The sequence below is a fragment of the Ambystoma mexicanum genome, chromosome 5q, assembly GCF_040938575.1.
Source record: "Ambystoma mexicanum isolate Mex_15411 chromosome 5q, UKY_AmexF1_1, whole genome shotgun sequence".
NCBI lineage: Eukaryota > Metazoa > Chordata > Amphibia > Caudata > Ambystomatidae > Ambystoma > Ambystoma mexicanum.
This window is the reverse complement of record NC_090933.1, coordinates 241,166,537-241,454,894: the sequence shown is the minus strand read 5'-3', so window position 1 is coordinate 241,454,894 and position 288,358 is coordinate 241,166,537.

Here is a 288,358-nt window from a genome sequence, read left to right as displayed (position 1 = left end):
GGGCTTAGGGATGTACAGGGGGAATGTGGCTGGGCAGTGGGCCTTTCCTCATCAATGACCTCGATGCTGTCTGCCTCACTGTCGGAGGTTGCCGCTATGGCAGCGATTTCACCCAGGGTGCTGCTTGCAGCAGAGCCTGTCCCTCCAGTGGGCACGACTAGTGACATGTGCGGTGCTGCTGCTGGGTCTGTGTTTGCTGTTGTGGGGGCTGGCACTTGCCTGTCCTCTTCCCCAGGCAGGGTTTGTGGCTGCTGGTGTGTTTCCTTTAGGACGGCTGAGGTGGATGCCTGTGGCCTGGCCCTCTTGGTGGATCTGGATGCAGTGTTGTCCTCTTCCTGGAGGTCTGTGTCAGATCCTGTGGTGGAGCAAAGGAGGGATAGTGTTATTGATGGGTCCGCGGACATTGGCCCTGCATTGTGAGGGATGACATCTATACAGTGGGTACATGCAGCACATTTCAGGCAGGGGCATACAGGTTTTGTGCCTTTTGTGTGGAGGTAGCATGGTGGTATGTGTGTGCCAGCAGTTAGGGTGTGCATGCTGCATGTGTACAGGGTGGAGTCTGGATGTGTCTGTGGACATTCACCTGCCGATGTGTTGCATATGCACTATGGGGCTACATGGTACTTCACATGATAGGACTTTGTTGAGTTTAGCATGGCTTGCTCTGGCCACCTACCTGCATCTCCTGAGGTCGGCGCTCCTCTCTCCATCCCTCCGACACCTTGGATGTTCTCCATCCCGATGGTTGATGCACATATTTCCTCCCATGCTTGCAGCTTTATGGGCGATTCGGATCCACCCCCAGTTGACGTGGCTAGGTTCCGGTTAGCTGAGAGGATGCTTCGGACACGGAGCCTCAAGTCGTCCCAGCGCTTTCTGCACTGCTGGGCAGTGCGGGGTATGGCCCCCACTGCACTCACACGATGTGCCACTAGGGCCCATATGGCCTTCTTTTTCGCTATTGCCGGCCTTGTCATCTGCGCGGAGAATACAGCTGCAGCATTTTCTTGCAGGGTCTCTGCAAGCATGGTTAGTTCCTCCTTTGAGAAACGGTCTTGGCGCTGCCGGTCACATGCTTTTTTGACTACTTTGGGCATTTTTACTTGGCTAATTGGGTGGGTGATGGGTGTGGATAGGTGTCAGGGTTGGATCAGGTATGTTTGTGGAGGATGGCAATGGATTGTGTTTTTCAAGATGGCCGTCGTGCAGTTTCCCGTTCCGCCGCGATGACGCTATTTCTGGTTCCGCCTATTTACGGTGACCGCTAATTATGGTGACCGCTAATTGCGGTCGCCGCTATGGTGTGTGTGGCGGTAGTGCTCCTTGCGCGGCGTGCGATGGCGGTAAGGGCCGTTTTTGGCCCATTTACGCCATGCCGTACTTTACATTAACGCCATGGCGTAATGCACGTGCCCGATGGGTCGGAATATGCCGCACTTTACGCCATCGACCCACGGCGTAAACGTTCATTACGCCATGGCGGTAATGTTCGGTACTTACCGCCAGGGTCGTAATGAGGCCCAATGTCTCTCTGATCTTAATATTAAAATCATGGCGAATTACTAAACTAACAAACACCTGCATGGTTGTATTGCCACACGTTCTGTCCGTGATTGGGATTTCCTCAGGGTAACTAAACATAGTAAAATGTACAGCTTCACTTAATAAAGTTTTGAATGCAGGCCCTTCCCGTTCACTGATCTATATCATGTGACATTTCAGTTAACTAAGCCACTGAATGTGATAAGGTACCGACAGCTTGATCTGATCTGCACATCTATACAATTAAGGTTAAACATGACTCTGTAATAGCTAAATTCATGTCTATTCATGTTCTAACAGCATGTGCTGTGATCGAACAATCAGTGCCCATTCAAAATTACAGTAATATACAATTTGAAGCCAAAAGTGCAAGTGCAATTTAAATTCGAGCTGGATTCTCTAATCTGAATCCATTGATCCCAATCCCAGCTGCTGCGAACGCCAAATACGAGTGCATAAGTGAGAGCAATAACAAAAGACAGCCGCAAGAGAATCTACCATGCATCTTCTACAATATTACTCTTAGGCAAGTGCCCATGCATTTCTAACATCATTAGCCAAAGATATTGTTCACCAGTTCATTGAGACCCACAATCTAATATTAGCGCAAGCAGATTTAGGTTAAAGTTCATAGTCTACTAAAGTGCAAGTGCAAAATGTCATACCCTACTAAAGTGCAATTGCAACCTTTTATGAATTAATTCTCATTCAATTGTTGAATGTATACTGGGGCTTTTTCAGCATCTAATATATAAACTAGTAGCCAGTGCAAAATTAGATAGCTGTACAACTAACCCACAAGCAGTATGGATGATTACCATGTAAAGTAACATGACACAAGGTTGCATACCCTTGCAAATTGCAAGTGCAAAATATGCTCAACTGTGCAAAAGGCAATATACAGCACAGATTGAGTAGTTTAGAAAACGTTTTTGGCTTTGGAGGTCTGGTCTATCAAGGCGACATGAATAGGTTGAGCAGCAAAAGTTGTTAGGATTTGGACATAGTAAACTGTATGTCGCATTTTACTGAGTTGTGGTTGAAAAAGCCAAATAAACGACTAGCTAAATTAGTTACTCCAAAAATACTCAGATAGAAGACAGCACCAAGTCAAAGTTTCAATAGCAAATGTTCATTATAATTTTGAAAAAGTTGCCCTTCGTGATGACACGTGTTTCGGCTAAACTTACAGCCTTTATCAAATCAGGGCCTTATTGCTATATATTATGGAATCTGTTGTCACAAATTAGAATTAGACATCAGTTCAAAAACATAATCCATACAAAACAAACATTGTAAAATGCAATGATCCATATTAATGGGTTAAGCCATATGTAAAGTAAATAGGGAGGTGTGAAATGTTAATTCACATTCATATAGAACATTGTTTAAGGCATTTTTCAATGTATAGCCACAGAAAAGCAAGGGTTTGTGAAGAGGAGGATTCATAGGATTGAGAGAACACAATATAAAAGAAAACCAAAATAAAAGCCAAAATGAAAAAGGGGGGGAAAAGTAAAAAAGGCAACATTAGTCCATGTATTCAGTGCGTGCAAGTTTATGTTTTTTTTTTATTTTATTTTGTAAACTTTTATTTTTGTTGGCAGAGGCATACAGCGTACGCAGAAATCAGAGCAACCACTACTTTCAATATAACAGAAATGAGCACCATGGCACACAAAAATGAACAGCACATCAGTAGGTGAGGCATAAGACCACATGGGGGATCCGACATTTAAACACTCAACAGAGAAGTCTGGGAGGAATCATCAACAGAAGAATGCTCGTCCAATCTATTCAGGTAACTGTTAAAGGCAGACCATATATTTCGGGGGCGGGAACGAGCAGGAATTGTATTAAGAAACTCTTCTTCGCAACTACGGGACCAAGTAAGTAAGTTTAGCCATTTCTGGAATGAGGGGGGGGAGGAGCACTTCCAATTTTGTAAAATGCATTTTTTAGCAACTATACAGCTCACATTCAGGAATTTAGCCATGGTTTTAGCCCCCTCCGACTGCCACACTCCAAACAGAACTCCCATCGGGTCGGGGTCAACAATAGCGTCACTGATTTCGGATAGTGTTTCCAGGACCTTTTCCCAGAACGTGGCTAGCCTAGGACAGTGTTTCCAGGAACGTGGCTAGCCTAGGATAGTGTTTCCAGGACCTTTTCCCAGAACGTGGCTAGCCTAGGACAATCCCAGAACATGTGTAAGTGATCTGCGCCCTCCGCGCCACAGCGTGGGCAGGGCCGTGGGCCAGATCGCGCAAATCCAGAGATCCTGCGCGGGGTGTAATACAGCCTGTTCAATAGTTTGTACTGTATGGTGCGATACCGGAAGTTTAGGGAGACTCTGTTAGTGTGGGAGCACATCTTTACCCATAGATGGTCGGTAAGTTCCAGTCCCAGTTCGGTCGCCCAGTCATCGCGAGCCCTGATGGGTTGGGGTGAAGGAGCAGCCTGCAGGAGTTTGTAGAGTGAGGACACAACGCCGCGGGCGCCACCAGAATTGGCTATGTATGCAATCCCAGGGGAATCTGGGGGTTCAACGGGGAAGTCGGGCCAGGCATTCCGGAAGGCGGCACGGAGTCTATAGAATTGGAATAATTCCAGTGCTGAGCCAGAGTGGCCCGGTCTCCACGTCTGTGGTGTTATGAACTGTCTGGGTAAAAGTCGGTTAGGGCAAGATATCCCAAGGTCTCCCAGTGCTGTCTCAGGGCTAAGTCGTGCGTGGGTTCCAGTCCGGGAAATCGCCAGGCGGGGAGCCACTTGTAGTATGGATGTTGATCGGCGCATGTTTCAAACAACCTACCCCAGGTTTGCACGGTAGTTTGAACCGGGCCAATGGGCGAGTCCGGCACGTACCGCTGGTGTAATATTAATGACATAGTGTTGATACCTGCTGTAGCCAGGGTTTCCAGTTTGACGTGGGGGCGTGCGGAGGGCCCAGGGTACCAGTAGGAGGCGAACTGTGCCTGTGCCGAGACCCAGTACCGTAGCATATGAGGCGCGGTAAACCCACCTTTGTCATAGGGTAGTGTCATATCGGACCATTTCTTGCGCACAGCGCCAGAGCGCCACAGGAACTGGGCGCACAGCTTGTGTAAGTTTGTGAAGTATCTCCTACCGGGCCAAATAGGTACGTTGGTAAATATGTACAATAGTTTGGGGAGCAGTATCATCTTTACAAGTGAAAGTCTCCCAGCTAGGGATAGTGGGAGTGAGCGCCAGCGCATCATTTTGGTTTCGGCTAGCTCAGCTGCGGCCAAGTAGTTATCTTTCAACATCGTGTCTTTGGTCAGGGACACCTGAACGCCTAGGTACTTGATACCGTTAGGGGACCAGCGCAGCGGGTATTCTGTAGTCGGTTGTGAAGTGGAGCTAGTAAGGGGGAAAAGCTCGGATTTAGTGTAGTTTATAGTGAATCCAGAGTATGTGCCTATATGGGTGATATCACGCAGGATTGGGTCAAGGTGAGCCTCGGGGTCTCTAACGAACAATAACACGTCATCAGCGTAAAGGGAAATAATTTCCGGAGCGCCCTGCAGCCGAATTCCTTTACGCGAGTGGTGCTCCCTGACATGGTCAGCCATTGGTTCGATAGCCAGGGCAAACAGGATCGGGGAGAATGGACAACCCTGTCGGGTACCTCGGAAAAGGGGGATCAAACCGGACGTCTGAGAGTTGACCCGGACCCTAGCCACAGGGGAAGTGTATAAGAGCTTGATATAAGCCATCATGTTTGGCCCTATGCCCATAGCTTCCAATACTAGCTACATATACTTCCAGGACACCATGTCAAAAGCCTTCTGGGCATCCAGTGTGACAGCGACCGCGCTCGTACCCTGGTCAATTCGTGACATAACATTAAGCAGCCTTCTAATATTGTGGGACGTGGACCTCCCGGGCACGAAACCTGACTGGTCATCGTGGACCATATACGACATTACTGGAAGGAAGCGGTTGGCAATTACTTTGGCAAAGATTTTTGTGTCCAAATTCATCAGCGAGAGGGGCCTGTAGGAGCCACACTCATCGCTGGGCTTACCTGGCTTGAGCAGAACCGTTATGACGGCCTTGCGTAATGTTGGGGGTAGAGACCCTGTATGGAGCGATTCGTTCCATACTTCCAATAGCCTGGGGGCCAAAATAGCCACGTGCTCCTGGTAAAATTCTGCCGTGAGCCCATCGGGGCCTGGCGCCTTTCCTTTAGGGAAACTGGATATGGCCTCAACTATTTCGTCCAAAGTAATTGGGTAATCAAGCTGGTCTCTGGTTGTGGAGGAGATGAAGGTGGTAGGGCTCTGTTCAAGTAAATCCCGCATGCGGGAATCACTATGCTCGGGGGGTTGAGAATATAGATCCGAGTAGAAGTCCGTAAAGACCTCCAATATCTGCTGGTCGGACCACTGTACTTCACCCCGGCAGTCCTTGACACAAGTAATCTGGGATTGGCCCCACTCACCCCTCGCCAAGGCGGCCAAGGTTCTACCGGGTCTGTCCCCCTCTCCGTACTCCGCGCGACCTGTGGACGGCTGAAGTACTGCACTTCCCTGATGGCCTGGTCATTAAAAAATTGAAGTTCTTTGCTAATTTGTGAGAGGACCGCAGGGTCAGCTGACGTCGGGTGTGCTCGCTCTAGGTCTCGTAGTTTGGCTTCGGAGCGGGTGAGAGCTGCTCTTATGGTCTTAAGGACTCCCGCCTCTCTGGAAATGGACATTCCCCTGATAAAGGCTTTAAAGGCATCCCAGCGGACTCCCAGAGTGGTGGACTGGGGTGTATTATACTCGAAGTAGGACTGGATATCAGCAAGGATGTCCGCCCTGAAGATAATGTCCTGCAGGGCGGACGACTTAAATCTCCATGCATGGGCAGTAGGGGCTGGCATGCCCAGTTCCAGGGATATCAAGATTGGTGAATGATCTGACAGGGTGCGCGCAAGTATCTGAGTTTCGGTTACACTGCCCAGCATTGTACTTGACAGTAGAAACATGTCAATCCTAGAGGAGCTGTCGTGAACAGAGGAGTAGTGAGTGTACTCACGTGCCTGTGGATGCAATGCCCTCCACACGTCACGAATGTCAAGTGTTTCGCAATGTGCCAAAAGCCTGCAAGCCGCGCCGGACAGGGACCTGGGGGCCACACCCGTTCTGTCTAGCATAGTGTCCAGAATTAAGTTCATGTCCCCCACCCCATATGATCTGTACCCCCACATATCCGAGCAATATGGATACCACCCGGTCTACAAAGTCAGGGGAGTCTACATTGGGGCCATAGGTGTTTACTAGCAGGTATTCACTGTTAGCTATCGCGCAGTGCAATATAATATATCTCCCTTCCGGGTCTACATAGCTTTTGCGGAGGACAAACTTAAGCGATTTGTGAACCATTCTCAACACCCCTCTGGCACGAGTGGAGTACGAAGTGGAGTATCGGTGGGGTCCCCAGCTGGTGCCATACTTCTAGTCAGGGGGCCCATGGAATGTGTCTCCTGCAGGAGCAGTATTTTGCAGCCGTGTCTGTTGGCATAGGACATGATCTTACGAGCCTTGGTGTAGTTGCTCAAACCCCGTATATTCCAAGGCATCAATGCAACGGGCATTCTAGGAGTCTAGTGAATATCCCACCACTGTTGTCGTAAAGTATATTTACGGCGGAATCCGCCAGCGTGATGGACCTCCGACGCCCTGTGATCAGCCAGTCTGCCTCTGCCTTTTCCAATAACGATACCCAAACCAGCCCACACCCCCTCCGCACCGCCCCCTCCTGGCAGGCAGTGTGTCCCACCTTCCCCCTCCCCTCTAAACTGAAACCCCCATGGGACAGGGGAAAACAGGCGGAGCAGAACGTGGGCCCGCTTCAGTTGCGGCCCAGCCGGGGCCAAAACCCAACATCAAGTCAACAAGACCAAACCTTGCAATTGCAGTGTGGAGCGCTGTTGCTGTGTGGGACACTCAGGCAGATAGTGATGACATGTAAAGGCCTGCGGTGCATTAAACAGACATTGGCAAAGTAGCGAGTCCTGACCCACAACCCCTGAGACAGAGTAAAGAGGGTATAGCCAATTGGCCGGAATCCCAGGGCCCAGGGAGGCAGTGATCAGGCGTGTGGGTGCAGGCAAGTAAATCAGCAGTCCCAGGACGAGGCAGTAAGGGCAAATAAGGAAAGGAGGGCAGGGAACCGCCCATAGGCACCAGTTGTAGGCTCGCCAAGTCCGTTAATCTCAGGCGACAGATGCCTGCGTGTAGGTGGACCAATATGGTACATTGCTATCAACACATGGAAGGATCAAATAATAATGAACATATCAATGAGGTACAAGGTAATTAGAGAGAGGGACAGGAAGCACAGACAGTATAGGAAGACATTCGTGAAACAAACTCCCTGCAAGGCGGACGATGGGTATGCATCCTGTCTCCATAGCCAAGAGTTCTAGTGTAAGACATTGCTATTTGCACATCAATAAGCCAAGGACCTCAGACAGAGCAAACAAAGGAAAAGGGTGGATCCGGATCAGTCATCCTCTGCGGGGGCCTCCCAAGCGTTGGGAAGAGGGATTTGTGATTCAATAAACTTCACTGCCTCGTCCGGGAAAGTGAAAAAATATGGTTTGCCATTATGAGTGATCTTGAGGCGGGCCCGGAACACTATAGCATAGGGTACATTGCGTTCTCTGAGCAGTTTTTTGACGCCTAGAAATTGGCGCCTCTCTTGTTGTACTCCCACCGAGAAATCAGGGAAGATCCGGATGGTGTGGCCCTCCAGACGTAGTTCTCCCCTTTCACGTGCCAGGCGCAGAATGAGGTCTCTGTCGCGATAATTCAGGATCCGAGCAATGATGGGCCTGGGGAAGTCTCCTGGCTTTGGTCGCGGAGATAGGGCCCGATGGGCACGCTCAACCGTAAAATATGGCGACAGGGCCGGGTTACCAAGTAAATTCTCGACCGCGTCCTCCATTCGGCCTTTAAGGGCGGTTTCGGGAACACCGATCAGGCGGAGGTTGTTCCGGCGCGAGCAGGACTCCAAATCATCACACTTTGCCATTACGGTCTTCATATCCCGAGAGAGAGTGGTAACTGTGGTCTGTAATGTATTTATTTCGTCCTCATTTGCAGAGATCCTGTTCTCAGCAATCAGTGATTCTGGTCCCGGCCTGGCCTGGTCGACTCTGGTTTTCAGCGAGGCGACATTGGCGTTTATGTCATCTAGTTTCTCGTGAAAGGAGGCAAAGTTCTTGGCCATTGATTCCATCATAGTGGTTAAGTCCGGTGCTATAGAGTTGGAGTGTGGGACGGCCTCGGGCTCCTCCTGCGTGGGCGATGTGTGGGCCACTACAGCCCTGGCAGCAGATGTGGTGAATTTGTCCATGACACCCCCCTTGCCCACTCCACGGGACCTGTTAGACATCGCCGATGAGGGGAAGAGTACTGCAGCAGTATGTACAATGGGGTCAGTGGTAGGCGGGAGGCACCAGTACCGCCAGTGACAACTTGAAGGGGTGGAGGCCGCAGTGGGTATGAGCAGTCAGGCAGTTTTAGCAGGGGATGGCCGTGACGGAGCAAGCGTCGAGCTAGAGGAGCAAGGCACAGGGGCCCCTGGAAGGGGGAACTGCATCAGAGAAGTGCTGGAGAAGTGATGGAGTGGCAGATCAGGGCAACGGTCCTCACGCTCCCTAATTAGAGGTGGTAGTTAGCCAGATCCCCCTGCTGGTGCGTCCCGGCAGTCCGCCACCGCCAGCAACCCGAAGGAGGAGTGGAAGGACACTGCCCAGTGATCTAAAGGGCCAGCGAAGTACTAGATTTCCGTTGCAGAGATAGGCCACAGCCTCGCGAGTGGCCTGCGGTGATCCTGCCAGAAAAGGCCTCCCCCAGCCAGGATCAGGGTGTAAATGCAGGCGGATGAGTGGGCCAGAGCCAAAAAAGTCAGCGGGCACTGCACGGGACGCAGGGCCCCCCCCGCAAGTGGATTGGCAAGGTGAGGAGGGTCTATCCAGCAGCAAGGCCCACAGGCATGGGGAACGGCACCAGGGGTGATCCTGCCAGAAAAGGCCTCCACCAGCCAGGATCAGGGTGTAAATGCAGGTGGATGAGTGGGCCAGAAGCAAAAAAGTCAGCGGGCACCGCACGGGACCCAGGGCCCCCCCGCAAGTGGACTGGCAAGGTGAGGAGGGTCTATCCAGCAGCAAGGCCCACAGGCATGGGGAACAGCACCAGGCCACCGATCGTATCCCCCACTCCTCACCTGAAACTCGGCCTCTCCGGCGCTGCAACGGGCAGGAAAACAGCGGGGCCAGGTCCGCCCTCAGGTGCCTTCAGGCGATCGGGGAAGTGCACCCCCTGGCCTCCGTGTCAGTCCCCCCCGAGGAGTCCGGGCAGATGGGAGGTCCCCCCACCAGGGCCGCAGCAGTGGAAGGGCGGGCATCCACCCCGCGAGTCCAGTATTGGCCGTCTCCACAGGAGGCACTTGCCAGGAAGCAGTCGGGCTCCAGCACGGAGTCTACGCCGTCCCCCACCGGGCAGCACCTCGCCCAGGCGGTACGCGGTCCAAGCGGGGGCAGAGGCACAGCCGTAACAGTGCGGGAGGAGCAAGGGCGGGTGATGCGTCTGTGGCTGCAGCAACGCCAGGCACGGGGCGGCCAGGCTCGAGGGAGGGCTGCCGCACTTGTAGAGCCGGTAGGGCGTATCAATCGCCGTAGTATGGTCCCCGGTCTCCGAAAACAGACCAAACTCGGAGCGCCCGATTGCAAGGGTATCAGCTGTCGCCCATCAAGCAGTCAGTGGATTAGGATGATGTACACCACAGATGCGAGCAGATTTCCTTCATGTCATCACGGAGCCCAAAGACCAGGCAGCCATCTTGGGCTGCTCCACAGCCCCCCCCCCCAGTGCGTGCAAGTTTCAATTCATCCTTTGGTTGCAATTTCAAATGGATAATGTTACCTTAAATTGCATGTCCCCGTTCAATTATTTAGATGATGCTCTGCAATAGCTGAGTTAAGCATACATATATATGATATAGTCATATTGTCATGGGACGATAATTCTTGTGTATCGTCTTTAAATGCATAAAAATGCCAATTCATTTCACTGTATTGACACTATTAGATTTTCAGTCTCCAAAATGTACTTGCGTTGGCCTTCCGAGTTCTCTAAGCACTTGGTGACTTATAAATTGCATTCAAACATTCCCAAATGTTTCGTTTCTTGCCCTGGTTGTGTGCTCTGTTGGTTAAGATATTGCGCTTTGTGCGAATATAGGTTATACTTTTGTATTGTACGCTAACCGGATAAGTGCGCTGAGTTACACGGTCCTACATTAGCACACTAGAGAGATCGTTCTATCTTAATTTGATCATACTGAATATTTCAAAGTCAGCGCTTGCTGCGCGTATATTTTAGGTCCAAATATACACTTACTGCAAAAGATACCTTCAGTGTTCGGTGCTACCATTTTCTGCCATGCGTCGGCTGCAACAAGGGGCGCCGAATGGCGTCCGCGTTTAGTATTTGTTGTCGCTGAGTCGTCATGGATACGGACTCACCAGAGTCCTTTTTTTGTTTTTACTCATGAAAGCAAAAGTCGTGCTCCATCTTTTGGGACTATTGTGCCATGTTCCAATGTTAGCAAAGCTATCGTTGCCCAATCTAATTATATGTTATGTATGGGTAATATGCTTATCACGGTATGTCTTCGTGAGGAGTAGACATACATTACACACTGTTGTTTTAAAATAACAAGTCTTTTTATCCTTTTTCTGAATAAATCTTGGAAAGTTATATTTATTAGTCAAGTTAACGAGTTATTCGTAATTGAAAACGTAAAGACAGATCACGTGTGTTTGTAAAACATGCCATTGATTTTAAATGATCTCGGGGGCCAGAAATGTAATAATTGGTTAATGGCTGATCCCATTATTTACGCTGAATGTTGGAATTTGCATATTTGATGTGCAATAATCTAATAGATTCAATGTTCATTCTACTGTTGCACTTGCTAAATTAGAAATAGTCTGTTGTAAATATTAAGAACAGTTTATACGTTACAGGGAGTCTTTTTTTGTGAAGGTCATCTTACACAGTGCTATCATGATTGGAGTAATACTCATTTCAGCCATGCGCTGTTTGTGTATCGGGTTTGCATAAACAAATGAGCTGGTTAAGCTTAAGCAAACGTGCATGTATGACCCCACTAGGCTGAGTCTTGTATTTGTCAATAATGTTTGTCAATATTTTGGATAGCACAAGGTTATTCAATTCTTATTTTGGAAAGCACAGGGTTATTCTATTCTTACTGCTATGAAGGATGTGAGAGCCAGATAATGATGAGAAATGAAACAATAGTTGTATATCAACATGTACAGTTAAATATTGGAAATAAGTTACATAATTAAACTTATCAGAGGAAATAGGTTATTAGAGAAAATACACCATTTCTTTGTCTGAGTTGAGGCCTAGAACCGTTGAATTGAGTTTGCAGATCAACCCTTTGGCTGCGCCAGGTATAGAGAGTAATAATCCAGCTGGGATAGCACCATAGCTGCCACCACTGGCAGACGAAGAAGGGCAGGAATCATAGAGAGCACCTTCTTTAAGACTTTCAGCTGAAAGGGACCTGATTGACAGACAGCAGTTACTTGATTGTCCATCGACAAAGATGCGGATAGAACTACACCCAGGTTTTTCACCTTCTCCGTCGGAACCAGGAGGGGACCGAGAGAAGCTGGCCAGAAGGAGTACACCCAGAGTGAGGGATCAGGAGGACAGCCAACCACCAGAACCTCTGTCTTGTGTCCGTTCAACTTTAGCCATTTGTGGTTCATCTAACCACAAATATGCTCCAGCTAACAACCCATAACAAGGCCAGTAGGCAATAATGCCTAAAAAAAAAAAAACTCTTTTCACTCCTCTTTAAACAATACAGAAATAACAATCAAGACTAGACAGATAAACAAACTGCGAGTAACGCACTCTGTTTATTATAGTTTGCGGCATGAATAGAAATCAACATAACATAAGGTACTGTGTCCATTATCTTGGTCAGATCGCACATTAGCACGTCACTGATTTAGTTCTAACTCCGCGTCCCTCCTCTATTCACTCTGATTCTATTTTTTTTGTTGCTAATTTTCAATCCCCTTCGCAGTTGCAATATTACTGCCAATGCCATTATGTCAGCCTATTGCCTCACGTCTGGCATGCCTCAGCAAGCATTATCGCTGCTCAACAAACAACCGAGGCTCCAGTCCGCTCTCACTACTAACTCCCCTAGTACTTTTGAACCATGCGCACATAGTTCAAAGCGCGTACACATTGGGCGAGCAGACATCAGGCAATTTTGCCTGGAGACTAAAAGCAACTCTCCCAAACCAGCACCCACCAACAACACAAATGCCACCTCTTTCGCGATGGCTTCAATCTGACGCTCTAGTCCTCTGATTTGACTATAGTGAGTTATACCCTCAGGACTGGTGTATCTGACACCACAATCCCAACATGCCTGACCCGTTTAACAGTGGATCAGGAACATGATTCCTATTCTACACCTACTGCAATTATAGAGAATCGTCCAAGACCCCAGGCGGTTGTTACTGTTCACAATCTAGATTCATCACAAATCCCTCCAATGTACTCGCAAGTAGTACAAGGAACTTGCCTTGGAAAGTCTCCTAAAAATATACTCTCCTCCCAAGCCCTATTTTCAAGTACATCATTTGAATTCCCCTCTCACTGCTCAACACAAGCTCTGCCTACTCCTTCTGTCCATGCTAGAATGTGAAATGATACAAATACTCCACCAAACCTCTATGGTCACATCTTTCTCCAAACCTACACCAACCATCTTTTGGCTTTCCGCCTCCTGTTTTTGTCACACTCACCTGTGTCTCTGCAGGAGCATTGGATTAGCCTCCTTTGACCCGAAGTTCTCACTTCCCCTGTTTCACCAGGAGGAACACCTGTCAAATATAAGATGCGCACTCAGACCTGGGTTCACCTGATTCCCCTGGACCCCTTCCCTTCACTCTACTGTGTGCTGTGATGTCTCCTAAGGGCTTACCTTGGTTTTTAGTGGGGTGTGCACTCCATCCTGCATTCGCAGGGGCGCGATTCTATGGGAGGTTCACAGCCCTACACTCGTAGGGATGATGCAAATGTCTGTTTGCCGAGTTCTGATGCCACACGCTGTTATATGTCTTCACAGCAAGGCAGAGTGTTCCATTTGCTAGTTCCTTCACTAGCAAGAAAGTCCTTTCCACACGGCGAACGTTGTGTGGTGGATTTTGAGACTCCGGTATTGTCCGAATTGTCTTTATTTTGCCAAAGGTATCTTGGGTGAGTAGCGCTGCGTGTAGAACTCAGAACCGCCGGTAGATGTGCGCAGCGTTATAGGTTCGAGCACACCATGTAATGTCTCTCTTTTCCTTTGCAGGAGTGGATTATGGAGTGCCTGCACCACAAGCCTGTGTTCAGCGCTACTGGAGAGCCTTGGAGGTCTGCTAAGTATGCACAGAGGCTTCGGTAAGTATGCACAGCGTTACTGGAGCGAGCACAGTAAGTAATGTCTCTCCTTTCTTTTGTAGGAATTTGGGCGCTTGGGCTACGAACCTGGATTCCAGCGTAGCGGGAAGATTCGGTGAGTATGCGTATGCGCAGCCTTACTGGAGCAAGCGCACTAATGAAAGTTCTTCTTTGTGCTTACAGGTGCCGGTGTAGGTTTCACCTCGTGTCCGGGGAAAGCTGCGACGTGGAGAAAGCACAGCGGATGATCCGGAGCAGGTAAGCAGAAGCAGGATGATTCAGAGCAGGTAAGCAAAAGCAGGATGATCTAGAGCAGGTAAGCAGAAGCAGGATGATCCGGAGCAGGTAAGCTGAAGCAGGATGATCCAGAGTAGGAGCACGGTGAGTGTGTTGCTGATGCAGCTTACAGCAAGCAACACAAAGCACTGGAAGAATCTAGGGTGTGGCTTATATAGCCAGCCACACCCAAACACTAGAGAGCTCATGCACTTTCATGCACTTCCTGTTTGGCAACAGGAAAACAGGAAATGGTAACCAGGCAGTTACTACAAACACCAGGAAAGAATTAAAAGAAGGTATCTGCTATGGGTTTTTTGTGTGCCTATGCCAGGCCTGCCAAGCCTCCACCCAGCTTGCCCCGACTACATGCCTGGTACCCGTGATAGTCTTCCCCCTCAAGACCCCTCCCAATGGTGTGAGTGTGGGTTTTGGCTTATCAGGATTGTCGCAATGGAATTTTCGCACCAATCGGGGGGCATGCACGTGTGTGCTGGGTTCCCATGATCTTTCCTGGGGTCCGTACCCCTTCCAGTTAATCAAGTATACAGACTCTTTCATATTAGTTTGGAATCTAATATGTTCTTTACCTCATATTCTGGTGCTTCTTTACCCACTTGTATGGGTGCGGGAGGTATGGAGGTTCGGGTTCCTGGGTGTACTGGTTTTAATAGCGACACATGAAATACGGGATGTATACGCATATGTTGAGGTAACGCCAGTCTCATGGCTGCTAGATTAATCACTGTCTCTATCGTATATGGGCCGATGTATCTACGCTGACATTTTTTGGGACCTTTTAAAGCAATGTGTCTAGATGCCAGCCAGATCGAGTCTCCCACTTGATAATCTGGGGTTTTTCGTCTGCTATCAACACTAGTGTACTCACTCTATCTAAACTTTATGAGACAATTGAAATCAAGATTGTAGACCACAACTCTATACTACAATTTCTTGTAACCAAAATTGACTGGCTCGCTTGGGAAATAATACATCAGTCAAACACAATGAACTTAGCTTGCACCAGCTCCCAAATAGATCCTCTATCCTCGTGCCAAGCTAACTCGAACCTGCCAGTGACCCAGATGGAGAGCTTTCTGCCATCTCCCAGCCCCTCTAGAGAACTGCCGATAGCAGCATTTCCATCACCAACCCATCGACCAGACTTATCCCCACTCCGTAGTGACAACCCAGAAATTATCTCAGTTGACACTATTGAGACCCCAATTTTTGAACTATTTCAACCAAATTACCAGAGGAGGAGGAAATCCAGAAAGCAAAATGGCCCGAAGATCAAGCAAGCGCAAAAGAAACCAAAGAACAAACCTGCGCAAAACAAAAAAACCACCAAACAAAAATAATAAAAATGTATTGTGGGCTAACCATACCTAATAAATTGAACCAATCCGATATACATACTATTAGCACTCCTGAAGAAACAAATATGAGCATTCAGCAACCCCAAAAGCCACAAAAACCAGCAATCCCTCTGACGAGTCCACTGGCAGAAGTTCAAGGTAACTTAAACAACTGTTTATTGAATGTTAATGTATCCAATGTTAATCCAATACTTGTGAATGATGATATTACAACTGTAAGTTCCTACGGTGATCTTATGAATCTCTCAGTCTATTCAATGACCTCTCTCACCCAAAAGTAGACATTCTACACCAAAGTCTCCATTATCCCCAAACACTAGCAAACAAATCTTGCCAAACAATATATGTCAACTTAGATGTTGACCTCCCAAACATTAGAACGCTTGAACAAAAAAGATTACATGCATCGTCAAAAATACCTGCAGAAGCGAATCAATCGCAAACTAACGAAGATTTTACTATATGTTGAAGCCTAACGCACCTACCCATGATGAACAAAGAAGTCCTAAATCTGTTACCTAGTGTGAATACAAACATCCCCAACCCTGCGAAACCTGTCTTGCTAGATTCTGATAAACTCATTTGTACAATAATGGATAGACTCCAACTAGATCCTTTCCCCAACCCAACCACCCTACTCACAGCCTTTCATTCTGTCTCAGATCTTGAACTCATCTGCTCAGACATCAAAGCCATTAGTTTTACTGATGACCGAAATTTCGACACAGTGGAACTAAATATACCATCACAAATTGTAAAGAATTTAATATGGCAAACCAAAGACAGTTTAAAGGTCTGTGGCTTTGATCTGCAAGTACGAACGCAACCACCAACTTCACAAACAAACCCCATAAACCAAGAACCATACACCAAGAACATCCAATGAAATTATCTCATCAAGATAATAAGAATAATTGTCAATCCAATTCACAATCATTTCAAGAGTATTCTAAAAATTAATTTTATTCTAGTACCCTCCATCCTTGCTGTAAATGTAATTTCAATCAAAACCCTTCCGCACATATCCCACGTAAACCACACCCTCTTTCTTATCCGAAATCCAAATGGACATGGTTATCTAAAGCCATGCTCTGTAACAATCAACCAGATAATCACTAGGTTAATTTCGAACAGTACCTTCATACCTGCACCATGGGGGTTTGGAACACAAGAGGATTCTCCCATCTTATGACCTCCAAAGCCAAAATCCTATCAATCTACACACAACATCATTCTTTTGCAAGAAACCTGGATTACTATGCAACCTGTCTGGCCAAACTTCCAAATCGCCTGGGTGCCTGCAATAAAAGCTGCTATAGGTAGTCCGGCAGCTGGTTTATTTGTAGCAATCAAAATCCAGTCACAAATTCATCTTGAAAATTGGGCCTCTCCTCATCCTGGTATACAACCAGTAAGGTTAACACTAACAAATCCACATCACCCGTTATATCTCCACAAAGCACCTTTAAATGTATTCTGGAGCCCAGTTGCATCCGAGGTAAATGTGCTTGTGTCTCATATTGAATCCATGCTAGATCTCATTCTTCTTGATCCCCAAATCTGAACAACCCTAATAGCTTTAGATCTGAACACCAATTGCATTATAATAAATACTAAACAACATCCGACTACAACTGACAAATGGATGGCATTAATGGAAGCACGTAATTTCACCATGCTCAACGGTACATCAGATGAAGATACTCCTCTTGCCACCACATGGTCGAAAGGCACGGCTCAATTGATCCTCGATTATGTTTTCATCTCCTCCCACACTATGAATCAGATCACAGCATTTAGAGTAGTACCTAACTCGGCAAGTGATCACAACATTTTAGAAGTAGGTTGGGCACTGTGTATGATACCATCTTCTGAGAAATATAAGACACCACTAGTGCTCAATCAAAGTAGAAACCGTCTAATATGTCCAGCTTACAAACTAGAACTATTAAAGATCCACTTAAATTCACCTGCACAAGTGAAGCATTTCCAAGTTGATCAGCAATATACTGATTCTTTAAAATTAATTAATCAATCATCTTCCATCTCAAGTCGTCCAATCTTTAAACATAAATACAAATTTGACGCTCGCATTCAATCTCTCAAGTCAACCTTGCGTCAAGCCCCATCGCCTCTCACACATTCGCAACAAAGATGCAGCCTAAAAACTACTACAGAAATACTATTAAACAATTTAATGCTAACACAGTCCAAGAAAATGCAGAGAAAATGATGGTAGTTATAACTAACAAATCTGCCTCTCAAATCTGGAATCTTTTACAAAAAAAAATGAATCTGCTACATCATCATTACTATTAAATCTTATAAGCGAACAAACTTGGACTGCACATTTTTCTTCCTCAATCAATAAATCTCCAATTAAAACAACATCCACCCTATTCTAGATCTTAAACAGTTATTTTTGATCAACTAAACATTGTACTTCTTATGAAGAAACCTAGCTCATCTAGAGCCCCAGGTCCAGACAGTTTAACTAACACTACCTTTATGGCACATACAACTGAATGGCTGCTATTTTAGAGATCATATACAAAAAAGTGATTAGTACAAGCCTCATCCCTCCCTCCTGGAAAGTCTCAGTTATAAAACTCATATTTTAAAAAGGCAATGGAAGTGAACCCTTAAATTACAGACCCATTGCGCTTTTCAATGTACCAGGAAAGCATTTTGCGGGACTTCTCCTACGCAATCTAACTCTCTTGCTGAACTCTGCTAAACTTCTTGATGACCATCAATCAGGATTCATAAAAGGAGTTGGAACCTTTTTAATTCTAACTATTCTTGCGGCTATAAGAAAACAGGCTATTTCAATTAAACAACCAGTATTTTTAGCATTTATTGATTTTAAGCAAGCGTTTGATTCCGTGTCGCGTGATATTTTATGGGAGAAACTTTTTTATGCAAATTGTCCTAATTTTATTTTTATTCTAATTCGCCAGTTTTATACTGATACCTTTATAAAGGTAAAACTGACAAATGATGGCCTGCTTACAAATAACATTTCAACCAGCTCAGGACTAAAACAAGGCTGTATATTAGCCTCGATTTAATTACATTTTTATATCAATGATGTCAACAAAGCTTTTGAGTCTGTGCGTTCATTTCCACCTAAGCTTGGATGACAGAGATGTCATGGCTTTTATACGCTGATGATCTTGTTATACTCGATAGAACACACATAGGTTTGCAAAGGAAACTTGCAGCTCTAGAAAAATATGCTCTTAACAATCATCTAACTATAAATGCTCAAAAATCGAATGCCATGATCTTCCATCATAAAACATCAAAACATAAATATAAATTTAACTGGATTCTTGCAAAGGTCTCCCTTAGTCAAGTCACTCAATACAAATATCTTAGGATAAATGTCAACACCCCCACAACTGATCGCTTCTTCTGCCGTCTTCTTGAACCTGCCAATACATATCTTTATTCCACACAGAGATGCTGCTCCGAGTGCTAGTGCTCCAACTATCACCTTCAGTCCATCAGCTAGCAAGGACGGCATCCATGACCAGAGATATGCTAACCAGCTCTTGTCTTTCCCTGTTCCACGTGCTTCGTCTCTACCATCTTTGCGTGCATCTAGGCCAATTGTTTAACTGCGTCTGAGAGAGTTCCGTTATCTTCATCATTGGCAGGTATGAGTGTGCAACAGGAACTTCCTATCTTTGCACAAACTCCTCCTTCCATAGCTGTGAGGAGATCCAGAACGTATCTATTCTGGAGCGCCATCAACCATATTTTCTCTGAGCTCTTCTTTAATGGCGTTGAACCCGTTCACCGTTGAGTTTATAGTTACCATCAACTCCCAGCGAGTGATCTTTAACCATTTGGCATTTGCATATGTCTGTACTCCTGGGATTAGTAATGTGAACAACATGTGTGTTCTGCTAAACAGTCTGTGTGATGCTGGTATTTCGTCCAGTGCTGCTTCTGATTTCCCTGAGAAGTAATTCTCCCCTCTCTTCACTCTTCTCAGTCCCTTCTGTTGGTCAGTGTTGTCTGTTTGGACAGATGGTGCAGTGTGCAGTGATCTTTTCTTTCTTTTGTTGTTTTCCATTTTTGAAAATTCATCAAGCTTCACATCCTTCTTCAGTGCCACTAATGAGGGCATGTTGACTTGTGCTGGGGAGCATATTCCTCCCATTTGGTGGCAGCTTGTCATATGCTTTGGATCCACAAGCCCAATAGTGGTCCATCAGCACTGCTGTTCCTGCTCCCATTTCCGGTATTTTCTCTATCCTTTTGCATCCTACGTTTTCTCCTTCTTCTTGATCGCTGTTGTGTTGGTAATACAAAGCTGGTGTTTTCAGGGGGATTATAGGCAATGGTCCAGCTTCATTATCCACCCATGTGTTAGGCAAGATTTGGAGCAGTACCCTTTGGGTGCACTACAACAACCTTGTCCTTTTGGCAATAGGAACCCAACCTTTGGTATAAGTCTGTACTACACAGGTTGGTAGTGTGGCTGAGCAGCCAGGCTTATCTCAAGAGGGGTCAATGTGAACAGTAGAGTGGTTACACAGAGATCCACAGTGACAAGTATCCAAATAAACACTTCCACTCAAGGTTTCTTGATTAAACAATTATTAATTTATTTAACAGTCAGTTTGAATAAGCCTTCGTCAGAGGGGGCAATTTATAAGTAACACACAAATACACTCCAAAATACACACTCTTAGTTTCTCTAAACCGGCAAATACCCATTGGGCAAACCCTCCAGTTTATAGCGAATTTTTGATCCTGCAAAATGCTGCGAAAACGGCCGTTTAGCACAAAATGCCGCAAAAACTACTGTTTTGCGCAAAAACTCTCGTTTTTGCAAATAAAACCTGCAAAAACTACAATTTAAAAAAAATCCTCAGGGTTCCAGATTCTCAAAACCTATAAATGCAAGAAATGAAATGCGCAAACACATCTCATCATTTGCGCCCAAACAAAGTGCAGCCCAATCCACAAGGGACACTTGAATGGGCACATTTTATTGAAATGTGCCCATTCTGGTGTCCCTTGTGGATTTATTATGTGCTCCCATTCAGACCGCCTTTTTCACCTCTAAGTAAATCAGGGGGCGTTTCTGCCAATTTAAAAGCACATCCTAAATTTCCACGCAAGATGCACTTTTAAAATGTGCAGAAATTGTAGGCAAACCTACGCGCACGGGAGCTGGGGGTGCCACTGCATGATAGGGGGCCTCATTACAAGTCCAGCGGTAGCAGTGCCGGTTAAAATGGCACAGCTGGCACCGGAGTCATTTATTTTCTGGCAGTCCCTCCGGCCAGATGCTGTAAAAAAGAAAATCCCCATTCCCATCGAGTCCATTTGGACTCGATGGGAATGGGGAGGACGGATGCACCGGCACTGTGTGCAACAGTGCTGGTGCATCCGTCAAGGTCTGCTAGTGGGTGCCGTTCCGCCAACTAGGTCAGACCGGCAGGCTGAAAGGCACCCGCTCGCAGAACTCATAGTTTGCCGGTCTGGAAACAACTGTAGCAGCAAGTTTACCGGTACTGTTGTTTCCGGACCGGCAACCACATAATGACCCCCAGGATCTTTCTTGACCCGGCCATGCATTTTTTTAAGATATATGAACCGCTGCTATGTTGCTTGCATTTCTGTTCCTCAAACAGGATAGAAATGCATTTTTTGGGTCGCATTTTACATTGGACGTGCTGGGAGCTTGCAGAACACTGTCGGGAGAGCGCTTCCATTCAAGGTACTACCCATTTTGACTGCCAAAAATCGATTGAATGGTACAATTTGATCTATTTCGACAGTACCATTCAACTGATTTTTATAAATACTGAATATGTGGAGTTGGGGTGTCATTCCGCTCCTTATGTTCAGTATTTTTGCCTGGGGGGTTGCAGGGGTGTCCCCCGCTTTCTCAAAATTGGAGGTGGGCGACTGAAAACAAAAACAAAAAAAACCCAAAAAGGGACCCTGCGGCGGCATATCCATCCTGCGTTAGAGGGACTGACAGGATTGGAGGGGAAGCGGCACTGACCAAGCCGTTAACTAGGGGAGGGAGTGGGTTGGTGGTGAAAGGTACGTTTTGGGTTGTTTGGCTGAAGTGCAAATCTATTCGCAGCAAAATTGAAAAACTGTTCTGCCAAGCCAGAGACATCCGGGATTCTTCCTATTAAATTAATACAAAATTCTGCCTCTTTCCTACAATGTGGCAACCCTCCAGATAATACAAAATGTCCTGCAAAAATGCTGCAATAAATAAAGGTTTGTGCAGCAAAATTTACCATTTCATGCCACAAAATCCTGGAAGGTCTGGTTGGGGATGGCACGCAGACACTTCCTACACCCTCAGGTGACTTAAATAGCTAGGATACTGTGGACATTAATATATCACTGTTGCATTTAGAGCAATACTGAAATGCATGTCAAAGAAAAGGGATTATAGAATAATACAAGAGATCACACAATTATTCTGAAGCAGTTAAGTACTTTTGTCAGAGGAAAGAAATGTTATTCAGGTAGCCAGGCCAGCCAATGTCAATTGAACAAAAGTCTAGGTGAGCTGAAGCACTTCTTGCAGGTAAGTAAACGTCTTGCACAATGTTTTAGAAGTCTTTGTAGAAAAAGTAGAATCAATGTAGGGCCACAAGCTGTTTAGGCTTGTGAGGTAAAGAAGCTGTAAGCAACTCTACAGAAGCAACCAAAACCAGTCTCAACTGAGATCAAGTAAGGCTATAACAACAAGAGGTAAGTCCTCTCAAACTTGATAGTACCTTTGGTTAGAAGAAATAGTTCCAGCTGGCTTCTGTTCCTGTGCAGCTCTGATTCTTTTGTTCTTCGGCCTCAGTCGTGGGTACAAGAGGGAGGACGTCTGGGGACTTGTGCACTGCAATGGGACGGTCAGCAGCAGAAAAGGACAAACTTCAATTCAGCGGCACTTCGCGGTTTCAGCTCCTCGTGTCTCAGCAAATAGCACCACCGGGGTCTCACAGATACCACTCTGGACTTTCCTCGCATCTGGGGTCCAGCACTCTGTTTAGGTGGCTCAGGCTTGGTCAGTCCTGCTTCAAGGGAGTCGGGGGATCTTCCATCAGCATGGGTCAGTCTTAACAGTGATGCACTCCAATCTGGTGTTCCTCTCCCTGGCACTTCGGTTCCTGCAGCAGCAAGGAAGTACAGCCAGCTCTGAGAGGAGGTCCAGACGAGTTCAATTTGGAGTTAATTGGTCCCGCCAACTCAAGGGGAGAAGTCGTCCTTGCAGGGCTTCTCTAGTCAAGACTTATTGGGAGCTTCAGCACAGCAGCAGGGCTTCACCGGGCAAACCAACGGTCCAGGAGTTGCAGCAGGCTTCTCTTCCAAGTTCTTCTTCGGATTCCTTCGTCCAGTGGTCGATTCTGCCTTCCAAGCCAAAACGCCTTGCCTTTTATGCAGTTTCTCCCATTCATTCCAGCCTAGCTCTCAATCAAGCAGCAGGGTGGCTGTCCTTGCCGGACAGACAGCTGGCCAATCTCCTTTGGGTGCATTCCTGTAACCAAGGGGATTAAGCACATGGAGTTTCGGGCACCTCCCTCACTTCCTGCCCTTGCCAGACATACTAGAGCCAGAGTCGGGCTTCACACGTGGATCCCGCCAAAGACAAAACGAACAAAGGGACGAAACCTGGTTTGGTGTGCATAATAAATCTCAAGAAACACCTTTCCAGCAAGAAATGGTGAAAAACAGAAGACTGGGGCCATTTTGACAACTCAAGGGGAGAAGTCGTCCTTGCAGGGCTTCTCTAGTCAAGACTTATTGGGAGCTTCAGCACAGCAGCAGGGCTTCACCGGGCAAACCAATGGTCCAGGAGTTGCAGCAGGCTTCTCTTCCAAGTTCTTCTTTGGATTCCTTCGTCCAGTGGTCGATTCTGCCTTCCAAGCCAAAACGCCTTGCCTTTTATGCAGTTTCTCCCATTCACTCCAGCCTAGCTCTCAATCACGCAGCAGGGTGGCTGTCCTTGCCGGACAGCCAGCTGGCCAATCACCTTTGGGTGCATTCCTGTAACCAAGGGGATTAAGCACATGGAGTTTCGGGCACCTCCCTCACTTCCTGCCCCTGCCAGACATACTGGAGCCAGAGTCGGGCTTCACACGTGGATCCCGCCAAAGACAAAACGAACAAAGGGACGAAACCTGGTTTGGTGTGCATAATAAATCTCAAGAAACACCTTTCCAGCAAGAAAAGGTGAAAAAAAGAAGACTGGGGCCATTTTGACAAAATGGGCACCCATGGGTGCCTTACTGCAGCTGCGAACCCAGCCCGCGGTGAAAACACAATGGTAGTAAAAGGTAAACCACTGCCACCAGCCATTAATTGTAGAAAGGGTAACATAAAATTGTTACATGAGAAACTAGACAAAGGAGGTACTAAGTGACCCCTCCAGAACCCTATGGTAAAATAGTGTTTGCTGGGTCTAGAAAGTTACAAATGTAAGTAATTTCAATTTCACTTCACTTTTCTTGGAAACAGTAGTTTATCCAATAAAAGGTATTTAAACCTCTGGGAAATATAGTAGACTTCCCTGTGCCACTGCACTGAAGGTGCTGTGTGACACAATGTAAAGATAATGCCTATGGAGTTTGTCAGACTCCATAACCAAAAAGAAACACAGAGTTCAAATCACAGACAAACACATGAGAGGGCGGGTAAAAGGGCCTCACTCTCTCCAGGTTAAAAATTAAAAGTCCTAGAGTCCAGCAAAAGTGCTGGGGGTCTCTAAGGTAGAGAGAAATTAGCACAATTCTGAGAATTCTCTCTAACACTATGTCACTAGGTTTGCGCTTCTGTTCCATTCCTTGAAGCATTTGTCATTTTCTTGTACCTTATTCACTGCAGATTTTCCTAAAGTTAGTGCCTTGCTTCCCACTACTCCGTCTTCCCATCCATCATTAGTATTTACTCTTCCATGGATCATTATCTGTGGTCTTTCCCAGCACCCAGGCTCTGCTCCTATCTCTTTTACTCTTGTCCATGGGCATGGCAAGTACTTCAGTGTGATAGTCTTTGTTTCTCCTTTCTCTGGCCCTTCTGTTATGTATTACAACCCCTCACTGAGCTGCCAGTAATTGTTCAACATCGGTAAAGTCTTAATACATTTGTCTTCGTATGGAAAAGTCCCCTTGGGTATCCATCTTAACGTTGCTGTTTTCCCCTGAAATCTTCCTCACGTTTGGAACATTGTGAAATACATCAAGCATTGTGCTCTTGCTGCGGGTGCCTCTGTTGCCACAAAGGTTCTGGAGGTGCGAATTGCATAAGGTATTAAAGAGCAGACATAACAGCTCTCCCTGGTCGTATCTTTGCCAATTTTAGACATGTGCTTGTACCACATGTTATTTGTTATGTGTGCTGTGTCTGTGAGATACATGTCAACTCCCTTAATCTCTTTGCCAACACTGCGCTTACCTCTCCTTACCTTATCAGCAGTGTCTTCTATTCCACCTGACATGGTTGTCCTTGCTGCTCGGGTCGGGGGAGTGTTAGTAAGGGACACAGCAGTGGCATGCATAGCAAAGTACAGCTGCCAGAAAGCAGTATCCAAGGGCCCAGTGGATAATAGGAACCACACACAGTCATAACAATCTTTATTTTTTTGGCATGCATAGCAAAGTACAGCTGCCAGAAAGCAGTATCCAAGGGCGCAGTGGATAATAGGAACCACACACAGTCATTACAATCTTTATTTTATTCATCATAACCACTTACGCTGCTTTTTTTGAGCAGCTGAAGAGATGCTAAAGTTGCCCGCCTGAAATGTGTTAGTTATTTGTTTAGTAATTGTGAGTATTATTCATGCTCCGCCAACTAAGTAATCACTAAGAGCTCATGCAAAGATTTCCTCCCAAATTTTCTGTATGGATGTGTTTCGTAATGTGGGCAGAACGGGGTATGAGCTGTGTTCTAGTTGTGTGTACGCTTGGGTCAAGTACTCAATGAATACCAGGAAGTATATCTCAGGGGTTCGTGCTCTGAAGTGTCTGGGTCTTCTTATGGAGTGGACAAATTGGTTGGAGAATGCCTCGGGTCGATCAATGGAAGGTAACATCAAGCTGCTAATTCTATGAACAGTCGCAGAACCCTGTATGTGCGAGAGAGAAAAAGTGTTCAATCGTGTTACAGCTGTCAAATGTACATGGTTTGCGTGTTCGAGAGAAGAGAAAGGTTATATCGTGTTACTGCTGTCAATGTGTATGCGTATCCAAGTTGTAGGTTTGACAATGGGCATGTGCTCTGGGCCGGGAAGGGAACAGTGTCTCTCACCGATCAATTTGCACCAATGTTTCTGTGGGTATTTCAGTGATTTGGGAACGCCTGTCCATAGGGTGGCCAGTAGTCTCTAGCTCAGGGGTATTTGTGATAATTGTGCTGTCTTGTGGATTGTCGGTAGTTGCAGTGTTGGCCCTGTCGATCTCTGCAGTTATGCTTCTGGGCGAGGTCGATGCTTTGTGGGGCTTGATGACTTGCAGGTAATTCCACACTGTTTTCCCCTGTAGGTGCACTGCATGGTCCGTTATTGCCTCAACAACGTGAGGTCCGGTAAACTGTGGTGCATTCCAGCGCCTTGTAACTTTTTTCAGTAATACTAAGTTACTGATTTGTACTACATGTTCCTTAGGTGTTTCCTGCTCTGTGTCGTCAGTATTCTGTTGCACGTTGTCTTCTGGCCTGCCCTCCGTTCGCTGTATCTGGCAAGAGATAAAAGAAGCACTAGAAACCAGTGAAGTGACATACTCAAACATTTCTTGACCCAAAATGTCTGCAAGATTTTCACAGTCCTTTGATGCTTGAGTGGGAGGAGCCAGTGGGAGGTGCATGGCCGTCCTGTCACCACCTCGTGGGGCGTTAAATGGTGTTAGGAACGTGGCTTGTTGTGCAACTCGAACAATGCCAATGTCAAACAGTGAAACGATTTTTTTCTTGGTGCTCTGCTGAGTTTTGGCAATGCGCTACTTCAGGAGGCCATGGAGGCATTCACACACCCCATTTGCTTGCGCGTGGTACACACATGCAAATTTGTGTTTTATTCCTAGCAGGGTAGTGATGTGTTGGAACATTTCATTGGCGAATTGAGGGCCATTGTTAGACCTCAGGACCTCACAAACGCCCAATCTTGGGGAATACTTCCCGGACCAGAAATTTAGCAGCTCAGAGAGCGTCGGCATTGGGAACAGGGCCCAGTCTCTATCCATCTTGAAAATGGGCAGACAACCACTATCATGTAACAGTATCCTTGGCATACCTGGATCATGTCCACGTAGTCAACATGGAGATGCAGAAATGGGCCTTCGGGTCTAGGTATGGCTCCTCTCACTACTGTCAGGGTGTGCCGAGCAGTGAACTGCTGGCACGTTAAACAGTTACTGATATCATTTGCCACATGCTCATTTAAATCAGGACAGAACCATGATTCACAAATGCATGCTGCAATGACCTCTTTCCCTGTGTGTGTTGGATGGTGCAACTGTGCCAATGCTGTCTTTGGTAACGCAAGTGGCATGACCACTTTCCCAGTGTGGTTGTGTCGCCATAGGGCATTTCTAGGGGACATTAGGCACCCTGTCTTCACCCAGAGTACCTTCTCATCGCTGGGTGCAGCTCCCTGCAGTTCCATGATTTGAGTTTCTGGTAGGTTATTGTACCCTTCTTTCAACACCATTTGCCTCACCCCTCCCGTGGCCTGTGTCATCTCCTTCAATTCCCACAATCCTCCAAAATATGATGCACATTTTCCTTCTTAATGAGCTGCTTCGTTCCCTTTTGAGATGGCTTCTTCACCTTTAGTGTGTGCCTAGCACTTCACCAATGCTAGTTCCTGTGGGTATGTTATTACTTCAATAAGTTCACCCTACAATAGGGCATACTGCACTGGAGTCCCATCTGCCCTCCTGTATCCTCTCCTGAGCCATCATGCCAATCCAGAATGTACTGTGGATGTGACATAAGCAGTGTCCGGATATATTGTCATTCTTTTTACTACGCTGTTTTGTACAGCTAATATGAGAGCCACTAATTCTGCTGCCTGTGCCGAGTAGTGAGGTGACAATCGCGCACTTACAACTACCTCACTTGTCCAATTCTCCTTTAATCTCACTACGGCAGCTCCTGTTCTCCTGACCCCAGCACTTTGATTGATAGTTGAAGACCCATCAATGTAGAGTGCATCTGCCTCCACATTGCATGTCTCAGTGAATTGCTCTATGTTTTTGGTACAGTCATGAGCTCAATCACCTGGTTGATAGACATCTGCCATGAATAATGCCGGGTTTACAGTCTTGCATCTTACTATCCTCAATTCTGCTTTTGATAGTATTATCTCATATCCTGACTCTCTTTGTGTTGTCAACGTGCTCTTTGGCTTGTATAGTACTGCAAACAGGGCGTGTTCCACATAAAGGGTGGCTGTGCACCCCATTGTTATGGTTGATGCCCGCTGCACTGCGAAGGCTGCAGCAGCCAATGATTGTTTGCACAGATAGTGTCCTTTCATCACTAGATCAAGTTGTCCACTCTAGTAAGCAATTGGCTTATGGCTCAGGCTTGTCTTTTGTGTCAGTACTGCCTTCATAACCACACCGTCGGTGTGTGAAAACAGGAAGAATTCCCTTTTGTAGTCTGGGGTCCCTAACACTGAAGCCATGCATATTGCTTCCTTCAGCTCATTGAACGCTTCAGTCATTTCTTGTGTCTAGACCAGTGTCTTTGCTCCTCTCTGAGCTTCTTTCAATGCAGTTAGGAGCGGCTTGGTGTATGTGCTGTAATAGAAAGCCCATGCTCTACAATAATTGCACAACACCAGGAATTGTTGCATCTCCCTCACTGTTTTAGGTTGTGGCGTGTTGTATATTGTCTGTGCTCTCTTTGGGGCAAAATGCACGTTGTCCTTGGATATCAGCTGTCTCATGTACAGTACTTCATTTTGACAGTACTGGAGTTTGGCCATGTCTACCTTGTACCCCTTGTCTACTACTACAATCAGCATGTCTACTGAGTCCGTCTTGCATTCTTCGTCTGTCTTGCTACAAATTAGGATGTCGTCTACGTACTGTAGTACTGTGCTCTCTTTGGGAATGTTGCCTAAATCCATCTGATTCATCCTATTGACTATAGATGGTGACTCGAAGTACCATTGGGGCAGCCTAGTGTGCTTCCACTTCCGGTTGCGGTACCTACATTTGGTCAAATCTTGTGAGTCTGGGTTTAGTGGTACTGAGAAAAATTAATGTTTTAGATTAATCACTGTGAAATAGGTGGCTTCCGCTGGAATGCCACACAGAATCGTTGCAGGGTTTGCTGCTACTGGATACTCTGCCTCTACAATGTGGTTAAGAGGGCGTAAATCTTGTATAAAACGCCATGACCCTCATTCAGGGTACATGGAGATTCTGATGGTACCAAAATGCCTCTCTCAATGAGGGCGCTGATGGTTTCATAAATGCCCTCATCTGCCTGTTTGGTTAGGGGCTATTGTTTATCTCGTGGCAAAATTGCTTCAGGTTTCAATTTAATCTTTACTCCCCCTATGCTTTTTATGCACCCCACATCATAGGGACTTGTAGTCCATAAACTGTCGGGTACTTTGGCCAAATCCTCCTCCCAGAATGGTGGTGACGCTTCCAGTGCCATTGCCCTTTTCTGTGCAACCTCTCTGTAGGTAATCTGTAACCAAAACCTCACACTCATTTCCAACATCATCTCTGGCTCCACTCTTTCTTCCGAAAACAACTCCTCATCTGTTACCGTTGTCAGCCTGCATCCCTCTGCCACTGCGATTATTGCCCTCCATTGGTCATCTGTTGCATGTACTGCAACCCAGTCCTTTCTTGCTACAACTGCCTCAATGTCAATGAACACAATTATTCCCTCCTTCTCATCCAATGGTGTCTCTGGTCTGAACAGGCATCGCCTGGCATCCTCCATACTTTCCCTGCTATGCCTGGCATCCATGCAAGGGCCTCGTCTGTCCCGTACTGGAACATCTCTTGGTCTGATGGCACCCCCCTCTGTACCGTGTTCCCAAGGTATGCTTCGACAATCTGCCTTGCAGTTAGCATGCGTCTTCCTTGTCTGTGAACGAGATGGTCATGTTTAGTCTAGTCATTATGTCACATCCCAGTATGTTTACAGGTGCTTGTCGGGAATGGAGCAAGGGTAAAGATAATTCATGATCTCCTATAGATAAGGAGATGTTATCAGTAAAAGTAACCACTTCTCGAGCCCCCGAGAATCCTTCAGTGTTCATGCCATCGCATGACAACGCAAATGTCCCTTCCCGAATACATGACTTAGTCGCTGTAGTGTCAACAAGAAAGGAAAACGTTTTGTCACCTATTGCCACCCTTATGCGAGGTTCCTCTGCAGGATTGGGTGTGACCGACAGGATGGGACACAACAAGTTCGTCTCTGGGCTGTCCTATTGAGGGTACAATGATAATCCGTTCCCTGTGTAAGGGTTGTTCCCGACCATGGTTACTCCTCCCAACCTTCTGACCGGTACTGTTGCCACTGTGTCCATGGGTTCTGGGGAGTGACAGTCCTGTATTTGTGCTAAATGCTGTGCTGCTTGCAAATATTGGGGTAGTGGTGCTGCCATTTGAGGTGCTGTCATTTGGGGTGCTGTCATTGGTGCAGCGGAGGCTGTGTCTGTACTGGATGTGGTACCTGTTGTTGGGTGTTCTGTACCTGTCCTTGTTGCTGTGTGTCTTGGGCATAATAATCGTCCTGCCCTCTTTGGTATCTCTGCTGCCCCTGATCTCCCCACCCTTGTTGCACCCCCCTAGTTCTGCGTGCTCTGGAAATGTGTCCTAGCTGCCTACGGGTCCAGCACTTGGGTGATTCCCTCCATTGTCCTGGGAACCCTCCTGTAAAATGTCCTGGTCCCTGTGGCATCTGTTGATTGTATCCCCGACACCCCTCTGGGTGTGATTGCAGTCCGAAACCACACCCCCTCTGAAATCCTCCCCTTTCTCTATAACCCTGTTGGTAAACACCCCTTCCCATATACCCTCCTCCCATGGGCGGTGCATATTGTTGCATGGGGTGGTACGGTAGCTGTGGTTGGTAGTATGGCTGTGGTGTCGGTGCTTGTGGCTGTGGTGTGGAGCTTGTTATTACCGTCCTTTCCAGTTCATATTTTGACAATTTCCTTTGAACTAACTTCGCCTCATCTGCTTTTCTCTCTTCTACTTTTTGTTTTGCTTTCTCCTGCCATAGCCTGCAATGATGCACTATTGTGAGTTGTATTTCTGGCCACCACTTTGCTTCCATCCCCACCAATTTTTTTTCTGCACGGGTTCTGGGAACCCTTGCACCAAGATGTGATAAAAGATCGCTATAATTTTGTCCCAAGGCTCACAAGTTTCAAGGCGCTAAACCTCTTGAATATAGTTAACGGGATCGCCGTCGTCACGCATCTTGCGTGACGTAATAGCCCGATGTCTGACATGTCTGGGTATTGTGTCCGTAATGCTTTCCATACTGTTGCTCTACAATTCGCAAATGGTGACCCATCATGGGCAGTGTTATGGATGGTCACCCATGGGAACCCCGGCCTCTTTCAAGTGCCGTCAGCTGTGTCACCCAATATGGAGACCAGCCACCCCTTGACTTCAACCACTGCCAACCTGTGCCCTGCTGTCACCTTCTCCATTTCATATATCAATTTTCCCGCCCCCGCGCTCAATGATGGTAATCAGCATTTAACATTTTCCTTGTCTGTGTGTTTCCAGGGCACGTGCTGTGGCCTGGTCCCTCCTCTCTCTAGCAGGGGCATCTGAGAATATGCTGCTCTTTCTTCCGGTGTCTGTCTATATTGTCTCATCTGAATAGGCCCTCTTTCATCCTCAATGTCTGTGCATGTGTCCATAGGTTGTAGTGTAGGTGTCCGCTGTAGTAGGTCGTGTGCTCTAGACAGTCGTCCTCTGGATTGTGCTAGCATTGCCTCATTTCTCCTGCACTCTGGAATATCCCTTAGTCTGTCAGCCAATGTATGATGTGGTGCCCCCACCCCCATTTGTAGTGTGTTGCGTTAGTTTGTCTGAGTCCTGCACTCCTCCCCTTTGTCCCTGTGACCTGCACTCCCATGATGTCCCATCACCTGTCCTTGTGAGATAGAGGTTGTTTTCCCCCCTCGCTCGTCATCACTGTGTTTGTCGTCACTGTCATACCCTTCGTCCATGTTGCTGCAGAACCCTTGTGAGAAATTAAATGTTTGCGTAATTGGGCTGGAGTTATGCTCCACATTGAGATCGATTTCTGTCAATTTACACTTCTCCCCTTCTCGTACCCCCAGGCGTGCTGCGCCACTTCCTGCCGAACCTTCCCAAGGTATATCAGTGCGGCCTGGCACTGTTGGCCTCCCTTCATCCTGTCTTTTCCTGTCCAACTCTAGTGCCATTTGTTCACTTACCGCCCTTATTGCTCCCACATCCTCATCCTCCCGTGTCTGTTCCCTTACCAGCCTCTCCAACTGCAACTTCCTCAGCCTTCTCTCCTCATACTTGCATGTTTCCTGCTCTAATATTTTCTTCCTCCATACTGCCATCTCTGCCTGTTTCTCGCCTTTCCCCTTCTTCTCTCACTCTTCCCTCTCTTTCTCCTTCCGCTCCCTTTCTAGTTTCTCTTTTCGCTCCCTCTCGATTATCTCCAACTCCTTCTCCCTTCTCATTCCCTGTCCTCACATTCCAGCCTTGCTCCTTTGTCCCTTTGTTGTTGCTCCTCCTCCTCTACCTGCGCTGCCCAGTCATGCCTTGCCTGTTCCAATTCCAAGCCCTCTAATGCTTTTGTTGCCCCTCCTGCTACCCCTGTTGTCTTTTCCTTCAACTTCAAGAGTATCTGTGCGGCTATCCATTCCTCCGCCCCTATCCCCTCGAATTCTGCTTCTGCACACCGCAGCCCTTCTTCACTTTGTTCGGTGCTGCTGGCTGTCTGTCCTGTACTTCGCTGTTGTTCGTATTTGGTATATGGTGGTGGTTTATACATTGGGTTTGAATACCCCTCAGCTGCCCTTAATTCCCTCAATGGATATGTTCCCTGTTCATCATCTTTGTCATCGGATATTACACTAGGCGGGGCTGAAGAGGCACGGAAGGGTCAGATCCCTCAGCCTTTACCTCCTGCTGGTTCATCATCCATACCCTTTCTCCCGTCCCCTCCTGGAACATATGTCAAAGCTTGAATATGGACATGCGGATTGCTAATTTCTCCCCCTTGTATGTTCTCTGTAAGTGTGTCAGTAGTTATTGCAGCATGTCCTTGGAGAAATGGCCGTTAGGTGGCCATGGGATCATGCTTTTGCCTGCAGTGTCTTTTGACCACTGTATACTGTATTTAACAATTTGATTCTTGTATGGCGGCATCGTCTTGCACAGATGTTGTATTGTCGTTACTCCCCCCACCATCCCGCTATACATCGGATACATTATTACTTTTACCTGACCTCTAATCGAGGGTTTCAATACTCTGCTGTCAAAGGAGAAAAATTAAACTGAAATAGTTATCACCTTTAATTGCTACGAGCACCAGTGGTTCTGCACCATACACAGCGTACTCCACGTACAGCCCCTCCTTCACCAGCGCTGCCGTTTTCCGGCATACCACCTCAATCCAGCGAATGTGCCTTCCGCGCTGTAACGCTCACCTGATTCCCGTAGGGGCGCCGGTCTTGACTGGGCGAATACCGTATCTTCAAAGGTGATGTGTAACACACGGTTGGCTCTTTGGGCTGGACCTCTGTGCACTGTATGTCTGACTCGAAGGGTAAGATGTCTTAGGTAAGTGAACGCTGTGCTCTCCATCTGCCTCGGGGCAGGGTGCTGTAACCAGTTTCTTCACTGGATAAGGGGTGCAGGCCTCTTGACTTCAGAAGACTGCTGTCCGTCGTTACTGCACGAACGGTAAGTTTCGAGTAGTTCAAATGTCTTTAAAAGTCTTTTGTAATGATGTCTCTTGTTTTGCAGGGTCCCGGCGATGGCGGATGGCGGGCTGAAGCGTGTTGAAGATGGAACCCTTGTGATGAATAGAAGCGCCTGGAAGCACGTAAGTAAGCACTTGTTGCCCGCTTCACGATGCGCTCTAACTGTCTTTTTATCTTGCAGGTACAAGTTCGGAGCGGCTGCAGGGTGCCGGAATACCCAATGGGTTAGGTGTGGAAAGGAGTAATGGCACGTGAGTATTAAAGCTACCCAATGTCCTTAAATGCACCTTGTTTTGTCTTTCAGATGCGGAATGCAGCGCCGAAGGCCTCCGGAGCGTGCGAAGAGTTGGTAAGCTTTTGTCTTTCAGATGCCGGAATGCAGTGCGAAGACCTCCGGAGCGCACGAAGAGTAGGTAAACCTTTGTCTTTCAGATGCCAGAATGCAGCGCAAGGCGTTGGTGACAGCCGATGGACCAGGTAAGTGAAGCGCTGTCACTGAAGACCGTAATGCTAACCTGTTCTTTCTTGTCTTTATAGGTGTTGCTGAAGACTGGATTCAGGATGGTAAGCCTTTTTTCCTTAGGCCAAGGATCAGATGCAGAAGACACGATGAGCGTTCTGCTGCAGAGGATGCAGAATAACGCAAAGCAAGATTCATCCATCGGGTGTGGTTTAAATAGCCTCCTGTAGTGCTTGGGTGTCTCCTTCCACAGCCACGCCTAGGTAAGAAAAGAGTTCCTGCTTTCCAGAAGAGTTCCAGTGTTCTGAACCTAGGGAGTGGCTCCTGCCCCACCCAACAGGAAAAGTAGTCCCAAACAGAAGAGGATCAGAGGCTCAACTGGCAGGTAAGTAAGCAGCATGGTCTGCTGCAGGTAAGTCCACCCAAGCATTATGAGCCCGGCGCTTCCAGCGCTGGGACTGGGCATATTTATGAGCCTGGTGCCACTGGCGCCAGGACAGGGTCCAAAAGGTCCCAATTGGGACTGGTTGGCACTCGGAACCTGGGTTATGGATCTGCTTCCAAGGGAGTTGGGAAAACCCTGACCTTTTGGAAGCAGAGATCATGACACGCGCACCATCACTCGTTCACCTCTCTACCAATCCCAAGTCCATAAGGCTACCTCCTCACCGTCACAACACTCCACCCTACGCACCGACCTATGGGTGACGTCACCAAGCTAAATTTTAAACATATAGGCAGACAATGCATACACACATAGAACCCCACAACCCCCACAAAACCCCACAGCTGTCTTCCCACCTCTCCAGGATTTATTTATTTTGACTAACTGCACCTGTTGCGTCACCTAACGTGTGAAACACCTCTCTCCAAGAGACTTAACCAGCTAATTCACCTTCCGCAATCTAGAATAGCTCCAGCTAACCCTTACGGAGATACCGTCATCTATGCTCCGAACTATAACGCCCAACTCCTAGGAATACTTTATTTACAAACTTCTATAGTCCAAGCCTATCAAGACTATAGCCCCAGTTTACCACCAGAATCTTTGACCTCGAAGACCGAAGGTTCCCTAGACATAGAAAAGGGACTTCTACCTCTGCTCCGGTCCCTACATGACACGCACCTGCTACCAATGTTCTTAAAATACTACACAATAATCTATGTTACAATCAACACCTCCCTCCTCCCGCACATAGAATGCCCACCCTCACCCCTTCTGTTTGCTGGTTGTCTGGACCAATACTTACGTTCTGTGTTCATGGTCACTGCTCGGCTCCTGGCTCCCCATCAACCACTTGCCTCGCCCTTCCGCTCTGCCTTGGACCCTACGCCGATCGCGGACGTGATCATTTCCCGACGACCTATCTCAGGTTGCGCTTTTCCCATTTTTTCTCGCAATACCCGTGAGGGTCCCACAGCCATTCCGGTTCGTCGGGGAAGGAGGCAGCTTCTTGCTGGGCTGGTTGTACGAACCATCACCTCTGCTACCAACTTGTTAGGGTGGTCTCCTAGGCAAGCAGGGTGGGTTTCTAGGAGTCTGCAGATGCCAAACTCATTGAAGGTTTAACTCCTTCCCTTATCCCAAAGGAACGCAAGTCCAGAGAAGTAGCAAGTTCAACTGCAGTTTATTACAGCCAACAAACCAACAGGGATCACGTGCGCAGAGGCAAATCCAGGCACATCCCGAAGAACTCTGGCTCGCAGGCCAGTTTTGATGGAATATTACATCACAAGTAAGTCATACTCTGGACCCCTCTCCAGATACCTATCACCAACTCCGGATTGGCTATTGAGTGGTAGTTCCTCTATAGTTTCCCCTGTAGAGGTTAGTGGATTGGATGTTACTGTTTTAGGTGTCAGGCCTGGTCCATCCCCGAAAACTGTTACTTACTGATTGTTACAGTATGTGGACCTAATGATTGGTCGATGGACCCAGCTACCCACCCATAGGGCCATGAATTGTGATTGGCTGAGCTGTCAGCCCTCATGCCTGGGACAAAAATCAATTTCCAGCTCGGAATACACCTGTTGATGGTGCTATGTGCAACTATGTGTCTGCGATTGGCAACTATGCGTCTGCGTTATAACCGTGTGTAGACCATTATTGATGTGAGAGTGCTCCTTTCCCAGTGCATAACTTTTGCTTGAGGGTAACAACTTTGTTGCGACCATTGTCTGGTCCGTGAGACGGTTGCTCTTCCCAGCTGCCAATTATTGGCCCAATATCAGTTTGGCCGGGTCACGTGTCCAGACACCGTTTTTGTTAACTCTGGAGCTCTTAATTATTCTGCATTTTGTAGAGAATTATGTACCTCTGCCTCCGGTGTTACTTTGGTTCAGGGAAAATAATGTTCCTTGCGACATTTCGACCTTGGCAGTGGGCTCGTTCCACACACGCACAGTATTCAGCATGGCTTCAGGTTTTCTTAGACGGTTGTGGCCTACTACGATTTCATAAACCATGGTCTGGTTTCTACTGTATGCACTTCCCTTAGTATCCATAGGTTAGTGGTTTATGGCTTAGTCAGGTCTCTCTAGTGCTCCTGCCAATCCATAGGGTTATTTGCCTGTAAGCATCTGCGTGATCTTCTTGCTTTTTGCGATTTCTGCGTTTCTGCGACAAGCTAATGACAAAATAATAAACATGCAGACAGTATGTGCATCTCACTGTCCTCTAACTCATATAACTGTATGCATGTGTTCTTTGTGTATTTGGGTGTCCCAAATGTGCGGATGGAACATGTGCTTCTTGTCTGACGCTGTTATGTCGTGTGGTCTCTAATGATTTAGGAATGGCTTCTCAGTGCTTTAGTTGATTCTGTCCATATAGTTGTTTTCTCTGGTTCCGACTTGTGAGTCTTCATCTACTTTGGGTAATGTTTGCACTGCTCCTGGGTTGTAGGGTCGACTGAGAGGGTATTTCTCGTGGTACTTGTCCATCGTGGGAGCAGTGGGGATTGGTGCGAGCTTGTACGATCGGCGGCCATATTGTCTTTGGTTTTTCTTCCGGTTGGAGTGTCTTTCAGGACGGGCGGCATAATTCGACCTCCCCTCTTCAACCATCTCATTGTCCGAAATGGAGTCTACTAGGAGGAATTTATTGGAAAAAGATCTTATCCCTTCCTTTGAATACACCAATCGCGATCATTAGATACAAACTTGGTCTGATATCATTATCAATGATAGTTGCATGGCAAATCCTTTCATCTTACAGAAAATGCATTTCCAATGCATCTGTCAACAACACTCTCCTCCAAGTTGTAAAATCGATTTTAAACATTACGAGTAACAGTCCACTAAAATCATGCGAAGCCTATTGTGCTATTATCCTCGGGAGGATAGCTCAACGGCAACGTGCTTGCCTTGGAAGCAAGATGACACGGAGCCACATGGGTTCGATCCCCGGGTCCGTGCTTAGAAACCTCTGGGTATTAAGCGCGTTATAAATAACCTATCATATCATATCATATCCTAAAAGATGCTGACATATCCATACAACTGCTACTTGAGTTTCCTGACAAAGCCAAGTTAAATCTCTGGCACTGGGATTGGCGAACTACCTGGGAAACTTGCAATTCATGTTCCGCCTGGGTGCTTTCCTCCTCAAACCACTCCATGAAATGCCAAAATACCTGATTAAATTTTCAGACCCTAAATATGTACAATAAATTCTAAGGCTTCGCTTAAATAAATGGCCTACCAAAACCCAAATAGCTTGCTAGAACAAATCATTAAATCTAGACAAAACATGCTTGTAACTGAATGCATTGCTCTATCACAATTGAGAAAATACTGTTTTTTAAACATTTAAGTGATTTCAGAATGATGACCAAAGAATACATGTGGTTAGCTATCTTCAATGCAACAAGAGTGTCTTTAAATATTGAAAGAGTCTGATTTTTACTAGCACTAAAATGATCTAACAATTCTGCTGTTAGCTAACCATCCCGCAGCATCAGTAAATCTCCTTAATGCATTTTATGAATGATATTTGGCTACTAGAAACAACACCATCTTTTAATACGATCATCTTTTAATAATATCTTGCTTTTAACATCTATAAATTATTATTGAGAAAGTCGTATTTAGATTATACCGACACTGTGCTTTTAGATTATTACTCCTTGCTCTTAACACCACTTTTTATTCACTGAATGGTTTTAAATCTGATCTTATACCGTTTAAATCGCAAAATGTTTACTAAATTGTGTAAAAGTGTTTTACTTGTTAATGACATGTTTCTAATATGTATAAATCGCATTCATGGTAAAAGTTGTAATTCAACTAAAACAATAAAGATTTGGAAACTTAAAAAAATAATAATAACTTTAGAAGAGAAGGGCAGTCCTCAATACACGATCATCCTTAGAAAATGGGATGATTTTGAGGTTGGCACTATGTGCCCTTACAAATGTGTCACACAGACAAATCTTAAAGGGCACATACGGCCAGGTTAGGCATAAGGCTAACTAGATTGAACAGAAGTAGGGCTTCAGAGCTATAAGCCTTCCAAGAGTTTTCCCTGAATTTTCAAGCTGCCAGTCCATCACTGGTTAGGATTCTCATATAGCACCACAGTGCTTGTATACCATATTTGCCATTGTAGGGGCTGGCTAGGTTTATTGTGGGGGCATAACAGAGTGAAAGAAGATTGAGCAGAGAGAAAAAGATCGTAGAGCATGTATACAGCTTTGAAGCTGCTATGATGTATGCAAGGGGAGGAGAGAGAGAAGGTGTGGCGGAAGAAGTGGCCCATGAGAGACGAAACAAGGAATCAGAAGAGGGAAGGAAGCAAACATGCTTAAAGTGTTGTGTTTGTCGTATTACAGGTATGCCCGCCTGCATCCTCTTCAAAACTCTAAGGGGGTAAAAGGAGAGAGTGTTCGGGAGTCAGAAGAGGCAGTAGAGAAATGGATGAACTAAGGCAGAAAACATATTATGTTATTTTTGTTTGCTGAATAGCACTTCAGGGTGCTGAGAGGAAGAGGAGAGTCAAGGGGGACAGGCGGGGGGAATTCATCAAAAGTGGGAGAGGAAAGGAGACACTAACATTATGTTATGTTGATAGCTTATACATCACTTATTCAGCCATACGCACCTCGAAAAGCACCAAGGAGGAAAGTGTGAGAAGGAGAAAAAGGAGACATTAGAAGTGGAAAGGAGGTAAATATTGTATTGTATTATTTCACTAAATGGTTATATGATGGCATTTCCCAGTCCTGTACTTGCAGAACCTGAGCGTACAATGATATTTTCCTACCATAGGGTGGAAGTACCCAGATATGCAAATAGTAAATGCTCATATAAAGGCAGTTATTTGAAATGTATTGGTAGGAGTACCTTGGCATAGAATGCCAGCACTTAGGCATATTATTGTAGAACCTGGCAACGTAATAGCAGTATGTGGTATATGATCAAATATATTTGCACACAGCGGCAGTGCCAGGAAATGTAATGCCTTTACCTCAATGTAGGAAGTCAGTACCAGGGCATATGATGGCAGGGCCTAGGCATTGAATGGCAGTACCAGGCATATGGCCATATCCTGGCATTGAATGGCAGTTTTTAGGCACAAAATGACTATAGCTGGACATGTGTGAAATGTGGAGGGTCATGTTTACAGTACTTAAGAAGCAGCAAGATTCCTACTTGAAGTGCAGTATAAAAATGGCATGAACCTGATATTTTGATGGTAGTATTTAGGAATGAAATGGTAGGACTGGACATATGTTGACAGTACTTGGGTTTACTGTGCCAGTACTGAAAAATATAATGACTGTGCCATAGCACAGGATGACAGCACATCGATTTGCCTCATTTAAATTACTTTTGATATGGCCCACATGATCTACACTTTCTCCCCTCATTTCCAGTGGTATGCAGATGACACACAGCTCGCCTTCAATCTGCCACCCTCTACCTCCTTCTCCCCCCTCATACCTGACTGCTATTTAGGAAGAGGGCTCTGCCAATGATCTCTGCCTTATTGCCAATAAGACAGAGATCCTTCTCATTGGGATGCCTGCTCCTTACTTACCCCTCACTCTCTGACCAGACTCCTTGGGTCTCCTCCCTTCACCCACCTGTGAGGCAAAAAACCTTGGGCTCATCTTTGACTCCTCTCTTTCTTTCTCTCCACACATCATGGACCTTGCCAATGAGTCCAACTTTCAGCTCGACCTTCTCTGGGGCATTCTACCTTTACTCAACATCTCCAGCGCCCTGGTTATCCCTTGGCTAGACTACTGCAGTGGCCTCTTACTCAATATGCTTCTTTCCTCCATTTTCCCCTCAACTAATCCAGAATAGGGCTGCAAGACTTATCCTTGGCCTCAAGCCCAGGGACTGCATCTCTCCAGGCCTAAAATACCTCCACTGGCTCCCGGTGACTGCAAGGATCAAATTCAAGACCCTTTGCACCGTCCACAAGGCTGTCTGGGGCCTGGGACATCTTTACACGCAGCTTTCCCTCCCTAAATACCTCCTAGCCCGAGTCCTTCGATCCTCTGGCTCCATCACTCTGCAGGTCAAACGCTTCTCCAAGCAGAGAGTGGGAGGTAGATCCCTTTCCTCAGCTGGCTTCTCCCTCTGAAACGGCTCCTGATCACCCCCTCAGATTTGAGCTGGATCTTCTTAAATTCCGGAAACTTCTCAAGACTTTCTTTTTCTCCTCTTCCTTCCCTATCACCCTCCTGTGCTAACTGTCCTCCTGCTGCTGCGACTGGGGCCTGGTCTGGTCCCTTCAGAGTCATACAGGGCCCAGACCACCCCCTACCAGTCACCCCAGCATCATTTGCCAGCACTTGCCCCTGGGCTCCTTTTCCCGGACTACCCCAACTTGGTCCTCCCTGTCCACTGCACTCATCCTCCCTTTCCCCTGACACTTGCCACCTTGGCCCGCCCAGCTCTTGCCTGCCCCTTCCCTAAGTGGCACCCCACTCTGGAGCTTCTCCCTCTACCACCTCCCCCTTGCACTTACCACCTTGTCAAGCACTCCCACAGTAGGATTGTCACAAGCCCAATATAACCGTTTCTTTCTTACTGTTACTTTTGTCATTCCCATGCCCCCCCACTAATTTGTCTTGTGTGCCTGGAAAAACTTGTATATGGGCGCCATACAAATGTCCAATAAATAAAATAAATAAATACTATGACTAAGCTAAGCAAAACGTTTTTTAACAGATTGTTCACAATCATTTCAATCATTAACCTGTGAAATAAATGCTTTTTAATCCAGTGAAATGTAAGGCATGGCAAACGCACCACATCGATGCTATGCCAGCAATCAATGGGACAAAGTCTGTCTCTACCCATAGAGTGTACATGACTTCCATGACACAGGTCTGGGGGTAAGCAAGTTGGCCCCTTGATTCTGGAAATAGGCAAGCTGCAAAATATGAAAATATCTCTTAGTCCTTGCTATCCCGCCTTCACAACTGGTTCGGACTGCCTGCATCCACAGGCGGGTCGGAAAAAGTGAACTCAAAAAGATAGCTGCTCCTTTAAGAACTTTGTTGTGATGGGACCATCATGCGTGTGTGCGACCCATCACGCACCAGTCCCTTCCCACACCCCTATGTCACCAACTGTCCACACCCACTCCCTGATTTCGCCTGCTAGCAGTTGTGATGAAGTATCTGCTTTCAGAGGGGATGGCTGGGTGGGTGTTGTGAACGAGGGAGAGCAAGGACTAAGAGAACCTGAATCACCATGAAGGTAATTCTTTAATTTCTCTCTCATCCTGCTCTTCCTCCTTCCCAACTGGTTGGGACCAGACTAAAAAGCCTCAGAAATAGTAAGGGTGGAGGAGACAGCATATATGAGAATCAACCAAACAAATTGGGAAGCACCTCTTGGTAGAACGTGGCATCTTTCCTGGAAGATGCGTCCAATGCATAATGTTTGCAACAAGCAAGAGGAGTAGCCCAAGTAGCTGACCAACACATTTCTGCATAATGAAGGCTACTGATACTGCCTTAGCTCTTGTGGAATGAGCCTGAAGTCTGTGCAGAATGAAAGACCTCTCCAGTCATAAGCTTTTGCGAAAAATGAGACAGCCCACCCTGGCAGTGGAAGCCTTAAGAGCTTTCTTACCAAGCGAAAGACCACCATATGTGACAAAAAGTTGATCTGTTTTTCTGAATGATTTGTTCTTTCTAAATAAAATGTTAGAGTACGTGACATATCCAGGCTTGTAAGACCTTTTCAGCTGGAGAAGAATGTGGTTTGGGAGGAAAAACCAGAAGGAATATCTCTTGATTTAGATGAAAATTAGATACAACTTTAGGTAAGAAGGAGGGCACCGTACAAAGGACTACCTTATCTTTATGAAAAATAAGATAAGGTTCCTCTAAAGATAGAGCCTGCAGCTCGCCTCCTCTCCTTGCTGATGTAACAGCTACTAAAATATCTATTTTCCATGTTAAGAGTTCCAAATCACAAGAAGCCATGGGTTCAAATGCCTTGTGCATTAATGTAGTAAGTACTAGATTCAAATCCCACTGAGTTGGAGGATCATAAATCAGCTGATGTAAGCAAGCAAAGGAGGTCTTCACAATTCCTCTGGATTGCCTTATTTGAAAGGGAAAAAGATTTTTTCTCTCTATTCAAATAAGGCCCTATTGCCGACAGATGGTGTTTACAAGTGTCAACTTTCACATCCGTTGAAAACATAAAGGACATCACATCATTCATTGAAGCCTTTAATCGATTCAAATCGCGATCCAAAGCCCAATGGCAAAACTGCAACCATTTGCCTCAATATTGTTTCTTTGTGGAAGCCTTCCTAGAAGCTGCCATGATCTTGTTTAGATAAATGTAGATGCGAGAAGGTCAGCTCTTCAGGAAACAAGCCTTCAAGTTCAGCAATTGAGGGGATGGGTGAAGTATCTGATCCCTCTTTTGGGTCAGAAGATCCTGCATCATCGGTAGATCCATCATCCCTGACGCTGACAGATCCAGAAGATCTGGAAACCAAATTTGACGTGGCCAGAATGTGATCGCGAGAATCATCGTCGAATTGTGAGTCATCTTGAACTTCAGCCACGGCATGTGTATCAGGGGAAGTGGAGGAAACACGTATAGCATCTGCTTTGACCAGTCCAGCTGTAGGGCATCCCCCAAGGAGTGAAGTCCCTGATCCTGCCTCAATGCAAAAAGAGAGTGCAGCGCATTGTATTGGGTTGCAAATAAATCCACTGCTAGACGACCCCCACCTCTGGAAAAGCATCCTTACAACTGATGTTTTCAGTTTCCCTTCATGTGGGACAGATTCTAACCTGTGCAGTTTGTCCGCCAAGACATTTTTCTTTCCCTCTAGATGGGACACTATCAGAAAAATGTGGTTTTCCCCAGCCCAGTACCATACACAAAGGACAGGAATTTATTTATTTATATTACATTTTTAAAGCACTCACATAGCCCGCGGGCATCAAGGCACTGTTACAGGAATCGTTTTTGTTTATTTAGTTGCATAATAGTTTTTTTTTTGTCTTAGTTGCGTATTTATAACACGCTTAAACACCCAGAGGTTTCTAAGCGCAGACCCGGGGATCGAACCTGTGTTGTTTCATGTCGTCTTGCTTCCAAGGCGCGCACTTTGCTGCTGAGCTATCCTCCCGGGACAAATGAGTCCCTCCCTGCTTGTTCACATAGAACATTGCAGTGTTATTGTCCGTAAGAATCTTTGCCACTTTTCCCTGAACCGAGGGAAGAAAAGACTTTAGAGCATAAAAGATTGCTCTCAACTCCAAAACATGTATGTGGTCTCTCTTTTCCTGTTTCAGCCAGAGATCATATGTTGTCAGAGTGGGAAAATGACCTCCCCATCTGTACTCTGATAAATCCGTCGTTACCACAATGTGATAGTGCGGATTTTTAAAAGGAAAACCAATCAAAAGATTGTCCGAAAGGTTACACCAAGACATGGATTTGTGAACATGACTCAGTATTGGAATCTCTAAGCACTGAGGGTGCGACAGTTTTTTCCAGTTGCTGGCCAGATTCCATTGAATAATTCTTCATAGTCTGGCGAAGGGAACTTGATGGATACAAAATGCCATCAGCCCCAAGAGTCTTTGGTACCACCGGGCCGACAGAGACTGGTGTGTCCTGAAAATTGAGATTACTTCTTGAATAGACGACACCCTGTCTACAGGAGGAAAAACCATCTTTAGAGTAGTATCTATTACTTCTCTGATTAACTGAATCCTTTGAGATGGGATAAGTTTTGACTTGGCCACATTTATCGAAAAACCTAGTTAGAACAATGTGTCGCATGTAAGTTGCAATTTCTGATTTGGCTTTTATCAACCAATCATCCAGGTATGGGAGGAGATTAACCTTCTTCAAACATAGGTAAGCAGTTATAGGTCAAAGTTTCGACTCAAAAGGGTCGAATGACAAAAGGGTTGAGTCAATTCGAACTGATAAAAAGGGTCAAATTTTTTTGGGGGGGGGGCCAAACCCTAGTTTTTGGTGTAAAAACACCTTTTTAACCTATTCTAAAGCAACAAAAAAAATATACATTTAAAAAAAACATTCGATCCTTTTGTTTTCGGTCGAATTGACTCGACCCTTTTGTCATTCGACCCTTTTGAGTCGAAACTTTGACCGGACACCTAGGTAAGCTGCTACAGCACCCAGAAACTTGGTGGAAATTCTGGGAGCAGAATGCAGCCTGAATGGGAGACAGGTGAATTGGTAGTGAACCTTCCTATGGTAAACCTCAGGTATGGACGGTGTTCCTTCAAAATGGGAATGTGAAAATATGCATCTTGAAGATCTAGAGATGCCATTCAGTCACTGTGCTGGAGTGCCGCTAGAACCTGAGACACAGTTATCATGTAAAAAGTTTCCACCGAGAGAAATTTGTTCAGATCTGAAAGATACATTATTGATCGAATTCCACCTGTCTTTATGGAATAATAAAATAGCAGGAGTAGAAACCCCTACCTATTTTTTCTTCTGTAAACAATTCTACCGCACTAGAGGCAGAAGCTTTTGAATCTCTTTGAAGTTCCAGAGATGATTTTTGAAACTTTGGTGGCAAAGAAGGTGGTATAGCAGGAAGGGCCAGAGAGTAACCTTGATAAACTGTGTTCAAAATCCAGTCATCTTTTGTCATGTTTTCCCATTGAAGAAGACATTTTTCAATCCTTCCTGCTACCAGGGATATATGCTCTTTGGTGTAGATCAGAGCACGTGGTTCGTACGCCCCTGGACGGAAGTCAAACAAACTTCTTTGGATCCTGAGTGGTAGAAGTTGAAAGAGTGACCCCTGACTTCACCTTTGGCTTGTATCTCCTCTTCTTGATTGAGGAATAATAAGGCTTATTAACGGTAGATTAACTGTTATTTGCCAGAGACCGTGGCTTAAAAGAGCTACAATTTTGATGGTATGGTTGCTTCACTTAGATGGATTTTGACACAGTAACACTCGCCTTGCATTTCTTATGCACTTCGTCTGTTGATCTATCAAACAAGGTTTTCACATCAAATGGTAAGCCTATTACCTTTTCCTGAATGTCCTGATGTAAAGACATAACCGACAAGTATGCATGTTGACGCATGCACACTGCTCCTGTCATAGCTCTTGCAGTAGTGTCAATCAAGTCATTAATGACCTGCAGTTGCTGTATCACAGCCCTCCTACCTTCTGAGACCCAAAAAGAAAATTCATCTGCAGCTTCTTGTGGGAAAACAATCAAGAGTCTCCAAATCCAAGATATTAAAGCCAGCCAAAACTGCAGCCGCTTTGACCTGTCTGAGCTGTAATGAAGCATTGGCATACACATTTTTACGCTGAGCCCCCCAGGCCTTAGCATTTGTGTCTAGAACCGGAGCCGTAGAAGGTGCATGACATTTGCCCTTTGAACTAGAGCTTCAGATACTACAGAAGACTGCACTGGCAGATTTCCCTTTAGAAAAAAAGGTTCCTCGTTCGAACCTTGTATTTAGCATACAGTGCTTTGGATACAATAGGATCAGAATGAGGCTTTCCTCCAGTGAGAAACAAATAACTCCTTAAGCAGTAGAGACGTGGTCTGTTGAGTGGGTAATTTCCCCAGAAGCCCTGCAGAATGTAATGGGTGTGGAAGGAGGAAACTGACACACAGGTGGCATGTTTTTGGGCAAAGAATTTTATTCTTAAAGAAATAAAGAGAAAACCCCATCTTTCCTTAACTCTAAGAGGGGTTTCCCTGCCTCAGTTAAACACTAAGGAAAATGTCAGAATGTCCAGAAATAAAGAGCCCAGTGTCAAAATCCTACTTCTATCCTTACGCTTGAAAACAAACTAAAGTGGTTTATTGTCCTCATGGTCCAGAAGAGTGACTTCCGCCTTCTGGACAGGCACAATTTCATACAATTTGCAGTTCAGTAAAGTAGGGGGAATATCTCCCTTCCCCTGGCCTTGTTCAGTCTACACTTGGCAGTACAACAAAGTAGGGGGAATGTCTCCCTTGCCCTGGGCTTTCTCAGGCTTGTTTTCACAGTTCCACAAAGTAGGAATAATGTCTCCCTTCCCCTGGCTTTTCTCAGGCTTGTCTTCACAGTTCCACAAAATAGGGGAATGCCTCCTTCCCCTGGCCTGTCTCAGGCTTGTTTGGATATGGGTTGAAAGCCTGTATCTGAAATGTTCGAGGGAGAAAAGACCAAAAGTTATTTTTCTGAAAATAACTTTCGGTCTTCTCTTCCCTAAACATTTCAGACTTTTCCCTTGTCCCCACCCCACTACGTACCGGTGAGCGGCACACCTCCTTGTGTGTCGCTGTCTCCAACATCCTTCTGCGATGCTGGTTCCCTTCACTTGCGTGTATGGGAGCTGGCTCTGCAGGGTCTGAATAAAAAAAAATGTTTATACTTTATTGAGTCGGGTTTGTGGGGGACACCCCTGCAACCCCTGCTCACATTACACTGAAGAAGGGTTCGGGGGGCACCCCCACAGCCCCTGCTGCCTTTCTTCACTTTAATGTTTCATATGGCATATTTGTTTGAATTTTTAGGCTATACAAGCTTTTGTATAGTCATAATTCAGGCAAATATGCCTTACAGTCTTTGTTTTTTGGACTTTTTGGATGATTCCGCTTGTTTTCACAGTTCCATGAAGTAGGGGGAATGTCTCCCTTCCCCTGGCCTTTCTCAGGCTAGTTGGGCCTCTACACTGGCCCAGTTGGACAGGCCTGGTATACTCGCCTGCCAGTACTGCCTTGGATTCCAGTCCCTTTCAATATACTCTCTCTTGCTCTTTATCTGAACCACTCCACTGGGTCAATGGCCCTTCCTGGTATACTTCCCTGCTAGGTACTGCCTTGGGTCCCAGACCCCCTTCAATATGGTTTCTCGTGTTTGAGTTCCCAACCCCTTTTACTTGTTTCTTGTACTAGGGTCCCAGACCCCTTCACATTGGATTTTCGTTCTCTGGTCCAAGACCCCGTTATATTGGCTTTTTTCGTTCACGGGTTCCAGGCCCTTTTATATTGGCTTTTTGTCACTTGGGTCCCAGACTCCTTCACATGGGATTTTCATACCCCCTCGAGGTTCCCAGGCCACCCCCATACCTTCTGTGTTGTCTCCGTTCACTCACCTCGACCTCAGGCTTCTCTGCGTCTTCCAACTCTCTTCTTTGGAGTTGGTTCCTGTTTGCGCGCTGTCATATGCAGTTCCCCAGCACTTCTTGGGAGCTGGGCTGCATGTACCTGCTGTACCGTTTTCCACTGCGTTTTTCTGTGCCAGGATCCTCAGCTTTTTCAGGTTTTGGTTCCTCGGTCTCTTCTGACCACTACCCTCTTCTAGGGACGCCGTAATTTATCCAGCAATGTCCGAGTCAGCAGCTGCAGAATCAGCGCCGCCGTCTGCGGTATTTGAACTTCAATCAAGGTACCCCCAGGGAGAGACTGATAACATGGTTAGCCCTCTTCCATGTTTAAGTCCCTTCTTATAAAAGAACTAGACCTTTCATTAAGGTTGTGTTGAGGGTTCTTCAGGGCTCCAAGTCTCTTCCTCGTCCCAGTATGTCGAGGTGATAGTTCAGTGGATTCAACCCTACTCTTCCTCTTTCCAGTGCTACGGGTACTTTTGGTTTGGCATAAGTACATAGGGAAGTTGGTAGGCGTAGAGGGAGATAAGGAAGGAGGTGTGAAAGAGGTAGGTGAATGGGGAAAATATTGCATCTGTCCATGATGTCCTCCCTGTATCCCAGAGGGGGAATCCCTTCCCATGATATCCTCTCGCTGAGTACCATCCCCAGGGGGACTATCGGGGAGCGGCTTCACCTCTTTGGCCTCATGGAAAGGGTGTCTGCCTCAGGAAGAAGGGACGAACAACATCATAGGATTCGTCACAAGTCTCAGGTTTGTCCTTTGGGACAATTTCCATGGCTTGCATGGCTTTTGACACAATATCAGGAAAGATTTTCATGGGTGAGACCAACAAATTCTTTATTGTCTGGGACTTTGTCTGTGTCTTTGGTCACCTTCGCTTTCTTAGTAGGAACGACAGAACCCTCTCCTTGAGTTGAAACTGGCATTAGTAACAGAGTCGACTCTGTGCGACCCGCTACTTGAGGGGCTTTAGGGGACCCAAACTTGTCATTAATACGCAGGGCCAAAACATCCAGGAATGGTTTAGACAACATCGTCTATAAAACTGTATTTGTAATGTCCTTAGTCATATTAGAAGGTTCCCCCTGGACTTCTTCTGGCAGCAAAGGGGAAGTAGAAGAGACGGCTGTTATGCAGAATTAACATTTTAAACAGGTCCCGGAACCTGTATATTGGTCAACACTAGCTGCAGTACCAAAAAGCAAACTGTAGGTTAGGGAACCTGAACAGGAGTGCGCATACACTTGTGTTTATAACGCAAAGAAAGTTCTAAGAGAAAGTTGTGACATGCTGCAGTAGCAGGGGATCTGGTGACTTCCCTGGGTCACCTATTTAAACAAGGTAAACAAAAAACTGAATGTCCTCTGCTTGCTGCACTCTACAACTGAGTTATTAATGGGGAACTCAAGAAAAGGTACAGTTACAATTGTCGGCCTGTGTGGCTGTGTTTATTTGTAAAAAGAAATCGAGAAATACTGCAATTAAACAGAAAGTACTTGTTTGGTAACATTTACTGAATTGACATCCACTGTTAACCAAGCTTTTTGCGTGCAAGGTATGTGCTATAACCTTGAAAAATTACTTTCCCAAGCAAAGCATCAATTTGAGGCATATGAAATTATATCACAAATAACTGCCAATGTTACACAAGCTTTTTGCATTCAAAACATAAACTGAAAACCTCCGAAAATGTTCAAAACAAATCATCAATTTGGGATGTGCATACTTGGATCACAGATTTGCTACCCTGGTATATGAAATATCACAAATGACTGCCAATGTTTTGTAAACTTTTTGCGTTTAAAACATAAACTGAAACCTGCGAAAAGATTTATAAGCAGATCATCAGTTTAAGATGTGCAAACTTAGGTCACAAATTGCTGCCGAAACGTGTTTCAACCTGCTATGGTCGTCATCAGGGCTGAGAAATATTTAAAGAACAAGGTTTGCCAACAAAATAAATCAACCTGTCAGGGGTAAAGTTTCTGACTGTGTAAGCAATATGCATTTAAATTTCAGCCAGAGAATCACAGATTACGAATGTTTGTCAACAGTGTCCAATGTCTTGTACCTCCAGCACGCTCGAGCTGGTATGAGTGTATACGGCTCAGAAATGCCGGAACTTGAGTATGCAGCCTCGCGGCCAGAGGCTGTCTATACTTAAATGGTAAGCACACAAAGATTAACTGCTTCCAATGCAGGCTAGCGCAGTCCAAACAGTGAAACAAGTGGCGCCCCCCTGTTTGCTAGGGGAGTAGGGGCTCCAATCAAGTAGAAAACCTGAAGATATATCAGTCAAGGGCAGTCCTAGCAGGGGTGTATGGGGCTGAAATATTGTTCAATACACCGACCATGGTTATGGGTGGGGTCAGTCTGAGAGTGCTCTAGATATTTTACTCCTATGAACAGTTTAACGCAGGGATACATTTTAGATCCTATCCTCTTTAACTTATATTTAACCGACCTCCCAAAATACACTGTTTCTGTTGACACATTTTAGTTTTGACTCACTGGCCCTTCCCTTGCATTACAACCGGACATTTGGAGCTATCATCCTAACACCTTGTTTTATTGAGATTACTGGCATCTTGACACCTTACAATTATTCTTTGAGGACTGGAGTAATAGAACCCTTTAAACCATATTACTTTCAGGGTAATTCATAGAATTCAGTGCACAAGTGGCGCACGCGGCTGGCCCACAGTGTGCTCGTGCGACTTTCTGCACCAGCCGCTTGTGCTAAAATCCATTTCCGCGCACAGCGTATTCATGGATTTTAGCTACCAAAACCAGCCGTGGCGCACAGTGGCGCAGCTACCCTGCAGCAGGACTAGTTACGCCCCCAAGAACGCCCCTTGTGCGAGGAAAAGCCATAAAAATCCCCAATCCAGCGCAAAGGGCTGCGCTAACCCTGTACCAGTATACAGGGCCGCCACACAGCACACGGCAAGCAGAGAACGTGTGTTACTGGGGTTCGCGGGAAGTTTCACACGCGATCGGAGCGTGGTACGTGTATTTCGGGTGTGGGCGGGAAGTTTCACACGCGATCGGAGCGGGGTACGTGTAATTCGGGGGTGCGCGGGAAGTTTCACACGCGATAGGCCCTGTGCGAGTGGGGTGCGTGTATTCCTGGGGTGCGCGGGAGGTTTCACACGCGATCGGAGCGGGGCACTTGTAAATCGGGGGTGCATGGGAAGTTTCACACGCGATTGGCCCTGTGCGAGTGCGGTACGTGTATTCCTGGTGTGCGCGGGAGGTTTCACACGCGATCGGAGTGGGGTACGTGTAAATCGGGGGTGCGTGGGAAGTTTCACACGCGATTGCCCCTGTGCGAGTGGAGTATGTGTATAACTGGGGTGCGCGGGAAGTTACACAAGCGATTGGCCCTGTGCGAGTGGGGTACGTGGATTACTGGGGTTCGCAGGAAGTTACACACACGATTGGCCCTGTGCGAGTGGGGTACGTGTATTCCTGCGGTGCGCGGGAGGTTTCACACACGATCAGAGCGGGGTACGTGTAAATCGGGGGTGCACGGGAAGTTTCACATGCGATTGGCCCTGTGCAAGTGGGGTACGTGTATTCCTGGTGTGCGCGGGAGGTTTCACACGCGATCGGAGCGGGGTACGTGTAAATCGGGGGTGTGCAGGAAGTTTCACACGCGATAGGCCCTGTGCGAGTGGGGTACGTGTATTCCTGGGGTGCGCGGGAAGTTTCACATGCGATTTTGCTGTCAGAGCGTGGTACGTGATTTTCGGGGGTGCGCGGGGAGTCCTACACGTGAATTGGCAGTGTGGGTCCTCCCAGGTGTTCCCTCTACACCCTCCACGGCCCCTGCAGTCAGCCCACACCACAGGGGACTACCCTGCACCCCTGGTCATGTCCCGCAGGCAGCCCATCCACCATGGGCATGCCCCCCAGCCAAGCCACATGTCAGCTTGCACTACTGATCACCAACTCATGTCCCCCAGCACCCCCACCCCCAAGCAGTCAGGGGCACCTGCCAGCAGGCCCCCACTCATGTCCCCCAGCACCGCCACCCCCAAGCAGTCAGGGGCACCTGCCAGCAGGCCCCCACTCATGTCCCACCCATGTCCCCCAGCACCCCCACCCCCAAGCAGTCAGGGGCACCTGCCAGCAGTCCCCCACTCATGTCCCACACATGTCCCCCAGCACCCCATCCCCCAGCAGTCAGGGGCACTCGCCAGCAGGCCCCCACTCATGCCCCCTAGCACCCCCACCCCCAAGCAGTCAGGGGCACCTGTTAGCAGGCCCCCACTCATGTCCCACACATGTCCCCCAGCACCCCCACCCCCAAGCAGTCAGGGGCACTTGCCAGCAGGCCCCACTCATGTCCCACACATGTCCCCCAGCACCTCCAACCCCCAGAAGTCAGGGGCACCTGCAGGCAGGCCCCACTCATGTCCCACAGCACCCCCAGCCCCCAGCAGTCAGGAGCACCTGCCAGCAGGCCCCCACACATGTCCCCCAGCACCCCCACCCCACTGCAGTCAGGGGCACCTGCCAGCAGGCCCCCACACATGTCCCCCAGCACCCACACCCCCCAGCAGTCAGGGGCACCTGCCAGCAGGCCCCCACTCATGTCCCCCAGCACCCCCAGCAGTCAGGGGCACCTGCCAGCAGACCCCCACACATGTCCCCCTGCCCCCACGTCATGACGATCCTCAATCATGGGCCTAATGGCCAGCCACATCACATCCCACGCCAGCCCAAAGACCCAACCAAGTATTGCATCCACCCACATAGAAATGCCCATTACATGATACAACCCGAATGGCAAGTATGTAAATGAACACATGTCCGTCTCACACACACACAATGGGTGCAAGTGAATGTGAAAACCCACATCATAACATGCATGAAATCAATGAGAGAATACCACACATCGAAGTATGAAACAAAAATGTATTGAACCCAAAATGAATGTAATGAAAAGAAAACACACAATAATGTGAAGAAGAAATAAAACGCAGCATGTCCAGAAAATAATCAAAAATATGAAATCAGAATTCAAAGAAATCCAAATGAAAATGTGTCCAAAGTCGCAGTCCAACAAAGCAAATCCCAGGGAAAAAAAGAAGTGAAATCCATTGCTCCATGGTGAAATGAAAAAAAATAATAATAAATCCACTGTTCAACTATATACAAATCACCTACAAAAAAGACTACCTAATAAAGAACTATATACAAAAACGTGGTGCATTGTCCAATCGCCCCAAAATAAACAAAAACAGAAAGGAAACCTAACACTATCTAACTATATACAATGGCGGCGGGTGTTCTGTAGCCTTGATGGTCGTGCAGATTATGTGATACCTCCGTCCCCAAGTACCCCACAGGCAGAATGTAACCACTGCCTGTGGAGTCTTTGCGGCTACAGGTGAGTGGTAGGTCGTCGAGGTGGAACCGGAAACTGCAACCGGGAACTGCCGAAGAGACCCCTTGAGCGCTGCAAGGCAATGGGTAAGTAATCAAGCAGTGCAAAATAGGCAAGTGAATATAAATGAATATACAGGCAATAGAAACACTGCTTACCTAAGGCTGTGTAAGCTAGCAGGAATGGGAAACGGGACTTGGCACCAGATAGGAAACGTGAAGGGGTCTTAAATGATAACCAATGGACCGGGTTATGTTGCAGTCCGGTAGAACCCAATCGAGTGGAAACACACACCAGAACCAACAAGAGTAAGTTCCTGTGGTGTCCGTTGGAGCAGAATCCGTAGGGAAAACAATAAGCAAAGACCGGATCATAATATAGAGGAAAAGCAATCCAAAAGGGTCCAAGGCGTCGTAGCAATTCAGGGGCAGAGTCCAGAAACCAATCCAAAGAAGAAATCCGTAGTCGTAAGTTCCAAAGTAACCAGTAGAATCCAAAGCGCCACGCAGTACTTGAATAAGCAGCTGAGAAGCACCATTTCCGAGTTCTCAGCGGGCTTTATACAAAACAGCAGTCACATGACAGGTCCATGAAGCCACGGTCGACGTGCACTAGAGTCACGTGATACTGGTTGCTGGTCACGTGACAACTAGTCCGTTTTGCCGTGGCGGTTGTGCGGATAGCAGCGCCAGAGGAAAGGGTACCTCCATTTCAGTTGCCAGAGGAGAGAGGGTCGATAAACGCCTGAAGTACCAAGCAAACTGGTAGGGAACTGTTGCCTTTGCCTGAGGCTTCGTGTGCGAGCCAGAGAATGATTGAGGTTCAGTTGGGTTGCGGGGTGTTCTGTGCATCAGTGTGAACCCTGGTGGACGTGACAGAGCCCCCCTCAAAGGCCCACGACCCCGTGGGCTGGAGGGATTGTCCCTGTGAAAACGGGAAACCAGCAGAGGGGCTTGGACATCACAGGAAGGGACCCAGGAGCGATCCTCAGGACCGTAACCCAACCAATCCACTAAATACATGAGCCTACCCCTGTGCAAATGGGAACCCAGAATAGCACTGATCTCGTAGACATCCGGGGAAGACACAGAGACAGGAGCAGGTGGTACAAGGAGACGGGTAGGAGCAGGGCAAGGTTTGAGTAAGGAGGTATGAAAAACAGGGTGGATACGCCAGGATGGAGGAATAGAGAGGCGATAAGCCACAGGGTTTAGAACCTTGGCGACCCGGTAAGGGCCAACAAAACGAGGCAATAGTTTGCGACAGCCGGGAATGCGAAGATGACGTGTCGACAGCCAGACACGATCGCCCACACAGTAACTAGGGGCTTCCGAGCGTTTGCTGTCAGCCTTCGTTTTCATTGTAGACTGGGCCTCACGCAGATGGACAAGGGTCTAAGCATGTATGGTGACTAGATCCCGGGCACAGGCGTTGGCAGCAGGGGTTGTGGAAGCAAAATCGGGAAGTGGCAATGTACGCGGATGTTGGCCGTATAATGAGTAGAATGGGGAAAAGCCAGTAGATGAATGCTGTGAATTGTTGTAGGCAAATTCCGCAAGATGGAGTAAACGAAGCCAAGAGTCCTGATATTGGAGGGTCAAGCATCGTAGATATTGCTCGAGGGCCTGGTTTACTCTTTCAGTCTGCCCATCGCTCTCTGGGTGGTAAGCCGAGGAGTAGTGTGAATCAATACCCAGGAGTTTAGTAAGTGTTTGCCAAAATCGGGACGTGAATTGTGTACCGCGGTCTGAGATTATGACCTGCGGTAGGCCAAATAGACAAAAAACGGACTCAAAAAACAACCAGGCTAGAGTTGGAGCAGACGGTATCCCGGTACAGGGTATAAAACGGGCCATTTTTGTAAAGGAATCAACTACAACCCAGATTGTATCATAACCTCGTCTGCGGGGCAGGTCCGTGATGAGGTCCATCGTGACTGTGTGCCAGGGCTTGGGAGGAATAGGCAAAGGATGGAGTAAGCCTAATGGACGACCCCTACGTGATTTGCTTTGTGCACATATTGAACATGTGTTTACATAGTGTTCGACGTCACGTCTCATTGACGGCCACCAACACCAACGTTGCAATAGTTCTAGGGTGCGATGTAGTCCTGGGTGACCATTGATGGCGGCGTCATGGGACCATGCAAGCGCTTGGTTTCGTACCTCACAAGAAGGGAGAAATAGTTTCCCCTGGATGAAAGGTAAACCCGCCTGTAGCACCACATCCCATCTTTCAAGGCAATCGGGTGATCGGAAACCCATTGTTTAATGATGGAGATCATGGGAGGGGACGGGGTACATACACAAATGACATGGCCCGCGTCTAGTATGGTATCAGGAAACTGAGACAGGGAATCCCCCCCAGGCGAGCGAGAGAGAGCATCCGCTTTACCATGGGTGATGCCAGGTCTGTGCTTCACCACGAAATCGTAGGTGGCAAAGAACAAGTGCCAACGGACCTGTCTACTGTTTGAACATTTTAGGCTGGCCAGATCCTGTAGGTTCTTGTGGTCGGTGTAGACCACGGTCTGATGCTTAGCCCCCATAAAATGGTGTCGCCATATTTGAAGTGCGTACTTGATGGCTAGTAGTTCTTTCTCAGTGACCGTGTAATGGGACTCTGCCGATGTCCATTTTCGTGAATGGTATGCCACCGGATGTAGATGACCGGTGGTCGGGCAAGGCTGAGACAGAACGGCCCCCATGGCAAAGGAAGATGCATCAGCTTCTAGGATAAATGGGAGGTCTGGGTTAGGGTGTTGCAGGACTGGGGCCGTGGTGAATCTGGCTTTAAGAGTTTCAAAGGCATGTTGTTGTTCATGCGACCAAGAAAACGGAACAAGAGGACTAGTCAGGGCTGTAAGCGGGGATACGATTGATGAAAAACCGGCGATAAATCGCCGGTAGAAATTGGCAAAACCAAGAAAGGTTTGTAGCTGTTTTAGAGTAGATGGGACGAGCCATTCAGTGATCGCACGGACCTTAGATCGGTTCATGGACAGGCCCCCAGGTGTTATGTGAAAGCCCAGAAAATCCACCTCATTGGTATGAAAGAGACATTTCTCGGGTTTGGCAAACAGGTGATTACTCTTTAGGCGAGACAACACTTCCTTGACATGGAGTATATGCTCCTCCAGAGATGATGAAAAGATCAAGATGTCATCCAAATAGATCACTACATAGATATCAAGAATATCTGTGAATATCTCGTTAACAAAACGCTGGAACGTAGCAGGGGCGTTACAGAGCCCGAAGGGCATTACCAGGTATTCGAATAAACCCTGTCGGGAACAGAATGCCGTCTTACACTCGTCTCCCTGACGTATACGGATCAGGTTGTAAGCCCCCCGCAGATCTAGTTTTGTAAAGATGGTAGCCCGTGCCAACCCGTCCAGTAGCGTGGAGATGAGTGGAATCGGATATCTGTTCTTGATGGTAATGTTATTCAATCGTCTGTAATCGACACAAGGGCGTAAATCCCCCTCTCTTTTAGGTACAAAGAAGATAGGGCTAGCAGCAGGGGAACAAGAGGGTCGAATATGACCCAACTTCAGTGCTTGCTGGATGTACTCCTTCAATGCCTTCTCCTCGGATTGTGACAATGAATAAACCCTACCCTTTGGAATCACAGCATTCGGTACCAAATCTATGGGGCAATCATAAGGCCTGTGTGGTGGCAAACCTTTGGACGTGGCTTTATCGAAGACCGTGAGGTATTCGTGGTAATCCGTGGGAATACTGGTTAGCACATCCCCCACGGTGTGTGCTGTGGGGATGTCAGGTGCACTGTCACTGATATGGGAAGCGGCCATAGCGCCGAGGATACTGGCGGGAGAGGTGGTTGCATCGGTTTCCGATAAACAGAAATGTTGGCAGATGTCCGATTCAAACACCACCTGTCCTGTTCCCCAATTGATTAGAGGGTTGTGTTGCCTCAACCAAGTAATCCCCAATATAATACCAAACTGTGGAGTAGTAATGAGGTCAAAGGACATGGTTTCTTTGTGGACATCTTGGATTATTACTTCTAATGGTGCGGTTTGGTGGATGATTGAACCAGAAGCAAGATTGGTCCCATCCACCGCTTGCACGGGTTCTGGATGTGTCTGCTTGACCAATGGTAGATTGAGCTGTTGTGCTAGTGAGATGTCAATGAAGCACCCAGAGGCTCCGGAGTCAATCACTATATGTACAGGATGAGTGATTTCCTTGGTGGGTTTTAACACTCCTTGCACTACTATGGGTCTAATGGGACCAAAAGTCAGTTCAACGGGGGTTGTTGTAGTGCTCGTCCGTACCCCCGATGTTAAGGGCGAGCCTTCTGAAAACCCGTAGTTTTGATCTTAGGTCGGCGGGGACACTCTTTCACATAATGCCCATTTATTCCACAGTAAAAACAGGCGTTATCCGTCCTCTTGCGTTCCCGTTTGACCTGAGTTATGGGACTCCGAATCCCGCCTATCTGCATGGGTTCTGGAGTAGAGGTTGCAGGTGTCAGGCTTAGAGAGGAGTGAGTGAAATGACCAGCCTCGATCCTGCGTTCGGTCTTACGGGCGACCACCTGAAGGGTTAGATCAACTAGGTCCGAAAAGACAGAGGGAAGGGATGGTATCACAGACAATGCGTCTTTCATGGCATTACTAAGACCTTTGTAAAATACTACCGCCTTTTTTTCCTCGGGCCATGAGGTTTCTGCGGCAAGTTGATTGAAGTGGGTGATGTATTCAATCAGTGAATGTTTACCTTGCGTAAGGTCCAGGAGTTCTAGATCCCGTGATTGGGCCTTATATTTGGTGTCGAACACCTTTGCCATCTCTGTGACTAGGAGATCGAAATCATACAAAGCGGGGTGATTATTTTCCATGAACGGATTTGCCCAGGTTGCCGCCACACCAGATAAATGGGAGAGAAGAAAGGCAGCTTTGGTCACTGAATCGGGGAAAGCCTGGGGTTTACATAGGAAGTGGAGCTTGCACTGGTTAATGAAGGTGCGATATTTCCGGGGTTCACCCTGGTATCGTTCAGAAGCCGCAAGTGGGAATGAGGTAGAAAGAAATACTGGGGTAGGTGCTATAGAAGGAGGCATGGGTGGTGGCAAGACTTGGGGTTCAGGATCACCTATTTCTTCATCTGCGGGTAACGGGTGGTGTGCGCTTTGCAGAGTGTCCAAACGATGGTGAATCGCGGCGGTGGCTGCGGACATGTCGGTCCTAAGAGCCGCAACCGCCTTCATTAAAGCGGTCACAGGGTCCCCGGCAGAGGGATCCATAATCTGGATGACCAAGCGGCTTCTCAGTCTGTTCTGTAGCCTTGATGGTCGTGCAGATTATGTGATACCTCCGTCCCCAAGTACCCCACAGGCAGAATGTAACCACTGCCTGTGGAGTCTTTGCGGCCACAGGTGAGTGGTAGGTCGTCGAGGTGGAACCGGAAACTGCAACCGGGAACTGCCGAAGAGACCCCTTGAGCGCTGCAAGGCAATGGGTAAGTAATCAAGCAGTGCAAAATAGGCAAGTGAATATAAATGAATATACAGGCAATAGAAACACTGCTTACCTAAGGCTGTGTAAGCTAGCACGAATGGGAAACGGGACTTGGCACCAGATAGGAAACGTGAAGGGGTCTTAAATGATAACCAATGGACCGGGTTATGTTGCAGTCCGGTAGAACCCAATCGAGTGGAAACACACACCAGAACCAACAAGAGTAAGTTCCTGTGGTGTCCGTTGAAGCAGAATCCGTAGGGAAAACAATAAGCAAAGTCTGGATCAAAATATAGAGGAAAAGCAATCCAAAAGGGTCCAAGGCGTCGTAGCAATTCAGGGGCAGAGTCCAGAAACCAATCCAAAGAAGAAATCCGTAGTCGTAAGTTCCAAAGTAACCAGTAGAATCCAAAGCGCCACGCAGTACTTGAATAAGCAGCTGAGAAGCACCATTTGCGAGTTCTCAGCGGGCTTTATACAAAACAGCAGTCACATGACAGGTCCATGAAGCCACGGTCGACGTGCACTAGAGTCAAGTGATACTGGTTGCTGGTCATGTGACAACTAGTACGTTTTGCCGTGGCGGTTGTGCCGATAGCGGCGCCAGAGGAAAGGGTACCTCCATTTCAGTTGCCAGAGGAGAGAGGGTCGATAAATGCCTGAAGTACCAAGCAAACTGGTAGGGAACTGTTGCCTTTGCCTGAGGCTTCGTGTGCGAGCCAAAGAATGATTGAGGTTCAGTTGGGTTGCGAGTGGATGCGGGTTGTTCTGTGCATCAGTGTGAACCCTGGTTGACGTGACAGCGGGCAAGACCTGCGGCTCACTCTGTGCTGTCCCGGGCTAGGGCATCATCAAACCCCATGTCGATGTCCCAGAGGTGGGCCTTTGCCCTGGCCCCGAGGTCTTGCAGGGAGGCACTCATGGCGTGTTCCAACTCCCTGCGAGTTGCCTAGAGGCACTCTGCCTGCCTCAATGCCCGATGCATGGAGAACTCCGCCCTGTGTCTGGTGAGCCGTGCCTCTTCCGCCCGCCGCCGCTCCGCATCTATCCGCTGGCCCAACCGCTGCCACACGGAAGAAACTCCCATTCCTGGGTCCTCCTGCCCTCTGGCCGGTGCCTGCCCCTCCGATGTTGATGGCCCCGAGCCATCATTGCTCCCACCTACAGCCTGCTCCTGCTGCTGCTGCTGCTGTCCATGTGCCCTGTCCAATGGTGCCTGCACATCCTCCATCAGCTGGTCTCCAGTTGTGGTGTCCACCCCTGCTGGACCGCCGACTCCTGACTGTGGCAGGGATGTGAGCTCCACCCAGCTGACTGTGTTGGTCGGGCCAGGTCCACAGGGGGCCCTGGTGGAATCTGGGCCGGAAGACGGCAGGTAGAACGACTGGCGCATAGTCTCCACAGAGGAGGAGAGGTCCACCAGAGTGCGCGACACATGAAGGAACCCACCGACCAGGGCCCCTCCCAACAGTGCCACGTCGCAACGCTGCTGTTCGTGATGGCGTGCGTTCTCCACCCAGGACGACCGCACATCATCACGAATGTCACGCGTGTCAGGACGGAGCCCATACGGTCATGGGACCCCTTGTCCGCATGTAGTGGAGAGGCAGATGACATGGCACTCTCCCCTACCTGGGGACGGGCCTGGGACGGGGCATCCCTGCTGGTGCATGGTGGTGCAGTCACAGGGTCAAGGACAGGGACATGCACAGGCCCCTCCGCGGTGACCTGTGCTGCCTCCTGACCCTGGACTGCACCACTTGCACCAGCGGTACTACCCCAACCAGGCTCCATGTGCGGCTCAGTAGCGGGATCCTCCTCCTCTGTGGAGAGCACCAACCTGGATGTCTCCGTACCGTCTTCCGCCATTGCAAGCCACTGTGGGGGCTCACCCGGCCCTTCCGCCACAGCCGTAGTGGCAGACGCGGCACCAGCACCCTTGCTCCCGGATGATGGCAAGTCCTGGTAGGGTGGCTGGGCCTTGCGTCGCCGCCCGGTGGAGGCATCCCCGCCTCTTGGCTCCACAGCGCCGTCTCCGCCCTCTTCTTCACTTGACGCTGCATAGAGGGAGACATAGAACACAAGCATCAGGGTACAGTACAACATTCCCCTAGACAGGAAGCAATCACACATGAGTTGCAGTATCTAACGTCACTTCCATCCTGTCCCTCCACAACACATGGGTGAATGCATGCAACACACATGCATGAACAGCACGGCGCCTGCAGTCAACACCAGCATCCATGTACAAGGGCCTCTATTAACCAAAATCTTGCCTTCAAACTCACATGCATCATGGCTCACACTGATCCCATGCACACACATCACCGGAGCATCATGCATCATGCCTTGCACACCACAGACACAGTGGATAGACACAGTGCATACAACGGTAACCGCACTGTGAATGTACACATCATGACATACATGTGTCATGAATACATGGCGTACCTAAGTCACACACACACTTCTCAGACACACACACATGTGCACCATATATGTACATGACAGCAGCACCCATCCCTCACACCCCCACCATGTGCAAGAACAGACACTGGCATGCTTTCATGTGTGCATTTGCCATACAGCTACCCATGTTGCATTGTAACTCATGCACCAACCATGTGGTTCACACATTACTGGTCTCACATGCATGACCGTGATGTTCCTGCACACACACATCCATACATGGCCTATGTCACACATATAGGCAAGTATCAGACTACCAGCACACTGCAACATGCACTGTCTCACACACCAATGCTTGGCCACTTACCGCTCAACTCCAGACGGGTCTTCCTCTGCAGGATCTGGGCGTGGAGCGCTGGGCCTACACGTTCCAGGACCCTCATCTGGATGTCACTCATGCTGACCTGCCCCCCCCCCGCGAGGTGCCGGGCCTTGTAGAGGGTCCTGGACCTCAAGTCCTCCCAGCGCTTCTTGACGTTCTTGATGTCGCGGGTTGCCACCCCCTCCGCGTTGATGGCAACCACTACGTCGTCCCAGATTCTCTCCCGTCCTTCCTTGTTGGCGCGTGATGTTCCGAAGAGGGCATCAAAATGCCCCAGGACATGCTCCACCAGGACACCAACTTCCTTCACACTGAAGCTGGTGGCCCTCTGCCTCTCTGGCTGGGGGTCGCCAGTGGTCTCAGATGGTGTTTGCCCCGACATGGCAACCCCCGAGGCAGGCGTGGGTGGGCAACTGGGTCCTGGGGCTGGGCTGTGGAGCGATGGTATCCCAGTCGGGAGTCTTCTGTTCCAGCAGGGGTGGACACAGCAACTGGAACCCTGGCTGACATGCAGGCACCAAATAGCAGGGCACGTGGGCAGCAGGCAGGCAGCGGCAGGTGGGAGCGTGCTCGGGGCTCTGGGGGGCAGTAATTAAGCTTTCTGGGCAGGAGCGTGGTCTTCCATGTGTTGTTGCGTGGCCAGCTTGATACGGGGTGATTTGGCATGTGAAAATCTTGCCCTTAGCGCGTAAGCACTTCTGTGACGTGACTCGCGCGGGCGTTTCCCTCATGACATGGGCATAGTGGTTCAGCGCACATGAAAAAACTGCACGTCCGCGTGTGGATGCGTGTAATCCGAGGAAAGGGCCTACGCGCGTAAGTGACGTGACGCGCGTGGGCGTTTCCATCAACACGGGCGCATGTTCATCGTACACGTCCAAAAACTGCTCGTGTAATTGGAGGAAAGGGCCTTAGCGCGTACACGCGTAAGTGACGCTGTACGTGTGTGCTGCTTTAAAAGGTACTTGCAGGACCCCATTCCCTTGAACGTGCTTTTCGTGCAGAGCGAGTGGGTGAATTCTGTACTTCTTGTCGGTTCACACGCGATTACTTCACAGCGTTTCAAGTTCGTACTCCCTGTTACCTCTGACAGCGTTCTTTATTCTTTTTGGGCCTGTTTCCTCAAACAGCGTTCACTTCTTCTTTTGTCCTGTCTCCTCAGACAGCGTACAATTCTTCTTTTGGCGGGGGTGTTGCCAAAGCGCACACGCGCGTCTTTTTCACGTTCTTTTTCCAGGCAGACGGTGGGTCGCGCACGTATTTACCAACTGTGCTTGCCCCGTCTGTCGCGTACCCCTTCAGAGGCCATTTTAGGCTGCATTTATTACACGTATTCTTATTTTTGTGTTTCTGTGCGCCACAGCATAGTGCGGGTTCATTTTTTCACGCACGTGGTCTACGAGGGGTTGCGTGCACGTTATATTTTGATTTTGGGATGCCTGTGCGTTGTGTGACCCGTCATCTTCCCCGAGGGGTCACAGACAGCCTTGTTAGAGCACTAGGGTACGAATTGCCCAGGACAATAGTTTACTGCTACTCCCATATGCACAACAACATCAGTGCCATGGTTGGGAGGCGACCAAGCGGTAAGGGAGGCAAAGGTGGCCGACCTTCAAAAGGTGGGCGTGGTGGGCGCGGTAGGGGACGTGGCCGGGATTTGCAGGGTGCCCCTAGACCCCCATGTGTGGAGGACCAATCAGGGACACCCATGCCCCCCCCATGGTTGAGGGAAACGTGGCTGACACCATCCCAGCTCAGCCCTTGTTGGACCAGCCCATTGTGGTACCTGACCTGGCACAGGATGACTCCCAGGCAGACTTCCAGGTCAGCAAGTTTAGGCCACGTGTGGCGGTGCAAGTTGGTGTCACCAAGCCACGTGGATCTGGGGCAGCTATGTCATCTGCTGCCCCAAGTAGGCAGGGTGGGGAGGCTGCAGGGGCAGCTGCAGCTCCATCCACCCCAGCGCTGAGTCTCCCAGCCAGGACAGTGTCGGTCCAAGTCCATCAAACAGACGTTCCCCCTGCCAACATAACACTTCTGCCAATGCCTGCACCAAGGCCTACGGTCATGGTGCATTCACACACTCCTACTACCCAGTCCACCGGTGCTTCTGCCCCTACTGACCAGAGCAGCGTAAACCACTCAGGCTCCGCTCCACCTTTGAAAAAGAGGAAGAAGGGTGCTCTGGCACAACAGGCTGAGACCTCAGACACGGCTACACACTCCGGCACGTCAAGGAAGCCTAGCTTTAATGACCCGGAATTTGATGCACTGTGACCTATTTGTCGGCACATAGCCACGAAATGTTGGTGACTGCAGGGTGCAAGACCACACCTGGTCAACGTAGGGCACACTGGCAGACCATCGCGGACCGCATAAGTGCACTTGGATTTGTGAGACGCACAGCTGATGATTGCTACAAGCGGTGGAATGACCTGAAACGCAGAGCAAAGAACAAGCTGGCCTCAAATCATGCCGCTACTCTGGTGACTGGAGGTGGGTCTCCACAAGAGGACAACGAACTCACTGAACATGAGTCTGTTGCTGGGCCCTTCGTCACAGAGGAACAGATCCAAGGTGTGGGAGGACTACCTGATTACGAGGCATTGTCCAGTGAGTGCCCATGCATGTGTGTGTAATCCATGTGTATTTTGTTTGGGTGACGGGTTCTGATTGAGTGCCAGGTGAGGGTGTGTACTCCTGAGTGTTATGGGTCACCCATTTGCTTCCTCCCATACATTCAGGTGCCTTGGATTTGGGTATGACTGTATCCTTTCTGCCCACAGTTGCCAATTACGCCCAGATTAGTGCACTTTACCTTGAACTGTCATCTTGCAACTGCATTGGTCAGATTTTGTAAGTTTTCATTCAGGATGATTGTTTCCACAATCCCATTTTTAGTACACATTATTCTGCCCTATTGCAACATATGTGATATGCTTCGGTCATTGTTTACAGCCCACACTGGGCCACTACTTTTACCTGGTTATGTTAATGATTACACCATTCATGCCGATGGAGTATTGGGCTGCAGACATTTTTTATTACGGCCTGTTTGCATGTGGTAGATGACAGGTGTTTCCTGTAATGTTAAAGTGACCAACCATTGATTAGCCCACAATGACTGTGTTATTGGACACTGGATGTGTTTCAGTGTGTGGCACATGCATATTTTGCAACACTATTCAGCATCAATCTTCGCATCATGTCGATGTGACATGGATGTGTGACAATACTCATTCATTGACATATTGCTGTAGTTTTGTAATTTACCGTGGCTATGCTACATGACATCTGTGTGGTGGCATGTGTCATGTATGTGTATTGGACATGCCACTCACAGCCTGATGTGTGATGCCAGTGCTACCCAGCATGCTGCAAATGTGTTGCATATCCATCTTGCTCTCCCCAGTGTCTGCCTTTTTGACTCCACTTCCAACTCTTTGACAGTGCATGCATGGCAGGGTTATAGTCATGTGGGACATGTGTAATTCACGTACTGGATTTCTGGCTTGTCACGGCCTATGTGTGTGCTATGGTGCGCATGCCTGTTTCCATTTGTTGTGTTTCATGTTTTTGCAGATGATGACGCACTTGGTGCTGTTGGGGTTGAGGAGATGGTGCAGACCCAGGAGGAATCTCAGGCACGACCGGGCACCAGTGGTGGACGTGGTGTGGTGGTGGGTGAAAACCCAATCTTACTGCAGACCATACTGTCCAGGGGTGCCTCTGGGTGCACCTCCCCAGACCTCTATTCAGGTGCTGAGTCGGATGATGAGACTTATGTGCAGTCGCAGGTAAGTGTTTCTGGCAGGGATTCTGTTCTGTCCAACCTACCTGGACCAGGGGTAGAACCCTCTATGGGGATGTAGGTGTTGGTAGGTCCGCCTTTGGCGGTTACGGATGCAGGGTCACACTCCACAGCATCTGATCCTGTTCCTGGGCCAGCAGATCAGAGGGGGAATGCAGTCCTGCAGCCTCAGGCTTTGCCAGCACAGCAAGGTGCAGATCGCCTTGCCCCAAACAGGTGTGGTGCCCGTCGACGTGGTGGCCGTGCCCCACCAGGCAATACTGAATGGGAAAACTCCATGTACAGTATGGCAACCCAACAGGCAGCATCAGTAGAAATGATGGCTCAGGCAATGGAGAGGGTGGCCACTTCCATTATCCCCCCTGAAAGGCAGAAGGAGCAACAACAGCAGGCAACAGACTCCATTTGCCAATCACACAGGGAAGACATATTGGCATCCAACAGGGACAGACGGGCGGCACTGGAGACTCTGCGCGAATCCATATCAATAGAGTCCCAGCGCCACAGAGAAGCCCTGAGGGTAGAACTACATAACCTCAGACAGACTCTGGTTGCACTTGAGGATTCCAGTAATTTAAGGGCAGAACAGCAGCTGGAGCAGCTCACACGTTCGCTCTCAGCTGAGCTGCATGCAACACGTGAGGAGATCTGGGCATCACGCGAGGCCATGCGTGCAGAAATGCAGGCAACCCGTGATGTGCTGCATGGGGATCTCCGCACTTTAATCCTCCAGAATCAGACCTTCCAGACCTGCATGCTTGCTGCCATGGAGGACCATACCAGGGCTTTGCATGGGCTGCCTCCCATAGTGCCACCGCCTCCGGATCCAGCAGCAGAGGATGAGCAGAGCGACAGCAGTTCTCCCACAATGGCATAGCCGTGCAGGCTATGAGCCCAAGGAGGTATTTTTCTTTCTCGCAACATCCACGCAGGTGGGTGTAGGTGTGCACCCTGTCCTCGAACCTTCTGGGTGGGCTCCCCCACCCCCCTTGGGCCCCACATGGCCATTTTTGATTTTTTTTTTTACAGTGTGTTGCCTTGTGTGGCTCCCGTGGGCATCCACTGTATTCCGGCTGGGCACATGTGCAGGCTTGTCCTGAGTTTGGGTTAGATGCTTGGGTTCGTGAGACACACACCCCTCCTGCTTCCCGTTTCCATGGGCTTGCAAAGGGTGTGACCAAGTGACAGTGAATTACACGGTGACGTTGGGCTCCCATGAGTCTGTGTGGGCAGTCTGTAGTCAATACTGTGTAGACATCCCTAGTGGATATTGTTGTTGTATTGTACACTGCATGGTGTATTGATATGTGCTTGTGCATCCATGTCTTCCTCCTAATCTGCAGGTTCCTTCTTCATGTCTTCACAAGGCCGTCTACTTTGCAGATGCAGTTCATGTTGTATGCAGTACACTGAGACATTTGCGTGGCAGCAACACTCTACAGTTGTAAGGGGTCAATGTGCTGGCGTATTCAGGTTGTAAGACTACCACTACTTGAACTTAGTACTGTCATGTTTTTGCATTTTTCCATGTTGTGTTGCAGCATTGTGTTGGTGGTACGTATTTGGTAATGTGTGGTGTTAGTTATACATTACTAGGAGCATATTGTGTGTGGGCAGTTTCCATTAGGGACAGTGTACTTTGTGACACTTGTGTCAGGTCTTGTGCATTGCTTTTTTTGTTTTCACATTGCATGACATGCCATGGTGTGTTTGGTGGTGGAGCTGGGGAGGGGTTGGGTGACATGGCGCTGTTCTCATGTTGTATTTAGCAAGGGGGTAATGAATTTAGCAGCATAGATGTATGTCTTTTGATGACACAGCATTGGTGGTGTTTGGGTAGGTAGGGATGCACACAATGTGACACTTCCAGGTGACCAATCTCAGGCTGGTATGGTTGTGACAGTTGAGTGTCCCTTATGTCATCATCATTGATTGTCAGCTGGTATGTGCCAGGGCTGTGTGCACTCCACAGGGGTGTGATTTTATGTGAAGTAATTAGCCACCAGCTGCATACGGGCTGCCTCACCACGTGCCCTTTCCCCTCCCATGCGCAGCGGGCGTGCATGTGGTTGGGGATGTGGGGGCACCACCATGTCCACCGGCAGGCCCCGGCGTGTTGCAACGTTGTGCAGGACACATGCTGCCACTATGATCCTGCACACTACTGGGGGAGCATATAACAGCTGCCCACCAGAGCGGTCAAGGGAGCGAAAGCGTGACTTGAGCACTCCGAATGTGCACTCCACTATGCCCCGGGTTGCAATATGGGCTGTGTTGTATCTTACCTCGGGTGGCGTGGTGGGGTTCCGAATTGGCGTCATCATGTGGGTGCTCAGAGGGTAGGCACTGTCCCCTGGGGAGATGGTGATGGGTATCATTAGTGGGGTTGTGACATTACTCAGTATCTGACATGCATTCATGTGCAGAGGCATTTATACTCACCAAGCAGCCATGTATCGCCATGCCGCCCAGCTTCTAGGTCCCGGTTTAGGGGGTTGAAATTCTGTAGATGAAACTGTTGTGGGTGGACTCTGGATAGTTGGCATATACTGAGGTGATGATTCCCTTGGCTTCACATATTACCTGCATGTTGATGGAATGCCAGCGCTTGCGGTTTCTGTGGATGTGCTCAGATGCCCTGGGGGGAAGTAGAGCCACATGGGTGCAATCAATGGCACCTGGCACTTTGGGGAATTGTGCCACCCCATAGAAATCCTGGACGGCATCCTGCCTTTCTGCAGGTGTTCTGGCCAGGTATATGTGCCTGCGGACTGATGGGCGTGCAGTCATGATGGCCAACACCTGGTGTAGGCAGCGTGACTGCATGGCCTGTGACACCCCCCCCCCCCCACTATAGCACTTGTCTGCTAAAATGATCCAGTGGCCAAGAAGTGCAGTACATTGAGGACCTTCTCCAGGGGGCTGAGTGCTTGGGAGCACAGGATGGGTGATGTGAGGTCATCCTACCACTCACTCACCAGGTCGAGTATTATGTGAGGTGGAAACCTGTACCTCCCATACACCTGGTCATCAGGCATTCCAAAAAGGCTGGTTCTGGGTGTAAAAATTCTGGGCCTGACTATCCTCCTCCTCCTCCTGCGGTATCCCACGACCACTGCTGCTAGGAACGGTATATTCATCTTGGCGTCTGGGCTTGTTTGTTGTTTGCGCGCACTTTTATGCTGCGCGGGTCCACGTACGCCTGCTTCCTGCTGGCGTACGTGTTTCCGGATTAGCGCGTCTTTTTTGGTGCACGCATTAGCACCATTCAATTCCATGAATACGTGTTGTAGACGCGCGTGTGGGCGTTCCGCGCATTTGGCTCCTGTACTTCCCCCGTGACAGCCACATTTTCACGCGTTGTTCACCATTCCGCGTGTTACGCCCCCTGTTCTGCCTACTTTTGTTGTGTGCGCTGCACTATTTGCGCATGCTGTTTGGAGACGTGTGCGCCAGCGTGCGCCACGCAGAATTTTAGCGCACATCCAGGGATTTACACGCGCACGGACTTCCATGAATCGCTGTGTGCGGGTTTCGCTGCGATTTTTGCACTTGCACTGCGATTCACACGCTTTTGCATGCTTGTGCCGAAGATTTCAGCGCACATTAATTCCATGAATGGGCCTCTTTATGTCTGGGTCTCAGTTCTGCAAACACTCTAACAGGCAGTCATTCTGATGGCATGTCACATAGGGTACAGTAACATGGATACATATAGAAGAGTAGACTATTAAGGATTTCGAGATAGGGGATACAGAGGGCTACAGGCCTCGGATACTGGTTAGGGAGGGAAAGACAGACCATAGAAGTCGTCTCTATTCCACAGGCAAACAAGGGTATTTATTCAGTGTACTTCCTTGTACACAAAAAGGATCTCACCATGCGCCCTGTGCTAGACTTGCGCCGAGCAAATTTGTGAAACCTCAAAAGTTTCATATGGTCACATTACTGGAAGTAATCCCCCTGCTGAAAAACAGGGGGATTACTTGGCAACATTGGATATGTAAGATGCATACTTTCATACTTCAACGTTGCCGGCGCATAGAAAATACCTAAGGTTCATGATAGAGGACAAGCACTATCAGTTCAAAGTACTCCCCTTTGGCATTGCCTCGTCTCCAAGGGTGTTTACAAAGGTACTGGCAGTGGCAGCAGCACACCTGCGCAGAGAATCCGTCCCGGTTTACCCTTACCTCGACGACTGGCTCATAAAAGGGGAGTCCTACGGAACATGCCTGTTGAACACTCAAAAGACGATAGACCTCTTCTTCAGCCTGGGATTCTCCATCAACAAGAAGAAATCCAGCCTAGACCGTAGTTAAGTCAAACAGTTTCTAGGGGCTCTAATTCGGACAGAAGATGGCCTTGTCTTCCCCGCCAACGAGAGGGTTCAGAACATGCTGTTTCAGATCCCTCAGTATGTAGCCAGTCGAGTGGTGATGGTACGCAAGGCCATGGGACAGGAATGATGGTGTCCTGCATTTACTTAGTTCCTCACACGCGTCTGCGCATGCGTCCCATGCAAGAGTGGCTAAACAGCCAGTGGTGTCAGGCCAGCAGACAATGGTAAGATCTGATAGTTGTCTCCCCAGCCCTCGTTCTCTCTCTGCAGCGTTGGTCGAGGGTAAACCTCTTGAAGGGGAAAGCCTTCACCACCCGCACAGTAGAAGCCACTCTCACGACAGACACATCTCTCACGGGGTGGGGGCCTTACCTGCTTCTCTCATCTGATGGAGATGTCCCTATCTCCTCCAGTTAAACTTTCTTGTTCATACAACATGTTATCTCAGGACAAGGGAGAAACACTTCACCCATGCCTGCAAACCCTGAACTTAGCAGCCTGGCTCCTGAGGTCATAGAGTTCTGGCACCTACAACTCCCTCAAAGATACATGGACATACTTAGGGAGGCGAGGAAACCTAACACCCAATATTGCTACTCCAGTAAATGGAAGGGCTTTGTTATCTGGTGCAACACCAAGGGCATCAATCCCATTGACTGCTCTCCTACTCACATTGTGTTGTACCTGACTCACTTAGTGGACTCAGGCTGGTTTTTAATTCCCTGAAAGTTCATCTGGCTGCCCTCTCAGCCTACACCACATCACAACAGAAGGTGTTGTGGTGGAAAGTACCAGTTATTAAGGCTTTCATGGGAGGGATTAAAATAATTCATCCCCCCATTTCTAACCCGGCTCCCAGATGGGACCTAAATGTGGTATTGACTAGACTTATGGGTCTCCCTTTGAGCCAGATCATAAAGGAAGTCTCAAGGATCTTACATATAAGACAGCCTTCCTAGTGGCCCTCACTTCTATAAGAAGAGTTAGTGAACCACAGGCCCTTTCAGTCCTAGATCCTTTCGTTACAGTCCATAGAGATAAGGTAGCTGTACGCACTCATCCTCGATTTGCGCCTACATTTATTTAATAGAGCTGCCTATTTTCTTCTAGAACCCCAGTAACGTGGCTGAAAAAAGCATACACACATTAGATGTGGGCAGGGCAGTCATGTTTTACCTGGAAAGAACTAGACCACAGAGGAAAACAAATACATTTTTTGTTTCAGTGGCAGCTGGTAGAGAAGAGGAACCTGCCTCTAAATCAGCCATCTCAAGGTGTATTGTCAATTGCATCACACTCTGTTACACTCTTGCCAAGAGAGAACTGCCCTTCAAGCCTAGAACACATTCTGCTCGAGGCACTTGAGCTTCCATAGCATTAATTGCAAATTTTCCCCTATAATCCATTAGCAAAGCAGCAACCTGGAGTTCTGGACACACCTTTACAAAACACTATTGCCTAGACACTCATTCTAGGTCTGATTATCAGGTGGGACAAGCAGTACTAAGACATCTTTTCACTACTGTTCCTTCTCACAACCCACCTCCATGGGATTCTAAGCAGATTAACAAGCATCAGAAGACATGCATTACTCACTGTAATAGCATTTCTGATGATTGGATCTGCTTAGATTCACATGCGCCCAACCGTCCTCCCCGCTCGGGTGAAAGGAACATAGACGTCTTACTGCTTTCTCTCTTTTATCTACTCACTCACTATAGTCATTAAGCTCCCTCATGGCAGAAAAAATACAATCGGAGGGACCTCGACGCTTGAGGGATTTTGGGTACACTACACGTCACATTAGGGATAGTGTTACAGGCACTCCCATGTCGACGCCCCCTTTCGATCCTCAAAAGACAAGATGCAATACTCTGTGGTTACCACTGGATGTCGCACTATATGCACAGCATGTGAATCTAAGCAGATACAATCATCACAAATGCTATTACGGTGAGTAATGCATGTCATACCACAAGGACACTTGCTTCCAACTCCCTCCAGCCAACTAGCTCCCCACTCTCAATCGTTTATGGAACAGGATGCCCAATCCCTCCTTTCTGAGATATGCAGATACCCAATATGCCTAGCCAATCTGTGCACTTGGAATTTGACACTCCTCTCCTGCTATAAGCCTGGTTTCCTGCTACAAGATAACATCCAATCCTAATCTCTGAAATTCCCTAGCCACGAGGGCCCACTTAGTGGGGGAGTTCAGGCCCTTAACATTCAGCGTACCTACTGTCCGGTAGCCCCATCTGCCTCCCCTCCTATCTCTGCCATGGCATTCACAGCAATCCCCCTATATTGAGCCACTACAGCATCACCCCTCAAAAACAACAAAAACGACACCCAAATTCTGCATCCCAACAACCCCTTATTTCCCCACCTATGCCCCCTGCCCCATCCCCAACTCTCCCAAAAGAAGAATAATTCCACCTCCCCATTGACACACCCATTCTTAAATGGGCCACCAGGAGCAATGTGCTGCCATCCCTGCCAATCCCCACACATCACATTCCCTCTCTCCCATCCCCTATCTCAAAACTCCCCCTTTGCAATGAAAGAACATTGAGTCACTGTGCCCATCTCTCTGCACTCTGTCACTTCACTGGAGAGGTGAGCCTGATCCCTTGTCTGATCGCCTCCTATTGGCAAATTCTCTCCTCCAGTCACTACCTCAGAGAAATGCTGAAGGACCTGCACCGCCTCAGACCTGTTTGTATCCGGTAGTCGACTTTGTTCACCTCAGAAGTCTGTGCAAAAGGGTAAACCGGCAGTAGCGGATCCCTTTTGCATTTAGCCACAGCGTCAATGTTCACCAGTCTCTACAACGGGCCAGTATAAAGTTGGAGAGGTCCTGGTAAATCCACACTACATCCCCTTCAAATTGGATACTCTTCAACCATTTTGCTCTTTCCAACACCACCACCTTCTCCGTATAGCGAAGGAACCTGACCACCACAAATCTTGGACCCTTTCCCGCACCACCCCCTTCTCTGTGCGCTCTCTCAATTTCCACTTCCTTTCTGTCTTCTTAGAGAAAAAGCGAGTTCACCAGCACCTTGACGTTCAACTCCACTTCCCCTGCTGTTTCCCCCCTTTGTTCCATCAGGTGAAAAATCTCAAATTGTTCCACTATTCGGTGTTCTCCAGGCCATCCATCTTTAGCCTTAGTTCCTCATCCTTACTTTCCAAATCCAAATCCAAGAGTATGGCATCATACTTCATCTCGACTAGGTCGGCATTAAGCTCGTTGTTTTCAATCCCCTCCAATTTGTTTTATAGCTCATCCACTCTGCCACGCAGGTCTGAGATAGAGGTCTGAATGTCACGGTCAGCGTTTTTATCTCCTGAAGGAAGGATCAAATTAATATCTTCCTTTGTGGCCTGAGTCTGCAAACCTCACCTTGCTCCCTCTGCAGAGGCCCACCTTTCCCTCCAATGACCATCACAGCGTCCCTCCAAGATTGCTGCAGGACCTGAATTCCAAACGATAGCTTCCCTTCCAGCCGGAAGTGTAACTCCAGAGCCCACCACACCCAGACTCCACGATTCCACCCACTTGACTGAGTATCTCAGACTCACGGTATGCTGGAATCACTCTCCTCGCTGAGGGCCACCCAGCCATGACAGTGCTCATGGGCCACACTCCAGTCCACTTGCTAAACAACCTCTACAACACCACTGCTGGATGCCTGCACCGCAAGGACAAGGTGACACCACTTTTCAGCCAGGGAATAATGAAGCAGCACTGCTCTATCCCACCTCCACCAGATACCATGTACCACCAAGGCCCCAATGTTCAGAGACCACCCGACTTCAAACAGCCTCCCAGCCTTGTGTTCCCTCTCAGGTCCCGATTGTCATCCGCTTGCTCAGCACACTTGCAGCAGGCCGGTGCAGCAGGAATGGTGGAGGCCCCTCCACCATTCCTGGGTCATTAGCTACTGCAGTCAGCTGCACCTTCACTGAGTTTCGGGGCGGCCTCCAGTCACTCCTCTCAGTGCCCCTCTACCAAATTCCTTCACAGATCCTGGCGCTCCAGGGCGTTGTTTTGCCCACCGGACCAAATTGGTTACTCTCTCTCCTGTGGGCACATCTGGCACTGCTTCCATGCCACCCGACGTCCGCCCCTGCGCTCTGAGGTCTAGGTGCTTCCAGGCCCTGTCCAAGGTGCCTATACACCATCAGGTGATGTCACCCAGCTGCTCTGATGCAAGGGGCTGTGCGTCTCCAATCCTACTCCAGCTAAACTTGCTCTCCTGCTACCACTCTCCTGGGGAACTCTGCAGGCTCGGTCCAGTTTCCCTCACTCAGATCTGCTCCGAGGCCACTACTCACCACACTCCATGCTCCGGGGCATCACCTTCAGCATTTGAGTACACCTCCTACCTTGGGCACTTCCAGCCTGCTCCCGCGCTACCCACTTGTGGTGGGGCAGAGCCTCGTCCAAGTGAGGCCTACTCACCTGGTGAAGAACGAGACAGTGCTGGTGTTCACAGAGATCCATGTGTTCACTGACTATATGACACGCGCCACCCCTATTTATTTACTTTACCTCACGACTTGGCACGTCGCAATGTGCCTCAAAGGGGCACACACCACATCACTGTCCACCACCAAACTGCACAGACCATACACCCCCCCTGCTTACACAATATATATTCTTTGTATCTTTTGATAACCTTGGTTATAAATAAGTGATTTTCTCTAATCTTGTGTTTTTAAAAAAAAATCTATTGTTTAAAAGAATACTCAAATACATCATACTTACAGAATGTTTTGTGTATTATAGACACTTGAATTACACCTGATGAAGGGACATTCAATCCCAAAACGCATTGTGCGGACGGCACTGAATACAAAGAATTTCATAATTTACTGGGCTGCTGTGCACTGAATTATTTCTATCTGTTTTACCTGTGGAATTAATGATCACAATATGTTAAATTGAATCTAATCCAAATTATTTCTAATCATATTAGCTGATTTATTCAGTACAAAGGTGTGTAGGGGACTGGAGTATCCGGTTCTCTTTCTTGTCTATACTGTATTTCTAACCTTGTGTCAAGGTTGTGCTACCTCCTCTGCACCCAAGACTAGCTTTAACTGTTGAGAATTATTGGTTTATCATTAACCTAATTCAAGTTGTGCACTCAGGGATGTAATTTGGGGGTTACCAGGGGTCACACCTGGGACCCCTGTGGTCTCCCTTGTTACCCCTGCGGCCTCCCTTGCTACCCCTAAAAGAAATGTGGCTCTTTGATTCTGGAGTGGATGGTGTGATATCAAGTGTATCGCGGGAGACTGAGGTCACGTGCTGGGGGTAGGACCGGGGAAATAAAGGAACCACCGGAACTACACCACAGGCGTCAGTTTGGATTTATGCACCATAAAAAGCAGTCTTGTGTTTCTGTGCTGCACAATCGCTGACGGCCCGAGCGGGCCCCCACCCTCATGTCCTGATCTCCCTCACCAATGGAGATCACAGGCCATCACACTGGCGACAAGGACGGCGGTTTTTCACTACATGTGCCCTGCATTTCCACGCGTATCATCTCCGGTAAGAAGCCCCCTGCGCGCACGTCACGCAGAGAACACACAGAGTGAATTCAACGTTCTATGGACATTATGAACATTCCAACTCCTTTGTGAACACACTCAAGCACCATGAACAAGCCCCTAAACATTCCTATGTGTGCGCTCAACGTTCTGTGGACATCACAAACGTTCCAGAACAAGGCCCCTCAACATTTCCAATGATTCTTTTGCACGCAGATGTACCATTCTGCCCATAAACATCACGTTAAATGCCACAGGCTGCCAGTATCACAGGGAGAAGTCAAACTTAGGAGGTCCACAGCAACAAGGACTCCCACAGGTGGCAAAGACGTGTCATCTCCATATGCACCATCTCTCACACCTGCAAATCTGCTGATCAGCACGTGCCCACACATGCGCTGGGCTACCTGCTGACGGGATACCTCGCACACTCGCCATCCACCAAGACGGAACCAAGCCAGCGCCATGTCGAGTGCAAATGCCAACCCAACAAGGGCGGGAGCGAGTGTAACTGAAAGAAGAAGCATCAATCTCAATCCAGATCGCCAGGATCCAGCACAAACCACACTCATGGGGCCATTCGACCCGTTTACCACCGGGGTGGCAGTTCGCTGGGGCATCTGGCTGCACCACTTTCAGATGCACCTGGGAGCCAGAGAAATCACAGAAGACAGGAGAAAATGCACACTGTTTCTACTCAACGTCGGGTCAGCGACCCTACGCCTCTTCAACACGCTCCCCAACAATGGCGCCGCTGACGACTACGCTGCGGTAAAAGCAGCGCTAACAGGCAAGTTTAAGCCAGACCTCAACCCGGACTACAAAAGATTCCACTTCTGCATGGCTAGACAGCGCGAAAAAACGAGACCATGGACAATTTCCATGCAAGACTATGGGAAATGGCTGTTGGATGCGAAATCCCTGATGAAGAATTTGCACTCCTCCTCCAGATCATTAACGGACTATCCTCGGAAAAGCTACGGAGAGGCATACTGTCTGAGAAAAACGTAGCACTGTCACGCATACTTGAAATGAGACACCTCCGTGAACGCACTGATGGCCAAGTGGCCATCATAGAAGCAGCCATTCAACCCCTACCTCTGGACAATCCCGTGAGAAATAAAGAGATTGCTGCCATCAAGAGTCGTCAACCCTCCAGAGTACAAGGAGGATTTAGCCCAAACTCGTCCAGACCTAACCAACCCCAATGACCAAACAACACGCACAAATGGTGCAGAGGCCCATGGCACCAAGGGGAGACATGCCCTGCATGGGGTTCGACATGCCGAAAATGCAACCGCCTCAACCACTTTGCAGCGTTCTGCCTTCACCCGCCAGGCGGGACGGAACGAGAACAAACACCACAGCAACGGGATCACAGGAAGCGGTTCGCCCCAAAAGAATCTCCTCGCCAACAAAAGGGGAGAGGAAGAGCAAGAGCAGTAGACTGCTCGCAGAGATCATTGAGCAGCACCGGAAGCGAGGAAAGTGAAGAAAGCGTCTCACCAGACCGACGTGAGAAAGATAGACTGAAGAAGGCAACCAAGAAGGTCCACCGAGTGCACCTGATTTCTGCAATAGAGCCAGGAAAGACCAAGCGAGGGAAGGTCAGGAAACAACGGAAGCGGCCCTCATGCACCGTCATCTCAGACGGCAACCCGATGAAAGTCGTCATCGACACAGGGGCAACCGTTAACGTAATGCCAGTCCAGGCTTTCCAAAAGCTCAACCTGAAACCGGCGCTCCAAAACAGGAAGGTACAACTATTCACATATGGCTGCAAGAAGCCACTGCTGGTACAAGGATCCTTCCGACCGAATCTCTCGCACAACAACATAGTATACTGAACAAGAATCTACGCCGTAAAGGCTGGGTGTGAGACTCACCTGAGCTGCAGAACAGCAGAAAAACTGTGGTTAATCCATTTCGCCTTCAGCATCCAGCCAACCGAAATTGACCAGCTCCTCAAGAAGCACCACTGCGTGTTTCAAGGTATAGGATGCCTTCCGGGCAGGTCCATCAAGCTACACATTAACCCCACCATTGAACCCAAGGCCGTACGACATTGCTGAGTCCCCTTTCACCTGAGGGAGGCCGTTGAAAAGGAATTGGACAAAAAGCTGGCTTCATAAAGAAAACATCAGGACCAGCCCCTTGGGTGTCACCCATGGTGGTGGCGCAGAAGCCAAAACAGCTGAATGCAGTAAGAATCTGCATAGATATGAGGCTTCCGAATGCAGCGATCGGCAGAGAGCGGCACATCACGCCGACCATTGACGAGCTCATTGTCGACATGACCCGAGCCAAGTTGTTCAGCAAACTCGACCTGAGGTCGGGGTACCACCAGCTGCGCCTATCAAGGGAGTCGAGGTATATCACCACATTCTCCTCCCACCTCGGACTGAGAAGATATAAATGCCTGAACTTCGGGATATCTTCTGCTGCCGAAGTATTCCAAAACTAAATACGTAAGGTCCTAAGCAGGCTAGAAGGCACAACCAACATAAGCAATGACATCATAGTCTATGGAACAAATGCCAAGGAACATCATGAGCACCTCACAGCTGTACTTCAGCAGCTGGAAGACACAGGACTTACACTGAATGGCGAGAAGTGTGAGTTTTGTAAAGAAGAACTCAGTTTCTTCGGCTACACTTTCAATTCCAGCGGGGTATCACCTGACCCCGCAAAAGTGAGCAATATCAAAAACACCAAAGCCCCAACGTCAGCCACCAAGGTGAGGAGCTTCCTGGGAATGGTAACCTACTGCGTGAGGTTCATACTTGACCTTGCCACTATCGCAAGCCCTCATCGAGAATTAACAAAGAAGGACCAGAAATGGGAATGGACGAATCCACACCAGCAGGCATTTTAGCAAATCAAGGGCTTGCTGTCCAGCTCCACGACCATGGCGTTTTTCAACATCGAGCGCACCACTGAGCTCCTAGTAGACACAAGCCCGGTAGGCCTAGGAGCAGTCCTGACTCAAATCGACAGCGACAGCAGCGTGCATCCCATTGCTTTCGCCAGCCGCGCTCTAACTAAAACAGAACAGAACTATGCACATATTGAAAAGGAAGCGCTGTCGATCCTCTGGGGGAACCGCCATTTCAAAGTCTACCTGCTAGGAAAGAGGGCGCAAGTTCTTTCTGACCATAAACCCCTTATCCCCATTTTCAAGGGCTCAGCTCCACACCCCCCAGCAAGAATCGAGAAGTGGATGCTGCAGCTACAACCATACAACATCGACGTTGAGTACCGAGCTGGAGCAGACAATCCAGCAGACTATCTTTCCCGCCATCCATGGCCAGCCACTGAGCTGGAAGAATGTCACGAGGCAGAAACCGAAAGAGCATGTGTGCCACGTGGTGGCATGCTCACGGCCCCGGTCTCTCACTTTACAAAAAATCACAGAAGAGACGAAGGCCAATACCATCCTCACACGAACCATACAAGCTGCCCATCCAGGAAACGGGACGAACTACCTAGCCACTGTGGCACAGCAGACACCATTGGCCCAGGAGAAGCTGCAGGCCATATTCGGGATCTGCCACGTACTCACGATAGCGCCCGAAGGGAGGCTCCTAAAGGGGCACAGGATCATATTACCAACAACGCTGGAGGAAAGGGCCCACAGCGGACACCAAGGCATTGTCAAGACGCTCTCATATCTAAAGCCCAGGATGTGGATGCAGTGCATGCAGCAGCGCGTAATGAGTCTCATTGATTCCTGTGCGGCCTGCCACTCCGCAAGAAGAGCAGCGGCGCCCAAGCCGATCATCAGCGCCCCAAGGAGCAACACACGGTGGGAGTCTGTCAGCATCGACTTCTGCACCATTGCAGGGGAAGGCTATCTGCTGGTATTAGTGGACGATTTCAGGCGCTATCCAGAAGTCGAACATGTACAGTCCACTAATGCAGAAACAATGATCATAGCACTGGAGAAGGTCTTCGCCATCCACGGCATACCCGCCAATATAAAAAGTGACAACAGCCCGCGTTTCACCAGCCAAGAACTGAAGCAATTCTTCCAAGACCTCAGTATAAAGCACAAGAAGATCACTCCGTATTGGCCACAAGCAAACGGCAATGCGGAACGGTTCACGGGGTCACTGAACAAAGTGATATGCATAGCCAAAGAAGAAACTGCCCCTGGCTAACCGCCATGTACTGATTTCTGCGAATGCATCGCCAAACCCCACACACCTCCACAGGTGTCAGTCCGGCAGCGCTCATGTTTGGGGTACCAATCCAAGCGAAACTCCCTATGCACCCAAACTGCATATCCCCAGAACTGGACATTTCGCTCATGGAGGCGAAACGGAGAAGACGAAATGAGCAAGAGAGCCTAACCCGCCATGCCAGACACCATGAGCTGCAACCTGGAGACACAGTGCTAGTGAGAAATCGCGCACCCTGAAAAAGATGGGTCTCAACTTTTAATCACGACCATGGAAGGTACGGGATGCAAATCAAAGCATGATCACAGCTACCAGGGACAATGAAGTAGTGACCAGAAACATCTCGCTCTTCCGGAAGGCCCCGCAACAATGTGGGAAGAAAGCGCAGAAGCCCCCAGAGAGGGGCGGGAGCCTCCAGGGCAGGCGGAGGCAATGCGACAGAGCAGGGAGGACGAGATACTGCAAGCCTCTGAGGAGCCAATCTCCACCGCGCCAGGTCCCCCGCTGAGCCCCCCGAGAGAAGAAGGTACTGCACGGGCTCACACCCGCTACCACCTGAGAGAAAAACCAAAGCTGTCATCCGGACTCCATGGGTATGTCGTGCAAGGTGTCTATAGATGATAATGAAAAGGACTAGAATATAGTTAGAGTTACATACCTGTAATATGAAAAGCATTATAAGTTTGGGAGGAACGTGACATCATGTGTATCGTGGTCGACTGAGGTCACGTGCTGGGGACGGGACCGGGGAAATGAAGGAACCACCAGAACTATGCCACAGGCGTCAATCTGGGTTTATGCACCATACAAAGCAATCTTGTGTTTCTGTGCTGTGCTATAGCTGACAGCCCGAGCGGGCCCTCACCCTCATGTCCTGATCTCCCTCACCAACGGAAGTCACAGGGCATCACAGATGGCTTTCTTGTTCAGGCCTCTTAAAAAAACAGGGGGTTCCACAGGTGTAACACTTTGAGCAGTGACCTTAAATAAGAATTCTATACAATAATTTCTAGACTCATTAAAGGTTTATTTCAAGCACACTTCAGGGAGTGAGTCACTGATTTAGGGCCTCATCACGACTTTGGCGGTAACCCTTAAATCCGGCGGTCGCGCTATTACCGCCCGATTTAAGGGTCCGCCAAATCAGGATTTTGGCGGATTTCACCCCAGCTCTTAGCTGGAGGGAAATCCGCCGAAAATTTGCGCTATTACCGCCGGCGGTAAGAGCGCACATTTTCCCCATTGAGCCCAATGGGGAATGGGGCATTCCCGAATGGGCTCAATGGGGAATGGGGAATTACATTACCGCCGAACTCGTGATCCAGCGCTATTAGCGCCAGGGAGTTTGGCGGTAGGGCTAAAACCGCTGGCGGTAATACCGCCGGCGTTACCACCAAAGTCGTGATCAGGCCCTTAGCCTGTTCTTGAACACCTCAACTCAGCCGTTTATCTTTCTGAGGTCGATAAATGAGTACCAACACAGGTTGGGTGATATTGTATGTATATAATAACACATCGTTATCATTTGGCCTTGGACGTCTGCTTGCATTTACAGTAATTTGGTAATATGGGTCTATACACACTGATATTAACGATACATGTGGTGATTCATTCTTGTATGAAATATATATCACATTACAGTGATATGGCAACCATATTTATTCGTAGTGTACTTAGGAACAATGCTATCAGAGGTGAAGGGGTCGTGTAATGTCACTTCCGCAACTCCTGGCATTGTGGTGAAATGACGTCACTGTGTGCACTTGCACTCAATTGCTCTTCTAGAATCCTCTTTATTCACAAGTACCTGCTGAAGGGTTTATGTTTTCTTTTCTTCCCCCTAGCATGAAGATGGGACAGATCATAAGTATACATCACACGATTCCACCACAGACTCCTTTTCAGTCATACAAGGATTTGCAGGTCCACTGGAACAATCTGGTAAAACAGCGTGCAGAAGTCATATTATTGACGTTTTCAGGCTGAGCTAATTGTTTGTATTTTTAGCTTGCTGTGCCACAGTGTTTTTTTTCTTTTTAGTATGGCTATGTGCTGCCCGACGATCAAGGAGACAATCCAGTGTACTGCAGTGTGTACTTCAAGCTAATAGGGGAACGGCTTTTCACGTATCCTTTCATTATAGATTTTATTGATGAAATTTTATTTTCGGTCAGTTCATTAAACACTGTTCTCGCTAGTTCCCCTCGGATCTGAGCTACTATGGTTGTTTGCTCTCTCTGATTAAATATCATACTCAGTATACAATTTCTCTTGTTTCATTTCCTCACAAGTTCACTGTTTACATAACAGATCCAAGAAATTGCAACAAGCAAATCCCAACATATTGCTCTTTAACGCCGGCGCTATTAGCTCTACCGCCAAACCCCCCGGCGCTATTAGCGCCGGATCACAGGTTTGGCGGAACGGTTAGTGCCCATTCCCCATTGGGCCCATTCGGGAATTCCTCATTCCCCATTGGGCCCAACGGGGAAAATGTGTGCTATTAACCCGCCGGCTGTAATAGCGCCGAAAATCGGCTCAGAGCTGGGGTGAAATCTGCCAAGGCCATGATCTGGCGGACCCTTAAATGCGGCGATAAAAGCGCTAGCATTTAAGGGTTGCTGCCAAACTCGTGATGAGGCCCTATGAACTTATGTATAGAGAGAGTGTGGGTATGAATACGTATATGTATATTTGTAGCGCTCATTGTGTACAAAGCCATGTCTAGTTCAGATTTGGCAGGTAAAAGGCAAGCCTTCAGGAGTCTGGCTGAAACTGAAACACCGGCTGTCCAATTAAAGTTGGTTTTCCTGGGATTTATAATGCCTCATCACGAGTTGGGCGGTAACGCCGGCGCTATTACCGCCGGCACTATTAGCCCTACTGCCAACCCCCCCGGCACTATTAGCGCCGGATCACAGGTTTGGCGGAACGGTTAGTGCCCATTCTCCATTGGGCCCATTCGGGAATTCCTCATTCCCCATTGGGCCCAATGGGGAAAATTTGCCCTATTACCGACGGCGGATTTGCCGGCAGTGGTAATACGCCAATAATCAGCAAATACGCCAAAGCCATGATCTGGCGGACCCTTAAATGCAGCGGTAATAGCGCTACCGCCACATTTAAGGGTTAACGACAAACTCGTGATGAGGCCCGCAGACTTTTGTCACAAGGGCAACAAGGGAATTGCATGCAGACACATACAAAACAAAGCAGCACATCATAGCATTAAAATGCATTCCTTTAAAACCCAAAATACAAACTCATGAACAAGAAAATAGAAAAACAGCCTCATTTTATAGTGTGACAAAGCGCAAAACGAAGACATAGAACCATTGCATAAACCGAGTATGCCTTAGTTTTAAACTCCACCTCATAAAACACACAGCAGTGTTCCCTGCTACATTATCAATAATGTGCATGAGAATCGCCTTGTGATTATGCCACAATTGTACGCCTCAAGTTAACACCTGTGAAAAATGCCTAATGCAAAATAATGCAAGTCTCTACCACTTCATTTACCACCCAATCTACAGCTTAAAATAGCATTTGTTTCTATAAAAGTGGTCTTTCACAATGGTGGGTCAAATCAGCTCAATGAGCACCCCAAATCCCACAACAGGACACACATAAATAAAACTCGCAATTAAGGGATAGGAACCGCACATAAAAGCACTCACCCCAGCCTCACTTTGCTATCACCATTGAAAGAGGAGGACCATTTGCGCTACACCTCAGTCAACTATGGATCCAGTTACAGGCACAGGTGGTACAGCTGCAACAACAGCAGCCAGCCCATCAGTTTGATCTCCTTCGACCATCACTGCAGGCAGGCATTAGCCTTTTCCTTTTTCCCCAGCCCTCCCCCTCAACCGACCCTACAAACCCAGCAGGCAGTCCATCAGCCTGCAACCCAGTCTCGACCCCATAGACAGGCCAACAGCCTGCACCCCCAATTCCTCCTCCCAGGAGGGACATAAACCTGCACCTTAGGCCCTACTCCCGCAGCAACATGGCAGGAGGAGGGGTAGGAGATCATGAAGACCCTCCACGCAGATGATGTGATGTACATTTAGGGGGGGTTAGTAAATTATGTATATGGGGTGTGGGTGTTTGGGAATACATACAAATGAAAGAAAATGGGGGGTTGTGGACGGAGCCCCCCCCCCAAAATAATGTTTAAAAAATTCGATGGGTTTTTTCGTAAAAAAAAATCATGGTAGAAAACCCTGCGAAAAAACTTCCCGCAATGAAATGACATGGAACCGGGCATGTCCACCATCAACTGCCTCTGTCTAGAAATTGAGTTCCACATTCACATTCTGCCCAAACAGGCATACTGAAATGTTCATTCTCACCCCTTCAAAACCTCAAAAGCTTCTTTTAGTGTTCCATGTTTGTGTCACAGGCACTTTTTGGCACAATGTGGCCCTGGCGCATGGCATCACCGAGTCAAGCTTCTCCTGCATTCTCTCACAGGTCTTTTTTGTAATGTATCCATCACCACATATACTCCCATGGACCCAGTGGTATCTGTATAATTGATCCAACAAAAAACAAAGAATGGGAGATTTGTTTTGAATTTCGTACAGTCGAACATTTTGAACAAATTCCCCATTTGGTGGCATTATAGTGAACAATGGAAGCGGGGGCTGTGGGGTTGTTCCCCACACCCTTGTTCACTATAATATCATCGGGATTGGAGGGGTGTCCTTAGCACCCTTTCAAATAAAACTATGAAAAACAAGGAAAAGAGGACCCTGCCACGCCGGGTCACATCCACGTAAGTCAAGGGAACCAGCGTCGCAGAGGGATGCAGGAGACGGCAGTACACAGGGAGGTGTGCCACCCACAGGTAAGTAAGGGGGTGGGTGAAGCGAATAATCAGACATTTCTGCAGGAGAGAAAAACGAAAGTAACCCAGTGGCCCAAAACCACATGATAGTCCATTGTTATGCCATCCCAGGCTCCCCCCAAAGACGTTGGAGCTGTGAAGTGCAGACATGTGGCCCTTTCTCCACCCAGGGTAAAAGAGCATGTCTTCTGAAACATACCCATACAACATTCTATTCATGTGCAGATGGTCTGTGAAAATGAGTTGGTATTTACCCATGTGTGTGCCATTTTCCAGCTCCAGAAATGACGCCTTGATCCTGGCTCAAAGCAACCTGCCATGTATCATGGGAGGATTAGAACAACTCTCTGCGTGGCTGCTCGGATATGTGTAAGAAACCCCGCACTGTATATATGCATGTCAAAACACCCCAACCCAGCATTTGCCCCAACTGCTCCCCAGAGTGTACATGGCACAAATATGCCTCTCTGAGTGTGTGAACAACACGTGGATCAGCAGAATGTAGTCTAGGGAATGAAAGAGCGGTGGAAGCCATTCCTGCCGAGGACAGGTTTCTGAGGTGGGTACAATAGATGAATAGGCCCACAGACTCTACCAAATTTAAGCGCTGGTTTGTGTTGCTGATCTTTGGGAGGCTTGAGTCATCATTGTAAGCCATTGTGGCCATTTTACAAACGAAGTGTATGATGGGTCCCACGTCAGAGAAGCAGATTTGAGGGGTGCCAACAACATTTCACAAGGAGGGAGAGAACGATTTGGGGAGAGGCAGGGTTCCATAGATCCCAATGGTGAAAGTGCAACATGAGAAGTCTGTAAAGGAGCAAGAGGCATGGTATGTTGATCACCAGCCAAGGACCACCCCCACATCCAGGCAAGTGTGAGTAGAGAGGGAATGGATCAGAGTATATGCACAATCAAGCACTGGTAAAAGGTCAAGATGCGGATCACACTACAATGAATGAGCAGTGCTGTTAGAGGAGTTATGAGGGTTCAGACTGATCAAGGAGGTGACATGGGTAGTAGAGAGTAAGTCGGCATGAAGGCTACTTACAGGTGGCGAAGGGCAGAGTCACTATTAGAAGAGAAGAGGGACAGGCATCATGAGCAAGTCCATAATGAGTGAGTAAATGCCAAGGAGATGCCAAATCATAGCAGTAGGGGTATTGAAAAATGCATTGGACTACAACACAAAATCTTGCAGTCGCCAGTTTGGAGCACACACAGAAGGTAATTGTGTAGCAAGAACAGAGTGTACTGTAATCGAGTAGCAATGACACGGTTCATAGGAGTGGAGAGTCGTAGGCAAGTAACAGAAGTAACATACACAATAATTGGTGGACTATCAGGTGGGGTACAGAGGAGACCATGTGCGCATTATGGAGCTGATGATTGGACTGTAGGAGACCATAGCCAGAAAAGGAGGGTTGTGAGCCTACAAGGACCTTACAGGGAGAAAGTCACAATGACCACCTTCATATCTCTTTTCCTGTGATGCCCAGGTCCAGGACACCAGGGGTAGGGTAAATGTAGATAGCCCGTGACCTAGCCAGCTGGACTTGTCAGATGGCCTTCAATGGTTGCCAGCTACCACAAAAACAGGCTGGTGACGTAGCCTGAAATCTCGAGAGACGGGACAGCTTGCTAAACTCACAGGCATATGATAGGGACTGCAAGGTCCTATAAATATTCGGACCACACCTGGCTGTTATGTTACACATGTAATGTATGGGTATCACTACAAAATACTGAATCCAATTACTGCGAGGTAGAAAACTTTGCATGCAAAACTATGATTTTCCCCAAATAATAGATGGGGGGTTGGGTAGGGGAGTTTAATAAAGTGGGGGTGGTGAAGGTAGTGTGAAAAGAGCAAAATAATATAAGGCCAGGAAACCCAAAGGAAACACACCAAACACCGGTTACAAAGGAACATACAAAGTACTTTATTTTAAGGTCAAGTAATGACAAAGTCAATGACAGGTCAGATAGCTATCGGCCCTCAGTACAACACAACGAACTTCAACGGGGTTCGATGTATTCAGTGAGAGACTGTACATTGGGACATTCAGGCTTTTATACATTTCTCCAGCCTGTTGTCCAACCCCTTCGCGGGTTAACCATTCCATGAATGTATTACTGGGCTTGGGTCTCTGCCAGGTCAATCTTCTAATACATACATCAGTATGCGCATAGATCAGTTCTGTTGATACAGGTAATCCATTTACATGCAGGTCAACAGAAGGACAAGGTCTCAGTTCACGACCCTAACAAGTGGCTTGCAGGCAAGTTATACATTAGCTGTACGGAGGTCATGTCGACCAGATTCTGTTCGGAATGGCATCGTCCACCATTTTGAGGCCCTGGAAATACTGCAAGAGGGCGAGGTGGCGTCGGACCACGTCATAACAGTGGCAACCGATATTGCCGATACCGGGTTCCGCCAGCTGGGCAACGGTGTTTGCCTACGACGACGGGGTTGGCTCCGGGCGACCGACTTCCGTCAGGACGTCCAGACCAGGGTGTTGGACATGCCGTTCGAGGGCAGCAACTTGTTCGGGAAGGCGGTGGATGAATCCATCCAAGCCATAAAAACGGACACGGAGACGCCTGCGCCCTAGGAGCCCTTCAGCAATGACGGCTCTTTCGGAGCTCCGGAGGCAGACAGGGTGCCTCCAAGGGATCCAGCGGTGGCTTGTCGTCCTACCGCCAGGCGGCACGCTCCTCGTCTCAGGAGGCCTACAGGGGTCGCGGCAAGCAGGGAGCGCCTCGCCGCCGTCGGCAAGGTGGCCAGGGCGGCAAGGCCTCCATCTCCAAGCAAGGGTCCGAACGGGCTTCTAAGTCCTGTGCGGGCGCCCCGGCGACGGGGGCCCAACACCAGGCCAAGCGCCGCGAGTCCGCTGGCTCCGGGAGGGCCGAAAGGTCAGGCTCTTCGGTCGCCAGGCAGGGCGCACCTTCCCCGGCGCCGTCAACCACGAGCCAACGCTCCGGTTCGGGGAAGAGAAAGTCCGAGACCACGGGTAAGCTTCGGGAGAAGCCCCGTCCGATCTCGGAAAAGGGGGAGCGAGGCGTCGCCCCTCCCCCGAAGGAGAAGGCCCGGGACGCACCTAAGGTGGTGAAGGCCCCTACCCAGCAGGCGAAGGCCTCTATCGAGGCTATCGCGGCGACTCTTGCCAAGCCGGTAGAGACACCGCCAGCGGAGACTGCCTCCAGGACTAGAGTTTCCCTGCCGCCAAGGAGGGAATCCTCTTTTCAGCCCATCGTCGTGGCCGCCATGATGGAAGAAGCGAGGGTGGGCACGGTGCCCTCCTCGAGCTCGGAGTCAGCCTCGGAGGAGGAACTGACCGAGGCCGTGAGGAACCTCGAAGTCCAACGGGCGACTTTCGAGAAGGTTCGATCCCGTCAGGAAGATCCTCGGGAGATAACCGAGGAAGAAGACGATGGTGAGGAAGAGCAGCCTTCCCTTCCGGCGCAGCCGGGCCCTAGGCCTCAGGATGGCTCGGCGGCCATTTTGTCTGCCATCCAGTCCTTATGCTCTGAGATAAGGACGAGATTCCCGCGGGCCAGGCCGGAGGACCCGCAACCTGGCCCGTCGGGAAGTCCTCAGAACAAACGACAGAGGACCCAACCCTCTCCTCCGCTCGCCCCCGTAAGGCCTACAGTTCCCTCCTCGTCCTCCCACGAGTCGGGAGATGACGGTGCGTTGGGCTCGACGACGGGTTCTGAGGGCGACAGCGGCGATGACGGAACGGGTCTCCCGTCTCCCGTTGCACGGGCCTCACCACCCAACGAGATTGGCTCATTCCACACCATGATCGCCAGGGCGTCCTAATTGTTCCAGCTCTGCCCGGAGGAGCAGAAAAAGGAAGGTCTCCTCTATCAGCGCCGGGAGGCCAAGAGGAAGATGGTCATCGCAGTGCCCCTAATCGATGACATCTGGGAGGAGGGCCTGTCGGTTCTCAAAAACCCCTCCACGGCACCAGCCAAATGGGACCGGTACGAGAAGAAGTACCGGGTCCCCGAAACCGCTCGCCTGTGCCTCAGGGCCCAGCCAATGCCAGACTCGGTCGTCTCGGCGGCGGCGAAGAAGAAAGCAGCGGGGTCAGGAGCCTCGACGTCGAATTCCCCGCTGGACGGCGAGGGAAAGAAGTTGGACGCCATGGGGCGGCGGGTCATTTCGTCGGCGGCGACGACGATCAAAGCGGCCAACGCCCTGGCAATCGTGGCCCGTTACGACAGGGAGCTCTGGTTTAAGCCTGAATCAGGCGTGGTCTCGGGCCCCCACCGAAGCACCCCGGTGGGAGGCCGGCTGACGAATTTCGTCGGCGTGTGGAAGTCCATCTCCAACGACCGTTGGGTGCTGGATACCCTGTCAAGAGGACACTCTATCGAATTCCTGAAGAAGTGCCCTCACGTTCCACCTGTGCCCAGGAAGGAAAATCACGTCCCGCAACTGCTTTTGGAAGTACGGGCGATGCTCAGGAAAGGCGCCATCGAGCTTTTCCCGAAGAGGCTCCTGGGCTCCGGGGTGTACTCAAGGTACTTCCTCGTCAGGAAGAAGACGGGCGGCTGGTGCCCCATCCTGGACCTTCGTCGTTTGAACAAATACATCAGATCACAAAAGTTCAGGATGGTCACCCTCCAGCACGTACTGGGACAGCTGGAGGAAGGCGACTTTCTATCGTCGTTGGACCTGGAGGATGCTTACTTCCACGTTCCCATCCTCAAAAGTCACCGAAAGTTCCTCAGGTTCGTCGTCCAAGGACGCCACTACCAATTCAGAGCACTGCCGTTCGGATTGAAGTCGGCCTCCAGGGTCTTTACCAAGTGCCTAGCACCAGTGGCAACGCGGCTGCGCCTGCAGGGGATTCACGTCTACCCCTACCTGGACGACTGGCTCATCCGCCCAAGGACGAGGGAACTCGCCGTCGAACACACCGCGAGGACCGTCCAGCTACTCACAGACCTGGGATTCGCCATAAACTACCCGAAGTCCCACCTGGTGCCGTCGCAGGTGGTCCTGTTTCTGGGAGCGAAGCTCGATACAGTGAGGCGCCTGGCAGCCCCGTCGGAAGAACGGACAAAGACCATTCTAGGCAAAGTGCAGCGCCTGCTAGCCACGGACGTGGCCAGGGTGAAGTCCATCAAGTCCCTCCTGGGGATGATGTCCTCTTGCATCTACCTGGTGTGCCTCTGCAGACTACGGATGCGCCCTCTTCAAGAATTTCTCGACGCCCGTTGGATGCAGGCAACGGACACCTTCAAAGACAGGGTCCCCCCCAACGAGGTGTTCCGGCGGGCGATTCAGTGGTGGGGCATTACAGCGCACCTCACGGCGGGCAAGGACTTTCAGACGCCGGCGTACCAGGAGACGGTGACGACGGACGCCTCCCTGGAAGGTTGGGGCGCCCACACCGGAGATCTCCACGCAAGAGGCCTCTGGCTCCCGGAGGAGAGGCTCCTGCACATCAACGTCCTGGAACTCCGAGCCGTGTTCTGGGCTCTCAAATCGTTCCTCCCGTCGCTCAAGGGCAAGGTGGTGCGGATCTTCACGGACAACACCACGACAATGTTTTACATACGGAAGCAGGGAGGCACCAGATCCCCATCCCTATCCAAGAAGGTACAGGATCTGTGGCACTGGGCGGTCGCCCAGGGGATGTTCCTGGTTCCCTTCCACCTGGCAGGAGAAAGCAACACCATCGCCGACTCGCTCAGCAGGGAGCTCCGCGCGTGTCACGAGTGGGAACTGCGCCAGGATCAGGTGGATCAACTCTTCCAACGATGGGGCAAACCCCAAATCGACCTGTTCGCAACAGCGACGAACTCGAAGTGCAAGAGGTTCGCCAGCAGGTTTCCCCAGCCGAGAAGCATGGGCGATGCGTTCTCGTTCCCCTGGGACGGCCTATACCTGTATGCGTTCCCTCCGTTGCCGTTGCTGCTTCGACTCATCAGCCAGCTCAAGAGGTCCCGTAGCAGGATGCTCCTCGTCGCACCGGCGTGGCCGAGGCAGATCTGGTTCCCGGACCTTCTGGACTTGTCAACGTCCCCTCCCATCAAGCTGTCGGCGGACGCGGACATTCTCTCCAGAGAAGGAGGCGCCATCTTCCACCACGACCCGGCGTCGCTGAACCTGCAGGCTTGGCTCCTGCAGCGCTAGAGTTTGGAGGCTACGATATACCGGCCAATTGCAGAGAGGTTCTTGCTAAGGCCAGGGCGTCCTCGACTCTCAAATGCTACGGTCATAAGTGGAAGAGGTTCTCTATCTGTTGCCGAGCACAGAAGATCAACCCCCTACGGATTACGGCCCCTCAAGTGCTGCCGAACCTGGTATCGCTGGTGAAGGCTGGGCTAGCCCATGCCTCCATTAAGATTCATCTGGCGGCGATCTCCAGATATACCAGAACCACAGGACGGACGTCCCTGTGGTCCCATCGACTGGTAAAAGAGTTTATGAAAGGACTGTTCCGGTCATTCCCGCCGGTGAAGGCCCCGGCGTGGGAACTTAACGTGGTGCTGACCAGGCTCATGGGGCCCCCATTCGAGCCGATGCACTCCGCACCGATGAAGTTTGTGTCGTGGAAGTCTGCATTCCTGGTGACCATTACCTCCGCACGACGAGTGGGAGAGATCCAGGCCCTATCCTGCAAAGCACCGTACTTGACTTTCCATGCCTCGAGGGTGGTGCTTAGGACGCACCCCTCCTTTATGCCCAAGGTGCCGTCGGACTCCCATCTTAACAAGCCCTTGGTGTTACCTGTTTTCTTCCCGTCTCTTTCGTCACCGGCCGAGAGGACTTTGCACTCGCTGGATGTGGCTAGAGCGCTGAAGTTCTACGTGGACCGCACGAAGAGTTTCCGGAGGACATCACAGCTGTTCGTGAACTTTGGACATGTGAATCAAGGGAAGGCTCTCTCAAAGTCTTCTATTTCCGGCTGCATCATGCACTGTCACTGGTTGGCTAACCGACCGCTGCCAGGCCGTCCGAGAGCCCATTCGACCAGAGCGATCGCTGCTACTACAGCGTTCTTGTCTGGTGTGCCCCTGATGGACATCTGCAGGGCTGCTACGTGGAGATCGACGCACACCTTCACGAGATTCTACTGCGTCGATCGGGATTCCAGGGAGGAGTCCAGGGTCGGCCAAGCAGTGCTGCGCAACCTGTTTGCTTAAGGTGAGCCTGGTGAGGAGGTAAGAGATGCTTAATGTTGAGTTTTGTATTGCTTAATGTTGAGCCTTTTACCACCCCCCGTGGTTGTGCATGTGTGTACTGCTATTTATTCTTATATTCATGAGCATGTGAATCCATGCCAGACCCCATGCTGGAGAAGGAACAAGTTACTTACCTGTAACTGTTGTTCTCCAGCATGGGTCTGGCATGGATTCACATGCAAACCCTCCCGCCTACCCCTCTGCGGCTCTTCACTTGGTCATACTGCCTCTTCACGTGCTACCAAATCTGAAGATGGCTGCCAGAGGCGGGGCTTAGGCAGAGGGCAGTCATTGGCTGTGGTCAGTATGACGCAGAGATCAGTGATTGGTTACTACTACGAAAGACAGATCAGAAACGAAACTGATACTGATTTTTTCTTTACCGAGGATTCCCAGCCTGACGAAGGGGAATATTCATGAGCATGTGAATCCATGCCAGACCCATGCTGGAGAACAACAGTTACAGGTAAGTAACTTGTTCCTTTTGTCCTATCGTACCTATCGCCTGAGCACAACATCCCCCTAGCATCGAACATATACTAGACAGACATTGGATACAACAACAAAGGAATAGCAGAACTCCCAAAATGATCAACAAAACCGAAAGTACCTTCCAACCCCAAGATCGCAAGAAATCCCAAAACCAAACACTAAGATTCCAGTTCCCCTCGGGAACATGCACTTCTAAACTAAGGACATGCAGATTCTGAATTGCTTTGAAAATGGTTGGGGAGGAGTCTGGTACAAAAACACAGCAAGCGGACCCCACTAATTTACATACTCCACCACGTTCAGCCAGAATGACATCTAATGCCATCCGGTTCTGGAGTGCTACTAATCTTATCGCTTTCTGCTCTAATGTCATGTTATAGAGTATATCTGTGGTCCGGTTGATGGTTCGCTCCAGTACTCTCGCTAGTCTCCTGATGTCTTCGGAATTTGCTATCTGCCCCCAAAATGGCACAACTGATTTCGCTATATCTCCCATCACTTGTGCGGGGGTATCACCATTCTCGTCCCGCCGTGGACGAGCCTTTAAAACTTCCAAAGTGCTTGCTACGAATACCCCAAGTAACAGGATCCCTAAATAACAGGTTCCCTGCCAATCCCTGGGCAACCATGGACATGCTACATTACCGCAAACGAACTAGACAGGTTCGCCCACATACAAAGGTCTGTTTTCCCCAGTCAAATTTGCAACGTTGGCACAGCCTTTAAAATCTCCCATTGACCGGGTACCATGCCTCTGTATGCAGAAAGAAACTGAATCGGGGCTATGGTTAACAGAGTAAGAAGGAGGCACGGCACTCTTATTTTCTATCGGAGCCATTTTAAAGGAAACTAAAGATTGGAAAGGACGGGAAGTCTATCAGAAGGCCTAATTGAAGCAACGTTGAGTTTGCTCCTATTCGCGAAAAGCGAGCATCCCAGGGGAGTCAGAATACGTTTCTCAGAATCATTCAAATTAGTTCCATCAAAGTTCCCCAAGATGCTATCATTCCATCGGCCAAAGAACAGTGCTCTAAGAGAAGCATAGCAAGCAGTTTCAAAGGTAAAGGATGAATATACCAACCTAGCCCCTTATCCCCGTGTTGCGGTAAATGCAAGCAGACCCAACAATTGGTTTTGTTAAAAATGGTATGTGTCGAATTCATAATCAGCATCATAGTATTATTGTGATACTTCTGTCTATGCTGAGAGTCCCTGGGTGACAGAGTATGCAGGTGTACAAAAGGAGTAAAAACAGTAGGTGCAATTTCAATTGGCAAAAGAGGCTCTAGAGGATAAATCTCCTCAACGTACCAGAATCCTAAAGCAGTTACTATAAAAACCCCAATGATTATCATCAAAACACATCAATACGTTTTCGGGGCCCAGGCACATTGTTCATTGTCCAAGTTGGTCACACCCTTATTTACAAGTCCAGTACGGCAGTAGCGGTGGCAGACATTGTAGTCTTCGGATGGAAACCCCAATGTTCGTTGCTGGCGACCCCCCGGTCGCGCGGCTTCTTAGTCCTTCCCCAACCCTAGCCGACAGAGCCCTCTTCTCAAAATTTGGGCAAAAGCAAACCCTTGATGATCCTTTCCTTCTTTTGAATGCACAGTCGAACCGTGCTGTAGGTCTATTTTCTCCGCCGAAGATTATATCTGGTGGTTCCCGGTACTGTTTGATCCGGAAATAAGGTAACGTCACTCCCTGAGGGAAGCAACGTATCAGAGGCAACGGAAGTTGCAGAATTCGAAGCAATGGTTTCCGGAAATGACTTTTCCAAAGAGTGTGGAGACAAAATGGACGGTTCCCCAAGCCCCACGGGCCCAGAGAGATTCTCTGACTCACTCATAGTGCTATTTGCTGCTTCAGGATCATCGATTACAGCGTTAGCGAGGGGTTCTGTTTCTTCTGTAACGTGCGGCGTCGGGTAAGGAAGTTTTTTGACATGCGTCACATGTATCCAGTTCTTCTTTCCAGCCACCCGCACTGCCGTTTGGGTGACCAACAAGACCTGGAATGGTCCCCGCCAGCGAGGCGCGAGGCAAGAAGACCGCTCGTATCCTCTTATCAGGACCCAGCTTCCAGGCCGGATGTTGTGTCCTGGGCCCTCATAACGTACAGGTAAAGCTGATCGTACCTGATAATAAATGAAATACAGATTTTTAGTCAACTGGTTACAGTAGTCTGAAAGCAATACATTCTCAACATTTCTCAGGGCTTTAGGTTTCGGAAGACCCCAAATATTGGCAGGTCTCCCCATCATCACCTCAAATGGAGAGAGCCCAGTCTTAGTTTGAGGGGTAGTGCGCATGGTTAATAACACGATCTGTAAGGCGTCCGGCCATTTTAGTTTGGTACCGGCACACATCTTAGCGAGTTTGTTCTTTAGGATACTTTTATGTCTCTCTAGCAACCCGGCACTTTGAGGATGTCTAGCCGAATGAAATCACTTATCAATATGTAGTGCCGTACATATCTCTAAAATTACAGCAGCAACAAAATGTGGACCATTGTCCGACCAGATGACTCTTGGCAACCCAAACCGCGGGAAGTACTCCTTTATCATAATTTTTGCAGTGGTCATGGCTGGAGCATCTTTGACAGGGAAAGCCTCAACCCATTTACTGAAGGCACAAATGACCACAAGGACATATTTTAAACTATTGCACCGCTCCATCTCAATAAACTCAAAATGAATCACTTCAAACGGGACAGAAGGAGGCCCAAAGCTACCCCTTGGAGTTACCGTCCCCTTCCCCACATTGTGCTGTAGGCAAATCATGCAATTCTGGACATAATGCTGAGCAATTTTCGAAATCTTATCATTTACCCAGACTTTCTCTAATATTTTCGTAATCTGTTGAGCACACACATGTGTGGGACCGTGTGCCATGGTAACCATCATGACTATTTAGGCATTAGGAAGTAACCATTTCCCTTCAACTGTGTCCACCCAACACCGTCATCATCTAATTTCCCCAAGCCTTCAGCCCATTTCTTAGATTCTTCTATTGTGGCATCAGCTTGGATATCCCGCACAGACCCAATATCCTCATCCATTACATAGACATCCCTAGTTTCTCTTAGAGCATACATTTCTGTGCGAAGATCTGTGGCAGTTTGTCTGGCTATCTGATCAGCGAAAGCATTCCCTTTCCCTACATCGTCTGTGATCTTTCGATGCGCTGCTTATTTCATGATCGCTAACTGACTAGGGAGCGCAAGCGCCGAGAGCAATTGTACTATTAGGGGGCCATGCTGAATCTTGGTCCCATGCGAAGTTAGAAACCCTCTCTCTGACCAAAGTCTCCCAAAGTTGTGAGCCACCCCAAAAGCATACTGACTGTCAGTATATATATTCACTGTTAGCCCTTCGGAAAGCTCACAAGCTCGGGTTAATGCTATAATCTCTGCGGCCTGCACGGAGTTATGTGTAATTCGCTTGCTCTCTACAACCGTGCTCAATGTAGTGACTGCATAAGCAGCTGTGGATGTACCATCCGGAAGTTTGAAACAGGAGCCATCACAAAATAGCTCCCCTTGCGCATTATCCAAAGGAGTGTCCTTAAGATCAATTGTGCCCTTTGTTTCTTGTTCAGTAGTATACAGGCAGTCATGTGACTCATCATTCCGCAAACAGTATTTTGCGGGAAAGGTAGGAGTTGAGCCGGATTAAGAACACAACACCTCCTAATTTGTATATGGGGAGCAAACAAAATTAATTAATATCTCGTCAATCATGCGGAAGTGAGGTGTTGTGTTTGAGTTTTGTTCAATAGAACAAGATCATGGCCTAGGACCATTCCCTCACTCTGTGTTACAGACGCGGCAGCAGCAGCGACAGCTCGCAAACATCTTGGCAAAGCGCATGCGACAGGATCAAGGGCGGAAGAGTAGTAACCGCACGGCCTATTCTTCCCGCCATGTTCCTGCGTTAATACAGCCAAAGCACATCCCTCCCATTCATGCACAAACAACACAAAGGCCTTGTTGTAATTTGATGTACCCAAAACCGGTGCAGAGCATAATGCAGTATTGAGAAGCGCAAATGATTGTTGATGTTCCGATTTCCATGGCAATGGCAAAGAAATGCCCTTCTTTGTCAAAGCCAACATCGGTTTTATCACTAGTGAAAAGTTCGGGATACATAACCTACAGTAAGAAGCCATACCTATTAAGGCTCTGACTTCCTTCTGTGTATTTGGGACAGACATGCCAGAAATGTGTTTTATTCTTTCAGGTGTCAATCTTCTTCCCTCCTTTGACAGGAGGTAGCCTAAATAGGCGACCTCCTGGCAACAATATTGAAACTCTTTAAGCTAAGCTTTGTGACCATGCTTAGCTAGATGGATGAGCAACAATACAGTGCCCTCTTTACAAGAGCTCTCAGAATCTGCTACTAAAAGCAAGTCGTCAACGTACTGAAGCAGCGTACAAGTAGGGGGTAATTCTCCAGCATTGGATCTTTCATAGATTCACATGCTTGAATATTCCCCGTCGTCAGTCTGGGAATCCTCGGTGATAAATTAAATAATAATAATATTTTTTTTTTAAATATATATATATATATATATATATATATATATATATATATATATATATATATATATATATATATATATATATACACTGCCACCTAGCAGTGCATCTACATAGCCCATTATAGCCTATGAGCCACTTCATTGTGAAGTCCCTCCACCTCACTTTGGTCCTTTATGGCCCCAGCCAATGAGGTGGCAGGGCTCAAGCTCCGCCCCCGGCAGCCATCTTCAGATTTTTTACCGCAGTCTATCAGACACATGGAATCCTCAAGCTCTCTGAGCTTTCTCAAATTCTTTCTACTTTTGTGTGGAATATATTTGTAAAATATATTCCATCTTGTTCCCCTTCTTAGGGGCTTTCTTTCCAATTAACCTTGGTGGCAAAACTTGTTGTTTTCCTCTCAAAATCGTCGACTGAACTTCTCTTCAGAAATGGAGGCACCTCAGGCTGTCAGGAAGCCTTCCCTGTTCAGGGACTGCACGAGGTGCAAGAAGAAATTGGTTTACTACAAGGACCCCCACGAGCATTGCATTTATTGTCTGTACCCACATGACATTAAAAAATGCGAGATTTGTAAAACCTTTTCCACCAAGACCCTTCATGACAGGGATAGAAGACTCCTTTCATACCTGGAATCCAGGGATCAATCTTCGGACGAAGAGTCTGTCAGAACAGCTCCTGTCCAATCCAGCATTCCATCTGAGAGGCAAACTTCAAAGAGAAGGGCCTCTTCAGTGGAAAGGAGTTCCTCTCCCAAATCCAAAAAGAGGAAGCTGGAATTGATACCCTTTCTGCCTCCAGTTGACCTATCAAGCCAGAAAAAGTCAGCAAAATCTGCCTCCAGAGGTAAGGAGGAGTTTGCAAAAAAAGGGGGGGGGGCAGTCGTCGGCGGGTAAACCGCCCACGAATGAAGGGAAAGGTAAAGGCCCGTCATCGGCCATACCATCGACGAAACCAGCATCGACGACGACGACGCTTAAGACATCGTCGACAGTTAGATCATCGTCATCGGACATGTCGACCGCGAAGCAATCGTCGACGAGCAAGAAACACCACTCGTCCACGAAGCATTCGTCCATGACACAGTCGTCCACGGAACACACTCCACATTCGTCAACGAAGCCCTCGTCGACGGGGAAATGTCAGTCGTCGACGACGAATCCATCGTCGACGGGAAAATCTCAGTCGTCGACGGGAAAATCTCAGTCGACACCGAAGAATTCGTCGACGGGACAATCTCAGTCGTCGACGGGAAAATCTCAGTCGGCGGCGAAGCCCTCGTCGACGGGGAAATCTCAGTCGTCGACGAGGATAACATCATCCATAACGCCTTCAGAGGCACCGCAAATTTCGGCAGTTACAGAGGAATTACTGCCTCTCACTCTTGAAGCTCCTGTCATTACAAGCAATATCATTGAGAAGAATACTGTAACTGAACCTCTGGTGCAGCAATTTTCACCTTTGGGGCACATGGCAGAACTTCCGGATATAATTCTTCAGGAAGAATTCTCTGATGCGGAAGTGTTGGAAGAGTCCATCGGTCCCTTACCGAAACAATACAGCCCTCCTTGGCACCCGTCCACGGGAGAATCCGAATATCCTCATGACCCGGTGCTCATGTTATCCGTGCAGAGGATTGTAGAAGAATTTTACAAACGGCAAAGGGAGAAGCAAATTCCGATTAATCCCATTCCTAGAGAGTCATCCCCGATTCCAGGCACATCGGGTTGCTCTCCTTACAGGAGTAGACCGCAAAAACGGATGAGATCACCTGCTCGAAGACCGAGGAGCAGCACCCACAGTGCTTCACCTACAAGAGTCCCGTCACCACAGTCATCGCACAGACCGCGATCGCCGGACGTAGATCCCACCATGGTACCGTCCACCATCTCGGTATCAGACTGGCAGGAGGATCCTTTTGGTGAATTTTCGGAACCAGAAGAAGGAGAAATAACTCAGGAGCCAGATGCACCCAGTGATTGGGATGACTACGTCGTCGAGAAGCCCAGGAGGAGAGACTCGCCGGGCAAGGCCTCACCACCGAATGATCTCGTCTCTTTCCACACCATAATAGGTAAAGCCGCAGAACTGTTTAAAATTCAGGTTTCTTCGGAGGAAAGGCAATCAGTGCTCTATGAGCACAGGGACAAACGAAGGAGGACAGTGACCACAATTCCCCTCCTCGATACCATCTGGGATTCCGGATCCAAGATCCTATCTACGCCCTTATCAACTCCGGCTTTGGTGTCCAGGCCAGAAAATAAATATAAAGCTCCGGATTCGGCACCGCTTTGTTTAAGGGGTCATACGAAACCGGACTCAGTTATTACAGTGGCGGCCAGAAAGAAACTCGCCAACCCCTCCTCACCGTTGTCGGCCCCACCGGATAAGGACGGACGTAAATTGGAAGCCATGGGCAGGAAAGTGTCATCTTCTGCATCACTTACAATCAGAGCCGGTAACGCACTGGCCATGACCGCAAGATTCGATCGCGAGCTTTGGCTCCGCATGTCTAACTTAGCGAAACAATTACCACCGGAGTTCCAGGAGGAGGCAAAATCCATAATCGCGGATGGTGAAGCAACATCGGATCACATGATCGACGCAGCAGTTGATGTGGCCGAATCAGGCTTCAGGCAGATGGCGCACGGCACAGTGCTCAGAAGGCAGGCCTGGATGAAAGCTACTAACTTTAGACCTGAAGTTCAGGCGCAGATACTAGACATGCCATTTGATGGCCAAGATCTCTTTGGGAAAAAGATAGACGACCATTTGAAGGCAATCAAGACAGACACTGACACAGCCAGAGCCATCAGTTCTTTAAAGGACAAAAGTAAGGACCATAGGTCTTTTCGTCCCTTTAGAGGTTCATCTTCCAAGTTCAGGGGATACAGTCGTTCCTCCTATGGTCAAAAAGCACAAGGCGGCACGTACCAAGCCAATAAATATCAGTCATCCGACAGATACGCCCATAGAGGCAGACGTGGCTCCGCCCAAGGGAAGTCGCAAGGTAAGCAGAACTGACGACCAATCTCCCCCCCCCCTTCGCCACGCCCCGGTGGGGGGAAGGGTGAGCCAGTTTTTCCAGCGCTGGCGGTCAATTACATCGGACAAATGGGTGTTACAGGTGATCCGAAAGGGTCACACCTTGGAATTTCTGGACCAACCTCCTTCCCTGCCTCCAACTCCCCGCAGAGTGCATATGCTAAAACAGGTCATGTCCGAAGTGCAAAAACTGCTCCAGAAGGCAGCAGTAGAACCAGTACCCTATTCTCAGAGGGGAAAAGGTTTCTACTCCCGATTCTTCCTCGTCAGAAAGAAAAACGGTCAATGGAGGCCCATCTTGGACCTGAGGGCTCTCAACAAGTTCATCAAGCGCATAACTTTCAAGATGGTAGCTCTACAAGGGGGGCTACCTTGGTTAAACAAGCACGACTTCTTGGCCACTTTAGACTTGGAGGATGCATACTTCCACATTCCGATCCATCCAGCACACAGGCAGTTCCTCAGGTTCACAGTGGGAGGGCTCCACTTTCAGTTTCAAGTGCTTCCGTTCGGTCTAAAATTGGCGCCAAGAGTTTTCACGAAATGCCTGGCACCGGTAGCGGCAAGTCTCAGGAGAGCAGGAACGGACGTTTTTCCATACCTGGACGATTGGCTGATAAAGGCAAGTTCAGCTGCAAAGGCTCATTCGGCAGTGTCGAGGACGGTCAACCTCCTAAAAGAGTTAGGTTTCTCCATCAACCAGACGAAGTCCTGCCTCGTTCCCACAAGGTAGCTCTGTTCCTGGGAGCCGAGCTCGACTCCAGCATTCCCAGAGTGAGACCATCCACAGAGAGAATAGCAGCGATTCTACGCTTAACTTCGAACTTCCTACAGAAAGAGACAACATCTGTACGCTCTTACAAATCCCTATTGGGCATGATGTTATCATGCATATTCCTCATACCGAACTGCAGGCTTCGCATGAGGCCGGTTCAGGAAGCTCTGGACCACCAATGGAAACAAGCTTTTGGATGCTGGGAAGACATTGTCCAGATTCCATCGACGTTGCACAAGGCCCTTCGATGGTGGAACGCTCCGAGGAATCTTCTACAGGGAATGCCGTTTCAAGCACCGACATCGACCCTCCTGCTGCGGACGGACGCTTCCTTATCAGGCTGGGGCGCTCATCTTGCGGACCTTCAAACCAAGGGATCTTGGTCGGCACAAGAGTCCCAGCTCCACATCAATGTGTTGGAGCTCAGGGCCGTAAGGTTGGCGCTGAAAGCCTTCCTACCGGTTATAGCTGGTCAAGTTCTTACGGTCCAGACAGACAACACGACCTCCATGCACTATACAAACAAGCAGGGAGGCACGAGGTCTCAGATTCTGTCGCAAGAAGCCCAACAGCTATGGGCATGGGCCTTGCGCTACGGGATACAGATCAGGGCAGAGCACCTTCCAGGAGTAGACAATGTCCTAGCGGACAGATTAAGCAGAGAATACACAGCGTCACACGAGTGGGAGTTGGACGACAGAGAAACCCGACGGATATTTGCCTTATGGGGCCATCCGCAGATCGACCTTTTTGCCACCAGGAACAACAAAAAATGCAAGAGATTTGCGTCAAGATACCCAGAGCACCAATCGCTGGGAGACGCGTTCTCAGTGGATTGGTCGGGGAAGCTCCTCTACGCCTTCCCACCCATTCCCCTCATGTCGAGGGTACTTCGCAGGGTGAAAGAACAGGATTGTTCCTTGATTCTTATTGCACCCGATTGGGCACGGCAAGTCTGGTACCCGACGCTGAGACATCTATCCTGCAAAACCCCGATTCGTCTCAAATCGCATCAATATCTACTGACACAACAGAACCGCAAGGTCCTCCACCACGACCCGAGGAGCCTGTCCCTCAAAGCATGGTTCCTGAGCAGCGTAAACTGATGCACCTAAAGTTACCATCAGAATGCTGGGATATCATCAGGGCCGCTAGAGCCCCGTCCACGCAACTCACCTACACCAGAAAATGGACCAGGTTTTCCAAATGGTGCGAGACCTCTGCGATCGATCCCCTCACGGCCTCGGTTGATCAAATTCTGCCTTATTTGTTGCACCTGGCTAAATCAGGGCTCTCACTGTCCTCTATCAAGGTCCATCTGTCAGCCATAGCGGCCTACACAGTAACCGCGGAGACGCAAGCCTTACTCTCCTTACCAGCGATCAAGATCTTCCTGAAAGGACTGATGCGTACTTATCCGCCTACACCTACACCAGTTCCGGACTGGAGCCTCAACACCGTCTTAACAGCCCTCATGCAACCTCCCTTCGAGCCCATACATAGATGCGATATGAAATTCTTGTCCTGGAAGACATCCTTCCTGGTAGCCATCACATCGGCCAGAAGGATCAGTGATTTGCAAGCTTTGTCTTCGGAACCTCCGTTTACCTTGTTCCAGAAGGACCGCGTCATCTTAAGGCCTCACCCGAAGTTCCTCCCCAAGGTACTTTCGGAGATGTCCTTCACTGAGCGCATTGTTTTACCAACCTTCTTCCAGAATCACGCTTCGGAAGCGGAAAGGACATTACACTCTCTAGACGTTTCTAGGGTGTTGAAGTTTTACTTGCAAAGAACCAAGGAGTTCCGCTACTCAAACCAGCTATTCATTTCCTTCTCTGGCCGTACCAAGGGCCAACATATATCCAAACAAAGCCTGGCACGCTGGGTATCGTCCTGCATCTCCCACTGTCACCAGTTGAAAGGCGACCCTTTAACTAGACCGCCGTCTGCGCACTCCACCAGAGGAAGGGCGGCGTCAACAGCATTCCACGCAGGGGTGGCCTTGAAAGATATATGCAGAGCCGCCACGTGGAGCACTCTGCATACTTTCGCGAAACACTACTGCCTGACTGAAGATACCAACAAAGAAACTGCAGTTGGACAGGCAGTGCTCCGCCATCTCTTTGTATAAGGTAGGACCAGCCTCCTTTCCCACCTTTCCCGAAGTATGTAACCGTTGTGTTGCTGCATGGTAAAGGTTTGATCAGAAATATGTTTTTCTGTAATTATGCATATCTGTTTATAATGGTGGCATGTTTTAACTGCTTGGTATTCTATTCAAGCATCTGAATCTATGAAAGATCCAATGCTGGAGAAGTCTTAGTTACTTACCTGTAGCTGTATTTCTCCAGCATTGGTATCTTTCATAGATTCACATGCGCCCGCCCGCCTCCCCTGAGAGGCTGCTCCTATGCTCGGCATCCATCATACTGTAATCTCTACGGTTCAAAATCTGAAGATGGCTGCCGGGGGCGGAGCTTGAGCCCTGCCACCTCATTGGCTGGGGCCATAAAGGACCAAAGTGAGGTGGAGGGACTACACAATGAAGTGGCTCATAGGCTATAATGGGCTATGTACATGCACTGCTAGGTGGCAGTATATATATATATATATATATATATATATATATATATATATATATATATATATATATATATATATATATAAAAAAATATATATTATTATTATTTAATTTATCACCGAGGATTCCCAGTCTGACGACGGGGAATATTCAAGCATGTGAATCTATGAAAGATGCCAATGCTGGAGAAATACAGCTACAGGTAAGTAACTAAGACTTCAAGAGTATCAAGCTGTTCTTTCAAGGCCCTACTGTAAATGCTAGGACTCTCGATGTAACCTTGAGGTGCACGAGTAAATGTGAACGAGCGTCCCCCTAAGGTGAACGCGAACAAATATCTACTGTCCTTCTGTATAGGAATACTGAAGAAAGCATTCTTCAGGTCCACAACACTAAAGTAAGTAGCCGTAGCTGGAATCATAGTTAATATCGTCGTCACATCAGACACAATTGGAAATTGTGGAGCGACAACTCTATTAATGGCACGCAAATCAATTATAAAACGAAACGGAATAGCATTATCGCCTTTTTTGTACACGGGTAGGATCGGACTATTGCACAAACTTCCTGTAGTCTCCTCAATCACCCCACGATGCACAAAATCGGAAACAATGCTCTTCAAAGCTTGCTCACCTTCAACCGAGATCTTATACTGCGGAATACGTGGCAGCTTAATACCATGTTTCAAGACTATTCTAACAGGCTCAATCTGTAGAACACCGACATCATTGTCGTCAGCCGCCCGCAAACACTCCGGGACATTACTGAATTCTGGTGGCAAAGGTCTAGTCAAAAATTGTGAAACAGAAAACTGCTGTGGTGAAATCGTCAAACGCACTCCATCAGATGAACAATGAATTAGCGCATTTAATTCCATCAACAGATTCAACCCCAACAAATTCTCTCCACAATTCGAAGTCAAAAGAAAGGGACAATGGTCCGTAAAGGGACCCAAAGAAATAGGTACCGGCGAAGAAACCGGACAAATGACTGGTGTGCCAGAAAACCCTTCGGAGACATTGGTTTGCCCTTACAGTGGAATGTTTGGAACCCAAGAATGATCAATGGAGCACTTCTGTGCTCAAGTGTCTATCAAGAACTGATGTTTCCTATTTCCCACTACCATTTCAACGTAGGGACCTTTCTGACTAACGGAAATAGGTGTAGGTTCCAAACCCTGCTTTGGGCAATCCTAACAAAACAGAATATCATCAGAAGGAAGCTCCTCAGAGAGGTAAGCAGCAGAAGGGTGATCGAATATGTTTCTAGTATCCACACTCGAAGTCTGATTGTCCTGTGAAAAAGGTTGCTGAGGATCCTGCGAAAACTGACCTCTACCAGGGCCCTCCCACCCCGGGCCGACCTCTGGGTCATCTACCCATACTCCCAAATGTGTTATTCGACCTCTGTGGAAGGACGGGGCATTGTGCACGTCAGTGACCCTCCGGGCGACAATAGGCACACTGGTTAATGTTCACAGGACCCAAGGGCACATTCCCTTGTGGAACATACTGACCTCTAATCTGCGAACTACCCCCTCTGGGGCCTCTAACAATTTGTTGTAACAATACTTTAGTCTTTAAGTCTCTTTTTCTCTTTTCTACTCTATCTTTTTCATTATTGACACGGTTCTCGTAGTACTGAGCCATGTGCAGTACTTCTGATTGGGATTTCGCCTGCCAAGCGCTCTCGGAAGACATAATCTGTGACTGGATGTCAGGCAGCAGTCCACACACAAATTTGTCCACAAATAACCTTTTCCCAGATTCTGTGCCTAAATCCTGTCCACTGAAGTCCGAGAATACTTGTTCGAACCGATTAAAGAACTCGGTGGGACCCTCAGATTTTCCTTGGACACAGGCCGTAAGCTTGTCCCAAATAATTCTTTTTTCAGGAATTATAGTTTTTAATTTCGCAATGATTCTGTCAGGCAAAGTGAGTATCAGCTGAGGCGGTCTCTCACCAGCTGGCCTTTCCCCGTCAAGCCTAGTTATATTAGCCCACGTATCTCCCCACCCAGGTGCATCATCTATTGTTCTAACCTGCTTCCACAAATCTACGGGCAGGAGTACAGGGAATAACAAGTCAATATCGCATAGGGTGAACACTGAGGACTGCAAGACGGACTCTATCACTTTATAGAATCCTGTCGGATTTTTCCTAATGTCGGGAATAGATTGCCTAATATTGTTCACTTCCTGTCGTGAAAACGGGACGTGAACAAACTATGATACATAATGTGCAGGAATGTCCACAGCAGCTACACCTGCTGCAGCATTAACGGCAATCTTAACTTTTGGGACAAATGTCGGAGGTACCTCTCTCATAGGCAACTGAGATATAGGCAACTCCGAACGCTTACTAAGCAACAGAGCTAAGTCGAGTGCTAAAGCAGTCGAAGAAGTGTCAAGTGAAAAAGCTCTCTTATAAATACCCAGTAACTCTGTGGGACAACTAACCTTCTTCCTCACACATTCATCCTGCAGGTACTCTACCGTTACCTGAATGACCTTCCTCTGCATTTCTAGCGTATATTTACTATATGTGTCATATACCTCAACCGGAGTTATCGATAAATCCGAAATCCATCTAATTGCATCTTTTGTACAAATTTGTGTTTCCTCAGATGCCCATTTACGACACGGAAGAAATAGTTTCTGTACATACATACTCTCCTCTTCGTCATCCTCATTCCGTAACTTCTCCAAATCTCTCCTATACTTAAACAACCTCTCAACATGCTCATGTACTTTCTCCACAGTATCTCTTGATAATGCTAAAGTATTCAGATCCCTCAGCCCCTGTGGAAGATCCACATTATTTAATTTACGCCACATTACGCATAAATGAATCCCTAAACCTTCAATAAAAACATTTTTCTCAGGAAAATTATTCCTCTTAGACAGTGTGGCAAAAACATTAGCTCGATCATCTCTCTCCATACAATGCTTAGCCCATGCAAACAAATCCCGCTTTTTATCTGTAGGGACAGTATTACGAGTAACAACCTTCGATCCTGCACCCGGTCAACTATAGTCGGTACAGAACCACTCGGGAATGGAGGTGCAGGCAGATTCAATGGAGGTGTTATTACTGGTGCAATGGGAAGAGGTAGTAGAGCAGGCGGAGGAACAACAGCCGGAATAATAGGAGCAACAGGTTGAGCAGGGAGAGCAGGAATAACAGCAGGAAGAGGCAAAGCAACAGGAAGAGGATCGTACGGAGGTGGTGCAGAGGCACCAGATCTTCGCTCTTTTAACAATTTGTCGAGAAACTCGTCAGAAACATGAAGGTCTTTAGAAGGATAGATTTTCTGAATACCAAGTGAGAAAGCCCTATCCATATTCTTAACTGACTCAGACTGTTTGTCCTGTAAGGATATTTGGCGTGTTACAGCACAGAGTACAACACTACTACACAGGTAGCAAACAGCATAGAGTACAGCACTACTGCACAAGTAGCACATTTTTTTTACAGCACCACCACAAGGGTGCGGTGCATTGTTATATGGGTTACCAGATTAACAAGGAAAGACAGGCTATTCAGTCAAAAACGATTTTAACATATAAGATGCAAATCTATTTTTACAGTTAAAAGCACACGTGCTCATTTAAAAATGCACACTATTTTTCACCTGAAATGCCTATGGTGCGAGAGACACATTTGAAAATTAACAGCTAACCTATTAACCATTAACCTGACTAATAAAACCTTATTTAACATAACCCACTAATAAAATGTGTTCTCCACTGCAGAATTAGGCATACTCTGAAAGCCATTTAAATGTGTGTGCAGATTTTTTTCTTCTCTTCTCTGCCTGATTCTCCGTGTTTTTGTGCACAGTAACTGCAGGAAGAAGGAAGTCAGATTTGCAACAATTGCAAATGTATAAGCGAAGCTATTGTTGAGAGTAAGAGCATGAGAGATGATGGATTTCATTGGGACACGTCATACAGAGGGCTGAGATGAAAGTTTTAGTGGGCAGTATCGGGGAAAAAGACAGGCAGACATTTTTCTGCACTACTGGGGAGAAGACCTGGCTGTGGGACTCCTGACTGAATGCAGATTCCTGCGTCCTGCTGCAGTCGAGATTGGGGAGAGCTGAAAGAAGGACCTTTCCACTGGCTGAGGCATTCCTATCTGCAAAAGCTGAGAATTCCAGGCAATGACCCCGGTTTGAGAAGGCAAGCGTTCCTTTTTGCTGGAGTTAATCTTCAAGGGAGCTACATTCACAAAGAGAACAGCCAAAGAGAACAACTAAAAAGATAAGGTAATGAGAAGTGTGGGAGCTGAGTGTGTACGGTAATATGCAGTCAGTGTAGGATTCCTGTGCGTGTCTTAATCAAATACCAATGTTGCAATTTGAGTTCTGTTCTCCGCCGCGCTCTTTGCAGTGTGTCATAGACAATGCTTTTACTGTACCATTTTATTTATTTCTGTAAAGAATGAGATCGTGTTTAAATGCAACTTTTATAATACAGAAAAATATTTGAAAACAGACGGGTGGTGTATTTACTATTTACCATTACAATGCCGATGATGTGGAGAGATTTTTAAACAGTGCAATGGTCATTTTAAGACAGATGTGTGCATGTCAGAATCAGTATGAATAATTGTGAGTGACTGTAGCATAGCTTGTTGGAGGTACATGAGCCAACGGGAAGAGAGACTCTCTGAACATAGCTCCCTACCGTATATAAGGTAGTGGAAATTACCACAAGACTACCATATATAGCTCTCTGTCGTAAATAAGTCAGTGAGTTCGCCCATGGTGGCACACCAACACTATCACTGAAAAATGTGGTATTCCTAAAATGTAGGTCTGAGGTCTCTCTAGTGATCACACGAACAATCTAAGCAAAGATAAGGGATTTTGGACATTGGGGCCACAAATAAAACAAGGGAATTATGCTCACCAAAATACCACCAACCGCGCCTACCACCCACGCATGCCAAATATGCATGCCTGGGTGCTGAAATAATGCATGTTCACTGTATTATTGTCGTACATGGCCCAATCTGAATACAAGGAGTGATTGTTGCTAAGTTATATTTCGGCGGTAAGAAAATACTGTCAGGCCCCAAATCTCCACAAAATACCCTACATATTTATGGTGCGTTGCAGGCCGGGAAAGTGATCATAGAGTACCTACTGGGCGTGGCAAGCGTGTCTCACACTGCCATTTGCACATTAAAGGGAACCCATTTTATAATAGCAGTGTGCCACTAAAAACGAATTTCAGAATGTCACAAAGGGAAACCACATTCTCAGATCTAGTGCAATATTTAGAGGCAAAGTTATTTGCACATGGGAATTGGTCTTCGAATAGCACGTTAGAATGGAGTAACCGCATTCAGGGTGAGGTGCAGAAAGAAAAACTAGACAATATTTTTACAGAAGGCAGCATAATTCAGGTCTGCCTTACAAGATTATTGAATGCAGCCGATAAAAGTACAGAGAAAGACTGTTTAATACGGCTATGCGGCAAAATATGGTTTATTTTAAACAAGTCCCTGCGAATGCAAGAGAATGATACTCAGCTAATTAACAGGTTAAAGACTGAATTAGAGGGGGCAAGTAAGAATCAGGAAATGTTGAGAGCAGAATTGGATGTATGCCAAAAAGACATGCAATTAAAATGCAGAGACTTTGATACTCAGTTATCCAAAAGCAAGAAACAATTTGAAGATAGTGAGCAAGAATTGGCACACTTAAAAGCCTTAGTGGATCACATTAGGCAGGATAAAGATGAGGTTGTTTCAGAAATGCAGATTTTACAAAAAAAACATTGTGAAAAAGAAGGTGATCTCCAGAGTGCAGAACAAGAAATGATTAAAATGATCCAAGAAAGAGACAAGAGAAATAAAGAGTTCAATGAATGCCAAATGCAAATGTGCGAAATGCAGGAGGTGATTAATAAAATGAGTGATGAAAATAATTATTTGCATGATGAAGCCAACAGACTCCTTAAAAAGTGTAAGGACTTAGAACAGCAAATGTGCATTCCCAGGTCCCAGGAGAGGCGGCAGGGTACCACATTCAATGGAGTGGAGGTGAATTCTAGCTCTGCCCAAAGAGCTAGTGCCCCAGTGACTGGGCCGGTGACTGAACTTGGTTGCAGTGCCCTTGGGGGATTTGATACTCCCATTGGGGGCAGTCACCAATCTCATACACCTGAAAACAGGATTGACTCACAAAATAGTGCAATTCCATGTATTGCAACAAGTAGCCCCATAAAAATAATGAAATCCATTAAAGCCCTGATCAAACCATTTAAAAAGGGAGGTGAATGCTGCATTGAGGATCACTTAGAAGCGGTGCATGACATTTTTAAAGCACTCCAGATACCTAGGGAACAGTACAGACAATATTTTCATTTGACTTTAGATGCCCCGACGGCCAGCATCATAAGGGGATTAAATGAACAGCAGAATATGACATGGCTGGAGTTTGAAAAAGAAATTAGGCGTCATTTTTCTCCTTTTCAGTCATTGCAGGAGGCAAAGAAAGTCGCGTACACAATTACTGCTGGACCTAATACATCCCCTCGCCAATTTTTACAAGACTTAAAAAGAGCATTCTCTCGCTTTGATGTATCTTTTGACTCAAATTCCAATGAGTTTAAAACTGCATACTTCTATGGGCTACAGAAAGACATCATATCCCAATTGGTCCGTGAATTTGACCGTGACAAGTCCCTTGAATGGATTGTACATCAAAGCACAAAGCTATATGAGGTACTCTATTGTCAGGGTAGAGAAAGTGATAAAATGAAAGATACTAGGCCTAAATCTAAAGAACCCTCAGCCACAGTAATGGAAATAAGGTCAGCCAAAATGTCCCTTGAGTCTGCTCAAAGCCAAGGTAAAAATAATGTGACACCTGAACAAAGGGGTAATCAACAAAGATCGCCATTTCCTGTACCAATGTTCCAAACACATGATCCTAGTAATAGAGAGAGCTACATCAGCCCTAGGTATTTAGGGGATAGACCCCGGGTAGGATATCGGCCTGATATGACAGGTATGAACAATAACCAGAGACAAAATCAAGATCAAAGAAATGATGGTCCCTACCAGTCATTGGGGACACAGAGTAGGTTTGATCCCAACACCATGATATATGGTAATCAGGATAGGCCCCGATATGTGGATCGATTTACTGATAATGGAAATCAACATAGGGGCCAGTACCCACAATCTGAGAGACAGGACATGAGGCAAAACGTGAACTACAGTCCACGCCAGTACAATGATTCCCCACCAGGGGACTATAATCAAAGGATGGGTGCAACCCGCTCCCCTCCACAAATGAATCAAGAGTTCAGAAACCATCCCAACCGACATCAAGATCTTCCTGAAAGGACTGATGCGTACTTATCCGCCTACACCTACACCAGTTCCGGACTGGAGCCTCAACACCGTCTTAACAGCCCTCATGCAACCTCCCTTCGAGCCCATACATAGATGCGATATGAAATTCTTGTCCTGGAAGACATCCTTCCTGGTAGCCATCACATCGGCCAGAAGGATCAGTGATTTGCAAGCTTTGTCTTCGGAACCTCCGTTTACCTTGTTCCAGAAGGACCGCGTCATCTTAAGGCCTCACCCGAAGTTCCTCCCCAAGGTACTTTCGGAGATGTCCTTCACTGAGCGCATTGTTTTACCAACCTTCTTCCAGAATCACGCTTCGGAAGCGGAAAGGACATTACACTCTCTAGACGTTTCTAGGGTGTTGAAGTTTTACTTGCAAAGAACCAAGGAGTTCCGCTACTCAAACCAGCTATTCATTTCCTTCTCTGGCCGTACCAAGGGCCAACATATATCCAAACAAAGCCTGGCACGCTGGGTATCGTCCTGCATCTCCCACTGTCACCAGTTGAAAGGCGACCCTTTAACTAGACCGCCGTCTGCGCACTCCACCAGAGGAAGGGCGGCGTCAACAGCATTCCACGCAGGGGTGGCCTTGAAAGACATATGCAGAGCCGCCACGTGGAGCACTCTGCATACTTTCGCGAAACACTACTGCCTGACTGAAGATACCAACAAAGAAACTGCAGTTGGACAGGCAGTGCTCCGCCATCTCTTTGTATAAGGTAGGACCAGCCTCCTTTCCCACCTTTCCCGAAGTATGTAACCGTTGTGTTGCTGCATGGTAAAGGTTTGATCAGAAATATGTTTTTCTGTAATTATGCATATCTGTTTATAATGGTGGCATGTTTTAACTGCTTGGTATTCTATTCAAGCATCTGAATCTATGAAAGATCCAATGCTGGAGAAGTCTTAGTTACTTACCTGTAGCTGTATTTCTCCAGCATTGGTATCTTTCATAGATTCACATGCGCCCGCCCGCCTCCCCTGAGAGGCTGCTCCTATGCTCGGCATCCATCATACTGTAATCTCTACGGTTCAAAATCTGAAGATGGCTGCCGGGGGCGGAGCTTGAGCCCTGCCACCTCATTGGCTGGGGCCATAAAGGACCAAAGTGAGGTGGAGGGACTACACAATGAAGTGGCTCATAGGCTATAATGGGCTATGTACATGCACTGCTAGGTGGCAGTATATATATATATATATATATATATATATATATATATATATATATATATATATATATATATATATATATATATATATATATATATATATATATATATATATATAAAAAAATATATATTATTATTATTTAATTTATCACCGAGGATTCCCAGTCTGACGACGGGGAATATTCAAGCATGTGAATCTATGAAAGATGCCAATGCTGGAGAAATACAGCTACAGGTAAGTAACTAAGACTTCAAGAGTATCAAGCTGTTCTTTCAAGGCCCTACTGTAAATGCTAGGACTCTCGATGTAACCTTGAGGTGCACGAGTAAATGTGAACGAGCGTCCCCCTAAGGTGAACGCGAACAAATATCTACTGTCCTTCTGTATAGGAATACTGAAGAAAGCATTCTTCAGGTCCACAACACTAAAGTAAGTAGCCGTAGCTGGAATCATAGTTAATATCGTCGTCACATCAGACACAATTGGAAATTGTGGAGCGACAACTCTATTAATAGCACGCAAATCAATTATAAAACGAAACGGAATAGCATTATCGCCTTTTTTGTACACGGGTAGGATCGGACTATTGCACAAACTTCCTGTAGTCTCCTCAATCACCCCACGATGCACAAAATCGGAAACAATGCTCTTCAAAGCTTGCTCACCTTCAACCGAGATCTTATACTGCGGAATACGTGGCAGCTTAATACCATGTTTCAAGACTATTCTAACAGGCTCAATCTGTAGAACACCGACATCATTGTCGTCAGCCGCCCGCAAACACTCCGGGACATTACTGAATTCTGGTGGCAAAGGTCTAGTCAAAAATTGTGAAACAGAAAACTGCTGTGGTGAAATCGTCAAACGCACTCCATCAGATGAACAATGAATTAGCGCATTTAATTCCATCAACAGATTCAACCCCAACAAATTCTCTCCACAATTCGAAGTCAAAAGAAAGGGACAATGGTCCGTAAAGGGACCCAAAGAAATAGGTACCGGCGAAGAAACCGGACAAATGACTGGTGTGCCAGAAAACCCTTCGGAGACATTGGTTTGCCCTTACAGTGGAATGTTTGGAACCCAAGAATGATCAATGGAGCACTTCTGTGCTCAAGTGTCTATCAAGAACTGATGTTTCCTATTTCCCACTACCATTTCAACGTAGGGACCTTTCTGACTAACGGAAATAGGTGTAGGTTCCAAACCCTGCTTTGGGCAATCCTAACAAAACAGAATATCATCAGAAGGAAGCTCCTCAGAGAGGTAAGCAGCAGAAGGGTGATCGAATATGTTTCTAGTATCCACACTCGAAGTCTGATTGTCCTGTGAAAAAGGTTGCTGAGGATCCTGCGAAAACTGACCTCTACCAGGGCCCTCCCACCCCGGGCCGACCTCTGGGTCATCTACCCATACTCCCAAATGTGTTATTCGACCTCTGTGGAAGGACGGGGCATTGTGCACGCCAGTGACCCTCCGGGCGACAATAGGCACACTGGTTAATGTTCACAGGACCCAAGGGCACATTCCCTTGTGGAACATACTGACCTCTAATCTGCGAACTACCCCCTCTGGGGCCGCTAACAATTTGTTGTAACAATACTTTAGTCTTTAAGTCTCTTTTTCTCTTTTCTACTCTATCTTTTTCATTATTGACACGGTTCTCGTAGTACTGAGCCATGTGCAGTACTTCTGATTGGGATTTCGCCTGCCAAGCGCTCTCGGAAGACATAATCTGTGACTGGATGTCAGGCAGCAGTCCACACACAAATTTGTCCACAAATAACCTTTTCCCAGATTCTGTGCCTAAATCCTGTCCACTGAAGTCCGAGAATACTTGTTCGAACCGATTAAAGAACTCGGTGGGACCCTCAGATTTTCCTTGGACACAGGCCGTAAGCTTGTCCCAAATAATTCTTTTTTCAGGAATTATAGTTTTTAATTTCGCAATGATTCTGTCAGGCAAAGTGAGTATCAGCTGAGGCGGTCTCTCACCAGCTGGCCTTTCCCCGTCAAGCCTAGTTATATTAGCCCACGTATCTCCCCACCCAGGTGCATCATCTATTGTTCTAACCTGCTTCCACAAATCTACGGGCAGGAGTACAGGGAATAACAAGTCAATATCGCATAGGGTGAACACTGAGGACTGCAAGACGGACTCTATCACTTTATAGAATCCTGTCGGATTTTTCCTAATGTCGGGAATAGATTGCCTAATATTGTTCACTTCCTGTCGTGAAAACGGGACGTGAACAAACTATGATACATAATGTGCAGGAATGTCCACAGCAGCTACACCTGCTGCAGCATTAACGGCAATCTTAACTTTTGGGACAAATGTCGGAGGTACCTCTCTCATAGGCAACTGAGATATAGGCAACTCCGAACGCTTACTAAGCAACAGAGCTAAGTCGAGTGCTAAAGCAGTCGAAGAAGTGTCAAGTGAAAAAGCTCTCTTATAAATACCCAGTAACTCTGTGGGACAACTAACCTTCTTCCTCACACATTCATCCTGCAGGTACTCTACCGTTACCTGAATGACCTTCCTCTGCATTTCTAGCGTATATTTACTATATGTGTCATATACCTCAACCGGAGTTATCGATAAATCCGAAATCCATCTAATTGCATCTTTTGTACAAATTTGTGTTTCCTCAGATGCCCATTTACGACACGGAAGAAATAGTTTCTGTACATACATACTCTCCTCTTCGTCATCCTCATTCCGTAACTTCTCCAAATCTCTCCTATACTTAAACAACCTCTCAACATGCTCATGTACTTTCTCCACAGTATCTCTTGATAATGCTAAAGTATTCAGATCCCTCAGCCCCTGTGGAAGATCCACATTATTTAATTTACGCCACATTACGCATAAATGAATCCCTAAACCTTCAATAAAAACATTTTTCTCAGGAAAATTATTCCTCTTAGACAGTGTGGCAAAAACATTAGCTCGATCATCTCTCTCCATACAATGCTTAGCCCATGCAAACAAATCCCGCTTTTTATCTGTAGGGACAGTATTACGAGTAACAACCTTCGATCCTGCACCCGGTCAACTATAGTCGGTACAGAACCACTCGGGAATGGAGGTGCAGGCAGATTCAATGGAGGTGTTATTACTGGTGCAATGGGAAGAGGTAGTAGAGCAGGCGGAGGAACAACAGCCGGAATAATAGGAGCAACAGGTTGAGCAGGGAGAGCAGGAATAACAGCAGGAAGAGGCAAAGCAACAGGAAGAGGATCGTACGGAGGTGGTGCAGAGGCACCAGATCTTCGCTCTTTTAACAATTTGTCGAGAAACTCGTCAGAAACATGAAGGTCTTTAGAAGGATAGATTTTCTGAATACCAAGTGAGAAAGCCCTATCCATATTCTTAACTGACTCAGACTGTTTGTCCTGTAAGGATATTTGGCGTGTTACAGCACAGAGTACAACACTACTACACAGGTAGCAAACAGCATAGAGTACAGCACTACTGCACAAGTAGCACATTTTTTTTCACAGCACCACCACAAGGGTGCGGTGCATTGTTATATGGGTTACCAGATTAACAAGGAAAGACAGGCTATTCAGTCAAAAACGATTTTAACATATAAGATGCAAATCTATTTTTACAGTTAAAAGCACACGTGCTCATTTAAAAATGCACACTATTTTTCACCTGAAATGCCTATGGTGCGAGAGACACATTTGAAAATTAACAGCTAACCTATTAACCATTAACCTGACTAATAAAACCTTATTTAACATAACCCACTAATAAAATGTGTTCTCCACTGCAGAATTAGGCATACTCTGAAAGCCATTTAAATGTGTGTGCAGATTTTTTTCTTCTCTTCTCTGCCTGATTCTCCGTGTTTTTGTGCACAGTAACTGCAGGAAGAAGGAAGTCAGATTTGCAACAATTGCAAATGTATAAGCGAAGCTATTGTTGAGAGTAAGAGCATGAGAGATGATGGATTTCATTGGGACACGTCATACAGAGGGCTGAGATGAAAGTTTTAGTGGGCAGTATCGGGGAAAAAGACAGGCAGACATTTTTCTGCACTACTGGGGAGAAGACCTGGCTGTGGGACTCCTGACTGAATGCAGATTCCTGCGTCCTGCTGCAGTCGAGATTGGGGAGAGCTGAAAGAAGGACCTTTCCACTGGCTGAGGCATTCCTATCTGCAAAAGCTGAGAATTCCAGGCAATGACCCCGGTTTGAGAAGGCAAGCGTTCCTTTTTGCTGGAGTTAATCTTCAAGGGAGCTACATTCACAAAGAGAACAGCCAAAGAGAACAACTAAAAAGATAAGGTAATGAGAAGTGTGGGAGCTGAGTGTGTACGGTAATATGCAGTCAGTGTAGGATTCCTGTGCGTGTCTTAATCAAATACCAATGTTGCAATTTGAGTTCTGTTCTCCGCCGCGCTCTTTGCAGTGTGTCATAGACAATGCTTTTACTGTACCATTTTATTTATTTCTGTAAAGAATGAGATCGTGTTTAAATGCAACTTTTATAATACAGAAAAATATTTGAAAACAGACGGGTGGTGTATTTACTATTTACCATTACAATGCCGATGATGTGGAGAGATTTTTAAACAGTGCAATGGTCATTTTAAGACAGATGTGTGCATGTCAGAATCAGTATGAATAATTGTGAGTGACTGTAGCATAGCTTGTTGGAGGTACATGAGCCAACGGGAAGAGAGACTCTCTGAACATAGCTCCCTACCGTATATAAGGTAGTGGAAATTACCACAAGACTACCATATATAGCTCTCTGTCGTAAATAAGTCAGTGAGTTCGCCCATGGTGGCACACCAACACTATCACTGAAAAATGTGGTATTCCTAAAATGTAGGTCTGAGGTCTCTCTAGTGATCACACGAACAATCTAAGCAAAGATAAGGGATTTTGGACATTGGGGCCACAAATAAAACAAGGGAATTATGCTCACCAAAATACCACCAACCGCGCATGCCAAATATGCATGCCTGGGTGCTGAAATAATGCATGTTCACTGTATTATTGTCGTACATGGCCCAATCTGAATACAAGGAGTGATTGTTGCTAAGTTATATTTCGGCGGTAAGAAAATACTGTCAGGCCCCAAATCTCCACAAAATACCCTACATATTTATGGTGCGTTGCAGGCCGGGAAAGTGATCATAGAGTACCTACTGGGCGTGGCAAGCGTGTCTCACACTGCCATTTGCACATTAAAGGGAACCCATTTTATAATAGCAGTGTGCCACTAAAAACGAATTTCAGAATGTCACAAAGGGAAACCACATTCTCAGATCTAGTGCAATATTTAGAGGCAAAGTTATTTGCACATGGGAATTGGTCTTCGAATAGCACGTTAGAATGGAGTAACCGCATTCAGGGTGAGGTGCAGAAGGAAAAACTAGACAATATTTTTACAGAAGGCAGCATAATTCAGGTCTGCCTTACAAGATTATTGAATGCAGCCGATAAAAGTACAGAGAAAGACTGTTTAATACGGCTATGCGGCAAAATATGGTTTATTTTAAACAAGTCCCTGCGAATGCAAGAGAATGATACTCAGCTAATTAACAGGTTAAAGACTGAATTAGAGGGGGCAAGTAAGAATCAGGAAATGTTGAGAGCAGAATTGGATGTATGCCAAAAAGACATGCAATTAAAATGCAGAGACTTTGATACTCAGTTATCCAAAAGCAAGAAACAATTTGAAGATAGTGAGCAAGAATTGGCACACTTAAAAGCCTTAGTGGATCACATTAGGCAGGATAAAGATGAGGTTGTTTCAGAAATGCAGATTTTACAAAAAAAACATTGTGAAAAAGAAGGTGATCTCCAGAGTGCAGAACAAGAAATGATTAAAATGATCCAAGAAAGAGACAAGAGAAATAAAGAGTTCAATGAATGCCAAATGCAAATGTGCGAAATGCAGGAGGTGATTAATAAAATGAGTGATGAAAATAATTATTTGCATGATGAAGCCAACAGACTCCTTAAAAAGTGTAAGGACTTAGAACAGCAAATGTGCATTCCCAGGTCCCAGGAGAGGCGGCAGGGTACCACATTCAATGGAGTGGAGGTGAATTCTAGCTCTGCCCAAAGAGCTAGTGCCCCAGTGACTGGGCCGGTGACTGAACTTGGTTGCAGTGCCCTTGGGGGATTTGATACTCCCATTGGGGGCAGTCACCAATCTCATACACCTGAAAACAGGATTGACTCACAAAATAGTGCAATTCCATGTATTGCAACAAGTAACCCCATAAAAATAATGAAATCCATTAAAGCCCTGATCAAACCATTTAAAAAGGGAGGTGAATGCTGCATTGAGGATCACTTAGAAGCGGTGCATGACATTTTTAAAGCACTCCAGATACCTAGGGAACAGTACAGACAATATTTTCATTTGACTTTAGATGCCCCGACGGCCAGCATCATAAGGGGATTAAATGAACAGCAGAATATGACATGGCTGGAGTTTGAAAAAGAAATTAGGCGTCATTTTTCTCCTTTTCAGTCATTGCAGGAGGCAAAGAAAGTCGCGTACACAATTACTGCTGGACCTAATACATCCCCTCGCCAATTTTTACAAGACTTAAAAAGAGCATTCTCTCGCTTTGATGTATCTTTTGACTCAAATTCCAATGAGTTTAAAACTGCATACTTCTATGGGCTACAGAAAGACATCATATCCCAATTGGTCCGTGAATTTGACCGTGACAAGTCCCTTGAATGGATTGTACATCAAAGCACAAAGCTATATGAGGTACTCTATTGTCAGGGTAGAGAAAGTGATAAAATGAAAGATACTAGGCCTAAATCTAAAGAACCCTCAGCCACAGTAATGGAAATCAGGTCAGCCAAAATGTCCCTTGAGTCTGCTCAAAGCCAAGGTAAAAATAATGTGACACCTGAACAAAGGGGTAATCAACAAAGATCGCCATTTCCTGTACCAATGTTCCAAACACATGATCCTAGTAATAGAGAGAGCTACATCAGCCCTAGGTATTTAGGGGATAGACCCCGGGTAGGATATCGGCCTGATATGACAGGTATGAACAATAACCAGAGACAAAATCAAGATCAAAGAAATGATGGTCCCTACCAGTCATTGGGGACACAGAGTAGGTTTGATCCCAACACCATGATATATGGTAATCAGGATAGGCCCCGATATGTGGATCGATTTACTGATAATGGAAATCAACATAGGGGCCAGTACCCACAATCTGAGAGACAGGACATGAGGCAAAACGTGAACTACAGTCCACGCCAGTACAATGATTCCCCACCAGGGGACTATAATCAAAGGATGGGTGCAACCCGCTCCCCTCCACAAATGAATCAAGAGTTCAGAAACCATCCCAACCGACATCAATCACCTGAGAGGTATCAGAATAGATCCAATCAGGGGGAAAACAACCAATATCGACCTAGGCCACAGAAAGAGGATCCTAGAGAGATGGAAAGGTTCCAGTGCCTTGAGGCCCAAGTGAAAATGTTAGCTGAGCAAATAGGAAAGCTCTATACAGCGCAAAAACAACCTTCCAAAGAGGGGGCTGATGGCCATAGCAATGACCGGGGGGCTTCCGAAAAGTACTCATGATAACTGCAGTGCCAAAATTACAGATTGCTCTGATATAATTTTGCATAACGACTCTGAGATGCCTAATGGATTAAAAATGAAAGTACCAGTAAATGAAATTGTGATAGAAAGTGCAAATACTTCTAAAAAAGAGGTACGGTTTAACTTAGAGCCAAATAAAACAGTAAAGATTTGCACAAATGAAAAAGAAACATTAGGAATTCCAAAAGAACAAAGGAACAGATTTAAGAAAAATGACTTATGCATGGGGAATACCAGTGAACAGGGAGTAAGTGGGGATGCCATAGCTCCTTCCATGGGCAAGCAAAACAATGACCAAACACAGACAGAAAAAGGAAATACTCACAATGAGGGTACAAGTCAATCACCTGAAGAATTCTTTGAGCCACATATTTTTGAAGAGGCTGAAAGGGCTGGTATTACACTAAATGATCACAAATGCACAGAATTAAAACATGACAAATTGCTGAATGATGTTGTTACACATATTCAGTTGGAAGGTTGTAATGTGGTCTCTGATGTTACCCAGATGGATGGGCGAACAGTGGCCACACTCCAAAAAACCTCTGAACATGGAGAAATGAATAAAATATCTCGCACAGAAATGGGTAAAAAGGAGGGAAAAATGTCTTTTCATTTACCAATGTGCTTAGCCAAAAGTGAAAAAGATCTGAGAAAGGTGAGCCCTGAAATCAGTAAGAATTCACATTTCTTATGTGTATTAGAGGAAGTTGAGGACAGATATTATGCACCCATCACTGTAGAAGAAAAATGCCACACCTTTGCTATGATTGACACTGGCGCACAGGCCACAATTATGTCCAAGGAGCTGGTAAAGAGTATCAATGAAGGGAGGCCTCCACAGAGTCAGATCACAGTGAAGGCAAATCAAGGCCCAGTGCATAACTTTAATGGGGAGGAGGTGCCCATCATAGGTGTAACTGAGGTTGACATAAAAATAGGAAAGCACAGAATGAAACAAGAGGTATTGATCACATCTATTTGTGAAATTCCATTTCTGATGGGGACAGATTGCCTGAAAAGATTGTCTCCTCTCATAGATGGGGTGAATGGAGTGCTGTGGTCCTTAACCAAAAAACCATTGAGGCCTAAGAAACTAAAATCACAAAACAGCAATATAAATGAATGTCACACCGTTGCCAAAACAAATGATGCTGTGGAGGTATATCTCCAGAATAGCTGCATACCTAGTGTCACTGTTATATTAATGTGTCAAGACAAAATGCAGAGTGACAATGAAAAACTACCTGTACAAATATACTTGGACCCAAGGAAAGATTGGCAGACTTCCATAGATGAGCACACATTACGTTTCTATTTAAAAGAGAAAACATGCAAACAGAATATTATTCCTAAAACAGATTCAGAAAAACACATTACCACTCTGGCAGAAATACACATGGAAGATGAGCAACCATGGGTTCATGTTGGTATAAATGATTATCTTAAAACAATAAAAGCCACTTTAGCACTTGAACATGAAAGGAGTTTCATTAATGAGAAATTGTTGCAAAAAATTATGGAGAGGGAAGAAATCCCGAAATTTAGGATTAAAAACCAATATGTTTCTTGGTTGGACAGTCCAGACTTTGAAAACCGAATTGCAGGCAGATGCATGCTTAAAATTAGCATTGGGCAGAAAACAATTTACCATAATGTATGGATAGTGAGTGGAGCACAAAATGAATTTTACATGGGCAATGACATCATGCACAGAATGTGTATGGTGTTAGATTTCCTTAATCAAAAAATATGGTCACGCCTAGGTGGTCCAGCACCTGAATTTGAAGACAAAAGAAGGGCTTATCATTGTGCACAACTGGTTCCTTATGCAGTCGAATTACAAATAAGGAAAGATACTATTATTCCTGCATTTACAAAACAGTTTGCAATAACACTGAAATGCAAAAATGGGCAGCAGATGAAAGGCTCTGATGCATTTGTATGCCTGAATGAATCCATAAAACAGCAAGGCCTGGATTATGAATACATTCCATTGGTAGACATTGGTGAGGGATCTGTAAAAATCATGGTAAATAATAAAGGTTATCAGGATATTCATTTAGAGGAAAACTCCCCATTAGGAATGGCCATACAAAAGTCACATTATACGGCAGATTTAAATAACATGGTGATTGGGAATATTCCTGAAAAATATGTAGATGCCAAGGGCGAGTTGCCAGAACACCTGGACTCTCAGCCCAAAGGAATATTTAAAATTCATTCTGTGTATCCTTATGATTCAAATGAGACAGTGTGCTGCCATCAAGAGGATTGCATAATATTTAATTTAAATGAAAATGAAACAGGAAATCAGCCCATTGAAGTGGAAGCTGATATGCCAAAATATTTAAAAGTGGCAGCTCTACAAAAAGACACAGCCACACAGTTAGAGGAAAGCGCTGAGATTCCTTTACCAGAAGAGTTTCCAGAATGGTAGAAGAGCAGATCTCCTTAGCGGATGCATGTGACAGCGATAAGGATAGAGACGACCTGAGGGAAATATTTATGGAGTTTAAGGATGTATTTGCAAAAGATGCTTATGATTGTGGTTTAACTGATTTACATGTGGCCACACTACCAGAAGGTTGTAGCAGAAATCCAGTGTTTGTACGCCAGTATAGACTACCGCTGGCATGTTTAGAATCATTGGCAAAGATTATTAAAAATGTGGAATCACGGGGAATAATCAGGCCCATTCATAGCACATCCAATACGCCTATTTTAGGTGTGTTAAAGCCAAATGGTCAATGGCGGCTGTGTGCAGACTTAAGAGAGTTAAATAAAAGAGTACCAGTATCTAGATGGCCACTACCATTCATTGATCAGGGCCTAGCTCAGATACATGGTTCAAATGTATTTACCACGTTAGATCTCACATCTGGATATTGGTGTGTGCCATTGGCAGAGGAGATACAACACTTATTTTCCTTTACATTTGACAGGACTCAATATGCCTGGCTTAGAGCTCCGTTCGGGTACATCAATAGTGGGAGTGAATTTGGCATATTTTTGAGAAAGGCCATGCCGGATGCAGCGGAAAGAGGAACAATAGTTTATGTGGATGATGTCCTGATAAAAAAATGAAAGCCTGAAAAGCCATTTTGATGAAATAAGACATGTACTTGGCCAATTGCAGAAAGCAGGCGCCAAAGTATCTTTGCAAAAAGCACAATGGTGCAAGAAAAAAGTGAACTTTCTAGGGCATGAAGTGACTGAACGTGGGCTAAATCCACAAAGGAAGAAAATAGAGGCCATACAAAGATTAAAAGATCCTAAAGATGTGAAAGGAGTAAAAAGTTTATTAGGGATGACAGGCTATAACAGAAAGTTCATTGAGAATTATGCAGAAATCACTCAACCATTGACTAAACTGCTTAAACTAAATACTCCCTGGAGATGGGAAAGAGAGCAGTCTGATGCAGTGGCTAGATTGAAGGAATGTCTTGTAAAGGCACCATGTTTAGCATACCCCATAAAGGACAGGGATTTCTTTATAGAAATAGGTTTTTCTGAACATTGTATGTCAGCAGTGTTATCACAAAAACACAATTTGAATCACAAAACCATTGCATATGCAAGTAAGGCATTTTCCCAAGTTGAAATGAAATTTAATGAATGTGAAAAGGCCCTATGAACCACTGTGTGGGCGCTACAACATTTCCGCCCCATTGTTCAGGGAGAAAAGGTGATTATTGAAACAAATCATCAACCTTTGCAATTTTTAGAGAGTAAAAGAATTAGATCAGGCAATCTAGCACAATCCAGAATCACTTCATGGACGCTGGCATTACAAGGTTTTCCCGTAGAAGTGAGATATGGACAAAATAAAAAGAGCCCAATTGCTCAAGGGTTAGCTGACTTACATGACTGTGCAGCTGAACAAATACCAAATGAAATGGAAGTGGAAACTAGTTTGCAGGAATTTGAACAATCATCACACAAAGCTTTTGATGAAAAAACATGCAAGGATTTGCCAACTGTATATGTGGATGGTTGTGCTTTTCACATTGAAAATGACAGTAATAAACAGTTAGTGGCAGGAATAGGAAATGTCTGGTTGAAATGTGAAGGCGTCCCCAGTATAGGGATGAGGATTGGGGATAGGAGCAGTCAGGTGGCGGAATTGGCAGCCATCTATAAAGCAATTGCTACTGCAGTTGATAAAAAGTTCAGTGACATTGTCCTGGTGACTGATTCTGACTATGCACGGAATAGCTTTGTGGAGTATTTGCCTGGTTGGAAAGCAAGAGGCATGGTTACATACAACAAAAAGCCACTTAAACATGGAAAAATGATACAAGCCATAGACAAATTGGTGTCAGAAAATAATTTAACAATATACTGGAGAAAAATTCGTGGGCATTTAAAAACACCAGGAGAGGATAAGGAGGGAAATGATAAGGCAGACCATCTGGCTAAGATTGGGGCTGTGATGGGAGAATTGCTACATATTGATTATTTAATGGGTGAAATACAAATTGATGCAGTGACACGTTCTAAAGCACCAAAGGAGGTAGATCAACCGGTGGTGCAGTGGAGTCATGACACGCCAGACCAAGATTTGATTGAGGCACAAAAGAATGATCAAATTTTGGGAATCTATTATAATCATTTGATAGATCCTGAACAAAATCCTTTAACAGAAAATGATTGTATGGGAAAAGAAGAGTTGAGGGTGTTATTAAAGAACAAAACACGAATCAGATTACAGGATGGACTCATGATTAGAGAGTCCATAACAGGACAAATACAGTGGGTAGTACCCCTTTCATTCAGAGGACTGATGCTACACCATGCAGATGATGCCATAACTGCAGGCCATAGAGGTTCACAAAAAACATTAGAAATATTAAAAGATTATGCTTACTGGCCACATATGTCCCAAGATGTGGAATTATATACTAGAGGATGTCTAGTATGCACCCAATTTAAACCTGCTTCACCAATGCATAGAGCACCATTGATGAAAAGAGGCCTAACTCTCCCATGGTCAGATTTGCAAATAGACTATGTAGGTCCTTTAAAAAGGTCGAGCAGGGGACACCGTTATATTTTGAGTGTGGTATGTTTGATGTCAAAGTGGGTTGAATGCATTCCTGCACCAGATTGTAGTGCGCAAACAGCAGCCACATTGCTGGTGAACCATGTGTTCTCAAGGTTTGGGTTGCCACAAAGAATTGAGTCAGACAGAGGAAGTCATTTCACAAGTACTCTAATGAGTAAAGTATGGCAAATACTAGGTGTGAAAAGGAAACTACATATCGCATATCGGGCGGCGTCTTCAGGTACAGTTGAAAGAAGCAATAGGTCTGTTGTGGATATTTTAAAGAAATTTGTGGCAGAAGCAGGTTCCAGCTGGGATTTACGTTTACCGTTGGTTCTGATGGCAATCAGGTCGACTCCTGCCAAAGCAACAGGTGTTAGCCCTCATGAGGTCTTGACAGGTAGGAAAATGGTGTTACCACAACACCTACTATACAGAACACATGAGCAAACTCTAGTGAGTGCATCCACAGTTCATGAATATATTGATGAACTGAGGAGGCATTTGCAACATGCATTTGCTTTTGTGCAGAGAAATATGGAAAGAGCTGCTGACAGTGCAAAGTCATATTATGATAAAAAGACATCAGCAAAGGAATACAGTGTAGGGGATCAGGTGTACAAGTTTCATTTTGGAAAAAGTAAACAGAAAAATTCTAAATTTCTAGCAGCCTGGCAGGGGCCATTTCGGATTATAGATAAGGTCTCTCCTGTAGTGTATAACATTTTGAAAAATGAAGGTGAAACAGCAATAGAGCAGTTTGTCCATGTAAATCAAGTCAAACCATGCCATCCCAGACATGAGATCAGGCGGCTTGAGCATGTAGAAACAGATAAAATCCCTTGAACACAAAAAGAGAAAATAAATGGGTACAATCAGGAGGCAGTGACAAAGAAGTTAAAAAGTTGATTGTTATGAAGGCACATAAACACTGTAGTATATGTAAAATATAATATAAAATAAATATAAATAAATAAATAAATAAATAAATAAATGCACATATAATGGAAGCTCATGGTTGGTGTACAGAGAGAAAAGTGTGTTAAATATTGAATATCTGCTTGTTTTCTTTTAACTTGTGTTTAATTTCAGAAAAAAAAAAATGAAATATTTTTACCAAGCATGTTTTATTTTTGGCAAAAGGATGAAGTTAGTATTGTGCTATGTACTTAATTTGTTTATTTTCTATTTTGATTTAGAAAATTAACATTATTTGGTCGGAGGTTCTGGGATCAGAGCCCACGGGAGACGATGGAGTCCTGGAGCCCACGAGGACGGATTGCGGGAAAGCCCCAAAGAGGGGTGAAGACCAAGGCTACAAAGCGATCAGCATTGAATATGATACCGATGATAGGTTTAATGATGATGATATTTGGAGGGATCTTCAAGAATTCAGAAGCACAGGTTGTCATTGAACCTGGACCAGCATCTGGTATCGCGGTGGAAGAGGCACCAGGATTCATCATGAGTGATAGAAGGATGATTTTCCAAAATATATACATTCCGTTAAATCCTGAGATTTTGATTGAAAAACACTTGAACAATACCGGAATTAAGATTGAACAGACTAAAGAGTGGCTGGAAATAAGAAAAGAGGACACTAAGCAGTCAATAAGAGATATACTAATGCAATTGGAAAAAACATTTGTGAATTCAGCAGACATTAAGAAGAAGAGAGGAAAGAGAGGTGCGGTGATGCTCGCGATATCAATGGTAATGTCTATAATTGGAGCAATAATAGGTACCACAATATCAACAGCCAATTCTATTTCGGTAGGAACACTGAGTACTAAAGCACAACAACTGAGTATTGACCTAGAAATAATACAAAAGACATTAGATGGAATTAGAGGGGGACTGGATGAACAAGTAAGATTCATAAATGAAACTGCAATCATTCTAAATGAACAAGCGGATGTGATGCAACGGGCGACTAAAATAATACTTAAGCATGACAGAACTTTAAATGAAATATTGAACATAATGAGTCCTGTTGATAGACTATTAACGAATTATATGAGAGAAGTTCAAACTGCAGTTTCACAATTGATTCAAGGACATATTCCCTTGTATTTTGTTTCGCAGGATATCATTCGTCAAATGATAGAAAGATTGACCAGGAGGGAAATTGACCTTATACAGGTAAAAATTGCATTCGAAATGGGGAATGCAATGCCGTTATATGTGGACTTGGAAAGACTAGAGATCGGATTTTTGCTATGCATCCCATTTGTAGCCCCTGAACTTATTTATCAAACGAAGTGGGTACACAACGTGGGATTTTGGCAAGAGGACAAATTCATTAAGATTAAGACTCCAGAAGTGGTGGCATTTCAGTCATGGGAACCTGAAGTTTATTTAATACCAAACCTGGAAACATGTGTAACATTTAAAGAACAAAATTATATGTGTCCAGGTAAACCGTTTGTTCCTGATGCCACAGATGCTATTTGTGGGTTGAAATCTGACCCAAGTATATCAGAGGGATGTGAAGTGATTATTAGTAATATGGGGAGTGAAGAAATGGCACAGGCTAAGATGGTCAGAGGTAAATAGTTGGTCAGCACCTGCTTAAAGAACATGACGGTAGTACATTTAAACCATGGAACATACGTGGTTAAACAGGTGAAATATAATGTTTTTTATTTACAGGTTCCAAAGGATGCAATTGTGTCAATTGGGGGATTAACATTGTTTCATGTAACAAATGATGTTTGGGAAAGCCAAGTGGAAAATATCGATTTTTTTCAAAGGGATACTTTTCCAATAGATCCGGATGTGGAATATTTATTGAATCACAAAGAAAGACATGTTATAAAAATGAATTTGAGAAAAAACAATATTACAATTAGTAATCTGGGCATAATAGAAGTGGAAAGATTTAATTGGGGAACCTGGGGGGAACGCTCAATAGTGGGTTTGGCTATCCTGGTGCTAATCATGGGTGGATGGTTGATTGTGCTATCAGTAAAAATGAAAATGTTACTGATTTTACTGACTACGTCAGGAAGAGAAAGATATCCCAATACACATGCATTTTAAAAGAAAAAGAAAGAACAAGTTGTTTTTAGGAATTGGCTTGAATCGTGGCCAGATTCTAAAAACAAAAGGAGGGTATGTAAGGATATTTGGCGTGTTACAGCACAGAGTACAACACTACTACACAGGTAGCAAACAGCATAGAGTACAGCACTACTGCACAAGTAGCAAATTTTTTTTTGCAGCACCACCACAAGGGTGCGGTTCATTGCTATATGGGTTACCAGATTAACAAGGAAAGACAGGCTATTCAGTCAAAAACGATTTTAACATATAAGATGCAAATCTATTTTTACAGTTAAAAGCACACGTGCTCATTTAAAAATGCACACTATTTTTCACCTGAAATGCCTATGGTGCGAGAGACACATTTGAAAATTAACAGCTAACCTATTAACCATTAACCTGACTAATAAAACCTTATTTAACATAACCCACTAATAAAATGTGTTCTCCACTGCAGAATTAGGCATACTCTGAAAGCCATTTAAATGTGTATGCAGATTTTTTTCTTCTCTTCTCTGCCTGATTCTCCGTGTTTTTGTGCACAGTAACTGCAGGAAGAAGGAAGTCAGATTTGCAACAATTGCAAATGTATAAGCGAAGCTATTGTTGAGAGTAGGAGGATGAGAGATGATGGATTTCATTGGGACACGTCATACAGAGGGCTGAGATGAAAGTTTTAGTGGGCAGTATCGGGGAAAAAGACAGGCAGACATTTTTCTGCACTACTGGGGAGAAGACCTGGCTGTGGGACTCCTGACTGAATGCAGATTCCTGCGTCCTGCTGCAGTCGAGATTGGGGAGAGCTGAAAGAAGGACCTTTCCACTGGCTGAGGCATTCCTATCTGCAAAAGCTGAGAATTCCAGGCAATGACCCCGGTTTGAGAAGGCAAGCGTTCCTTTTTGCTGGAGTTAATCTTCAAGGGAGCTACATTCACAAAGAGAACAGCCAAAGAGAACAACTAAAAAGATAAGGTAATGAGAAGTGTGGGAGCTGAGTGTGTACGGTAATATGCAGTCAGTGTAGGATTCCTGTGCGTGTCTTAATCAAATACCAATGTTGCAATTTGAGTTCTGTTCTCCGCCACGCTCTTTGCAGTGTGTCATAGACAATGATTTTACTGTACCATTTTATTTGTTTCTGTAAAGAATGAGATCGGCCCTCATTACGACCCTGGCGGAAATCGGAAAACGATGGCGGAAATGCAATACCTCATTCAACACTGATCTTATCATTTTGTATGATACTATACAACCCTCTTTGTACCAATGATCTTGAAAAAATAGACCTAGTACCTAGTTATTTTTTTGCAATATCAAAAATAGTTTATTTTAATAGATTAAATCACAACCCAATATTTTCTTTTATAAAACTAATCTAAAAAACAGAATTTACAGTAAAATAGACCCTACAACACAAAGTGGATACATATACAATAACAAATTACTAGTTTCGCATACATACATTCCTATAACATGACAATACAATACAACAGCATATAAAATTTATATAATGATTTAAACATTTCCAATCCCTGAGTATTATTAGCTCAGATTAAACAGTCCCGACATGTTTCAGTTCCTCATGGCGCTTGGTGCATGAACCTTCTTCAGGGGAAGAACGCTTTTATTATTATTCTCCACCATGTAATCCAGGGCCACAACAATCCTCTTCAACCCGTACTCCTATAATTTATTGAATACACAAAACAAGAATGGGGTATCACTACAGATCTACATCATCACAAATACATAAGTCAGCTCTATAATACTAAATATACTACAGTACCATTGAAATATATACCAATGTACTGATCAGATTCAATACAACCAGAAAAAACCACTACATACCTCACATGTAGGATTACTGCAGTGTAGGTGTGCCGCAATGCACCAGAATAACCACAGACCTCTTAGATAAGTCTGGTACTATTTTCTTAATGGTTCTTAAATAACCAGGAGCCAGATTTCTGCTGAAAAGGAACATCAAACAAAACAAACAGTGGTGTGAACAACAACAACCACTGCTTCCTCACTTTTTCAACACCGTCACGTGACCACACAAACTAAAGTGAGTATAGAAAAACAAGCCGCTCCAGGTGGAACCCCATCGTGAACCACTATCATTCAATGTGGGCATGCCATCCATGAATTTACCTGTGGTGCTACTAAGACTACATCCTTCACTGTGGCAATATCACCAATTCAAAACAATATATAAATATATACCTATTATATCACACCACCACTCCTGCGTCAAATGCTGAGATTGTTTACGTATTCTTCATCGCTGGTTGGTGATCCAGGAAAATATCCTACAACGGAAGAAACTGGATAAATGCTCAAGCCTCACACTATCGTGTATATTTCTAAAACCACTACATTATGATTAGCTTAATATAAACCATTATTAGCAACAAAAATTCAGATTATGCTCGCGTATCACGATGACCCGTCATTTCATACCCTGTAGTGGGGTCTACAATACAATATACTCAATGTCACTCGTAGTTACCTTAAATAAGGACAGAAGCTTCACCCAATGTAACTCCGGGAACCCCGCAGTCGATTCCGATTAGTGCGACAGTTCGGCTGTTAACCACCTACTCTCACGATGAGCAACAGTTAAAGTACTCTATAGCTCAAACATAAACGAAGGACTAACCTTCTTTGTTTCGTGATGCGTCAAGCCTACTATTGTGGGAAACATAAACAACGGACTAACCTTCTTTGTTTAATAAACATAGACAGCATGTCCCACTCAACCTTGGTTCAAGGGCCGACAAGTGAACACCGATTCCAGGTTACAAAAAATGTAGCCCAACCATTATGGTAGTCATTATCAGCACAAACGGCGGCTGCACGCCGGCACAAATCTCATCTTCAAAACAAAAATGTGAATCAAATAGCATCCATCTATAGCGGTGGGCACATTAGTGATCACAATTGCAATTAGCACAGGATTACATGATGGAGAACTTAAAATCCACTAGACAATTTCGAAAACCTAGGGATTATAGCCCAACTCGGATCTGAATAAAATTGATTATCGGCAATCGAAATTTATCACCAATCATATAGTGTTGCATACAGCCCATTGCACAAGTACATTACTCTACTAAAACATAATTGACTCTTCACGTTATATTTTCGAAGTCTCAACATGTACCATTTTTCTATTCAGTAGATCATATTAAGTCTTCATATTATACACTCATTACCAATGGGATATAACCATATCTCCACACGAATGTATCAACATCAATGGTCCATTTCTCTCTGAGTGTGTGACCAATCAATTTCTTCATTAAGACCAATAATATGACTTTGGCACTTGTAAATCATTTTTTGTTCAAATACAATGAGTTTGTCATCTATTTCTGATTTGTTTTTACCACAAATTTTCTTTAAGATCACCCAACTGAAATCCTCGTATGAATGTTTCAACTGTACAAAGTGTTTGACCATAGGGGCTAACAGTACTTGATTTTTTATGCAACTACGATGTTCTATCATACGGGTGCGACATTTCCTGTTCGTTTTTCCTACATATTGTAATCCGCACGGACACGTGATTAAATAAACCACATTTTCAGTGTTGCAATTGGTCATTTCATTGAGAACCCACTTAGTATTGGGATTCAACATAATATGTTGAGTTTCCTTCGTCTTGGCACACATCACACATTTTCCACAGGGAAAATGTCCCTTAACAGGCGGAAGGCCCCATAGTGTAGTTTGCCTGGGTTCTAATGATTGTTTGATGGATATATCATTCCTGATTAGCATCTGTCTGATGTTTTGGCTTCTCTTAAATGCCATCAAAGGGGGACGAATCGATTCGTCATTATACACTTTTTTCCATACTTTGTTAACAATGCCTTTGATCTTATATGACAAATTTGAAAACGTGTTAACAAATATAATCCGATCCCCTTTATCCTCTCTTTGTCTTTTCTCTAATAAAGCTTCTCGATTATTGTTGAAAGCTCTTTTAGAAGATCTCTTTACCAACTTGGCTGGATAGCCCTTATTACACAATTTTCTTGACAACTGGGCTGCACTTTCTTTATAATCCTGCTGCAAACTACTGTTTCTCCTTAGCCTCAAAAACTGCCCAAAGGGCAGGTTGGCCTTGATATGGTTGGCATGGTGGCTGGAGAAATGAAGGAGAGCATTTTTGTCAGTTCTTTTGTTATAAGGTTTCACTTTAAGATAGCCTTCATAATGAAATATGGTGATATCTAAGAAATTGATTTCTTGTGCATTGATCTCTTTAGTGAATTTTAAGAAAGGGTTCTGTACATTAAGCCATTCAACAAAAAGTTCTGCCTCTGAAACTGTTCCTTCCCATAATATAAAGATGTCGTCAATGTACCGGAGCCATTTCAAAAGATGTTTCCTATATGGGTTGGTGACCGGATAGATGAACATTTTTTCAAAAAATTCCACATATAAATTAGCAAGATTGGGTGCCATGGCGGCACCCATAGCTGTGCCCTCAATTTGTTCGAAAAATGCACCTTGAAACTGAAAAAAATTACGAGTCAAAGCAAACTCAGCACACCACATGATAAAAGCATTACTAACAGGATGACCATCTACCCTATCTCGTAGAGTTTCTTCTATAACCTCCAAAGTGGCCCTTTGAGGAATAACTGTATATAAGGATTGTATGTCCAGACTAATCAACAAAAACCGGCCTGAAGTGAAAGGTAAATTTTCAATTTTGTTGATAGCATCCGATGTATCTCTCAGATAGCTGTCCATTTTGAGCACAAATGGTCTTAAATAGAAGTCAACAAATTTGGACAAGGGTTCAAGGATAGAGTTTACTCCAGAGACAATAGGTCTACCTGGGGGATTGGTGAGGCTCTTGTGTACCTTAGGTAGAATATAGAAAACAGGTACACGTCCTTGTTTTCTAATGAGGTAGTCACGTTCCTGTTTACTAATCATTTCTGTTTCATATGCTCTCTGTACTTTGTCTTCTATAATCTCCATCATAGAAATAGATGGGTCAGAAGGTATAGAATGATAACTAGTGCCATCACTCAGTAGACGCTGGCATTCCCCCACATAATCAGCGCGGTTCAAAAGTACTATGGCTCCACCTTTGTCGGCCTGTCTCACTATTACATCTTGTGTTTTGGCCAGCCGTGATATCAATTCTCGCTGAGCATTACTAAAATTAGAATGATGCGGTATGCCTAGTTGTTCCAATTTCTGTACCTCTTTGAGAACTTGTTTTTCAAAGACACGAGATTCAGGGGTATAACTGTGTGTAGGGGCACAAAAGGTAGATTTATTTCTAAGACCCGTGTGGTTAACGTTCCCATACACGTTGTCATTACGGAAAAACTCATTCAAATGGACCTTCCGCATGAAACTGTGGAATTCCGATCTGAACTCGAAAGGATCATGATATTTAGTGGTAACGAAATTCAAACCTTTATTGAGAACCGTTTCTTCTTCAATGCTCAAATCATAGGTGGATAAATTAATCACCATTGATTCCTCGCTCGACTGCGGGTTTGAATTTGGTTTCCCCAATCTCCGCGGTTTGGCCCTTGTCCTAAAAAAGGACGTCCTTGTCTTTGTTTATTTTGATAACGTTGTCCTCGACCTCTGCCATTACTCCCTCCTTGTTGATTATTAGGGTCTGTAGTCCCCGTACTCCCATCATCACTCGAACTATAAGAGGTGTTACGAAAATGTACCCTTTTCTTAAAAGGGACTTGAGTATTAGTACCCTGATGATTATTGCCAAACTTGTAACCCTCAACAATATAAGGAAATACTTGTCGCACCCGTATGATAGAACATCGTAGTTGCATAAAAAATCAAGTACTGTTAGCCCCTATGGTCAAACACTTTGTACAGTTGAAACATTCATACGAGGATTTCAGTTGGGTGATCTTAAAGAAAATTTGTGGTAAAAACAAATCAGAAATAGATGACAAACTCATTGTATTTGAACAAAAAATGATTTACAAGTGCCAAAGTCATATTATTGGTCTTAATGAAGAAATTGATTGGTCACACACTCAGAGAGAAATGGACCATTGATGTTGATACATTCGTGTGGAGATATGGTTATATCCCATTGGTAATGAGTGTATAATATGAAGACTTAATATGATCTACTGAATAGAAAAATGGTACATGTTGAGACTTCGAAAATATAACGTGAAGAGTCAATTATGTTTTAGTAGAGTAATGTACTTGTGCAATGGGCTGTATGCAACACTATATGATTGGTGATAAATTTCGATTGCCGATAATCAATTTTATTCAGATCCGAGTTGGGCTATAATCCCTAGGTTTTCGAAATTGTCTAGTGGATTTTAAGTTCTCCATCATGTAATCCTGTGCTAATTGCAATTGTGATCACTAATGTGCCCACCGCTATAGATGGATGCTATTTGATTCACATTTTTGTTTTGAAGATGAGATTTGTGCCGGCGTGCAGCCGCCGTTTGTGCTGATAATGACTACCATAATGGTTGGGCTACATTTTTTGTAACCTGGAATCGGTGTTCACTTGTCGGCCCTTGAACCAAGGTTGAGTGGGACATGCTGTCTATGTTTATTAAACAAAGAAGGTTAGTCCGTTGTTTATGTTTCCCACAATAGTAGGCTTGACGCATCACGAAACAAAGAAGGTTAGTCCTTCGTTTATGTTTGAGCTATAGAGTACTTTAACTGTTGCTCATCGCGAGAGTAGGTGGTTAACAGCCGAACTGTCGCACTAATCGGAATCGACTGCGGGGTTCCCGGAGTTACATTGGGTGAAGCTTCTGTCCTTATTTAAGGTAACTACGAGTGACATTGAGTATATTGTATTGTAGACCCCACTACAGGGTATGAAATGACGGGTCATCGTGATACGCGGGCATAATCTGAATTTTTGTTGCTAATAATGGTTTATATTAAGCTAATCATAATGTAGTGGTTTTAGAAATATACACGATAGTGTGAGGCTTGAGCATTTATCCAGTTTCTTCCGTTGTAGGATATTTTCCTGGATCACCAACCAGCGATGAAGAATACGTAAACAATCTCAGCATTTGACGCAGGAGTGGTGGTGTGATATAATAGGTATATATTTATATATTGTTTTGAATTGGTGATATTGCCACAGTGAAGGATGTAGTCTTAGTAGCACCACAGGTAAATTCATGGATGGCATGCCCACATTGAATGATAGTGGTTCACGATGGGGTTCCACCTGGAGCGGCTTGTTTTTCTATACTCACTTTAGTTTGTGTGGTCACGTGACGGTGTTGAAAAAGTGAGGAAGCAGTGGTTGTTGTTGTTCACACCACTGTTTGTTTTGTTTGATGTTCCTTTTCAGCAGAAATCTGGCTCCTGGTTATTTAAGAACCATTAAGAAAATAGTACCAGACTTATCTAAGAGGTCTGTGGTTATTCTGGTGCATTGCGGCACACCTACACTGCAGTAATCCTACATGTGAGGTATGTAGTGGTTTTTCTGGTTGTATTGAATCTGATCAGTACATTGGTATATATTTCAATGGTACTGTAGTATATTTAGTATTATAGAGCTGACTTATGTATTTGTGATGATGTAGATCTGTAGTGATACCCCATTCTTGTTTTGTGTATTCAATAAATTATAGGAGTACGGGTTGAAGAGGATTGTTGTGGCCCTGGATTACATGGTGGAGAATAATAATAAAAGCGTTCTTCCCCTGAAGAAGGTTCATGCACCAAGCGCCATGAGGAACTGAAACATGTCGGGACTGTTTAATCTGAGCTAATAATACTCAGGGATTGGAAATGTTTAAATCATTATATAAATTTTATATGCTGTTGTATTGTATTGTCATGTTATAGGAATGTATGTATGCGAAACTAGTAATTTGTTATTGTATATGTATCCACTTTGTGTTGTAGGGTCTATTTTACTGTAAATTCTGTTTTTTAGATTAGTTTTATAAAAGAAAATATTGGGTTGTGATTTAATCTATTAAAATAAACTATTTTTGATATTGCAAAAAAATAACTAGGTACTAGGTCTATTTTTTCAAGATCATTGGTACAAAGAGGGTTGTATAGTATCATACAAAATGATAAGATCAGTGTTGAATGAGGGAATGTAATTACTGTCTCCTTTATATGATGAAAATGTTGGTTATCCCCTAACCGTGAGAGAGAGGGAATGTTAAAACAAGGGGAACGGCAAAACCTTTGTTGAAACAGGTTTCTAGGAGGCTCCTTGTGGTCTCGAAGGTATTTTTTTTGAATATAGGAATTCCAGGTTCAGTCTGTTAAAGGAATAGTCTTGTCTTGAATGTCGTAGAATTGTAATTGTTTGTCTCCTTGTGGGTGTACTAATTAGTGACCAGTATGGCGACCGCCTCAGACAAGTGTCTTGCATACAGTGAAGAACATATACAAAAACTATTAGAATCCTTGTCCGTATTGGCAGACGCGGAAGATGGCATTTTGAATAAGAATAATGACCAATGGGACGAGTTAGCCCAACTCAGAAAGCGTTTAATTCGTACAGAATTACATGGGGTTATCATGTTACAATATCTCAAGAACCAAGCATTACCTCAAGGCCTCATAGTTAGAAATGAGCCAAGGTTATTTCTGGATAATCCAGAATTTAAGATAAAATGGAGCTATATTTCTAATAAGTGCGGCCGTGATTGGCTAGTCCTTATAATAGATACGGCTACAGAAGTCTCTAAAAAAATTGAACTGGACATTTCTAAACTACAAGAGGAAATAAAAAAAGATCTAGACCTTGATGCTTTTAAAATAAAGCTAGATCTACATCTTAAAGAACTAACAGAATTTAAAAATGATACTAATTCTAATCGCATCAAAAGGATGAAAAAAGATCTCTCTACATTTGCACATGAAAAAGTATTTCCTTATATTGTTGAGGGTTACAAGTTTGGCAATAATCATCAGGGTACTAATACTCAAGTCCCTTTTAAGAAAAGGGTACATTTTCGTAACACCTCTTATAGTTCGAGTGATGATGGGAGTACGGGGACTACAGACCCTAATAATCAACAAGGAGGGAGTAATGGCAGAGGTCGAGGACAACGTTATCAAAATAAACAAAGACAAGGACGTCCTTTTTTAGGACAAGGGCCAAACCGCGGAGATTGGGGAAACCAAATTCAAACCCGCAGTCGAGCGAGGAATCAATGGTGATTAATTTATCCACCTATGATTTGAGCATTGAAGAAGAAACGGTTCTCAATAAAGGTTTGAATTTCGTTACCACTAAATATCATGATCCTTTCGAGTTCAGATCGGAATTCCACAGTTTCATGCGGAAGGTCCATTTGAATGAGTTTTTCCGTAATGACAACGTGTATGGGAACGTTAACCACACGGGTCTTAGAAATAAATCTACCTTTTGTGCCCCTACACACAGTTATACCCCTGAATCTCGTGTCTTTGAAAAACAAGTTCTCAAAGAGGTACAGAAATTGGAACAACTAGGCATACCGCATCATTCTAATTTTAGTAATGCTCAGCGAGAATTGATATCACGGCTGGCCAAAACACAAGATGTAATAGTGAGACAGGCCGACAAAGGTGGAGCCATAGTACTTTTGAACCGCGCTGATTATGTGGGGGAATGCCAGCGTCTACTGAGTGATGGCACTAGTTATCATTCTATACCTTCTGACCCATCTATTTCTATGATGGAGATTATAGAAGACAAAGTACAGAGAGCATATGAAACAGAAATGATTAGTAAACAGGAACGTGACTACCTCATTAGAAAACAAGGACGTGTACCTGTTTTCTATATTCTACCTAAGGTACACAAGAGCCTCACCAATCCCCCAGGTAGACCTATTGTCTCTGGAGTAAACTCTATCCTTGAACCCTTGTCCAAATTTGTTGACTTCTATTTAAGACCATTTGTGCTCAAAATGGACAGCTATCTGAGAGATACATCGGATGCTATCAACAAAATTGAAAATTTACCTTTCACTTCAGGCCGGTTTTTGTTGATTAGTCTGGACATACAATCCTTATATACAGTTATTCCTCAAAGGGCCACTTTGGAGGTTATAGAAGAAACTCTACGAGATAGGGTAGATGGTCATCCTGTTAGTAATGCTTTTATCATGTGGTGTGCTGAGTTTGCTTTGACTCGTAATTTTTTTCAGTTTCAAGGTGCATTTTTCGAACAAATTGAGGGCACAGCTATGGGTGCCGCCATGGCACCCAATCTTGCTAATTTATATGTGGAATTTTTTGAAAAAATGTTCATCTATCCGGTCACCAACCCATATAGGAAACATCTTTTGAAATGGCTCCGGTACATTGACGACATCTTTATATTATGGGAAGGAACAGTTTCAGAGGCAGAACTTTTTGTTGAATGGCTTAATGTACAGAACCCTTTCTTAAAATTCACTAAAGAGATCAATGCACAAGAAATCAATTTCTTAGATATCACCATATTTCATTATGAAGGCTATCTTAAAGTGAAACCTTATAACAAAAGAACTGACAAAAATGCTCTCCTTCATTTCTCCAGCCACCATGCCAACCATATCAAGGCCAACCTGCCCTTTGGGCAGTTTTTGAGGCTAAGGAGAAACAGTAGTTTGCAGCAGGATTATAAAGAAAGTGCAGCCCAGTTGTCAAGAAAATTGTGTAATAAGGGCTATCCAGCCAAGTTGGTAAAGAGATCTTCTAAAAGAGCTTTCAACAATAATCGAGAAGCTTTATTAGAGAAAAGACAAAGAGAGGATAAAGGGGATCGGATTATATTTGTTAACACGTTTTCAAATTTGTCATATAAGATCAAAGGCATTGTTAACAAAGTATGGAAAAAAGTGTATAATGACGAATCGATTCGTCCCCCTTTGATGGCATTTAAGAGAAGCCAAAACATCAGACAGATGCTAATCAGGAATGATATATCCATCAAACAATCATTAGAACCCAGGCAAACTACACTATGGGGCCTTCCGCCTGTTAAGGGACATTTTCCCTGTGGAAAATGTGTGATGTGTGCCAAGACGAAGGAAACTCAACATATTATGTTGAATCCCAATACTAAGTGGGTTCTCAATGAAATGACCAATTGCAACACTGAAAATGTGGTTTATTTAATCACGTGTCCGTGCGGATTACAATATGTAGGAAAAACGAACAGGAAATGTCGCACCCGTATGATAGAACATCGTAGTTGCATAAAAAATCAAGTACTGTTAGCCCCTATGGTCAAACACTTTGTACAGTTGAAACATTCATACGAGGATTTCAGTTGGGTGATCTTAAAGAAAATTTGTGGTAAAAACAAAGCAGAAATAGATGACAAACTCATTGTATTTGAACAAAAAATGATTTACAAGTGCCAAAGTCATATTATTGGTCTTAATGAAGAAATTGATTGGTCACACACTCAGAGAGAAATGGACCATTGATGTTGATACATTCGTGTGGAGATATGGTTATATCCCATTGGTAATGAGTGTATAATATGAAGACTTAATATGATCTACTGAATAGAAAAATGGTACATGTTGAGACTTCGAAAATATAACGTGAAGAGTCAATTATGTTTTAGTAGAGTAATGTACTTGTGCAATGGGCTGTATGCAACACTATATGATTGGTGATAAATTTCGATTGCCGATAATCAATTTTATTCAGATCCGAGTTGGGCTATAATCCCTAGGTTTTCGAAATTGTCTAGTGGATTTTAAGTTCTCCATCATGTAATCCTGTGCTAATTGCAATTGTGATCACTAATGTGCCCACCGCTATAGATGGATGCTATTTGATTCACATTTTTGTTTTGAAGATGAGATTTGTGCCGGCGTGCAGCCGCCGTTTGTGCTGATAATGACTACCATAATGGTTGGGCTACATTTTTTGTAACCTGGAATCGGTGTTCACTTGTCGGCCCTTGAACCAAGGTTGAGTGGGACATGCTGTCTATGTTTATTAAACAAAGAAGGTTAGTCCGTTGTTTATGTTTCCCACAATAGTAGGCTTGACGCATCACGAAACAAAGAAGGTTAGTCCTTCGTTTATGTTTGAGCTATAGAGTACTTTAACTGTTGCTCATCGCGAGAGTAGGTGGTTAACAGCCGAACTGTCGCACTAATCGGAATCGACTGCGGGGTTCCCGGAGTTACATTGGGTGAAGCTTCTGTCCTTATTTAAGGTAACTACGAGTGACATTGAGTATATTGTATTGTAGACCCCACTACAGGGTATGAAATGACGGGTCATCGTGATACGCGAGCATAATCTGAATTTTTGTTGCTAATAATGGTTTATATTAAGCTAATCATAATGTAGTGGTTTTAGAAATATACACGATAGTGTGAGGCTTGAGCATTTATCCAGTTTCTTCCGTTGTAGGATATTTTCCTGGATCACCAACCAGCGATGAAGAATACGTAAACAATCTCAGCATTTGACGCAGGAGTGGTGGTGTGATATAATAGGTATATATTTATATATTGTTTTGAATTGGTGATATTGCCACAGTGAAGGATGTAGTCTTAGTAGCACCACAGGTAAATTCATGGATGGCATGCCCACATTGAATGATAGTGGTTCACGATGGGGTTCCACCTGGAGCGGCTTGTTTTTCTATACTCACTTTAGTTTGTGTGGTCACGTGACGGTGTTGAAAAAGTGAGGAAGCAGTGGTTGTTGTTGTTCACACCACTGTTTGTTTTGTTTGATGTTCCTTTTCAGCAGAAATCTGGCTCCTGGTTATTTAAGAACCATTAAGAAAATAGTACCAGACTTATCTAAGAGGTCTGTGGTTATTCTGGTGCATTGCGGCACACCTACACTGCAGTAATCCTACATGTGAGGTATGTAGTGGTTTTTTCTGGTTGTATTGAATCTGATCAGTACATTGGTATATATTTCAATGGTACTGTAGTATATTTAGTATTATAGAGCTGACTTATGTATTTGTGATGATGTAGATCTGTAGTGATACCCCATTCTTGTTTTGTGTATTCAATAAATTATAGGAGTACGGGTTGAAGAGGATTGTTGTGGCCCTGGATTACATGGTGGAGAATAATAATAAAAGCGTTCTTCCCCTGAAGAAGGTTCATGCACCAAGCGCCATGAGGAACTGAAACATGTCGGGACTGTTTAATCTGAGCTAATAATACTCAGGGATTGGAAATGTTTAAATCATTATATAAATTTTATATGCTGTTGTATTGTATTGTCATGTTATAGGAATGTATGTATGCGAAACTAGTAATTTGTTATTGTATATGTATCCACTTTGTGTTGTAGGGTCTATTTTACTGTAAATTCTGTTTTTTAGATTAGTTTTATAAAAGAAAATATTGGGTTGTGATTTAATCTATTAAAATAAACTATTTTTGATATTGCAAAAAAATAACTAGGTACTAGGTCTATTTTTTCAAGATCATTGGTACAAAGAGGGTTGTATAGTATCATACAAAATGATAAGATCAGTGTTGAATGAGGGAATGTAATTACTGTCTCCTTTATATGATGAAAATGTTGGTTATCCCCTAACCGTGAGAGAGAGGGAATGTTAAAACAAGGGGAACGGCAAAACCTTTGTTGAAACAGGAAATGCAATACCGCCATCGAATAGCGCTCGGTGCGACTATGACCCGTCACCGCAAAGTACGAAGCCATTAGCGACACCGTAGTGAACGCCAACGCTAACTGCACCAAGTACGCGCGCGCGCGCCATGCCAAACCGTAAATACCACCATGGCGCAAGGGTACGCGAATTCCGACCCTAGCGGACATGTACCTAACGCCATCAAGCATGGCGGAAAGCACCATTCCGCCATGGTGAGAAGTACGGCATCGCGATTCAACCGTAAACTGCCCCACTGAGTGCCTGTACACCGCTCCCTGCCCACAAAGTACAACTCCCCGTAGGTGCAATGAAGTCACAATGCAACCAGTGAAATGTACAAGTCACCCATGCATGCCAACGAACAAAAGATTCACAAGAGGGGCCAATGGGAGCTGCAGGGCACAGATGGCACGAATACAGAAGCCATTCCAATGGACATGACCACAGTCCCCCCCCCCGAAACGCACGCAAACACAGGCACCTGTGACCAGCAATATTCCGAAAATCACAACATTCCACCAGTCCACCTGGCTGACCGGCGTCTGTTACACAAAACCCAATCCCCCGCCCCTGAGCATGACAACATTCAAACAGTCATATTGGCAGCCCCCATCCCTACCTCACTGGGCTCCGTAGGCAAACGCGCCCAGCACAGTACCACGCGACTATACTCCGAAGCCGGAACCCAATGCAGATCTCCTCACAATACATCGCTCCCCAAATAGGAATATGCCACATCACTCGCAAAGAAGAACGCTACACGGCCCATATCAGAATAGAAATTTAATGCACAACTAAATCACCAAGCTCATACAGCCATTAGTCCATGAACTCCAAAACACATATCACCATCGTGGGCTGCATCCGCAAGGAATGACCAGCTACTACTTGTGTGACGCCCTGTTCCATCATGGCACACAGAGCCACATTCACGTACGAAAAGGCAACATGGAAGCGCACAGAACCGCAGGCCCGTCCCAATGGGGAGGCACTAGTCCAGCTGAAAGGCCGAAATGTTGCTCCGAGCAACTAGTACTGCGTAAGGGCATGTGGCCCATTGGCGATCGTCCCATAAGATCGTAATGCTGCTCCACTGATTAACACGAAGCAGCAGGTGTCGGGAGTAAACGCCATCTGCAGGAGTGGCATACAGATGGCAGTGGCAAAAGGGGAGGAGATACCTGTCAACCAAAAGAAAAGAAAAAGAACAGAATGGCCATCAGAACTACATTCGAACAACTCACTTCAATGATCACACTAAATCCACAGCCATATGCATGCTAGCCCACTCCAAAGGATCATCACCACCCCAAAACCACTTGCGACTCATAACTATCCATATCGAGGTGTAAACACCATCACAAACGAGTGTACGTGTGCATGCGTCTGTCAAAACAGATTCCATCAGATGGGAATGTTAACGTGCATGGACACAAGTGTCTGAAGGCGCGTCGAGACAGGGAGGGCTCAACAAGGCCAGATAGACGATGGTCCCACTATGGCAGCCCTGCATCACATAGCGCAGGGGAGGCGGATAGATTCCAAGAAGCCCTGTACATGGCAAACCCTGTATCAAATCACCTGCCCAAGCATCCATTCATCATTCCCTCATCCTGTCATAAAAACGCCTGAATATTTACTCACAAAACATTCGAAATTTCCATTGAGTCTGTGCGTTATGCAGCCTGCAAAATCCACAGTGCCCCAGCCCGTAATTCCAGTGTTGTGGAGTTACATGTATTTGGGAACGTCCGGCCTCATCGGCCACGTCACTATTGCGCACCCCAAACTATTCATATCAATCATTGCTCCTCGCCATGGCCTCTGTCTCAAGGACATTGAACAATAGAACGTTATATTTGCAGTCAGACCTGTGGGCATCTCCTCTCCGCTAGCTGAATACCGAAAGCGCCGGCCTTCGAATTCCTCATTTGCAACATCACGTCGAAAAGGCATCTGTGGCCGTTTGAAATCACAAATTAATCCAGCTAGTGCGGCTGTGTGTGAAAATGGCAACTGCCATCACCCACTAATGGGACGCCCCGCCCGTCGTTGCAACTCGGTACAGTGATGCATGAGGGCCCACCGTTACTCGAGTACTACGTTCCACTGACCCATCACAAGTCTGTTCGCGACTGCAAAGATTGTATGTGAAACAATGGGACCATAGCCGAATGTACATATCAACAAATGTTACACGGCCATCGGGTACAAATACATGATTGCAATAGCAAGATGCCATTCCTCGATTCGCAGCGTTGTGCGCGGGACGTGCTCGCCCAAAGGGGAGAGCAGCTTGCACAGGTGGAATGAATCACCACAGGTGGAGGCCATACAGCCTGAAAACACATAAAATGCACACCCAGTCTCCTCCCACAACCACACCCACTCCGAAATGCTACCGGCAGGACTCGCGATGTTGGCCCTGGGGGACTTGATAGCACTGCAAGTACTGCAACTCCAAGAAGAAGACGAACACCAACTACAACCGGCCGCACGGAGGAGAGGCAGGAGGAGGAGGAGGCCAAGGCAGGGCCAGCAAGGGCCGCCAGCACAGCCACTACCACCACGCAGGCAGCCCGCAATCCCACGCCTCCGAGCACATCCGTTCAACCTCACTGATGAGCAGATCCACACCCTCTACCGTTTGGACCGGGACACCATAGCCGCAATAGTGGGCATGACACAGGCTGACCTTGTCAGCATGATAGATAGCCCGACCGCCATCCCACCCCTACTGAAGGTGGTGTCTGTACTCCACTTCCTGGCCACAGGCACCTACCAGCACACAGTCGGACAGTTGCATGGCATTTCTCAGCCACTGTTCTCACGGACACTATTGCAAGTGCTCGATGCCCTCCTGCAGCACGCAGACGACTACATCTCTCTACCACGCTCGGAGCAGGAAATTACCAACACAAAAGTGGGATTCCATGCACTTGCCGGCATACCGGGTTGCATTGGTGCCATCGACTGCACCCATGTGGAATTGGTCGTCCCACATGCCATGGAGGCCCAGTACCGCAACCGAAAACAATTTCATTCCCTGAATGTACAGATGGTGTGTGACTCCAACAGGATCATTACACATTGTTGTGCCAGATTCCCTGGATCAACCCATGATTCTATGGTCTTGAGGAACTCTACTATACCATGCTACATGGAGCGACACGCAGGGAACAGATCCTGGCTACTCGGTGAGTCTCTTTTCATGCATGATGATGTGGGGCATGTGATGCTGCAATGACCTGGCAGGAAGGGGGGGGTGTGTGCGTACGTAGCAATGGCATTCCACATCATACGTTTATCGTCCACATACAGGTGATGCTGGGTATCCACTGAAGAGATGGCTCCTCACACCAGTACGGAACCCACGGGACCAGCAAGAGGAGGACTACAACCATGCCCACTCACGTACCCGTGTAGTCATTGAACAGGCATTCGGCCTACTGAAGACTCGTTTCCGCTGCCTCAGCAGGTCTGGCGGGGCACTCCTGTACCGCCATGAGAAGGTTGCTAAGATGGTCATGGCATGTGTCATGCTCCACAACATGTGCGTACGTAGAAATGTGCCCATGCCCCCTGACGCAGAACTGCAAGCACCTGATGATGGTCATGATGAGGGTGGGGATGTGGCAGCACCTCAAGGAGTCTGCGAGGCACCGGAGGGCCGTGACATTCGTCAGCATCTCATTGATGCATGCTTCTAGCACTCACGCCTGGTGGCTGATACATGGACACGGGACTCGTGGCACTGTGTGTGTCTGGTACATGCACAATATGGACTGTACGCCTATGATGGCCTAGTACACAAAGATCATTGTCCACACATCTCATTGGTTGATCGTGCACTGTTTATGGCATATGTGATATCATGTTGAACACCCTATCGACCCGCCACCCTAGTGAGCCCAACACACCCCCTCCACCCTCCTACCTCCCCCCCGAACACCAGTGTCCAAAGATGCTCATTGTCAGTGGGCTGTCGCTATTGCAAGCCCCCTCTGCGGGTGTCAGGGGCACCCCTGCCTGTGGAGCGCAGGTTCCTCCCAGATCTACGTTGGGGGCTGCCCTGGACGGAACTTGCAACGGATGATGTCTCTGCCTGCTCACGTCCATGCATGTCCCTAAGGGTTTGTGAGAGCTCAGTGAGCACACGGCGCACTGCGGCAAGTTCGGCACATACGTCTTTGGACGTCGCATGCAGTTCCCCCCTCAGGCTCTCGGTGCTACTCTCCATTTGTGCCCTTAGTGTCTCTGTACTTCTCTCCATTTCTGCCCTGAGTGTCTCAGTTGATGTTTCTATGTCTGCCTTAGTGCGCCCACATTCATCGGCATGGTCCTTGAGGAGCGTGGCCAGTTGCTGCTGTTGCACGATTAACTGGTCGAGGGACTGTTGCCTCTGCTGGGCCATGGCCATTTGCGGGGGTGTCACAGAGGGGCTGTTGACCTCATGTTGCCTTGCCACAGGGCTTGTGGGGGATGGCCAGTCGTCGTCTTGTGGGTGCCCCTGCGTGGTATCCTCATGTTGTATGGGATGGGACAGACAGGGGGAATGGGACAGGTCATGGATGGATCTGACTTCGACATCCCCGTCTTCTGTGTCGGAGCATGCTGCCATCATTGGGGTGTCACCTATGGTGCTGCTGCCACCAGAGGCAGTGCCTTCTGTGGCATCCGTTGGGGGGACCTGTGGTGGTGGTGTTGTGGGCATGCTGGCTGCTGGGGTGCCTGTTGATGTTCCCTCCTCTGTGCTGCCACCTGATGTGTGCTGCTGCCGTGTCTTGATGCGTGCAGCTGAGGTGGAGGGTCTTTGGCCGTTGGTCTTGGCCCTCTTTGCAGGTGCGCTGGTAGGGGTGTCCTGATGCTCGTCGTTTGGATCAGACCCTGTGGTGGAGTAAAGGAGGGCGAGGGTTAATAATGGGTCTATGGGTATTGGAATGGCATTGTATCACATGCATTGGGGTGGTACCTGAGGGTGATTTGGGTCGGGGCCTTGGAGGTGCTTTCATTTGTGTGTGGAGTGAGGGTGCAGTTGTTTGGCAGCCTGCAGTTAGGGTGTGCCTGCTGCACGTGTAGTGGGTGTTTTAGGGGTTTTTAATTATTTATGTATTTATTGTGAGTTTTAAAGTGCACTATCAGGGCGATGTGTGTGGACGTTCTCCTGGACATGTGTTTCTGTTGCACTATGTGGACACATGGTAGTTCACATGATTGGACATTGTGGATTTAGCATTGTTTTATCTGGCCCACCTACCTGAATCTTCGGATGTCTGCACTCCTTTCTCCATCCCTCCGACTCCCTCTATGCTCTCCATTCCGATGGTGGAGGCACAGATTTCTTCCCAGGGGGTCAACTTGATGGGTGATTCTGGGCCTCCCCCGGTGGCTGTGGCAATGTTGCGGTTGGCAGAGAGTATGCTGCGGACGCGTATCCGCAGGTCGTCCCATCGCTTTCGGCATTGCTGTGGGGTGCGGGGTGCGGTCCCCACCGCACTTACCCGCTGTGCCACCAGAGCCCATATGGCCTTCTTGTTCGCAAGTGCCGTCCTGGTCATTTGCGTGGAGAAGATGACGGCAGCATTCTCCTGGAGGGTCTCTGTTAGCACGGTGAGTTCCTCACGGGAGAAGTGGACCTGCCGCTTGCGGTCGCACGCTTTCTTCGCTACTTTTCCCATTTTTCTTGGTTTCGCTAGGGTGGATGACGGGTTGGGGTGTGTCTCGGGGTAGTGTTCTTAGTGGTTGTGTGGTTTTTGTGGTTTTATAGGTGTACGGCGGGATGTTTCCCGTTCCGGGCCCATGTTTTTACTTCCGTTTCCGTATATTTCCGGTCACCGTACTTTCCGGTAGGCGCACTCTGCGGTGTCCGCTGTGATGGGTGGCGGTATTGCACCTAGGGCGACGTACGGCGGCGGTGTGGGCCGTTTTGGGGTCATTTCCGCCATTGCGGACTTTGCACTTCCGCCATGCCGTGGTGCTCGTGCCCGATGGGTCGGAATGGGCCCACTTTGCTCCTTCGTGCAATGGCGGAAACGCTATTTACGCTGTTGCGGTCCGGTCAGTCACTTTCCGCCAGGGTCGTAATGAGGCCCATCGTGTTTAAATGCAACTTTTATAATACAGAAAAATATTTGAAAACAGACGGGTGGTGTATTTACTATTTACCATTACAATGCCGATGATGTGGGGAGATTTTTAAACAGTGCAATGGTCATTTTAAGACAGATGTGTGCATGTCAGAATCAGTATGAATAATTGTGAGTGACTGTAGCATAGCTTGTTGGAGGTACATGAGCCAACGGGAAGAGAGACTCTCTGAACATAGCTCCCTACCGTATATAAGGTAGTGGAAATTACCACAAGACTACCATATATAGCTCTCTGTCGTAAATAAGTCAGTGAGTTTGCCCATGGTGGCACACCAACACTATCACTGAAAAATGTGGTATTCCTAAAATGTAGGTCTGAGGTCTCTCTAGTGATCACACGAAAAATCTAAGCAATGATAAGGGATTTTGGACATTGGGGCCACAAATAAAACAAGGGAATTATGCTCACCAGAATACCACCAACCGCGCCTACCACCCACGCATACCAAATATGCATGCCTGGGTGCTGAAATAATGCATGTTCACTGTATTATTGTCGTACATGGCCCAATCTGAATACAAGGAGTGATTGTTGCTAAGTTATATTTCGGCGGTAAGAAAATACCGTCAGGCCCCAAATCTCCACAAAATACCCTACAGTCCTGATCATATAACAACGCCTTGTCAGCGTTCGTTTTATGACGGCACGCATGTTTTTCCCTACTCTTAAGCTGCTGCAACGCTTCTTTTTTCCAATTATGTAGAACATCAAATGCTGCGGGTCGGGCCTTTTTCTTTAACAAGACCGACTCTAAGTATTCAATACGAGGGATCTCAAAACTACCATTGATTGGCGACTGAAGTTCGGAGGCATGTCTGGTTTGTCTGTGCCAAATATCATTAAATACTACACTTCCACTGCCATGTTTACAATACATAGTAAACGCCGGCGACCCCTCCTGTGGTGCCGGGTGGCTAAATTCCAAAGATTGTCGATCGCTGCGGAATAATGCCCTAAAGCAGCTAGACAATTTCCCAGGCATTTCTCAAAGACTTGGTGTTACCTGGTCAATGATTGTGTCTGCAGATACAATGCGCCAAATTCAAATTGTCAGGGTTAAATTAAAAGTCGGGTCACGACTCACCTGACCAAACCTAAGGAGGACCGTACGGTTTATCAAAGAACTTACCTAACAAATTTTTACCTTGTGTTTGGTGATTTCGGCAAATCTGTCCGCCTCAAAGGTGGCTCATCGTCAAGATGCCGTCTCAAACCGCACGGCTATCGTCCAAGGATCGGATCGTGCAGCGCTGTAGAGGTGTCGCGTCTCGTTCAGTCGGGCCCGTAGTATCACACCGTCCGATCCCGGTCCGATAGCATGCGTCAACCTTCAATGGTCCGGCATCAATCTTGAGGGTCCCTATTCGGGCGCCAACTGTGAAAAGAGGAAAATAATATGAGGCCGGGAAACCCAAAGGAAACACACCAAACACCGGTTACAAAAGAACATACAAAGTACTTTATTTTAAGGTCAAACAATGACAAAGTCAATGACAGGTCAGATAGCTATCGGCCCTCAGTACAACACAAAGAACTTCAACGGGGTTCGATGTATTCAGTGAGAGACTGTACATTGGGACATTCAGGCTTTTATACATTTCTCCAGCCTGTTGTCCAACCCCTTCGCGGGTTAACCATTCCATGAATTTATTACTGGTCTAGGGTCTCTGACAGGTCAATCTTCTAATACATACATCAGTATGCGCATAGATCAGTTCCGTTGATACAGGTAATCCATTTACATGCAGGTCAACAGAAGGACAAGGTCTCAGTTCACGACCCTAACAAGTGGCTTGCAGGCAACTTATACATTAGCTGTACGGAGGTCATGTCGACCAGATTCTGTTCGGAATGGCATCGTCCACCATTTTGATGTACAGAGTGACTTTTACAAAGCAAGAGAACCTAAAATGGCAGTTTGATTCAAGATGGCGGCTTACATCAATTTCTAAGGTCAAGACCTTGCCGTAGAGAGTTATTTTTTATTTTTTTTATTTATTTTTTTTTTTATTGGTTTGTTACAAACCTTTAAAAAAAGTAAAGAAAGGGAAAAGGAAAAAAGAAAAATCTCTAAAAACATTAGAAATATTCATTCTTAAAGAAAAGAGATTTACAGAAGGAGCTCCAATCGAAGTATAAGGGCAAAGATAGACAGATAGATAGACAAATAGACTGGAGGAAGGCGAAAGGCAGAGGCATAAGACTAAGTAAGGAGCGTTTGGAGTCCAAAGCACTCTTAGATTGCCAATGTTCGAGCAGAGATTACGGCGACTTTGATGTCGTTTTCATATTTTTCTAGCTTTTCGATCATCTTTTCAAGAAGGAAAGTCAGTTCGATTGTTAAACTGCGTTCCACGTCTTGATGCATCATATCCCACCAGTCCTCAGCAGACAGGGTTGGTCTTGCCACAATATATTTTCTCAGATGAATAGATCGTTCTTGTCGCAGTTGTGTGCAATACAAAATAAGATGTTTCAGTGTTTCATTTTCCTCCCCGCATAAGCGACAGGTCAATATTGGAGCTCCATCTTTTTGACGAATTGCCAACATTTCTCTTGTTGGGAATTGGTTCAGGCGAAATTTCATGTAAAGAAGTCTACGGGCAGTGTCTGGGAACTTAAGCAAGTAGGATTGAGGGTCATTTAATTTTCTTGCTTCAGCTGGACATATTTTCATAATTCTATGAGTTCCTCTTATGTCCCCTGTATCAAACCAATCTTGCTGCCATAATAGTGATTTTACTTTGACAGGATTCGTATGGAGTAACTCTCTGTTGGTGCATAGATCACTGAGGATGGTGTCACAGCGTGTTATCCATTGGGACAGAATACAGTTTGTCGGTCCTGTGTCGGCACTTATTAGAATCTGGTATTGAGGAGCAGTTGGCTCAGAGGTTATTTTTCTAAATTCATTTAGAGTGGTCCACGTTACAATTGCATTGATTGACAAGAGACTTAGCTCGTATCTTATGCAAGCTGTTGGTACACCCTTTGGAAGGCGCAAAACTTTGGACCAGAAGTGATGTTCAAGCGATGACCATAGTGTGTCTGGACATCCCAGAGCACTATTGGCTCCTTGTGTAATTGCCGGAATGAATTTCATTTTATAGAAGTCCATGACAGGTTTTAATGAATGTTTACCAAACTTTTTATTAAGTATACAGGCCTGTGCTGTTAGTTGTTTACATTTATCCTTTGTTTTTCGCAACCCAAGGAAACTCATTGATACTTGAGCTAATGCACATGCCAAGATACATAGTCTGGTCAACGCATTGTAAGACCTCGTTCCCAATTCTCCATTTAAATTTTTTCCCTCTCTCTTTTTGTTTTTTTGAAGATCTTGCAGAGTTAGAATTACAGATTTTTTCGAGTTCACGACTAAGCCGTTTTGCGTGACATATTGATCAAGAATCTGCAATTTCAGTTGCAGTCCTATAGGTGTTAAATCCAATAGAAATAGGTCGTTCGCATACAGAAGCCAATTTACTTCGTTTCTGTTTATTTTTGGCGCAAAGGCATTGATATTTGCAAAGGCAGCCCCCAGGTCTGAGATGAACAGATTGAATATTATAGCAGCAAGTGGGAAGCCCTGTTTAACTCCTCTATAAGTATTTATTGGCTCGGAGAGGAGTCCTTGTTGATTCAATCTCACCCTTATCACTGTGTCGGTATGAAGTGCTTTAATAGCCAAGAGTAGACTGAGAGGACAGTTCCAGGTAGCCATTTTCTTCCATAATAATTCCCGGTCAATGCTGTCAAATGCCTGGGATAAGTCCACGAATGCAAGATAGATTTTTTTGTTTGCTCTTATGGTTTCCATTTTCAAAATGTTCAACAGTAGCAGATTTAGTCCGCAGCCAACACCTCGGACAAAACCAGTTTGCCGGAGGTCTAGATGTTTTGTAGATTCAATCCATTTCATTAGTTGATTTTGTAGTTGGGTAGCAAAGATTTTTCCTAGGACATCTAGTAATGCTATGGGCCTATAGTTTTTCGGGTCTGCTCTGTTTCCATTCTTGAAGATGGGAATTATAATTGCTGATTTCCAGCTAGATGGTATAGTGGCTTCTCCCATGATCTGTGTGAACAATAGCATGAGGAACTCAGACCAATCCTCTGGGTTTTGTTTTATTAGATAGTTGGTAAGTCCATCGGGACCCGGTGCTCTTGAGGAGGAAGCTCGTAGGATGCTCTGTGCTATGCTCTCCTTGTCGAACCTTAAGTCCCATTTGGTGAGCTTCGGAAATTTAGGTTCAGTTGTTGAGCTGTTTTTTCTATATACCGAATCGGAATGAGTAACCCATTCCGCTTGTGGGACCATGTTTTTCTAAATTGCGCTTTGTTGACAGTTCATGTTGTTGATCAGGTTCCAAAAGTCGGCTGACTTCTTATTGCTAAGCACCGCTAACATGGCTTCGCTATCCTGTTGGTATTGGATGGATTTATGCAAAATTAGCCAGTTTTTGTATTTCTGCATTGAGGCTTTTTTTGCAAGCTGTCGCTGATCAGTGTCATTTTGTGCGTGATGTCTTAGCTCTTTTCTTAATTGCCTCTTTCTTACTGTAATTTCGTGATTGTAACAGTGTTTAGGAGCAAAGTCCGGTCTTATTGAACCATTATGAATGGTCATAAACTGTTCTAATACAACAGTGTATTCTGGGTTAACGTCTGTTGAGTTTGTTATGAGGTTATAGTATAAATCTGTAATCTGCTTCACCTCAGATGGCTTTATTTTCAGGCGAATTCTGTTAGATTCTACTTCAACCTGGTTCCTCCAGATGTTTGGCTTCACTACTATCGGAGAAAGCAGAGTGAGTGTTAACTTACTGTGGTCACTATTTGGATCTTCTAGTATCGTTAGTTCCACAGCTCGTTGGCTCAGATTGTCAGAAATAAAGAAATAGTCTATAGTGGAGGTTGCCTTTCCACTTTTCCATGTTGTTTGTGCTGGAATGTCTCCACAAGTGTTCCCATTTGCCATTGCTATGTTTCTTTCTTGTAGGGCCGAGCACCACTTTTCTGCCAACTTTTGCGGTGTGGTTGATGCTGCAGAATCTTGCGCGTTCCTCAAGCATGATAAGTTGAAATCGCCACAGCAAATTACGTTGGGTACTTGTTGCTCGCTATTAATCGCATCAATTAGATCCAATACTGTATTCATAAATTTGTATGTGCCGGCTTCTTTATGATGCCAGTATAAATTGATTATGTTGAGCTGGATTTTTTCCCGGGATTCATTGAAGTAGCCTCTGCAATTGTATGTTGGATGTAGGGAGTATAATTACAGACACTTTTCACTGTCCAACCCGAGTTTTTTTTCACCATTGTTATTAGACCAGCAGATGGGCGACCTTTTTTTCTCACTATGGCTGGGTTCATAACTATTTCATACTCATCTGATAATGGGCACAGAGTCAGCCACGTTTCCTGCAGACAAATCACTGTTTGATTCAATGGATTTATTTTTGATTCATTAAATAGATGCATGAATCCTCGGGTGTTCCATGAGAGGACATTCATGTAGGGACTACAGTGTCCCTGGTGGCATTAGCTAGATTGCCCTCCCAGAACGCCAGCTAACCAATTCCAGTTTTCTGGCGTGTTATTATCATCCAAAATGTGTGATTCGTTGTTTTGCTCGCTTACAACTGCAGAATTTGTTCCAAGAATTGTAATTTTGATGTTTTCTCCCAAGTTACAGAATTTTCCTTCTTGGGGGAGGCTGTTTAATTCTTTATTGATTTGTGGCTTATTGTTCGATGTCTTAATGGCAGCTTTAGTGGAAGGATTTAGATTAGCATTGTTTCCAAAGATAACCTTATGGGTTGAGGACGAATTGTTATCTAGTGCTACCGTTGCCTTTGTGGAGCTAGAGTCTGAAGTATTATTTTGGAAGACCTCATGAATGTCAAAGCCTAAGGATAGCAGGAACGAGACTGCATTTAGGAGTGAATCACAGACAAGTCTGGAATTTATATGCAGTGCAACTTTGTCATTCTGATGATCGTTGATAAAGGCCACTGTTTGAATGTCATTGGACTCAATTGATCGGAGTCCAGGAACATGATGTAAAAGTCTAAGGACATTGTTTCGGTTCAAAGTTAGTCCATCTTTAGTGTCCAATATTCTTTCCAGTATTAGCATATACTTCACAGTTTTTGCCAGTTTGTCTTAGTTTTCGAAAAGGTTTTGTTGCAAGCTTCGTTGGTTTTTATTAGCTACATTTGATGTTGTGGTTATTTTGGGATCCTGCAGGATGGGCTGAATTGTACTAACCATGTCTGTCATGTTAAGTTTTGGTTTGTCAAGTTCTTCAGCCTGTGTTTTGCTATGAACATTCCCGCAGGCTGAGCTATTTTCAGTTCCAGATTTTAGGGTTTCTTTCCGAGCTCCCTGGCGTCTTCTTTTTTCTGCCATAGTTTCGAATTTGTTGGAGTTTTCAGTGGGGGACAACACGATCACTTCTGTTGGCGGGAGTATTAGTTCGCAAGCTCGCCCGTTGCTGGCTCGGAGGGGCCCCATTCGAAGAATTTGACCAGTCCATTTTTGCCAAGGCCTCAGGACGTGTGGTTTTGTGTGCCGACTCCTCATCATCTATTTCGGCATTTGTCACATCATCATAGACTGATAAGTTTAAGAGCTCTTGCTCAACAGTTTCGTCACTTTCATCTATCACAATTGTCGGTTCAGAATCGTCCGGGCACTTTTGCTGGACCTCTATATTGGTCTTTTTAGATGATTAATTTGCTTTTTCTGTATTAACAAATACATTGACTGATTTTAGATTTCTTAGAAATTTCCTTGATGCCATGTTATTGCCTTTTCGTTTGCATTTTTGATTCTTTGTTTTTTTTTCCTGCAGTTTGCTTACATCGGTAATATGTGCTTTCTGGAATATTTCATAGGTTTTATCTTTTGTTTCAGAACAACGGTCTGCTTCATGTTCTGAAAGTCCAGTGATTCCTTCAGTATTTGCAGACGTAGATGACACAGGGATACTTACATCCAACAGGTTGTTGTCAGGTTGAGTCGATGGAATACCTGAGGGGGATTTCATTGGGGTTTCTGATTGCTCAATATGAGATGATATGATGTTTACATCTGGCAGACGAATAACAACATCTGCAACCCGAATAGTCGGTGGTAGCTTCTGTGACGAGTCTGAGTGAGACACATCCGAGAGATTGTCTCCCTCGCTCGTAGATCTTTCATCATCCAGGGGAACCCTCTGGGGAATACTCCCATTCAGCTACATTATTTGAGGCCTAGAGGTATTTGGCTCCTTTCGACCATTCATTGTTGAGGATGGAACAATTGTCCTCAATGACTGTCCTGGATCATTTTTGCGAAAGACACAGCCTTCCCGCTCAGTTGATAAGGTATCTGCCATTAGAGGGGCCGTCTCAGACTCACAAGAAGCTGGTTGGGACTCGTCGTGCATTCTCCTTGGTGGTTGGGCCTGTTTCAATAGGCTTAACGCTTCCAATGTTATTTCAGACATTAGGCGTTTCTCATCAACGTTTGAGCGTTTCTGGTCCGCAAGATCCTTGGTTAAGGTTTCGAATCTTTGTATGTAATCCTGTATTTTGGAATTTCCTCCATTTTGCGATAATTCTGCTGTTGCCAGTTTAGAGTTTGTCAATGCTGCTAGTGTAGTTAGATCTTTGACATTGTCATTCAATTGTTCATACAGTTTGAGCATTGGAGCCATAGCTATGGTCAGTGAGGATAAAACAAACGGTCTAAGATCATTTAAGGCTTCTTTCACCATGTTTTGCAGCTTGAGGTCTTTCAATGTTTGGGAGGCAGTTTTTCTGTAGTTGGTTGATTTCCCTTTGAGAAGCTGATGTCTAACAGGGAAGGCACTCAGCGATTCGTCCAAAGATGAAAAGTCGGACAGCTCCTCATTACATGAGGATATAGGTGGCCTTGTAATGGTTTTTGTGTAACCTCTGGGTGTCGCTGGGGAGGTTTGAGACAGAGAAATTCGGTTCCGTTGGTTTCTATTTTGGGAGCATGGTATGGGGGGAGATGCACTGGAAGCCATTCGTCTTCTTTTTCTAGGACCCCTAGCCCATTCGCTACTTGATTGTACATTAACCTCCAGCTCATTTGCTATGGAACGGGTTTCAATGGTGGTTAATCCACTATTCGGATCACTATCATTTGATACTGATTTGGCATTCAATGAGCTGTTCATTTTTGTCAGATCTAAGAGGAGTTTGTTCGCTATGGCCAAGGAATTGGTTTTTTCATAGTAATGAGATTTCGAGACATTAGGGTTGATACAGTTGGAAGAGGGATAATTGCATTTAGCTTCTCTAACACCTCGTTCCTCTGCTTCTGTCATAATTTCAGCCAAGTTACTTGACGGTGCTTCATTGACGTGGACTCTTTTCTCCACATTGGAGGAAGTTTTATTGGAAGACGAGGGGCTGATAGCGTCTGGCAGTGGATGAGTGGCACAAGATTTGAGGGACAGTGAAGGACTCCCGGCATGGGAGGTCATGGTTATCAGGGAAGTGGTATCAGAAGTACATTCAAGCCATGATCCAGTGGCTTCCGAGGTTAGCCGTTGCGATTTGCGATTCATTGAACCCCGCATAACGACAGCCAGTTCTACATCTCCCGGTAAGCGTACAGGCCCAGCCAAATCAACTGACCGTACGCATGGGAGTTGGACTCCATCAGAGCTGGGAACGTCCTCCACACATGAGGACTCTCCCAGCGCTTGTACACCACGCCCAGGAAGATAACCTGCACTCACATTCGTGTCGCTTAATGGGACACTATCATCCTCTCTCCAAACTTCACCGTCACAGGGCCCCCCTTCATTCACTCTGCAAGCAGAACTAACAGAAACATTTCCCGTTTTCCTCAAGCTCAATAGGCTATCGGCGGAAAGGCTGCAGTCTGGCTCACTGCACGATCGATCCACACAAGAGACAACAGCGTGCGTGGTTTGCATGTCGCCAGCACAAACGCTCGTGTCCTCCATTGACACGCGCGGCAATGATATTGTGCGTGCGACTGGAGAGGAATGGGATTTGGATTTCCTTACTTGATTGCTCCCCGCTGTTGTAGTAGACACGGCAAAGCGGTTCCAAGATGCAGGTAAAGTTCCTTCCGATCCCTCTTCAGCACGCTTCAGCTGCATACGAGTAAGGGGGTGATGTACGATTTTTGTCGGCACTTTGGATATTTTCCCTCGATCCATGAGGGTTGTGCCCCTTGAACCCCTTGAGCCTCGGGAGCCTCCAGAGACTCACGAGACTCTGCACCGACTCCGCGCCGCTCCGCGGAGTACAGGGGGTTATAAGCACACCCCTCTCAGTTGATAGAAATAGAAAGAGGACTGTAAGGTTCCAACAGCAGTCCAACAGTCCAGCAGGCAAAGCAGACTCACGAGACTCTGCACCGACTCCGCGCCGCTCCGCGGAGTACAGGGGGTTATAAGCACACCCCTCTCAGTTGATAGAAATAGAAAGAGGACTGTAAGGTTCCAACAGCAGTCCAACAGAGACTCTGCACCGACGAGTTATTCGCGTAAAGTTTCAAGCAACTTGGCGTAGGCCAATATACATACAATAGGAGGCATAATTTAATATCCAGTTTGACAGTAGGGGCTGCGGCGGGTTTCAACTTGCATTAAAAATACCAGAAATGTGTTGTTTTATATGCAAGGTTTTCTACCTTGCAGCAAACAATTCGCCATTTTAACATAGGTCCCAATGTATGCTTAGGACACACAATCGAGGTACCATTTTCCTCACTCAGTGACCAGTGCTACACCATTTCTATCACAATATGATAGGTCACAAATGCAAAGAAAACAGACTTCTCTGCCCAGACGAGAATTCCAAGAAATAGATCAGAGATAATAATCCTGGTTGTACCACATAGGGTCCCTCGTCACCACCTCTATGTGTCTCTGGCCTGCACAATGGGCAACAGGCAGAACTCACACCCACGCAAACATGTCTTACTCCTGTCCCCCTTCCACTACTGTAGATCATGGACAAATGCATGTTGCATGTTCACAAACACTAAATATCTTGTTTTGCACATATTTCTGCGTAAGCGGGTTACTGACATTAAGGGTTGTCTATGTTTTCTCAATCCCATCCAGGCACTTACTCAGTAATAAACAGTCCATTACTATTTCAATGTAATTTTTTAAAATCATTTTGCCCATCCAGTACGGCAGGTTTGGTGAAGCACACAGTTTGTCAATCGGGCTACACTTCTCTTAGAACAAACATAACCATCCAAATAAATGACAAAAGAGCTCTCCACAGACTCCTGAAGGTTTTAACCCTGGTAGAAAATTAAGCAAAGTATCCAGTCGGTCAGCTCCACGCTTATATCAATGACAACACGAGTAACACTAAAGTGTCTCTTACCTAATTGAATGACATATCTCCTCTCTTAAAGAACGTAGAAAAAAATCACGTCCTATCATTCTTGGCCTCACCCATAGTACTGGAAATAGACTGGAAGAAAAAGGCTTATCACTGAAACAAATTAAAGTCACGTGAATCTGTTAATTGATTGTTGACATCAATACCTGTAAATGAACGTCCTCGTTAAAAGCATCCAGGCATTGCGACCCAAAATAGTGAATTCAATAACGCATGCTCTTGTTTAACTAGGCACCAAAACTACATGCAGTGACCAACAGAGACGAACATTAGTTGCTTTTTCTTGGAGCACTTTTCGCATAATTCAAACTAGCAGATGGGTTTACTGATCAAAATAATGCCAAAAACAGTGAACTATGTGTTGCACTTTCTTGTTTTATATATTCTTGTTTACAAAATAAATACATTTGTCATATGTTTCTGGTAACAACAATGGTTACAGAAGACAAAATTAATTAAATGTAAACTGAACACAAAATGGTGGATACCTAATCTATTATTTTGTCACTCATGAATTCATTCATCACTAGTTTAGACTAAGAAATGTGAGCAACAGCTTAAGTCTAAAACACTTGCAAATCATCTGTAATACGATGAATTAAAAACACAACATATCTTAAACAAAGATATATATATCTTGAATTGCCACAAATATACACATCTTTAGATTGCCGTTATGTGTTTCGACGTATTAGGGCCGGTGCTTTGGATCAGTTTAATCTTATTTTCTGGTCTTAGTTGATTAATCAAGGTGTTTAAATGGCCTGGCTGCGTCTCATCAGGGCAACTGGATGTGTGTTAAAAAACCTGAGGGACAAAAAAAGTTAACTCTTGTCACTGATCTTTTTTTTTAACCAGATCTTTATTTCACAGCTTAGTTTACATTTGTAAATAAATTGAATTGCTGTAGATCACAGTATGTGTTATGTTTTAATTAATGAGGAGGCGTTGGTAAGCCAGATACGTTACATTCATGTGTATTTATTCTGGTTACAGCTTAGGTCTTGTGCTAGGGTACCGGCGCCCCGTCCGACAAACTACTGATCTCCAACTGCCACTCTCCAAACACCTAGCACGTCACACGCGCACACCAGCACATCACACGCGCATGTTATGCTTGATCTAAAATGGCGCTGGTGCGCAATGCATTTTGGGAGCGCTCAGAGCCATGATGGATATTTACTTCATGCCGCAGTGAAAAGCTGCACACATTTTGCTGAGTGTTAGATTCACGGTGCTGAGAAAAACATGCTTTCCAAACCTGGTCTGCGGTCAAGGACATTTCTGCTGGGAAAGCTAACTTTGTTATGGTTTGCTACTGTTCTCTGTGGAGCGTGTTTTTAGAGAAGGGAGGCACTGCGCTTCTTGGGGGGAGCTCTCGATTGACCCAGCTGGCAACCGGTGGCTGTTCCTCAACTGCGCAAGTGTAATGTCCAGAAGGTTTGAGAATTAACTCCCCTTTGTGGAGTGTGTATATATGCGGAAGCCCGGAGGTGGTCAGGTGAGACTTCAGCCGGAGAAGGACGCTTATGTCCGGCCCTCCTGTGAGCTGTGGTGCTCTCGGCCTGGCTGTTCCCGGGGTCTTCCAGCCGCTTCTGGACCAGATGAGGAATCCTGTTACGCTCACGGTGATGTATTTCCTTTTGAATTCTTTACTTCTTCTGTGATTTATGTCCATATTATTTTTGTGAGTTATTTCTATGTACTTCTAAGCTTTGAATAAATAGCCATATAAGAGCTGATTATCTTTTAAGAGTGCGTGGCTGTGAGTTATTGCGTCTGTCTATGTTCAAAGTATTTGCTCTGTAATTGCATTGGTGATTTATGATTGTTCCGTGCACTTTGGGGAGAGCAATACATTTTTGGCATCACAAACAGGATACTTGTGATGAGCTGTGCCGAGTATTCAAGAATCTGTTGAAACGTAGATAGGATTTGGTTGTCTTGTAAGTGAAGTTTTTGAATAGTGAAGTTTTTTTTCCTTTTTGTCAGTGTGTGAGTGTCTGTGGGAGTGATTGTAGCGTGGAGAGGAAAATATATAGATTCAACGAGGTTTTGTTTTGTTTGCGATAATGAGTAGCTTGTTCAGGAAGAAGAACGTAACCGCTGGCGGTGACTGTTCTGATGTTGTTATTCCAGGCTGGACTAAGGGTCCATATGATAAGTTGGCTCAGGCGTGGGCATGTGGTGCATGTCTAAGTGAAACATGGGATCAAGGATTGGGAGATGCCGATCCGGCTGATGTAATGGCATGCTTGCAACAAGTTCCAGTCGAACGTGGTAAAGAATGTGCGGCATTAGGTAGGCGAGGTTGGGTTCTTTTGCATGCTTATAGGAAAATACATCAAATGAAGGTGGAAATGAAAAATGAGGTTTTGCGATTAGAGAGAGAGCTGGCTGCAGAACGGCAGACTGCCTTAATGCAGCAGATTCAAATGTAACTGTTTAAAGATAAGGCCGACACAGAGGGGGCGCTAGAGGGTCAACCAAGATGGCCGCTCTTACCTGAGCTCCCGCTCTGCCCGTAATAAATCCTGCTGAATCCTGCGGTTCCTGGCTGCGCTTTGGAAACTAGAAGGCTTCTCCCTGCTTCTGTATGCACCGCGCCCTCCCTGGCGAAATCTGGGGGAGGATCGGCCAGTTCAAGACCCCACACCACTACAACGGTGCGGAGGCCGGAGCCTCCCCACGCGCCAAGCGGACGCTGAGGGTCGGGGCGCGGCTTCGTGAGGGCCGCTGTGCGGACGTCTCATCCTCCAGAGATCCATCATCCACGGGCGCCGGCGGCCCTCGGGGGGTGCAGCCCCCCCCCGGTTCCAGGCCGGCGTGGGTCCCAACGTCATCCTGTATGGCCCCCCCTCCTGATCGCGGCGCTAGTGGAGCCACCTGGAGCCCGACGGGCAGCCGGCTGCCTCCCATCCTTCCCAGGACCACCTCACCAGCGGACTCCGAGGAGAGGGGTGTCAACGCTTAACCATCTGGCGAATCCTCGCCCACGGGCGGCTCCGGGCCGGCGGAGGCCCCAACATGATCCTGGGTGCCCCCCCCCTCCTGATTGCAGCACCTGCGTCCGGCGATAGTGGCGCCTTCCCGCTTCCCCGGAACCATCTTGCAGAGCCGCACCGGACCGGGAGGCGGCGGCGCGGGCTGTGGAACGCCAGAGCACCCGTTCGACGGATGAAGACCTGAGGTACATGCCGGGAATCACCGGGGGCCCCGGAGAGTAGATTGCTGCGCCCCCAAAATGTGGCCGTGGGCGCGGTTGGCCGTTGGTAGCGGCGGCTCGGGGGGCTGAACTTCCTCCAGTCTACTAAGAAGTCCATAAGACGCCATGGCCCCGGCTTCGACCCTTGGAGCTACTTCGCCCCAAAACTCCTGATACCCTACTGGCAGTCGCGCCTCCTCCTGAGCGGGCCGTGCTGTCGGGCAGCCTCCTGTGCGACCCCTGCGTGGGGACGGATCATATACCAACCAACTCCAGGTCTTCGACCCTCTCATCGCAAGCGCAAGATAATACAGCCACTCTCTCTCTGGAACACAATTGAAGCTTCAGGAGGATCAAGGTGTGATCCTAACTTTATCCCCTTAACTGTCCTCCATACAACTGCGCAGTCCTTCACCCTCCATCGACCCAACGCCAATGCCCCTTCAGTCACGGCGATAACTGCGAGCCACCTAGCCACCGCTGACCCTCTTCATTTAAACTGCTTACATACATCTGCCAAGATGGGCAAAGTAGACAAACTACAAAAGAAGCTGACATTTGACAGCAACACTGCACCCAAAACCCCAAACCCACAACAAGGAGATGACCCGTCACCGTGCAGTTCTAATCAACCAGTAGCCGAAACCTATCCGGTGGAAATAAAAGAACTCCTTCTAGACCTAAAAGCAGGCATAGGGAGTCTAAATAACAAGATGGATGGTCTATCCTCCAAAGTCGACCTGATGCAACATCGCCTAGACACACATTCGGAACGGCTAACTGACGTCGAGCAAAGAGTCTCGAACCTCGATGACGGTGCTACATCCCTTTCCAACAAAGTCGCGCGACTTGAAAGCCAAATGTCTGCAACAATGGCCAAGTGCGAGGACCTGGAGGGTCGCTCTAGGCGGAACAATATCCGAATCATTGGGGTCAAGGAATACGACACCCCAAGGAAGATGGAGGACTTTGTGGAGCCGTGTGCCTCTCCCTCTTCGGCAAAGACTCCTTCTCGCAAATGTTCATGATAGAGAGGGCCCACAGGACCCCGACCTCCAGACCAGCCCCGGGCGCCCCTCCCAGGGTCATCATAGCGAGGCTGCTCAATTACAGAGATCGCGACACCATCCTACGGCTGGCAAGGGAGAAGGGAGATTTACACCATGACGGAGACAAAATCCATATTTATCCCGATTTTTCATCGACAGTACAGACCCAGAGAAGAGCTTTCACCAGCGCCAAACAAAGACTTTGTGAGGGGAAGCTTGCATATTCCATGATATTCCCTGCACGTCTCAGGGTACAACACAACGAAAAGACTCACTTCTTTGATTCTCCTGAGGAAGTCCATCTATTTCTGGATCGTAACGGCTGCCCAGCTCACAATCCTCGACGACCCCGCGCACAGAGAGAGAGGGTCCCCAGGAATCCTCCTTAAAACCCAGGCCAGGCTCCGAAACATACCCAAACAGCCGGAACACGCTCATTCTCCATTAAACAATTGGGCAGAGTTCTTGGAGAGGCCCCAAGCGCCCCGAGCACAGCATCCGTTCCCTCACCCAAGTTTGGGGGGATCCCGTTGGACATGTTGGGGGTTGTCCGCGTAATGGGAATAGTTCTAAGGACTGTTGGGTTGTTTATTGCTTTTTGTTCAGGGTTGGGATAATAACCACCCTTCTGGCATTGCCAGAACTTGTTAAGTGCAAATTTCTCACAAGGAAAAGCCAGCACCTTCCCGGAATGCCCCCCACCAGATTCGCTCCCCGCTCTCTGCTTCCAGCTGTCATGCTCCATGTAACGTACCACGATATGCTCCAAGCCCATCATTCCACAAACAAATGTATAACAACTGCAAGACCAGTGAACCTCCAACGCAATTCCAAACATTTTTCTCCTTTCAACATTCAAGGTTGCAACCTGGAATATAAGGGGAGGTAACCATCCAAAACCCGCAAAATCCTGCAATACCTAAGAAGACATGAAATTGATGTGGCAATGATACAGGAAACCCATCTAACACCCGAGAAAGAACGCACATGGGCCAAATCATGGGGATGCCATAGATATTATTCATCATACTCCTCCTACTCTAGAGGCGTGGCTATTCTAGTGCACAGAAGAACCAACTTTCGTCTCACACATGTTGCAAAAGACTCTATAGGAAGATCCGTACTGGTCAAGGGCATAATAGCAGGCAAGGCAATAACCTTCATTAATTCCTACGCCCCCAATGTGGACGGTCCAGATAACTTTGGCTGGGTTCTGTCGCAGCTCTCCTCACTTGAACAATCCACGGTGGTTTGGGGTGGCGACATGAACACTGTCATGGACCCGGCCAGAGACAGATCACACACCACGTCACAACAGACCTCTAAAGCCAGCATGCAAATAACAGAAATCTGCCGTGCCTTTGACTTAAGGGACGCCTGGAGAGCGGTTAACGGTGATCTGAGAGACTACACTTTTCACTCAGCGGTCCATAATACCAGCTCTCGCATCGACTACTTGTTCACATCCAGAACTGGCCCCCTGCAGCCCAGTCCCTTTCACATCTTACCACGGACTCTATCAGACCACTCTCCAATGGTCCTCTGTCTCCTCCCCTCCCAGTCTGTTCCCAGACTACAGAATTGGTGCTTCAAGACGGGTTCCATGCTGGACATGGTTTTCGCAGCAGAGCTAAAGGAGGAAATCGATATTTTTCTAGAAGCCAACGTGGGGTCGGTCTCCTCGGCCGGAGTGCTATGGGAGTCTCTGAAATGCTTCGTAAGAGGAGTGTGCCAAGCCAAGGAGAACGGCATCATCAAACTTATTAGACGCAAACTTAAAACCTGTGAGGACCGCCTCAAAGATCTCGAACACAAAATTAGAGACTCGGACGAGCCGAAAACGAAAGCTACCCTGAAAGAAGAACTACTGAAGTTTAATACACTCGCCGAGCGCGAACTAAAATTTCTCCACCGTGGCACTGTAGTCAGACAATACGGCGAGGGGCAAAAACCTGGAGCACTCCTGGCGAGGTTGCTGAGAGCTGACCGCACACCGACGCCTATTACAGAAATTCGCAGCCAGAAGGAAGAAACATTGAAAACAGATGTCGACATGGCGGAGGAATTTAGACTCTTCTACCAAGAGCTTTGTAGTTCCCAACACTCCGACAATTCTGATGCTCCACTGAGATACCTGAGGGAGACTGAATTATACTGGGTAGAAGCACAGCTAAGGGAACCCCTCAACGAACTGATCTCCCCAGAAGAAATAGTTGAGGCAATTAAATCACTCCCGAATACCAAAGCCCCCGGCCCCGATGGCCTAACCGGGGAATTCTATAAAGCCTTTGCGCTTACCCTTGCTCCCCTTTTGGCCGATGTATACAAGGAAGCCCTGGAGGAAGGTACCCTACCACAGACCATGCGTGAAGCTAATGTGATTCTCCTGCACAAAGCAGACAAGCCACCGGATAAATGTGCTTCCTACCGCCCCATTTCCCTCCTAAATCTAGACAACAAGATTCTAGCAAAAATCCTAACGAATAGACTGATGCCACTAATGCCTGCTCTAGTCCTTGCTGACCAGGCGGGGTTCATACCGGGCCGCAATACCACATTCGGCATTAGGAGACTATTTGGAGTGATGGGAGCACTGAACCCATCCCAACAAGCCATTGCTCTTCTTCTTGATGCTGAAAAAGCATTCGACTCGGTGGAGTGGCCATTCCTATTCTCAGTACTCACCAGGATGGGCCTGGGGGCTCGCTTCATTAGACTAGTCTCCCTGCTATACTCTAAACCTACAGCCAACATAATAGTCGGCACAGCTAGATCATCCATCATCAACTTACAACGTGATACCAGGCAAGGCTGCCCACTGTCAGCTCTACTATTTGCCCTAGTAATGGAACCCCTTGCCTCCAATCTACGCGAGCATAGGCAACACAGAGGTCTGGTCATAGGCCCGCACAAACTCATCATCTCATTGTACGCTGATGACGTGGTTCTCTATATAAGGGACCCAGTCGACAATTTAAACCCTATCATGAGCGAAGTGATCAGATTCGGAGCTGCATCTGGCCTCAAAATTAATCAAACAAAAACAATTATCTTCCCGCTCACCCCGGCGACTCGGCCATTCCATGATGACTTCCATCTCACCTGGAAGTCATCCAAGGTGAGATACCTAGGCATCCAAATGTCACTAAATCACCAAGAAGTATTCCAGGACAACTATGAAGTGGTCTTCAAGTCCTTAACAGAAAAAGTGGCCCGATGGAAAACCCTACCCCTAACACTATGGGGAAGAGCCTCTCTTGTCAAGATGGTGATTCTACCGAAACTTCTATATCTCTTCACCAACATTCCCATCCTACTTCCACAACCCTTCCTGAAGAAACTAAAGAGTCTGGTCCTGGAACTACTGTGAGTCGTTAAACCCGCCAGAGTGGCTCATTCCACGCTAACCCTCCCAGTAATAAAAGGTGGCTTGGCGCTCCCCGATCTGGAGAGATACTACTGGGCGGCCCAGGCGCAATTTCTTAGCCACTGGTACACCACAAACCCTGTCAGACCACACGTGCAAATAGAGAGGGCCCTGGCCTCACCGAACCTACTGAAAGCAGTCATCTTCGGGAAAATCCCGGTCCCCAACGACACTATGAATATAATCTTAACAACGTACAAGATATGGAAGCTCTTGGCGCAGAAATACAACATCGACACTCGATATTCTCCACTCCTCCCAGCAAAATTCATACCGGGGATCCCGTTGACGTCCGAAAAAGTATATCTCCAATGGCTAGAGAAACTTCAAATCAAGAACCTTGGGGACCTATTCACAGATGACGGTTTCCTGACTCCCGATCAAGCAAGGGGAAAAGGCGGCACTACCTCGTTAGACATCTTTATTTATTTCAGGGTACGCCACACTCTGCGAGCAATCCTTCCTACCTTTCCACAGCAACCCCAAACATGGCAGCTCTTACACTCAGTAATTCAGTCTCAGGGTGAAGGGAGACCACTCTCTCAGATCTACAGAACCATAATTTCAGACACATCTCCCACAGTGTCCCGAGCCAAGATTAGATGGGAAAGGGCCCTAAATATAACCTTCTCCGACACCGATTGGTCCTTTATCCTTAGACAGACCCAGAAGATTGCCCTCAATACCCGCCTCAAGTTAATCCACTTCAACTACCTGCATCAAACATACTTTACACCAGCCAAAGCAAAAATGCAGCATCCAGAATCGTCTTTCGGATGTGAGAGGTGTGGGTTGACCTCAGCAAACTTCTTACATCTGGCATGGGACTGCCCTAAGCTGGCCTCATTTTGGCCCCAGGTGCTGGAAATCACGAGTAAGATAATCGGTGAGCCGATTCTCCCAGCCAACACTGCAGCTCTGTTGGGCATGACCAGACTGTTGAAGACCCCTACGAGAAAGCTAGCAGGTATTCTGCTGACACTGGCTCGCAGAAGAGTCGCCTTGGCCTGGAGCCGCGGTCCTCCCCCAACTGTCACCGCATGGCGCAGAGACATTCTTTACTGCCAAGATGTTGAAACCGATTTCATTAAGCTGCTGCCACAACATGCACGCCCACCTGACATCTGGGGACCACTAGTAACTTTTTTGATGAATGAGTCTGTGAGTGCTCTTGCCTCACCGGCCATTACTCAGTAAAGGTAGTACCTTCTCGTCATTGACAGCGGGTGAAGTTTCTCTTCTCATACCAACCGCTGATTCGGTTACATACTCATAGACTTGGTGGAGTATACACAATATAGGGGTCGGGGGCGAGGGTGGAAGTGGGGAGAGAGGTCGGGGGGACAAGGCTAGGCTAATTCCACCCTAATGTGGGTGAGAAGTTGTTTGTTGTTTAAAAAAAATAAAAAAAAAAATAAATAAAAAGATAAGGCCGACACATATCAGGCGGTGGCCGAGAGGGCAGCAGTTAGAGTAGCCCGATATAAGTATAGGAAAAGACGGGGAGGGGTCAACAAAAGAAAGGTGGCAACTGTAATCGCTACCGCTGGCGTAGACTGGGATCCGGATAAGTGGGATGGTGATATTTTTGATTTGACTAGTCTAGAAAGTAGTTCCGCAGATGAGTCTGACCCCAAACCAGAGGCGAAACAGAAAACAGTGGCGGCTAAGCCCGTTAGAAGACGGCGAGCCGGACCCCACCTGCAGAATCCTGCTGGTGGAATGGTGGATTTAACCACGCTGGAGGATTGCACACAACAGGAGGTTGGGGAAATTATTACCCGTTTGAGGCAAAAATCAGGGGAAGCTTTACTGACATGGATGGTGAGATTACTAGATGGGGTGCTGCAGGGTTGTTGGTAGATTCTGCAGATTCACCGCGTTTTTTACACCTGTCAATTGACACCAATGTACTTAGGTATTAAGAGCAGGACCGCACCCTGATGCAAATGGTCAAGATACGCAGTTGTCTTTGTTGCACCTGGTAGCCCAAGCATGTAACCGTAAATACCCTATTACCACAGATTGGCCTAGTGAAGAAACGAAGTGGTATACGTTGAGAGAAGCAATTCAAAAAGTCAGGGAGCATGCAATGAAAGAGGCTATTCACATAGATGCCCCTGATCACATGGGAGCCGTGCCGCTCTCAGTTTCAACTCGAAACAGGGTGATTAGAACTGCGCCACCCGCATACAAAAGTGTCATTATGACTTTGCTCGTAGGTATGATGGGAAAGGCTACTGATGAGGTAGCAGATGCCATTCGGCAACTTGCAGATTTGGGGGAGTGGGATAAGAGCGATAACAAGCCACGGGAGAGAGAGGGGCGTAGTGAGAGAAGAACCGAAGGCAGGCAGCAAGATAGTAGAGACTCTCGAGTGTCCCGAAAAGACATGTTTTTGGCTTTGTGAAAAGATGGCGTGCCACACGAAGAAATTGATGGCATTGAAACCAGAGTAATGTATGAATTATTCAAAAAACGAGGACTTGCATCCAAAGAGCGCTATAAACAGGTTAAGAAACAAGTAGTTACCACGCCACAGGGGGACACCTCACCTTCTGCTCCCCCTGCAGAGGAACCAGATGAAGGGTCTATAGGGACACCTTCCCCGTACCAGCCAACATACGCTGATTTGAGAAAGGTGGTGAGTGCGATGCTAGAGGCGGAGTCGAGTCACACTCATTCAAAGTTTCACTAGGGCTTTGGCTAAGCTCCGGCAGCGTCTGCCCGCATAAAAGTGGATAGGCGGACTCATGTTGATGTTAAGATTTTTTGGGGGCCAGGAAATACACAAGGGGTGCGAGCATTAATAGACACTGGAGTGGAGGCCTCTTTGATTCATGGTAATCCAACACGATTTAAAGGCAAACAGTTTACTATTACAGGTTTAGGGGGAAAGGAGACCTCCGCAGTACAAACGAAAGTGGAGATGAAAATAGGCAATTTTAAGAGGTAGAAATACCAAGTATTGATTGTCCCGATACCTGAATATATAATTGGCTTTGACATTTTGGAAGGGTTAACCTTGGGACTTGGCAGTAAAACGTACCAGTTTGTGGTGAGTGCATTAATCTGTAATCCCATTACCGTAGGCAAATTGAAGATGCCCCCAGTGCAAGTGCCAGTGGCAACCAAGCGGTTAACAATGAAACAATACCGCATTCCTGGGGGGCACAAGGAAATTTCAGACACCATCAAAGAGTACGTGGAGGCGGGTGTATTACACCCTATTACCACCTCATGGAACAATCCTCTCTGGCCTATTAAAAAGGGAGATGGGTCGTGGAGGATGACGGTGGATTACAGGGAGTTGAATAAACAAACTCCTCCCTTAGTGCCCGCAGTCCCAGATGCGATTACCTTGATTGAAAATATCCAAAAGTTTGAGGGGACTTGGTATGCAGTGATCGATTTAGCTAATGCATTTTTCTCCGTGCCAATTGCTGACGAGTGTCAAGAACAATTTGCATTTTCGTGGAGTGGACGTCAGTACACTTTCATGAGGCTATCTATGGGGTACATACACAGCCCGACTATCTGTCACCGGCTGGTGGCAGAACACTTAGACAAGATACCGTGTAAACCTGACATACAAATCTCGCATTACATTGATGATATTTTGATTCAGGGCAAGGATGAGCACAGGGTGCAAAGTCAGTTAGATGTCATTATAGAAGGATTGAAGAAGGAAGGGTGGGAGATTAATCCAAGTAAAATTCAAGGTCCAGCTGAAACAGTGATATTCCTAGGAATTCAGTGGCATCATGGGCATCGAGAAATGGTGCCAAAAGCCCGACAGAAAATACTTGAATTCACCACTCCAATGAACAAAAAGCAAGCTCAGCAGTTTATAGGACTGTTTGGGTTTTGGAGACAGCACATTCCTCATTTAGGGCAGATATTGGCCCGCCTCTACAAGGTGACACGAAAGAAATATGAGTTTCAGTGGGGGGAGGAGCAGCAGAAAGCCTTTGAGATGGCGAAAGACACCGTGCAGCAGGTGCTTGATTTATGGCCCTTGAAGGAAGGCGTGGAATTAAATGTGTCTGTACAAGAAAATTATGCTAAATGGAGTGTGTGGCAGAAACAACACAGGAAACGTGTGCCATTAGGGTTTTGGAGTCATAAGTTGCCCGACGCTGGTAACTCATACACTCCGTTTGAGAAGCAATTGCTGGCGTGCTATTGGGCTCTTGTTGATACCGAGCAGATGACGGTGGGCCATGATGTATTCATGAGACCAGAAAAACCAATCATGCAATGGGTACTGAGATCTCCTAAAAGGCATAGAATAGGACATGCTCAAGAAGCCAGCATAATTAAGTGGAAATGGTATATTCAAGACAGAGCCAAACGAGGACAGGGTGGAGTGGCAAAATTACATGAGCAAGTAGCCAACATACCGCCCTCAGATTACATACCACCGGAAGTGCCTGAACAACGTGAGTCTCCTGTGAAATGGGGAGTACCTTACAGCGATTTGACCGTGGAACAAACAGAGCATGCTTGGTTCACGGATGGTTCAGCTCGATATGTGGGAACTGAGCGTTACTGGAAAGCAGTGTCGTACAATCCCAAAACAAAAAAGATGTTGACAACGACAGGGAAAGGGAAGAGCAGTCAGTTTGCAGAACGTTACGCAGTTTACCAAGCATTGAAACAAGAGACCCTTGGTCAATGTTATGTGTACACAGATTCATGGTCAGTGACAAATGGATTGACAGTGTGGTTGCCAACTTGGCAAAAGAATGGGTGGAAGATTCATTCAAAAGAGTTGTGGGGAAAAGAATTGTGGCAAGATATTGCGGAAATGTTATTACAAAGTGAAGTCACTGTATATCATGTGGATGCATATTGTGCCACAGACTCATTAGAACGTTGGTTTAATTCTGTTGCAGACAAACACACCAAGATTTCATCTGTGGATGCAGAGGCTCAGGAAGACGATTTGGAGGGTTTGGCCAAATGGGCCCATCAGAAATGTGGGCACCTTGAAGAAAAGGCTACTATCAGGTGGGCACAAGCTCGAGGAATCAGTCTTCCTTTAGAAGTAGTGAAAACGATCATTTTGCAGTGTCCCGTGTGCCAACACCAATTGCATAGACCTATCCCTCAACTTGTTCGAGGCACATTGAGAAGAATAAAATTACCAGGTCAAATTTGGCAGATTGATTTGATCGGTCCCATGCCAATCAGTAGAGGTTGTCAGTATGCATGCACTATTGTGGATACATACTAAGGATATTTGATGGTTTTGCCGTGTAAATGTGCAACCCAACTGAACACCATCAGGTTGTTAGATCAGATCATATTATATTATGGAGTGCCTTAGCAGATTCAAAGTGACAATGGGTCACATTTCAAAGGCAAATTAATCCAGGAGTTTTGTCAGGAAAAGAGCATTGAGTGGCTGTACCACGTTCCCTATCATTCAGCTGCTTCAGGGTTAATTGAACGAATGAATGGGTTATTGAAAGAACAGTTGCGCAAATCTGGAGACGGCAGTTTGGCAGTCTGGCGTGATCGTGTGTTTGATGCGGTGCAAGTATTAAACAATAGGCCTGTGTATGAACATGAAACTCCTTTGATGCGATTAATGACTTCTACTTTACAGGTTCAACCCAATTCAGTTAGAGAAACACTATTGTACTGGGAAATTACTCCAGGTTCTTTAGCTCCCTATCGAGCAACTCCAGAGTCAGCAGGGGTAGACTTGCATTCCCATGAAGAAATCAGATTAGATCCAAGAGGAATAGTTGTAATTGAAACAGGGATTGTAGTACAGATTCCCCCAGAGCATATGGGATGGATTGCCCCTAGATCTGGCCTAGCATTGAAAGGAGTTCAAGTGTTGGGGGGGTAATTGATGCTGATTACCAGGGTGAGATTAAAGTCATCCTAATGAATAGTGGGGATCAATTGCTATCAATCCACAAGGGTGATCGAGTGGCCCAATTGATAGTCATTCCAATTAAGTTGTCCATGATTAGGAAGGGGGAGCCTCCTACAGTGTTAACTACCCGTGGGGACCGCGGTTTTGGCTCTTCAGACAGTATGGTACCGGGTACAAAGGTGTGGGTGGAAAAGCCTAATGGCCCACCAGTGCCCGCAGATGTCATTGCATCAGGCAAAGATCAAGTAGTTTTAGTTATGGAGCCTGGTAGGAAGAAATGGCAATATGTACCCGCAGACAAATGTTACCTGAGAGAGTGATGTGCAACACTGATATCTCTTTTCTGTGTTTGCCTTGTAGATCCTGTGTCTGGTTGGGGTAACTGTGGCACTAAATGGACTCCAGTTGGGAGAGTTAAACAGTCTGCAACTACCAACGAAAAATGTCACATCTGTGCCAGTGATCAAGGGGATACTGATAGTGATGAATAATGTTGTCCCCAAGCAGCCTTATGCCAGTGCCGAAAAGCCAACCAGACAGAAGACATGGATTCGTGAAATGCAACAAACACATCAGGAGCAAGTGAAAACAACTTTGATGCCAATTCCGCAAGATGCGTTTGCAGGAAAGCGAAAACATTCTCCTATGATCACGCAAGAGGAGAATATGTGGATATATCTGGCACAGCAAGTACTGAACATATCACACTTTTGTCTTACTGATGTGCCCAATGCTGAAGCTTTATTGACTACGTGTTTAGTAGCGGTGCCGACGCCTGTTCCGGTTTTAAAGCATATCTTCGGCATCACACACAATGATTCTTTAGTTCAAGACTCAGACATTAGACAATCTTTTTCAGTTTATGAATACTGTCAGTTCTGCCAAGAGACTGACCGTAAATGGAGAAATTTGACACGTGTTATTACTTATAATATAACCCAAGGTGATGTATGTTATGTTATGACATGCAATGCACAAGAAATTGGCAAATGCCGGCAAACAGAGTTGACCAATCAGCGCAATCATACGATGTTCGAGAGGCGACTGTGTTTGCGAGTGCCACGCAAATGCACCAGTGTAAATAACACTATGTCCTGCAATCATACAGTGATAACTGCTAGTCATTTGAATCATGTGAAACTTCCAACAGGGTGGCTCTTTTCATGTGGTAACATTACATATACTTATATTCCATCTAATATTTCTGGAAGTCCATGTGCTTTAACTCGATTAGGACTAATGATGTTTCCTTTACACCCAGAGATAACTTGAGGTAAAAGGTCAACTTTCGAATCTGTAGGTCTATCTCCTGACTGTGATTCACATGTACATTTGTTATCAGAAGCTGAGGTTCTAGCATTAACCCTTTCATTAGTGGGAGTTTGAGGTTTAGCTGCTGGAGGTTACAAATCTTTGATGAAATTAGCATGTTTAGTAGTTAAAAGCCTTAATCATACTTTGCAGGCTTTAGAAGAATTGCTCCTTGGTAGTCAAGTTATTAGAACAGCAACTTTGCAGAACAGAGCTGCTGTTGATTATCTATTGCTAAAACATAATTTAGGGTGTAACACATTTGAAGGTATGTGGTGTTTCAATTTAAGTGACCATTCACGATCTATTGAAAGTCATATTCGGGGATTGAGGGATCTAATTTCTCAAGTGTCTCAAGATCGTAATAGAAATTGGTGGGATTGGTTATTTTCATGGATACCTGATATTGGGGGTACAATGTGTTACGTTTTTGCTTGTATTTTTATTATATTATCGATCATAATTGCTTGTTGTTGTTGCATTCAGTGTATTCCCAATTTAGTTTTAACATTTCGTAGGTTTCAGAGACCGGTTCCTGTGCCACCGGGCTATGGAAGGTAAATATCCAAGGGTGGAATTGTTATGCTTGATTTAAAATGGCGCTGGTGCGCAATGCATTTTGGGAGCGCTCAGAGCCATGATGGATATTTACTTCATGCCGCAGTGAAAAGCTGCACACATTTTGCCGAGTGTTAGATTCACGGTGCTGAGAAAAACATGCTTTCCAAACCTGGTATGCGGTCAAGGACATTTCTGCTGGGAATGCTAACTTTGTTATGGTCTGCTACTGTTCTCCGTGGAGCGTGTTTTTAGAGAAGGGAGGCACTGCGCTTCTTGGGGGGAGCTCTCGATTGATCCAGCTGGCAACCGACGGCTGTTCCTCATCTGTGCAAGGGCAATTTCCAGAAGGTTCGAGAATTAACTCCCCTTTGTGGAGTGTGTATATATGCGGAAGCCCGGAGGTGGTCAGGTGAGACTTCAGCCGGAGAAGGACGCTTATGTCCGGCCCTCCTGTGAGCTGTGGTGCTCTCGGCCTGGCTGTTCCCGGGGTCTTCCAGCCGCTTCTGGACCAGATGAGGAATCCTGTTACGCTCATGGTGATGTATTTCCTTTTGAATTCTTTACTTCTTCTGTGATTTATGTCCATATTATCTTTGTGAGTTATTTCTATGTACTTCTAAGCTTTGAATAAATAGCCGTATAAGAGATGATTATCTTCTAAGAGTGCGAGGCTGTGAGTTACTGAGTCTGTCTAGGTTCAAAGTATTTGCTCTGTAATTGCATTGGTGATTTATGATTGTTCCGTGCACTTTGGGGAGAGCAATACAGCGCACCACATTCCCAGACTGCAACAACCCAATATAACACAACAAAACTTCTCCCCCCCGTAAAAAAAAAAGGCCATCAAACCCACACAACACTTCTTCCCCCGTAAAAGGCCAACAACCTAACACAACACACACCAGGGGAATACCAACTAACCTCACCACAGGGGACCCTAACCAAACTCCATACCTGACACCTAATGCATGGCTACTGCGCAAATGAACAAGCATGCCCTACCACAATTAAATACATTCATGCTGAACCAAAATGAATTTCCACGCCGACCCTTAATCGGCACCCCACCTACAAAACACATGAATCAGACACAACCAACATTCAACCACCAACTATCCTAGGTACTGCTATCTCTACCTTTCTCCCAAAAAGGAACAACACCATCACCTAACAAGGAACACCTTAATGGGACCAAAAACCCTTGAGGCCAAAAAAAGAACATCCACTGATCCCGAGCTGTGTAAGTGGTTTCAACCCAGCACTCTACCTAAGTCAATGCCTGGCGAGAGATGCCCAGCTGGAACCCTTAATTATATATTTTTATGTCTAAAGTTCTTTTATTTCTGAATGATTTACTCTTATATCACGCCCCTCTCTTTGAATCCCCCCGGTCTCACTGAACCAAGAAGAAGATTGTTTTGCAAAGTTAAAAGATTTATTATATGGATTTGAACAATATATATATATCACACTTTTATGAATTTGAACAATACCTAGATATCACACTATTAATATTTATACAATGATCAGCGTTGGGTGATATTACAATAATCAACAATCTCTTTAATCAATAGGAGTATGGATGAAAAGAATAATGTAGCATAGAATAAACTTTGTGTAGGTTGAATGAAATGCAATGATAGGTAAGAATGCAGCACAGAAATAAAACTTGATATGAATTCAAGCAACTGCAATGTAATCACTCTTTCCCCCTGATTCTACTCAATCCCCCCTAATATACAGTATAGAGATGGAAGGAGAGAAAACAGGTCTCAGGAATAAACACTCTACAAATGCAGTTCAATCCCAATTCCCCCAGCAAGCTTAGAGAGAAACAGGAATGATTCTAAACAGGTCAGATGCTTTTGAATGTGGCTTGCAATGAATAGAAAAATGCTAAAAATGTATTTAATTCTCTAAAATGGATTCAGAACTAGTGGGAGCCGCTTTGGATGGCTTCAGGTAGACACTAGCAAAGATGATGGAATGGCTGGCAGATAGGAAACTGAATTCAGAGGTTGAATGCAAAGAAATAGCTATTTTACATGTGGTGAAATAGAGCCAAATGCAGAATCGCGGCAAACTTTTCTGCCCACGTTAAGCGATTTCAAAGCTAAGGATGTTAGCTTCAATTTGACACTTGGATTTTGTTCCTAGCATGTACGGTTCAGAAGTTATGAAGGTTTTCGTAAAGGTCGATTTTTCTAAAAAGAGTCAAGATTTCAAAGGAAAGGTGCGCTTTTGAAGATTACAAACAAGGATTGGCTTTACACTAAGGGGCTATGAAGATGCGAGTTACCAACGGTACAGCCACCAGTCCAGAGGTGCCTCTGTCTGATCTTTGCCAGCTGCGACACTTGCCTTTCTTCAGCAACTATTTTAGCGCAAAGATGATTTATCACTACAATTATCACAGGATTATATGGATGAGGGAAAGATTCAGAACAGACAAAAGAGCTTCTACCATGCAGTTCTAGATATGATACAATGAGTTAAGATAGGATTACTTAATGATAAGAGATTGGCTATGGACTATTCTATGCTAAATACTTACAACTATGGTTTTGGAATAGGCCCATCAGGATCTGGACAAAGGGTTTTGGACTGGAATCTGCTTGCCACCGGACAGGATTCAGCCGCTTGTTTCTGCACTCAGCAAGGCACTCTGGTCTCTGCACGGCCTCTTGGACTGGATCGACGGGTTGGTTCTGGGTTACAGCTCTGCTCTACTGGTTTGGATCTCTGGGTTCTATCAAGTGTTCTTGGCAAGAAGCAGAAAAACAGCACAGTCCGGCTGTTCAATTGGTTGTGCCCCTTGGAAGTTTGGAGTTAAAATCAGGTTGCAAGATTTTAAAGGCCAGCTGAGAAGGGTTCAGCTTTGGATTTGGGCCTTCTGCTTTCAGAATTCTGGAGTCTGGGTCTGGGTTCTTCCTGCAGAGCGCTTCGCCAGTAAATCAGTTGATGGGTGAATGTGTGTGTGTCTCTAGGTCCTCAACAGTCCATATTTGTGTATTTCTCAAAGGGGTGGATAGGCTGATTATAATAAACCCACACTCTAGGAAACTGATTGGTCAAAGTATTCCCTCTCTCCTGATTTGAGAAGGAAACAGTGTGTTATGATGTGTCATGATAATGCTGTGTTTATGGCCCAGGGAAAAAACTCCCCTTTGTTTCTTCACAGAAAATATATTTTTCATATAAAGCATATTTACAATATCACCAACTTGCTAATAATACATATTTACATCCCAAATTAAATAAGGCACCTATCTGTCCAAGTACCATCTTCTTAAGAGTTTTGGTTCACAATTGACAGTTTTTCGCGCTTTTGGTTGTTTACCCAGTGTCAGATCTGTACACATTTTTCCACATATATGCGCATCATATCTGGGCATACACCTGTACATTTTCATATTCCTAACATTATCACAATTGCTACAATATCAACATTTTCGTGGTTCAGTCTCTGAACATCACACAAATTCCAGAGTAGTTTCTACTTGTGAGCAACATTTTCATTATAACAACCTATATATTTCAGATTTTTACCAGTTTGACACAGTTTTCTAAAGTCTTTTTCTCAAAAGTATATTTTCTTCAGTTCCAGATACACATTTCAGTCTAGTCCCGCCCCAAAGTTTTGGCTAGGCCAGAGTAACCTGATCCTCTTCCTGCCAGCAGCTGGTTTCTGTTGACGCCCAAATTTGCATTTCCTTTTAGTCAAGGGAGTCTTTTGTCTCTTGTCAGAGCAACAGGCCAAAGTCCCCCTCCCACCTCCATTAGCAACTCCCTGCCAGTTCCTTAGCAGATAGCAGGGGGGAAGATTCCTTTGTTTGGGAGAAGCTGTGGAATGTCTTTGAAGCTCAGTGTGGCAGGCTTTAACTCACTTTTAAAACAATGTTTTAAATAGTCTTTTTCTAGAATACAATTTATATTTTTAACAAATATAGCCACAAATCTCTTAATTCCAGCCTTTTTAAAATATAGAGATTGAATTTTATCAACCTATATTGCTTTTGATGGGAAGTCTCTTCTTTTCCATACTTTGATTTTAATGTACAAGTTTAAATGACAGGTTAAGTAAATGCCAGCTTCTGACACAGGCGAGCGGGATACTTCGCCCATTTCTGACATATTTTTCCAAGCAAGCACCTTTTAATGTGGATTTTCTTCTGATAAAATGTACTTCTCATGACATTGTGCTTAGGTAGATTCTTTAACTAAAGTGATGTTTAACACCCAACAAGGATGTTGGATCTTTGGTGATGTTTGGGAACCATGATTTTTGCACTTTCCACAGCCAAGGAAAAACTGATTTTTAAAGCAGTTCTGGGTTTCCCTTGCAATGCAGCACTGCTTTTTCAAGTAGTCTCATTTTACTCTGTGGGCAGCCCAATGATAGGTTTTGGCAGTGGTCTCCTGTGTTACCACTGACATAGGAAAAATGGATTGGCGGCCTATTTTTCAGGTTTTCCTGCACACTTAAGGCTTTTCGGCAGCCGTTCTGTTGTTTTGATGAACACAGCACACAGTGATGTTGCAGGGCATAGACTAGTGGGTTAGAACATCCCACAGCTGCCCCCCAGAACTAGGCCTGCCACACCGAACTTTCCAGTCAAACCGACAACTAAAACTAACCTACCGAAACCATCAGTGCACAAACTTCCTTCCGCCCCGAGCTGCCCCTCGTGGCCTCGAACCTGCCATGCTTGAGCACGAACCAACTCTAACGCAGAGCAACAACAAGCACAATCACCCATTCCAGCAGAAAATACAACTGGGCCAACTTAAAGCCCAAAAGAAAAAACTAGCACTGTCTCCACCAGCTATTAACGCGTACTAGATGAAACATGACAAAACAAAACTCACAACCACCACCAACGGACTCCGACATGACTATAAATCAGCCTCCAACATCACAGCTTCTAACTCTCACGTGACCCCAAGTCACAGCCTCTAATTCCAATGTGAACCAAGTCACAGCCCTTAGCTCTAACATGACCCCAAGTCACTGCCTCTACCTCTAACATGACTCGAGTCACAGCCTCTAACTCAGATGGCACCACCATAGCCAAAAGTGTAAGATGAACCCTGCCCACGAGTTACTAACATTTCACCCATAACAGGACGCCACACACAAATTACTTTACCTCCACAAATCCAACGGTCAGGCAACAGAACCCGGCCGGAATCCCGCCACGCCCCAAGGAAAACGGCCTAACCACAACTCAACACATAAGTCCTTACACATACTAGGCCACGCGCACAAACCACGTGCAATGATTCACTACTCAACATTGGAACCACCCAGCTTCCAATGCACACACCACTTTTTAGTATGCACAACCACACAACAGGCATAGAACTGCGGACACAAACCATTTACACCGCATACATCGCGGACACAAACGCATGCAACCAACAACTCATCTAACATAAATAGTTGCATAGCATCGTCCCAAAAGTTCTTGAATCCAGGAAACACTGAACTCAGAGCAATAATGGCTCCCCTCTCCCAACACCCTAAAGAGAGTGTAGAGAGCCACGTCAACTTGAGGAATACTTGAGGAACTCTATTTGCGCCCTCCTGCACCTGCACACCTAACGATGTTCTCTAACTGACGCGATCAGGAAACACATCCGTAGGTGGTACGCCGCGTTCCAGGTCTACGCTAGCCACACTGCGTTCCAGCGGACCAGCGCGGGATAGCGACATCATCATTGTAGACTCCGGCTCCGCAGGGACAACACCCTCGTCACACAAACCTCGTCCTGACTGTCCCAACTGCTGCTCTGCGTCGTCACTCAAAGCTGTTTGTACGCCAGGTAGACCCTCCGTTTACTCCAAGTTCATGTTGCTGGCAACTGGCACCAGGCACCACTCGGCGCCGCCACTGGCCTCCAAACTCCAGAAACCTGTACCTGCCCCGACCTCTATTCAGCACACTTGCACAACGGATCTCAAGCCTCCACTGAGGTCCTACTTTGGTGTTCACTCACGGGCACAGCAGAGCGCCACTTGTGCTCCTCCCAAATCTTTGCACCCCTGGCATGACGTTTTTTCAGAACGCCAACTCCGCCCAAATCTCTACAGGGCACGACTAGATACTGCCACGCCAGTCATGATGTGGACACAATCCCGACACTTTCAGCGCTGGCCCCCGGGCCAGGAACTGGACCCAGCTTCAGCGCTACGCCAGGCACACTCACTCAGGGAACGCCAACTTCTTAGGCGTTCAACTCTACGGGACGGGGTAATGCTGTGGAGGGCGGTGTCCTCACTTCTTCTGCCCCCTCCGCAGCAGTCGCTCCAAAATCATTGTCGCCAGTGTTATAATTACTGAGCAGGCGTAGGTAAGCCAGATACGTTACATTCATGTGTATTTATTCTGGCTACAGCTTAGGTCTTGTGCGAGGGCACCGGCACCCGTCCGGCAAACTACTGATCTCCAACTGCCACTCTCTGAACTCTCCGAACACCCAGCACATCACTCGTGCACTCCAGCACGTCACACGCGCACCACATTCCAGTACTCCAACCACCCAATATAACACAACAACATGTTACTTGTCAGTCAACATCCTAAACTTAAACATCAATAGTCAAGATAATCAAAAACACCCCCCTTTCCGATCCTCTTCCCACCCAGTCCTTCAGGTGCCCCTTTCAGTCGTATTGCTCATTCCTCGGCTCAGTCCTCCTCCTCCTCTAAAATTCACAGTGCCTGCAGTCTCTTCAGGATATATAGGTGCACTGCGTCCCTACTTGCATAGCTTATACATGGGGACCAAACCTTACCAAATGTCCTTAGCGTTCCTCGCATTGTCGCTGTTATTATTTCCACATTCACTGTGTCCCATATTGCATAATACCACTGTATGATGGATGGGGGTTCTTTCTGATTCCACTGTTTGGCTATGCATCTCTTTGCGGCCATCATTAAGTTTGCACACAATTTACCAGCGTTTCCCCCTACCCTCTGTTGCTTGTCAAATAGAGTGCCTAGGAGTATTTCTGCCCCTTCAAATTCCCTGTCTACCTCCATTATTTACAGCACCTTAGATTTCACCTCCTGTCAGAAATGTTTAAGCCGTCGACAAACCCACCATATATGCTCCATTGCCCCCTTGCCCGCACAGCCCCTCCAGCACTCTGCGGATCTCGTGGTGAACATTTTGCGGAGCTTCTCCGGGGTGTAGTGCTAGTGGTGTAAGAGCTTGTATTGTAGCTCTTGATGTTATATCAATGTGTATGAAGTGTACCAGTTCCTTTGCACCCTATCCCATTCCTTGTCCTTAATCGCCTTCCCTTTTACCTTCTCCCATTTGTCCAACAGAGCCCCCCCTTCTGCACCTCCCCTTTTGTTAGGATCTTGTATATTGCAGAGATCAGGCCTCTGTTATTTTCTACGGATGACATTAGTTTTGTAACGCTTACCTGAACTGTGCGGGAGCACCCTGACTGCGTAAGTTCTTCTAGGAGTTTTCTATTGAAGAATCCGTCAAATAGGCTCTGTGGAAATATAACAGTCAACACTCTGTATAAAAAATAAGCTTGGGCTTAGTCCTTTCTTTTGCAGGCTTGGTTAGAATGTTTATCTCTGATAGCATTGCACTGCTCACCTGCGTGGATTATTTAATGAGCTCTCCATCCTGCACGTGTACAGGGGCGCATGTTGTGAAGAATTAATCCGTGACTGGTAGGAAATAAGAAGTGAATTCCAAAGAAAAGATGAAGTCTTCTTAAGAGTCTCTCAAAGGAAGGAACGACAATCACTGGATGGTACTACATGAAGTGAAAACTGACTAAACTCCTATGGGAAAAAATCTTATGAAAGTCTGACTGGCAAGGACAACCACCACAAGATGAGAGTGTTAAATGGAGTTTTCGTGGTAACTAGTTGATGTAAGGACTGCTGTTTAATTCTTGTGTTTCCACTGACGAGTCTCTAGCAACTGCGTAGTACTGAGGGAAAAAAAACTGAATGAATAGGAGGGCTGAAGAGGATTCTGTAGACACGATGCTTATTCTGTAGACATGATGTTTGTAATCTCTTCTTAGAATATGTAGCGTAGGTATAATTGGGCGTTGGGAGAGTCCGCTACAAATAGTCACCTTCTTATATATATATAATCCGTGTTATGTTAAAGTCCACACACACGGAGAACCGTTGGAAAACTTATAGCTGGGGTAATTACTGACAACAGTGTCAGAAAGGCTTTTAATTGAAAACGGAACGTTAACTACTTCAATGGTAAGAAAACACAAATTACGTGCTTACAACTTCTTCATGAAAAAACGTTATGAGGCAAATAAATTGTCCTTCAGTAAAATGAATTTTGATAGTACTTGCGTTTTTTGTAGTTCGAAGACAATGCAAGGCGTACACATGGAACAAGGGGAAGACTGAGAAATTCCACGGTACGCGCGTCTGACTGGTGGCTTCTTCTATGAAGTGACAGGAAAATTGGAAGGAACACTAACTAGGAGCAAGCAGGAAGAAGGACAATGAAGGGACTAAGAGAAAATAAAGGAGGGAACAGAGCAAGGACTGTGGAATTCTGAGAGGGACTACAGCGCAGGAACTGAGCCGCGGTAAACGTTGCACTGCTAGTACGCAGATTTAATGTGAAGCTGAGACTTCACAGTGGGCAGGGCTTATAAGGGAACCAGAGCCGAAGGGCTAAAACAACACACACAACATGCTGGGTACAAACAGGGCCTCCATGTTGGGTTATTTGAAGTCCCCTGTCTGCTCATTGGAATTCCTCTTCTGAAAGGCTTCCATTGTGTGCTAACCAGGAATGGTAGGCTACTGTCCAAGTCTTTTGGGAATTCAAAGATGGTGATTTGCCAGTGATCATGACACATTTTTCCCACTCTGTGTGCTCCCTCAAGGCCCTTCCATCATTGTGGGGGTTCCCACCCAGTGCCTCAATTGTTGGTATGCAAATCGGTCCTCTTTCTTCAAGCCCAGTTCCCCTTTGGAGTCGTCAAGCGATCAGAATTGTGTCCCCTCATTGAGGTCGCTGATCACTCTCATCCCCCCTTCTATCCATTTTTCGAACCTACCATAATATTTGCCTGGTGGTAAGGCCGGGTTCCCAAATATGGGTGTATGTTGCGATGGCCAGGGTGATAGTTTGAGCCTTACGTTTGTCTGTTCCCATACTTTCAAAGTATTACAAGTAATTGGGTTCTCAAGCAATCCCATTGTCCTGTCTCCTTTCTTTAGTCCCGTTACTTTCCCTGCTACTGCTCGCTCCATGATTACCCAGTGTTTCTGATTCTCCCCCTTTGCCCATTCTGTCAGTGCCCTTAGCTGCGCCACTTGATAGTATTCCATTATATTGGGGCAGGCCACTCCCCCCTGCAAATTATTCCTAAACATTGTTTCCCTTCCTATCCTTGGCTTTTTCCCACCCCAGATAAAGCTCATGATACATTCCTGAATGTCTTTTATAAATTTCCTGAGAATCGCTAGTGGAATTGCCTGAAACAGGTATAGCAAACGGGATAGGACATTCATTTTAATCGCAGCAACTCTCCTGAACCATGATATATACAAACCCCGCCATCTAGCCAGTTCTGCTGTGAGCTGCTTCAGCAATGGCTGATAGTTGATCCCCACCATTTGTCTGATAGATGTGGTTAAATTTACCCCTAGGTATTTGACTGGTCCCGATGCCCACTGAAAGGGGTTGTTGCTCTCCAGTTAGCTCTTTTCGACCTCCCCTATGGATAAGTTCAAGATTTCTGATTTCCCAAAATTGACTTTGAAGCCTGATACCACCGAGTAGGTTTTTATCTCTCCCATTATAGCTGGCAGCGATTTCCCCGGTTCGGTGATCATTAAGATCACGTTATCCGCAAACAACCCCTTGTATCTCCCCATTCTCCCTTATCCGGAGCGCAAAGGGCTCCATAACTAGCGTGAAGAGAAGTGGTGAAAACGGACACCCCTGCTTTGTCCCCCTTCTTATTGGGAATGGAATTGTTAGCCCTCCGTTCATGTTCACCTTAGCTTGTTCGTGTTGATAGTTTGCCCATATCATTCTCATGAAGTTTGGTCCCATCCCCACCCTTAATAGTGTTTGCTCCATGAAGGCCCAGTTGATGTGGTTGAACGCCTTCTCGGCGTCTAACATCAACAAGCATGTAGGGGTGTTCCTCCCCCTTCCCGCTCTGTCTATGACATGCAGTACCCTGCTTATGTTGTCAAATTCCTCTCCTGTATGAACCCCGTTTGGTCCTGCATCACCAGCCCCGGTAGAATCCCCTCTAACCTCGCCACCACCACCCTTGTGTATATCTTAGCATCTATGTTGATAAGTGCTATAGGTCTGTATGAGGTGCACATATGTGGGTTCTTCCTTGCCTTGGGGATGAGGGTGATTTGCGGCATATTCATGGATTTAGTAACCTCTGTCTCTCTAAAATGATTAAACAGGTTTGTGAGGGTTATGCATCCCTGAATGTTGTATAGAACGCTGCTGTCAAGCCGTCAAGCCGTCTTCCCCCGGGCTTTTGTTCGCTTTTAATCGGGATATTGCCCTTTGCACTTCCTCTATCCCTATAGGCTGTTCCAGCTGTTCTTTTTGTTCAGTGGTTAACCTCGAACCTTCCAAGTTGGCTAGGTATTCCGCCTGTTCTTCTCTTTCTGTTGGGTCCTCCCCATACAGGGTTTCATACAAGTCCCTGACAACTCTCCTTTTAGCCCCCTCTGATCCCACTTGCCTACCATCTTTGTCCTCCAGAGTAATTAATTTGTTTTATTGATTTAGTTGAATTCATCAACTTTTCAATATACACTATAGTATTCAGTAAAAAGAAAACATTTATACAATATAATAATTTCCAATATATACAACATTGCTTACATCTATGAATTTACTAATACCAAACAAATCAAAAATAAAACGTCACTAAAACATCAGATTACAATGTTCACATGAGAAAGATACAAAAATTGTTTTGATCAGCTTAACAATAAAAACAAAGCTAAGAATAAAAAAGACAAAAGATTAAAGCATCCCAATATCCATCGTTTACACAAAACAAAGAAAAAACATGATCAATTCCTAGTTGAAATAGAGCGACCAATATTCATGCTGTTTCAACCGAGTGTAATTGTAAAGAAAGCAGAAACTTGACAGTAGCAATCTGAAGTGCTAATGAGCAAGTTGCACAAATAAGGGCGCAATATTGACTTGAATCACACAAGATGAAGGTGGAACAATACTTATTGAAATGCAATGGCAATTGTCTTCTAGTGCATAACACAGGACATTGAGTAATAAGATGTTCCAAAGTTTCAGGAATACCAGGAATTTGACAAAAGCGACAAACATTTTTATCAAACAAAAGAGTTTTACGTGTACACAAAAGATTGTTGGTTTCCCATATATGAAACCGGAAACGCAAGATCAGGTGTCTATATTGAGGAGATGGAGCTTTAGTCAAATATTTTTCTATAATGCCTATTGATTTCGGAGGAAATCGTTGGCTAATGGCATTCTTGAATGATAAACATTTCTGTTGATTATTGATCCAGCTCATTTGGAAAAAATTAGTTTTGCCTTATCAGGATTTGAGATTAAAAGATCAATTTTAACATCTGCCGGTGCCAAAGTCTTATATACGGATAACAGCCATTTTCGAAGGAATGAATGCTCCGTACTAAACATATAATTTGAAAGCATCTTGAGCAAAGTTTCTGTATGATTTGAAATAAGACACTTTCTCAAGAATGCACATTGTCTCCAATGATAAATGGCAGACAATGAAATAGCGCCCAATTCATAACACAACCACGAAATGGGTATGCATTGAGGAAGATGCAACACATTACGCCAAAATTTGGCTTCCCATTTGTCAAAAATGGTGGAGGGCATCGGAGACCCTGTTTCTAAACCATATAGTAATACAGGGGTGACTTTCATTTTCCAGAAGGTTACTGCCGGAATCACCGAGAATTTGCCATACTTAGCAAGGAGAATGCGAGCCTGGGAAATAGCTGTTATAAGTTTGAAGTTGATCTGACTTAGATGTTTTGTCGATTTTATTACGGCTTCAAAGAGGACACCCAGGTATGTGTAAGATGGAACAATAGACAATTTTACGTAATCAATGGACCAGTGCTTCAAAGTGTGGTGACCACAATTAGGATTGTACATCACCACTTGGGTCTTAGTTGTGTTTACTTTAAGTTCATTCTCTGCTCTGTAGGTTTCAAAAGTTGATAATAGTTTTTGCAACCCTCCAGGTGGCTTAGATATTAACACGATATCATCTGCATAGAGAAGGGCTTTGATGGGGACACCATTAATTTTTGGAGAATCGGACATTACAGTTTCAAACTTAAATTTGAGGTCATGAATGTAATAGTTGAAAATGGCTGAGTCCAATAAACAGCCTTGTTTGAAGCCGCGAGATGTAGAGATACTTCTAGATAGTAAGCCATTAAGACTAAGTCTAATCTGCACAGACGTGTAAGAATGAAAGTGATAAATTATGTCAGAAAGGGTAGGCGGACATTTGTCTCTGGCAAATTTTGTGATCAATTTGACTCTGGAAATTGAGTCGAATGCCAAATGCAGATCTACGAAAGCGAAGTAGATCTGCTGTTTCTGTGAATGACATTGTAACTTTAATGCATTAAGGAAAAACAAGTTGACCGCCGTACCCATTCCTGCAACAAAGCCTGATTGGCATGGATCTCGATGTTGATGGTGTGAAGGCCATGCAGCAAAATCTCGGAGGACAAATTTAGCAAAAAGCTTTCCTGGAGTGTCAAGTACTGCAATGGGTCTATAATTCTTTGGCGATGACCGGTCGCCCTTTTTGAAAATAGGCTCGATGATGGATGTGTGCCATGAAATTGATAGACATTTTGTATTTAATGTGTGTTGAAATAAATGAAACAGAATTTGCGCCCACTGTTCCGGATTCTGCTTTAGCATAATATTGCTTAAACTATCCGGCCTGGCTGCTCTTGAATTTGTAGCCAGTTTTATGTAATGTATGATGGTTTCAATGTCACAATCCAAGTCCCACCTGGACTTAGTCTGGACATTGTATGAAAAGTTATCAAATGCAGGATTGGCATATAACTTGGAAAAGTAGGAGACCCATTGATCCTCTTGCACACCGTTTGCCTGGGACTCAAGTTGATTCGAGCAGTTTGTGTGATTGAGGAGTTTCCAGATATCTGCAGAGTTTTTAGAGGCAAGAGTCTTGAGCATGATCTCACCATCATGCTGGAAGAGAATTGATCTATGTCCAGGAACCCAGTTCAGATATCTACATTTGCCATTTTTGATAGCATCAAAACGAAGCATTGATGGAGAGGCGGGCAGCAATTTGTGTTCCTTTCTATGACTAGCTCTCCTTTGAGATAACTCAATGTCAAAGCAGTGTAAGTGACTAACAGACTTGGACTTCATAGTTAATATGTTGTTTTGGAATATTCTGAGAATGTGGGTGTATTCCAACTTCATGTTATTATGTGACAAATGAGCGACAGAGTTATTAAGATCGCTAAGTCTATTAGGAGTCCAAGAAAATCTAGTTTTAGCCAGGTTGATCGTTAAAGGTTGGCAAAGCCATTGTCTATGGATGGGAGTATGCAAAACTGATCTTAAGAAAACAAGACACAACAAATTATGATCACTATACACTTGAGGAGTTATTACTAAAGAGATGATGTCTCGGAACAGATTTGAGTCAACATAGATTAATCAATTGTACTGACAATTCTGTCCCTATGCCAAGTAGTAGCTGCTGGTAGGTCTCCGGCTACAGCGCCGTTAACCATTTTTAGATTACGATCGGACATAAAGGTAGACCATGTCAGGGCCTCTTGAACAGCCGCGTCATTTGTAGGATTGAAACAATCAATATTAAAATCGCCAACTAATAAGGTGGCTGTAATGTCTCTTGACAGAGCAACCAGCTCTATCATGTCTGAGAGTTTTTTGAAAAATGTATCATTTGAGATTTTTGCCGGATTTCGATAAATGTTGAATAAAGCAATGTTTCCACCACAACCAACTAGTTTAACCAGTTGGATAGAGGTGTCAAGTACACCCCAGGGTTCAATAGAAAAATTAGAAGTTAATCTAGCTGCCACCAATAGGCCTGACATGGGTCGTCCCTTATCTCCTCTCGTAGCTGGGACTAAAGAGATGGAATAATTGTCCCAGAAAGGCGGGGAGGTGAACCACGTTTCTTGAAAAGCCAGAATACCATAAGCGTGTGGGAACATATCAATTTATTTCTCAAGATGTGCATGACCTCTTGTGTTCCAGCTACCTAAAGTTACAGTACAAGTGTGAGATGATGTTGGTGGTTACAAAATATTAATCGGATGTTTGGTAGAAATGTATGTGCGTAGTTTAGGAAGCAAATTTTCAGTCCCATTTAGAGAGGGATTGGTGGGGTGGAACAGAGTTTGAAATCTGTCAGGATCTTGAGAAATCAAGAATCCCATGTCAAAAATGAATAATTTTGCATTCCATATGGTTTTAGCAACTATTGTTGAAGGTATCCATAATTGAACAATATTAAAGTCTCGATCCGCAATAAATTCTACAAGGTCAATATCACCTGACGTCACATTTTCTAACATGTCAACATCATTAAATATATTTAATATACATAGGGCCTCATTACGACCCAGGCGGTAAGGGGTTAACGGCGCTGTAAAAGGTGGCGGCGCAGTGAACCCCTTACTGCCTAATTACGAGGTCCCTTTGCAGGTCCCCACCTTAACAGCTGGTTTTACCAGCCGTTAAGGAAGGAACCCGCAAAGGGACTTTCGAGGTAATTACGGACCGCAATTTGCGGTACCGTAATTACTGCCTTCCCCATTCCCATTGAGCCCTATGGGGGCAAAAATGGGAATGGGGAAGGGCCAATGGTGAATGGGGAATTACCTCCCCGCCAACCTTGGAATGGGGCGGTAATTCCGCCATCCACCATGGCGCAATCGGTAAAATACCGGCGTCAACCATGGCACTAATAGCGCCATGGTTAATGCCTGGGTCGTAATGACCCCCATTGTCTGTTGAGATCATACAGAGAAAATGTGCCTCCTCTGCACTTCATTACAAGTGAGTGACCATTGCGAGCAGGTTTCCATGAGGACTGAGACGAGACACATTTTTGCCAATTATATTAATTGGAATATTGGTTTGCAAAACATGAGGCATCAAGGCGCGGCCAGAAGACCCTCTGGCCATCTTTAAGGGTTCTATCAAAGTAGGCCCATGAGCTGGAACATCAATCTTCGGCTCTATGCTATTAATGGCCAAGGACGCATGCACTTGTGTGTCAAGGAAAGCATCTACAAGGGACTTTATCTGAAGTGCTATCATATCAGGTTGAGAAGAATCCTTGCAAGCAATCTTTTCTGCCATCAAGTGGCCACCATTCCTTGACAAAGCCATTTGGGGGATTGACCGGTCAGACCTAATGGGGATATTTGGAAAGCATGATTCAATATGTGGTGGTGGAAGAGAATGAGAGACTGATGGAGGTAGTCTAGATTGTAAATACTCATCGACCATCACCCTCATAGGATCTTGAGCCATGTTATCAGAGTGTTTCCCAAGTGGGGGAAATAACATAGAGCTTTTTGTAGTTAAATATTCATCTATGCTGGATTTTATGTAGGCAATGTTTGAATTAGTAGCAAACAAGTTCTCAGATGCAAAAGGAGACACAATACGAGCTGAGGCAATCAAGGATTTCGGCTCGTGTGCAGGAGGAATCGGAGGCTTCAATAAGGACTGAGAATGGTGAGTTCCTAAGGCATTGACAAGTTTATTTAGAGGAGAGTAATGCAAACTATGAGCTGAAAGATCGGGAACAATCACAACTGGTGGTTCTTGTGGAGTCAGAAGAATGCTCTTAGGCACGATGATCTCCGAGTTTGAAGCTGTAGTGACAGCTTTGAAAAAACGAGCAATAGAATTTTTGGGAAGTTTCAGAGCAATCATATTTTTGGATTTCTTAATTAATGATTGGCGTGGAATTGACCTCTCTTTCTTTTGTCCTTTGCCCTTACGAACAGTTGGTAAAGAGTCTGGACCAGGCAATGTAGGCTGATCTGAAGATTCCAACTCAGGAGCAGCCACGATTACCTGGTCTACCGACTTGTGTGATAAGGCCTCCTGACCGAAATGAGGTTCAGGACTTTGTACCGCACCCGCGGTGGGACGAATAATGTCAACAAAGGCAGGCACTGCCGAAAAGGTTACCGGTTTCTATTGCAGTGGGTGGGAGCATGAGCGGCAGAAGATCTGTAGCAGGAAGTGAACTCTTTAGATTGCTAATCCATTCATGAATAGAATCAATCTGATAGGTTTGTTTGGACGCCTTTTCTTCCAATCGTTCGAGTAATTTAAAAATACTCAAAATCATGGTGTTAAGGGCAGCAAGAGTGATTTCTAGCATTGAAGGGGTTGTGGAAGCTAAAGGCTGTTCAAAATGTGCCTTGGAATGTTGGTGCATATTGCGAGGTATCGTCGGAAGCACTACTTATTGAAGAGAAACTATGTTGTTGTTCTTCTTCAATTCTTGCGCTGGAAATGGATATGGGAGAAGCGCGTTGCCTCGCATGAATGGAAATGGAGTCATTGTTGTGGGGATCATGAGATTCACAACTAGAATGTACGTTAGGAGGTGAACATGTTGGCGATTCAATGGCACTCACATTCCGAGTGCCGTCTACTGCAAGCAAGGTAGCATCAGAGAGCAGTGGAGGCATAGGAGCCACGTTGTAGGAATGTGCATTTGTAAAAACAGAACAGTAGCGATGTTCAAAGGCACAAGATGGAGACTGCAATGCGCCGGGTAAAATACTGCAGGATGTCGACATGGTGTTAAGCGAATGCACATTGAGGGCCTTTACACATGCAAAGTTACTTTTTTGAGAGGACACATTTAGTATGTTCTTATTATTAGAATTGGGTGAAAGAGTGTGCAAGATGTGCATTCTGCACATAGCAAGCATATTGCCTACGGCCGAGGCTGCCATTTTTGTTTGGATTATGGCACGATCAGGCATGCCTGTTTTTAAAGAATGCAGATGATTGAACATGACAAACTTGGACTAAAATAAATAAATGACAAAGATTAGAAAACTTGAAAAGAATGAACAAATTTACGACTTGCTACTAACAAAAATAAACAAAATAAGGAAACAAGGAAACAACTGCGCTCGGCTGTACCTTAGTTCAAGGTACTTAGCTCAGGGTGGGCACACGCTGGTGCGCGGGCGAGCACGTTTTTATGCATGTACAATCAAGTCCGGCCCTGTTAGGGGCGTTGCTGAACACTTGGTGAGCAATTACTCTGTAAACAAAAGAAACATAAAATGTAAGTCCTTGTTCACTGCACTGATAGATGTCGAACGTAGACTGCAGCAGGAGAACTTCAATACCTTGAACAATCACTGCAGCCTCGTAAACTGACTCCAAGCCACGAAAAGTGAAAAGTGTCTCTGAGCGGGCAAAGCGGTACTTAGTTCAAGGTACTTCGCTCACGGTGTGCGCGCTGGGGCACGGGCGAGCACGTTTTTATGCATGTACAATCAAGTCCGGCCCTGTTAGGAGCGTTGCTGAACACTTGGTGAGCAATTAATCTGTAAACAAAACAAACATAAAATGTAAGTCCTTGTTCACTGCACTGATAGATGTGGAACGTAGACTTCAGCAGGAGAACTTCAATACCTTGAACAATCACTGTAGCTACGTAAACTGACTCCAAGCCACGAAAAGCATCTCTGAGCGGGCAAAGCGGTACTTAGTTCAAGGTACTTCACTCAGGGCGCGCACTGTCCCCCAGAGGAAAGCTTTCTGCTCCCTTGCTCTAATCTGCCTTGCCAATGCAGTGCCTACTTAATTACCCTGTTCGTAAAACTTCTGCCTGCTCCTTTGGAGAGTGCTTTCTACTTTCCTGTTCGTAATCTGTCTCAACTGTCCTTTCACATGGGCTAGCTTCCTAGCTACTTTATTTGTGCCCTTTTGTTTGTGGGCCTTCTTGAGATCCCTTATCTCTTTTATTAAGCCCTCCTCAGTCTCTCTCGGCTCCTCACGCATCCTCTTTGCAGCCCTTATAAAACATCCCTTTATGTGTTGTTTAAACTCATCCCATCTCTCCCCTGGGCTGCCCCCCTCATCACCTCCCCTTACGCAAATGTGCGTATCTCATTCTCAGTCTGTTGCCTCACCTCTCGGTCTCTAAGTAGGTATTCCTCTAGTCTCCAACCCTCTGACCCTCTTTGCATTTTGCCTCCCTCCCACTCTAATGCGACCGTGGCATGGTCCGACAGTGCCATCACTCCTATTTGTATTCTGCATGTAGATTGGACTATTCGTTGTGTTGCCATTACATAATCAATCCTTGAATAGGTCTTATGAACGTGCGAGTAATAGGAGTAGTCTCTTTCTTGCGGGTGGCACGCCCTCCACACATCACAGACACCCTCCTCCTGAAACCTGCCCACCAAGTGTCTGGACATTGTCCCCGTTGCATGTCCCCTCAGGCCCCTGGGCCTATCCCAGATAGGGTCTACTGCCAAATTAAACCCCCCTGATATAATTATCTCTCCTTCCCCGAATTTGCTCAGCTCATCTAGGGATCCTACCAGAAATCCTTCTTGTCCCTGGTTGGGGCGTACACTGATGCCCACGTGTATGTCTGGCCCCTCATTCTCCCTTTTACCATTACATATCTCCCTTCCAAATCTCATTTAACCATGGCTCCTTCGAATTGTATACTTTTGTGGAATAGAATTGCCACCCCGCTCGTTTGGCTCTTGCCGTAGCGTGATATTGCAATGGGTAGTTCCTGCTACGCAGGCGTCCCTCATCCTCTTTCAATAGGTGCATCTCTTGTAGACATACTATCTCAGGCCTCTCCCTGTCAATTTCCCTTAGGACTGCCACCCTCTTGTTGGGGCTGTTCAGTCCCCTCACATTCCATGATGTCAGTTTATACATCCCGCCCTGAGTAGGTTTTCCCCTGTTCTCTCTGGCACCTTACATTTCTTCCGAGTGATTGAGCCACCTCCCCTTTGTTCCCAACGGCCAACCGCACTGGCTACAGATTCCCCTCTTGTAACTTTCCCTGGATCCGCGTCCAGGTTCTTGACGTGGTCCCCTCTTTGTGATCCGTTCGTGGTATTGCCCCCCCCTTCAACCCGCCCCTATCCTCAATGTCTTACCGCACACCAGGCTATATTCTAGGCCTAAAGTTCTTTTTCATTGTGAGCGTTGGTTCATCTTTCATCGTTCCTCCTCAGGTTTTTCTCGCCTTCTTCGTGATCCAGCCCTGCCGACCGGGCTGGATCCTGGATACTGGATCTCCAGAGTGGTCTCCTATGCTGTTGCCTCTCGCCTCCCTTGGGGTCATCCCCAAGGCCCTCCATCCATCCTCTACCTTGGCGACCGTCCTTTCCTCGTTGCCCATGCAAAATTGAAACCGCGTCGGGAAGAGCCATTGGTATCTCAGCTTCCTTTTGTTCAGTTCTTCTGTGAGTGGCTTGAATGCGTGCCTCCTTGACAATGTGACTTGAGAAAGGTCATCGTACACCTGCGCTTTGTATCCTCTCAGGCTGATCTTCCCTTTTGACCTGGCCGCCCCTATCAGCTGCACCTTGTCTTTGTAGTTGTGCATTTTGACCGGTATGTTCCTGGGTCTCGCCCCTGGGTCCATCCCCCTACTGCCCACTCTGTGAGCTCTTTCTATCCCCATGGTGCGGGCCGCATCTCCTTCTACCAAGATCTAAAACATTTCCTGTATGCAAGCTTATAGGTCTGGGCCTTCAACTCCTTCCCCCAGGTTCTTGATCCGTATATTGTCCCTTCTTGACCTATTTTCCAGGTCCTTGCACTTCTCTTCAAGTGCCCTCAGCCTATCCGCCGTTTCCTTAGCCTGTAGCGTCCATTGTGGCCCCTTATTGTCCAGCTCCGTTAGGCGTTCTTCCATTGCCATCGCCTGTTCCCCCAGTGAGTCAATATCTTTCTGATCATTTGTGAAGGCATGTGACAGTTCCTTTCTTATGCTCGCCCCCTCTGCTTTGACCGTTTCCGTGAGTTAAATTTTAAATTTGGACAGGGCCTCAAGTAGGTCTTCTTTGGTGAGTGTCATTCCCCCTTCGTTCTTCTCTGGTGAGTTGCCAAGGGGAGCTTTGTTTGTATGTGACCCTTGCTGCGTCCTTCTTGAGCTCGCTCACCCGGATTAGGATTCCTCTCCTTTGGTCCCATCAGCTTCGCACTATTCCATTGCACCCTGTCCCATTATCCGTCAAGTGCTGTCGTCCCTTCCCACTCCGGACTGATTTATAATCTTCGGCCGGCCACTCAGCTGATCTACTTCACCGCCTTATGCAGCTCTATCCCTGCTGGTCTTCGTCCCCTTCATTTTCCCCTCTAGCGTGTTCATTCACTGTGCTTTGTGGTTAACTCCCCTACATTCTCTGGACCCAGTCCTGTATTGCTAGGGCTTGCTCTCCCTTCCTCTTTCTTTAATACTTTGTGCCCCCTGGCCCTAGGGGTTACTTCTCCTCCAGCAGTCTTGTGCTGTGTTGGCTGTGCAGATCCTCCTCGTTCCCATAGGAGATGCAAACCCGGCCATTCCCCTGCCACACACCGGGATGGGTCCCACTTTGCAGCTGGTCACTGTGCTCGGGACCCTCCAGACTTATTTCACTCTTGGGGATCGTTGCACCCATGTCTAGCACCTTCCTGTCCCCCCTCTGCAGGTCCTGCCGGTCCAGATGTCTGCTGGGTCCTCTCTGATTTTGCCCTGTGTTTCTCCTATGCGGGTACCTGCCAGACGCACTTGCTGTGCTCAGCTGCTTCCTCCTTCACTCCCGGGGGTGTATGGATGCACTGGGTGTCTCTGTAGGCTATTTCTTAGCCGCAGCACTTCTCCACCGCCTCACGGATCCATCCTCAGCTTTCCGCCCCAGACTACAGGGGCGTAGGTGGTGCCACCTCATTATCTCACTTCTGTGGCGCCAGACCAGCGGGTTCACCCTCTCACCTTCCCCCCTCACATCCGGGGTCTCGATGCTCCGGTAGCAGGGTCTCTTTGGGCCTACCTTTCCTCCCGTGGTGCTCTTCTCCCACTCCGCTGGCATCTCCGCCTCTCGCCGTTGGGGGCAGGTACTATCTTGTTCGTTCAGTGTCCGCTCTCAGGAGGTCTGGGCTAGTTACCGCACCTCCCGCTCCACTTCTTCCGTGGAGTCCGACCCTGTCCTCCTTCCAAAACCCTGCCGCTACACCAGGGTGCTCCGGTGTGATCCTCCCCCCTCCTTCTGTGTCCTGGGTCCTCTCACCCCTTCAGCTCCTTGCTGCCTTGCTCTCACCGGGTTGCGATTCTCTGATACGGGGCACCTGCGGACCACTTCTTGTAGCTGTCGGATCGTCTCTGTGGCTCTTCTGCCTCGTCTCTGTGGCTCTTCTGCCTCCTCGGCCGACTCACACAATGCAGTGCAATGCTTCTCTCCGGGCTCAGAGGCGCTGGGTGCCATTTTCTCCAAATATGCCCGTTGCTGCTCCGATCACATCTCCCTTCGCCTTTAGTATCGGAGCAGCTTTCACTATTTCTACTTCCTCGCGGGCATTCTCCCACTGTAGCTCACTGTTTCCTTGCCTTCCTGACGTGCCCGATGCTGGTATTCCCTTCAGTGTTCGTGGGTCTAGACAGAGCTCCTCCACCACACGTTCACTCAGCCCGCCATCTTGGCCACGCCCTTCCTTGTCACTGATCTATGACTATACCACAATGTAAAGTTAGTCAAAGACATATGAGATGTTCCCTAGATTGGACAGTGGGTGATTGTCCACATGAAGGTGAGGGCAAGCGTAAAAGGGGGATGGAATCACCCCAATGTGATGTAAACCATAACGCCCAGCGTAGTTCAAAAGTAAGAGGAACCTAGGTGCATGCGGACGACACCTTGTCCATGCCAGAACGCAGGCAGTGGACTCAGTCCCAGAATAAGAGGGTGCACAAGCATGCCCTATAATGTGATTACTCCACAAATATCATTAAAATCTATCTATTAGGCCTGAAAGGTGTAATTGTTGTAGAGAAAAGAAAATAGAAAGTGAGGACACCCAAATGTGTCTGCAGGCAAATAGCCCCATTTTGAATAGTGGTGATCACTTGAGGGCCCAGATACTCAATTCAAGAGACACTGACGTATTATAGAATTATGTCCTGGCCCAAAGTGGGTATGAGGTATGTTGGTCCTTAGATCTGACTTCCTAACAAATGTTCTGTAATCTGAGCACCATAAGGGGGAATCACAGAGTTCAAATAAAACATACTGGAAAGGCACACACACGTGCTAGAAATGTATTCCACTATATAATGCTGTTAATAGCCCATGATAGTATGCACCTCTTAAAGGGATTAGCTGTTTTTTGGGGATTTCTCAGGAGCTCAGGCTTCTGTCGTTCGAGCTTATCGCAACTTGTGGGCTGATAACGTGTCTTTTTTTATATAGCGCACATGTTTTTTCGCTGAAACGGGCAAGGGAAAGTGAAAGAAAATGAAGCTGTGTACGATTTCTATGTGAACCTAATCTTAAATGCATATACATGCTTTTCCTGCTTTTGCCGGGCGCTCAGAGTGCAGCTTGTAGATTTTACACTTACAGAGTCTCCTGTGTGTGAAGAGATCAAAGTGCCCCTGCCCCAGTAGCGCGGTCCTTCCGATCTGTAAGGACCTGTGCAGGCTTTTGAGCTATACCATCTTCCGCGTTTGTTTGCCGAGCGCTAGATAAAGACACGCCTTCTGGTAACCAGGCAACTGTTGTCCTGGAGTTCCTGCTATGCGTGCTGATGTCTGGTCAGCGCAGCCAGACTGAAGGCTGCAGATTTAAGAGGCATATTGCAAGGGACTAAGCTAGCATGTCCCATATCTGTACATGCACAATGAATATTTTGCTCTCCTATTCAGCATGATCAGATCTTGCCGCATATGCTCGGAATGCCGTTTTTACCTGCAGAAATCGCTAATATTAGCGTTGCAGTGTATTATATTTTGTGGGGATATCACGTGATCGCGGGAGCGCGGTCTCGTGAGATCTCGGCACAACGGGATCTCGCGGACCCGCGCTCCGTGAGCAGGACTTTGGCGCCAGTGTAAGTCTGGCAGAGCGCCAGACAAGTCGTTCTGGAGAGTGCTGCTCCTGATGAGGAGCCAACCTACTGAGGCCCCACGAGGCAGTGCCACCCTACTTCCAGGGCATAAGTCCAATGCCACAGGAGGCCTCATGGGGGCCCTAGAAGTTTACAGCATGCAGTCCAAGTGCACACCCTGCCTCCAGTGAAGTTAACTGGAAGGCCCAGCTGAGACTGTGAGTACCTGCCCCTGTCTCGCACATGGACTATTGCAGCCACTCGTTCTGTTAAGCAATAAAGGCAGTTATAATCACCCAGGCGTCCTGTCGTCCTTAGAGGCCACAACATAACTGGCGACGAGGATATCTGAATACCCACGGACCCACCATGCAAGGCGCCACACCGCCCCCTGCGTTTCTCCCCTCACCTGGGACCCCGGCAATTCCGTGGATGCAGTGGGAGCCACTCTTCTCCACGTACCAGGAGGCCGTAGGCGGCACAGGATATGCCCGCGCCAGCAAGAAGGCGATGCTGCTGAACGCAATGGGAGTTGAAGGACAGCACATTTTTGCCAGTTTGACAGCCATACCAGCGGATGATGACGATGACAACGCCTACAAAGAGGCAATTCGTCGCATTGTAAAGCGGTTCACCAATAAGGAGAACATGGTTTTACACAGGCTGAGGTTCTACACCCGTAAACAAGAAGGCAGTGAGCCTGTGGACGGCTACATCACCAGGATGAGGGAGCTGGCATCCTTATGCACCTTCGGCGAAAACGCAGAACAGGTCATCTGCGACATGCTGGTCGTTCACACCAACTCCAGGAAAGTACAGGACAAGTTCATACAAGAAAAGGAAGTGACCCTTAACAAGGCCATCCAAATCGCCAGGGCGGAAGAAGAAACCTCCAGCAGGCGCAAAGAGGCGGGAAGTCATCTACCCGTACCCGAGCATACGGCGCTGCAGTGGAGAGGGCGCAGAGACAAGCAGTCCTGTGACAGCCCCAGAGAAAAAGGCCCCAGGCAAAGGGATGTTCCGAAATGCTACAGATGTGCCAGCACCAAACGCATGGCGAATGATCGCGACTGCCCCGCCAGAAACAAGGAGTGCTCCAAGTGTGGACGCATTGGTCACGTGGCCCCTGCATGCACGTGGTGGGAAAAAAACGTCTTCCGCGTCGATGGCGACTGCGCTTCAAGCGACGAGGACGAGCCACAGGACAGACCCATAGTCGTCATGGTCAATGCTCTCCACGCCAGGAGAGAAAAGCCCCACTGCACCATTAAAGTGGATGGTATGGAAACACGTGTCATGGCAGACTCAGGATCAGACCTCACAATCCTTCCCATAGACACATACAAGGAGATGATGGGGCAAGCAAAAGTGGAGATCAGATCGACCAGGCAAAAACCGACGGTCTTCGGAGGTGCAACCGTCGACCTACTAGGTTACATCAGTGCCCAAATTGAATTCAAAGGGAGGTCTACCAACACCAAAGTGTCCTTCTCAACCCGTGCTCGGGTGGGACGATCAACACAGACTCAGCATTAAACTAGACCCCAGCACTCCGGAACAGGTACTCATGGTCTCCTCAGGAGCAGCGCAAAATTTCAAGTAGATGTTCCCAAGCCTGTTTTCTGAGAAACCGGGAAAGTGAGAGACTTTGTCCACAAGATTTGTTTGAAACCCAATGTGGTGCCTGTGAAACACAAAGTTAGACCGGTGCCTGCTACGGCGAGACCTGCATTAGAGGTCCATCTCCGGAAGATGGTCGAAGAAGGGACCATTGAGACAGTGGAATCCTCAGAGTGGCTGAGTCCGGTGGTTCTGGTCAAGAAGAAATCCAGCAACGACCTCAGAATATGCATCGACCTGAGAAGTCTGAATCTAGAGGTTGTCACAGATAGCTTTCCGCTCCCCAGTATCAGCGAAATTGTCCTAATGATTAAGGAGGCGGCAATCTTCTCGAAGCTGGACATGCATGAGGCCTATCACCAGATTACATTAGACAAGTCTTTGCGCCCCCTTACGGCGTTTATCACTCCCTTCGGCACCTTTCAATACACCCGCATGCCATTTGGGCTGTCCTCGGCAGCGTCAGCATTCCAGAGAATGATGAATTCCCTACTCAAAGGACTCACAAACGTCTCATTCTTTCAGGATGACATCCTGGTGTATGCCAAGGACAACGAGACTCATGACAAAGCACTCAGGGCAGTCCTGAGCAAGCTTCAAGAGGCAGGCGTTCATCTTCGCCACGAGAAATGTGTTTTCCAAGTGAGCAAGGTAGAATACCTTGGGTACTGCATCTCAAGTGAAGGGGTGAACCCCAAGAAGAACCTGATGGAGGCCATAGCAGATGCCCCGGCCCCGAAGTCCAGAGAAGAACTCCGCTCGTTCCTGGGCCTAGCGGAGTACTACGCAAAGTTTGTCCCAAGGTTCTCCGAAACCACGTCCCCCATGAGGGATCTTCTGAAGAAAGGGGCAACCTACTCCTGGGGGCCAGAGCAAGATGGAGCCTTCACTGAAATCAAACGTAGGATTCTGCACGCACCACGCCTTAAACCCTTCAACCCCGAATGGGACACATGCATCACTGCAGATGCCAGCGCGTACGGACTGGAGGCCACCCTGACCCAGAAGAAGGGCGACACTGAAAATATCATGGCATTTGCATCTAAAGCACTATCGTCAGCGGAGATGAATTACTCCACCGTAGAGAAAGAAATATTGGCTTGTGCCTGGGCCGTCGACTACTTCAGATCTTACATTTGATGCACGAAATTTAGGCTGGTCACTGACCACAAACTCCTCATTCACATGTTGAGCCCAGGCGGCACCAAGACTGCCACCCCGAGACTGGCCAGGATCGCCGCAAAACTTCAAGAGTACACATACGAAATAGCCCACATTGCAGGCTGTAAAAACGCACATGCGGACTGCATGTCCAGGCTCCTGAACCAAAACGCCCCTGGGACCACATTCTTAGAAGACGAATGTGTTGTAGCCTCCATAGGCGACTTGAGGAACGGCGAGTACATGGACCTGAGTGAGCTCCACTGGCAGGAGTAGTTCGAGCAGGACGATGCCCTACGGCGCGTAGCAGCCTGGGTCCGCGGAGGGTGGCCTGATGAAAGGGCGATTCCGAAGGCCTACGTCCTTACTGGAAGGTGAACGACGAAATCACTGCCATGAACAGTCTCATTTTGAGAGGCAACCAAGTGATCCCGCCCAGCGGAATTTGCAAAGTAATACCTTGCAGAGCGCACTCAGGCCATCTGGGTTGCAACATGACCAGGCGCAGGATACGCAACGCCTACTGGTGGCCAGGCATGGATCAGGACATACGACAAATGGTTGAAAGGTGCCACAAGTGCACGAACAGCGACAAGTGCCTGTCCGTGAGACAAGCCCCCATGCTGCCCACTGAAATCCCCAAAGGGGTGTGGCGCAAACTAGGATTGGTCTTCATCGGGCCGCTGGACAGCATGCCCCCAGAACATAAATACGGGATAGTCACGGTTGACTATTTCTCAAAATGGGTCAAATTTGACTTTACTTCGGATATCACCACAAAAACAGTCATTGAAGCACTCACTGCCATATTCCAGCGCGAAGGCCTCCCGGAGGAAATTGTGACAGACAATGGGGTCCAGTTGGTCTCTTGAGAAATGGAGAAATTCCTCAAACTCAACAACATTCAACAGCGAAGAGCAAGTCTCTACCATCCACAGGCCAATGGCCTGGTCGAGCGGGCGAACCGTTTCATCAAAGGGGCGCTGCAACTAGCGCATGCCTCGGCTCTAAACCCATACAAGACGGTCAAAGAGGCCATCGCAGCCCACCGCATCACTCCCAATGCTGTCACCGGCATGTCACCATTCCATCTGCTAAGGGGGAGAAGGGCAGCATCCACACTGGTACCACCGTGGCTCCAGCAAGTGAGGGCTGACGAAGATGTGGACATGGAAGGCGTAGTCTTTTGCATGCAGCGGAGCAAAGAAGCCATGAAGGCTCAAGGAGACACACGGCGGGCTGCTCGCCGCACATCAGTTAACAGAGGCAACCTGGTCAAGATACGGCTTCCCCACAAGGACACTGTGACAGGCTCCAGATACAGCAGTTCCATAGAAGTCGTTGCCAAATGGTCAAACCACATCTGCACCAGCAATGGAAGGAAATGGAATCTAGAAAGGGTGGCCATGTACCGCAGGAAAGAATCCATTGAACAGCCACACTGGGAAACCAGAGAAGATCAAGACCTACTAGAGCCATCCGAAAACCCTTGCTAGTCAGAAAGAGATGCCTCAGAGTCACCCTACGGCAGTGAGTTCCCAAGCAGCAACTCCCTAGCTCCACTCAGGGAGTTGCAGCGGAAAACAAAACAAGGAGAATCTGAATCACCCGCACCTCCCCAAGAGTACTCCCACAACCCTGCTCCGCTTCTAGATCAAGGCAGACCACAGAGAGAGAAAAGGAAACCCAACAAGTTTGCAGACTTCGTCATGGAATGACCATCCATCCTTTTCCCAGCAAAGGAGCTGTGTGGGGATATCACGTAATCGCAGGGGCACGGTCTCGCAAGATCTCGGCATAACGGGATCTTGCTGACCCGTGCTCCGCGGGCGGGACTTTGGCGCCAGTGTAAGGCTGGCGGAGCGCCAGACAAGTCGGTCTGGAGAGCGCTGCTCCTGATGAGGAACCAACCTACTGAGGCCCCACGAGCCAGTGCCACCCTACTTCCAGTGCATAAGTCCAATGCCACAGGAGGCCTCATGGGGGCCCTGGAAGTTTACAGCGTGCAGTCCAAGTGCACACCCTGCCTCCAGTGAAGTTAACTGGAAGGCCCAGCTGAGACTGTGAGTACCTGCCCCTGTCCCGCACGTGGACTATTGCAGCCACTCGTTCTGTTAAGCAATAAAGGCAGTTATAATCACCCAGGCGTCCTGTCGTCCTTAGAGGCCACAACATATTTGTTCATCAAAATATATCTAATGTAGAAATAATAACATATCGTGAGCCATTGAAATTAGTGTTTTATTTGATAATAGACAGATCGGACAATTGGGATGTGGCTGACACAAGTGTGCCACACATGTTAGTGCATATATTTTCTATCATATACGCTACCAAGACTAGAAGTATGTGCCATAGACCCTTTGTGTCATACAATATAAGTCATTGCAAAGATGTGCGAAAGTACTGGTGTCCCGATGCCATTGTGGGGAAAGATAATATAGATTGCTGCATCCTATAATTAATGCGTATTTGTATAAGATCCAAAATCGCTTTGTGTCAACCATCAGGCAGTTCAGTGTGGGTAAGTATAAATCATGTGGACTGTGTACAAATACAGCCTAATTGCATAATCTTGACCATTCAAATGAGAACATGCTAGTTCCATATTCTTCTATATCATTGAGGCCTTTTCTGACTGCATCGGTCAGATGGATCCAGTATTTGTGCAGGATCTCCCTGTCTGCGAGACAAGGTGAGTCTCACAATGACAGTCCACTGTAATTCATTCACATTATGCCCATATTGTGCTAAATGTTCTGTTATCCTGCTGGAGGCCGTCTGTGTCCTGATGTGTGATCTATGTTCAGATAGCCTGATAGAGACATTTCTACTAGTCTGTCGAATGTAAATTTTGATGCAAGGACAAGTCAATGCATATGTTGCATGGCACGTGTTGCAATTAGAATGGAACCTCAGTTCCCACTTGATGTTATTATACTTGAAATGTTTGCTAGCCTCAGTTGAATAACACGCTGTACAACTCCCGCATTGGTAGGGTCCCCTTATTCTTGCCATATTTCTGGTAAAGAAATGGTTTGAGGTTTGGTATAGGGTTTTACCAATTTCTGTCTGAGGTTACTTCCTCGTTTGAATGCAAACAGCACCCTCTTTTTGTCCATGCTGTCTTTTATGATGGGCCAGTTCTTTATCACTGCCTGTTGCAGCGAGGTACTGTGAGCATAAAAGGTTGTCACACAAGTGATCATGTTGGTTTGCATTGTTCTTGCATCCCCAGTTAGAAGCCTGTCTCGTTGAGACCAAGTTGATCTTTTGCATGCATTTCTGACAATTTTCTTAGGGTAGCCCCTCTTATAGAGTTTCTCTTGAAATTTGTCAGCCACTTTTGCACATCAGTGCAATGCTGTTTGTGCCTAAGAAAATGGCCATACGGTAGGGGCTGTTTAAGGTTTACAGGATGGAAACTGCCCCAATGGAGGAGAGTATGCCTATCTGTCTCCTTTGTGTATGCCTTCAATTTTAGATGATTATTATCATTACAAATCATGAGGTCGAGGAATGAGATACTCATATTGTCACATTGTAGAGAGAAGCGGATGTGTGGGGTGCACATATTTAACAAATTTACAAACAACTCTAGTTCTGTGTTGGAGCCTTCCCACATCATGACCACATTGTCTATGTTTCCATAATAGTATTTTGGACTTGTGCAGGTTGCAAACATTGTTAACGAAACTGCGATCAAATGAATCGATAAAGAGATTTGCTATGCTTGGGGTGAATGTAGACCCCATACTCGACCCCTTTATTTGGACAAACAGTGCATTTTTAATGATAAATAAATATCTGCTTAAGGCAATCTCGGTAAGACCCATAACTAAGTCCATTGATCTCTCTGCCTTGTGACAAGCCCAGTATTCTTGCATTGTAAGGAGGGCCAGAGGCGGGATGCCTTCCATGGAGAAATCTAGAGCCAGTCCTAACCCTGAGCTGGACTGGCACAGTTGAGAGGGCCCCAATTCCTCCTCCCCCCCAGTGCCAACATGTATCTAAGCAGTCCACTGTTTTCTCCAGCTATATTTCTGCAACAAGATACTTGTCAGTTTTCTTTGATTAACCTCTAGAGACATCAGAATCCCAATAGAAACCAGCGAGAAGCACTTAGTGGGAGGTATTTCAGTTCCAGACACTTGAACACCAAAAGCAACCACCCACATCAGCCGGCACTCAGCCAGCACAGGAGGAAGACCAACAGAGACAGAGCTGTAGCACCTCTGGTGTCCACCCCCCTCCCCCCCGGGAAGCTGCATGGTCTCGCAGTGCATGCACAGTGAGCTCACTGAGACGTAGAGAACAACCCTAGACCACCAGGGACTAAACAGGGCATACACCCCGCATTCAATACTGGGACTTACCTGTGCGGTCATAAACAAACAAGACCCCGAACACGAGTCCTCAGCCTCCTAGGCCACCATTACTGTCCCAAAGTGGACCAGTGTGGGGGAAGTGGGCCATGCATAGCCCCCTTTTTATGAATTTCATTGCAGATAACACGTATTGGGAAGGGCAACAGGGCCAGATTAGCGAGGGAGAGCGGCTCAATCCAGACAGGGAGAAGGGGATAAATGTTCCCCACAGCAAGCAGGACATCTGGGTTATTCAGGTGACATCAGAGAAGGAGGAGGTTTGTGACCAAGAGATCAGCAGGAGGGAGGAAGGAGAATCAGAATGTAGAGGCGATTTCTGATGAAGGTGAGGTATCGGCTAGCGAGTGAAAGTGATACTGCAGTGTGAGTGTGCATGTCAGTGTGGAAAGTGCAGTTAAGAGAGTTAGTGTAAGGAGTGACTGAAGTGTGAGTGAAAGGAGGATGTCTCAGTAGTAGTAGTAGTAGTAGTAGTAGTAGTAATAGTAGTGTGGAGGAGGGTGTAGTGGTATGCAAGAGGGAGTAGTAGTGGTGTGGAGGAGGGCTTAGTGGCGGAGGAAGTAGTATTGTGAAGAAGAGAGTAGTAATGTGGAGAAGGAAGTAGTGGAGAGGAGGGAGTAAGAGTTAGAGGAGTGAGTATTGGTGTGGAGGTGAGAGTAGTAGAGTGGAGGAAGGTGTAGTAGTGTGGAGGAGGGAGCTGTAGTGGAGTTGGGGAGAATAGTGACAGTGGAGTTTGCAACATCAAAGGCTGGAAGCGAGTGAGATACTTCAGAATGAGAAGAGAGTGTAGAGTCAGCCTGAGTTTAGCAGGCCAGGTGTAAGGGCAAATCTGCTATCCCTGAAGAACACTAACTGCTGGCTAGAGTAGGGAAAGTTAGGAAATCTCTGAGGGAGTCTAGGGAGATAAGGCTAATGGCCTTTAAGTTAACATCTCAGTTTATTTATCAATTAGCATACTGAGGGAGAAACAGTCACTAAATACTAACCTGGGGCTGAGGACGTCTGGGCTAATGTGTAGGTGTTTTGAGACTAGAGAGAGGGCAGGCCCTGAGGCCCATTGAGTTTCAATAAAAACCCATGGACTGCCTCTGAGACTTGGAGTGATTTTTGCACCACCTATGAAAGCCTTTTATGCCTAAATAGGTTGGGTTAAAGCATTGTTTTGTTCGCCCAATGGGATAAGCAGGCAGACCCCATATGGGTCCATTGTACACGCTCCTCGAAATCGTGAGCATGTCGGGGAGGGTTTAATTGTAATTGTGAGTGTAGCTTGCCATACGAGGATGGCAAGCGAAGCCCGTAATTAAAAGTAAAAACTGCCTGGCATTTAAACATGCCAGGCAGAGTTTACTCACATTGCACAGCGGAGTGCAAAGGTACAGGGCAAAGGCGGCATAGTATTTCTGCACTCCGCCGTGCAAATGTTGAAAATTTGGCAGCGGGGAGCAGTTTATGTTGCAATGTAAACATAAGATTATTAATTTTTTGAATATGAGCTCGTATGTGTTCACCAACTAATATTGCATAATGTCTTTATTGTCTTGCCAGATAATGGATGAACTATGCTTTTTCCTTTGATTATATTGCTCCAGCATTAACAGTTTAAGCACAGGTCTGACATTTTCTTTTGCGTTGCCACATGATGATGCATTGTTTCCATTCTCAGTTCATCTGCTCGGGTAAGTTAATGAGATAAAACAATCCATTTGTTGATGAATATCTTATCTGGAACTTGTTGACTGGCTCACAAGTTTTATCTTTCTGGAGATATTGCCAGTAGTGAGTAATACTATGTTTTATTTAATTTGCCACGTTCTCTCCAAGTTCCTGTATGCAATGGTCCTCAACTGGACTTTACTACATTCTTATACGCTTTGGGAACTTTCACTCCTGGTTCCTGCATGCATGCTTACGGTTTAGGAATATTCTCTCTCAGTTTTTGTGTAGCGTTTCCCAACTTGATTTTGCAAATACTCTTCCTGAGATATATTAGGAACTTTTCTTCCAGGGCCCTGTGTGCAGACTCTCATGATTTAGGAACTTTTTTCCTAGTTCCTGCATGCACGTTTCTCAATGTGACTATAGATCCTCCCCCTACCAGCTGCCTTCTCTGCGTGTGGTTCTCCTCTGAACAGTAATATGCTCCCATGACACTCCTCTCCTTTCCTGGCTGGCTGGGTATCTCACTCCAAAAGCCTTTTACTTTCATTTTGTTTGCTTAGTTGTAGTGTGTGTGCAAAAATGAGTTAAAACAACATTGCGCCGGTGCGCAGCCATTTTGGACATTCACTTCCATTACCGCAATGAAAGCCTACGTTTCGGTGGGCTCAGTAAGCAAACATGAATTCTGCAACGGTTGCAAGGTCACATAATGATGTCAGATGAGCTAACTGGGGAAGATAGTTGTTGTATTGTCCACTGAAGGACGAGCCAGGAAGGGAGTCGGAGCTATGCAGGTGCATGTGCAGTGATAAGGGGTGCTGAGAAGGAGTGCGAGAGAGAGAAGCTGGGTTTTTCCACTCTTTGCTCCCCATGCTTGCTGTCTGTCCTTCGGCCGGGGGCAGTCTGGTAACCATGAGGGGGCAGGGGTTTCCCCATAAAGAGGAGATGTATTCCTCATGGAAAATAGAGTTGGAATCCTGGATGATGAAGTCTCGCTGAGAGGGAGGATGCTCCGCTGCAGACCCCCGTTAGCGCGTGTGATCTCTCTGCCTACCTGCTTTGCGACTGAGCTGTGTCGTGGTGGCCGAGATGAAGTTTCCTTCTGCAACTATGCTAACGGTGAATTACACCTTCTGTGTTTATGTATAACCAACTATATCTTGGTTAGCCGGTCAGATAACACAACGAGCTGAGCGCCAGTTTCTGACATCTGTGTGCAGCCTGCTGATGCAGTTTCGAATCCCGGTAAGGCCAACTCAACCTTTCATCCTTCCGAGGTCGATTAATTGAGTACCACGCAATACCACGTTGTAGGAGAATAATATCAACTGTTATCTCAACGCTCAGATGCCTGCGGGCTTGTAGCGCTATATAAAACTAGATATTATTATTATCTTATGTTTTAGGTGTTTGTGTGTTTGTGAATAAAAGGCCTGCAACAAGCCATTTATATTGCAGCTATTTGTTTGTGTGTGTGTTATTGCCTACCTGAGTCCAAGAACTTTTCTGGGTCCATGTAAGAGGGCAAGTGGTTGTTTGGGCCCTGCATGTGTCCTGAAAAGCAAAACATTTGGCGCTGTGAGCAGGGTCTTTGTGCTTATATTGATGCCAAAGAGCCCTGCGAATCTGTAACGCTCACCTGGTTCCCACGGGGGCGCTGGTCTAGTCTGGATTGCTGTGGCCTCTTCTAGCGTGATGCGCAGGACCCGGAACACCGATTGGACAGGACCTCCAAATCGTGCTTGCGTGGCCCGTAGGAATATCCTTCTGCAGATGAGAAAGGGGATTAACAGTCTGCAGAATAGTGTGCTAGCTCCCCCCTTTCCCCCTTCCCCCTTCGTTCCTCTCTAACTTCCTCCAAACCCCGGTTTAAGCTCACCTTATGGTTTGGAAGGATGAACTCTCCATCCTGCTTCTGGTGCAGGGGCGCGTGTTCGTCCAGTTACTTCACTGGTTTTCAGAATGGCGCTGGCAAAATCCACTTGACTTTCCTGAGCGATGCGCCGTAAGTATGAAAGTTCAAAGTTCAAGTGAGGCCCCCTTTATGTTGTCTTTCTAACCTGTGATCTGTCCTTTATTTCAGGTGCAGAATGAAGTCGATGCGTTGAGGGGTTAAACTGCCGAGGTGAGTAGTGATGAGGGCGATCTCTCTAAATGTCCTTATCATTCCCCAGAAATGTCTCTTGTCCTTTCCCCATAGGGGCCGGGGTACGGTACCTGCCAACGGGGCGGCGCCGACCCGAAATGTGGAAGAAAAGCCGGTAAGTATTATGGCTGTTAATCAGGCTTTCCTTCTGTGTTCCTTCTGCTCACCTTTTGTTTCTTCCTCTCTCCCCTAGGTGCAGAGATGTGGCGTCCGATGCTGACAGCCGCGATGGAGCCGGGAGATGTCTCGAGGACAGGTGAGTGAAGCGTGGCGCTGCAGCGAGCAACGCGATGCTTTTAAATGGAAGTCTTTCTTCAGGGATGCTGGCGAGAAGATTCCGGATGCAGGTAAGAAGTTTGAAATAGTCCTTGGTTTTCACCTTTCTCTTCTCTTCCTTCCTTGCAGGTCTTCCAGGTTTGAGGCGGGCGTGGCTGGAGTCCAGGAGCAGGAGCAGACACGGTGAGCGTTAAGCTGCAGGAAGCAGAACAACGCGAAGCATGAGCTGCTGTCTGGGCGTGGCTTAAATAGCCTCCAAAGAAGTCCCAGGTATGTATCCTTCCCCAACTAGGTATGTATCCTTCCCTGGCCACGCCCGAGTGAAAAAATAGTCCCTATGAAAAAATAGTCCCTTTCAGGTCTCAGGGAGGCCTGAAGCGTGCAGCATGGTCTGCATCAGGTAAGTGCACAAAACACCTCCCTTTATGAGCCTGGCGCCTATGGCGCCAGGACTGATGTCCAACATGAGCCTGGCGCCAAAGGCGCCAGGACTGAGTCCAAAGAGCCCCTATAAGGGGCCGCTGGGCTTTTACCCGAGGGCATGATGCCTGCTTCCGGGGGTGCTGGGCCTGGCCTGGTGCTCCGGGGGTAGGCATCATGACAGAATCTGATCATTTTGAAGTTTTGGACTCAGAAAGGCAATCGATGTGAATATTTGGAGAAGAAAGTGGGTGTGTTTTAAGGTATTGTTGATAGTGACGTGACATTTTCATTGGCATTATGAGTTCCCTATTTAGTTAAAAAGGAAGTTCTGCAGGCAGAGAATGTCCTGAAGTGAGTATCCCAGGTTGGGCCAAGGGTCCATATGACAAAGTGGTGCAGACCTGGGTGTGTGGTACGGGTCTGAGTGAGACCTGAGACACCAGCATAGGAGAGGCAAGTCCGGCCGAAGTGGTGGGCTGCCTACAGCAGGTGCCTGTGGAAAAAGTGAAAGAGTGTTCCGCTTTGGGTAGGAGAGGGTGGATTCTGTTACATGCATTCCGAAGGGTGCATCAACAGAATGTGGAATTACAGGCGAGTGTCCTGAGATTGGAGAAGGAGCTAGCGGCTGAGAAGCAGATCGCGTTAATGCACAAGCTCCAAATGAAGTTGTATCATGATAAGGCAAATAAATATCAAGCGATCGCTGAACGCGCTGCCGTAAGGGTGGCCTGGTATTAATATCGAAAGAGAAGAGGGAGGGAGAATTCCCGCAAAGTAGCTAAATACAATCTCTTAGAAAGGCTAATAACTGTGGTAAGAATAGTAATGCAAGGCCTTACCGTGCAGTACAGAAAAATCTCTGCAGTCGTCTTGCAGTGAGCGGCTGATATAGAATTACTCAGGTGGGTTATTATTATAATTGGTATTTTATAACGCGCTTAATACCGAAGAGGTTTCTAAGCGCGGACCTGGGGTTTGAACCTGTGTTGCTCTGCGGCGCCTTGATTCCAAGACGAGTGCGTTGTCACTGAGATATAATAATAATTTAGCATTTATATAGCGCTACGAACCCTCAGGTATCTGAGCGCTGCTCCTGCCGAGATTCGAACCTGGGTCAGCAGGCTCAGCACAGATGTCAAAGGGATCGCTCTGCTCGCTGTGCTATCAGACCGTTTCTATACTACCCTTGTTAAGTCTGCAGCGGTGCACTTGTGTGTAGCGAAGAGAAAGTAATCATCTTGAATACCCTGGAGATGAAAGTGGGAATAAATATATCTCTATCCCTCTAAGTGGCGATATAAGGCTAATGTAAGAAAACTCAAATCTTACTGTATCAGACAGTAGCTGTATGTTGCCGTGTGTTAGTTATGGTCAGGCGTGTGTGTAACTAGGGACGCCACACCGAGGCAATCACCGCTCTAAAGAGGGAGAATAAAAAGACACCTAAGTCTCTGTCTGGGCCAGGGAATTATATAATTGCGGTGGTATCAGAAGAGTGGGTCGCTTACCTCGGTAATGGGGTATCTGGTTATAACAGTATGTGCCGCATCATTGCCGGTATCAGGGAAGCTAGTGTTGCTAGGCAACTCCTATTAAGCTCCTGCTCGGGTGGGAGAAAAACCAGCTGCCATTTTAAAGAGGTAAAAATGAGTGTAAGATAAGTCCTGTGCTACCTTGGTAAACGTGCCTATGAAGCTGGACTTCTTTGATGTCTGTCTGAACATCAGGGCAGTAAGATTTGACACTATTAATGTATAGGCTAATGTGTTAATCACGCCTGATATAGCACTAGGGTAATGTGGCTGGCTGTTCTTGTGTTGGTACAGGTCAGCAGCCCAAGAAACATACTAGCTATGAGCTGCTCTCACGTGAAAAGGAGTGTAATGTGTAACGAAATAACATACACACTCCCTTGGGGATATTGATATCGATCCGAGTTTTATGTGATAGACTCCAGGAGCTAGGTGGAGAATAAAAAACTAATCAGATGAGCCTTCGCTTTAGTAGAGGTAGATTGCTCCACACTGGATTGCCAAAATGAGAACTAGAATGTGTACTCCTGGATTAGTAAATAATCAGATCTCCATACTTCCAGCATTGTATCACAGGCATCTAGCTACCGTTTGTCACTCTGCCCTCGGAATAATGGTGGATGCTATGTACCTCAGTCATAAGCTCACTAAAAGTATGCGTCATAATGAGGCGCACACGAAATAAGAAAGAATCAAGTCTATTTGAGCCACCTGAAGGATATGTAGAAATGCATAATGGATAGCTACAGGCTCATTAGAACACAAATTGCCAGGTATCCTTGAGAGTTCAGACTCAAACCCATATAAATTAAAAGGGTGTTTCTTATTTTATTTTGTGCCATTTAATCGCTTCATATAAGCCTGTAACGTCACTTTCGAGGGGATTGTGTCCTCCGACGTAGTCCACATCTATGACCACAGCTGTGCTGCTTCGGAAAAGTTTCGGCAGAGGGCAACCTACGTCGATGACGTCGATACGTTGCTCCTCGAGGGCCTCCGTCGAGGGTCCACGTCACTGGATGTTATATATAGGATGCACGGCGCCCGTAGCCTCAGTTGTAGTTTTTTCCCAGCACGTGTGGCACCAATCTCCTGCCAGTATGACTGCAGAAAGCCTTGCGGAAACGTAAGCTACAATCGCATAAGAAATTCTGTAGATGGGCAGGCTGGGAGGGTGCGATGTGGAATATGTCGGAGGAACATCCCATCGAAAGAACGTTACCAGATAAGGTAAGTAACTTTTTCTTCGTGTGGATTGTGTCCTCCGACGTATTCCACATCTATGACAGACTCCCAAAGCAGTACCAACATACGGAGGTGGGAAAAAGAATTTACAATTTATAATTTTAGAATGTCCAATCGAAATTGCTGAATAAAGGACTGCCTTATATCTGGCCAAAATGTGGCATTGACCGTTTGTTGTCATTATACAATAACGCATATTGAACAGTACAAGTACATCCACAATATATAGGTGCAGTTTGGGGTTTCTCCTTTTACTTCCATACATATCATGTATATTTAGCCCAAAACATGGCGCCTGCCAGCCACGGTACGTGCTGAGAGACAGAGAAACTATGGTAGGACTAGCGTTCTCTAGGCAACGCTTGTTATAACAAACCAGCACGAACAGGGATCTCCGCCGACGCGTGGAGACCGTATGCAGACTTTGCAGGTAAGCCCTTAAAAATCAGACCGCCCAAGTGAGTGGGCTTATCAGAGCAATACATCTGTGGACCCTCGTGACTAAACCTCACATGGGTCCAGGACAGCGTAATTATTACATTTTTGACACATAACACAGTGTTTATCTGTAACAGGGATTAGAGCGCACTCGAGCCTACTCCCACAAGGGATTAGCTTTTCAATTATCCAGTTGCTGACACGCAGTAATGGATCCAAGAGATACTGCACTCCCAACATCCAGAATATACAAAACAGCTTCTATTATTAACAGGAATGAGAGCGAACTTGAGTGAATTCCTACTAAGCACAAGCATAAAATACCCAGTTTCTGCCACGCACTACTGCTATGTGTTTATATGTATGCATTGGCATTATATATACCATTTCTCATAGGAACATATATTTGATTATTGACACCCTAGCTTCACAGATGGCATAAGCAAACAGATTCCTGTAGTATCCCTGCATACAATAAACAGTGTTGCAAAGAGGGACATACCAGGCTGCTCCCACTATACAAATCTAACTGAACCATCACAAAAATGAAAACAAGCCTGATTAGACAGGTAGTATCGGAATGTTAAAATACCTTTGACCCATGATTGTTATGAATTTACTTCTCAGGGGGATTTAACCCATGAATAATTGGCCTCTCGGAATTGAACATATATGTGGAATTTAGGTAAGGTCCTATTTGGGCAATATTGTTCTACAGCAGAGAATATAACACATGTATCATAATTGTGACAAGATCTCAGAAGTTGGAATTGTGTAACTGATGTTATGTTCCACCTTTGTATTTCCCTTCTCTCATGACCCCTAAAACCTCCACCCCTTTCACCCGTCCTTAATGTCTGTGATTTCACAATAATTTAATTGATGATTTTTGCTTTTTGTGACACACAAATTACTTTTTTTTTCTGTCTAATACGGTGATCACTGACTATTGCTATTTACATAGACCTTATTTGCCCTGATTTGATAAGGACACAGATGTGTTGAAAGACGTGTAATCCAATAGGGCACTGTTTTGTTTTCAAATAATATGTTCCAATCAACATGATCTTATAAACTCAAAAGGATCTATTCACCTATCAAGTGTGGCACAGTTTTTATTGTGTGTGGCTAGTACTTCACTCAGTTTCTCCAAGAGGTTGGGGTCATTGCCTCTTTTTTGCCTCAAGCATCTGCAACACAATTTTGAGAACTTAAGTTGATACCAGGCGCATGGTCAAATTAGGGTTGGTAACCAAAAAATAATAATAATCCTTTAAGATAATGATCGGCAAATTGTGAAAGCAGTTCCAAGACCGACTTGATGCCTGCCACAATGGGACATCCAGGTGGGTTATGTAGCATTTTGTGTATTTTGGGAAGGCAATAAAAAGTCGGGATGGTAGATTTAGAATTCACAGGAAATCGGCGTCCTGTTTACTAAGCCATCCTCGCTCTTCAGTCTTTCTAACTTTTAGCTCTATGGTGGTGAGGAGCATTTTAGTTGGATCAGTAGGGAATATTGTATAACAATCTGTGTTATTAAGTTGGCAAAGGCATTCATTAACATAGTCTCCCTCTGCATTTGTCAGCTTTTTTATGACAATCTTTTCATTAGACGCTAGGGATTTTATGGCTGCTTTTTATGCTTTAGCCATATTGTGAAACACCTGTGTTGGATTGTATTCAAGGCGTTCTGCCTCTGCCAGAACCTTTCTTTCAAAAACTAACGATTTCGGAGAGCGCGTATTGGTAGGTGAGTAGAACGTAGAAGGTTGCCTCAATCCACTACAATTAGTAGAGGGGTTCTCCTAAAAGTCTTCAAAGAATTCTTTAAGATTAATTTTCCTCATACCTGTGTGGTCTCCTCTAAATTCAAAAGGATTATGCATTTTGGTAAGAACAAAACCGAGAACTTTGTTCAAAACTTGTTATCGGTGTCAGATATAATGTAGTTGGAGAGATTAACTAGGAGCAAGTCCTGCTTCTTGTTTGCCTCCTGTCATCCTCCCAATCTACCTTGTTGGGGCCTCGGTGTAAAAAAGACCTCTCAGACCTATTTCTATTTCCTCAAAACTGTTGTCTATTTGGTTGTCCTTGTCCTCTAGTGGAAGGCCTGCTAGTAGAGGGACTTTCATTGATATCCTCTGCTTCGCTGCTGTTGTTACTACTACTGTATGAGGTTTTCCTAAAGCGTACAGTGGAGTTCGGTTATGAGTTCAGCCTGCACAGAACTCTGTTTGGTGATACACTCTTTGAGGAGCTGCAGCAACGTTCTACTAAATTTGGACATTGCCCCTTTCATTCCTGAGCCTCCCCTTCAAAAGCTGTGTCAGAGCGCAGAGCGCGGCGCGGAGTTTGGTGACGAGTTCAGTCTGCACAGAACTCTGTTTGGTGATTCATTCTTTGAGGAGCTGCAGCAACGTTCTACTAAATTTGGACATTGCCCTTTTAATTCCTGAGCCTGCCCTTCAAATGCTGTGTCAGAGTGCAGAGCGTGGCGCGGAGTTCGGTGACGAGTTCAGTCTGCAGAGAACTCTGTTTGGTGATACACTCTTTGAGGAGCTGCAGCAATGTTCTACTAAATTTGGACATTGCCCCTTTAATTCCTGAGCCTGCCCTTCAAAAGCTGTGTCAGAGCGCAGAGCGCAGCGCGGACTTCGGTGACGAGTGCAGTCTGCACAGGCATCTGTTTGGTACTACAACTCTTTGAGGAGCTGCAGCAATGTTCTACTAAATTTGGACATTGCCCCTTTAATTCCTGAGCCTGCCCTTCAAAAGCTGTGTCAGAGCGCGGCGTGGAGTTCGGCGACGAGTTCAGTCTGCACAGAACTCTGTTTGGTGATACACTCTTTGAGGAGCTGCAGCAACGTTCTACTAAATTTGGACATTGCCCCTTTAACTCCTGAGCCTGCCCTTCAAAAGCTGTGTCAGAGCGCAGAGTTCAGTGACGAGTTCAGTCTGCACCAGTCTGCGCCAGTCTGTTTAGTCTGCACGGAAAAATAAATAAAAAACGCTACCACCGCAGTCATAACTCGGGTGTCTCTGGTGCCGGGGGCGGCGGGGGCTGCAGGGGCGGTGAGATCTACTCTGCAGGGACCTCAGACGCGTCAAAAATCTCTGTTATTTCGACAAAAGCACGTGAACGGGGGGTGCCTTTGGAGGTGACAAGACTATCAGTATGCAATAAAACTTCCAGCTGTTGAAACATGCTCTGAAACATGCACTGTTGGACGTTTAGTCCCTTCTTTGGCTACTCTTACATGAAGAATAGTGGGTGATTCGCTCTTAACTGTACAAAACGATGAAAAAAGCAGACGGGCACTGGCTGCGGCCTCTAGTTACCCTTTTTATCAGCATAATGACTACGAGTCGGAGTTTCCGTTGCTTCCCTCCCCCTCTGTTTATATTGACGCCAACGATTTTGTACAAGAATCGCCTTTTGAGATCACTGACTCGGACATCATGGCCATGAACTTGCCAACTGATGAATCCTCTAACAATGGCCCACTCGTCGCGTCATTTTTGGTGCCTGATTCTCGTAGTGCTGGCGCTCCAGGCGATTGGCAAGCACACAGCCCACAGTCACAGGAGCGGAACCATTTTGCTGCCACGCCTGTGCTACCGTCTGATGCCAAGTAAGTATTAACAACATAAACTATACACAGAAGCAAGCACAAGTCGATATATCAGCAAATAGATCCTTAGCCAAGAATGTAGGTGGGGGAGGTACAATGTTTGGCATTATTGACGAAGGAGTGGAACCCGAAGCGGGTGATTTACTGCAAAGTGACGACTGCCAAATGCTGCCAGAACATCTATTTGAAATCTCACGAAGGTGTCATACTTTGGAAGCAGGCACCGTAGAAATTACGGCACGGGAAGCTCGGCTCACAGAAAGGCTTAAAGCAGATTTTCTAGCAATACAAGATTGCCTAAATGACAGCTACAGCCTAAAATATTCTACCAAACATGGAAAGACACAAAATGGAAAGGTGCGGCCAAATGTAAACACGCATCTAAATAGCATGACTCCACAGCGAAATGCCTTACCACTTCCTTCATTAGCAGGTTGCGTGGACGATTCAGCTACAAAGCAGACGGAGACGAGGGTAACCGATGTAAATCCAAGAAACTCGGGGCCCTCAAAGGAAAATATTTCCATTGGCATTGCTGGCAAAGCTATATCAGCTGGTGTAGAACATGAGCAGAATGCCAAAGGCTTCCTGTCAACAGCTGCCGGCATTCAAATACATAATAATGTTCTTGCTGCTACCTCGATTGCTCTTCTGCCTTTCATGAAATTATACGAATCTTTAAACGATGCAGTACGTGACCAAATGTCCTGTTATCAACAATGAACAATGAGCTTCTCTCTTTGGATGTCTTTTCGCAAAATATAGTGCAAAGACTTGACCATAGAAGCTGAAACCTCATTAAGATGTCAATCCCGTCTATCTGATGTCGTCCGATGTGTGACGGGAGACAAAGATGCCATGATCGAGGCAGTTATAGAATGCACAAAATGGATGCGCCACAATGTAATGACAACAAGGTGTTCCCTGGGAGATGAGTTCGGAGAGCCCTTAGATGCTGCAAAAACTCTGTGTCTAAATCTTTTGGGAGTAACGTGGAGTCTACTACACATCCAGGAAGTGGCATGGAGACCACTGGCGACCTTGTGTCAAGAGGTCTCGCTTCTTACACAGATGTGCCCTTAATTCCAATGAACACATTGCCAAGTAGTGTGCCACCAAAGAAAAAAGTTTCAGTGGTTCCGACGCTTGCACAGCCAAGTGAAGGCATGCCACAAATTATGTCCTCTGACTTAGCTTGCAGCATTAAAATTACATCTACTGCTGCAAAGTCCGACATTGGTTTAAATGGGACCAAGGCCACTGCACAAAGTGCAGTTGATCCCGAATCTGGAAATTTGACAAATAAATTGTCATTTGGGATCTTTAAAAGTGCTGCAAAACCCCAGCAGGTGTTAGGGAAGAACAAACAACAAAAAAATGATGGCAAGAATGTTCTTTCAAAATGCGGAAACCAGAGACCAGCAGCAAAGAGCGCTCGTACAAATGATGCTAAAAAATTCATTAGGAATCTTACAACACCACCGCGAACAAATATATTTGCACGTGCTGAGAAAAACACTCTGAAAATCCAAAAAATATCAAATGATGCTGGGCAAAACATCAGATTATCTAAATGTCCCAAAAGACAAAGAGAAAATTCCGATGATGCTGAGGAGTTAACCTCTGAAGTTTCAATCGAGCTATGTGAATTTTCAACTTATTCAATTGAGGACGATGGTGATGTCTCTATCGCCACAGTTGGTGGTGAACAGCCTCCTCTTGGCCATAAAAGCAACGCCTGTCCATCTATGCTGAGTGAACCAAGTGGTTTAGTGGCTCAAAGTGGTGCACCCTCAAAAAAACAGAAGGTGGCATACACGACTGATCCTCGAGTTAACCTAAGAGATGACGAGGCCGGACAGCTTTCTGCCAACACGCTCCTTAAAACAAATGACTCCACTGTGAAGTTAAATCCCAAACAAACTATAGCGCAACGTCTGAAACACGAGAGACAAACAAATGACTGGTGCCAAAAAAGAAATAAAAGGCAAGGAAGTGGACTATGGAGAGTTCAAATTGAAAACATCCTAATTGAACAAAGAGATGCAACATGCTGAACCTATTACATAGTATTCCAACACTATGCTCATTAAGATCAGCTGACGTAGCCGTGGTCGAATATATGTCAGAAGATCGTTCCGACTGGGTTACTTTACATATTAAATCAAAATCGTTAGCAATGACTATGTTGGAAGCAAATGACAAATTGTTGTTCTTCGGTTTTGAACTGCAGATTTTTGAAGATCAAGTCCTGGAACAAGAGTGCTCTCCAAATGACAGAGGGGCCCAAACCTCTAATGAACAAAGAAGAGAGGAGCTATGGACCCAGCTTAAATCCAAGCAATCCCTGAATACAAATGTTAATCAAAACTCCTTAAGTTACGTATGTCAACATCATTACATCCACTAGCATAATGCTGGTGATAAGGAGCCATGTCATATATTAACTTCATGGAATACTAGAGGATTTGCTCATTTGTTTCAGGAAAAATGGCAGTTATCGGACCAAATCTCCATAGTATGTCTGCAGGAAACCTGGCTCCGTGAACTACCTGTTTGTGATGGCTACACAGTTCTCCTGAATCCTGCAGGGAAAAACCTGTTTGGCCGTCCCTTTTCCGGGTTGATCACGATGATCAAAAACAGCTGTGAGTGGAAAATGATATCATCAACAAACCCTAACATGTTTGTACAAGCTACCACTCTTGAAACCAGTATTTCAGTGACCACAAAAACACAATTGACTTTGATAATCAACATATATTGGAACCCAGCAATGATCTCTCAGGCAAAATTTATTTCATCTGTAACTGCTCTGATCAACGACTGTCTTGTTTCATCTACTGACCCTGAAATCATAATATGTGGTGACTTTAACTATTCATGGCTCAACAACTCAGTGGTGATCCATAAAATAATTGGCAAAAATGGTGCTTTATCACAAATGGATAGAGGTGAACGCTGGGCAAATGAGCTATCCTGGAGAGAATGCACAATGCTGAATGGCTGCAACAGTGGGGACATTCCACCAGCGCACACTTGGCAGTGTGGCGAGTGTAAGAAGACCCTGGACTATATTTGGGCCTCAAGAAACTTATTGGCTAAAATTACATCTCTCTCTGTAATAAAGACAATTAAAAGTGATCATGATGCCGTGGTTCTGACCTGGCTGGGCCCCTCTAAATTGCACCAAGTGAAATATATTGAAAACCTCACTGTAAACAGCAGAGCAAACAGAGTGCGAATAAGTGCAACCCATTTAAGCAAAATTACATCCAAATTTCTTAGCACCACTGTTGAGAATGCAATTGTTAATTACACCCCCCTGTTTCAGCAATATACAGTGGAAAAAAACATCTATAACGGCGACACCATTGCAAAGATACATCCATTCAGTTTGGCAATTAATGGAGCAAAGAAAGCCCTTCGGATGGATTTAAAACGCTTGAAAAGATCCAAAACCGGGGATTGTCTTGCTTTGATGAAAAAACATTGACTCCAATACCGAAATTGGTTGAAGTAATTTAATATAATTCGAGATCAAGAACAGACGGAAAAGATGCTCCAACTCATCATAGAAAAAGATAGCAGACACATTTGGGAAATCATAAACACAGGTTCTTTAAAGCATGCCTATGCATTGTCAAATGGGGTGAATGGTGCTAAATGGGTCGAGTATTTTGCGACGGTCTTCGACGATCAGAGATGTTCGATTGTACCTCTAACATCTGTAACACCAGTAAGCTGGAATGTCGTTGATTCACAAGATGACATTGAATGGGCCCTTCACAAACTAAAGAACTCAACGGCAGTATGCCCAGATGGGATTTCCAATATGATGCTTAAATCCAACTGTCCCTTATGGGCACACTTTATGGTGGCACTCTTCAAAAGAATTGCAATAGAGAAGGTCTTGACTGAGTCGTGGATGAAGGCGATTGTGGTCCCGGTATTCAAGAAGGGCAATCGGGATGATCCTTCCAACTATCGCCCGATTGCCCTTCTTGATACTATTGGTAAGGTCTTTGCTTCGTTTCTTCAAAGACGTCTAACAAGCTGGGCGGAAGAAACAGCGGTGGTCGATGTACGTCAAACCGGTTTCACTAAAGGTGTGGGAGTAGAGATAAATATGCTCCTCCTAAATATAATAAAACTTGAAGCCATGAGGCAGGGCAGAAAAGTATTTATCGCCTTTATAGACCTGAGTCAGGCCTTTGACAGTATAAATCGGAATCGACTGTGGGCTAAATAGCAAACCTGGAATTGTCCTAGTGAATTTCTGCAACCTTTAATAGCCCTACACACTAATACTTCAATTCGCATACGCCTGAATGCTCAGGGCGACATCAGAAGAAATCCAGACTAAGAGAGGGGTGAAGCAGAGCTGCCCCCTTGCAGCCCTGCTGTTTAAATTATTCATCTCTGATTTACCTGTTGCATTAAGCAAGCCAAGGTCCTTTCCACCAATAATAAATGGTCAGCAATTAAGTTGGGCGATCTACGCAGACAATATTGTGCTTCTAGATACTACTCAAATTGGGCACCAGAGACTGCTCATCGCCCTACAAGGATACTGTGAGACAAATGACTTACAAATTAAAATCAGGAAATCAAAGATCATCTCGTTGGGACTAAAAAGCTCAAAGGGAAATAACAAATTTGTCTGGCGAATAAAAAATGAACCACTTGAATCGACAAATAGCATACGCTATTTAGGCATATTGTTTAATACCTCAATACGTGAATGGGAGTGGACGCACGATCTATTCAGCCGCATGCAGACATTTACCATGCAAGGAGTAAAACTTCATGCTGCCTTTGGCAAATTTACTCTCGGGCCAGTTTTGACATTCTACCGCCAAAAGGTGGTACCTGCAATTTCATTTGGGAGTGAAGCAGGCTGGAATATCTTCCATGATATCTGGTCTAAGCTGGAGGGGAAATTTTGGCGCAAGGTTTTAAGATTACCACAAAATATATCAATAACTGCGATTCGTTACGAGTTAGGTATTGAATTGCTTCATGGTACTGTTTTGTGGAAAGCCATAACGATTCTCTGAAAAATTCGGCTGACCCCTGGTGCTAGATCCTATGATATATTGAAGACAAATTTGAAGCATCCATCGGCCGACCTTTTAAACATAAGGGCTGCAAAATTGCTTCTCATTATGGAAGAGGCAGGTGTGTCATTAGATTCAATTCTGTTAAGACCACAAATCGCAAAAAAAACTATGTCAAAGAAATTGGATCCTGATTGATGAGAAACGAAAAAAAACTAGCATCAACACTTGACTTTGGAACTGCATTGCACGAACTTGATGAGATCCCAAAATATCTGGACAAATTTCCTTCATGTTATCATCGTGACAAGTTTTTGAGACTACGTAAAAATGCTAAAGCGAGATCCACTTACTGTTGATAATCACTGTCGGTTTTGTAATAATTCAGTAGAATCAGTTAAACATTTAATGATTGAATGTGCTATGATTTCCCCACAGCGTTCTCTGCATCTTTCTAATTTTGCGCCGCAGAATGATAACGTGGTAGAGTGGTGGGCGTATTTGATTGCAGGCACTAATACTCGGTTGACTTGTGCCACAATAAATTTTTTGGATGCTTTGTTGATGAATGAATTATTTTGGAAAGGAAACATGATATTGAATTCATTGATTGTAATGTAAAGTTTGTCTTTCTTTTGTACTAAACTAATGTTACAAATAAAAATAAAAAATAAAAAAAAGCGTACACCTCGATTCTTTTTGTTTGGACCAGCAGCTTGGAATAGTGCAACATTACAATATCCATCTTTAATATATGAATTTTTATTTTCATGAGTAAAGGTATTGAGGTCTTTGTGTAATCTCTCGATTCTCTAAAAAGTATTACTTTGCTTGAACTATTTCATATCTTTTTCTATTTCTTCAATTCTTATTTTATATGTATCAATGAATGTGATTTTCTTGATGTCTTCATGCATTTTTTAAGATCAATTTCTATTGTCTGTGCTGTTTCTTTGGCTGTGTCGAATATCTAGATCAGCCAATCTCCCTCACAGCGGTTGGCTATTTAGCTCTATTGGATCCTGAATTTTTCATTGTCAAGAAAGAGCCTTGGTTCATTTCTAACAACCAACTCCTGTGGGAGAGATTTGTTCTTCAAGTATTCAAGCATAATTGCTCTGTGCACTTCTGTACAGATAAATCTTTTGTGTAGTTAGATGACTTCATGCCAGTAATTTGGGGTTTGGCTATTTTCCGCCGATCTCACCATATGTGAGAATCAAAGTCATCTGCCATCAGGGCTGCAGCGTAATCATCACTAAATGATAAAAGTCTTTCTTCAGCCATATAAGTATAACATCATACACAGTTTTGGATATAATATCCAGGGTGACCCTATTGGTTCCATGCAGTTCAATGAATTCCATCAAATCGATGTCCCATCAGGAAATACCTCTTAAATTGGGTACTTCTGAGAAAAGTGCCAAAAGGTTGGATCTGTTCAGAATAAGAGGTATCCCATCTCTGAATGTACACTTGTGGAGGATATCGTTTTCCTTCCCCGGGTACCTTAGTTCGTCCAAACACATATATTGAAGATCATATTGCCTTGTATCCTTAGATGATAATGTCTGTATTGACCCTGTTCCTCTCAGAACACTGTAGACTGTTCTTTGTTTGGGATGCACTCTGGAGATGACTTTATTCTGGGCTGTTGTTCAACCATCCACCCCAAAGAGCATGGTAAATAATTTCCCACCAAATTATCCATTTGTTTTACTATACTCTTTTGTTGATCCGTATGTACTGATAACTGAGGTCTAATGTCTCCCTGGGTTACCTTTCCAGCAGTCTCAAAAGACTCCACTTCTGTTTCCTCGTTAGTGACGACTGTTTCTTCCTGGTTTTTCTGCGGCTCATTCAGACTTTCGTTGATGTTCCGTGTTTCTATCATAATTTCCTTATTCAGAGACTCTCCATGATCTCCTATTGTTTCTTTTTGTTTTTACATTTTTTAATTTCTTTCCCTGTAATTGGGATCGTTTTTCATTTTTCTGTGTGACAGATTTACCTGATTGGATTATAATAAATTCAGTTCACCTGAATTTATTATAGGTTCATTGATAAGGCCGCCTCTGGTTCCTTATCAATGAGATTTTTGTTCTCACTTATGCGATCCTATGTACCTGATTGTATAATGATTGGTTCACAAATCACAGTGTGTTTCTTCCCGTGGTACGGCAAGGGACTCGCCTTGATAGGAGAAACCCGTTCTTCTACACTCTGTCATCAGGTCCTTCATATGCAGATGATCATATCCCATCACCTCGCCGTTCTGAGTCGTCTTTCTGTTTACCCGAAAGAAGGACTGTATATCGTCCCCTTTTGCTATATTATCCACTTTTTTCTTTATGGTTTCAAGGAGGACGGAATGCAGTTTTACTTCCGTATTGATAAACTGGCTTTTACAGTCTTGTCTCCCCTCCTCTTTGGGTGTTGTTTGGAGGCCTGGTTTCTTCTTGTGCAATGTAGTGTGGGCTGATCTCTGATTGGGCCAGGTGACTATGGCCATGTTAGCTGAAAGGAATCTGGAGTGAGTGTATTTTAAGGTATATCGCCATCTTCGATTCTAAATGTCCTTGAATATGTGTACGTTTTCGTTCCCTCTACTTTGGAGCCCTAATATGTTTGCTCTCAATGTAAATCTTTCTTTGTGGGGAAATGACAAATGGGAGTTTTTCTTTTCTGTTGCGTACAGAGTGACCAAAGACATAATTTAAAGCTGACAAGGCCGATTGTAAAATTCGCAACTACAGGATTGTCTAAGCATTAAGGTAAAACTGCTGTGCTGTGAATGTACCGGAGAAGAGGTTACAGAACAATAACTGTGGTCACTCATGTAGTCAGTAAAAATAGGGGCAGTATTTAAACAGGTATCATTCGTACCGCCCAAGCTCAAGCCCACCCTTAATTCATAAGACTGCGAGTCTGAGCCTGAGGAATTCCTTCACATCCATTTGTGCCATTTTTGCCCTGTTATCTGATAGATTTTTGTCATTGTTTTTAGGATTTAAAAACCAGGTCATCTTTGCTTCTTGCTTGGTTTTGTGAGGGGGTGTCGCTATGTTATATATTAGGCCCTAGTCAATGGATTATTATATTCCGGGAGTGGAAGGGCTGCGTCATATCCAAATGTTTAGAATCATGAGACAGGTTTCCTTGCAGAACCCTACATTCTGAAATTAGACATGTATAAAGTGACTCAACACTCACCACTGCGTAGTCCAACATCAGACAAACAGCAGTGCTAACAGTACTCATCCGTCACACCGTCCCAAAGTTTTTAAACTGGTTTGAGTGTCACACCATAAGCGATCCGTGCAGCAACAGCAGGTTCAAATTCCCAAGGTCCTCTCAAGTTCTTATAGCAATCGTCCACACCCCCTGTCCATTAGGAAGTGTCTTATCCATTTGTAAAGGGGTGTTTTGGAGTCCAAATTCTCCAAGTTGTCTAATTAAATCACTGTGTTTCATAGTGCCGAGTGCCGCTGAGATGTCGAGAATTATGAAAGCGGTAGTGTTTTCATCACCAGATATTTTGACGTAATCTAAAATGGATACTAGTGCTGTTTAGGTGCCTCTCGTACAGCTAAAACCAATTTGTGAGTGATCTCATAGGTGATTAGATTTAACATGTTCCAATATTTGCCTGTAAATGTGGAATTCTAGAATTCTGGCTGGGAGCAGTATTTTTGAGATAGGTTGGCATTTGGAGAGGCCATCTAAGTCTCCAGATGTGTTTTTAGAAGTGGTTTGATATGATCATGGGGAATCTGGGTGCATTGCAGTGTTGTTTTAAATTATTCAAGGGTTTTTAATGGGGAGCATGGTTCATTAGCATTCAATTGATTTATAGATAGCAGTGGAATTGGCAATTGGACATGATGAACTATTATCAGCTTGGCAATGGCTGATGAAAGTGTAAAGGTGTTTGATCACATCTAATAGCAATTGATCTGTAATACAGGTACTTCCATCTGTCAAGCATTCCTCAGTAGGCTATGAAACACAATGCTGTATTAAAAGTGCACTTCGTTTTCTGTTTCTGAGACTATAATTTTTTGCATAATGTATTGGGTATACATGGTGTGACAAGGAAGTCGGGTGGGAGCCAAAAAGGACTGACACAGGTGCTCATAAGGCTTTTATTTCAGTATACACATATGTGTTTGGAAAAATCAAAGACCACAGTTTGTATCTGTACTCTTGTCTTTATCTCTGTGTTGCAGGTTCTGCAGCGTTCTCGTACCCGGTGGCGTAGGCTCCAAGATGAGTATCCTCCAGTGTCTGAGGCAAACGTCTCTGGGCTTCAGATGGACTCTGAAAAATGGCTGCACTTTCCACCTCAGGGCCAGCTCCTTCAAGAGCCTTGATTTCAGATTTATTCTGTACTTTCAGGCATTGCCATAACTTTCCTGCCCCTCAATAAAACAGCACCTCCATGGTCCTTCTCCCACATCTTTGAACTTCCTAGGACCACCCTGTTCCCTCCCTAGTCTCTTTTGCTGTTAGGGGTATCTGGCCTCCTCTACTGACTCTTAATGGTCTCCACTTCTAGCCAAAGGCCCTCTCCTTCTCTGCCAACAATGCTCCTCCTCAAACCACTTCTCCCCCTCCAATCTCCTCACACCATTCTTCCCCAAGTGGTAACAGCACTCTTCCTCCAACTCCTCAATATTTATCTTCAGGTTGTAATATCTCCCTCTCTCTCTCTGTCTCTCTCTGTCTCTCTCTGTCTCTCTGTGTCTCTTTCTCTTTCTTTCTATGTTCTCTTTCTCTCTACAATTTAATTTCCTCCCTCCTACCTCCTTCTAGCAACCTGCTGGTTGCCAGAGCTTGCATTTCACAAGGGCCTCCTTCCACTGTCTCTCCTGGCCCACTTTCATCTCCCAGGGCTGCATCTCAACCTGTATGGCCTATTGGAAGTCTCACTCAGACTCCTGTTCTGTCTCAGATTCTAGCTCCTCTTCCTCTCTTATTGCTGATGTTTCTTGGTCTACAACCCACCTGCCCCACTCTCTTGGTCTATCTCAGTGTCTTTTACCCCCTTGTGATTATGTATTTTCTCCTCCAGCCCAAGACAACCCTCTCTCAGGTGGTAATAGCAGTCCCCCTTCTCTTCCTCCATACAATTCTCCCTCTGATGGTAACAACTCACCTTTTCCTCATCCCCTAAACATTCTTTCCCCTTTCACCCTCCAACCTCTTCCAGCTACTCTATATGTCCTCTATATGCTACTCTATATGTCCACTCTCCACCAACCTCCTTTCCTCAACTCCTACTCGAACACACTGCACTCTTTGACAGAGCAAACTGGCTTTTATAGTCTTGTTTCCCCTCCTCTTTGGGTGTTGTTTGGAGGCCTGGTTTCCTCTTGTGCAATGTAGTCTGGGCTGATCTCTGATTGGGCCAGTTGACTATGGCCATCTTGGCTGAAAGGAATCTGGAATGAGTGTATTTTAAGGTGTGTCGTTATCTTGGATTCTAAATGTCCTTTAATATGTGTACGTTTTCGTTCCCTCTGCTTTGGAGCCCTACTGACATTGTCTATTTTCAACAGCGTCCCTCAGTTTGTCAACATGTAAATCAAACCCGTGGGAGACCATTAGTAAGTAAACTAATATGTTTGATCTCAATGTAAATCTTTCTTTGTGGGGAAATGACAAATGGGAGTTTGCTTTTTTTCTGTTGCGCTGAAACTTTGTGTGTGTCTCATTTTGTTCTTTTGTTAAATGTGTTTTGTATCAGCTGGAATTCTATGGCCTTCGTAAGTCTGACTCATTATCTTGAATGTTTCCTTAGGTAGCTGTGCCAAAGAAAGAAATGTATTAAAGTAATTTCTGCACTCATCGTCAAACCCAAAACAAGTATGTTGCAAAAAAGGTAAAGGTTTTAGCTTTTAGCCTGGATTTTTGGGTAGGGATAGGGGTCTGGAATAGCTTTCTATAATTCACAATATAAGTAGAGGGCATCCTTTAGGGGCTTGTGGGTATCCCTCTTTGCACAGGTGGTGTTTGGGGAATGTGTAAGTGCATCTGTGACTTCCCCCACCCTAGTGCAGAGGCCAAATTTAGGCAGTCTGGTGATCCCTGTATAACTTCTCCGGGTCTAGCATCTACTAGCAAAGGGTGGCCCCCGGCTCCTTTGACTGCTCCAGTGAAGGTGCTCATGGTTAGGTAGAAATCTTTGTCACGTATCTTCCCCTCTTCCTTGTGAAACGCTCCCTTGCTGGTGGGATGGACCGACTGATGATTTATGGTCCCCACTTTTCAAGAAGAACCCTTTGGTATTTATGGGGCTTAGGCCGATGGCTTTACTTGGATTTTCTTTTCTTGGAGGATGGTTCCGTTTCTATCAATTCCTGCAGTCCCTCCTTGAACTAATTGTCAGGGTGATTACTGGGGATGCTGGTGTGTATAATGGTCTTTGGGATAGTGCCCCGGTTACCTGAACCTCGTTAGGACTAGTCTCCTTTGGTAAGGTTGGTTGTTAAATTTGAGACTTATCACAGGTTTCCAAGTCTCCCCCCAGTCTACGGTTGCAGTGGGCTCCCATGTAACATCCCTTGGTCCTCTGCCAGTGGATTTAGCAGCATCGCACATCTTCTCTCTTTCCCAGGATCTCTTTTTCTGCTAAAATACACTTCTGTTACTGTTGGTGCAGGCAGCAGGGCTAACAGCCCAGCAATGTCTTCTTCCGGTCCTTGGCTGAGTTGATCACCAGGGACACTTGCCTCTACATCCTCCTGGAATGGTTTGATCTGTCCAATAATCCCCTCTTTCTCTGACTGCAAGGTCACTTGCAGGGATTCTTCTGGTTCGGTGGATTCACTCTTGGGGAGCCAACCAATTTTGACCATTGGATCTCCTTGGAAGGGCTAGTCTTTATGCTGTCTTCTTCTCTTCAACTCTCAGGTGGGTCATATCTGTTCTTCCTTGACTCGTGCCTTAACAGTTGTTCAGACCCTGGAGAGCTTGTGTGCTCTGCCTGCAGCTTGAAGGGCTTCACATACCTGTGGGTACTCTCTGTTCTTGGGTCTGGACCCCTTCTGGAACAGTATGTGTTGATAATGGACTCTTTTTTTTCCTTGGGATCCGAGGTGGGCAAGATGTTTTTTGCTTTTGCTACTTTTACTGTTGCCTGTTTCTCCATCTCTGGTGTGCTTCAATATTCGGTTTGTGCCTGGATGGAGTTGGCATCGACATATTCTGGCTCCCTGTCTTTCCAAATGCCAGGAATGGGTGATAGGCTGCCATCTGGAGTGCCACCTGTATCTTTTCCCCATCCCCTTCCAATGTTGATGGAGTTTCCTGAGGATTTGTACTGGATGTCCCTTTTCTGCTGACCCAGGGCAGGGCTTTACTATACCTGGTTGTCATGCCACATGCTGAGGGGATGAGAGCTGATGCTCATAATGTGCCTCTTGTCTTATGTTCTTTGCAGGACCGGTTTTTGGATCCTTCCGCTCGCCATTCTTTGCCCTGTAATTGAAAATGTCTGGCAAGTGGCCTTCGTTTGCAGCCTCTTCGTACTGGACATGGCCAGTAAAGTTAGGCCTACACCTGAAGGTGGGTGATTACTTCCCTCTGGGGACTCTTGATCAGTCAGTCAAGTCTCCTTGATGGTCCTTATACTTCAGGACCCGACCCACTTTGATCACTTGGTGTTGTCGGACCTGGTAGGGTGCCCTTCAGTTCCCATAGTGCCCAGCAGGGATCTCCACTTGAATTCCCACCTCTACAACAACTTGCTAGAAGGGTGGACCTCTAATTCATTTAGGGCGAAAATCTGGAAGATCCGTCTCCGTGGTGTCTGCCACGTAAGGACCTGCGTCATGGATGACAGACATTCAAACCACATTCTCTCTCTGTTTCTGTTCGGTAGTATGTTTATTGCTCCTTATTCCAAAACCATTTCCTTGACTACACAGGATTTAGGTGATGGTGTTCAGAAGTGAATGAGATTCACTCTACCTATCGCTGGGGTTGAAACACAAGCCTTGGAGAAGAGATGAGCAGAGTGGACAACCCCTTTTTGTAATTAGTATGGTTTTGCAATGCAGCTACATCAAGGCATGCAGTTACAAGTGGTAAAGTCCAGGTACATGAAATAGGAAAGCCTGATCTCATGTTGCGAGGCGGCTACATCACATAATGTAGTGATAGATAAGCAGGGTTTGAGAAGATAGGAGACACAGAAAGTGCCATGGGTGAGGTAAAGCGAGAAAGGGGTTTTGGGGGGAGGATCCGGTTAGGAACAGCAGGGTAGAATAGCGCAATGCAGTCACTGGGCTTACCAAGTTTGCCAAAATAAGCAAGCAGTCCAGCCAGAAGGGAACAACATAAGTTCGATTTGGCAACAGCAGTTTGCAACCAGCCAAATTCGAAATGGCAGTAGGCAATGACAGTAGGCTAAATGCAAATTTGTAACAGCAATTGTAAACAAGCCAGATTCGAAATGGCAACAGCAACTGAAAATGGGCTAAATTTGAGCTGGCAACAACAACTCAAATCAAGCTGAGCTCGCACTAACAGCAGAAGGTGTAAGACATAGTTCAATCACACAGTATGGCGTGAGAGATCAGCAAGGATGGGGAGAGGGAGGGAACAGTCAGAGGGAACTAACCCAAGGTGGAGGGGGCGAAAAAAAGGCACAGTAGTTCAGACTCCACTGGAAAGTGTGGGAAAAGCATCCTCAGTGCTTCCGAGAGGAGCTGCAGTGGGTCCTCACACAGCGAACCGGCAGCAGAGAGGGAGCCGACAGGGGCCTTAGAAGTGGGCATTTGATGGATGGGCCGGCTCCTGCCACCTGGTCCCGCCGATTGGCTAAAGAAGTATAGGTAGCAAATGGTGAGGAGTCAGGTCAAGGCTGCACATCAGATCATCAAAAAGGTGCAGCGATCTTGGAAGGGGGAGAGGGATGCATGACCAGTGATCACACATCGCAATTAGGCAAACTTTAAAAGGACACGAAGAACAAAGGTAAAAATACATGCTTTTTAGATATGCGGCTGCGTGTAGACACACAGTAAAAAATGCCCAGTAAAGTGGTCAAACTGACACTTTCTGCTTGTTGTCGTGCTGGGGCCTGTGGGCATTGATTTAAGCGCCACAAGGCTTACCATTTCAAGGGCGAGCACACAGCTGCAGATGGTCGCTGGAGCGCGAGATCAGCTGATTGAAGAAGAGATGTAGATGTGCGGAGAACACAAAATCAGCTGTTTGAAGTAGAGCGTAGTTGCAGAGAAGTGAAGTCCTGGGGCCTCGAAATCGGCTTTTGAGGGATGGGCCGCCTCCCTCCTCCCAGACCTTTGTCTTTGTCTTCAGGTTGTATTACAGGGTTCCCAAACTCAGTGGTGGATGCTCCATGGTGGGTACTGTGACGAACCAAAAGAAGGACTCAGATGGCAATGGGTCATGATATAGATTGGTTTATTCAAAATAAAATAAAAATGTCTAACTGGATCTATCGCTATGAGGGAGATTCCCTGCCTTCTAAAACTAAAATTAAGGGTGCTCGTCGTAGCCTGAAATAAAGAGTCCTGAGTCCAAATCCCTACTCACTAACTGGCCCTACCACTTTAGAAAGCCTTACTAAGAAGAAAAGGAGGCTTGCACAACAGCCTCAGAACGGGCTTCTGCCTGGCCGGATGTTAGAAGACTTAGTATCAGTCCCAAGGTTCTGTTCAAAAGTCTTTACACAGTGCAAAGTCCTTATGTTTTTCATTTGTCGATTTAAAATGATAAAGCTCTTCTAGACAGTTCTCTTTTCCCCCTCTCTGGGAGGAGACAGGTTCTTCTTTCTGTATATAGTTCCACTGTTTACCACTGGTTAAATCCCTCCAGGATCTTTTCAGCTCTTTATCAGCAGTAACTTTCCTTCTAGGATTACTTTATATATATTTTCCTGTATTTCATCTTTCTGGCACTGGGACTCCCGTGAGTCATGTGGCTCTGAGGTAAGATTATTGGTTCTCTATCCAATTATTCTTATGCTTTTGTTGGCTTCCACAGTCTGGATATGAAGCACACGTGTATCTTCCAGCCTCTAATTCACCGGACGTGTGTCCATGCAATTCTCTCACTGTTGGATATTTTAAACAGTTTCCCCATCCTTCATAGACAGAGTTCATATTGCTTTCACACTTATTTATTTGTGTCGCATGCCCGTTCCACTCTTTCAGGCTTTTACACTCAGTGACTTCTCCAGCCTTGAAATACATAATTCACATCTTTCTCACTTCATTTTACCTGGGTCTGTTGCTCGTTACGTCTTCCCACCTCCTTGTACCAGGGACGGCTTTGGCAGTCTTTGGCCCCACAAGTTTCAGCCCTCGCTGTCGGCCTCACAGTGGTAGTGTGTGCTTCCCTCTTCGATCTCTTGTACCTAGCCTCGGCACTTGCCAATGGAGAGCTTGGGAACTCAGGGTCCTTGCTTTCCCCTGGTCTCACGGTCAGTTGTTGGGCACCCGCCCCACCACTTTGCCCTTGTGGCCGCACCACCAGGAAAGATGGCAGGAAAGATGGCTTGCCTGTCTAGGCTCCTTTCCTTACCAGAGCCTCCTGTTCGGTCAGTGTACCCACTTTGTAGCCTCCAGCTAGCGGGTCTCTTGCTATGCCACCACTGGTTTTGCATCTCCACGTACCTCTGCCCCTCCAGGACGTGGCTGCAGAGGCTCGCCTATGCGCATCGGGGATCCTCCTTCCTCTGTAGGAGTCATACAAAATTAATTCCTCTCTCAAGGTCTTTCCCCATTCACAGTTCTTATTGGGTGTACGTACGCCATCACAATCAAGAAAGATGGGTCCTTCCTTTACGGCGGCCTTCAGATGAAATCCAGCATTACCTGAAGCCAATGGTGGATGGAGGATTCCTGGTCTTTGTACTTGTAATTTGAGAACACACCGTTCTTTCAACTCCCATGTAGGCATACAAGGTAGTCCTTTCAGGGAGTTCCTTATTGGACTGTGAGTCCTTGTCCCTGAGAGGGGAGCTACTCCCAGTGAGGTCCCACTTGCCCAGACCCCTAGGAAGGGTTTTTGGAGCGGTCTTCCCTCCTTAGCCTCACAGGTGATGGCTCCCCTCTGGGGTGAAGGGACGAATTATCAAGATTCATCAAAGTATTTTCTAGAGTCAGCAGGCTATGTCTTGGCAAATCTAAGCAGGTAGCAGAAGAACGACAGCAATTTCCACCTAAGGATTCGGAGGTACACTTGTTTGGGGACTGCCTCCCTGCACTAGGGATTTGGATCTGGGTTTACTCCCCTCCTTTCTGTCACTGCCTTAATCTCCGTGCCCTTCATTGAAATTGCTCCACATAGTTCCTCCTCCTGCCTCTATAATCTGCCATGGACCATCCTAGTCCACCAGACTCTGAATGGTCTCGTTTGTAATTTGGGCATCTAGCCTCCTCCATGTGACACTTGATGTTCTGGTCCTATCTGCCCCTCTAGCCAATCAGCCTCTCCTTCTTTTATGCCCAGTAATCTCCCTCCCCAGACACTTCTTCAACCTTCTCATAATATTCCCTTCCAGTTGGCAACAACATTTCTACACCAAACTCTTCAATATTTGTCTCCATTTCGTAAGATCTCTCTCTCTGTCTCTGTCTGTCTGTCTGTCTCTCTCTCGCTCTCTCTCCCTCCCTCCCTCTCTCTCTCTCTCTCTCTCTCTCTCTCTCTCTCTCTCTGTCTCTCTCTCTCTCTCTCTCTCTCTCTTTCTCCAGTACAACTGATCTCCTCTAGCCTCCTTTTGTTATCAATCATAAGATCTTCCTCCTTCTCTCCTGGGCAATTTATTTCTGCCATTGCTGTAGCTCAGCCTCTTGATACAGGAAGGATGGATAGCTCTGGGGCAACGCGTTTGTCTTGGAAGCAAGTCAATGCAGTGCAGCACAGGTATGAATTCTGATCCTGCGCTTGGACACCACTTGCTGGTATTAAGCATGTTATAAATGAACCATTATAATTATGAATAACTCTCTCAGACTCATGCTCAGTCTCAAAGTCTAGCTGTTCCTTCTCTCTGTTGGTGGGCCATGCTCTGTAAATTCCCTACTACATTCTGCCGGTCTTCCTCAGCATCTTGCCTGAAGCCAACTCTTTTGTACTTTCCATCTCTCTTGATAACAACCTTTCTCCTCCAGCACATGATAATCCTCTTTCTGATAGTAACCACTCCTCTCCTCTTCCTGCAAAATATTATCTCTGATTGTAATAACTCTCCCATCTATCCACCCAAACAATTCTCCCTCTGATGGTCCCTGTCCCTTCCTCCAAGCAATTTTCTTCTCTCTCCCTATCACTTCCTTCAGAATATTCCCCTCTCAGTGTTCCTCTCACTGTCGATTCTTCGCCAAACTCCTTTCTCCAACTCCCACTCAAACTCCCCAAACTGTTTGACTGGGAAAGCAAGATTTTATAGTCTGGACTCCCCTCCCCTTGGGTTATATGTAGGGGCCTGGATTACACCTGTATGGTGGAGGTTGCCCTGATCTATCTCTCGTTGGGCCATGTGCCTGGGGTCATATGGGCTGGAAGGGGTTGACCTGAGCTTATATTTAGGCTTGCTGCCATCTTGGAACCTAAAGCTTCCCAGAACATGTTTGAGGTTTCCTTCCCACCACTTTGGAGCACTGCTGACATTGACTCTTTTAAACTGGGTTCCTCTTTTCGCCCAGCCTATAAATCAAAAGCCAGCAAAAACTTTGGTAATTGAAGGAAAGCATTTTTTGTCACTGCAAAGCTTTTGTCATCGGGAAATGACAATTTTGCAATCCCTGTGACTTGTGGGAATGGGAGAACAGCGTTTTGCAGCATTACATTCTTTTCATTTGTTAAGCCCAAGTTTGTACCCACAGGGATTATGCCATCTGCACAAGTCAGACTCTTTGTCTTGAATGTTTACATGCATTCCTTAGTGATCCCAAAAGTCTTCAACCTTGTTTGCTTATAGGGAACAGTACTGAGTTCTACCCTGGATGTTTGGGTCTAGGTAAGGGGCTGCAATAGCGCTCTAAGCGTCCAAATATGCTGAGTAGAGATATTCTCCATGAGTTTGCGGCTACCACTTACCTTTGTCCACAAAATATGACCAGTAGCTTATGTATGATTATGACAAAATAGTTCCCTATATTGTTCAGGGTGTTGCAATGGAGCTGAGCTGGCTGCCTAATGGTGGGAGCATTGAATCTAGTTTCTGCTCATTGCTGCTGATCTGTTACTGCTCTGTGACCGAATGTCTGCAACTCACCGCACCAGTACTTGATTGGGCTCAGCTTCATAAAGGTATGACTTGTGTTGTGAGAGTGTCGAGAGAGTTGTTTGCTCCCATTAGTAGGTGGTAGATAAAGGGGGTATAGCATCTTACACCATGGCTACTGGCTTCACCTGCAGTTACCAGTGACTGCAGCTCTGAAACATTGTAACAGCACCAGGAGTATGAAGGGTGCTCGCTGATCTTCTACCTGGGCACCTTGCAGAATGCCAATGGACCTTAACCCATTATCGCAACCCCCTGTAGATGTCTTGTTTACTAATGCATGATTTGAGCACTGACTCTGCCCTGCCATTCAGTGACACCAGGTGAACCAACTCTTGAACAATTATTACCCGCAAGCAGGATTCATGTATTTGTATCTCAATTTCTTTAGTTTGGACTTGCTTTATTAATGTCAAGACCATGTGGTCCCTTTTTTGTTTTTCACAGTTTTTTCAATATTCCTTTACTTTTCTGACTTTATTGTAACCATTTCCAAATCTTGTTAATTTCTCCCAGTACCAAGATGTCTATGCACATTACAGCACCCTTCAATTCAAGTGACTATATTTATTGACGATATTACATGCCACTTGCATCTGTATTTTGTTTGCATTATTAATCTCAAACTTAAATTAATAATGATATCATTATTCATTTGTATGAACCATATGTATCTAGGACATTTAAAGAAAACCGAATCAAACATAATGTTGTTCAAAATTCCTACTATGGGAAACTGTATTTCAAACTTCAGGTCACTGTGAAGACAGTTTTAAACAGCTGGTTATAATCCCTTAACTCTTCCTGCCAAGGTACCCTTTGTGTTGCCTGAGAAGACAACCCGTACAGTTTTTCCCCAGAATAGATTTAGACGGTGTACTGAATGCTTTTATTTCTGATGTGAAATCTTGTTTGCCTCATCTTTGCGGGTACCCAATACGTATGACAAGCAAGCCGTGCTACCCAACAAAGGAGCTTTGTGTTCCCAACATGCAGGTAAGCGGTTCATTATTTTGCCTGGTCTGAATACCTAAATATCTTACATGTAATCTTTGATAATAGCTTCATTAATATTAATAAACAGTGAATAACTAAACCTATTGGCAGAATCTCGAAATTAATTCTTTTTTGAAAAGAATTATGCAATTTATTTCCAAATTCCAAATATTCTTTCCCATCTTTATTTCTTTTCTTAACCTTTTTCTAAACAAAAGTGCATGCTGCTGCTTTACATTAGACATCAGAATGTTTTGCCTTGTATAAAAAGGTAGAATGGAGAAACAGTCATTTAAAAATAAATAAGTAAAAAACAGACCTGTCATTTCAACCTGCTCTGTATATTTATATTTTCTTCTTTGTGCTGAATTTTCTATGAAGGAGCATGCAGTGTTTATGAACTTAATGAAAACACATATGCATAAGATCCATGATAACAAGAACTTTACTTTTCATTCTGGATCATGGATCTTTTATCAATATTCATAGACACTGAAGAAAGTACTAAGATCGTATACTAACCACCGGGATGTAGTGAACGACAAGGCAAAGCGAGAAAAATAGTGGCCTATAGTTGAATAAGTTGTGTTATGGTGTCTACTCTTGCATCTAAACCCAAACAGTTATGTCTTGCAAAAGGATACACTGATTTGCAAGCTGCAGTACTTTCAAATTTCAGAAATTGAGAAGAGCAACAGTAGCCAGTAGTGGACTGATCTTGGGATTGATTAGTTGGCCTTCTGATAACATTTTGCAACACAAGATACTATTCGCATATATTGTTTGGAAGCTGGAAGAGCAGAATGAATAATACAGTATGTGTATTCTAATTTACTTAGCTCTAGCTAAGGGCCTTCATCAGTTAGGGACAAAATGTCACTAGGGAAGCAGCAGACAAATATAGCATCCTTTCGGCCAGGCATTTCCCAGCCCATTCTGATCTGTCTCCACAAACATCAGAGACTGTTCTTCTATTCCATGCATGTGTGAGATAAAAGGCATTGGAACCCTGAATCCATAGAGGGTCCCTTGTCTTTCATTCCACCCATGTAGTTATGCCAGAGAGCTCTAAGATATGTGTACATGTTCATGGTGGAATAGTTACTATTGTAGTACACATTGTGGGCATCATTGCTTTGTTTATTTCAACAGATTTTTACTATTTTCGGTACGCAGAAAACATTCACAAACAGTTGAAATCATGGCAACACACAGGGATCTGAATAATTATCCTCACTAAGCATGAGTGTTAGTCTGCAAAACAAAGCCCTATCATCGTCTCGCCCCCCTGGGCAAGCGTGCTCCGGTCTCAGACAATCTCTGACAATCCCCTAGGGGAGGTATATGTGGCGCCTATACCCTCCACGCCCCAATCTCCATGTCTCACGCCCCTTGTGCACTGTGTTATTCCTAGATTACTTCTAGGAACATACCCATGTTGTACAGAACAATTAATACCACAATACCAACATACTCCTATCTTACCACTGTGGACACAAATAACAAGACACAAAGAACAACACATGAATCGATTCATTTATAACAATGGAATACATTTATTTGGGCACACCAAAGCATAATTCAGACAATACTAAAACTCTACCCAAGATCGAATTTGCACCTTTTATACTTCTGGTGCAAATATACCATGCAATAACTATAAGCCTTTCAGGTTCCTAATGCAAGCCTATAGTGCAAGCCTTTCATTCCAATACAGTCTAATGCAAGCGTGTGTTTCTAATGCAGTCTAAATACAAGCCTATCGTGCAGGCGCCAAACATCCAACAATCCTCTCCTTCATACAGAATAAAAACCTCTCTTCAATCCACACCAATCCACACCATGCATCACTCAGTCTCTTTAAGACAATCCCTGTGTGATCTCCCCTTTTCCAAACTGTGTGAGTGTCTGACCAACAACTAGATGGTGTCACATTCACATCATGGCCATAATTCTGGGGGGGGGACAGGGATGCACGTCCCCCCAATCTCCATGGCACACCATTCTGTAGCCACTCATTTGGCTCGGGTACCTCCCCTTCAGATGTCATGTCCTCTCCAACCCATCAGCAAAGTTACCCCTTCAAAATGTAATCAATCAGTTTGTCTAGCCATGATCCATACTTCCCATTTGCTTCTCTCTCCTCTCCAGCTCTGTATTTGTCAAGCCAGCCTCTCTCCTCTTCCCGCTATTCTCTTCAATCAGTCATCAGACTCTCAGCAACCAACAAGGACTTGGGGCAACTCCCTCACAGCAACTCCCTCGAACTAGCCGCAACTCTCTAGACAGTCCCCTCTCCCCTTATGGTTATTCTCTTCAAATGACACACACATCTCTATGGTTACATACATTCTGTACTAAGAATGTCTATTCCCTTCGTGTCAGCATCAACAATGCCTGCCAGTCTGCTTGCGTGTACTTTCACGGCATGTCCTGTGTCAAAGAGTGTCAAAGTGACATTGAACATCGTATCTCTCTGCCTTGGCCATCCATGTCTGGTGCGAAAAATACCATCTAATTCCCTCTATTTAGCATTCACTCCACTGCTGGCATCCCGAAATGCTCTCTCTGTGCCTGTTTTCAAAGCAACTCCCTTTGCTGAGAAGGCTTCCCTCCTATCTCTCCATGTCGCTCCCTTCATGGCCCCAACCCTCGTGTTGTCTCCCCGAAGCTCAGAAGCCAAGCTGATTAGCCTCCCTTCTCGGACAAGGGTTCATGTTATCTGTCTGCCAAGCAAATGTTTACAATTTCCTGGTACACTGTTAATTCATAACATATTCACTTTGAGCCCAGTGGCGCTTCTAATGTGTCTCCTTCAGAATGGATTCAAATGCCAGCCTAATGCTGTCTAACGTTTACGCTATTCTTCTCGCAATGCAAGTGCTAACATAATGCAAACTCATTCTAAGTGCACACCCAACATACATACATGTGTGTCAAACATATCTCTAAATATATAACCACAAAGCATATATGCGTAATCATACTAAATGGCTCTTCATGTCATTTTAAATATGCCTGTGTGTGTCATTTCCAGGCCTACTTCGTTCTGCTCTCCTAGTGCAAACAATACGTTTCTCTCTCAGCCTAAGCTCTATTTCTAATGCAAACATAAATGCATAGAATATCATGATGCAAACATACTGTGTCTCTAAAGCACAACCATGGCACTTTGAAATATGTGCAAGTGTCATTCTATTGCAAATGGCAAAGTGTCTAGTATGTTTCTCTCCTAATGGCAAGCACTATATGCAAACATATCATTCTAAAAGCAAATCCTTTTGCCATTACATAACTAAACAAACCCTTCATATAACAGGGCCTATTTCTCACAGACAATGCATAACATGTCAATTTATAAGCAAATTGCAAATGCATACAAAGGTGGCAGTCTAATAATGTGGATAGTGTCTACTTCAACAATGTACTAATCAGAACTAAACAGAATGCAATAATGGATAGCAATAATTGAATAATTCCATAGCAAAGAGTAATGATTGGGTAATGGTGATTCTAATGATTCTCTAACAGTGAGTCTAATAATGGGTAATGGTTCTCTACAATGAGTCTTATGATTCTTCTAATGATAACAATCCAGGCATCTCATTTTATTCCACAATTCTCTCCTCTTATCGTTAGATAATCATAACATAACAAATGTCATACATAACATAGCATAACATAGCATAGTGGTATGCTAATACCAAGCGAAGTTGCAGAAAAAAGGAAAAAGCATATATCATTCATGATGCAGAAAAAACCTTTTTTCAAAATGCAAGCATTTCACTCTATCAGCGGCAAGCTAAAATATCAAATGCATAACTGCAAATGTGTCAGAATTCAGAATAGCATAGCCAAAGGTCAAAAGTCAAGCAAAAAGTCAGAGGTCAAAGGTGTCTACAAGCCAAAGGTGTGAAAGTGTCTCTACAAGCAGAAATTTCAAAACGAAAATGCAATGCATAGAATCAATGCATAAGTGCTGCGGATACAGGTGTTTCCATCTCAATGTGTCAAGCCCAAAATATCACTTTCACAGGTATCACAGGTCCGTACAGATGTCAGTAGCCAAACAGGCCAAACATTCCATTGATCAATGCATACCTATCAGTGTCTACATCCAAAGTATTGGTCATATAGGCCAATTCAGTTACTATATTCCAGTCCAAGGTGTTTCCAGGTCACTCATGAGGTATGTGTGTCTGTTATGATGTAAGTGTAAGTTAAAACAAGTTCATAAAAATGTATTACCAGATCCTAGTTAAACATTGAGCTGCACTATGAGCTCATTAAGTTCTAAGAATGTTATTCTAAGAATGTAGAGGAGTTACAGTAGAGACTGCAGGGAGAGAGCCATGTTGGCACTCGGCTCTCATAGGCCGCTGTCGCTGTAATGAAATAAATTACTGTTTCTTCATCAATGCTGCCTGGAGCCCTTATTTCCTCATTGGCGACGAGGATGGCTGCAGGAAGGTCAGGAGGAGCGGAACAACAGGTCAGCAGGCACGTCCCCTGGGGGTGTAATCTTGCCTTCCCCATTACTGTATTGACTCTGTCTCAAAGCAACAGTGTTTACTTTCAGGATCCCTAGCATTGACATTATCGTTGCTGAGCAACCTGCCCATGCAGTTCTGGCAAGTTTCAGGAGCCAGCCATTATGACATGTATCCATTCTGTGGATGAGCAGCCATCACGTTCCAATTCAGACTGATGTAAGGAGGATTGTGACATCATACACAAGGGATTGTACTCATACAAGACTGATCCCTTTGTCTGCATAGCACAGCACTGTCACTGCTCAGTCTGTGCATCCACTGGGCATACTTGAACTGATCAAGAGTCTATTGGTTGCATCTAGCAAGCCCACTCTTTACCACCTTTTTACCGCTTAAGACATGGCAGCTTCAATACCTCCGCCAATGTCATTTTTGAATGAACCTGGACACCCCCAAGTTAGGTGGGACAGGTGGAAAGACATGTTTGAAAACTACCTGGTGGCAATGGGAGGAGAGAGATTCAGCTCAACTCGCAAAAAGGCATTATTACTTCACAATCTTGGTGTGGAAGGCCGTGCAGTGTTTGATGGGTTAGGCAGTGCACAAGCTGGTGAAGCGGAGGACACAGATGAATATGCCCTTGCGATTAAACAACTCAAGGATCATTTTGAGCCTAAAATAAATGTTACATTCGAGAGGCACAAGTTCTTTCAGCATACGCAGGAGTCCTCAGAATCCGTGGAATCGTACATAGCCTCATTAAGAACATTAAGCCACTCCTGTGAATTCGAACATCTATCTGACTCGTTAATTAGAGATCAGTTAGTGAGGTGCACAAATAATATTAGGATACAGGAGAAATTGTTGGCAAAAGACATGAAGTTGGATGAAGCAGTGGGCCTAGCCAGAAGCATAGAACAAACCTCACAATATGTCAAAGAACTGAAGTCTGACAAACAGAGTACCCAAGCTGTGTGCGCAGTTGATCACAGGAAGAGACTTAATGTCAATACAAGCAGGAAAGGAACATGGGGTGCGAAGTCTACCAGATGTGGCAGTGTCAAGCATGGTCTGAATTACCCTTCGTGCCCAGCAAGGAATGCTGAATGTTTCAAGTGTAGGACCAGAGGACATTTCGCTAATGTATGCAAGAGGTCATCAATAAATCTCTTAGAAACCAGAGACAACCAAGAAGAAGGTGCTCACTCAGCTTACAACATACAGGAGGTATACTCCTTGCAAGACAACCCCAGACATGTCTTCGAGATTTCGACCATTGGAGGAGGAGACAGCAAAGGTCCAACAGTTGTTTTTGTAATTGATGGTCGAGAAATACTCATGAAAGTTGACACATGTTCCCCATGGACCATCATTTCTAAAGAGACATTTAAAGATGTTCTAAAAAAGGATGAATCAATGCTGGATCCACCAAGAATTCGGCCCTGCGGCTATGCGGAATCCCCTATTGAGATGCTGGGACAGTTTACTGCAAGTGTGCAATACAGAGGTGGAGAATGCATAGCTGACATTTTGGTTGCAAGAAAGGGAGCCTCCCTTTTAGGTTGGGAGGAACAAAGGAAGTTGAGAGTCAGGGTGCAAGCTAGTGCCACTGAGCCTGTCACCATTGCCGAGATTGATGATATGTGGTCAAGAGAGTTCCCAGAGGTCTTCACCGAAGGTCTGGGCAGACTCAAGAACTTCGAACACCATATTAGACTAAAGAAAGAATGTCAGCCTATTGTTCATAAAGTGAGACATGTGCCGTTAAACATGAGAGCGCAACTATGCAGTGAACTCGATAACTTAGTAGATAAGGGTGTCATTGAACCTGTTGAGGCCATAGAGTGGTTGTCCCCCATTGTTTTAGTGGCCAAAAATAATGGTAAATTAAGACTGTGTGTAGATTTGCGCAGTCTTAATCACAATATTCTGGTGGAGAGACATCCCCTACCCAACATTTCCGAGACACTCTCCACTCTTGGCGAACCCAAATTGTTCTCTGTCATTGATCTCTCTGCTGCCTATCACCAAGTTCCCCTTTCCCGAGAATCGCAACATCTCACTGCCTTTATCACACCTGAAGGCACTTATAAATACAATCGCATGCCATTTGGGTTGGCCTCGGCCGCATCTGTGTTACAAAAGGTGATGGAGGAAGTGTTAAAAGGGTTGGAAAATGTTAAGGTGTTTCAAGATGACGTTCTGATTTTTGCAAGTAATGAGCATGAGCATGACAGAGTACTTAGGGCAGTACTATGCAGACTAAAAGAGGCTGGGTTAACGGTCCAAAGAAGCAAATGTAAAATAAGTGTTGAGGAAGTGGAGTATCTGGGACACAAAGTTTCGAAAGAAGGTATTTCTCCCAAAAAGTCACTCATAGAAAGCATTAGTAATACTCCTCAGCCCCAAGACAAGGACCAACTACGTTCTTTCATGGGACTAGCGGAATATTACCATAAATTTGTGAATGGCTTTGCATTCATCTCATCTCCATTGAGGGAGTTACTAAAAAAGAACGTGAAGTACACATGGTCCAAAGAGTGTCAGGAAGCATTCTTGCAAATCAAAGATTGTATAGTCAAGGCCCCATCCTTAAGTGGATTCATGTTTGGCAGGAAAACGTTGCTTTCAGTTGATGCTAGTACCCTTGGCTTAGGAGCAGTTTTGACTCAGTTTGACTCAGGTAAAACTGAATACACAATTGCATTTGCATCCAGGCCACTTAGAGGAGCAGAAATAAATTACTCAGTCATTGAAAGAAAGGCACTAGCAGTATTTTGGGCAGTCACGCACTTCAAGTTCTTTCTATGGGGTCGACCTTTTATTGTCAGATCAGATCACAAGCCTTTGGTTCAATTGATGAACGTTTCTGAGTGGGCCAAAGGGTCTCCAAGAGTTTCGAGGTGGATGGTAGAACTCTTGGGTTATAATTTCAAGGTGTGTTACATTCCCGGGAGGGAGAATGTGGTACCAGATTGTTTATCCAGATTACCTGTGTGTGATGGTGAATTGGAGGGAGCACCTGAATTTCAAGATGTGAGCATTGCAGAAATTGAGCATGATGCCATTGATAAAGAGATGTGGATAAGAGCTGGTGAGGAGGATTTAATATTGAATCAAGTTATGATTTGGACCAGAGAAGGATGGCCTCACAAGAATATTGTGGGAAAAGAGTTTGACAGATATTTTGGTGTGAAGGACGAGTTAAGTATGTCTGAGGACAGATGTAAACTTAGAAAAGGAAATAGGATAATACCCCCCAGTGGAGTCAGTTCTCATTTAGTAAATATAGCACATCAAGGTCACCTGGGCATGGGAGGAACAAATAGATATTTGCAGCCATATTTCTGGTGGCCCGGGATTGACAGCGATGCAGAGAAGTGTGTTAGCGGTTGTAGAGAGTGTGGTAAGAGTGACAAGACCAAGATGGTTAGAGAAGTACCAATAAATCCTGTTAAAGTACTGAGTGAACCATGGCAAAAAGTTGCAGTTGATTTGATAGGACCATTACAAAACCTTGACAATGGGTATAAATACATTGTTGTGTTAGTGGACTACCATTCCAAATGGATTGAATGGAAGGCTTTGCGTGAGGCAACCACTGCAGAGATGGTGTTATTCTTCGAGGAAGTGTTTTACAGGGAGGGTTTCCCGACAGAATTAATCACTGATAACGGAGTACAATTCTGTTCTGAAAGGATGTTAACTTTCTTGAAGAAATTTTGCATCAAACACACTAGAACTGCTTTATATCATCAAAGGGCCAACGGCCTCGTTGTGAGAGACAATAGGTTCATAAAGGGTGGTTTGCAATTGGCCATGGCTTCTAATCTAAGATGGTTTGGTGGTGTAAGAGAAATGATATGGAACTACTGTACCACACCACACTCAGTTACAAATGTATCTCCGTTCATGTCATTGAAAGGAAGACAACCTGGGACAAAACTATGTCCAGGGTGGATGGACTTAGCCAAGAGTTCCAACATTGATCGCGAGAGAATTATGACTCTCATCAAAGAAGCACAGGAGGTGTACAAAGAAAGATTTGATGAGGACAAGAGTGTCAAAAGTAATACCTGGAAAGGGGGAGATTGTATTCTCATAAAGAACCCTAGATTCACTCCCAAATGTGTAGAAATCAAATACATTGGTCCCAAGAAAATATCTGCGGTAAGAAACAATGTAGTAATTGTAGAAGGGGGGGAGTGTTGGTCAATGTCCAGAATTGTGAAATGTCCAGAATGCATGAAGGACAATGCACATGATAAACATGACAATGGTGAACATGACAATGCTGAATTTGCTAATAACAGTATCAGAGACTCTAGTGTCATAGATAAGTGTTCCAAGGATGACAACAATTCAAGGTCTGCAGCAGAGACACATTCAAATAGAGTCAAGAACAAACCCAGCTGGTTTAAGGATTATTATGTGGAGTAAACAGCTGTATGCACATAAGGGATGAGATGTGTTATGATGTAAGTGTAAGTTAAAACAAGTTCATAAAAATGTATTACCAGATCCTAGTTAAACATTGAGCTGCACTATGAGCTCATTAAGTTCTAAGAATGTTATTCTAAGAATGTAGAGGAGTTACAGTAGAGACTGCAGGGAGAGAGCCATGTTGGCACTCGGCTCTCATAGGCCGCTGTCACTGTAATGAAATAAATTACTGTTTCTTCATCACTGCTGCCTGGAGCCCTTATTTCCTCAGTGCCCTCACATATGCACACAGTTTCCAGGTCAGCACAAATCTAGTTCTAATGCAAAAGGTTCAGCCAAGGAATGTCAACAAAGATGCAGTGTCAACAAAGCAAGTGTTCACAAATTGGATAATGTGTTCACTATGAGCATATCAGTGTGTTCAGCAAAAGGTTCAAAATTGAGGTTGCAAAGTTCTCCCCTATTTTTCATCATCATTCTGTCCCCACTCATTTGGCTCGGGCACCTCCCCTTCAGATGTCATGTTCTCTCCAACCCATCAGCAAAGTTACCCCTTCAAAATGTAATCAATCAGTTTGTCTAGCCATGAACCATACTTCCCATTTGCTTCTCTCTCCTCTCCAGCTCTGAATTTGTAAAGCCAGCCTCTCTCCTCTTCCCGCTACTCTCTTCAATCAGTCAGTATGCCGTGGAAGGCCCCCAAGATCTGGTTACATGACTGCTTCTGCCAAGTTCTGACAAGCTTTCTCTCAAAGCCATCGGATTCTGCTCTCTCTCATTCTCAGGATTGCATTCTCCATCCAAACTCCATCAGCAGCTAGCTCGAATGAACTCCATCAGTTTCTAGCTGCATCCTCCATCAGACTCTCAGCAACCATCAAGGACTTGGGGCAACTCCCTCGAACTAGCCGCAACTCCCTAGACAGTCCCCCCTCTCCTTATGGTTAAACTCTTCAAATGACGCACACATCGCTATGTTTACATACATTCTGTACTAAGAATGTCTATTCCCTTCATGTCAGCATTAACAATGCCTGCCAGTCTGCTTGCGTGTACTTTCACGGCATGTCCTGTGTCAAAGAGTGTCAAAGTGATATTGAACACTGTATCCCTCTGCCTTGGCCATCCGTGTCTGGTGCGAAAAACATCATCTAATTCCCTCTATTTAGCATTCACTCCACTGTTGGCATCACAAAATGCTATCTCCTTGCCCGTTTTCAAAGCAACTCCCTTTGCTGAGAAGGCTTCTCTCCTATCTCTCCATGTCGCTCCCTTCATGGCCCCAACCCTCGTGTTGTCTCCCCGAAGCTCAGAAGCCAAGCTGATTAGCCTCCCTTCTCGGACAAGGGGTCATGTTATCTGTCTGCCAAGCAAATGTTTACAATTTCCTGGTACACTGTTAATTCATAACATCTTCGCGCTGAGCCAAGTGGCGCTTCTAATGTGTCTCCTTCAGAATGGATTCAAATGCCAGCCTAATGCTGTCTAACGTTTACGCTATTCTTCTCGCAATGCAAGCGCTAACATAATGCGAACTCATTCTAAGTGCACACCCAACATACATACATGTGTGTCAAATATATCTCTAAATATATAACTACAAAGCATACATGCGTCATCATACTAAATGGCTCTTCATGTCATTTCAAATATGCCTGTGTGTGACATTTCCAGGCCTACTTCGTTCTGCTCTCCTAGTGCAAACAATACGTTTCTCTCTCAGCCTAAGCACTATTTCTAATGCAAACATAAATGCATAGCATATCATGATGCAAATATACTGTGTCTCTAAAGCACAATCATGGCACTTTAAAATATGTGCAAGTGTCATTCTATTGCAAATTGGAAAGTGTCTAGCATGTTTCTCTCCTAATAGCAAGCACTATATGCAAACATATCATTCTAAAAGCAAATCTTTCTGTCATAATATAACTAACTGATGTAAAAGCTACCGAATAGTCTACCTTTCAAGACAAATGCTGTAAACCTCTCTTGTGCATAAGCTTGAAAGAAAAACAAATTCCTTTTGCCATGTCCATTTTATATGCCCAAGGAGCAAATGGTCTCTTCACTGGACAAAAGACTTTTCTAAATATTTGTTTGTTTCTAAATGTTGTATTGGTACTATGAATAACAATATTAATATTGGATCCAATGTAACAATGGAACAATTATCATGTCCTGTGAATAATTAAAAACCAAATTCGATTTAGTCACTACATTTATCCCCACCATCGCTCCATCCCACACCACCAATAGGGATCGAAATTGAGATTAGATAAGCAGGAGTTAAAAGAAGCTCCTGGGTTTCCAGCATTAAGCAGTGACCAAGAGCTACCACTGGGGAATGAGGAGCTAGTACATGACGCTTTGCAAATCTAACTTCCACATAAGATACAAACTTGTCCTTCTGTTCATTATATGCTTTAACTGTCATATAGATGTTTCCTAATGTTTGTTTATATATTGTCCCAAACTCACAGGGTTAAATTTACATGGGTGTGTATGAGTTTTCGGCATCAGTTGGCCTGCAGAGCCAAAAAAAGCTCCTTGTTGCTGTTGGTGTCACGCTTCTCAGGCTCTTCTAAGCTACAAGCAGGAGTTACCCAGCTCCCCTCAATTTCAAACACTTTCACAGAAATATAATAGGCACAAACATGATGGAGAACAGGATCACAATATTGTAATACGATGGTCAGGGGCACTCACATATCATTATCATTATAGGCAGACCATGTGGATTTGCAATCTTCTTGAAGACCATTCCTCTTGAACATGACCTTTTCTGTTGCAGAAAGTAGCACAAGGTCTGATGACCATGTCCCTGTAATGGGTTGATCACTAGGATTACATTTTCTGGAGAATGTGTTTTAGTCACCACTAATACTCAAGGTACCAGACCCAGAACATACAACTCGGTTGAAGCTAGGATAAATGAGTTCAGTATCAAGTTAATTTGCTTTATGACATTGGGCCTCATTACAAGTCGGGCGGTCCGGAAATAACAGTGGCGGTAAACCCGCCGCCGCTGTTAATTCCGGACCGCCCGATCCCGAGTCCTGCAGGCGTGAGGTGGCGTTCCCACCAGGTCTGACCTGGCGGGTTTACCACCGCCTGCCAGCAGGCGGACGAGGAAACACCGGCATCATCACGAGATGGTGCCAGTGTTTCCATGATCCCCATTCCCATTGAGTCCGAAAGGACTCAATGAGAATGGAGATTTACACCATTCCGCCTCTGCAATTCCTGGGACACCGGGGTTGTAATGCCCCGATAATTCCGGGAATAACGGAGGCGGAATGGTAATACGAGTCCAGCGGTAACCAGGCGGTTTTACCACCTCGGTTACCGCCGGACTCGTAATGAGGCCCATTGTCCTTAAAGGTCAGAACATTGTCACAGGATCAAAACACATTATGGTCTCCGACAACATTTGTCTTGCAAATCTAGCACCTATGATCTGAAAGGAGTATACTTAACTTCATTTTTAGCGGCGCCCAGTAAAGATAGAATATCATTTTCTGTTGGGTACATCCCAGATCTATGTCCTACTTAGTCCTACCAGGGGTAGTACATATTTTTTATCATTCATTGCTGATTAGATAGGGGTGTGGCTAGATGAGTATCCCAAATGGTCTTACAGTAATGCACCGCTACATTGTCAACCACCAGAGTTGTCAATTTGACGTTGGTGGATACAGAGAGAATTCCAAAGCAACACGATCTCGTAGTGTGTTAGTAGGGCAGGTGCAGAATGCAATGATGTAGAACATGCTGTAGTTAAATCAATAAACCATTTTGCCAGCTTCCCAGAGCTACAGGGGTTCAAATCCTGGGTCCACGCTTAGAAACCTAACTCAGGTATTAAGCACGTTATAAAAAAAAATACAATAAATATAAAATAAAATATCAGTGACGTTTGTGATTGTTGAGCTTGTTTTTTTATTTAAGGTACACATAGTACAAGGAAACCCTATACTGTAATATGTGTAAAGGACAAGATGCCAGGTTTTAAACCCCTAATTGTTTGAAAAGCTGAGTCTGTGGAGACAAAGTAGTTTATCTTCATGGATGGGTTGTGGGTTTTCCAGCGGTTTAGGACATGCCTTATGGCTGGTGGGGTTTTAGTGATGGGAAAGAGTGTTTCCAAGGACAAAAGATGCACCATCAGTGTCGGATGTACTGACCATTTCTCTAGCTAGTTCCAGAGAGCTGTTCAGTGTTTTGTTCTTGTAGTACAGTTATGTAGGGTTGTAAGAGTGAAGGCATGATAATTACGGTTCAGGTCAGGAAATCCAGAGCCTCCTTTTGTAAAAGGAGATCTTAAGACTGACATAGGTATCTGTGCGCGTTCACCCTCCCCCAATAGTAAAATATTAAATATCTTATAGTGCTTTTTATGTCCCTTATAGTGCTTTTTATGTCTTTCGGCAGAGAGGAAGGGGAAGCATGTTCAATGGGTCTAAAATGTTGGGCTGTAGTGTCACTTTAATGGTCCCGATTTTGCTCCATAGAAGAGGTTAAAGGTCTCTCCTATTGTGTGCATTTGGCTGCTATCTCATACAGTTTGATAGCAGATTTGTTGAAAGCATGTGCTTTAAGTCCCTTCTGATGTGACATCATAGGTATCTGAATACTTCCCTAGCACAGCAGAAATGGTAATCCCCAAACAGCGATCGAAGGCAGGAAAGTGTAATTGCAAATGTCATGAATTTTAATATGACAATTCTGTAATTGGCAAGTATCCATAGTCATGTAGTACATACAATAGATTATCGACATACAGCATATCCTTGAACGTACAATCTACATGTTTGGTACCTTTTTTTATCCCTGCATCCTGCTGATGAGCTCAAGACAATAAATATCTCAATGAATATTTTGAAAACAACCTGAGACTATTGACATCATTATCATGTGCTGCAAAGATTGTGCCATTTATAGATTCCTGAGTATAAGGCATTACACATGCTCATAAACGAATGAACAGACCGCAGTTTCTTTTGCACTTCAGTCAGGAATTTGCAGCTACGTAGATCAAAGGCTTTTTCTGCAGCTATGCTGATCACAGCTAGGTGTTCTGAAGAGCTGCTAGATAAATAGATAATCTATTTCATACAGGAATTCAACCCATTTAGTTATCATTAATGTTATTAGATCACCATAAATTGCATTGTAAAGATCTTAGCTAATATCTTGATATCTACATTGCCATAATGGTCACCCCTTCATCATATCATGTGTTCCCCAACTGACAGCCATGTATTGTTATCATGTTTTCTGTTGAGCATCACTTTCTTCTTAATACTACAATCCAGCCTTGATCGTCACAGTCTTCTTTTCTTAATGAACAGTCACACCTGGTACAGTCTACATCGAATGCTCCTGCGCCAAATATCAAAAGCAGAGTACCCCTCTGTTGATTTGTTCAATTGCCAGAGAACAATTCTCTCTCAACGTCTTTACGCAAACATGTCACCATGAAAGATGCTCTCACTTTCAATGCATGTCAACAGAACGTGTCTCTGTTCCTTATTCAGATTCCTTTTTTTAAATATATAATTCCCTAAAGAAACAACAAAAGCAGCCAACAGTAGTTTTATTATTTATTGTAACATTTAATTGCAGAAAAATAACATACATACTTAAAGAGCGCTCAATATATATTAGTTACGCAGGTCATTACTGGACACAGGTAAAAAACATGTGATGCAATATCTCCCACCTATTTCAGTGTCCAAGATTGGTGAAGTCAGTTACTTTTTGCAGGCCACCCGTGAAATAATGTACAATCCATTTGGGGTTCTTTCTGAGTCATCCGTTGAAGTCTGTGGAAGGCATAGAGCTTGTGGTGGGGGTGAGAATCGATCTATACAGGGCGACCCTCCAAATGAGGGTGAGTTTAGATGTACACTTTTCTAAATTGATGATTATTTGTTTAAAGATGAAAAGTGTTTATCTGCAAAAGCAAGGGACGAGAACAGACTAATAAGCATTTCCAAGAGATCGACGACAGCAGCATGTGGTGAATTTCACAGCATTCTCTCTCTGTGGGGTATGTCTTCATCAGCACCTCACAAGGATATTTGTAGGGTATTGCTAAAAATTTACGACACAGTGAGTGGACACACTGGCATTTGAGGGTCCAAAATGATGATCAAACAGGGCCATTTTGAAGAGCTCTATGTGTTAGATGCCTGAATAATCTGTGGTCACAGGTGACCTCTGAAATCCACACTCAGATTAAATTTAATGTGTTTTATTGAAGTTTTCAACAACTGGTCGAGGAAGACTGCGGCTACCTACAGCTCTTGCAACCTTTCTATGGGCTTCCTCCGCCCTATCTCAGGTGTCCCTAACCACCAGAATGTCCCCAATGTGTTCTACAGGATACTAACCTCTACTCTCTAGGTTGTTTCTAATTCAGGAGGGGAAACTTAAAGGCTGTGGCCTTTTCTATCTAGTTTATCATCACTTTATTTTGATTTTACATATAGCAAACACATATTACATCAAATATACAAGGTTTGAGCTACTATAACTAATAACAGAACCCATAGTTCGGCTCATCACATATTTTAAATGAAAGCAACACCATTTAGCTCTTAGAATCCTTCCACTAACCCAAAACCCTATTCGCTAAAATAAGACACCAAGACCAAAACAAACACAAACAGCAAAGACTAAACACATAAACCCACCCCTAACACATACCCCAACTGACTGACACATGTATATTTACACTTGATACCCTAACCTACACTCACCCATACATTTCATTAAAGGGCCCCCATAGTTCTAAATACTTTTCCTCTCGATTCTGTCTCCTAAACATACATTTTTCAAAACCTGAAAGTATTTGCATATCTGATAACCAGACCACTACAAAAGGCTTCTTTCTTGTTTTCCACACTTTCAGAATGTGCTTAATTGCCACAAGAAGAGCTTTATCAATCCAGCACGACGACTGACACGCATTTTCGCATTTACCCTCAGCTGATAGTAAAATCACTGCCAATGAAGTATGCAGAAATGAGATACCCCAAATAGCGTCAATTCTGTCCAATACATCCCTCCAAAACTCATTCACTCTATATAGCATTTCCAAAGCATGTGAAGTAATGAACCTCTCTCTCGTTGACAGCCCCAACACAAGTCAGTATCCATCAAGCCCATCTCACTCAAACGCAATGGAGTCCAGAATAAGCGGCCTAAAACCCTTTGATGAATATAGCATAGTTTTAAATCCATCTTGGCTTTAACTGCTACCCTGCATAGTCCTTCCCATTCCTTTACCAAAATAATCCTTTCCAACTCCACAACCGAAGCCAGTCTTAATTTCTCCCAGGACTCTTGCAAGTAACCCTCCATTGGCATTCATTTAAGAAAAGTTGACACTGTATGGGGCGGCGCATCAAATAACTCACACAATTTGGGCTTTCCTGTCATTGGCACATTTAGCATCCTCTGTCTTTCAACCATCATTCTCTCCAAAACCTTATATATCCCATACTCCCTATTACCCAAACCATATCGTTCCACAAGCCTTATGAAGATCATTTTCTCATCCTGCCAGACGCCTTCAATTTTCAGAATTCCATTGTTTTCCCAACTACACCAGTTCAGCGTTCTATTGTGTATCTGTAGCCCTGGATTATGCCAAATAGACGCTTCTTTATACATGAATAGACCCTGTCCACGTCCCACAATGCATTCCGTTAAAGCGGTTTTTGTTGTAATAATAGTTTCCAGCTTTACCAGAGATTTGGGCATTTTTCCAAAGGAATACAAACTACCTAAACAGTAAGATTTTAATCTGTATCTTTCTATTTATACCCACAACGGCTCTGATCCCCTTCCTTCCATAAAGTAATTAGCAGACTTTTTTAACAAGAATCCCATCTGATAATTTCAAGAATTGGGTACCCAAAGCCCCCCTTCTTAACATTACGAGTCATAATGTAACGGGGAATCTTTGGCCTTTTCGCTGTACCCCACAAAAAGTCTAAAATAACCTATGAATATGCTTAAACACCTTCTTGGTGAATGTCACTCTTTCTCCCTGTCTCTCTCTCTCTGCACTTCTCTCCATTCACCCTCAATAACCTCTATCTGCTCCTCTGTATCCTGATTTTCAACACTCTCTCTGCCTGTCTCTCCCCACTATTTTCTTCCTTCTTTCCGCCTTTCTCTCTACTACTCCTACATCTAACTGGTACCACTCTCTCACACACAATACCTTAACTGCACTCTCCCACCCCTGCCAGCCCTTTGCCTGGCCTCTTGTTCCATCGCCCCTACACCTACTCTGAGCCAAACATTCAATCTCATCTATGCTGGCTTTGCCTTTATAGCCCGGCCCACTCTCTTTCGACACTCCTCCTGGCTCTTTTTGGTCTCCCTGATCACCTGCTCCTCTTGGCCAATCTCTACCTAAGCTGTGCCTCTGGGGGTTTTGACTTCCACTGGAAGGATTTAAGAAGTGTGTGCTGCAAACTCTCATCTCAGAACAGGTTATCATGCCATGTTCTTTCTGGAGAGGAGCGCCTGCTACCTTTTTTGAAACATTTGCAAGGAACTTGAGGTTGGTTACCCTAAATTACCTGGGGGCAACCAGACGTGGATTCCCTGCTCACTTTGCTCAGAGAGGCACAGCTTCACCTCACTGATGAGGCCCAACAAGGCTGAAACACGTGTATGGGGTTGCTGTTGGTACTCTTGGTCAGAGAGGAAGAGCATTTCGGTGATGGACTGCCCATGTGGCCGGGACAAAGACTGATATGCAAATGGATATTTCCCATCTGTGAAAGGTACAGTGAGCAAAAAGCGTGTGCTGCAAACTCTCATCTCAGAACAGGTTATCATGCCATGTTCTTTCTGGAGAGGAGCGCCTGCTACCTTTTTGGAGGATTTAAGAAGGGGTTTAGCTTCACCCGCTTTTTAGATTCCATTTTCAAGAATGCAGCTATGTGCTCAGGCTGCTTGTTGTACTTGTGGATTTCCATATGCGCTGGTAAGTTTAATTTCCAATTGGGTTTGGGGAGGATTTCTGTGTCTCCCTTGTGGTCCCTTGTCTCTCCCTCATTTCGTTTTCTGCTGCCCCACTATTCCCCTTCGGACAGTCTGAGGTTTGTAGGTCGGGCGTTGGGTGCCGCCTTTCTGCTTGGCAGGAAGAATCCTAGTTGATTCCATTCCTGTTTTTGATTCCATTCCACTGGTACCATTCCGGTTTTCTTGGTAGACCCCAGGTGCATTTTGGAAGTTGCGATTTCGAAAAAGACAAAAGAGAACTCTTCTCAGAAGAGAGACTGACAGGCATTGTGGAAGGGAAAGTGGTACCATCAGTCATGTGCAAAGCACACCAAAGGTGGGGGGTCAAGTACTGGGGCTCCTCCAACTACCTCATCACACTTCTGGGAGGCTTCCTGTTCACCCTAACCCTGTTGCACTATCTTTTGATAAATTCACACCGTGACTTAAAAATGCCAGTAGGTAATATCTGCTGAAAAAAATGTAAACTTTAAAACGTTTATTGCCATATTTTCTTCATGGTTGAAAAGTACAAAACATTGGTGCATGAACATGTCTGAAATATACCGCCACATGTCAACTGCTGAACTAAGGCCTCTAAAGGAGAGTGGTATCATAGCAGCCAACTGCTCCATATTTACATCACACCTTCTCCCTGACATAACTAACTGTAGGGAAAAAGCAGTCTCACACTACTACATAAAGACAGACAGCCCTCGCCTTGCCAACTAAGATTGGACAAGATAAAGGGATTCTGATCATCACAAAGACCTAGATGGGGAGGGGGAAGGCCTATGTTTTCCAACCTCTTCCATGACATTGGACTCAATTTGCCACAAGGTCATCTAAATGGCAGAGAAGTGCTATACTAATACGAGATAACATAACACTTGAAAACAAGCTCAAACAAATGCTCCACAGTTACTTTTCAGACAGATTCCCCACAGCTGGGAGAAAAATGACATCAGAGAGGATTCCTGCAACCCCATAATCACAACCAACACGGGTTGAGAGTATCATAATCCCCTGAAGATGAAAACTGTTTGAGACCTCCTCCCCACAAAAACAATTCAAGGCCACCCATCTCTCTCCAACACTGCAATCACAATTTGCTTTTGGAGTCCTCTGCAGGCCACAGATGACACTGTAATTTGAAAATTAAAAGAAATTGCACATGGTTCTCTCCCTACTAACGAATTTAATGAATGGCAGCAAATTACATCTGACATTTGATATATTGCTCCTTACGTGAGTAAATATATGTTTATTTTTTGGTTGCAGGCTCACGGTAACAACCACAGTTGAAATGTTTGCTGGGCAACCAACATTGTGTAACAGGTTTAGGGACCCTGCCCTGTCAAGAGTGGATGGGCCCCCCTCTGCATCTCGAGTGGAAGGCCTACCAGGGTGTTCAGTAGAGCCAGTCCTGCCCCATTCCCCAGAAGAGTGGTGTGGGCGTTGGGAGGGCCATAGTCCATGTCCCTTCTACTTGTTCCTGCTTGCATGAAATAAGTACCACCTTTTCTTGCCTGTATTGCACACTGCTGGCCAATCTATTTCTTGCCCCATAGGACTCCAACCTGACCGGCAGAGAGTCCACTGAGAGCTGCCATGCCTCCGAGCAGGAACCAGGTGAAAGAGAGCCAGTGGACAGGGAAGCGGGAGCACAAAAAAGGGCACAGGAAACAGTAAGGTGTGGTCTATTAGGTTGAGTTCAAAGGAGGAGAACGAGGACCAAGAGACCAAGCAGAAGAAAGATGGTGCAGACGATCGTGGGAGAGGATTGTAAAAGGAGTGTGCAACGTTAGGTATTGGTTGGTGGTAGAAAGTGGGTCTTGGGTTTGAGTGTGTGTGCAAGGTGTGTGAGTGGGACTAATTTACTTTACTTTACGATATTTATATAGCGCTGCCATTAACTCTTAGGCGTTAGGGCGCAGACGTAAACAAACAGCAACATAGAACAGAAAGGGGTCCCTAATCAAGAAGCAAAGCAAGATAGTCAAGATCAACGCTGGGACTATGAGAATAACTAGGTCTTCAGCTTTTGCTTAAAACTGGTAAGCAATACTTGGTCCCGAAGGTCCAAGGGAAGAGCGTTCCAGGCCAGGGGCTGTTATATAGAAGGCTCCTTTTTCCAATCTTCTTAGACTTGTTTCTGGGTATGGTCATAAGGTTCTGAGAGGTAGACTTAAGAGACTTAAGAGAACGGCTATTTGACTTATTAGAAATCAGGTCTTGTAAATACTGGGGCAGTAGGCCTAATCTACATTTCATGGTTATTGTCAGTAGCGAAAATGAATTTGGGAGGCTACAGGGAGCCAGTGCAATGACCTCCTTGCTTGCGATACATGGTCACGGCGGGTTAATCCAGTCACTATTCTAACTGCCCCATTTTGCACCACCTGGAGTCTGTTAATGGCATTTTTACTAGTCCCTATGAGAAGGCTGCCACAATAGTCCAAGGCCATAATGGCCATAATGGCTCTAGCAAGAGTTTCAGCATTTTCCTGCGAAATAAAGGGCCGAAGATGAGCAAGTAGTTTTATGAAATAAACTGCAGAGGAGACTAGGCTTCCAACATGAGCTTTCATATCTAAGTGCTGATCCAACACCATACCCAAAGTTTTTACTTTCTTCTGTGGCTTGATAATCACCTCGCCTAAATGGAATTCATGATAAAGTGGTCCTAGCTTCGCTATCATGGATTGTGTGCCAACTATCATTAATTCAGTTTTTCCCTGTTAAGGGCGAGATTATCATCCATCATCCAATTGTCTACTAGAGAGTAAAACTCTATTGAGTTTCTCTTCATCAGAAGAATGGGAGCCTAGAAGAGGGACGACACACTTTGTGTCGTTGGCATAGTTGGTGAACAACACTCCCTCCCATTCTAAGGTGTCAAAGAACGGGGTAGTAAAGATGTTATAGTTACAGGGGGACAAACAAGCCCCCTGAGGAACTCCGAATGATAGTAATATAGGGTCAGCTTTTGCCTCTTCTATGAAGACATGCCTGACTCTATTATTTAGAAACGAAATGGTCCATTGAGCTGCCTCAGATGAAAGATTAGCTACTTCCCCTAGCCTGTCAGCCAAGACCGCATGATCTACCAAATCGAATGTGGCTGACAGGCCTAGGAGCATGAGCATGGAAGCAGAACCTTTATCCATTCGTTCCAGAAGTCGCGATTTTAACTCCAGTAGAGCAGTCTCTGTGCCAAAACCCTTTCGGAAAACTAATTGGCGGGCATTAAGGATGGGATATAAATCAAGGTGTGCCAAAATGTGCCTATAGGCTACACAATCTATGATTTTCAATTAAGATGGTTTATTCCTTATTGGCCTATAATTCAAATGGTCATCAATTGCAAGGCCCGCTTTTTTCAAGATTGGCGAGACCCATGCTTGTTTGATGTTAGATGGTACTTGGCCTTTGAGAAAGGAGGCATTGACAAATTTGCAGATGGTGTCAAGCAGGGGGATCGGGCAGGTTTTAGTAATCATATCAGAGCAAGGGTCGTCTTTGCAGCATGTAGTTTTAAGTTGTTCTACCATAAGCGACAGATCGTGCACAGATATGGGATTGAAGTGAAACTGGGTGATCGAAGGGCATCTTCTGAATAAGTTCTTCCCTGTATTATTCTGCAGGGACTGACATATAGCCTTTTTTTGAGCTATGTTATCCCTGATGGTGGAAAGTTTATTTTGCATTCCATCCTGTATGTCTTGGTACCAGGAGGTTTCCATTTTTATGGGGTGGCCCCTGGGTTTTGGGACAGTTTCACTTTCTTTGAGAATTTTAAATAATTCTTTAACGTTGCACTTAGCGTTTATTATTCACGTGTTACGGAAAAAAAATTGGCTGCACAATTGCAAGTTTATAGTATTGCATATCCCTCAGGGATAGCTATATCCAAGGAGGGACCTGCAGCTTTGGATGCCGAAGTCTCTGTTAATGCACATATATCTATGTTATTATCTATAATATACGAGTGGACCTCGTGGGCATGTTTGATGAGGGAGCGTGTATTAAGTAAAAGGCATGAAAGGTGATTTATGGGGGTAGTCCATCGAACCACAGGAGGTTTAACAGTAGTAAGTTGATCTTCTACAATGAGCTTATGTATATTAACTGGCTCACAAACTAAGAGCTCTTCTTCATGCAAAGTTTCGCTTGAATGATATGATCGCAACAGTACCATGTTACAGAGGTCATTATTTAGTATGTATGGGGGATTTGTAATAGATAAATAATACAGGGAGATTAGCATTTGAATGAGAGGGTGACTAAGCGGCATTGGTAAAATGTAGTGTAGTATAGAGTAGTAGTGTGGAGAGGGCGAGTATTAATAGTATGGAGAGGGGGAGTAGTAGTAGTGTGGAGAGGGAGAGTAGTAGTATTAGACTTGGAAGTGGCAGTTAAGTGGCAGAGACAATCAGGCAGTCGGGGTGGATGAGAGTCAGTGAGTTTTTCTGATGCTGTTTTTTTTTGCCTGCTCTTGACCACTATCATCTCCGGACCTTTCTCTTCATCACACACTTTCTTTATATTTACATCTACGGCTGAAAGTCCCAGTGCTTTGGAGAGGTGAACTAAACCCTGCCATTGGCAGCTGCACTACGTAGTAAGACTGGGGGAGGGGTCAAAATGCCCTAAACTTAGAATGTTCAATCTCCCTGCTTGACTTATCCCTCACAGTATCATTGAACACACAGGTTTCATCTGCCCAGAGACAAAATCATATTCAGAGAAATGCGGTTTCTCTGCAGCCATTGACAAAACTTGCTACATCTACAACTGATAAATCAGGGGCATCTGAGACATGAGTGGACCATGTAGGTGAATACAGAACAAAAACCACTACTTATGCTCAAGGCCTCTGTTCAGAGGATCTTACTACGAGTATCGTTTATTTTGCAACTTCCTCCACCCAAGCTGACTCTGATAATTTGCCTAGCAGGCGGAACAATGTCAATACGCCAATCAGAGTGGCTATGCAACTCGCTCTTCCCTGTGTCTAGAGGACTCTGTTATCCTGGACAAATCCTTTTTAAGACTGTTTAGGGGTATGGAGGTCTCCCAAATGGCTAGGGAACCTCCTATCACGCTTGGGACGGCTTCATCTACTTCTATGACGACCCATAACCAGGATCGGGGTTACCCAAAGAATTACCATTTGACTAATATTAATATGGATTTTATACTCCAACCAATGTGCATTCTTTGCACGTGAAGGACACGTCTACCAACATTGACCTACTACCACCGGTTTACCCGCTCTACATCTGGTCCTAGAGTCCCTTTTAAAGCTCTATGGCAATATAAAAGATATAGTGGCGTCGTATGCAGATAAACTCCTGGTCTTAGATAAAACCATACAGTCCTTGCTTATGGTTTCAAAATCAGGTGAACTACTTGTCCAAGGTAGTGTGCCCAATGAGTGCCACACTAGGTCATGTGACATTGAAATTATTGTCGATACTGGGAGAAGTAAGAATGAAGCATAACAGGGTTTTGATAGATCGGGACTGGATTCCATGACTCCCTTGGTGGAATGTATTATAACATCAAATGTTTCTCCTCCCTCTGCAGGCTCTGATAAGAATCAAAGATGTCAGCATGGAGGAGGTGAATTTGCATGCATCCAATAGTCCTTTCATGCAAAGAAAAAAGCGAAAGAAGAGCAGTACCAAAAGAAAGAAAACAAAAAATCACTCCGAAACTGACCTCTCGGAATGCTGCTCTAAAACACATTAGGCAACTTTCATTAATTGATAATATTGTTGATCTGAATATGCAAATTAGGCCATTGAATGCTTCTGTGACACAAAAATCACACCCTTTTGTTGAACAACCGATGAGGGCAGGGAACTTTCTACATGGTAATACTGCCACTACTCAAGAACCTGATATATTGTTCAATGCACAAGAAAGCATTGTAAGGCCTGAGACTGTGGACACTTGATCTACAAGAACAGGTACTGGCCCACTCTAATGCCTCTAACCTCATTTCTACTCATGCAGAGTCATCATTAAAAAACCCATGTCCTCTCTATTGAGGGGTAATCAATCTAAAATTACTTCTTTTTTACATCCACCCCAGAAAAAGGTTGGTGTGCCCCCACTGAGTAGGCTTGTGTTAGACAGACCAAAGGTGGTTGGGGTGTCGGGATCAGGCGAGGAGGGGGCGAGTGATTCATGTCAGGTATTGCACGTTCAGTCCTCCCTCAGGGATACCCTAGACATAAGTCCTAGTACATCAGAGACAATCATGCATCCACACCAGGGAACGAGTGAACACATGTACCTATGTCCTTCAAAGTTCATAGGCTGGCAAACAGGCACCCACATTTATGGGGTAACACTGTAGTGTGTAATATGTAAATGCAACTCTGCCGTCTGATTATATATTGGCCTAAACCACTTGTATCACTTTCGCATCATGAAACAATGTCGCAACATGTGAACCTGAAATCATTGCTTGAGAAGCCATTTTGTGTAAGGAGGCCATTTTGAGTTTTTGTTCTGCTCTCTGCTCATTGCATATATATATATATATATATATATATATATATATATATATTCTCGTTTTCAGCTTGAGCACAGTAACCAACCGCTGCTTGAACCTTGAGTTGCTTACATAGTTAGGAATGCCAGGCTGACACATGATTTTTTTTGTTTTATAATGAGAGAACCTTGAAGCTGAAGGTAAGCACAAGTAATCTGCAAACCCAGGTGCCGTTCTGTCTAGTTAGGCCATTATAGCAGGCAGGCCATTATAGCAGGCAGCTAGAACGAATTACACATGGCTGTATGTGCTCCCCCGTGGGAGTTGTTATTCATTTCTGCTTCAGAACTGTCTGACCTTAGCACAGAGAGATAACATTGGCTGGTAAGACAAGGCACTTCTTTATAGGGAATATGATATGGTTTCCTCCATCCAGATGCACCCGGTTCTCAGATTCTCAGATAGTAAATTATCTTGGCACTGGCAGCAAGAGTGTAGAATGTTTTAGTATAATGAATTACGCAGTAACCCCTTGAACCCTAGCCTGATGATGTCTGAACAAAGGGAGCTGGGCAATGCCTTCTAATGCGGTGAGGTTTGCTATATATGTGCCTGTTATACTTGTGCTCGCTCTCTCTCTCCTCACGGTGTCCACCTTCTTACACATCGTGGGGCGCTGAGATCCATTTGATCAAATGCTATTATTGAATAAATATATTTGACTTTGGATCCTCGTGACTGGCGTGTCATTAGTATATGGTTGGATGCCTTAATTCCGGTAATTGATCCGTCAAGATGGCGCCCGAATAGGGACCCTCCCACTGATGCCCCATTGCAGAGACGAGCGAGGACCAGGTGACCGGACCGAGATCGCCGTGTGCCTTAGGGGGGCCCCTATGCAAAGTGAGAAGTGATTCCTCCGCAAATCTGCGCACAGTCCTTCTCTGGCCGGCAGAACACGTCTTGTGAGTACGGCGGCGAGGGTCCCGGAATCGAGGCAGTTTGAGCCAGGACACGCCAGACACAACAGGACGATTGTTGAAATCAGGTGAGTCGTGCCCCGATACCCAATATCCACGATATTTGTTGTTGAGAGTTGCCTTGCAAGAAGCAAACGCCCAGGTAAAGAGAGTACGGGTTGTAACTATGCCTGGGAAATTGGCATCCTGCTTTGCTAGATTTTTGCATTGCAGAAGTCGATCCTTGGAACGTGGCCAACAGGCGCCACCCGAAGGGTCGCCCGCGTATGAAATGTATGTAAAATATGGATTAGGAACAATATTTCTTGATACGATTTGGCACAAACAAACTAGGCATGAACCCAAACTTCAATGGGCGAATAACGGTACTTTTGAGTTAGCCCGCATAGCACACTTAGAAACTGTATTGTTGCGCAAAAAGGCTAGGCCCGCTGCATTTGACACCATCAGGGATAAGAGGAAGGAAGCGGCACAGCGCTTGCGAAGTAGAGAAAAGCATGCACGCAAACATAAGACTAATGCTGAGAAAGCATTAGACCATGACCAACAGAGACAAGAAGATAAAATCAGGGGTTTAGACAGGGCATTCCAGTTAGAGATACAGAAGATATATCGCTCTCAGGATATGCATGCATCAGACAAATTGATAAATAAGATATTGAATGAGCGAAGGTCTTACCCAATTGATGATTCCACTGCACCGCCTCCCTATGTACCGCCTTCGGCTACTCCTCTGCTTGCGCCCCCTCCTGTGTTGGCACCTGTGCCAATTTTGCAATCGCTACTGCCTCTCTCCCATCTGCGCCGCCGGCGTCATTACCTCCACCGCCTAGAGGCCCATGGTCTCTGATTTGGTGCACACAGGAGTAATTGAAGAAATTGCAGGGAGTGTGTGTAATAGTCCGATTCTTCTGGTGTGCAAGAAAGGGGATAATGCGATCCCGTTCCGTTTTATTATTGATTTGTGTGCGATTGTTGCTCCACAGTTTCCGATTGTCCCAGATGTTACTACAATTCTAACTATGATCCCGGCTACCGCCACACATTTTAGCGTAATTGATTTGAAGAATGCTTTCTTTAATGTTCCAGTGGAGGATGATAGCAGATATTTGTTCGCTTTCACATTAGGTGGGCGCTCCTTCACCTTTACACGAGTACCACAAGGCTATAAAGAAAGTCTGAGCATCTACAGCAGGGCCCTGAAAGAACAGTTGGACACATTAGAACTACCCTCCACATGCACATTATTACAGTACATTGATGACTTGCTGATAGCCGCAGATTCAGAGGACGCTTACAAGGAGGGCACTTGGGGTCATTACGAGGTTGGAGGTAGCCATGGCGCTATTAGCGCCATGGCTACCCCCATACCGCATACCAGGTTCCCTGAATGGGGATATACTGGGCCATTCCCACCTTCGAGGACCCAGTATTTCCCCATTCAGGGAACCCATCCCTATTCCCATTCGAACCCCCATAGGGCTCAATGGGAATGGGGACCATGCTAACAACGGGCCCGTTAATAACGGGCCCGTTGTTAGCATGCTGGTCCTTTAGGGGGTCCCGCTAAGTGCACCTGGTAAAACCAGGCGCCCTTTGCGGGACCCGCTAAAGGACCTCATAATGCGGCGGTAAGGGGTTGACGGCTCTGGCACTTTTACTGGTGCCGTTAACCCCTTACCGCTGCACTTGTAATGAGGCCCACTGTATTGTTATTGACACACTTAGCAGAACACGGCCATAAAGCATCACTTAAGAAATTCCAATATTGTCACCAGGAGGTGGCCTATTTGGGTTACCTCCTGTCGAAAGAGGGCAGACGCTTGACGCCAGAACGAATTCGGAACAAATCTGATATGTCTGTCCCAAATACGCAGAAAGCGGTCAGAGCTTTAATTGGCATGTCCTCATATTGTAGACAGTGGATCACACACTTTTCTTTGATGATGAAGCCTATGTTGGCATTGACGAAGAAGGATATTCCTTCGCCCTTGCCATGGAACATGGACTGTCAGACAGCATTCGATTGGCTCAAAGCTGCATTGTGTTCAGCTCCAGTTTTGGGCACTCCGAATTATGAAAAATGTTTTGTCCTGTATGTGCATGAAAGAGATGGATGCACTTTGGCTGTATTGACACAGGACCATGGGGGGAAGAATAGACCATGCAGTTATTTTTCCTCCACATTGGATCCTGTTGCATGCGGTTTGCTGCGTTGTCTGAGAGCTGCTGCTGCATCAGTAAAGCAAAGTGAGAGGATGGTTCTGGGTCACTCTTTAACCGTCATGGTACCTCACTCAGTAGACGTTCTGCTGAATAGAATGCAGACACAACATCTCAGGTCGGCTCGGCTAACAAGGTACAAGCTGATTCTCTTTGCTCCGCATATCCAAATTAAGAGATGTTGTGCTTTGAATCCGGCTGAATTGCTACCTTCTCCACAGGAGACTGAAAACTATGACATTGTATCTCATGATTGCCTTTTTTGTAACTGAACAAGATACTAAGGGAAAGGTTGACCTCACTGACACACCCTTTAGGGAACCAGATGGAGAGCTATTTTGTGATGGCTCATGTTTCAAATACCAGACGGCACTTCCACTGCTGTCTTTGTTATCACCACTTTGACTACTGTTGTAGAAAGTAAACGAATCCCACAAATCTCGGCCCAAGCCGCAGTAATAATCGCCTTGACTAGAGCCTGTGAAATATCTGAAGGTCTTAGTGTAAACATATTTACTGATAGCCAATACGCATTCGGGGTAGTTCAGAACTTTGGACATCTGTGGGCTGAGAGGGGTTTCTTGACATCGCATGGTGCAAAGATCCAGCATGGCACTTTGATAGTACAGTTGTTGTCGGCACTTGCACTCCCAACGAAACTAGCAATAATGAAATGCGCCGCACATCAAAAAGTGACGGACGATGTGGGAAAAGGAAATGCTTTTGCCGACAGAATTGCTAAGCAAACTGCAATTGAAGTGCACTCCAAAATTTGCATTTTAGATTCAGCAAAATGGGTCACTGACATTTGCGCAATGGAGTAAGGGATTGGTAGCGTAAAGGAAATTTAGACAGATGCAACTCCCGAAGAAATCAACCAATGGTCAGAGGGTCCTGTGGGACTAGAAAATGACGGTTGTTGGGTTGATCATGCCAAACAGAGATGGATGTTACCCAACACATATGTTACTGCCATAGTCACCATGGTACATGGTCCGACACATATATGTGCGAAAAGGATCTGTCAGCTTTTAGACCCTGTCTGGTATAATGAGAACATCCCAAAGGTCGCTGAACGACTTGTCCAAAATATGCGCCCAAAGCAAATTGAAATGCCCAGATGCCTTGCCCTTAGCCTTTCTCTCAATGCGGACAACCGCACAATCGAGTCCAGGTCTCTCCCCCTATGAGATTATCATGGGGAGGCCTGCGAACGTATGGAATGTACCCAGGCCTAATAAGTTGAGTGACATAGAATACCCTCTGTTGGCCGATTCCTGTTATCATTTGACTCAAAACTTGGGTTTGATTCATCAGCAGGTGCGAGAGGCTCTTCCTGCCAAAGACGAAGGGCCGGGTCACCGTCTGCAGCCAGGGGACTGGGTCCTCACAAAAAACTTTGACTGAAGAAACTGCCTTGAACCTCAGTGGAAGGGCCCCTTACAGGTCCTATTGGCCACACAGCCTGCAGTACATGTACAAGACCAAAAGCACTGGATCCATGCCATGCATGTTAAGCAGATCCTTCTTCCTCTGCCCTACGACAAGTGGGACGACAAAGCCGTCGATGACCCCATCTCCCAGAATGCATCAGCAGTGATCGACACGCAGAATGCCAAGCCTGAGTTGAATCTACTTCCTAAGCTTGAAGGGCCTGGGGAGCTTGCAGCGCCATCTTTGCTGCTTTCCTTATTGTCTGCATCATCTTCCACCTACGCTGTCTCTGCATCTGCACCTGTTCCTGGAGACAACAGCGTTTTGTTCTCTGATCACTCCCTGCCTGGTGCAACCAGGTACAATCTGCGACCATGTCACACGAAGAACGCTACAAATTTGCCTTTACCTTCGGCCCTGCCACTTGAAGGGCCGGGGAGAGGGGCTATGGAAAGGGAGCATATGAGCCAGAAGGAGGCACTGACACGTGCTTTCCCGGTGCTTTTTGAAGGTGTACGGTCTTTGGTCCTTGTTCGGACATGCAAGGTCATTGTTTCGACACCTCTGTGATCTACTTGCGTTCTCTTTGAACCAACGAATTGAAGGATACCTGAATCATGCCAGCCCCCTCATCAACCCTCTGCTGGAAGTTCGAAAGAGGGCAAGGGGTTGGCAAGGACAGACAAGCTGCCTACAGACAAGACTAACAGTGCAATCAGGTGCTGCCTATGAAGGAACTGTAAGAGCACGACAGCGAAGCTCTAAAACAGGCGCTGAGAAACTTTTAGAGAACTATGCCTCTGTTTGGGGCCCCCCGTACAGACAATCTGATGGCCAGTTTGATGAAGTTAGACATGTGCAAATGAAACGATGGTCCTTGAAGGCCAAATGTATATTGATCACAGTATTTGCATGTGTTGTAATAGCTCTGATAATCCTGTTATGGTATTTGGAGCACTTACATCTGCTTGATACTATGCTACCAACTATGAGCACGACCACAATGGTTACCCCACACGTCCTTTCTCATACTCTCCGTCCTCGGGACGTTAAACATAGAGGGGGTTATGACAACAACACCCTCTTGCTGATAATGAACCCCACACTTGCCATCCTGAACAAAACAAACTGCTGGGTTTGCTCACATCTACCACAGGATGGGGATAGAGGGCTGGCCTGGTACATACATCCTCTACCTCTGACTACTGCCTGTTATGCCTCTCTTAGGGCATTATTTTTTGGAAGATGGAATGATAGTGCTACAGGGAACTTTGTTGGTACTAACATTAATGACTTTGAGAGACTTGTATTGACATCATTGGGTTGTTCGATATTTTCAGACAAAACCAAACCAAACATTGCATCCACCAGACCTGTTGATAGACTTTCCAGACGCTATCAATCTATGAACACTTTCAAGATGGCTCCCATGGGCAACAGGGATGCCATACCACCCTCCTACACAATAAACAATAGCTCACACTCTGTTCCGTTTCGTATGTGAAAAAATGCCACTCGCCAATGGGCAACTTTGATCGGTGCGCAAATACTGCTGTCTAAGGGCATGAAGACAGACCATTGTACATAGGGGGCCCCATTTATTTTGTATGCCGGGATGAGGCATACCCATGGTTACCCAGGGATTGGGGAGGTACCTGCTACTTGGGGATAGATACGATTGCCCAGAGTATATCTTGTAACAACTTCTGAAATTTCCAAACCACGCCCCAGGCGGCAGACAGATGGTGATACAGCCTGGGACATTTTTGGGGATGTGGCAAAATCTTTTGTACCCTTTCTGGGGACAGGCAATCAACTCGTACAACATTAGGAGATTGGCCAGAGTCCTGGAGAAGACAACAGACATAATGTATAATATGCCATTAGAGCAAAAGGCAATCAGGCTGGTGGCCCTTCAAAATAGGATGGTGCCTGACGTCATCCTGGCGGAGCGTTGTGGTGTATGCAAATTAGTGGGGTCCGCGTGCTGTGTTTTCGCACCTGACTCCTCCCACACAATATTTAAAGCGATAAAAAGGTTGCATCTACTAAGTACAGAAATTCATGTCTCCAAGTGTCATTTGAACATTGGTGGCTAGTTCTGGGACATGCTAAGAGATATTCTCATTCTTGGCCATAATACTCAGTATCGTACTATTCTGTTGTTGCTGCGTGCAGTGTCTACCCGCCATTTGCACCATGATAGGGGGTAGCTGTGCGCAGGCTGTCACAAAAATCAAGCTGAAACCCGAACTGTCCCAAATCACCAACAATGCAATGATAGCACAAGATGCCACGATTAAAGAATTCATGTCCTTTGACATTTTCAATGAGAATGATTCAGGTTGTTCCGATGACAACAGCTCAGACACTTGGTCTGAGGAAGATGCAGTTTTTGGGTGATTCTCTTGGCCTAGGCCAAAAGGAGGCTTTGTAGAAATGTAAATGCAACTATGTTGTCTGATTATATATTGGCCTAAGCCACTTGTATCACTTTCGCATCATGAAACAATGTCGCAACATGTGAACCTGAAATCATTGCTTGAGAAGCCATTTTGTGTAAGGAGGCCATTTTGAGTTTTTGTTCTGCTCTCTGCTCATTGTATATATATATATATATATATATTCTGGTTTTCAACTTGAGCACATTAACCGACCGCTGCTTGAACCTTGAGTTGCTTACATAGTTAGGAATGCCAGGCTGCCACATGATTTGTTTTGTCGTATAATGAGAGAACTTTGAAGCTGAACGTAAGCACAAGTAATCTGCAAACCCAGGTGCCGTTCTGTCTAGTTAGGCGATTATAGCAGGCAGCTAGAAAGAATTATACATGGCTGTATGTGCTCCCCCACGGGAGTTGTTATTCATTTCTGCTTCAGAACTGTCTGACCTTAGCACAGAGAGATAACATTGGCTGGTAAGACAAGGAATGGCACCTCGTTATAGGGAATATGATATGTTTTCCTCCATCCAGATGCACCGGTTCTCAGATAGTAAATTGTCTTGGCACTGGCAGCAAGAGTGTAGAATGTTTTAGTACAATGAATTACGCAGTAACCCCTTGAACCCTAGCCTGATGATGTCTGAACAAAGGGAGCTGGGCAATGCCTTCTTATGCTGTAAAATTTGCTATATATGTGCCTGTTATACTTGTGCTCGCTCTCTCTCTCCTCACGGTGTCCACCTTCTTACACATCGTGGGGCACTGAGATCCATTTGATCAAATGCTATTATTGAATAAATATATTTGACTTTGGATCCTTATGACTGGCGTGTCATTAGTATATAGTTGGATGCCTTAATTCCGTTCAAGACTTGTGGACATATTTAAGCAAATTCCTACACTGAGAGTTTTGCAATCAGAGGATATTGGGCCTCATTACAAGTTTGGCGATAGCTTTGCCGGTAAAACCGGCAGACTGCTGCCAAACTTGCACTTTTTTCCGGCACCCGCGAATGGGCAATTACCGGGTCATTACGGCCCAGCCGGACCCAGTATTTGCCCATTTGCGGGCCCTGGAATGCATTACTTATCATTCCCATTGAGCCCCATAGGGCTCAATGGGAATGGGGAGGTCGGATGCACCGGCACCATTAACAATGGTGCCGGTGCATCCGACATGCTCTGCTCGCGGGTGCCGGTTTTGCCGCCAGGACAGACCTGGCGGCCGTAATGTCACCTGCGAGCAGAACTCGTAGTTTGCCAGACCGGGAACTACGGTACTAGCAAGCTTACCAGTACCGTAGTACCCGGACCGGCAAACTTGTAATGACCCCCATTGATTCCATTTCACTACCGTTGGCCAATACCAACCGAATGGTCTCCCATTTTCATTCTGCGATTTTAGCAAACATGGTATAGTGACAAAGAGCTAATCTGTTTACTTTGGGCCATGATCTAGTATTGATTAAAACAGCAAAGAAGCTAAATCTTTTTTGTTGGTGCTGACCGAAAGTAAGAAAACCATACAGAAGCCAGATCGGTTGGTTAGGCCCTTATCCTTTGAATCCTCCCACACAACACAGGGACCTATTTCCAAAACTGATGGACAGGGCTGGCCATGGATTGAGTGGGCCCTCAAAACTGTTCTTGTTTTGAGGCAGAGCTCCAATCCTTCCTGACCAAAGGTCAATTAAGTTTATGTCCTGGAATGTTTGTGGCTCTGTCAATCTGAATCGGATGTGGGAAAGCTCCCGGTCTCTAAGAAATTTGAATGTAATTTTTCTACAAGAAACCATGTCTACTGTAAAAATTGATGTGGAGGGATATCAAACGTATAGTTTTCCCGCCATTCGGGCTGAGCTGGACTGCCCTAGTGGCGGCTTGGTCATAGCCATTGATCTTGCTTTCAATATAATATCTGAACTTTGGTGGGCTAAAGATGGTATCCTGGCGGTGAGAATTTTCTGCCCTTGTTTGAAGTTAGAGTTTTTACTTGTTAACGTGTACTGGAATCCTGCTAAATACTCTCAGGCCAATTTAAACAATGTTCTAGAGGCTTGGTTTGTGGAGGGCCATGATCATGCAATAATCATCGGGGGTGATTTTAATTCCAACTCTGCTGAAGAGTCCAATTACAACAGTAAATATTCTCATTCCATGCAATGTTGTTTTGTTAACTGCATTTATCGAGCGCACATACACCCAAGGGCATCTTAGCGCTAAGGAGGAGGTGAGGGGTGAGATCCAGGCTGCTGTTATTAAAAAAGAAGAGTCTTCAGATCTCCCGTAAGCGCAGAGGTAGGCTGTTCCATGCTTTGGTGGCGGCAACCGAAAAGGTACGGCCCCCTTTACGGGCTAGCCTAAAGCGAGGCACCACCACCCGAAGAGTGGCTAGTGAGCTGAGGGCACGAGTAGGCAGGCAGCAGGAGAACCTTGTTTACAAAAATTACGCTCCGACCCCATGGAATGCTCTATGCACTAATGTTCCGCTACATGTGGCGTTATGTGGGACTCATTTATGACTGCGTTGGAAATGATACAACTGGATCCTCCCATACACGATACAATTCAAATGAATATTCAGCATAGGAGCAAATCCACATCCTGGATTAACTACTTCTTTGTTTCTGAATCTCTAAAACCTATGAGTGGAAGACTCTGTTGCTTTGACCCAAGTTTGGGTGACAATTTGATGATCTATTTTGAACTTTCAATTTCTCTTCCTACTCATGATACGTTTCCTCTTTTGCTTCCAGTAATTCCAGAAACGAGAAGGTTTTCTTGCCACTGGGACAATAAAACATACAAAAAACGGAAACGTGTCTTGATCCTCATGCAGAGGGCTGGGACTTTCCCGAAACCCTTTGATAGAGATGAGTTTGAGGAAGGGTATTATCCCCCTTAGTGGGGCGATTGGGATCCACTAGATGTGACCATGGGCCAGTGTATTAGAGGTTTAATGCTCGAGCAGGAAAGATCCTCTAAAAAGATGTACCCTCATTATTTTGATAAAAGGATCGCAATCTCGAAGCGTGAAGAACAACAGAAGATCGGGAACCTTGGGGCGAGGGTCTTTCTAAGGAAGAGTACCAGATAGCAAATAAACGTATATGTCAACATCACAAAAATCTGGTGAAATCGATCAAGTACGACATCTACCTGAGGGACAATCAAGCCATTTCGCTCAATAGCGAGCTGGTGGCTGATCTCTTTCTTTGGTAGGTTCTCTCCTATGGAACAGCTTTTCCCTTCCTCTTCGTATTGAGCGGGATCTCCTCAAATTCCCGAAGCTCCTCAAGACCTTCCTTTTCACCTCCTCCTTCCCTTCCTCCCTCCCTCCTCTGCTAAACTCCACAGTTGCTGAGATTGGTGACCAGGGCCATTATGTGTCCTCCTGGGTCCTGGCCTCCCACACCCAATCGCCTTCAGCATCCACCCAAGCATCCAAAGAAGTAGAAACCCCTATATTACCCCCTGATACCTGCACCAAAGATAAAAATTGGTGCTCAGAAATTCAAAATGCCTTAGCAAATAAGATCGTGACCCTGCAAAGCAAAATTTCTAGCAAAAAAGCTGTCCTAAAAGATACGCTCCCATCCAATAGTCTGGATAAGTGCACAGATCCTACTCGCTTCAAGTTCTCTAAAGTGAATATTCTCGACGTAGAAAAAATCATCCTGTCTTTGAAACCTTCAAAGATGCCGCCCGTGACCTTTCACCCGTCATCACTAAACTGATCAATGCCTCCTTTACCACTGGCTCCATCCCCACCAACCTAAAACAATCCTGGGTACTTCCATTACTAAAAAAAAACACTCTTGACCCAGCCATACCTACAAACTACCGGCCCATAACGACTGTTCCCTTCCTACTAAAAATTCTAGATAAGGTTGCCTATGTACAAATACAGAAGCACCTGGAAGAACACCACCTTTTAGGATCCAGACAATCAGGGTTCCGCCCTCAACGTGGGACCGAAACTGCACTTATCGACCTAAAAGCTCAGATTGACACACTCAGGGACAAAGGGCAAGTTGCCTTGCTCCTCCTCCTTGATTTATCTGCAGTTTTCGACTTGGTCGACCATTCTGTCCTATGCTCACACCTCCACACAGCAGCACACTTCTCTCCCGAGGCCATTACATGGATCACCTCATTCCTTAACGGAAGAACTATGAGGGTCTTCTCTCCCACTGCTGCAGCAGAACCTATACCCATTACATGTGGTGTCCCACAGGGCTCTTGCGTCTCCCCCACACTGTACAACATATTTACCAAGCCCCTTTTCGATGATCTGGATCATCTCGGTATCACCTACACTAATTATGCAGATGATACCCAGATCCTCCTTCCGCTTTCTGGAGATTATGGAAAGGATTTGGCCTTGCTAAATAGGGTGTACATCATCATCCAGGCATGGATGGCCACTCATGGACTATGCCTGAATGATGAGAAAACAGAGCTTATCATCCTGGGTATTACGTCCAGCTTAAAGAAACTCAGCCCGGCCTACAATTCCTTCATGATAGATGGGAACAATATCAAAGTTGGACAGGAGGTCAAAACATTAGGATTCTACTTGGATTCTAACCTTTCCTTCAAAAGACAACTGAGTTCCCTGGCATCCTCATCTGCAAACATGCGCAAATTAATCCGTTCAGCCAAACCATTTCTGTCAGTCACTAGCTGCCTCACACTCGCTAGAGCCCTTATACTATCACCTTGACCACTGCAACGCCCTTTACCTGGGAACCTCCAAGGCTACCACCAGCAAGCTACAAACCCTCCAGAACAACGCCCTGAGAGCAGCCCTAGGCATCCCCAGAAGAGAGCACATCTCAGCAATTAGCCAACAAAACAACTGGCTCTCCACTAGAGACAAAATTCTCCTAAAAACGGCATCCCTTACCTACAAATCTCTTAACAATGCCACCCCGATCTACCTGATTAACAGATTCCATAGACAAGCCTCCTTGAGACCCCTCAGAACTGCATACAAGACCGCCTCTCTTTCCAAAACTTCAAACTTGCCACTATAGGAGGTAACAGCTCCGGTAAAAGCAGCCAAACTATGGAACTCCTTGCCTCCCAACCTTAGAGTAGACATGCCCTACCTTAATTTCCGATCCAAGGTAGTGTCTTGGCTGAAATTGAAGGACCACCAAGATAGCTAAGTGCCAAGGGTATCCCTTCAAGCTATACGCATACTGTGTAACCACGTGTGCCCACTTTGTACTCCTGCATATACTGTATATATTGCCTGTTTACCTTATTATGCCTTGTATATACTCCCTTTGCCAATATGTACATTTTATACTTTGTAACTAAGCTTTGCATATTCTTGTAAATGCTGCGCCCTGATACCCCTGGGTATATCTGCGCATTATAAATAATAAAACAAAAAAACAAACACCCGCTTCCAGCACTTGCCTTTTCCACCCACTGGCCTATGCCACCACATGCCTGCACTTATTTATTGGCAGCTGACCACTCTCACCAAGTCACTTAACAGCTGCTTACTCCCTAGCTCGTTCCCCTTTGGTACATCTAGCACTTATATCCAACACTCTCTCCTCCCTTCTCTCTCTCTCTGCACTTGCATGTTCTGAATGCTCACAATGCCTAGTTAGTCTGCCTCTATCTTTCATTGTTATATCTGCTTTTCTTTCCCATGTTCCCTCCCTATTGCACTGTGGCCTCTTTGAAACACAATGTTCTTGATGTATAAACTCCTTACAAATGCACAATAAATAAAATGACAGAGCCACACATGTATTTTCTCTATTTTCCTCACAAACATACAATAACAAAGTTACATAATTAGAGCATAGTTAACAAGGCAATTAGATCGTCAAAAAGATATGTACTTGATATGAATAGTTATTTGAGTTTATTTGCCGGAGTTCAGTTTTCTGGGGCCAGAATATTTGTTTCGACGTGCCATTGGCTTAAGATACATGTCACCTTTGGTAAACTCATGTGATTCCACTAGGTGGCGCACGTGTATTACGAATCAAATTTTAAGGAGGATTGTCCATGTATTTGAAGGACTGTTTAAAAAGTATTATACCCCTGCCCATCTTTATCTTGCCTTTGGATGGTTGTTTCCATATTGTTACGCTATTATGTGCATTCGGTACGCTCACAGACCGGTTATGACTGAATATATGTTCAAACTAAATACCCTCTGGGAAAACATTAAACAAACGTATATTGCAAAAAGCATCAAATGCAAGGAATAGTTTATTTTAGATATCGAGAATTAGGCTCTTTAACCTTATTCAATAAGGCGAAAGTGCGTAATGCAAAAGTGTGTCCAATATCTGCATTAAAAGAATGCCTCGAAATTTGATACTTATTGCAATATACGTCACTCCTAATATCTCCCTAGGGGGGTTTGAGATACAGCAATAACAGATATGTGAGGGTATCCAATACACGTCAGTTCAAAGGTACTATAAAGAGCATGCCTCCTGCAATATATCTTTATCAAAATGAATCCCCCTGTGAACCTTTTAATCGCACTACTCATGTCGCTGTAATTCATACCCCAGTGGACAACTGAATATCAAATAAGGGTCAGAAATAACTATTTTAAATACTCGCAAATAAAAATGAATGACACATTACAGTGTATATGGAAACAATCTCCCTTTTATTTTACAACCACCCTCCCCTCGCACAAAAGCAAAAACATAGACAAGCTCAAACTACTCCCTGGGAAACGCTTAACTGCTAGATACGAAAATCGGTGTTCTTAAAAGCACTGACATTTTCTACATTAACAGCTCGCAATTTATCATTTATCAATTAAAAACAATATTCTGAAAATGGTATCTTCGGTAAATCGGGATTGTGGAAAGGGGGTGATGGCAGCACAACACAATATGCGATAAGACAGGTGGAGAGAAAATAAGGAATTGTTCCTTCTATGAGCCTCAGGTCTCAAAACAAAGGAATCTCAAATATTATTTTAAGCATACATACAATTCCACATACATGCTGTACCATGCAACATGTTGTGGCATCCCATAAGTTATATACTTCTGGTCACCACTTCAGTGATTTGTATCTGGCCAGAGAGTTAGTGTCGAAGTCCGTTTTTTTCATAAGAGGATGGACATTAGCACTTTTACAAGAAGAAGGAAAGGTGACTGAGTGTAGAGAGGATTTGAAGAGATTGCCGAGGTGAGGCGCCACAATTTATGTAATTTGCTTGACTATCTGGGGCTTACGTAAAGGGGTTCAATGGTGCACAGGAAGGTTTGGCCTTCATAAGAAGAGGAAGTATTTCTTCAGAGTTAGTGGGAGCAAACTATGGGATAGTGGCTGAACATGTAGGAAGACTTGGAGGAGTGAAGAAAGGAGGAGATGGAAGAACCAAGCAAAACGTGAGCGTTTCATGTATTTTAGACATTTTGAAGGCGAAGTATCCAGCAAAATCATCCGCAGACAGGGAGGAGGAAATAGAAGGGTTAGGGAGAGAGAGGAGAGAGTTGAGAGTTGATTGGAGTCGTTTAGCGTGGGACTATTATGTGGACACGTGGGAAAGATACAAAAAACACTTCGGAAGAGCCCAAGACTGATGTGAAGTCATCAAGAGCAGTGAGGTATATTTGATTCAAGGTCTTCATTGGTATGGATGTGTTGTCATTTTCTGAGTAGCTTGCACATTGTGATTTTGGGGAACCCTATAAGAGGTGTGACCCAAGGTTGTGGGCGGAGTGATTCAGGAGTGAAGGATCACAGGGGGTAGTGATCGTGGGGAAATCGGGAGGCGAAAGGACCTTCCAGTCGAGCCTGAAAGTGCTGGAAAGTTTCATCAGTGGAGGACGATGAGAAGGTAGAGAAAGTAGATACAAAGGAATCAAGATCGGCGAGATAAGGTGGAAGAATCGATGGTGAGAATTTGTGCTCGTGAGAGGTTGGCTACAAGCATGAAGAGGAGATAAGGCAGGGATCATAATATTAGCCAGAATTATCAAGTGGTCAGATGGAGAAGGAATAGTAGATGTATTGGATTCAGAGCGGGTAGAAGGGATAAATATGAGATCCAGTGAGTTCCCGCCAGAATAGGTGGGAGAATGTGTATGGACAAGAGAGAATGACCTGAGAGAAGTGCGTGTAGATCAATAAGTTGAGTGTCTGAGAGATGTGGAAGGTTAAATTCTCCCATCAAAATGAGATGAGTCAGTGAAGTGAAAGAGTTCATTAAAGAAAGAACCAGTGGGCTGGGATAGAGATAAGGCGAGTAGAATAACAAACATTTATAATAGTGATGGAGCATTCAAGAGAGGAAGGTGGAGAGGTAAGTGGAGGATTGGACCCTGTTAGAGAGCATTATACTACCGCTGCTGCCTTTACCTGAGATGTGAGGAGAGTGAGTGAAAGTGAATACTAGGTCATGAATAGCTAATGAGTAATATTCTAATAGGGAGAGATCCAGGTTTCTGTGAGTGCAATGATGTCCAACGGGGTGGAGTGTGTGAGGAGTTAATTAGTAATGAATGTGGTCATATTTCTGATGGATCGAACATTCTATAAGGCAAGAGATAGGAAGTAAGGAGACCAAGCATAGTGATGGAGTGTCTGTGAGTGGGAAAACAATGAGGATAGATGTGTTTTGAGGTGGAGAGCGATTGTTTTCGTTGCTTTGCTTCGGTGTGGTGGAAGGAGAGAGTGGTAAGGGTGATTCGATGTTGTGAGCCAGTAGTAGAAGAGAGGAGAAGTAGTGACAAGAAATAAGACGATGGTAGCATGTTGGTATGTCAAATGGTTTAGTGGAGGCTGTGAATATGAGTCAAGGCAGGAGAGGCAAGTTTATGTGCCACATTATGCCAGAATGCATTATTCAGAGGGCAAGCCAAGTAGCAGGCTAACAGGCAGAGTAGAACAAGTAAGATCATGCCTTTGCACTTAGTTGAGTCGCCCAGGGCTGCGTCACCTTAGGGAGTTTAGAAATAGACATAGAAAATGGATATTACTCGCATATTGATTACGCCTTTGTGGGGGGGAGAAATTTGACTTGGTCTCGTCAGTGGACTATCTGGGTAGGACACTGTCAGACTATTCGCCCCTTTTAGTAGGGCTCTTTGGAGAAATGTTCGTCCACTCATACCCCAATGGAAGTTTGATAACCGGATGTTGTTGAATGTTGCTCTCAGAACTTTGTTAGAGGAGAAGATATCACTTTTTGGAGGATAATTGGGGTACTACGTCACTCGGGTCCACCGAGTGGGAGGCTTAGAAAGTCTTCATCAGGGGAATATGCATCTCTACGAGTGTCAGGGTATGTAGGGTCCTCACCCGGGAAGGGAAAGACCTGAAATTGAAGGTGGTGACGCTGGAGCAGGAACTGGCAAAGGTGATGGTGCTGTCGAGTGTGGTGGTGGATGTGAGGCGTAAGCTGCATGGGGCTACGGAGCGTTTGGGCACACATAGTTACGCCTGGTATGTGACTCAGCAACACTCTGAGGGAGAAAAGGCTGGTAAGCTATTAGCTTAGATAGTAAGAAAGGAAGGTGGGCAACACTTATGTTAGTTAGGGTGTCCGGGGGAATCATACCAAAATGTCGCCATGTTTGTGGTGAAATTACTAATACTGCATGTGAGCGTTGTACCAAAATCCCAACCCCCATTACTGTGCCCAAGTGGAGCGGGTGTGTCCCCACTCTCCTTGGTCGCAATAACGGGAGTTGGGGGTTGCAAAGCGGGGGACACAAAAAAAAGAAAAGGGGAAAAAAAGGACCCAGCGGCGTCAGCACCGTACCACGTAAGTGGGAGGAACTGATGCAGGGGTAGAAAGCAGTCATCGGCGCACACAGAATTGTGCTGCAGTAAATGTAAGTGGGAGGGTGGCAGGTGCGGGTTGGAGGATTGCGGGCCAGGCAATGCGGGAAAAAGTGATCTATCTGATTGCTGCGCTATAATTGTAGTCAACATTTTTCGTTGGTGGAATTACAGGCGGCACAGTGATCACATAGATTCTATCCGGGTACCAAATGGGGTATTAGTCACAGATAGGGAAGGGATATGTGTTGAGTTTTGGGAATTTTACTCATCTCTGTATGATGAAAAGGGGGAGAGAGGGTTTGATGCCCGGCTGGCAGCTCGGTGGATCGATGAGGTTTCGCTTCCGGTTTTGGAAGATGAGCAGAGGGGACGGTTGGGTGAGGATGTGGATATACATGAGGTTGCAAGGGTAATCAGTAGCCTGGCTGGGGGGAAGACGCCGGGGATAGATGGGATCTCAGTGAAAGTGTATAGAGAGTATATGGCGATTTTGACTCCTAATTTGCTCGAAGTTTTCCTTGAAGCCAGAGATAGAGGCACATTTCCAGACTCAATGCTTGAAGCGCTGATAATAATCCTGCCCAAGGAGGGGAGGGACCTGACCAAACTTGCTTCATACCGTTCCTTATCCATGACTAATGTGAACGTTACCATTCTCTGTAAATTGTTAGTTGGGCTTTTGTCACCATTGATGCAGGGTTTATTACACCCAGGTCAGACGGGTTTCATCCCAGGAATGGCCACAATGCAAACCGTGAGAAGGCTACTTTTGATCCTAGATAAGCTTAAGGCACCCATGGAGAGGTTAGCAGTGGTCACATAAAAGGCATTCAATTCTGTCTCATGGGACATTCAGTGGCTGTTACTGGAGAGCATGGATCTCGGGGCCCAGTTCGTGGAATGGGTTAAGTTGTTGTACGGGGTTTCAGCCTGCAGAGTGCAGGTCAATGGGGTGATTTTTCCTCCATGGCATGTGTGGTGGGGTACGCAACAAGAGTGCCACTTTCCCCTCTGATATTTGCGCTGGTCATCGAGTCACTGGGTAGGGTGTATCGGAATAGACATGAGGATACAGGTCTTCTGGGGGCTAGACTATGCATATATATGAAAGCGGATGATGTGTTATTACACATGCAGAACCGTAGGGTACATCTGGAACGGGCTATGGCCATGGTTTGATGAATTTTGAAAATTATCAGGGCGAGTTATTAATAATAGAGAGTTTTTTTGTGGGGATGTATGTTGGTACAACCTCTTCTGTTGGCGACCTTGAATTAATTATTAAGGCTTTTCAGCCGTGTCGCACCCGTGTAGCCAAAGTTGGAGGAACCAATCCCCTACCTCCTTGGTTAGAAAACAGATCAAAGTGGTCTGCCACTCAAGGATTGCGCCACATATATGTTTTTTCCAAGTCACAAAACCCTTTATTCCTGGTTTCAAAGTCACAAAGCCCTTTATTCCTGGTTTACACGTGTTTCGGCTGCTCAAGAGCCTTTCTCAAAACAAATAGGGCAATAGCAAAACAGTCATATTCCGTCTTTTTGCAGTAGTACCGGGTAAATCCCTTGAGTGCTTCTGATTCAGATTCCTCGCGTCAGCTTTGCACAATAGTGGGCCCACTATTGTGCAAAGCCGACGCGAGGAATCTGAATCAGAAGCACTCAAGGGATTTACCCAGGACTATTGCAATAAGGAATCTTAATCAGAAGCACTCAAGGGCTTTACCCGGGACTATTGCAAGAAGACGGAATATGACTGTTTTGCTATTGCCCTATTTGTTTTGAGAAAGGCTCTTGAGCAGCCGAAACACGTGTAAACCAGGAATAAAGGGCTTTGTGACTTTGAAACCAGGAATAAAGGGATTTGTGACTTGGAAAACACTTATGTGTGGTGCAATCCTTCAGTGGCAGACCACTTTGACGAGTTATTAATAACTCTAAGTCGGTTATCTATGGGTAGCATCCCGACTGGTGGTGATCTGATACAATTTGGAATGGAGCTCCTGATTGGGGGATTCAAATTATTTGGGTAAAATGATCAGTGCTGATTGGGACTGGATGTATCGCCAGATCATGGGGAAGTTTACTCAGTGCCTTTTGAGAGGCTGACCAAATTTTGGATCAAATTTCTCATCTCCCTGATGGGGCAGATGGCTCTGGTGAAGATGATAATGTTTCCCAGGCTACTGTATGTGTTTCAGGTGATACCGATGTCCTGGCTGCTGTGTGTTTTTGAACCCTTCATGGACTCCTAGCTAGGTTGTTGTGGAGGGGTGGGATCCAGAGGATAGCATTAGGGGCTCTCCAATTGCCAGCAGGTAAAGGGGATACATGAGTACCAGACTTTAGGTCATACTATTGGGCATCAGTGCTACAACAGATGGTCGATTGGTTTGTTTGTGCAGCCGCATAGAGATCGCATTACTGTTTGGATTATGAAGGAATCAGAGCCATATCAGGTGCTAGAGCTGCTTGGGAGATGCGAGAGGGAGTTGGGGAGTCTCCTGACCCCAGTGAGTGCTATCATTCAAACATGGTGGAAGGCTACCAAGTGCACAGGACAGAGGTTTCCCTTCATGCCGGTCGTGAGTTGTAGCAGACTGAAATGTGTAATTGGTGCAAGAAAAGGGATAATGTGGGGCAGCTGGGGCGAAGAAGGTTTAATTAGGGATCTATATGTGGAGGACAGGGCACTCTCGTATGCAGAGTTCAAGATTCTCCACCCAGAGGTCTGCCTTAACTTCCTGGAGTTTGCCACCTTCATGGCAGGGGTGAGAGATACTTAGGTTGGTTTTCCCGAGAAACCGTGTATCCATGGGGTGAATGGGACACTTTTGTAATTAGCCTGGGGGGAAAAGAATGTCTAAGAACTGTATGCTGTGAATAGAGGTGAATGAGACACCATGGCTGGTGAGCACAGACTCAAATGGGAAATGAACATAGGGGAGCAGCTTTCAGAGGGTGAATGGAATAGGGTTCTTGAACACACAAAGCAGGTCTCCAGGAATGTTCGATTTCAATGGATTCGATTTTATATTACTCAGATCAGAGTAGTTAAAATGGTGGCTGGGGCGGATCTGCACTGCTGGAGATGTAAGAAAGAAACTGGGACTTACTTGCACATGTGGTGGGGATATGATCGGGTGAAAGGGTTCTGGGAAGTTGTCCATGCAGAATCATTTAGATTGATGGTGTGAAAGTTCAACTCACATTTAAGCATTGCCCACTGTGGCTATTGCCTTGTGGTAAGGGTATACGGGGTAAGGTGGTGGCTAAAGACCTAGCGTTGGAGCTATTGCTTGTTAAACGGGCAATTGCTGTGGCATGGAAGGTGCAGGGCGGACCCCTTATAGGAGATTGGCTTAGGGCAATGCGGAAGTGGGTGAGGGCTGAATTGGATATTAGTGAGTTGATGGTCCCGGTGGGAGGAGGGGACTTGTGGTATACCGTGTGGCATGATGTCTGGGACAAGTTGAGGGAATGCTCAGACTTGAGACCGCCATAGGTTGGGAGGCGGGACAGATTATTGCTATTGGTCACTGAGCAGGGGTGTGGGTGGTATAGATGGAGCGACACAGTGGAAGGATGCTTGAGGATTGGGGTGGTGGTAAAAGCTTTCTCTGATTTGCTTGGATATGTTGTGGAGGACTAGAATATTGTCCTATTTTATATTAGCAGGTTCATGTGTAATCTTGTGACAAGTTTTTGTAAAGAAAATGACAAATAAAGTTTTAAAAAATAAAAGAAATAGACAGAACAGAGCAGAGGTGGTATGGGATTTTGTTAGGCAGAATCCTGTGCAGTTCCCTTAGGGAGCACTACAGAAGATTAGGACTACAGGTATGAGCAATAAATCCCCTTTGGTATCAGTCTGTACCACAAAGATTTAGTTGGTAGCTGTGGCTAAGCAGTCAGACTTATCTCAAGAGGGAGATGAGCAGTATTCAGGGTTTACACAATAGGCCTTCAGTACTATGGCACAAAGAAACACTGACCAAAGCTTTGTATTAAAAAGAATATGTATATTTATTTTACACACTTCTAGTTAAACACATTTATCACAATTATTAACCAAGTTAAATTCAGCTAAAGAAAGTATACACAACTCCCTAGTTAAATTGTAGACACGTTTGAGCAAGAGTGAAAACTGAGCAAAACGGCAGAGTGAAAACCAAACACAAATGGCACTGTAGCAATTTCTCACAAGGGAGGGAAAGCACAAGTTATACAGAAATATCTTCTTACACACCCTAGTAACACTTCCCATAAGTTTGTGAATCAGTTTAGGCAAGGCAGTACTTTAGCATAAAGAATACTTAAATGAAAACCGAGCAAAATGGCACTTCACAGGTTATAAAAGTGGGAAGGAAAAGGTGGTTATAAGAAGTAGATGCACCAACACAGTTCTAGTTGAGAAGCAATCTAGAGAAGGCAGTTCTAACAAATATAGCCAGAGTCAATAGGCCTGTGCAAGAGTCAGTGGTACATGGCAAGAGCCCAGGAGCATAATGTTCTTGTAGCCGCGGTCAAGTCTTTGGTTAACGATTCGAAAAGGTGGATGCAGAAGGTGAAAGACAATGTTAAAAGTGGGGGTCGGCCAACCCAACAGGTAGGTAAAGGATTTAAAACACCTTTACCTCTACCACGCAGAAAGGGCAGCCTGGCGGAGCAACGTACCTTTAAAATGAAGAAGTGGCTCCTGCAGTGGCGGTTGTTCCTGGTAGTTCCTGCAGTTCAAGGGGGGATCCAGCAGAGGAAGAGAGGCTCTCGTCATGGAGGAAGGATCGAGTTACTGCACTACCCAGGGAGGAAACCAGCCGCAGTGCTGCCCGACGAATAAAAGGTACGCTCCTTTAAATCGCGGTCCAGGTGGACTGGTGCCTGGCTATCCAGCCTCCAAGTACAGGGTACTGGCGATTCAACCAAGGCAGGTCCGGGACGGTGATTGTCAAACTGGTTGGCCCCACCAGCTCAAGGGAAGAAGGCTCTTGCAGGTGAAGATCTTCTCTCGTCGTGTGGAGAAAAGTGGTGAGATGCTGCAGCAGGTCTTCACCGGTGGTTCAGTCGTTGCAGATGTCTTTGGCTTCTCTCCTCTTCAGCTTCTTAGTTCCAGTGTCGACGTCTTGCTCTTCCAGTCCTCAGGACCCTGCTTTTATGCAAAAAGATCCCCATTCATACAGCCTAGCTGTCACTCACACAGTGGAGTGGTCACCTTGGCGGGAGACCCTCCAGCCTATCAGGATAGAGTGTGACATGGGTTGCTGAGGCAACCCTGTCCAGGGGTCCTACTCCCCCTCCCACACAATGGACCCACCCCAGACTCAGTGGTGCCAAAAGGAGGGCTTCTTGGCAGAACCCCGCCAAAAGGACGAACAAAGGATCCCCGACCTGGGTTAGGAGTTTAGAGAAAGACACGAGAAAGAAATTATATTAAAGTTCTGGCAAATGAAACCTACCGGAGTAAAGTTAATATTAAAATACACCGGCGGTATGTTAGAGGCTGTCAGAAAATTGGGTAGCCTCGAACAATGGGAAAATCCCATAGGAAAATATTTGCGGTTGAATATTTACGGTAGTAACCACTGCCACCAGCCAGAAACTTTTGAGAGAGGTACTGTACGGTACCTCTCAAAAATGAACATAAGGGAAAAACTATTAACCCTTCCGAGAACCTCCATAGTAAGATGGGTTGTACTGGTTTAGTTAATAAAAATTGACTAGTAAAGTCAATGGGGACTTTACATGCCCTGGGAGACAGTAGTCAGTCCCAGGGTATGGAGTCTATGTTTGGGGGTCGCTATGACACCCCTGTGTCACTGCACGGAGGGTGCTGTGTAACACATGTGAATAAAGATGGTTCCTATGGGGGTGAGAAAAACCCCATAGACATTAAACACAAAAATAGCCTAGAACATGCATAGCAAAAATGCCTAAGAGTGGGAAAAAGAGTCTCACTCTTAACAGGAGAAAAAAACAAACCCTTCAAATCCAGCAAAGCTGCTGGGGGACTCTATAGGTAAGGGAAATTAGCCATAGAATGAGAATTCTCCCTAACAGTTTTGTAGTGCAGAAGCGCTGCAAGGAACTCAACAAGGCCGACTGGGGCCCTCACAGGTGGATGGGAGAGGCACACAAGTGGCAAGCTGAAGTTCTGAGATGTTCTTCCAGTTAGTCCTCACTTGCTAGTGTGAGAGGCGACTTCTTTGAGGCTTCAGGCAGGATGGTCGACTACCCCTCCCACAAAGCCCTGCTATTATGGTCATGTGACTGTGGCTCCATGCTCAGAGAGGGAGACGGTCACAGGGAGGCCTGGGGATTGTAGTGGGGACGTGCTGCATGTGGCCAGCTGGGGCAGTTGTGGGCCTCACAGGTGGGTGGGAGAGGCACAGATTGAGTATCCAGCTGCAGTTCTGAGATGTTCTTCCAGTTAGGGCTTACTTGCTGGTGTGAGAGACGGCGTCCTAAGGAGGCAGGTAGCGTGGGTGGCTCCTTGAAAGGTCTGTTATTCAAACTCTACACTTACTACATTTAATTCAAAAGAGCATTGACAATGTGAATATGCCCGGCTTTGTAAATGTAGAGTGCAATATTTTTGTTAAACCCACTGGATAAAAAACAGCTGCTCCCTTTACATTTATAAAGCCAGAACTATTAGCTTTGCCAATACTTGTGTCTGAGAAAAACAAATCCACACAGTGTATATTGTTTGTACAACAAGAAACAGAGTCTGTGTATTACATTACAATGCAATTCAATAACCTCTGTCATGTCACATCTAAATTAAAAACAATAACAACCCCAGAGAACTGATCAGTGTCATTTTATTCTTTTCTTTCGGCCTTGGGATATTGGTAATGATACTGTGAAAAAAATGCATAATCCTGCTTCAATGGATTGCTTTTCTCCCGCAGATTTCTCATCTTGATAGATATCCATCATCCAGCTCTGCTGTTCGGAAAACTTTTCAACAGGGGGCGTAGTGGGCCTCGACTCGGCTGTCAATCGTCAATCCATCTTGCTCGGCTCTCGATCGTCGGCTCCAGAAGTTACACTGGGCGTCATATATATAGCACGTCACTACGCCCAATGCTTCAGTTCCTTTTTTTCTGCGTGCTTGCACGCTGCATCGGGAACACGACTCGAGTTTACTCTACGTTTTGTTATACCTAGTTGTACGTTTTTCTCAGAAAACCTCAATGCAACGTCGTCTCACAGGGTTTCGGGCTTGAAGCGATGCCCCGATTGCGAGGCCAAAATGTCTGTAACCGACCTCCATGATGTGTGTCTGTGGTGCCTAGGTGTTGGTCATGATACAGAGGCCTGCGGTTCATGCGCAATGATGCAGCCAAAGTCCCTACGTGAGTGGGCCGGGAAACTGGCTTTGGGCTGACTGGTCACCAAATCTCCGGCGCGGTCCCCGTCCGCGACTGAGGAGCCCACCCCTGACAAAGGGAAGGAGTGACATTGCAAGAAGACTAAGAAATGGTCCCACTCCAGGAGCCATTCCTCGTCATATCACTTGTGGAAGAAGAAGCTGCACTACCGCCATTGACGCAAGTCTAGCTCATCATCGGAACGAGGTAAGCCGTCGGCGGGGCCATCCCCTCGGGAAGAGTGGGAATGTTTTAAAACGTCCATGCATGAAAGGTTTAGGCAACAAGCTGATGTAGGTACGGTTCCGACCCCTGACCAGAAAGCTTTGGCGGCAAAAGCAGCGCTCGTGCTCCTGACCCCAAGCCACCCACTCCGTCGGCGTCAGACACCTTCGGGCGTCACTCATACCATGCATAAGTCGCCAGAGGGCCGTAAGGCAGACGCCCACGACGCCCATCAGTCATCTGATCGTTACTTGGCACCGAAAGAACCTTCAGCATCGAAAGCTTTGTCTTTGAAACCTATTCTCAAGCCCTCTGTGCCGACACTTGGCAATGGTTCATTTGTGCCACTTTCGAGATCGGGTTTCTTCGACTCGATGCAATCCATATTTGGTGTGGATGACCCTGACGATCCAGCCGACCCCATTTACATGGGAGCCAGCGGTGTCAACATTTTCGACGACCAGGCTGATTTATTGGCGTTAGCTCAGTGTCTACAAGACGCCAGTGGTCTGGATACTTCCCCAGACCTTGAGTTACAACAACATGCTAATATCAACATGCTAATATCAAGTTAAGGGGCTGAAGACGTCCACCACACCTCTTCAGGGGCATGAGCTCACTGACATTTTGGACGAGGGTCCAGCAATTGAGCATAACATGCCATTCAACCCAGCCATTGCCGACCCTTTAACCTCCTTATGGCAGCACCCATGTACTATTCCCCCTGTGAATGCCAATTTTATAGAGAAGTATAGGCGGGCAAGAGGAGACCCTTCTTTTCTCACCACACACCCTTCCCCGTAAGGATTGGTTATATAGGCTGCCACTATTTCCACCAGACCTGCGGCATCCACTTCCAATCTGCCTACGGACAGAGAAGGAAAGAAATCGGACGCATTGGTCAGAAAGTTGTACACCTCTGGCATGGCCTGTGGATTCGCCAAGTACTCCTTTTGGCTTATGGAAGGCTGTGGAACATGCTGCTTAAAACGTCCCTGAGAGTGCCATGCAGGACAGAGTTTTACAGCTGGTGGAGGATGGGAAGGAGGTAGCCAAGCAGTCAATGCAAACGGGCCTGGACATAGCGGACTGCGTTGGCAGAGCAATGGGTTCAGCAGTAGTAATGAGACACCAAACCTATCTAAACAGTTCCTGCTTCTCTCCGAATGTTCAAAACATGCTGCTGGACATGCCCTTTGAAGGTGACATGCTTTTCGGTCAGAAAGCGGACAAATCCTTGGAAAAGTTTAAGAAATCCAAGTTGGCTGCTAAATCATTGGGCCTAGCCGTGCAGCCGGCCAAGCGTGCCTTCAGCTTTGCCTCCAGTGGCAGAGGCTATAGAAGTTACATACCCTATGGCAGGAAGGTGCAGCTGCCGCTAGCCAGGCAAGGGCAGAAGCGCTTCTTATGTCCCGGATATGGCAGAGGGGCCTCTAGAGGCCAGCAAGCAGCGACAACGGCAGGGACACCACACCCTCAAAGCCACTTTGATTTTCCCCTCCCACGATGCACTTGGTGGACGGTTGGCAGGGCTTTGGCCCCAGTGGCAAAAAATAACTTCTGATGGCTGGTGGGTTATTGTTCGCCTTTTCTGAAGAGGCATCCAGACAGACCTCCACCTCCCCCAATCCAACCGGGACAGGAACTCCAGGAAGAACTGAGAGCCCTGTTGTCGAAGGGTGTTGTGGAAGAGGTACCTCCCGATCAGAGAGGGTCGGGTTGGTATTTCCCGTATTTTCGGGTGCCCAAGAAGGGAGGTGGTCTCCATCCCATCCTGGACCTCAGGGCCTTGAACAAGTTCCTGTGAAAGGACACATTGAGGATGGTGACGTTGAGAGAGATTCTCCATGCTCGCGAACTTCAGGACTGGCTAGTGTCAATAGACCTACAGGATGCTTATTTCCATGTGCCGATACACCAAAAGCACAGGAAGTTCTTAAAGTTTCTCATAGGGGACATGCACTATCAGTTCAAAGTGCTTCCCTTTGGGATGACCTCCGCACCAAGGGTCTTCACCAAGCCCATGGTGGTAGTTCCGACTCACCTCAGGAGATCCGGGATCCATCTGGGGTCCATGTATTTCCATACCTGGACGACTGGCTGATGCCAGGGATGTCAGCGGGGTATGCTTTGTCTCATCTAGAGGACAGCTTCCTTCTACTGCACAGGCTGGGCTTCTTCCTCAACTTGACAAAGTCCCATTTGACACCAATTCAGCGGCTCCAGTTAATCAGAGCAGTCCTTGGCACCCGGGTATGAAAGGCTTTTCCTCCTGAAGAGAGAGTCTGCAACATAGCCCTGATAATACATTTGTTTCAGAACTACACCACCCTTCCAGCGGCTTCCTTCCTCCGACTCTTGGGTCTCATGGCCTCCTGTATTTTTCTAGTGTCAGAGGCCAAGCTGCGTATGAGATCCCTTCAGTTGTTCATGAGGGACTAGTGGAGTCAGTATTTGGGAACGCTCACGGATCGCCTTTCAATGTCCAACCAGGTAGTCCGCAAACTCGGCTGGTGGAAAACGCTCAGCAATCTCTTGGCAGGGGAACCCTTCTGGCCTCCTTGGGCCCCAGGCTCGAGTGGTCACGGATGCGTGCCTAAAGGGTTGGGGCGCCCACTGCAAAGATTTTCAGTTGAGCTGCCTCTGGTCTCCATCGGAAGCTAGGTGGCACATCAACAGGCTGGAGTTGCTGACCATCAGGTTAGCCCTGAGGGCTTTCACCCCGTCTCTTAGAGGGATGCATGTCCTTGTCCTGACGGACAACACGTGGACATGCACTATCTCAACAAACAGGTTGGTGTGCACTCCCACCCACTGTGCACAGAGGTGATTCAGCTGTGGTTCTGGTTATGAGAGAACCAAATATCGGTCTCAGCAGTTAATCTGGCGGGGGCAGAGAACACCTTGGCGAATGATCTGAGTGGAAAGTATGCCAGAAAGTCCTAGAGGAGGTCTTTGCTCTCAGGGGTACCCCAGCAGTGGATCTGTTTGCCACAAAGTCCAACAGGAAGTGCAAACAGTTTTGCTCGAGGGAAATCCCTGTGAACGGCGCACTGTGGGATATGTTTCTGGTGGACTGCATCTTCCCTAGCCACTACACCTTCCCCCCATTTCCTGTCATTCCTTGGGTTCTCCGGAGGTTTTAAGAGATTCTGAGCGACCATGACCTTGATCGCCCCGGATCGGGCAAGGAGAACGTGCAAGGAGAACGTGGTATCTGACCTGGATCTGACCATCTGTTCACCTCACCGGTTGCCTTGGCGTCCGGATCTCCTGACTCAGTCAGAGGGTCGCGTGCACCACCCGACCCCGGATTCCCTCAACCTACATGTGTGGCTCCGAGAATGACCCTATCTCTTGCCCCACCACCACACTGATGGAATTCCTTCTGTCACTGGCCTCTTCAGGCCTTCAGGTTGCCAGAGTCAAGGGGTGTTTGGCGGCCCTGTCTGTGTTGAAGAGGTCCCAAGACCAAGGTTCCTTTTTTACTATTGCGGTCATGGCCCAGTTCCTGAAGGGCCTTCTCAACAAATTTCCACCAACCCTGTTTGTTGTCCCAGATTGGGATCTTAATCTGGCTTTGACCTACTTGATGGCAGCTCCATTTGAGCCTATGCACTCATGTTCTTTGCGGCTGTTATCCCTTAAGACAGCCTCAGGGTTAGCAAGCTGCAAGCCTTGTGCTGCAAACCTCCTTTACTCAAGTTCTTTCATGAGAAAGTCTCTCTCAAAGTCAGGCCCGGATTCCTTCCTAAGGTGGTTTCAGAGTTCCATATGTCCCAGTCTATTGATTTACCTGTCTTTTACCCTCCTCCACATCCCCCGAAAGAGGAAGAGCTGTAAGTTTCTATGTTGCTCGCACATCCGAGTTTTGGAAGTCAGACCAGTTGTTTGTGGCCCATTCCTTGTCTAGAAAAGGTCTTGCCATCACTAAGCAAACCCTGTCATGTTGGATTATTTTGTGCATTACCGAGTGTTACCAATCGGCAGGCGGGGAGCTTCCAGCGGGCATCAGGGTCCACTCAACCAGAGGGTTTTCAGCCTCTGCAGCCCTCCAGAGAGGGGTTCCTGTTATGGATATATGCCACACAGCCACTTCGTCATCCTTACATACATTCACTAAGCACTATGCCTTGCTGTCATGTCCCGCAGGCGGCGCTGGTCTATCTGGCACCTGGCACCGCTGGAGACAGATTAGCTCAATCTCTTATGGTTCCTCCAACATGGCGGCCCGTACCCTCAGATGCATTCCAGCCTCTATCCATGCTGCTCTGAAGCTGGCTCTGCCCCCTGATATCAGGGAAGGATAATCTGGCGTTCCAGACAGGACCTCGATGCATTGCTACTCTGCATTGTGCCACGCTCCGTGAGTTCGTACCCATACCGCTCTCACATCGGCTCCTGAGAATTACCCTGTTCTCATTTCTGACCTTTTTCTATCTCTAGGACTCTCTTATAATCATCGTAATACTCACGCGTCCTGATCGCCTCCTGCCAAACATACAAACATCCACACATCGAATCTCCTTCGCTACGTTTCCCTTTCTAATATTACGTACTTACATTAGCCAGGTTCCCTGCACTAATAATATCATCCCGTTTTAGAAATCACTCATCCGCCATTGTTGCTAAAACAGCAGGCAACGCTTCCAAACCAACCCAGAAGTTTGTGTCTTCCTCGCTGCATTTGCAGCCGCAGCGCTACTTGCACAGCGTATCAGAAGGACGCCTCTGGTAGTTTACACTGTAATCCTTGCTTCTTTCTCCTTTTCTTCCTATCCCCTGCTCGCCCTTATTCAGTTACGGTCTTGCAGGTCCTGTCCCCACCTCCTCACAGCCACGCATTCTGGCAGCCATCACGTCTCCAGACTCCATTCTGGTTCAGCATTCAGTCGCTGGTTTACCATTCTAAGGGTAATCGGAATTTCATTAAGACTGAACTGTGTGATTTGCAGAATTCTCAGAAATAATACTCTGTTTTGCATTGAAAGCATCTGTAAGAAGAGGCTGCATCTCCGGCTTCTTTGTGACGCCCTCCAATATCAACACCTTGAAGAATGTCACTTCACCAAGAACCAATCTGGGTGTTCTTCCCCAGAGGGTTTCCATTGAGATCTCATTCTGTCTGGGCAAAACATTGCCACAGGCTAGAAATGGATAACCAGGTGGCTTCTGAATTTCGTCATCACTGCTGCCTCAGGTACAGGTTAGTTTGCTATGTAATACAGTTATCAACACTGTGTCAGTTCTTACACTTGGATGTTGCACAGGAGCTGATGCACAGTTTGGTAGGGTGGTTCTTCAGAATCTACTTGTTTAAAACTTCTGCCTGCCTCCATTTGTCTTAACTGCTTGGGAAGTCTATCAAGATGAGGAATCTGTGGGAGAAAAGCAATCCATTGAAGGAAAAATTACTCTCCCTAATGATCTTTCTATGGATTCTTCTCGTGCAGATTGCTCATTGACCCTCCCATCCATCCCATCTCAGAAGGTTCTGTGGCTTGTCGATTTTGTCCAAACAAGAAGACGTCTGGTGATGACTCTTGGATGACCGTTTCTGTCTTATAAAAATAAAAGAAAGACAAAGTTTTTTCACTCATTGTTGTGTGGGATCACCCAGTTGGGATGTATCCTTGTTAAAGCTTTTTACCGGCTGATTAGCCTACTTCTGTGGTTTTTCCTTCTGGAGCTTTCAAGCGCTGAGAGAAAAATAGGAGGAACTGTAGCAT